The sequence below is a fragment of the Cnephaeus nilssonii genome (genome assembly GCF_951640355.1).
Source record: "Cnephaeus nilssonii genome assembly, chromosome: 13".
NCBI classification, from domain to species: domain Eukaryota; kingdom Metazoa; phylum Chordata; class Mammalia; order Chiroptera; family Vespertilionidae; genus Cnephaeus; species Cnephaeus nilssonii.
In genome coordinates this window covers 30,216,730-30,505,087 of record NC_137084.1, presented here as the reverse complement: position 1 = coordinate 30,505,087, position 288,358 = coordinate 30,216,730, and the positions used below count along the sequence as shown (strand labels likewise).

At 48.1% G+C, this 288,358-nt stretch overlaps 3 protein-coding genes across 6 annotated transcripts; 2 read left to right on the top strand and 1 right to left on the bottom strand.

Annotated features, from left to right (window-relative positions):
- Window positions 1-34,365: 34,365 nt before the first annotated feature.
- Window positions 34,366-36,106, top strand: MYOD1 (myogenic differentiation 1; the record flags this gene model as incomplete). Its single annotated transcript, XM_079788170.1, has 3 exons — window positions 34,366-34,992; window positions 35,459-35,537; window positions 35,856-36,106. The coding sequence occupies 3 exons, from the start codon at window positions 34,366-34,368 to the stop codon at window positions 36,104-36,106; spliced, it is 957 nt and encodes a 318-aa protein (XP_079644296.1).
- An 11,746-nt stretch (window positions 36,107-47,852) lies between these two features.
- On the top strand, window positions 47,853-87,390 carry KCNC1 (potassium voltage-gated channel subfamily C member 1; the record flags this gene model as incomplete). Its single annotated transcript, XM_079788156.1, has 4 exons — window positions 47,853-48,422; window positions 77,396-78,329; window positions 85,133-85,321; window positions 87,326-87,390. The coding sequence occupies 4 exons, from the start codon at window positions 47,853-47,855 to the stop codon at window positions 87,388-87,390; spliced, it is 1,758 nt and encodes a 585-aa protein (XP_079644282.1).
- A 457-nt stretch (window positions 87,391-87,847) lies between these two features.
- SERGEF (secretion regulating guanine nucleotide exchange factor) lies at window positions 87,848-282,336 on the bottom strand. 4 transcript variants are annotated; one of them, XM_079786935.1, is made up of 12 exons: window positions 282,252-282,336; window positions 279,412-279,547; window positions 277,881-278,036; window positions 275,639-275,733; window positions 269,515-269,575; window positions 266,786-266,899; window positions 264,285-264,347; window positions 258,676-258,834; window positions 233,573-233,739; window positions 155,276-155,312; window positions 93,114-93,383; window positions 87,848-90,698 (listed from the first exon to the last, which is right to left on the bottom strand). In XM_079786935.1, the coding sequence occupies exons 1-12, from the start codon at window positions 282,309-282,311 to the stop codon at window positions 90,691-90,693; spliced, it is 1,326 nt and encodes a 441-aa protein (XP_079643061.1). In that variant the 5' UTR covers window positions 282,312-282,336; the 3' UTR covers window positions 87,848-90,690. The 4 variants fall into 4 exon arrangements, with proteins under 4 accessions (XP_079643061.1, XP_079643060.1, XP_079643062.1 ...); XM_079786934.1 differs by lacking the exon at window positions 87,848-90,698 and having other exon boundaries at window positions 93,068-93,383; XM_079786937.1 differs by lacking the exons at window positions 87,848-90,698; window positions 93,114-93,383 and adding an exon at window positions 106,881-107,000.
- Between the last annotated feature and the right edge of the window lie 6,022 nt (window positions 282,337-288,358).

Genomic DNA, 288,358 nt, shown 5'->3' with positions numbered 1-288,358 from the left:
GCCCTCAGGGGATGTCCTACTGATGGCTTAGACCCGCTCCCCATGCTCCTTTGTGGGAGGCAACCGGGCTGATCAGGGGAAGGCACCAGCCCCATTACCCCGCTGCTGCAGCCACTGCCAGTCACCACAGCCACCAAGGTGTTTTCATCAACACAGACTCCAGCCCCTTCACCAAGAAAAAATGACAACTTTCTTTAGGCATTTTCAAGATGTATCTTTCATAGGATATGCATTTTTTTTTAAATCCTCACCTGAGGGTATGTTCCCATTGATTTTTAGAGAGTGTGGAAGAGAGAGGGAGAGACAGAGAGAAACATCAATGTGAGAGGGACACTTTGATTGGTTGCCTCCTGTATGAGCCCTGACCATGGGCGCCAGGCTGGGGGGCATGCAGGGACCCCTGGGCCGCACGCAGCGGTGGCCACTGGGGGTCTCCACACACCCCAGAGGCCAGCAGCCAGCCCCCCATCGTGGGCGCCGGGCTGGGGGCGTGGACCCAAACTGCCTCTTGGTGCTGGAGCATTCCCAAGCGGCTGGGGGCACTATGGTGACACGGGATGTTCTCGCCCCGCCCCCAGCCCCTTGGCGCCTGCACCTATAGGCTCAAAGTGGCCAGGGGGCGTTCTGGGACCCCTGCTGCTCAGGACCTAAGCAAGGGGCCTACAGGCTCAGACTGGCCTGGGTCCTGAGGATGTTTGCGGGACCCAGCCCCTTGGCGCCTGCACCCTTAGGCTCCAAGTGGCCAGGGGGCATTCTGGGACCCTGTTGCTCAGGACCTAAGCGCGGGCCTACAGGCTCTGAGTGGCCTGGGTCCGGAGGATGTTTATGGGACCCAGGCCACGTTCTGGGGCCCCTGCCGCTCAGGACCTAAGCGCAGGCCTACAGGCTCTGAGCAGCTTGGGTCTGGAGGATGTTTCCCAGACCCCAGACCTCTGCAAGTGTTTGGGGGTGGGAACATTCCCGTGTCACCATAGCGACGGGAATTTTCCCGCCCCGCCAAGGCTCCCAGTGGCCAGGGGGTGTTCTGGGCCCCTGCTGCTCAGGACCTAAGCGCGGGCCTATAGGCTCTGAGTGGCCTGGGTCCGGAGGATGTTTATGGGACCCAGGCCGCTCAGCGCCTGCATATGCAAATTAACCGCCATCTTGTTCGCTCTGATTGGCTGTGGGCGTAGCGGAGGTGCGGTCAATTTGCATGTTTGTCTATTATTAGGTTAGATAAGTGGCTCAGGTGGGATTCAAACCCAGACCTCATTCAACTCCAAACCTTTGTTCTTCACCCTACGGGACAGAGAAGAGGCCTATGAGAGCAGCATGCATTCACATGGCCATTGCAGCAATTAGCCTTTAAGTAGAAATTGCATGGATGTGTGTGAGAGCCAACCAAACAGAGACTCATTTCAGCTGACTGGGAATCGTGACCTCCTGATTCATGGGTCAGCGCTCAACCACTGAGCCACACCAGCCGGGCAGAGAACTAAATCTTTGAAGAACATACCTTGGACTTGACCAAGGAGAGCTGCCTATTGTGAGGGGCAACTGGCCAATCAGAAACTTCAAAAGGGGGATTAGTTAGTGAAACTGACCAATCAAGGCATCACAGTGAGGCCCCGGCTCTGAGTTGGGAACTTGCTCCTTGGAGAGGTCATCTGACTTCCTAACGGCGAAAGGCCACTCTGGGCTCCGACTGGCGCCAGGGTTCCAGGAAACAGGCCTGAGGCGGTTCCCGCGCCCGCCCGCAGTCACTGCCAGCGCGCCTTTGCTCATAGATGAGCCATGAGGTCAACCGTTTCGGTGACTCACCTCGTGAAAATGAGACGGCAGTGCCAGGCCTCACTGTTTCTCTGTACGCACTTAAATTGATTTTTCCCGCTGGATAAATCCCCTTTGTGTTTATACAGAGGCTTTGGATGTGGCTGGACACCAGGCCCAAAGCTATCACCAGGTAAAAGAACTCCGCACCCCACGCGTGCAAGATTCGGCCTCTGTGACCGACGTAACTGGCATTGGAACTGCGGCCAAGGCAGCCGCACTGGTCACAGCCTGGGGACGCCAGCAAGGGCTGGGGGACATCCCTCCCTAGAGACAGAGGCAGCCCCATCCTGCAACACCCCCGCTGAGTGGTGACCACACCCATCGCCACACACGTCAAGGGATCCCTCTTCTCTGCCGGCTCCCATAAACCACGTGACATCTTCTTTTTGGTCAGAAACCTCCGGAGCTCCAGGAATTTTATATGTGGAGAATCTCTAGGGAAGGGAAGGCTGCTGAATCCCTGGAAAGTTCACGTTCTATCCTACTCTGCCGCCCAGGGTCCCCGCCCACACACCCATCGTGCTGCTCCCAAGTCACACAGTCCTGCAGGCACAGCCACATCATCGTGGTTCTTGGTCCGGGTCACTCTGAAAGTAGAGCAAGGATTTGATGGAGTCGGTCTACTCAGAAAGTGACCCCAAGAAGCGGAAGTGTGGAGTTGGAAGAGTGAGTCCGGGAAACAGGAAAAGCCAAGACGAGGGCGTGTTTCCTTGAGGCCGAGTCTGCAGACGCAGGGGTGGATTCGGCTGGAACCTCTGAGGAGTGTATAGGAGGCCTCCAAAGTATCCAGATGTGGATGATAGCTGGAGTCTTTCTCCTCTGTCTCCCTCCCTCACTGATTGAAAGTTGTTCCCGGGGCAGTTAACTCCCTTGTGCTTCCAGGAGGCATGTGCTGGCCGTGAGCAAGCTCCTGTGGTGTGGGAGAAACCCCCAATCCGAATTTGGAAAGACTCTGGTTCCAGCTTAAAGCAGGACCTTGAGAAGGCGCCTGAGCCCGTGTAGAGCTGTCCTCCACAGCTGTGGCTTAACTTAGAGGTGGGCCAGCGGCTTACGGTGCAGACACCACAGGCTACACACACTGGAAGCTTCCTGAACAATGTTATGAAGTCTGATAGAGAGCAACAGGGAAATAAACGCAAAAGGAGCAAGACATGTGAATGAGTTTACCTCACCCAAACTGAAGTATGTAGCCTTTCACACTTCTACCCAGAAGGCATTGGAGAAAATGTACTGACTTTTGAATCCTGCAAATTTGGGTTCAAATCCTGGCTGTGCCACACTGAGAGTTTATAACCTTAGGCATGCCACCTGCCTGCTCTAGCTCTCATTTTCCTCAAGTGTATAATAGGGATAAAATACTTATCTTACAAAAATGTTGTACCCAAACCCCTTGGGAATGTTGTACCCAAAGCCCTTTGTCAACATAAGGCAGCTCTCAACAAAGGCACATTTTCTTTTTTAAAAAAATGTTTTACATTTTATTTTATTTTTTTATCTTTATTGTTGAAATTATTACATATGCCCCCTTCCTCCCACTGACCCCTTCTAGCCCACCCCACCCCTGTCCTTCACCACACTATTGTCTGTATCCATGGGTTATGCATACAAGTTCTTTGGGTGATCTCTTTCCACCCATCCCTGCCTTCCCTCTGAGATTCAACAGTCTGTTCCATGCTTCTATATCTCTGGCTTTATTTTGTTCATCAGTTTATTTTGTTCACTAGATTTTCCATAGCCGCACTCACCTCTGAGCTCCAGGCTGTCTCTGAGGGAAGGTGGTTATTGCACCTTCTCTAGACTAGAGCTGCCTGACATTCTGACACTTCGAAGGCCAGTCCAGATAACCATATGGCCTCTGCTGTCCTCACCCTCGGAACCCTAAAAGAGCCACTTCTTTTCCCAGAGATTTGGTTCGCACCATTCAGGAGGTACACAGGAAGCAGATTTGAGTGAGATATGTAAAATTCAGGTATTAAAAGAAAATGGAAGGATGTGGGGATGATCAGTCTTTGGAGAACTATCCTGCCCTTTCCCTCAACTACTAAAGACAAAAATGCAAGCTTCCCTCTATGCATTTTACTGTTTCATAGTCTGTGTTCCCATTCCTTTGGGTGAACATGGTAATAAGCAAACTCAGATTCTAGAGGTGAGTGTCCCTCTGTGTCAAACCCAAACATCCGTGTTCCTCAATTGGGCTAAAAATGGTGCTATGTCTGTAAAATGCATTTTAAAAACTTATTTATTGTTCTTATTTCAATTATTCTCATAGTTTCATCCCTGCTACTCCTTAACTTTTCAACTTTAAATGACCTAAATTTTGACTTTTTAAACCTGGACTAAAAGGATCATGTGCTTTCACTTAAAAACTTCCTTCTCCTGATCTGCTTTGTCCTGGGGGGCTGGGGTTGAACATGAACCCCCATTTCAGCTCTAATATCCAGACAATAGATCTGCAGAAGAACTTCCCTGGGAAGAGCCAAGGAAAGCGTCTGGCTGGGAGTGGAGAGATCAGAGTTCTAGTGTGGCTCTGCTGTGAACAGGCTGTGTGACCTTGGGCAGGTGCCTCACCTCTCTGGGCACCAGCTTCCTGTTCTTTAAGGTGAGGAGCTTAGACAGGAGGTGCTCTGAGAATCAGTGGATGTGATCCTTGGGGGCTTAGGCAAAGGTCCCTGGATAGCTGGGATTTTCTGAGCCCCGCCATGGCGTCCCTGGCCTGGCGAGGGGCTCCCGCAGGGCAGGATCACATTGCCCCAGATTCCAGGACTCGCTGCGGCACAGACCCAGGATCGGGTGACAGATCCATCCAGCCTGGACTGGCTCAACCTCTCAGCTACAGCCGCAACCATGGGGGCTGGAAAACCAGAGCTAATGCAAGCCAGCTGGAGGCTAGGACAAGATTGATGAAGGACAGGGAGAGGATTTGGCCAGGGGGTTGGTGTGGCTAGAGCATAATTAGTCCTGCCTGCTTCCCAGAGGCCCCCAAGCTGGGTAAACCTCATTAATTGGGAAACCCCAGTGGGGAATTCCTGTTCATGACCCAGAAAAGGAAGGGCTCCTTAGGAGTTAATTAGTAGTGAAAGTCTTTAAACTATTAAATCACTGAGCACCTGTTTACCTACAAACAACTGATATGTCAATTATCTGATCATTGAAGCAGGCCCCCTAAGATAGTGATTACCAACCTGGTGATCCCAAAGGTCACCTAAGAACCTTGTTAAGCATCAGTCTTCATAGCAGTGATCCTGATTGGTCAGCCAGGGGTGAGAACTATTGCCTTAAGCCATCCACTAGCCCAAGGTCTCTTGGTCCAATCTCAGTGGCTATGCATATGAGCAAGCAAAAAGTGATACTACTGCTATTGCTTTTTCTATAATTTATTTAGCATTTACTATATACCAAGAATAACGGTTGGCTTTTAGAATGCATTGTCTCTTTTAATCCACATAACAGCTATTTGCATTAAGGTAACTCAAAGGATTTAAAGGCAGGGGGGACTAATTAGAAATAATAGTAAGTGACAAAGATTATATTTGGTTCCAGATATTTTGATTCCTGAGCTCAAATCTTGACTTTTTCAATGATCCCAAAAACCTTTCCTGCCTTTTGGCTGGATAAGGCAATACTCTGTTAGGCTTTTAAGGATAGACATAGTGCTATTAAAGATGTTATCCATTACACAGACAGTAAAACCAAGTCCCACAAAGGAGACATTAATTGATTCAAAGAGTCCAGGTTTATGGCTTCCACACCTGGGCCATTTTCTATTAGACAAGGCTATCACCTGGAATTGTGAACTAGAAGGAAGGAGAGAGGCCAGTCTCCAATGCTAAATGTCAACATGGGTACCCTGATATTCAAGATGCAGAATGATTCAGTGAGGAGCACTGGCTATAATCACAGCCACACCACTGACTCCAGTGTGACCTGGGACAAAGCACTAAACTTTTGCAGGTCTCAGTTTCCCCATCTGTCAAATGGAAATGCTGCTATCTGGTTTGCCTTCAGCCTTGTGAGGAACGTATGAATGGTGATGAGTGAGAAAAAAAGAAAGTGTTGTAATGATGTAAGGACTGCTCCAAGTGATGTGGGGCAACTTTGACTTTAGGGAGACTCTTGCACAATTATAATGGAAACTTAGGGCTTCATAAGATAGCCTGTTAGGCCTTTGTCCCCAGAGCCAATCTTCCCCTTGCTGAGTTGTAGGAAGCTAAAGAAAACACTTCCTGATATTCTCTAGAAAACTGGAGATGGTTGACCAGATGGCTCCCTTGGATTACATATATGGCTCCTGGATTTAACTTTATTGGCCAGGTAAACTTTGCAGTCCTACCCCTCAGACTAAGGGCAGATTCTTTCAAAGCCAACCTCACCTAGGAGCTCCATCCGGATGCCCGCCTAGTTCCCTTCCGGGCCTGGTGAAGGCATGAGCCTCCCCCGCCTCCTGCTCACTCCTCGGCCGCCAGCCCAGCAGCTGTTGCCTCAGATCATTGTGGACCATCTAATCCCCTCTCCAGAGCCCTGGCCCCCTCCTCAGGCAGTAAATTAAGGAGGATGTAAGAACAGAGGGCACCAGCGTCAGCAGAGCGGCATCCAAAACATCCTCCCCCACCCTGTGCCTGAGTCATAGGGCTCTGAATTGGCCCCCTCTCTGCCTCGGTTGAGGGAGGAGGAGGCAGGGAGAACCAGGCCTAAGGAAAGAGGGAAGTGAGAACTCAGAGGAGGGAAAGGGCAAGGGGGTTATAGAGAGGACCCAGGCTTGGCTCCTAGGGGTGTTCTAACTCAATCACCTTGCCTGTCACTCTATGTGAGATCCCGAATTCATACACCAGAGTGCTGAGGACATGGAACCCAGACATCAGCTTCTAATCTCATCTCTTTCACATAATACATCCACCCTGACTATTGTGTCTCCATCCCTGAAATGAACAGAGAATAGTCAACTAACAAGACTAAGGAACACCTCTTACTCCAGGACCCACCCCAAGTCTGTGTTGAGGGGCTGTGGTGGAAGTGGCACCTCTGGCAGCTGTCCTCACCCCTTGCCTCTGAGAGCATAATTGACAGGACTGACCTTAAAATTCTATTACTCTATAACTTAAAAACACCACTTAAGATTCCCCATGCATATAATGTATTGAAGGTCACGCCAAGAGCTTTCTGATCTGACACCAATCTATCTTCCAGCAAACTAAAGATGGAGGAAGAGAGAGAAAGATGGCAGATAAAACTGCCAGGGCATCTACTGATATGATCCAGAAAGAAGAGAAACGTAGGGATGCTATCCAGCTTTTCGGAGATACTACCTGGGAGCAGTGGCTTCCAATGCAGAGATCAGAGTCGGGTGATAAATCCATGAGCTTGCGATTTTAGGTTAGCAAAGTCATAGAGACTTAGTAAGATGCGACTCACCTTTCAGAAATAGCATGGAAATGTTTCATGTGCACAAAGAAAATGGGTCTGTTCAGAGGGAAGGACAAGCAATCCTATATGGAAAAAGCATCAATGTTGTGTTTCAGTCTTGCTGAAAATACCAATTTTATACTGATGACTATCAAATTTATATTCTCAACCCAGATCTCTCAGATGAACTCCAGACCCTTATAAGTATCAGTTTGTGCGGTGTCCAATAGACCTCTCAAACGTAACCTATCCAAAAGTGAACTCCTGATCTCCTCTCTCAAATTTTCTTTACATACAACCTTTCCCATCTCAGCTTATGGCAGTTCCATCATTCACGTAGCTCAGGCAAAAACCTTGATGCTACCTTTGAGTCTTCTCTTTGTCTCTCCTCTCCACTCCCACATAAGATCCTATTGGCTCTACTTCCAAATACTATATAACACAAAGCTAACTACCTCTTACTTCCTCCTCTGTTACCATTATGAACCAAGCTACAACTGCCTCTAACCTGGGTGATTGCAAAAGATTTCGTACAATCCTCCTGCTTTTGCCCTTGCCCCTGCCCCCCCGCCCCACCTCCCACCCCCTCGCTTGCCCCTCAATCTTTTTAAAATGCAAGTTAGGTATCACACCCTTCTGCTCAAAACCCTTCAAGGCTCTCCATCTCCTCAAACTAAAAGCCAAAGTCCTGGCAATGCCTACAAGGCTCAACATGATGTTGTTCCATTAATATTTGGCTCTCATCTCCTGCTACTCTTCCTCCTCCTCTGCTCCAGGAACACTGAACTCCTTGCTGTTTCTGAAACCTGACAGACATGCTCCAGCCTTAGAACTTTTTTTGTAACCTTTCCCTCTGCTTAGAATATTTTGCAAGATGTCTACCTACCCTCCTCATTCCTCACCACCTTCAAGTTTTTGCTGAAATGTGTTTTCTCTCCAGCATCCTGATCTCCCTTACCTAATCAACTGTTTCTTTTTGTTTATATAACACTTTTACCCTTAGAGTATATAACTCACTTGTTCAATATCTTTATGCTTGTTGACCATCTCTCCCACTAAAAGGTGAGCCCCACGAGATCTGTATTTTGTTCACTGCTGTATCCCAAGTGCCTAGAACTGAACTTGGCTCATTGATGAAGGAATGGATGAATCAAGGTGGTGAAGGGGAGGGGAATGTCCCCGAAAGCTCTCTGGTTAGATTACAAAAAAATGGGGGCTGGCCTATTGAAATAGGTTCCAGGGCTGCTCCAGAGATCTATCTAAGCAATGATGGGGTCTCCATCCACTTAGATGTCCTTCTACAAGAGACTTGTGGCTAAAAGTAAAAAATGTTGCAGACTTTGAGATATCTTTAAGACAGCCATACTTATGGCTGGCTCAATAGAAATGGGCAAACACTAGAAGCAACTTCCTCCTGATATTCCTCGAGTTCACCCCATGCCTGCTGCCCTAGTCATGCCTTCATAACTGGGTAACTGTCCTGGTTCTCGATTTAGTCCAGCCCTTTAATTTTAGGTGTCTATTCTCCCACTCAGGAGAGTCCATACCCACTTTATGAGAGTACCATCTGTTTACTTCTTTGGCCCTTCAACTCAAATGGCTTATTTTGTTACCAACTTTTGCCCCATTTCCATTTTTGCCACTTGGGTGTGAGAAAGCACCTGTATTAGTTTTCTATAGCTGTGTAACAAATTAACCCAAACTTAGTGTCTTAAAACAATACCCACTCTAAATCAATTGTCATTAGAGAAATTCAGATTAAAACCACAATGAGATAGCACTTTGTAACCCCTAGGATGGTTTAATAATAATAATAATAATAAAAGACAGATATAACAATTATTGGCATGGATGTGGAGAAAAACTGTTCACATATTATCATAGCAGTTTTATTCACAATAGCCAAAAAGTAGAAACAACTCAAATGTCTACCAATTGATGAATGAATAAATATAATGTGATATATCTATATAAAGGAATATTACTTAGCCATAAAAAAGAAATGAAGTACTGTATATGCTACAACCTGGATGAACCTTGAAAATATTATGCTAAGCAAAAGAAGCCCAGACACAAAAGGCCACATATTGTATGATCCCATTTATATGAAATGTCCAGAGTAGACAAATCCACACATAAAAAAGTAGGCTCATGATTGCCAAGGACTGAAGAAGTGGGCAATAGGGAATAACTACTTAATGAATATAGGCTTTGCTGGGAGTAGAGGAGGAAATGAAAATGTTCTGGAATTAGATAGTGTTGATGGCTGCGCAACTTTGTAAATATACTAAAAAAATGCATTGTACACCTTAAAAATACCCATTAATTAGTTCACAATTCTGTAAATCAGAAGTCTGGGTGGGCTTGGCTGGGTTCTAATTTTAAGGTCTCACAAAGCTAAAATCAAGGTGTCAGTAGGAGGGTGACATGAGACATATTCCAAGGATTTGCTTCCAAACTCATTCTATTTGTTGGCAGAATATAGTCACTGTGAATATAGGGCTGAGGTCCCTGTTCCTAGCTGGCTATCTCTCAGCACCCTAAGGCCACCTACATTCTGTCTTGTATGACCCTCTCAATCTTTAAACTAGCAAATAAAGTAAGTGCATTGAGTCCTTCTTAAACTTCATATCTCTCTACCTGAGAGAATTCTTTGCTGTTAACAACTCATGGGATTAGATTAGGACCCCCCCCCTTAGATAATCGCCCCTTTTTAAGGTCAACTGTACCATATAACATACATAATACAATGCAGTATCTCATCACATTCACAGGTTCCAGGGATTAAAGCATGGAATCTTAGGAGTCATTCTTAGAAATTCTGCCACTACAGCACTTGATAATGACTTCAAGTGGACTTACTGACAATTTTATCTCCCAGAATGAGCAAGCATTCCTGAGCTCCTGTTGCATTCAGATGCTGGGAATTCTACAAGTTGCCTGCCCCATCTCTCTCTGGTCCTTAGTCCAGTCCTAGCACATGATATGTGTTTAATGAATATCCATCATGTGTTTGCTGAACTATCCCTACCCTATGGTAGATCTCTGAACATTTGAGAAGACATAATCATCCATACACCAGGGAGTTTCGGGAGCCCATAGCTGTGAGAGGTAAGTACAAGTGGAGGTCTTGATGTAAAGAATAGTTTCTCTGAAACTGGTCCTGACCTGTTACATGAAGAGAAGTGACAGAAACCCTGAAAAAATTAATAAGTCCCTTTAGAGCTTGTGGTAACCATAGCCGTTATCTACATGAGATAAATGCCAAGCATGTCCCCATTTTTTTGAAGGCAGATTTCAAAAAGCAGGAGAGAAGAGAGATAGGCACCCATGAGCAGATGTGCTAGTCAAAGGTAACCATTTTTTTAAAAAATGTAATTGCAAATGATTCCCATGAAGAAGAAAAATTGGGGGGAAGGGAGGGAAGAGTAGAGCAATATAGAATAATAGGGGCTCTGCAGAATGTCTTCTGGTGATTGCTTTCCTTCTTTCAACAATATCCACTGAGGGCACTGTGCCAGGTGGGATAACACGGGGAGAAACCCAATGGCAAATGCAGTATGCAGCCTCTAAGATGCTTCCCAATGACCCCTGCCTCCTGGTATAATGTAATCTCTTTCCTCTGTGTGTGAATATCAGCAGAAGTAATGGGTTGTCACTTCCAAGATTAGGTTATAAAAAGATGCAGCTTTATTTTGGGTACATTCTCTTTCTCTCTCTCTCTCTCTCTCTCTCTCTCTCTCTCTCTCAGCTCGCTTGCTCTGAGAGAAGTCAGCTTCCATGTTGTTGGCTGCCTCACGGAGGGAACCACATGGCAAGGAACTGATGTCTCCAGCCAGTGAGGACCTGAGGCTGCCAACAGCCACATGAGTGAGCTGCATATGGATCCTCCCCTAGTCATACTTCGAGATCACTGCAGCCCCAGCCAACCAACACCTTGATTCCAGCCTATGAGAGACCCTGAGCTAGAGTCCCAGCCAAGCTGCTCCTGGATTCCTGGATTCCTGACCCACAGAAACAGTGGGATGATTAAAGTTGGTTGTTTTAAGCTGCTAAATTTGGGGGAGATTTGTTATGCAGCAATGGATAACTAATACAGGAAGGTTTATAATAGAGGTGATAATACTTTGTAATAGTTATAATAAGGCATATAAATGAAGAATATACCCCCAAATCAGAGGCAGGATATACATCTAGCAAAGGCTTGAGAGAAGGGTGTCAGGAAGGAGAAGACCCACGTGGAATGAGACTTGGGAAAATGCTAAAGGCAGAAAACAAGGTTTCTTCAGTTTTGTCTGGGGCAAGAAGCAGAACATAGAAGGCTTTCTATTGGGGCAGAAGTTGGCAGAGCAGGGAACTCCCCAATTTCATCCCATATCTATTGTCTCCATAGGCAGGCAGTGTGCCTCCGGCTACTTCATTCATTTCTCAGAAATGGCCAAGGGTGGAATGAGGTCTGAGTGGACCTGAAGAAGGAGATGCTGAAGAAGATTGTCCTAGAGCTCAGAGCTCCGCTAAGTGCACTCTCCTTAGGCCCCAAGACACCCCACTCTGAGGGCCCAAGAGCATGTGAAGTAAGATTGTTGAAGTGCTATTGGTGGCCCTTGGGGAGGCCTGGGGGATGGGAGGAGTCATACTGTTAGAGGGGACAGGCACTGTCTTCTTTCCAGAAAGAAGGATGTGAATCCTGAGACACACAGACAAGTGATTCTGATCTGGGGGAGGGTCCAGAACAGATTCTGAAGAGATGATGTGTGAGCTCCAGCCTCGAGCTCACTAAACAACACAGGTCCAGGCTTATGAGCTTTCTGGGATATTAAACAGCAAAGAATGAGCAATAAAAGCCAGGATCCAGGTAAGCTGTGGAAATGACATATCCTGATTTCATCTGCCAATTGACAGCTTCTTATGGAAAGTGGAATAAAAATATGATTAGGGTGATTTATAACCATTTCAACAGTGATGGCCAGAAATTACGGATTAAAGGAATATTATTGACCAGGGTGTTCTCAGGAGCCTCTCGGCCCCCACTGGATAATAACGTTAACAGTTAACATGTATTGTGGGCTTACGTTGTACTAGGAACTATTCGAAGCACCTTCTGTGGATTGTTTCTCTGATCCTCAAAACAATGAGATAGACACTTATTATAACCAGCTCCATTGAACAGGTGAGGAACCTGTGGTACAGGGAAGTTGACAAGATCACACAGTTAGGATATCGCAGAGCCAGGACTGGTGTCTGGTGGCCCAGACAATGCCTTAGCCTTTACTCCGGGGCCCTAGTGCCCACATTCTCCCACCTGGGAAGAAGCAACTTGGCTGTTTGCACGAGTATGAAGCAGGCTTCGATGTGCAGCATGCATGCATGCAGCCCTGTATTAGTGCCCGTGTCTGTGTGTGCCGTGTGAACCTGCACAGGTGTGATATTTGTGTGCCTGTGTGCTCTGGGCCAGCAAGTTGTTGGGAAAAGCTGAAGGAAAGGGGGCGGGGCACTGCAGCCCTGATCACGCTGTGCCCAGGGTGCTGGGAAGCAGCAGGAAGTTGGTCAGTGGGTCAGGCAGCTGGTCACTCGAGCAGAAGGGTGACAGGTGGGCAGGGGTGACCAGCCGGCTCCCACCTGCCGGGGCTGTCCATCAGCACCAACCCTGGCAGTGCCTGAGGCCAGGACCCCCAGCAGGCCAGTCCCAGAGGCACAGCCTTCCAGGGGACATCCCAAGGTGGCAGAAACCCACATACACACACAGCCAGCTCCAAGCCCTGATCCAAGACCTAAGCACCCAGATTTTTCCCTGTCCTCTCTTACCCACCCCGCACACCAGAGGCTAAAGGCTGCCGTGGCTGCCTCAGACCCTGAAAGCCAGGTGAGGGGATGAGATGGGGTGGGGACACATGGTCAGTGGGAGCCCTCCCACACTTATCTGTCTTCAACATTCAGATGATCCCAAGTACACATGACCTTGCTAATGTTGTGGGATAAGAAAAGGCAAAAGGGTCCTCAGAAGTCATCTATAGCACACCTCTATTTCTCCAAACAAGTAAAATTCAGGTTCAAAGAGGCCCTGGGATCCCCCAAAGATTCTGGAATCCATCTGGGGGTCTAGTAAGATTCAGAGGATTAAAACTGGAAGTTTGGCTGCCTTGGGGGAAGGTGAGTTCTGCTGAAAATAACATGAGCACGTGGAGGCTGTAAATATGGGTGGCAGAGAAAGAAGGAACCCCCCCTCCAACCTTTACAAATCCAGGTAGGGGTGGGGGTAAGTGAGGCCTGGCCAGCTGAGAAGGGCGGAGCAGGTGAGAAAGAGGGGTGGAGAGTGAGAGTGAGGAGGGGGAAGCCCAAATCAGGATCCGATGGAGGGGGTGGGCTTGGAGCAGGCAGGTGGGAGGCTCTGGGGCAGGATCGAGGGGGTGGGCTTGGAGCAGGCAGGTGGGAGGCTCTGGGGCAGGGCTGGGCCGGGCTGAACACTGCAGGGCCTGTGGTGGGGAGGCTGGCATGGGGGTGCAGCGCCAGCCTGCCTGGAGACCCCCAGGGAGGCTGATGGGCAAATAGGAGGAGGATCTGGGGGCGGGGCAGTCGGGTGCTAAGGGATAGATGGAGCTGGGAGCACAGGGTCAGTGGGTGGAGGGCGGACTGTGCAAAGGCAGGGGGAGGTGAGAATGGGTGGAGCGTGAGGAGGGGCCCCGCGGTGGGCGCGTGGCAGGGGAGGGCGGTGGGCCGGGGCTGCGGTGATGGGCGGCGCGTGGCCCGCCGACCCCAGCTGTGGCGTCGCTCAGGCCCGGCTTAGCGGGCCAGGGCCAGGGATTAGGGGCAGTGGCCGCACCTGGTGGGACGGCCGCAGGGCTAATGCTGTGTGACCGCGAGTCCCCGCCTGACAACTGGCTCCCTCCTCCCGCCGCCCCGCCGCCCGAGGAGGGCTGTGAGCTCGTTAGCCCTCGCTGGCGTGTGCGCGGGTGTGTGCGGCCTCCGGCGGCAGGCGCACGTGTGCCACCGGCTCTGCGGCTGTCGCTGATCGCTGATGGCTGATCGCAGGCCTGAGGATTCCTGGAGCAAGGCTGCGGAGGGCAGAGGCCTGAAGGTGTCTCACCCTGTGTCAGGCTTGGAGGGTCAAGTGCAGGCCGCTTGATTGTGTGCCACAGTGAGCAGTGGCCACCTGTGATGGGATCCCTCTGGGGCTGTCAGGAGGTCTGATTGGAGGTCTTACTGAGGGTGCTTCTCTGGAATGACAGTCCCTGTTATTACTCTATGTGGACTGTGTCCCCACCCAGGACCTTAACCCGTGTGTGAAACCACGTATCTCTGGACCAGACTATATGGGACACCTCCATTCTTAGAGTGTAGTTTAGGGGTATCAGGAAGAACTCTCAGTCTTCCTTGGGGACCGCTGCTCAGGTCCCTTCTGCAGTTGCAGCCTTTGGGGCACAAACCCTCCCCCAACAAGCTACCTACGTCCCAGCAACGCTATTTCAGCCATGTACCCCACAGGGCCCCAACTCTCTGGTGCAGAGTGAAGACCACAGGAGGGGAGTCCTGATCCCTGCATTTCACCTGCTCTGAACTCCAGCCTGTCCCCTCAAGCCCATCCCCAACCTTGATCTAACTCAGGGCCCCAGACTTGCTTTAACAGCCCATTTTCTACCAAAAATAATCAGATCCGGACAGAGCTTGTATTGGAATTGGCAGTTCCTATTCAATGCCATAGATAAAGCTCTGGGCCTTTGCACCTGCTGTTCCCTCTGCCTGGAAGGAGGCCTCTCCTTTTCCTAGAGCGCAGGAGCCACCTCCACCAGGAAGCCGTCCCCATGGTACCCCCACCCCACCCCGCTCTCCCCTCTCCTTGCAGAATGTTGGCTCACACCAGGCTTGGGCTACTCCAATGCCATCTGCAGCTCCTGAAGGTAGGAGCTCGCTGGGAACGGAGGCAGGTCTGGACACATGATCATGGCAGGGGCTGCTCACTGAGCTGAGGCCCTGGGCAGGCGGAGCTATGCACCCTGCTCCTGCCCACCAACAACTAGGAAAGTCTCCTAGGACCTTCATTTCTGAGAGGCAGGAGGGTCAGGCCAGCCCTGTGCTCACTCACTCCTCCATGTGCACACATGTCCTCTCTCCGCCCACAGAGGCACCAAGCTGCCAGGAGCAGCCCTGCCCCCTCACCACGCTCCCCAGCAGTGAGGAACTGGGCTGAGCTGTCCTCACCCGCCCTCCTGGCCTCACCCTGGCCCTGCCCCGGCCCTGCCTGGGGATGCCAGGACCCACAGCAGGTGCCTGGACAGACTTGGGGCTGGAGAGAAGGGCTGGGTGTAGCAGGCCAGCCTCTGGCCAAGAACAGAACTCAGAGAGAGACAAGTCCAAAATCTTCCTCTTCCTCATTCTCTCCATCCCCTCCTTAGTACTGTTACTAACAACAGCTACCGTTCCCTGGGTGCTCACTGTCTGCCTCACACAGTGAGGATGTGTGTGCATTATCTGCTTAATCCTAAATCAATCCTGAACAATGGGTACTATTATCCCCATCTTTCTGACGAGGCAGTAGAGATTCAGAGAGGTTATATGCCTTGTCCAAGGTCACTTCATTGGTCAGAGGCAGAGCCAGGGTTCACACACAGATCTTTCCTTGCCCCTGTCGCCCTGTGCTGACCCAGGTGCTGCTCTGCTCAGCCTGGGCGGTGGTGACCTCTGTTACACATGTGCCTCCCATGTTAGGGTGGGGCTGTGGGATGGCAAGGTCTGTCCTGTTCTCCTGATCGCCCCAGTGACAGTGTCGAGGAATGCTAGCAGAATGATGTTAATTTGGCTGTTAGCACAGCAAATGTGGTTCAAACCCAAGATCTATCTTACTTGCTTTATGACCTTGGATGCTAATCTTTCTCAGTTTCCTCATCTATAAAATGAGAAGGAAATCATATGGTGGTGTTAGGAGGCTGAGGTAACTTAGGAGAAGTCCCTGTATGTGGTAGGTCGTATATAAGGGTTAGTTGTTATTTTCATTATCTCGCACTGGACTAGGATGGTCCCTGACCGACTCTCTGGTATGTTCCTAGCACTTAGCACAGGCCTGGCCTGGAGGGCTCCTTCTATTTCCTCATTTGTAAAATGTGGCTGAAAATACCCAGTTTCCAGGGTTAAGGAGCTGTTTATAAAACATCTGGCACAGGGCAGGGGCTGGCATTGGTAGTGGCACCGGTGGGACCGTGTGAATAGGTTGATGGGGACCAGGGCCAGTGTGGGCTCTCCTGAACACCCCATCTTTGAATCCAGGACAGAAGCTGTGGCCGGCACCATCCTCCTGCCCACATCCCTTCAGGCCCCAGTAGAGAGGGGGCACAGAGCTCCCTCAGACTGTGCCCTCCAACATGTGGAGAAACCCCCTCGACAGGGCCAGCCTGGGCACAAGATGCCTCCTCTTTACCCCTTACTGGGTCTTCCTTGAGGAACGGGGCTCTGGGAATGGAGTCAGGTAAACAGAAGGCACCCAGTAGATCACCCCAAGCCAAACCTCTTTAGGAGAGGAATCCTATCTCCAGTTAAGTTCTGACATGAGACACTGCACATAAAGTACGCCGAGGTAACGTGTTGTTGTTGTACATTAGTTTTGTTAGTTCAAATGTGTCACGTGTATTTCTTACAAAGAGCACCACTGTTCTCCACCAGGTACAACAGAGCCTGCCACATAGCAGGCTCTCAATAAATCACTTCTGGCTGACGGATAGTTAATCGGTGGGGGAAATGGGGTTGTTTTGATGAATACAAATATGTGAAATGGGCCGAAGAGTTCTGGACGATAGTTGGAGAAACCTACCAGCCGGAAATTCTAACCCAGCCCTTGTGGAACCCCTGTAGCACTTCCGAATCACGCCGGACTCCACAGAGGACTATCTGAAAACAACTGGTCTAAGGAAGTCCTCTTTTTTTGTGAATGAGGACACTATACAGCCAGAGGGTCAGTGGCAGAGTCGACTAGAACCCAAGCCTCCTGACTCCCCATCCCAGGGCTCCCTTTCAGCCCCATAATGCATTCTGGAGCCCTGGGGTGGGTCTTTCCTGTCCATTTCACCCTGCCTGGGACAGCCTTGGTGTCACTGGCCCACCATCCTGCTCTGGGAACTTCCCACCAGGTCCTCCCCACTGACTCCGGCCTGCGTTCTGTTCCTAATGTGTATCATCCGGATAGGAAGGCCCGTTGCCCGCCACCCCTCTTGGAACCACTGGGCATTCTCAATAGGTGCCAGATCAGCAGGACCCGCTGACTAGGTGAGGAGTGGGGGGTAAGTACAGCCACTGAGGGCCTGGCCTGGGGGAGCACCTAGAGCACCCAGATCATGGGCCTCACAGCAGTTGGGGGCATTTATGGGCCTTCCTATAAACTTCTGAGAGGGTAACTTTATCCTGCTTCTTTCGGCCAAGTATCCTCCTCCAGCAGCTGGTCACAAAGCTGGTTAATCTCCCAGAGTGCTCAGCTTAAAACCCGTGACTCACAGCACAGCCAGTGTGGGGGGAGGGGGCAGCCGCCTCCCAAACGTGGCGCCCACAGTCAGCTGTTCCGGGGGCCTTCTCAGGTTTCTCCAACTCAGGCCTGAGGTTTGGGGCCTTGTCTTCCCTCCTGTAGTCCTGCTTCTCACTGACCCCTAGATACAAGCTATGAGAGGTCAAGGCCCTGGGAGGAAAGCCAGTTTCAGGGCCTTGGTTTTGTCCAAGACCTCAGGCTATCCCCAGGAATGACCAGCAGGCATTGGCCTTCAAGGGAAGGGTGATTTCAAGTGTAACTCTGGGAGAGAGGACAGCCCTGCCGATTGGGGGGTCTCTCTCCTGTACAGACCTGGAAAATTTCCCTTTCAATCACAACCCCTCTCTACAGATCTGCCATTCCTTGTCAGAGAGTGATGTGAGAGACATGGAGAATGGCTAAAGTAGGCTTGCAGAAAGGAATACGAATGTCCAGTGGCCTCTGACTTGAAATGAGCCAAGTAAGCACAAGACCTTTAAGGGAGAAAAGGTGAAGTAGTTAAGAGTACTGGCCTTGGAGTTGGAGAGACTTGGGTTCAATGCCCAAATCCACCACTTGCTAGCTGAAAGGCTTTTCTGAGCCTCAGTGCCTTCATCTGTAACATGGGGATCATAACAGTACTAACCTTGGTGAGTTAGTGGAAGAATCAGATGAGGTTGTTTTGCCTAGTTAGTAGGTGGGAGTTATTACTATTGTTATCATCATCATCATCATCATCATTGCTCAAAAGGCAGGAGAATCCATTTTCATTTATCAGGTACTGACTGTGTAGTAGGAGGGAAGCTTATGGTTTGGAAGGCTTTCGATGACTCCTTTCATTGGGTAGGGATCTATTCAGATGAACATAACTCTGTGAATGATGAGTGAATGTGTGCCAGCCAGCGGCATTGTGCTTGTTAAGGCTGAAAACCAAACCTGAGAAACAGCTAAAGCAGATACATGGCAGAGAATCCCAGTGTAGCTCCTCTAAGCTTTGGTAACCTTTGCTGCTGTGGCTCCAGAAAATATCAGAATCTTCTACTCTATCCAAAAAGTCCCAGGAGAAGCCTAAGATTTCTGTGGTGGAGAGGAACTAACTACTTTATATGTTTCTATTACGGGCCAGGTCTATATTAAACACATATATCTGACCACATCTAATCTTTGCAGCAGTCCTGTGGAGTAAACACACTATTATCCCCATGTGGTAGATTAATTATATGAATGAGCCCTATTCTTCATTCCTCCTAGTATCCATGCCCTTTGTCACATGACTTTGTAGCTCTTCACAGCAAGAGGCACATTTCTCCCTCAATTCTGAGTTCAATCATGTAACTTGGTGTGGCCCACTTTCGCACTATTGCCACCCCAGTGAAAACATGTACAGACTAGCCTTCTTGACGATGAGATAGAGAAGAGCTGAGCTGCCCCCGTCACCCCAGTCAAGGCCAGCCTGGAACAGCCAACAGCCAGTTGGCCACCACATGTGAGCCCAGCTGCGCCCAGAACAGCTTCCTAGGTGAGTCCAGGAGAATAGCCCAATCCGAATGGCCCACTTACAGACTCATCCTATCTAATAAAAGAGTAATATGCAAATTGACCATCACTCCAACACACAAAATGGCCGCCCCCATGTGGACACAAGATGCGGCCACAAGATGGCCGGCGGAAGGCAGTTGGGGGGGACCAGGCCTGCAGGGGAGGGCAGTTGGGGGCAACCAGTCCTGCAGGGTAGGGCAGTTAGAGGTGACAGGGCTGGCAGGGGAAGGCAGTTGGGGGGGCTAGGCCTGCAGGGGAGGGCAGTTGGGGGAAAAGCAGGCCTGCAGGGGAGGGCAGTTGGGGGTGACCAGGCTAGCAGGGGAGGGCAGTTGGGAGCGACCAGACCTACAGGGGAGGACAGTTAGGGGTGACCAGGCCTACACTGGAGGGCATTTAGGTGTGACCAGGATGGCAAGGAAGGTCAGTTAGGGGTGACCGGGCCTGCAGGGGAGGGCAGTTGAGGCAATCGGGCTGGCAGGGGAACAGTTAGGCATCGATCAGGCTGGCAGGGGTGTGGTTAGGGGGTGATCAGGCTGGCAGGCAGAAGTGGTTAGGGGCAATCAGGCAGGCAGGCAGGCGAGCAGTTGGGAGCCAGCAGTCCTGGATTGTGAGAGGGATATTCAACTGCCCATTTAGGCCCGATCCCACTGGGCCCAGATTGGAGAGGGTGCAGGCTGGGCTAATGGACACCCACCCCGTGCACAAATTTTGTGCACCGGGCCTCTAGTTACCTAAATAATGCTCCTTGTTTGAAGACACTGTGTTTTGCAGTGCATCATTACATAGCATTGTCATGGTGATAGATAACAGATACACACCTTTGTAAAAATCAAATAGACTTTCTTTTCTAGAGCAGTTTTAGGTTCATAACAAAATTGAGCAGAATATACAGAGAGTTTCCATATATCCCCTGTCCCCATACACACAAAATCTCCCCCACTATCAACATCCTGCACCAGAGTGGTACATTCGTCAAACAACCGATGGACCTACATTGAATCATAATCATCTAAAGCCTATAGTTTACCTTAGGTTTCACTCTTAGTGTTGTAAATTCCATCTGTTTGGACAAATGTACTAGTATAATGACATGCATCCACCTTTATAGTATCCTGTAGAAGAGTTTCATGGCCCTAAAAATCCTGTGCTCTGCCTATTCATCTCTCCCTACCCCGTAAGCCCTAGCTAACACTGATCTTACTGTCTCCAGAATTTCATATAGTTGCAATCATACAGTATGAGCTTTTTTCAGATTGGCTTTTTTCACATAGTAATAAGCATTTAAGATTCCTCCATGTCTTTTCATGGCTTAATAGCTCATTTCTTTTTAGCACTAAATAATATTCCATTGTCTGGATGTATCACAGTTTGTCCTCTCAGCTATTGAAGAACACCTTGATTGCTCTCAAGTTTTGGTACACCATTTTTTAGATGAGGAAATTGACGCACAACGTGGTTAAAGAGTCTGTCTAAAAACACACAGCCCAAAGTGCCAAGTCTGGGATTCAAACTTAGGTCTTATTTCAGAAGTCATGAACTTTATATTCTTTTGTTGGACTGTCCCTATAAAACTATGCCCTTTTAATTTTTTAACTTTTTTTTTCATTTTAGAGAGAGAGGGGAAGACAGGGGGAAGAGGGGAGAGAGAGAAAGAGAATCATCCATATAAGAAGGAAACATTGATCAGTTGCCTCCTGTACATACACCAACAGGGGATCAAACCCAAAACCTCGGTATGTGCCTGACCTGGAATTGAATGACACTCCAACCAACCAAGCCACACTGGCTGGAGCTAAAACTATGTCCTTTTAGAATTCTCTGCTTTGCCTATTCTGGTTCCTCTAGTTAGCACTAATTAGCAAATATTTCCTCAATAATCCTCCTCTCTCGAACATTAGAGACTTAGAGGAAAAGATCAAAACATATTCAATTTTACATCTTTCAGAGCTGGGCACCAAGTGAAAACACATGGTTTGTTGAAAGAATATTCAAGTGAGCTAAGCCAATGGGAGCCATTTGCAACAAGTGATAAAACTGCCAGTTCTATTCTGGTCCTTCCTCCTGAGAGCTATGAGAGGTGAGAGTTACCAGAGAGCTGGCCTTGGGAAACATTTTTAATACAATTATACCTGGATTCTACACATTTACTGACAGTTGCTCCCCATTAGGCCAAGCAAGGTCTCCATCCTCCTGTAGGATAAAAGAGAGGCTGATGGAAGGAGGGGCCAGGCAGAACAAACCCTTTCACTTCTTTCCCCCTTCTGTGGTCAGGAGCTCTTAAACATCAACTATTCTAGAAGTCTGTGTATGTAAATTAATATCTCCACTTTTGAGATGTGGAAACTGAGGCTCAGGTATTTAAGGGACTTGTCAAAATCACACAGTTAGTGGCAGAGTTAAGAGAACCACCTACATGGTATGACTCCCAGAGCCCACAAGCTTAACCACATGACTTACACTGCTTCCTTTTATGTGGCTCTTACTTCCCAGAAGTGACTTCAGAATCTTTCCTTCCATCTTAGAAACACACCATCTGTTGGCCTTGGGGAGATTCACCGATCTCTTAGCCCTATCTGCAAAATGAAGAGAACAATCTTTACTTACCTAGCTGTGATCAAGTTAGTCTAACATCTATTCCTTACCTCCTTTGTTTATGTTCACATAATGTCCTGGGCTTATCTCAGCCATCCACATGCATTACACATTTTATTTCTCAGGACCCACTTGCATAGTAGGTATTCATTAGGAGACAAGTTAGGCTGCTACAACAACAAAAACACCTAAAATTTTTATTTACTCCTTTCTTACATAAAATTTCAGGGCTGTGGTCAAAGACTTGTATAGCAGCCCAACAATACTGGGAACCCAGGTTCTTTCTATCTTGTTGCTCTGCAATCTTCAATAAGCCACTTCCATCACAAAATCTAAGATGGTATATTAATTTCTTATTGCTGCTAAAACATTGCCACAACTTGGTGGTTTAAGACAACACAAACTTATTATCTTACAATTATAGTGGTCAGAAGTCTGAAATGGTTCTTACAAGGCTAAGATCAAGATGTTGGCAGAGCAGCTTTCCTTCTGAAGGCTTTAGAGGAGAATTCTTCCCTTGCCTTTTTCAGCTCTATAAACTACCTGCATTCCTTGGCTCATGGACACAGCACTTCAACCTCTGCTTCTGTAGTCACATTTTCTTCTCTGACTCTGGCTTACTTGCCTCTGTCTTTTCTTATAAGGACACAGGAGATGACATTGGGCTCACCTAGATAACCCAGGTTAATCTCCCCATCAAGATCCTTAACTTAATCACATTTCCAAAGTCCTTTATGCCTTGTAAGATAACATACTCACAGGTTCTGGGATTAGGATGTAGACATCTTTGGTGGCCCATTATTCTGTCTACCATAGATGGATTCTCCAGCTCCATTCACCCATATTCTAGCCAATGAGGGAAGAAAGAAAGGAGACAAGAAGTCATAATCAAGAAGTTGCATGCAAATCACTTTCACTCAGACCTAATTGGGCAGAACTTACTGACATGGCCACAGATCACTGCAAGGGAATCTGGAAAATGTAATCTTCTGCTAGGTGGCCATGTTTCAGGCTAAAAATTATATCAGTATATAAAACTTAAAAAAAAACACACTGTCAGTATGCAATCAGAAAATAGATCATATAAAATTCCACAGGACAAACATCCCAGGGTGGTTTTTTTCCAATAAATATATTGCAAAGGAAACAAAAAGTTACAGAGGAGGAACTTTAAGGTTTGAAGAAACTTAAAAGACAGATCAACCAATCACAATGTATAGGCCCTATTTGGATCCTGATTCAAAGAAACGAAAACATTTATGAGATCATTGGAAATTTGATTACTAATTGGATATTTGATGGTTTAAGGCAGTTGTCGGCAAACTGCGGCTCGTGAGCCGCGGTTTGCTGCTCTGTTGACTAATGAGTTTGCCGACCACTGGTTTAAGGAATTATTGTTGATTTTTTAACACTTCCAGCCACTAATGGTATTGTGCGCATGTAAAAATTGGTTCTTACCTTTTATAAATATATAATCAAATATATATAAGTGAAATAATATGATGTCTGAAATGTGTTTCAAAATAATACAGGAGGGGAGGAAGTGGGCAGGATGTTAACAGGTCACATTTGGACGTGGGTTAATGGTTGCGGGAGCTGGTAATGGGGCTAATTGTGCTATTGTGTCTATTTAAATGTTTGAAAATCTTCATAATGAAGAGTGAAATAGGAGGTTAGGCTGTAGAGGGAAGAAGAGGGAGGGGAAGGACTGAATGGAATGGGAGCAAATTTGATGGACCCAGCAAGTCCCAAAGACCAGATATCTCTTTCTCCCCATTTCCCTGCCTCTCCCTAGTCCCTGGGACAAGCACAATCTGAGCCCGCATCTGAAAATCACTAAGGAGGGGCAGTGAGACCCAAAACCCCTGAGCCAGATGGGTCAGAGGCCAAATGTCAGGGCAGAGGGTGACCCTCTTGACCATAGAGAAATCAAATCAGTGCCAGCCCCTGGTGACCCTGTGTTTGCCTTTGAGTAACACAGGTGAAAGTATCCCTGCCTCAAGGGCATGAGTGGGGCAAGTTCATTTTTATTCATTCAGAGAATGCTGGCCATTAATGGGGCCTCAAGAAGCCATTGACTCCATTCCCCTGTCCCCAAGGTCTGGGCTTTGAGGAGTTGGCTGGGTATGTAGAACCAAGAAACCTATGTTTCTGTCCCAGAGCTGCCTTAGCTAAACTTATGAGGGCCCTGGGCAGGTTGCTACAGATTCCCTATACAATGGGAAAGCACATGGGAATAAATGCTGTCACTGGTGTTGGGGCAGGGCAGGGCCACTGGCCACTGAGATGTAAACTCTGCTGGGCCCAGCTTTCTCTGGGGATGCCTTGCACAGAGCTGCTTCCTTGGGCCTCTCCCAGCCCCCACCTCCTAGCCCTGCCTGCACCAGCCTCTCTGCATCTGTCATCAGTCTGCTCTGCTCCCCCAGGACCAGGCTTTGTTTGGGGGCGACTGGCAGGCTGCCCATGCGCACAGTGGAGGCAGTGACGCCCGCTGCTGCAGACAATACTTCACAGGCTGCATGGTTACCTACACTTCCAGGGGCCCCACACCCCACCATGGCCCCCAGTTCCAAGAAGTCCATAGCCCAGAATAGCAGGCCACCCAGTGCCCCATCCCCACCCCACCCACTGCTTGCTCATAGCTTCCATCCAAAGGGAGAGCAAGCAAGGCAATAATAATCCCCAAGCTCCTGCTGTGCACCACACGAGACACATGCCTTGGCAAATTGAACTCTTACAGTCCTAGGAGATGGGTGCTGGGACTAGTCACATTTTACAGCTTCAAAAAGTGAGACTCAGAAAGGAGAAGTGACTTACCAAGATAAGTAAGGGGCAGAGCCAGCAATGGCGTCTGAGTTGATCTGTCCTCTAACTCCACAGGAGACCCCTGAGAACACAGCTCCAGGCACTGGTCTCTGGTCAGGCAAGATCAGCACAATATTCTATTTTTTTAAATATATATATATATATATATATATATATATATATATATATATATATATATATATTTCAGAGAGGAAGGGAGAGGAGAGAGAGAGAGAGAGAGAGACATCAATGTTGAGAGAGAATCATTAATCGGCTGCCTCCTGCAGGTCCCCTACTGGGGATGAAGCCCGCAACCTGGGCATGTGCTCTGGCTGGGAATTGAACCATGACCTCCTGGTTCATAGGTTGACACTCAATTGCTGAGCCACACCAGCTGAGCCAGAACCATATTCTTGAAAGCCAAGTTCAGACACGGCCCGAGAGGTTGTGCTATCTCTTCAGAAGAAGCCAAAGACTATGACATGCATGGCCCCTGGTGTCCCCTGGGGTGGGGACCTCCTAGTCAAGTGCCTTTCAGTCTGAGGGACAGGTTTCTGCATCTCATGCTGAGCCCCAGCCTCACTCAGGCTTCTGCCTCACCCACCCAGCCCTGTGCTGGGCCAGGGGAACAGTCAAAGAACAGGCCTCTGCCCTCCATACCGGGAAGGGAGGCCCACGAGGGAGGCTGGGAGGCCAGGCAGCAGCAGGAACCATGGCAAGACCTCTTCCTTGGTGTGAGCGGAGCCAGGAGTCTGATAGCTCATTCTACATGGAGAAAGTGAGACCTGGGAAGGGGCAGGGAAGGGTTCAGAGAGTATCACACAGCAGCACACAGCCAGCACAGTGAAAACCCTGGTCTCTGGGCTCCAGTCCAGGCTCTCTCTCCACGGCACAAGTTTGCTGTCCTCCCCTGCAATCCCTCCTCACTCCGCCATCTACCCTTGATTTAACCTGTTGTCTTGCTTGTCTTAACTGGTGGGCTTTACCTCAGACCCCCATTTATCCCTCTGGGGGATCTGAGGGAATCACAAATTACCAAAGGTCCCAAATGACCAAAGGAACCCCAGATGCAACGTCAGCCACAGGGGGAACATTGTAGCATGTTGTCATGCCTTCTGGCCTTTGCTTCTGTGATTCTCTAAGCCTATAGTGCCTTTTCCTTCAGTTCTCCCATTGGCCACTCCTTCTCATCCTTCAATACCCAAGAAGAGTCCCAATATGTCCCCCTTGGGGAAGTCTTCTTGGAGATTCACAGGAGAGTTTGTCACCCACTCTGGGTACTCCCATAGGGTATTTTGATGACTCATTTGTGGGTCTCCCTCTCCCCACTAGATGGAGCTCCCAGAGGCCAAGAGACCCTGTCTGAAACACCTTAGTAAGGCCTGCCACAGTGCCTAACTTGGAGTCTGGGAACAGAGTAGGTGCTTACAGAATGCTTGAGGAATGGAGGGACAGTAGGCCTATTGGGGCACATAAACTGTAAATCACTTTTCAAAACCGGGGGTGGGGGGAGGAGCAGCAATCCAGGAGTGCTTCATGGAGGTGGCAAGACAAGAAATGGAGCAGAGGCAGATGACAGGTGTCCCAGGCGGCCTGGATACCACTCACGAGGCCCTTGCCCTCTGTCTCTCTCTGCCAGGAAACCTGCCCTGGTGCCACTGGCCAGGGGTGGGCAGGTTTAGAGGAGAGAATCAGGCCCCAAGGCATGCGATCTCCCCTTGGAAGCGTATGCCTGGGGCAGCTGCTGGGGGCAACAGCTGGTGTCTGTCCCTAGAGCCCAACGGCTGTGTGTGCCTTAATCCCAGCTCCTTGGAGCCCCCCAGGCTGGCAGGTGGGCCGATTGGGAAGAATGGAGGCAACGGTAGAGGGGTAGGGAGCCAAGGCCCCTCCCCGGGCCCCCACAGCTGCCCACTGGATCTTGCCACATGTGCTGCCCCCATCACCAGGCCTCCCATCACCAGTTCTCTCCTCTGCCCAGAGATACTCCTCCCTCAGCCCTTACATGAAGGCCTGGCCTTCTCTAGGCAGGAAGATTCCAAGTAAAAAGTTTAAAATAGAGCCCTGGCCTGGTGGCTCAGTTGGTTGGAGCGTCGTCCCCTACACCTAAAGGTAACAGGTTCGATCCCTGGCTGGGCACCTACTAAAGGCAGCCAATTAATGTCTCTCTCTCTCTCTCTCTCTCTCTCTCTCTCTCTCTCTCTCTCTCTCTCTCTCTGAAAATCAATAAAAACATATCCTCAGGTGAGGATTTTTTTAAGTTATATTAGAAACTGCAAAGAAGAGATGGATGCCACAGCCCCCTTAGTGTCTTCTCTCTGGATGGAGTAGGGGATAAGCAGACATAGGTGGAGGCAAGTGTTCACACTGGGACCAAGGTGTGGACATACCTAATGCAGAATATGAGCAATGAGCGTGAGACACGGGTGTGGTGTGGACATGGGCGTGAGGTGTGTTCTGTAGGTGAGGGGTACACAGTATGTGAGGTTTATACACGTGTGAGGAATACAGGGAATATGAGGGGTACAGAGCATATGATGTGGAACGTGTGTGAAGCAGAGATGGTGTGAGCGGTGTACACAGTATAGAAGATATGTCCTTTATGTGAGATGTACGCATGAGTGGGGTGCACATGGTGTGGAAGGTGTAAACAGAATGCAAGGTGTACATGGAGTGTGAAGTCCACATGGAGTGTGAGGTCCACGTGGAGTGTGAGGTCCACGTGGAGTGTGAGGTGTACACGATGTGAAAGATGTGTTCGGTTTGGGAAGTGTAGATAGAGTGTGAGGTGTCCACAGCTTATGAGGTGCTCATAACTAGGACACACCACGAAGTTGGATGGAGGTATGTGGGTGAGGACAAATGGTCCATCCAGGGAAATGTGCCCATCAGCTCTGTCCTGAACCCAGACACTGGACCCTTGGCATCATCGGCAGGAGAGACAGAGGGACATCCTCTGGCTGTTCACAAATTCTTACATGTGTCCATTAGAAAGCTACCTGGAGAGGCCTTCTCATGAGCCTTATTTCTTAACAGAACCCTTAACATGCCCGCCTTCACTGTTCCACAGTCACCTTATTTGTGTTGTTTTAGCAAACCACAATGAGTTTGTATTTCAGACCCCAGGAATCTAGGTCCATGAAGACCCCTGTGCTCACCTCGGAGGCAGAAAAAGGCTTTAATTACATGAAGAATAAGCTTGAAGGAGAGAGACCGAATGAATAAATATTCTCATGTCTTTATAGGAGGCAGATAGTGGGTGGATCTTAAATTGAGCCTCAGCCGTCCCTGCCTCTGTCAGTCACCTGAGCTCCTGCTAACTTCCTTCATTGGCTTCCCAGTCCTGGGGGAGAACCTGTATGTAAGAGGGGAGTGAGGGATGCATGGAGCGAGGTGCACATGGCATGTGGGGCTGTTGGGGTGAAAAGCAGTGCAGGCTACAGGCATTCCTCCTCCAATAATGCCAAGCTGGCATCAGGCACCCCTTCCCGGTGTACACAATGCACTGTACACACGCTTTCGTGTGCAAGAAGCATCCCATCCTCACCTCACCCTGTCAGCCATCCATCCTCAACCCCTCTCATGCCAGCCCCACACCCCTCACCCAGCCCAGGCAGCAACAGACATTCGGACAACACGTTCCTGGAAGAGCAGGAGTCGTGCCTTTCTTGTTCCCCATAGAATCTCTGCTCCTGGCAGAGGTGACCGTCCCACAGAAGGTGCTCAGCATGTTCTTTCTGCCTGGAATGGGCTTCCCCAGATGGGCACATGGCTCACCCCCAAATCCCTTTCACCTCTTTGCTCACATGTCACTTTGTCAACCTGAGCACTCTGATTCTGCAACCAGTCCCGCCCTGACACCCCAACCCCACTCACCCTGCTCTGCTTTTAGTGTTTTTCCCGCAGCACATCTCACCTGCTAACATACTCCGTCATTTCCTTACCAGAGTGCTCACTGCTTCCTGTTGTTCTTTCTGTTAGAATGTCAGCTCCACAAGGGCAGGGAACGTTGTTTTGCTTTATTCCCAGCACCTGGCACAGAACACGAGCTGCATAAGTATTTGCTGAGTGAGTGAATGAATTAGAGTGGATGACTGACAGTGGGCAGGGGCCCCACAGCGCCCACAGTGCACACACCGCCCACACAGCCCCCCCTGCTCCCCAGGGCAGGAAGGAAGTATGCCTGCCACTTGTGGTCTCCCTGTGCCCTTGCCCCTCCCTGTGGATCCCTTTTCTCCAACTCCCAGGTCATCTGCTAACCTCCCAAGCCCTGCTGATATGTGGGAGGCTGGGAAGTACCCCAAAGTGGGAAGCGTGGCCATCTGTGGAGAATCTCTGGGACCCTGGCCCTGAATCTAGGACCATGGCTATACCCTCTGACCACCGAGATGGGCCCAGGGCGGGAGCCATGCCCACGTGGCAGGCAGTTTCAGACTTTCCCAGCGAGTAAGGTTGGCAGGGGACAGAGGAGTGTGCTCAGGGTGCATCCAGGAACAAGAAAGGAAAGCCTGGGGACAGAGAGGGGACCTGCGGCTGGCCCGGCCCCACCTGGCCCACTCATATTTTCACCGTCTGGCCCTGTGGCACCCCCATCCGGGGCCAGACATGTGCCAGGCCATAGGGAGAGGCCGCATGTCCAGTCTGGGCAGGGGCAGGGTGCTTGAAGACTGGGACAGGTGCAGGCTGGCTTGGGTTTCCAGAGGCTATATATATATATAAAAAGGCTGCCGGGAGCCCAGGGGCCAGCCGCTCCCTGAGGGCGCAACACTCCGGGGCCCAGCCAGGAACGCTCAGCATTCCTGTCCAGAGGCTGGTTCTCCATTTATAGCCTGAGGCAGGCAGGCCAGGGAGCTGAGGAGGGGGGACCAGAGAGGGTGGAGGAAGAAGAGTCAGGGAGCCCTCCCCACCCCCCACCTGCTACCAAAGGAGCTCTTCCGTGCCAAGAACGGAAAACCAAGGCCCTGCGTGAGGTGTGCACTTGCCCCAAGTCACATAGCCCACCAGTCCGCTCAGCCTTGAATTGGAGGAAGAGGTGCCGGGGAGTGGCCCCTCCATAGGACCCTCAGCCCATTGTCATTGAGCTCACCCAGAACAAATCCCCGAGGGACACCCTTGACTAGAGTCTGTAATATTAGGATTTGGACTCTTTCAGCTTCCAAACTTGATGTCCTTTTCCTCCCTGCCCCCAACCCAGCACCAGGGCCCAGGACATCCTTCTCTTGCTCTTTGGGCAACAGGGATGAGATGATGGTGCTGGCAAACCTCTCCCCAAAGACGCAGTGGCACAACCCGAGAGCAACCTTGGGCAGGCATGGGTCCCAGTCCTGGAGAGATCTGCGATGCTCACGGGGCCCAGGGATTACCAAACTCGGCAAGCATCGGAAGCCTTGCAGCAAACAAAATTCCATGCGGAAGCCTAATCTGAAACTGGCATGCACCACTCAGGTGTGTGTGCATTTTTAAAAAGGGCTTCCTAATGACTGAAGAAGAAGATAAAGCTCCAAATCAAGTGTAAAGCTACCAAAGCCGTTTAGATTCCTAAGCCGCAAGGGATAAAATATTAAATGTGTTCGGTAAGTTAAAGCATAACATGTATTTATTGTCACCTTGATGACAGCCCTGAGGTTGTTTTTCTGAATGCAAAGCACACAAAAAAGCCAAGTTGTAATCATTTAAGTCTCAGCATCCGATTTATTTCTGTGTTTTCTTTGCTTGCTCAGGTTTGAGAAAAAGTCTAGATTTGTATGGATATGTGGTTGGAAGAGCTCACCTGGAAATCTCAAAGTACTCTTCAATAAAATGGTTGGACTCACTCATTCATTCATCCAACCAATATTTACTGAGTGCCTACTATGTGCCAGGCATTCTGCTGAGGCCTGAGCAAGTAGGAAGAATATTTGTTTCGATCTAAATCACTCATGTCACAATTATTCACATTCTTCACTGTGAGTGGTAGTCCAGTGAAAAGACTCAAGCTTACAATAAGCACCAAATCTCTCTTTGGTAAACTATTACAATTTCACAGCAAGCCATGTGTAATTGCTCAACGTAAAGTAACATGCCCCAGGTCGATGGGCTTTAGTCTTGCCTGGGAAGAGCAGGTGTGACTGAGCATGTATGTCTAATCGTCTATGCAACTGTCCAGTTTCAAAGAAATACAACCATCCTCACTAATGACACATTTCAAGAAGTTCAAATATAGAGATTCAGTTCATTCATTCATTCGACATTTATCAAGTTTGTCCTATGTGACAGCCGCTGTGTTGGTTTCTGGAAATGCCACAATGAACAAAATGTCCCTGCCTTCCTGGAGCTACATCAATCAATGAACAAAACTAATAAAGAAGATAATTAAGGAGTGGCTGTGCTAAGAAGGAAATGAGCAGGTTGATATGACCCAGTTACCTTAGAGAGGATGGTGAGAGACATTTGGGCTACGACCTGATACATGAAGAGCAACCAATCTTGAAGAGCCCGGGAGAGGGTGCTGTAATCGGCAAGAACAAGGCCCCGAGGCAGGACTGTGCTCAGAAAACTGGAACACAAGAAAGGTGGCCAGGCTAGAATGGAGTTCAAAGGGGACAGTGATTCAGGTGAAATTCCAGAGATGGGCTGAGGCAGTTCATGCAGGGTCTTATAGGCCAGGGTGAGGAGATGACATTTTATTCTAAATGCAATGAGAAGCTGTTGGGGAGTTTGAAGCAGAAGAGGGTTATAATCCCATTTATGTTTTTACGGGATTACTCAGGCTGATGTCTAGTGAATGAATACACTGGAACAAGAGTGGAAGTAAGGAGAGTATCCAGGAGGCTGTTGGGGGTGTCCATGCCAGCAGTGTGGCAGCTTAGTCCAGGGTGGTGACACTGGAGATGGAGAGACTTGAGAGATGTCTTAGAGGTTAAGTGGAGAGTTCCTCCACATGCACAGATCTCTCCTCTGGAACTCCGGCCTCATAAATCCTCTTGCCTACTTGACACCTCCACCTGGATGTTGACTATGCATTTCAAATTTTGCCCAAACTCAGACTCGTGATCTGTCACCCACAAACCTGCTCTTCCCCAACTTCACTCTTCCAGGAGTCACCCTTAAGTCCTCTCATCTCAGTGCCCACCTCCAATTATGAATAAGCCTTGCTGACTCCATCTTCAAAATATATCTGGAATTCAACCACTTTCACCATCTCTACAGCTGCCACCCACATCTAAGCCACCGTAGCTACTCACTTGGAATATTGCACTAGCCTCCATTTGCTCTCCCTGCTTCTGCCCTTGCTTTCTATAACCAACATGCTCCTGTTAAAATGTAAGTCAGAGTATGACATTCTTCTCTTCTGCTCAAGCCCTCCCATGATGTTCCAGAATACAGTTCCTTGGCTCCCCCTCTGACCCTATCTCCCATCCCTCTCCCACTGGCTAACCCTTCTCCAGACATACTGGCCTCCTTGCTGTACTTTAAATCTACCAAACACAATCCTGCCCCAGGACCTTTGCACATGCTTTTCCTTCTGTCTGGCTACAGATGTCTCCTTCTGCTCCACCCCCTTCATTCAGAACTCTGCTCAAATGTAATCAGCCTAAAGAGGTCTTCCCTGACCACTCCATATAATGAAATAATCTTCATTACTTTGTTCCCTTGCCTTATTTTATTTTTCTTTGTAGAACATATAACCTCCTGACATCATATACTTCCTTGTTTATTCATTTCTTGTCTATCACCCTACCCTAAAATGTAAGCACCATGAAAGCACCTTAATTTTGTTCATTACTTTCTCCTCATCACCTGGACCAGTACCTGACACACCAAATTGATGCTCCATAATATGTGTTCATGGAATAAATGAAAGTGGTGTTATGGAGCGAAGGGAGGCTAACATTTCATGAAAGGGCTTTCCAGCACTACTACAAGTGAAGAAGGCAGGGCTCCAAAAGAGCCCTCTCTAGGTTTGGTGGGAAGAGGGGGCTTCCCAGCACCCAGAGAACCAGTTAGGAAGGCTTCCAGAGATGAGTGGGAAAGGCACAAAAGTCATTCTTGCTTCTATCTCTGCGCTCCAGAAGAAGAGACCCAAGGGAGTGTCTAGTCCAAGTGAGACCTCTGGCCAGAGTGCTGAGAGGAAAGTGTGGACTGCAGATTCAGGAAGAGGCTGAGAAGCCCTATGGGGGTAGGCACACCCCAGGGCTTGTGAGGGAGCCAGAGATTTCATGGGGTGGTTGCCTCCTCCTATTCTCCGTCTCTGCAGTGGGCCTGCTGGGAAGAAATGCAGCTGCAGCCTCAGTGGGAGCTGAGCCCTGAGACTACAGGGCCCCTGTCAGGGCTCCATGCCCCAGCCAGCAGCTGGGGAGCTTACAGGGAGGGTACAGTCCGCCATTGCCAGTGACAGAAGCAAGCCCTTCTTGTGACTGTAGCCTTGCACCTCAGACTGCGGGCTACCACATCTTTTGTCTCCAGATTCTCACCACAATCACTCCCAGAGATCTCCATTATTATCCACAAATTTGCAAAGTGGGGAAATAGGCTCGGAAGGCCAGCGACTTCCACAAGATCAGGCAGGAAACTGTGGGGTCTGTACTGGAACTTAGGTCATTGGCTGCAAACTCCACGCTGAAGTGGCGCTCTCGGGATGGGTCTGGGCATTCGAGGCCTTTGCGCAATGAACTTTTCTGGTGCAGCACTGCAGGCCAGGGGGAGGCAAGACCTGAACAGATGGAGTTTTCTTTCCAGATGAAGAGATAGTTCCTTCTAGAGCAGCACTGGGTCCCCAGCTGCCAAAACGTGCAGGCTGAGATGGGCAAGGAGTCCGTTTTCCTCCCTCAAAGCAGGGACCGGAGCTGAATTTGGAGCGCTTTAGTGCAAAGCTTTCGCAGCAATCCTAGACTCCGGTATAGATGTAGCTGGATTTCCAAACGTCCAGGGAAGATGAGCAGGAACTGGCCTCATGACCAGGCTGTCACGTCCAGTTTGACTCAGGGTTACCCACTTAGACTCTCTGAGTCTATCTCTCGTTTGCGCGTTTCTCTGCCCCTTACTCTAGCCTTCTGCTTTCTGACCGTCTCTCAGCCTCTCTCACGGACTCACTATCTCAGCTCTGAGTGTGTCTGCAAATCTCCTCAGATCTGACTTCTACGCCTACCCTGCTTCTGGGTCCTCCTACCCCAAATCAGAGGACAGAGGAGCCCAAAGTCAGTTGGGAGGCGAGCGCCCTCGGCCAGCGTTTCCTGTGGACACAGGGAGAGTCTTGTGCCGGAGAGGTTTGGAAGGAGTGTGCCCTGTGCCCGGGAGCCAAGTGCAGCCGCGTCGCGCTGCCAGCTTCTGCCTCCCTTCCCGCCTGGGGAGGAGTCAGAGCGCGCGCGCTCCGGGTGTGGAGAGGAAGGGGGACGGCCCCCGCGGCCACCCAGGGGATCCCAAGCTCCTCCCTTCCCTGCTCCTATTGGCCTCGGGCGCCCCCGCCCCCAGCAGCCCGCTCCAGCTCGGGGGACCAGCAGGCTACTACTGGATAAATAGCCCCCGGCGCCTGGCTTGAAGTTAGGGGTGGAGAAGCCCCAGGGCACTGCCGCCACTTTCCCGGGTGCCCGTCTGGCCGGACCGGACAGGGCAGGGTGGGGGGTGGCCGGGTACACATCCAGACCCCCAGCACTTTGCTATCACACGGCGGCCGGGGTTCCAGAGTGGCAGAAAGTTTAGGGCAACCCTTGCTGCTGCGGTTGGGCAGAGCCAGGACTGCGCCGCCCCCGGGCCGAGATATGGAGCTGCTGTCGCCACCGCTACGCGACGTAGACTTGACGGGTCCCGACGGCTCTCTCTGCAACTTTGCCACAGCGGACGACTTCTACGATGACCCGTGTTTCGACTCCCCGGACCTGCGCTTCTTTGAGGACCTGGACCCGCGCCTCGTACACGTGGGCGCATTTCTGAAACCTGAGGACTCCCACTTCCCTGCGGCTGTGCACCCGGCCCCCGGCGCCCGCGAGGACGAGCATGTGCGCGCGCCGAGTGGGCACCACCAGGCGGGCCGCTGTCTGCTCTGGGCTTGCAAGGCGTGCAAGCGCAAGACCACGAACGCCGACCGCCGCAAGGCCGCCACCATGCGCGAGCGGCGCCGCCTGAGCAAAGTCAACGAGGCCTTCGAGACGCTCAAGCGCTGCACGTCTAGCAATCCTAACCAGCGGCTGCCCAAGGTGGAGATCCTGCGCAACGCCATCCGCTACATCGAGGGCCTGCAGGCGCTGCTACGCGACCAGGACGCCGCGCCCCCTGGCGCCGCTGCTGCCTTCTATGCGCCCGGCCCGCTGCCTTCTGGCCGCGGTGGCGAGCACTACAGCGGCGACTCCGACGCATCCAGCCCGCGCTCCAACTGCTCCGACGGCATGGTAAGGCTGGAAGCCCGGGCTCGGGGAGGAGTGGGGGCAGCTCTCGGGGTATACCTATGAAGCATTTCCTCTGGGGGGAGGGTTGGACGGGGAACCTTCCGGGGAGTGGATCCCGCGTCCTGGGCAGCTGTCGCTGGGGTGGCCTAGTGTTTGGGGGACGCACGGCCAACATGCGAGCCACCTGATTGGGAGCGCTGTTAGAACACTGCTGCACCGTGATCTGCTCCCCCCCCCCCCCCACCCCCACGTATTCCTATTTCCAAAGTTAAGATTTGTGCTCCTAGGTGACTGTCTCCTTCTATTTGGCCTGACAGCTCCAGACAGCTCCTGTTCACCCTAATCCCAACCCCACCATCCAGTAGGACAGGAAACGCGTGGCTGAGACTGGGGGAGCTGGGGTGGGGACTCAGAGAGTGATGCTCCGGCGGTCCCGCGGGCCTGAGTCGATCGCCCTTGCCCTTTGCAGATGGATTTCAGCGGCCCCACGAGCGGTGCCCGGCGACGGAACTGCTACGATGGCTCCTACTTCAGCCAGGCGCCCAGCGGTGCGTATTCGCGCCTCATTCCCACGTTCCCCTTTGAACTATCCCGGCTTCTCTCTCCCTAGGAACGCCCCCCCCCCCCGCCCCAACCCTCGCCCACCTCCCCCACCTCCCCACCCCCCCCCACCCGCTCCACACACACAAATCCTGTAAGGAACGAAATCCTGGAAGGTCCAAGGAACGAAATACTAAGCGCCTAGCTCCCTCTCGTTTTGCCGCGCACTCTCGGTGGACCGCGCCGGACAGTGGCAGGTCCCCAGTTTCCGGTCTGTCCCAAAGCACCGGGAACCCCTGCTTACTAACCGCCCCCTCCCCGCGCAGAACCCAGACCCGGGAAGAGCGCTGCAGTGTCGAGCCTCGACTGCCTGTCCAGCATCGTGGAGCGCATCTCCACCGACAGCCCCGCCGCGCCCGCGCTGCTGCTGGCCGACCCGCCGCCCGAGTCGTCCCCGGGCCCGCGCGAGGCGGCCGCCGCGGACGAGGACGATCGCGGCGCCCCAACCCCTACCCCCGATGTTGCCCCGCAGTGCCCCGGGGGCGCGAACCCCAACCCGATCTACCAGGTGCTCTGAGGGTGTCCACCGACCGCCCGTGTGGAAGGACGACGCTATCCACCGCCCGAGGGATGGCGCCCCTAGGGTTCCCGCGCGCCCAAAAGATTGAACCACTGTCCCCAACCGCGCTTTAAAAGCGACCCCTCCCGAGGGAGGAGAGGCGGGAGAACGGATGTGTTTCCGCCTTCCGTACCCCAGAGCACGGACACAGTCCTTTTCCCCCCACGCAGCACCCTTCCCTGAGACCCACTGCGGTGACCGGTCTGTGTTCCTCCGTGGGCCAGAGCGGATCCGGGAGGGGCCAGGCCCTTCCTCCTCCTCACCCCTTTGCCGCACGGGTGGGACTCGCGCAGACCTAGGCCCCGGACCCCACACACGGGTCCCTAATGCGGTCGGTGGGTCGGTCGTGGCCTCTCCTTTCGTGAGCCCTGGAGACACCAGCTCTTTCCTACCCGCTGCGCGCCGAGCTCCCGTCCCAAGTGTAACAAGTGTAACGGTAACCTCTCCCACCCCCTATTCAGGACCACTTTTTGTAATACTTTTGTAATCTATTCCTGTAAATAAGAGTTGCTTTGCCGGAGCAGGAGCCCCTAGGGCTGTATTTATCGGAGGCATGGTGTGCAGTGCGAAAGGAACTTTGTATGTTTATACCAGAGGAGGGCGAGCCGCTGGCCTCGCTCAGGTGTTGGAAATAAAAATGCTAATTTATACCGAGGTGGTCCTGGCTCTCCCTAGGGCCTAGGGGTAGGGGCAGACTCCTGACCCAATGCAGCAACTAGCCCTGCAGGTGGCAGGCGGATTGCAAGGAGGAACCCTGGGGCCAGGAGAAGGAAAGGAGGGGTGCACGTGTCTCCCACATGTGGGGAGGTTCCTATGACCATGACCTACAGAATCACACGTCAGTCAGTGGCTTTCATGTCAGATGCATATTAGAATGATCTGGGTAGTTTATAAAGTGATCCATGCCTCCCCACACCACACCCCCGAGAATCTGTCTTTATCTATCTGCTCCAGACACCTGGTGCCAGATACTGGTATTTTTCTTTTCTTTAATATATTTTTTTTATTGATTTCAGAGAGGAAGGAAGTGGGAAAGAGAGATAGAAACATTAATGATAAGAGAGAATCATTGATCAGCTGCCTCCTGCACACCCCACAGTGGGGATCAAGCCTGCAACCCGGGCATGTGCCCTGACCGGGAATTGAACTGTGACCTCCTGGTTTATAGGTTGACGCTCAACCACTGAGCCACACTGGCTGGGGTGGATATCGGTATTTTCAAAAGCTTCCCAGGTGATTCTGACGTGCATAAAAGATTGAGAATCACACTTCTCCATGCACAGAGGGAAGCCAGAAGGATCACTGAGGAGTCATGGCCCCAGGTGCCACTCAGAATCCTCATGGGCACAGAGGGTGTGCTCTGGTGCTCACAGCGTTACGAGGAAACACTAAACGAGTGTAAAGGGGCGTGGCAAGCTGTCTGGTACTTACAGGCTCTTAGCGATAGGTGTAAACACAAGGGGACGTCCTTGAAGATGAGAAAGGTACAGACGTCTCAGATCGGCCAGGAACCAGGCACGAGAGCATCTCAGCACTCCGATCTCCTAAGACCAGAACCTGCAAGGGGAGGGGCGCGTGCAAACCTGCATCCCCACAGGTGGCACAGATGCTCTCATCAAGATATGAGCACTCTGGGAGCAGCGAAGGGGCCACTGATTCAGCCAAGGTGCTGGGGAGGAGGTGCCCCTCGAGCTGTATCTTGAGAAACGAGAAAAACAACACAATGCTCATAGGCCCACACACAACCACAGGGGAGAGCTCATACACACACATACACGCACAAATACACACAGAGGCACTTCTGCCCTCCCATCCCCCCCCCCTTGAAGGATAGCCTGGCAAAAATTCTTCCCCGGTCACATGCCACCCCAACCCCACCCCTAACACACATACACGTGCCACCAAGACATCGTTGCTTCCTATTCCCATCCTTACAGACCCTTTCCCCCTCGAAAACCTTATAAGCCCACTCACAAGGGCTCTTCTCACCAAGTGGGGGGCCCTGGGGAGAGCAGGCACTATGTGATGCCAGCAGGAAGGGCCTCATTTCCTGTCTGAGGATCTGCTCTCTGCTCCCAGGAGAGCCCCTGCTCTCCCCAATGCAGGGTCCCTGAGGAGCCACCAGAGTTGCTCTGTTGCTAATGATCCTCAGCTTTTCTCCTGGCTGCTTCCCCAGATGTGCCACGGGGTTTCTTACACTCTTTGAGAACCCTTGGGGCTCATTCATGAATTCATTCATTTAACAGATGCCAAGTCCTATGCTGGGTGAAAACAGAGACCAGTGGACACAGTTCCTGCCCTCGGGAAGCACCCAGACATTTGGGGAAATTGTATCTGTCAGCAGCTGGTTACATTACAATGAATCGAGTGCTATAATGTGGGCATATGCAGCAGAGGAACACAGTAGGGACAGAAGGGACAGACAAGTAGGTCGCCCCTAATAAGAATCTTGAAGGAGTTGGTCAGGAAAGAGGAGCCAAATGAGGTTGCTCAGGGAACAGTAAGTGCAAAGACCCAGAGGTGAAAGAAAGCAAACTGTGCCTTCATGGAACCAAAACTGCTCACAGGGAGGGCCCAGAGGTGAGATGGAGAAAAAGCAGAGGCAGGGCCACAGTGATCTCATTTGGGCTCTATCCTGAAGGCAATGGGGAGCCACAGAAAGTCTAAACAGGGGAAGGATTCAAATATATCTGTATTTTAGAAAGGCCAGTCTGGGCTGGCAGAAAAGATAGGATGGGAGACACGTCAGAAGTGCCACCGGAGGACACACAACGTGGCCTGAACTGGGGCAGTGACTGGCGATGGGAGAGAAAGCGCAAGAGTGGAAATAGTTGTGCCAGATAAAGCGTAGGTATTGAGGGTACAGTGGAGAACCTGGAAGGCACAGTCCTTACCCTCACACAGCTGAAAGTCCACTGGGGAAATAGCCATTAGACAAAGGACCAAATGGATAGAGGCAATGTTATAAATGCTGAGAGGTGCTATAAGAAAAAGTAAAGAGGGGGCATCTGTAATACTTTCCACAACGAAGATCAATTTTTTAAAAAGTAAAGAGTGCGATGTCAGATGATAATGGGGTATGAGAAGTTAACCAGGTGCAGGGAGGAGGAGGCAGAGTTTCTACGCTGAGGGGACTAATTACAAAAATGAAGAGGGCTCTGGTAGCCTCGAGGGAGCGAGTGTGCAATTAGAAAAAGGTGTCCCTCCTTCCTGAGGACACTGCCGTGCACAAGGGTTCACGGATGGGCAGCCACGACTGGACTGCAGCCCCACTCACTTCTCAGCCAGGTGCACTTGTGCAGTGAGCAGCCTGCGTAAGTGTCACATGGGAGAGGCAATAAGGAATATGCCCACCAGATGCAGTGGAAAGGAGTGGGCAAGACTGGCGAGAAAAAATGAGCAAGAGGGAGAAGGCAGAAGAAAGAGGAGATGAGGTGGAAGATAAATACAAAAATGATGATGGTGCTGCTGCTGAACAAAAATTGATCCTAGCTCAGGTTTTATCTCCTGTATAAAAGGTTAAATCCTCTCCATACAACTCACCACTGTTAAAGGGAAATGTTAAAATGTGAGACAGTGTAATATTTGTTTTTACACGGCCCATAGTTTTTTTTGTGTTTTTTTTCCCCCCCAGACATCATTTAACAGCAGGTTTTAATTCATACAGAGCTTCCCCAGTATCAGGAGTCATAGATGATGTCAATGGCTGCATGATTCCTGGGATCTAAGCCTGCCTGTGCTGCTGAACCAGTTTTGAGATCTTGGGAATGTGTCTTAACCCATCTGGACTTGGGCTTTCTCTCTGTGGAGGAGATTAGTGAGTTTAAAAGCTATGTTCTGAAATTCTTTAGTAATTCACTCAAAGCATTTCAGAAAAAGATAAATGAAGTACATTTTTTACAGATAAGGGAACTGGGACCATGACAAATAGATTTTTCCCAGCGTAAGCAAGTAATTTATAACCTCCTGCTTTACTGATCCTCCTTTTACTTTTCTCAATGTTTTATTGAGATATAATTCATATACCATAAAATTCACCCTTTTAAAGTGTCCAATTCAGTGGCTTGTACTATATTCCCAACCTTGTGCAACCATCCCCACTCATCTATTTTCATTTCTATGGGTTTGCTTCTTCTGGGCAATGGAATCACACACTATGTGGTCTTTTGAGTCTGGCTTCTTTCACTAATGTGTTCAAGGTTAATCCATGTTGTAGCATTTATCAGTACTTCATTCCTTTATTTTGCTGAATAATATTCCATTACATAGATATGTCACACTTTGTTGATCCATTCATCAGTTTATAGATATTTGGGTTATTTCCATTTTTTAGCTATTACGCATAATGCTGTTATGAACATTGGCCTGCAAGTTTTTGGGTAAACATATGCTTTTAATTCTTTTGTGCATATACCTAAAAGTGAAACTGCTGGGTATATCATAACTCTATGTTTAAATTTTTGAGGAACTGCCAAAGATTTCCCCAAAGCAGCTGCACCATTTTACATTCCCATTAGCAATGTATGAGGGTTCCAATTTCTCCACATCCTAACAACACTGTGATTGTCTTTATTCTAGCCATCATCCTAGGGGGTGTGAAGTGGTATCTCATTGTGGTTTTGATTTTGCACTTCCCTAGTGATTAACGATGTTGAGCATTTTTCCTGTGCTTATTGGCCATGTGTATACCTTCTTTGGAAAAATTGAGTCTTTTAATCCTTTGTTCATTTTAAAATTAGGTTATTTGTCTTTTTATTGCTGTTATGAGTTCTTCATATATTCTAGATACTAGACCTTTACCAGACACATGATTTACAAATGTTTTCCCTCATCCTCTGTCTTGTCTTTTCACTTTCCTAATTGTTTGCTTTCTTGAAGCACAAATTTGTTTTCTATATTTTGGTAAAGTCTAATATGCCTATATTTTCCTTTTGTTGCCTGTGTTTTTGGTGTCTTATCTAAGAAACCATTATCTGATCCCAAGTTCTTCTAAGAGTTTTATAGTTTTAGCTCTTACTTTTAGGTATTGGATCCATTTTTAGTCCGTTTTTGTAAGTGGTAGGACAAAGGAATCCAACTTCATTCTTTTGTATGTGGATACTCAAGTGTCCCCAGACTATTTGTGTTGAAAAAAACACACACCTGTATTTTCCCCCTTGAACTGTCATGGCACCCTTATAAAAAATTAATTGCCCATAAATGTATGGGTTTATTTCTGGACTCTCAATTTTATTCCACTGATCTATATGTCCATCCTTATGCCAAACATACAGTCTTAATTATTGTAGCTTTGTAGTAAGTTTTGAAATCAGGAAGTGTAAGTCCTTCAACTTTTTTCTTTTTCAAGATTGTTTCAGCTATTCTGGGTCCTGAGCATTTCATGAGTGTACCTTTAAGTAGCTCTGTCCTGGTGGTATTTTCAAGAACCACAAACCTTGCTGGGTACAATATGGCATGAAAATTTAAAGCAGTTTCTTCTTGGTGCCCAGAAAAAACAGTCATAGGTGGGTATGCTGATTTTTTTCTTCATTTCCAGTCATTTTTGATGCGGCTTTTACATAATAAATGTTGTTTTGTTTACTGAACATCATTCTGTAATTGCAAAAAAAAACGTTGCAACTGTTTTGGGGAGCATTAGGAATGCTTCTCTGTAGCCATAACTTATTTAAAAAGCATTATGTAGGTGTGTCAGGCAGTTAATAAAAATAGTAAGCTAGTTTTTGGATATTTTCATGTTTATAATAATTGTCAGATTTTTTAAATTTGCATCTGGTCCTGATTTCTTTTCTAAGTCTAAATAAACATTCACTTTTGTGCCCAACTTTCTATTCTTTTTTTTTTTTTAAAGAGTGACTCCCAAATGTCTAAACTTCAGGCCTCACAAAACCTGGGCCCACCCCTGCACACTGCTGACCGTGCTTACCTGCAGACTGACTCACACACAGGTGCCCGCCAGGAACATACACAGGAGAACCCACGAGACTCCTTCCAAGGGAGTCAAAGAGGGAGGAAGGCTCTTGGGATAGCCTCCCATCTCCAGCTGCTTCTGGGAGAACTCTGTGGCCCCTGCCCAGTCCTCCTGGCGATGCCCTTGCAAAAATGCCCCCACCTGCTTTCCCTATGCATCTGCAGCCCTGACGCCCTCATGCATCCTTCACCACAGCCATCATCATTTCTCACTGTCCTCCCTCACTCCCACAGCCAGCAGCAAGGGGCACGGAGACCCATATTCCCCCAAACCAAGCCCAGGCAGGGCTGATGCTCTGCCCTGGGGCCATGCTGACACTTTGAGGGGTGGGCGTTGCTGAGAAATGGCAGAAACTCATGGGGGTAAGGGCTGCTCACAAAGGGTTTGGAGGAGTGGCCATCCAAGAGAAGGGACATAGGGGAAGGAGAGGAAGTTCGATGAGAGACACTATCTCATTTAATCCTCACAAAATGTTATTTCTTTTATGCAGACTAGGAAACAGAAACCTAGAGGTGGAAGCGACCAGTTTACACAGCTAGTAAGCAACAAAATGATATTTCTAACCAAATTAGAGGACATTTTACCCCCCAGAAGACATGTGGCAGTCTGTAGCCCTTGATTGTCATGACTGGGGAAGGGATTCTACTGACATCTAGTGGGTAAGAGGCCAGGATGCTGCTAGACTTCCTGCAATGCACAGGACAGCCCCCACAACAAAGGATTGTCTGGTCCAAAAAGCCAGCGGTGCAGAGATTGAGAAACCCTGGTCTGGCACTTCCCCAGAGTATTCTTCACCTTGGCTCCTTTCTCAGCTTTCCCGGTTCTAAGAGATCTGGGACCCACTTGCCCAGGGGTTTCAGGAAGGAACAGCTCAGCACTTACACATTCCCAGGTTAGGGGCCAGGGTCCATGCTCAAGCTAAGGATCCGACAGCCACGGTCACCAATTTCCCACTATTCCACCTTCAGATTCACTCTCCCTGTCCATTAAAGGGAGGGTTCCTGTCTGGGGAGAAAATGCCTGTCAGTCCCATTGCTTACTATCACCCTAAAGCCTACTCTATCTGTGCCCAGCTTAGGTTAGCTTCCAGATGTAGCCACAAGATGGCACCCCAACCCATCAGGTATGCTAAGGCTCTGGGCCTGGGAGAGCAGCCTGTAAGATGTGCCAACCTGGGCAAAGGCCTGGGGGCTGGCCTTGGGCCAGTTCCAGAGCCTAGCGGGACTAGATCAAAGGCCTGCAAGTGCCAGGTGTGAGGACATAGGCCAAATTTGGCTTCAGGACTCCCTTCACCTTTTTTCTAGTCCAGCTCCAGTTCAAGTCCCACCACCGATCTTCCTGGAGCCCAGCAACCCCTCCACAGGAGTCTGAACAAGAGAAATCCCAGAGCTGAGGTGTTACTATAGGGCTTATTATTCTTCATAGCCAACAATAAAGAAATTGAGGCATAGAGAATTTGAGTAACTTGCCCAAGGTCACAGCTAGTCAGTGGTGGAGCTGGGATTTGAACCCAGGCAGTCTGGTTCTATGCTCATAGCCACTGAACACCAACCACTTCATCAGTGCACTGCCCCCTGCCCACCCCACACCACTGATCCTAACGACCCTAGCATGGGACCACAAACTTCCCTCTCTGAAAGGGAGGGGACGAATGGCTATGAGTAAGTGGGGCGGGGGGCACGCCTCAAGAATGAAAAGGAATGAGGCTCTTGGCTGGGCTGAGGGTCTGTGGTTAGTGGTTGTGGGTGAGAAGCTAAGGCTCCATCAGCAATTCCTCCTCCCACCCCCTTTTCTCTGGGGCCTTTTTCCTTCTTGTCCTGTAGTGCCCTCTTGGTTTTTCTGGGCTGTGTGCAAATGCCAGCCTTCTTACAGTGTGAAGAGGGTGTGAGAAAAGAGACTTTTATGTCCCTGCTTAGGACAGAGAAGGTAGGGGGCATTCTTTGAGGCCTGTGCTGGGGGTGTCATCAAGGACAAAGGTGAGAATCCTAAAGTGGGACAGTGTGGGGTACCTCAGGGGTAGTTCCCCTCTCCACCTGGGAGGCTCTTCTCTCTGAGCCTTCTCTGCTGGCCTCATAGGGGATTTTAGGATGTGATGGACACCCTTTGACACTCCCCTGCCCTCCAACCATGGCCTGCTTCTTTTTCTAGCACATCCTGCAGGTCCAGGCCTGACCAGAGCTCCTAATCACCCAATCTTCTCACCTGACCTTCCCCCTCCTAGGAGCCCTATGCCTCTCTCTGTCTTTCCCCCTTCTTCTCTCCACCATCTGGGCATATTTCAGCTTCCCACTGTGACTCACCATGGGTAGTGGCCTGAGTGGGCTCCACACTGACTCCCTGAGAGGCCCTGGCTAAGTCCCTCCCCCTGTCTCGGTCTCAATTAAGGACTCCAGACTCCTTTGGTCTCTGACACTGGGATTCTAGGGTCCTGGCCCCTCTCCTGGCCTTTCTCAGGCCATCCAGGCTTTGGATGAGGTGCTCCTGTGCTCTGGGCACTGTGGAGGGAGGCAAATAAGAAGCATCCCTGGAGGGGCCGATAGTCACTTTTTGGAAATGACAGGGAAGGTTGCGGAGTTATACTTTGATCCCAGGTGGTCCCGCAGGAGAGGGAAGGAATGGAACCCTGGGCCCCTGTGGCTGTCAGAACCACAGAAGGTTTCCTAGGAGGTAAAGAGGGGTGACTCTCTAGCTGGGAGGAAGGGAAGGTTTGGAAAGCCTCTTTCTCATCTCTCCCCACCCTGATTTCTCCCAGCCAGGTGTATGTGCGTCTCCCTCTCTGTGGGTCTATCCTTTTCTTTTCCTTCTGGGGTGTCCATTTCTCTGTTTTATCACCTCATTGCTTTAGGGCAGAGCTTTCTGAGAGCCTGTGTTGAGGATATCTGAATTTGGGCTAGGCTGAGCCACAGCAGGTCAGGCCTCCTCATGGTGAGGGGATGGGGCTCACTGGTTGGGGTGAGAGGGAAACTCAAAGCACTCCCATCCCTGCGGTGTTCTGAGATTGCAGGGGAAATAGCTCCCATTTAGGGGAATAACATGGATCGGATCGATCTCTGGAGGGAGGACTGGCTCCTCCATCCTGGCCCCATACTCCAGCCTTCTCTTTAACTCTGTCCATCTCCACCCGTTTCTGCCCTAACTCTGCCTGTCTCTTTGTCTCTCCTCTTGTCCTTCTCTGCTATCCGTCATCTCTTGCCCTGCCCCTGGTCTCTCTCCAGCCGTCCCGACTCCTCCAAACCGTCTCCCCACCACTCACAGATTTCCCTGGGGCTGGGATTCCCCTGGCCAAGTGAGGGAAGAGATGCCAGCAGCACAGCTTTGTCCCCAGGCCCACAACCGTGTCTGCGGGTCAGTGTCAGGGGACAGCTGTCTGCACAGTTAGCAAGTGCCGACAGGTAAATAAGAGTCGCGTGTCTTCTTAATTAAATCACCCTTTGCCCAGGCAGCCTGGTGTTCGATTGAGCAGGGCTGAGATCAATAAGCCTCTTTCCCAGCACAGCCACCCCTGGAGCTGGGCCTGACCTTCCCAGCCCTGTCCAGGCCCACCTGCCCACGTCCCCACCAGCCTGGGAGCCCCTTGAGGGCAGGCTCTCCTGTGCTCCTGTTGCCGGGGACAGAGCCTGGAACAAGCAGGGAGTAAAGGAGTGATTGCTCAGTTGAGTGAACGGAGGCACTGGCAGCAAACATGGGCCAGGAAGGCTTGGAGGCCCAATCTGCTGCTCCCACCACCAGAGTCATCTTTGAAGCTGCTCCCATCCAGCCCCAGACCCAGGATCTGCTTGCCAACCAGGGCAGCTGAAGTCCTGCGGTGAGAGGAGGGATCTTCAACCTTCAGGACCACCTTCGGACCTCTTAGGGTAGAGCGCCCCTCTCATAAGGGATCCCCACCTAAGGATCCAGGGCTAGTGAGGGAGGATCAGTGAGCAGGATCGATATGGCAGAAGGTGTGGCACTCACAGGAGACTAGGGTCAGCCTGCAGTTATGAAAGGCCGGGGTCAGTAAGGGGTCGAAAGGGGTTAATAAGCATCCAGGATCATTGGATCCTTAGTAGAGAGCTTATAGGACAGCATGTGTGTTATATGTATGGAGGTGGGGGAGACATTTTGAGGTCTATGAGAGAGGGTACCTTTGAAAGGATCATGTGGGCTTCAGATCCCGTGGCAAGGGTCAGTATTAAAGGGTTGCTTGGGGCCGTGTCTCTCCTAGGGATGGGGCGTCTCGGTTCACTAAGGGATAAGACAGTCCCCGGTTGGAAAAGAGAAGGGCAGGTGCGACACTCCTCTCACCTCAGTCTGACCTGGGGAGGCTGACCTAGACGTCTCCCGGAGCCCTCGCCCATCGCCCATCGAGTGGCTTTCCCTTCCGGAAAAGTGAAGCCTTGACGGGTGCCCGGGAGCTGCAGGAGCCGTGCGGGGAGGGCGCCCCCAGCGCCGGGGTTGAGGGAGGCCCAACTCCTTGAGAGGCTGGGAGGGGGCGCGGAATCAGGGCTCTTTAGGACCCAGCGCGGCGCCTCCCTCCGGGGGCGAGTGCGGCTGCGCGCGCCGTTTGCCCGTGTCCGGAGAGCGGCGGGCTGGACGCGGACCGCGCGAGCGAGCAAGCGAGCAAGAGAGCCAGGCAGCAGCCCGGGCGGCAGCAGCGTCGCGGCGGCGGCCGCTCCGCGCCTCACCTCGCTGGCCTCGCCGCGCCGCGCCCCGACCTGCCACCCCCACCTCCCGGGCCCGACGACCGCAGCCCCCTCTCTTCGGCCGGCATCGCCAAGCGCCTGCCTGAAGCGGGGCGCGGAGCCCCGAGCGCAGAGGCACCGGAGCCAGTGCCCGCCGGCCCCGCAGACCGAATCCAGCCCGGAGAACCCCTGCGGGGCCCCACCAGGCTCCACAACTGGGAGCTGTCCCTTCAGCACCGCAGCCGGAGTCCGAGCGCAGCCCAGCGGAACCCCAGCTTGAGCCGGAGCGCAGCGCTCCACGGCAGCCGCACCGAGCAGCGTTCCTGTGCCCCTGTCCAGGGGCCCCGCCATCTCCTCCAAGAGGCGGGGAGAAGGAGAGAGCAGGGCGGGCAGGCGGGCAGGCGCGCCCGCCACCGGGGGGAGCAGGCAGCCAGGCAAGGAAAGAGGGAGGGGGCCGGAGCTCGCCCTGCGCCCCTAGCTGCAGCCCAGCCACGCAGGGAGGAAGGCAGCGGGCATCCATCTCCCCCGCGCCGAGAGCGCGCTGCGGCGACCACTGCACAACAGAGCGCAAATTTCCCCTCCACCCTTCCTCCTTCTGGGGGCTGGTCTATCTGCCTGGCTCTGGGAGCAGCTGACCTTACCCTCAAAAGCTTTGTGTCGCTTTCTACATTTTCTCGCTGAGATGGGGACGGGAGCCCGGTCCCCCCACCCCCTTTTCCCTCCTCCCGGGGCTCGCCGCTGAGCGCCCACCCCTCCCTCTCTTCCTCATTCCCTCTCTCCCGCCCTCCTTTCCTTCTCTGCCTCCTCCGCAGCCGGACCAGCTCCCTCCTACATCTGGCGCCTAGAGACCCTTGGGATCCCGCACACACTCCCGGCCCTGGATCAGCACCCGACAGAAACCTCCCTTGAGTGGCTTGGGTCGCCAGAGCCGCTGTCCTCTGTACCCCCCACCCCACCCCCCGACGGCTGGGGGGAGAGGGGAGGAGGCCGCGCGCCCCCTCCCCGGCGCCAACTCCCCCTGGCGGTCGCTCCCATGGGTGTCGCTGGGCCGCGCCATGCCTAAGGGGGCGCCGCGATGGGCCAGGGGGACGAGAGCGAGCGCATCGTGATCAACGTGGGCGGCACGCGCCACCAGACGTACCGCTCGACGCTGCGCACGCTGCCCGGCACGCGGCTCGCCTGGCTGGCGGAGCCCGACGCCCACAGCCATTTCGACTATGACCCGCGCGCCGACGAGTTCTTTTTCGACCGCCACCCGGGCGTCTTCGCGCACATTCTGAACTACTACCGCACGGGCAAGCTGCACTGCCCAGCCGACGTGTGCGGGCCGCTCTACGAAGAGGAGCTGGCCTTTTGGGGCATCGACGAGACCGACGTGGAGCCCTGCTGCTGGATGACCTACCGCCAGCACCGGGACGCGGAGGAGGCGCTGGACAGCTTTGGCGGCGCGCCCCTGGACAACAGCGCGGACGACGCGGACGCCGACGGCCCCGGAGATTCGGGCGACGGAGAGGACGAGCTGGAGATGACCAAGCGCCTGGCGCTCAGCGACTCCCCGGACGGACGGCCCAGCAGCTTCTGGCGCCGCTGGCAGCCACGCATCTGGGCGCTCTTTGAGGACCCCTACTCATCTCGCTACGCCAGGGTAAGCGGCACTTACCTATCGGAAGATGGGGCGGGGGGTGGGGGTGATTTCGGTAACTGGTACCTAGTGAGTCAAAACTGAAAGGGGGTGCGTGTGGTGTGTGTAAGACAGGGGATGATTTTTTTTTCCGAGGGTGACTAGTTTTGTATGTAGTAAGGTTTGTGTATTTCCGGATTTAATATGTATGAGCGAGTATGAATGGGTGTGTTTGTGTGTGTGAGTGGATTGTGTGTGCATATTTATGTAAGTGTGGTGGTGTATATTTGGGTGCGTAAAGGATGTGGTGAGAAGGAGTGAGCATGTGTAAATGTTTGAGTGTGCAGGAGTGCCTGTGCAGGCATGTGTGTGTCTGCAGATGTACACGGTGAAGGTCTGATCCCCCCCTTTGGGTTTAGGTGTGGGGAGGGAAGCTGGGGCCCCTTCCTTCTTGCCAGGTAAGGGCATCTGGGGCCAGCCAGGGCCCATGGACAAGGGCTTGAGGCCTGAGTCTGCTGCTTGAGATGGACCCCCTCCCTCCGCAGGGAGCAGCCTCAGGCCGTTCTGGAGGAGGTGGTCAAGGGGGGATCTTTATGGTTAATCACTGGCTCGGAAGTTGGTGTAGGACTCAGCTGTGGGGAGGTGGATAGGACTCCTCTGAGACCTGCTCCTGGGCACAGAGACTGTCCTTCCTTGTCAAAAGGGCAGGGTGTTGGAGGGGGGCGCTGGAGCTTATGCCTTGACTTGTCAGGGGCAGAGAGGGGGTGTCCAGGGGGAGCCTACAAGGAGGAAGACTGTGGGGGGGGTGTGTCTTCACCAGCCACCCCCCTTTCATGACTGACCCCAGGTTGTTTCAGGGGAGAAAGGGCATCTGACCTTGGCCCCTCAGGTGGCCTTTCTGGGTCAGTTTCCTCATCTGTAAAACAGGAGAGGGAGGGCTGGTGAATTCTAAGGGCTTTTGCTACTGAACTAAGCCCCAAAGGAAGACACTGGCAGCAGCCACCTCCCTTGGAAGAGATAACCCTTGCCTGTCCTGGGCTCTGTCCTCAGAGGCCTGAGGGGAGCCTAAGGCATGAAGGAGAGGGTCAGAGGTAGTCATTTAAAGCAGAGCCCCTCCCCCATCCATAGCCACCCCCACCCCCGTACCAGGCAAACCGCTGACTCTGCCCACTCTTTCTTTACTGCTCCACAGGCCTTCCCTCCTGCCCATTAGAACTGAGGGGGAAGGATGGGGCGAGGGAGGGGGCAGGAGTGTCTGCTGAGCTGCTGAGGATCATCCGTGTGGGAAAGGGGGCTTGGGGACACTGAGGTGTCCACTAGCAGAAAGAAGCTGTGTTTAGGCACAGGCCTGGTCGATCTGTTACTGAGATAAACACTCAGTGTCTTAGCGTCCTTTGAGGAGGGGTTAGGAGGTCAGAATGTCATACATTAAATCCTAGAATAGATGTGTGTGTGTTGGGGGGGGGGCGGGTAATAGGGAGAAGGCCAAACTCCTCATGCTGCCCCTGCGGACCCTGTCCAAGGTCACCCAGGGAGCTAGAAGCTTAAGCAGGACTAGAACCGGTCTCCTGGGACGTCGTCCTCCTCAGAGGCGCCATCCTCCGGGCCACCTTGGGCTCACCTTTAGGGCTGTGACCTATGTCCCTGAGTTTCAGAATTGGCAGGGGTCATGTGGGGGCAGGTTCCAGCCCCCTCTCCTGTCCATCTTCTCCCACTGAACATTCCTAGGCTGTGGGGTGGACTTCATCCAATGCAGATAAATGGGCTGGCTAGTGGTGTGGAGGCTTGTTGGTGTACAAAACCTTATTTAAAAGTCCTGATTCTATCAAGTGTCCATTGAAGAGCAGACTTGGAGGGAAAAGCTGGGTAGCAGAGGGGAATAGAGATAAGTTGGAAGGTGCCCCCTCCCCCACCCAGCCGATCAATGCCACTGCCTTTTCTCCCCTGTAGCCTCATGGAGTCGTTCCAACTTCCTTCCGTGACAGATGAGGACACCGGGGCCCACAGGGGGAGGGACCTGCCCAAGGGCACACGGAACCGAGGGCAGAGCCTGGATTAGAACCCAGGCTTCCTGCCGCCCTCCCTCCAGCAGGCCTCGCTGCATTGCGCTGCCTCTCTGCGGCTCATCTGCGCAGAGACCAGCGGGCTGCCCTCCCTCCCTCCCCCTCCATCTTTGCTCTGCTGCTGCTGCTGCTGCTGCTGCTGCTGCTGTCACCTTTGTTTACCCCTCCCCCACAGGGGCCCCAAGCCTCCTCAAAGTGGTGGGATTTACTTTTTTTTTTTTTTTTGTAGATTTTAGGCCAAAATCCTGTATGTGTGTGACATTGTATATGTGTGTGAAAGAAAAGCTGCAGGTGTGAGAGGACCTGTGCAAGAGAGATTCTTTGTGGCTGTGAGAGACTCTTCATGTGTGTGAGAAAGACTGTATGCGAATAAAAATATGTGTGAGACTCAGGGTGTGACAGTGGTGTGTGTGATGAGACTGACTGTGACATCCTGTCGTCTCTACCAGAGAAATCCCGTGTGAGTGTGAGAGACAGATTGTGTGTGTTTTGAGAGATGGACTTCGTGTGTGAGAATGAGACTGCGTGGGGGAGAGTGTGTATATGAAGGAAAGAGACTATATGTGTAAGAGAGATACTGTGTGTGTGTGTGAGAGAGAGAGAGAGAGAGAGAGAGAGAGAGAGAGAGAGAGAGAGAGGTTGAGATTCTTGGGAGAGCTGTGAGACTTGAGGTGAGTGTGAATGCATTGATGTGTGAAGCTGTGTGTGTAAGGCTGTGTGGGGAGGGGAATCTATGTGTGATACAGACTGTGTGTGAGAAACTGTGTCCGTGTTGGTGTGTGTGCTTGTATGTGAGATGTGAGAGAGACCTTGTGCTGCCTGGGTGTGAGTGTTCCCTGAGGAAGATGAAACTGCAGACCAGCTTCCTGCCTGCTGCCTCCATCTCCTGGGACCTCTGAGCCGCCTTAGTGAGCAGTTTTGCTCCTCATTTCCCCTCAATAGAAATACTCTGTAGCCCCGGCCAGTTGTTGCCTGGACCAGGGGGTGAGGCCACCTCCCCCAGGCCTTGGCATTGTCTCTGGGAGATAGGGGCTCCGTGGCTGGGGTGGGAGGTCCCGTCTCTTTAGTGGTGACAGAGCAGCTGGTTCCCTGGCCTTCTCTCCTGTGGTTTTCTGGGCACCCAGGCTGAGGGGGTGAGGGTGGGGAGGGGAGCTGGGACACAGTGAGCCCAGCTTGTATTCTGGGGCAAGGGGTGTTGCCCCAGACACACACGAGGAAAGGGTGATGGTGACACTATGTGGCGAGGGCTGTGAAGGAGCTTCCTGGGACTGTGAGTGTAAGAACTGTCCCAGAGGAGGTAATGCTGGGGAAGCTTGGAGGGGCAAGTAGGAATTAGCCAGGCAGATGGCAGGGAACAGCAGTCCCAGCATGCAAAGCCGTGGGAGGTGTGGGAGCAGGCAGGACTGTGTTGAGGCGGCCTGCCCTCCTCTCTTCCCTGGGGGCAGGTGCAGGTCTGAGGCCTTTGGCTTTAATCTATGACTTGCATGTTGTCATCAGGAACATTGTTCTGTGTCAGGTCAGGGTCAATGGTGGGCCCTGTGCCGGAGAGTATCCCGTGTGTGTGTGTGTCTCGGTGTGTGTGTTGACATCTGTCCCCTAGAGTCACTTGACCTTCCAAAATGATGAGCAAATGCCAATGGAAACTCCTCTTCCATCCACCCCACTGCCCACCTCTCCTCCAACTCTAGGTCTTTGTCACTCTGTCTTGTCCCCACCTCCATGGGACCTGCTGTAGTCCAATGCCTCCTCAACTCCCTGGGAAGGAAATTCACCTAGTGGCTGGGATGAAGAGTCCATCCAGAGACTTCTGTTTCTCCCTTGGGTCCCAGCTGACACGGGACTCTTGGAGCCTTGGCTTGGCAGGCAGAGGGACTGGGACAGAGCTGGGACCAGGGCCTTTCTAGGTAGCTTGCCCCTCACCTCAGAGCCCAGATCAGGAAACCCATGAGCCGTGGTGAGGGAGTCACCCCAAGTGCTCCCTGCCACAGTGTATCCCCCATTAGGTGTCCTCTTTCCCAGGATGCTTTTACAGGTGTCCTCATGTCTTTGAATGGTACCTTCAACCCCCCAACCCCAGCTCCCATCCTAGTAAAGAAAGGCAGGAACCCAGAATCTCCTACTCAGAGTCTCAGCCTCTTCACCCCTAAAATAGGCATAATGATAGAACCCACACCCAGAGGGCTGTAGAAAGATTGACTGAGGTAATATGTGGGGAGCCCCGAGCCACAGGGCCTGGCATGCAGTAAGTGCTCAGTAAATGTTGGCTGCTGGTGTTACTCCTGTTAGTTGTATTACCATTTTACTTCATGACTCTCTAGACTCCATCCTTTGCCCTCTGTCTCCATGTCCACCCTCCTGCTTCAAGCCACCACTGTTTCCCTCAGGCAAACTCTCCAACAGCTTCCTGACTGCTCTCCCACCTCCAGTCCCTGCACCTACAGTGCATCCTTCACTTGGCAACCACAGAGGTCTCTAACTCACAAGTCTGACAGCTCACCTCCTTGCCTGCTTAACACCTTTTATTGCTTCCCCAGCTCATAGCTGCCTGCCTCTTCAGTCTCCTCTGGCCTGGCTGTCCTCATCGCTCACCGAGCTCCAGCCACCCCGGCCTCATTTCAGTTTCTTGCATGTGCCAGGTCTGCCTACCTCAGGGCCTTTGCATATGCTGTTCCTGCTGGCCCACTCTTTGCTCCTAGTTTGCCCCTCATCATCCTTCACACCCTGCTTCCAACATCAGTTCCTTGGTGATGCCTTCCCAGACTCCACAGTCTGGGTCAGGATTCAGAACCAGAGTCCTTGCCTTCAGAGACGCTATCTGGTTTGTAGTAAAATGTTCATTAGCAGCCTTGCTTGATTCAGGTTTGTCTCCGCCTCCAGACGCTAAGCTTCTTACATAAGCAATAGGATCTATTATTATGGAAGATGAGGAAGCTGAGGCCCAAGGTCACACGTGAGCAGGTTATTTGGGAGGCTGGTTCAGAAACCCAGGTCTCTAAATTCCTGCTCAGTAGCCTGGGAACCCCCATGCACCTTAAGACACCTCAGGGGATGTTTGGAATCTGGTGCTCTGGGGGCAGCAATTTGTGCTCCCTAACCCTGGGCAGGAGATCTAGCATCTGCCAGAAGCTTTGGAGGAGATTAGCTCAAGCCTACCCCCCACCCCACCCCAACCCACCTCGTCTCAGTGGTGGGGGAGGGGGTCTGGTGGGGACTCATTTCAGGGCCGGCTGCCTGGGCCAGGGATCTCAGGGAACTTCCAAGACAGCTGAATATAGTGCTACAGCTATTCTGAGCAGTCCCATGACCAGTGTATTTGCTCTGGACCAAAAGGTCAGGGCCTCAAGCCACTGTCTCCCGTCAGCCCCCAGGCCAGTCTGGCCACCACCCTGGCCTGAGCTTCCCTTCCCTGGGTGCAGGCTCAAAGGAAAATGTGTGTGTGTTTGGGGGCAGCGGGGAGCTAAGAAGTTACAGGGAATGCTGGCTGCCCAGTCCTTATTCAGCAGGGGAACCGCTTGGGTGGGAGGGACTACCCTTCACATACATGGGACTATTGGAGCAGATGGGTGCCCCCAGGCTACCTCTAGCCACTTTTCTCTAGTGGAGAAGAAACAGGCTCAGAGAAGGAAAGACACTTGCCCAAGACCACACAGGAATCAGTGAGACTCAAACTCACACCCGAGACTCTTGGTCCAGGGTCTGGCTGTTTGCATTTCTTTTGGCTCTCAGCTTTTGAAGAACACCAAATCTTACCTGTGGCATTCTTTTCCTCCTCCCTTTATTTCCTCCCTCTGAGGAAGGGAGAATAAGCAGTTACCTGCCCTCCTACCTCTCTTCCCTGATCCTCCCTTCGGGCCCAGCACAGCTAGGTGAGACCTCCACAGGTCAGTCCACCCAAATTGGCCAAAATCCTGTTCTTATCATTCCCCAAGCAGGATTTTCCAGAACCCCCTTCTTTTCCTGAATCACAACACTACTGTTTACTAAGGCATTTATTATGTGTCAGAAGTCTTAAGAGTTTAATTTACATATTCTCATTTAATTCTTACAAGAATCCCATGGAACTGTATTATTATTAGCCTGCCAATGTCACAGATGAGGCTGCTGAGTCTCAGAGAAGTTTAGTAACTTATTCAAGGTCACTTAGCTGACGAGTGGTAAGAGCCAGCATTCAGACCTGGGTCGGCCTGCCACCGGAGTTCTGCCCATAACCACTGCTCAGTGCTGCCTCCTGTCGCTTCCAAGGATGGTGGGGTCTCTGGCTTGCTGTGGCCCAGGCTTGGGTGTTTATCTGGTTCCCACCCTCTGGCAGCTCCTGGAAGAGGGTTTTCAGAAGGTGTCTCAAGCAGCCCCAACTGCAGGCTCCTCTATGGCCTGCAGGGAGGTGGCAGAGAGCTTGGGGAGGATCACAAGTTATTCTGCATGAGGCGATGCATGGTAGCAATGCTGGCTCCTCCTCAGCTTGGCATTTGAGGCCTTCTGCTCTGGACCTACCATGTCTCCCACTCCCTTCGGACAGGCTCCTCCCTGGCATCCTCACCTTCAGCCCTCATTCCAACCTCTGGTTTTTGCTCATCTCTTCCCCTCCATCAGTTTTTGCTGAACATGAAAGACCATCCCTCAAGGTCCCTAATGCCTAGCCTGGCTACTCTGCCCCTTGATGCCCTCCTTTAAGAGTGAGGGATCTGGGTTGGGCATGGAGTCACCAGGTTTGCATGATTTGAGGTCAGCTATGGAGGCTTGTGGCTGGGGACAGGCAGGTCCTCAGGATTAGGGACCTGCCCAGGTATGTGGAAAGATGAGGCCACAGACAAGGCCCCGGATGCAGGTATCATGCAACTGAGCCGGATCAAGATCTGTAGCTAGGCCATTAAACCAACCAGGTTCCCTTGGGCAAGTTCCATGGTCCCTTCAGGCTGCAGTTTCTCCACCTGTAAAATACGGAGGTCATTCTAAATGACCACCAAGCCCCTTCCCAGGTCCAACATGCCAGGAGTAGAGGAATTCTGGGCTTCAACTTCCCAGAGGCTCTGTGGGAGCCACATTCATCCTTCCCCAGCTCTCCTTCCTCCTCCTCGGCCCAGCTCTTCTCTAGGGCCCCTGTGAACTCTCCTGGCAAGGGTAGGAGCCCATGGCAGTGGGGTCTAAAGAGCTTCCTCCTACACTCATTCAGGCTCCCTCAACCTGCTCTCATCCATTCATTCAAGGCACAGTAATCACCCTCTGCTTGGGGTCTGTTCTGGCGCTGGGCCCCTGGGAGACATCCGTGGCATGCTCTTTCATAGGCACAGACCCGGGGGTACCACCTCTTTAGGGGGTGCTTGCTCAGGCCCAGCGGGTGGCACCTGTGGCCCTCTTTCCCAGGCCCGTCTCTTGGCTATCTGCCCTCTGAGAGCTGCAGGAAGGTGCACTCGGAGAAGAGATGCTGTGCCAGGCTGTAGGGCTGGAGCAGGGTGGGGGCTAGCTTCGCTGGTGTAGGGGCGCTGTGGAGAGGGGAGCAGCGAGCTGCTGCTTTGCTGGATGAGGCTGGGTTAGGGGTGTGTGCAATGGCTGCTACGGGGGCTGCAGGGGAGGTTGTTGGAAGACTCCCACCCATGGCTGACTCTCAGATTACTTGGGATGCTTCAAAATTGGTCAGGCTCCTGGGCTCTGTCTAGCAAGAATTTGATTCTTAGATCGTAGGGTCAGGCCAGTATGTTTCCACTCCCAAATGATGCTGATGCTCAGAGAGGGAGGGTCTGCAGCGGGGGACATGGGGGCTCTTGCTACTCAGTGTGGTCCTCTGAGCAAAGCATCAACGCGTCACCTGGGCAGTGTTTAGAAAAGAAGAGTTTAGCGCCCCTCCCCCCAAGATGTACTCATTCAGAATCTGCATTTTTAACAAGAGTCCCAGATGAATCATATGTTAGAGTCTGAGAAGTACTAGATGTGGGCAACAGTTCACAGTAGAGGGGAAGTGTCAGGATGCAGAGGGGCCTGGATGGGTGCGTTCAGGGTAGCAAAGCTTCACCGGTGATTCTGACCTTTCCTGGGGCCCAAGACGTTGGCGTCAGTTAGGGTGATGGGCCTGGGCATGAGTCCCCAGGTCAGTAAATGGCACCTGTGTCCAGTTGCTCAAACCAGAAACCTTGCCATCATCCTGGCTTCTCTTTCCCTCACACCTCAGCAGATCCTGTGGTCTTCACGTTGAAAACTTACCCAGTCTCACCACCTTCACCGTTACCTTCCTGGTTGAAGCTGCATCTTCTGTCCCCGGGATTGCTGCAAACTGCTGCTGTCCTTGCCAGCACCTTCTCCACACCATGGTCAGGGCCATCCTGGTGAAATGCTAGTCAGACCGAGCCACCCTGCTCTGCCTCACTCGGGGGAGGAACCCAAGTCCTCATGAGGGTTATAAGGAGCCCCTTACGATCTCCACTGAGTTCCTGCATCCCACCCATCCCTCTGCTCCCCTGCCTCTCTCCTCTGTGCTCATTCTGGCCTCCTGGTCAGTCCACCAGCAGCTGCTCTGCTTCTGCCTCAGGACCTTTGCTCTCGAGGTTCCTTCCATGGGGGAGCACTAGCCCTCAGATTCCTCCCTCACCTCCAGGTCTGCACTCAGATGTCATTGTCTCAAATCGCACCCTGCCTTTCCCTTCCCCCTTTCATGCTTTCCTGTTTTCTCTTTGGCATTTACTGCCATCTGAGTGTAATACTTATTTACCTGGTTTCTTGTCTGCTTCCCCCCACTAGAATGTAAGTTCCACAAGGACATGGACTTTTGTCTCTTTTATACATTTTTCTTTGCTTAGAACCTAGAAGAGGGTCTGGCACATAGTGGGTGCTAAATAAATATTGATTGAAAGAATGATAAGGAGCCACAGTTCAAGACATAGGTCAGACATTGGCACATCACCTTTGAGCCTGTTACTGCTTGGCCCCCTCCTTCCTTGCCTCACCTAGAAACGCAGTCCCTCCATCCCACAAGCCTGCAGCCCCGATGGAGAGGCAGAGGCTGAGGCAGTGCTGGGAGTGCTGGGTGCCCTAGTCAGGGCTCCACCTGCCACTGTCGCTGCCCAGGGCCAGATGAGGCCCTTCACACGCTGGCCCCTCCATCTCTCCAAACTCCTCCACGCGGCATCAGCCCAAGCACTACCAACAGCCGTGGCTCAGAGGCTAACAAGTTGTTTTCTAAAACCAGGACGCACAAGCTCTTAGGATGGTGACATTGCAAGGACACTGAATTCCCGGGTCCACTCGGTCCAGCCCAATGCCCAAGTCCAACTCCCTTAGGATTCTGTTTCCCCTGATGGCCAGCTAGGTTCTTTTTCTCCTTCTCCCTTCCCGACTCCTTCCCCGTCTACTTCCCTCCCTTCCTTTTCCCCTCCCATGGGCCCCTTTCCTCTACCAGTTGTGTTGGTGGGAAGTTCTAGGCATTTGTTACTGGCTTTCAACACAGATTCTATCCCTCGAAGGCCTAGCATACTCTTTTCCCCCTGAATCCCCCTGCTTTGAGCCTTCATTATGTCTTCAGTAGAAAGTGGGTGGGCTTCACAGCCGGCCCCCTCTTCCTGGCTACCTGACCTTGGCACTATGACCTGGAGCCTTGTTCTGCCCAAGAGCACAGCCTCTTGAGCCAGGAGACCTGCGTTCGAATCCCAGCTCGACCACTTCCCAGCTGTGTGACCTTGGACAAGTTCCCTAACCTGTCTGGGCCTCAGGAGAGGGATATTAATAGCACCTCACTCATAAGGAAGTCACGAGGATTGAATGTGTTAAGCACTTCGCCTAGAACCCTGAACATAAGTGCTTAATTACCATGGGTTCCGTTATTGTCTTTTTATCCGCGCTTGGCTCTAAAAGGGCCAAGCAAACCCTCACCTGTTCCCTGTCTGCTTCCTTCTTTCTGCACTGACTCTCCCTTTAAATACCTCTCTAGGGGTCACCTCACCTACCTTGGCCCTGAGGGCTCCTCCTTCCAGAGTCGGCCTCCCAGGGGCCAGATTTCAGAGTGCCTGGCTTCTGCCTTGGTGCTGCCACAAATCTGCTGTGTGTCCTGGGCAGGTCACGGTCCCCTCAGAGCCTCAGTCTCCCCATCTGTTGTAATGGACTGCTCATCTGGGCTCTACCTTCCTGCCCAGCTGTACTGGGGAATGCGAGACATGAATGGGGGAACTTTCACCTACAGGTGGAGAGGGAGGGAGGGCCATTGACACCAGGCTGTGGTCAGGAGCCAAGCACGGGGACCTGAGATGCTGACAAGTATGCCAGCGTGGAGAGGCTGGCAGGCGGGGGGATGCGTCACAGCTCAGGATTAAAGCATCTCCTCGTTACAGCGGATGCTCAGGCACGGGGAGCAGTGGCAGCAGGAGCCTGGCAGACCCCAGGAGCTGCTGCAGGACAGGCGCTAGGGCTGGGGCTCCTACTGGTGCCAGTGGGTGGTACCCACTCTGGGGCTGGGCGGCCCCGCCACACCGACGCCAGGCGGGATGGGGACGAGCTAATGTTAACTGAGGTGGCCCCAGGCAGCTGAGCTCAGGAGGCTGCAGGGGCCAGCCTCACTGGGCCAGGGATCAGATGCTGCTTCAGCCCGGGCCATGGCAGCCAGAGGAAACTTTCTCAAGCCCGTGCAGGGCCTCGGATACCCCATCCACCCGACACAACCCAGACCCTGCTGGCCTGGCAGGCCTGATCCTGCTCACCCTGGCTCCAGCTGCAATGCACAAACCCCTGGACTCCTGCCCCTAATGGCTCCCCCACTTTACCGCTTTCCTTTCCCATCCTCAGTGCAGAAAGGGACTCCTCTCCCTACATCCCTACTCTGCACATAAAGAGTCTGTGTGGGTCCCCTGCCAGGGGCTGCTGTTAGCACTCATTCATTCAAAAAAAATATTGAGCACTTACTAGGTAACAGATACTGGCCACAGGGGCTGCACAGTCTGGACCTCCAGGCAGCTGGGCCTCAGAGAGGGAAGGAGATTGTGGGGCCACTCATGGCCACCACACACTAAGGGGTGAGCTGTTCCCTGAGGGGGCTGTGCAGCTGGAGAGAAGTTGGTGAGGGAGCCAGAGGTGAGGGGCCCTTCCAGACAAAGTCCTGTGAGCAATTTCCATTCACATAGCCTTCGATGGCTGCTCACCTGGCTCTCACTCCAGGTGTGTTGTTGAGAGAAGACGGTTAGGATAGTAATTAGCACAGCAGACTGGAGCCACACTGCCAAGGTCCACACCTAGGTGTGACCTCTGCAAGCTTCAGCCACCTCAGCTATGAGGGAGCGATAATAAGAGTCCCCATGTCAAGGCGATGCTATGAGACCCAAAGAAATAAGCTACAGAAAGCCCTCAGCACAGTGCATGGCACAGCCTAGTGTCCCTCTGGGCACCATTTGGCACATGAGGCCTCTTTCTAGGAGGCTCTGCAGACACTGGCCTTACCCCCTGGAGGCTCTGAGAATAGGAACCTAGTGTCTTCAGGGCGGTTTCGGTGACCAGGGAGGCTTCAGTGGTCCCCCAGGGAGTGTCTCTACCCCTGCAGTTGGTAGAATAGGCAAGTGGGACTTCCTTGGGCCTTGTCACCAGGACTGTGAACATGCTTTAGACCCCAGGGCCAGCATCTTACACTTAGAGATTAATGTTTTATGCTCAACCTCAGGGGCTCTCTGAGCAGCTGTGAGAAACACAGTCACCTGCTGAGCTACCTCGAGCCAGCCAGAGGCCCGGGCTGAGGGCCAGAGGCTGGGCTCCTGGAAGCGCATGTGGCTGTCATCTGCTCAGGGTTGCCCAGGGCAGTGTGCTTCTCCCCGTGTTGCCATGGTGCTCCTAACTTGTCCCCTGACCAGTCCACACACCAGGAGCATGGTCCTTGTCCTTCTGGGCCTTAGTGTCTTCACCTATAAAGCATGCATAATGATGTCCCCTGCCTCTCGGCAATGCTGGGAAAATCCACTAAGACCAGAGGCAGAAAGATCATTTGTGAGGGAGAAATATGACTCATTGCAGGGCCACGTGCAGGAGGAGACCCCCATCTCGAGGGCAGGGCGAATGTTGAGAGGGGACGCGGTAGAGGTGAGAGCACAGGCCTTGGACCTGGCTGGGCCTGGGTTTTGGTCTTCCCGCTGCCTCGGTGTGGGCTAGGGCAAGTGTCATCTGGCTGAGCCTGTTTCCTCCTGTGTGAATGGAGGGAGTCTCAGACCAGAGCCCCAGGATGGTACCTGGCATACAGGAGGCCCTTCTGCGGGTTAGACCTGAGGCACCGTTGCCACCCTGGTCCCCCTGGTCCTGAGTTCAGATTCCCCAGGGAGCTGGTATGAGGCTTTGGCCGAGCCACAGAGACAGGGAGCCTGCCGTGGAAGCCTTGTCTGATGGCCCCACAGCCTCGGGGGCACGAGCCACTGTCGCCAATGATATATTTAGCGACACAAAGGTCAGAAATGCCAGGAGCTGGCTTCCTTCTAGGCGGCAGGAGTCGTCTCTCCCGAGGCCTGGCTGTCACCATGCAGATAATTTTTTCCTGTCTGGCCGTCAGGGATCTGAGTAAAAGCCTCAGAGTGAGGAATCACTGTGGTTTGCCCTGGCTTGCTGCGCTTTCCATGGCCATTGGCCCTTCTCCAGCCCTGTTGTGCTGCCCTTGGAAATTCCAGCAGTCCTGCCTTTCCGGGCCACCCACCCTTGGCCTCCAGGCACATCAGCCGTGCCCCCAGCATGCTCTAGCTCCCCCTGCCTCCTGCCTTTGCTTATTCTGTTCCCTCCACCAATATGCCCTTTCTTCCAACTCTACATATCTGAATGGATCCTCCTCCAAGGCCAGCTTTGATGGCCCCTTCTGTCTGGAGCCTTTCCTGACCCCCGCCCCCCGCCCCACCCCGCACCCGCCTCCAAGAGGCTGTTCTCCCAGAGAACTCTTCCTGCCCTTGACCCAGCTGACCTGTTGAGGTTACATGTCTTCCTGACAGCTGCAGCCTCTTAGAGGACAAGGACCAGTTTAAGCAATGATAGTGCCTGTTATGTAACATAGAGCCAGTCCATCTTGGCTGAAGCAGCATACTTCACAGCAGCCCTGTGAGGTAGAAGGATTCGATATTATCTCCATTGTATTGATGAAGGAAAAAAAATGCCCGGAGAGATTAAATATGTTTATATAAGACCACATGGTTAGTAACTGGTGAAAGGAGATTAGACCCCAGTCTTCTTTGGGGGATTAAGAAGGTGAATTAGCAGGCCAGTGTTCCTTCCTGCCCTACTATGCTATGGTTCTCTGGTCAAGAATGAGGTGGACAGATGGATGAGGGACAAGTGGATGAAAGAATGGATAAAAAGATGGATATGTGGATGGGTAGGGATGAAGGGATGGAGGGAAGGACGTATGGATAGATACCCAGATGGGTGGGTAGCTTAGTGGATGGGTCAACAAATGGATGAATGTGAGGGTGGATGAATACATTTCTAGTCTCTAGGCTTCAAGGCAGGAGAGGAAGTCCCACCTCTCATCAAATGAAAACAGCCCAGAGAATGGCACTTGGACGCTGAAGACTTTAAGGTGGAAGGCAGAGTGGAGCAACCCAGCCCATGAATGGAGAACGTGGGTTTGCCAGATGCAGGAGAGGGGTGGTCTGTGGAGTGAGGGAGCTGGGAACTGGAGGCAGGGACTGGCCTAGGGGACTGGTCCACTCTCAAAGGTTAGAGGCTCTGATGGAGCAGCACCAGGACAGGCTGGGAAGAAATTGCAGGCAGTGCCATGTGACAACGGAGGCGTCAGGCCCAGGGTGTTTCGGATTCCCTGAAGCCACTGGAGGGCAGATAGTGAGTAGGGGATTGGCCTCTGAACCCCAGAACATGCTGAGCATACCTGAGGAATGTGCCTTCCTGAGGTATACCAAGCTTGGTATACCGAGATCCACCATCTTCCCACTGCTTTTTGCCGTCAATCCCAGGCTCTAGATATGAGCTCCAAGGCTTTCATTCTAATTGCCTAGCAAGGGCCAATAAAGGGACCATGAACATAGGTAGGTGGCCAGTAGTTGAGCTTGGCAGGGCCTGGAGGCTTAGAATCTGTTAGCCTAGAGCAGATGCTTTCAGCTGGAGCTAAGGATCTCCATTCACACAAGGCACAGTGCTGTGAGCGTCTGTACTCACAGACACAAAGCCTTGCTCTGGTGTCCCCCGGCACCAGGCTGCACCCCCACACACACATACACTGACCCCAGCAAACCAGGTCCCAAAGAGAGTGCCTGGTGCGCTGCTAACTGCTCATTATAATCGTGACTGCAGCTAAGTATAGCTCCCACTCACACAAGACCAAGACAACAAGGGAAAGTCTTTCCATACAAAAGCTGCACATGCAGTCACACAAACATCTGCACACACATGCTCCCCACCGTCAGGCATGCCAATGGCCTTGGAGGCTTGTGGACCCGTCCTTGCACCAACACAAAGTTTTTCATTCATTCACTCAGGCACCCATTCTATCAATGTTTGTAGAGGGTCTAGGGGAGTGGTTAAGAGCATGTGTTCTGGAGTCAGACAGAGCCTAACTCCTTCACCTCCCAGGTGCATGATCATGGACAACTTAACCTCTCCAAGCCTCAGTTTCCTTCTTTGTAAAATTGTGATGGTAACCGCAGTGTGGACCTCAGAGATGATATATGGGCAATGAGATGAGTCATGTAAGAGTGCCTAGGAACGGGTCCAGCTCAGGATTAGTGTCAGCACACAGTAAGTATCTTTATCCTCATGATTGATACCTACTATGTGCTTAGCTCTGTGCTGGGAGCTTTATGTAAAGCTGTTATTTCTGGAGGTGGTTGTGAAATGTACCTGTTGTATAATAGGCACTCAGTAAATACTTGGTGATTGAAGCAACGAACAATTGTGTGAAAGCTGCATCAATGGATGGCCGGATGTCCTTGGAGCTTTCTTCTTTCGGGAGGAGCCGCCCTCACTTGTATCTCATCCAGGCTGTCTCTGGTAGGATCTAGGTGTTCTTGTGGGTAGCACATGGGTCCTGGAGATAGAGCTGGAGCTTGAGTGGATCCAGGCCACTCTTCGCTTTGCAGATGGGGAAATGCAGCCCAGTGGGAGCAGGGACTTCTGGACTGGCACTAGGCAAGGCTCCGTCTGTGTGGAAAGGGGCTGGAATTCCATCCAGCCTGAGTAAGAAACAAGCTTCAGGATTTGAAGGTGCTGTCACTGTTTCCAGCCTTTGAATAGGCCGGCAGCTAAACTGGCTCGGCCATCTCCTCCCATTGCACCTCCTCAAAAAGAAAGTGACATTTCCTGGTGCTTTTTAAAGCCCAGGGTGGCTGGGCCGGCCTGGGTGTGGGATAGGGAGGGGGCAGGTGGTGCTGGAGTCACACAGCCCAAGTCTCTCCTCACCTTGAGTGATCTCAAGATGCTGGGAATAGACATGGTCTCATGTCGCCATGTGTCCCAGATTCCAGTTCTGATGCCCAGATTCTAGATTCCACACCCCAGTGCCCGCATGTTGGTTTTGAATTCCAGGTTCCCATGCCAGGTTCTGCCCCCTGGCAGTACTCGGGGTGTTGAACTTCATAACCTGTGCCTGCAGCTGGCAGGAGCCTCTGTGCCCTGTGCTCACGCTCCTCAGTCATTCATGTCAGTGCTGGTGGGGACTCAGGTCTTTGTGTATTGAGTGTGCCCATTGCCAAGAGATGAACGTGATTGTGCCTGCTGCCCATGTGTATGTGAGTCTGCTGTCAATGAGTGTGCCCATTGCCAGTGTAGACGTGGGTCTGCTCTCAATCTCTGCCCGTTGCCAGCGTAACAAACAATCTCTGTGGAGACTTGAGTTGATGAGAACATAGCTGAGTGATTTGTGAGTGCATCCGGGGCCAGTTTAGTCACAGACTCGTGGATAGAGATTATCCTCTATCAGCGTAGATGAAGATCTGATGTAAGCGTGGTCAGTGCCAGTGTAAGGGCCAGTCTGACATCAGTGACCGTGCACATTGCCAGTGTAGACGCAGATACAGCATCAGTAAATCAGTGATTGTGTGCACTGCCCGTACAGAAGAGGGAAAGTGGGCCCCAGAGGAGAGGTTCCCTTCCTAAGGAGGCTGAAGGGAGTAAACTTCTTATGCCCATTGTGTCGATAGAAGGACTGAGGCCAGCGGACACAGGACGTGTATCCAGGACCTTCCTACAGAGGGGAAGCTGTGCTCTTGCTTAGCTGTGCTCCTGGCTCCTGAGCACAGTGTGCTGCATGTAGCTAGGCCTGGCGGCAGGGCCAGCCTGATCCCCAGATCCAGCCACTTCATGGGCGATAAATGTGAAAACTCAGTAAATTAGATAGTGTCAAGTATCAATACTCATCCAACTGGACACTTACATTGGGAGACTGTTATTGTGTGTGTACTCTACCTCAGTAAAGCTGGGGGAAAGTTTGTGTTCAAAAATGGTACGCGCAATGTGCGGGGTGTGGAATAAGGGAAGCCAGATTGGTTGGGGGGTGCTGGTTGAAATTTAAAATAAAGTGGTCAGAGTGGGCTGGCACTTTCATGAGACGGTGAGGGAATGAGCCCTGAGGATAACTGGGCAGAGGGAACAGCCAGTGTGAGGGCCCTGAGGCAGGCATGTGTCTGGTATATTTAAGGACCATGTTTCAGGAGGCAGGTGTGTCTGGAACAAAGATGGCCAGTGGCAGGAGAGGAGCTTGGAGGGGTAATGGCGGACCTACAGGGCATTGTGAGGACCTTGGGTTTTCCTCTGAGAGAAATGGTGAGCAGGGTTCAGGGCAGAGACATGACACAGTCAGATTTACATGTTGAAAGGAATGTCTGGCTGCTGGGATGAAGGTAGTCCTAGCGCACCAGGAATCTTGCAAGCTGAAAGACCAGTTAAGAGGCTCTCACCATAATCTAGAGGGAAATGATGATGGCTGGGACAGGGTGGTAACAGTGGTTGTGGGAAGTGGTCAGATTCTGGATTTATGTCAAGCTGAGCCAACAGGATTTCCTTATAGACTAAATGGGAGGTGTGACAGAAAGAGAGGTGTCAAGGATGACTCCCCGGTCTTTGTTAAGGATGGAGCTGCTATCTCATGAGATGGAAAAGGCTGCAGGCCGTGGGGTTGATGCAGGAGTTGGTTGATTTGTTACGTTGGTGAGAGAGCTATTAGACCTCCACCTAGGGATGCTAAGGACTGGGACGCTGAAGTCCTGAGCTCCGTAGGAGAGCTGGACAGCAGGTAAACATTTAGGCGTATGCTGTTAGTGGGACTTGAATGGGTGATGGTGTTTAAGCCTTGAAACGAGGTGAATCACTGAAGTGAATGAGTGTAGACGGAGAAGAGGACCAAGGACTGCCCGATAGTTAGAGGCTGGGACAAGAGGTTGGCAAAGGACATCAAGAAGGAGCAGTCAGTGAGGTGGGAGAAAGTCAAGAGACAGTGGGGCCCTGGGAAGTGTAATAAAAAGGAGGGAGTGACCAGCTGTTTCAGATGCTGTCTTTCTGCCTAAAATGCTCTTCCTCGTAGCCTATGTTTCCCTAGTTGATTCTTACCCATCCTTCCAACCTCTGCACTTGTCACCTCCTCCTGGGGGCTGCTCTAACCCCAAGACTCATTGCCTAAGACCCATCAAATGGCCCAGCCAGCATAGCTTAGTGGTTGAGCGTTGACCTATGAACCAGGAGGTCAGGGTTTGATTCTTGGTCAGGGCACATGCCATGGTTTCGGACTCGATCTCTAGATTGGGACATGCAGGAGGCAGCCGCTCAGTGATTCTCTCTCATTATTGATGTTTCTCTCTCTCTCTCTCTCTCTCTCTCTCTCTCTCTCTCTCTCTCTCTCTCTCTCCCGCCTCTCCCTCTCCCTCTCCTTTCCTCTCTGAAATCAATATATATATATATATATATATACACACACACACACACACATATATATATCCCATCAAATGCATTGTGCATTCTTGAAGCCCTCATCACCTCATATAGGTATGTATTTGCTTGTACAGTTATTTGATAAATAGTTCCCTCTGCCAGGTGGCTGTTTGGTTCACTCTGTACTCAGTGCCCTACACAGGCCTGGGATTAGGAGTAAATATTGTTGGAAAGAGAGCAGGTGGACAGTCAACTCTGGTCCTACCTGGGCTGTGCCCACTGCCCTCCTTGAGCTGTCCCTCTTGGGTCACCTTTTTATTCCTTTCTCCCCAACATACACACACATATATATACACATGCATACCCTATTGGGAGTTAGGACCCCTGACTCGATGAAAAAAAAAATGGGCACAGGGGAAAATTTCCCTGTGGATTCCTAGTGGACATACCATGAAGCTTGGATCCTCAGTTTACTCATCTGTCAAATGGGGACAATCAGGACAGACCTGCTGATGGCCCAGATAGTGTGTGTGTGTGTGTGTGTGTGTGTGTGTGTGTGTGTATGAAAGAGATTTGCAAGTGGAAGCGGTAGCACATAGTGGTTTGGGGGTCAGAACAGCCTGGTTTCAAATTCTGCCTACCACTTCCGAACTGTGAGGGTTTTTGAGGTTTTGCACTTCGTAATCACTCTGAACCTCAATTTTCTTGTCTGCAAAATGGAGGAAATAACACCTCCCTTAGAGAGGTTTTTTAAAGATGAATGAGATCATGTTGGTAATGGCGGTCATTGTTACTTGATAGCAGAGGACAGTGAGGCTCAACAAAGCTAAACACTCCCCCATGCCACCAAGGGGATTGTAAGGATTAAAAAGGGTAAAGCATGTGATCCATTTAGCCATGCACAGTGAGTGCTCAAGAAAAGCAGGCTCTGAACCAGGCCAGGGAGTTGGCCCAAGACAGGGAGTGTGATGGAAGCGGAGGCCTGGCCTGCAGCAGGGATGGCTCAGGGGTGGGGTCGGAGGCCCACCTGCAGCTGTGGGCAGGGCTGTCACAGAGAAGAAGAGAAGCAGGTGTGTTTGGTGACTCCAGAGGGCAGAGCTGGGGTCACGGGGAGAGAGGGGCAGGGAGGTTGACTTAAGGAATAAAAGCATGTCTCTAGAGCTGTCTAAAGACAGAACAAGTGGCCTCAGGAGCTCCTCTCACTGGTGGTCACCAACAGAGACATCAGCCTCAGGGGTACCATAGCGGGGATTATTGACCTGCCCCATATATACCCCATATGGGATGCCTTCCTACTCACTTCCTGACCTGGGAATCTCAGTCCCCTATTCCTTATCCCAAATAGTGGCACAAAAAATGTGTGAGGCCCATGAAACACACCTATAACAGAACCCTTAGAAATGAAGAAGAAAAGAAGAAAAAGCAAGAATAATAGAGAAGAAATAATGATACCCCAAACCCGGGTAAAAGATTAGTCCAGAGTTGAGCACCAAATTTAGTTGAGCTCCCTGGCAAGGAAATACGAAGGGTTCCATAACTCATCAGACAAGTCCACCCAGAGACACACACCATTCTAAGTCATGAACCAGAAGAGCAATCTCCTGTGTGGAATACTAGTATTTCTCCGAGTTTAAAATGTTATGGGCCCTGGCCTGTGTGTACAGTGGTTAGAGCGGTCATCCCATGCACCAAAGGGTTGTGGGTTTGGTTTCCGGTCAGGGCACATACCCAGGTTGCGAATTCGATCCCTGGTCTGGACATATATAGGAGGCGACTGATCGATGTTTCTCTCTCACATCAATGTTTCTCTCTCTCCCTCTCCCCTCCTCTCTCTCTAGAATCAATGAAAAAAACAAAAAAACCCACACCATATCTCTAGTGAGGATATTTAAAAATAATGTTAAAAATGCTGAGGGGGCAAAGATGCTGTGTTTGGATTTTTGTAGAGGGAAACTTTGGCTCAACTCCTGGAATCCCAGTGTGAATCTCACTGTGCAAGGGAACTGGCACCCCTGAGTTTCTCTTGCCCCAGGATTCTGCCCTGGATCTGGAAAGTTTCTAGACACCCGCCTGCTCCTCCAGGCCCCTCAGTAATGTCTTCCTTCCTGGAGTCTATTATCATTGTCCTCATTTTAAGAATAAAGGGACTGAGTCTCCAAGATGTTAACTTGCCTGCAATCATAAGCTGGTGCAAAGCTGGGATTCGAACTCGGGTCTCTGAGGCCAAGCCCAGGACTCTTCCCTTCCACTGTGCTGCCTGCTCCCCAGCCCCTAATGTTGTCTCAGGATAATGAGGTACGTCGTGCCTCAGAGCTGCCTGGCACTGGGTCTCATCTGGTCCCGATCCCAAGTGCCAGGATGTGGCTGGTGGCACCAGAGCCACCGAGGGTGCGGATTAAAGGTAAATTCTGGTCCCTCCCACCACTACTGAACCCCAGACTCTGGGTGTGGGGCCAAGGAATATGCATTTGAATTTCCACTCAGCTGCTCTCTCTCCCAGCACCCTGCCTCCTTCATGCCCCACCAAACTGCTCCAGGGAGGGCCTCTCCCTCCCTGCCTTCTCTTTCACCTTCCTGGGGGCCTGGGCTTAGCTCTCACCAAGTTCTCCTTGTTGCTAAACCCAGAGACTTCTCTGACCTTATCCCATGGGGTCTTTCAGAGGCTGCCCCTCAGGGAACACCCCTCCCCTTGTCCCCCAGGACCAGGGCTTGCTTTCTAGGGCCGACTGGTCACCGTGCTGCTCAGCCAGGCCCAGGCAGGAGCCACTGGGCTCATGCTCACTCAGGCCACTTGGGCTGAGCAGGGGCGGGCGGAGGCTCTCTGAAGGACAGTCGTGCTGTTTGTGATGTGGGGGCACATCTGCCCCCGCCCCAGGTGCTCCCAGCTCCGCGGTTCCCATTCGTGACTAAGATTCTAGGCTCTCCTGCAGGTGAGGCACTCTGATCCCAAGCTCTCCGTTTTGATGGGAGAGGACCGGGTGGGAGGCCCACTGGAGGTCAGCGTGGGAGGTTTGCGTGGGGACTGAAACAATGTGTTTGAATAGCTCCTCCCTATTTTCCATGTATTATTTCATTTCATCATCTCAGCTCCTGGGAGGCAGGGAATCCTATCCCACCTCCTCCCTATCAAGGGATGAAGGCTCAGAAAGGGCCAGTGACTTGTCCAAGGTCACCAGCCGAGCCAGGCCCCCAAACTCGGGTTGGTCTGAACTCAGGGTCCCACCATTTCTGCTCCAGCTGCTGCCTCCTTTGCCAAGAGGGACTCAAGCTGCTTCAGACCTGGGGTCTAGAAGGCAGACGGGACCTGGAGAGCGGAGAGGTCTGGGAGGGCGTTTTAAGCAAAGGCTCCGTGGCCGTAATGGAAGGGAGCCCCATGCTAGAGCCCAGCACAGATGCTTCCGGAGAACCTGGCTCTCCTCCCCGCTCCACCTGAGAGCTCTGTGACCTTGGCCGGGTCCCTCCCCTCGCTGTGCCTCCCTTTCTCCATGCCTGCCACAAGGGGCGGCTTTTGGACCAGAAACCTCTGAGGGCCTCCTCTCTCTCCCCCTCCATCTCTCCTCCATCTCTCTATCTCTCCTCCATCTCTCCTCCATCTCTCCATCTCTCCTCCATCTCTCCATCTCTCCTCCATCTCTCCTCCATCTCTCTATCTCAATGTTCTGTGTTTCTAATGACCATGTGTTCACAAGTTTAAGGTACCACCGATTTAAGACATGCCATGAGTCAAATAACAGCATGTTGGGGAAATGGGAAGAAATACTGTTTTTCAGATGTGCACATTTTATGACATATTTGCATTTCCACAATGTGCACCTTGGAATGAAGCAACGTGGGGACCTCTGCAGCCCTTTCTGGGCATGCCCTGGGTCTAGTGTCGTGAGAATGAATTCATGGATTCAGTGAAGTGGGTTCTTACCTCTTGGGGAGTCCGGGCTCCTTGCACATGGCTCGAGTCAGGTCACATAAGCGGGTGACATGCCTTCACCAGGTACACACCTACTCCACATTTACACACTGCCTCCCCTTCCCGCCAGCACTCTCCCAGCACACAGACTTTCCCAAACAGGCGCCCACACAGCCATGTTCCCCGCACACACTCACACCCTCCAGCTCCCACCCTCCGCGTAGCACCACGGGAGCTCCTGCCACCCACTGCTCCCTGCGCTGGGTGCCAAGAGGGAGGACTCGTGAGAAGGAATGGGGGCCAGGACCTGGACACCCGGATGGCGTGCTCAGGACCCAGCCAGGCTGCCGGGAGTTGATGGTGGGGGCGTTTATTGATGGCCCAAAAAGGGACCCGACCTCAAAGTGCCCCCTTCCCTTTTCTCCCCTCCTCCTAACTCTCAACCAGCCCCACACGCTGTGGGCACGCCCAGTGCAAGGAAGCACAGACGAGTCTAATTCGGTTTCCAAACTCAACTCAACTGACAATTTATTTAGGCCAATTGGCCATCCCGCCTGCTCTGCATCACTGACTCCACGCAGATTGACTCAAATGCTGCACACCCCCGCTGGGCAGGTTTAATTAGACGGAAAATCTGACCTGGAGCCTCTGGGGGCCTGGGGCCTGGAGCCCAGCCAGGGCTCCCCGACTAGCCCCACTGCCTGAAACCTCACCGAGTTTCAGAATCCTCAGCAGGGACCGAATCCAATTCTCACTTTGCCAGGGATGACCCTGAGGCCCAGAGAGGGGCGTTAACTCGCCAAAGTCACCGGGCGAGAGCGCGGCCAGACCAGGACGTTGCTCCCTCTACCGCCTTGTTTCTGGAATAAACTGCGAGAACACAGGTCCCCACCGCGAACCCCTGCACAGTTCTGAAAAGCTAGTACAATTTTTTAAAGATGACTGTGGCATAAATAATTTATAAATGAAAGTCATAGCACATATTGGTCATTTTAATAGATAGTAAATTGCCTTTCTGATTTATGGTTTCAAGGGTGGGGCTGTGTTAAAAATAACTTGGTGATTTATAAAACATCTTCTTAAGTCAACAGATCGTTAGTAGGTTTGTTTGACTTTACAGCCAACAGCCTCACCACCCTGGTTACTATAGAAATGGGATGCCTTGCTTCGTTGCCATGGCTACACTTTCTAGAACACAATTGGTGGGTCTCTCATGGTTTGTGATTTGGTTCTGGGGCGGGCGGGCGCGGGGGGGGGGGGGCGGGTGGAGCCAGAAACTACCGGCATTATCGGGAGATCTTGCCGATACTGTCTTGAAATTTCACAGGGTGGTCGCTGAGGTGACCAGGCTGGGTGACAGTTACCCCTGGGCTGCTGGGCAAAGCTCCCTGTGTGCTCCCTCACCAGCTAGCAGCCCAGGAGGGACTGGCCTCACAGCTGGCCTGGATCCTGGCTGTGGGGGCACAGATGCTGCAGGGGTGGGCTGGGGAAAGGAGACAAGGTCTGGTGGGTGGCGGGAAATCAGGAAGCCTGTGGATGATGGGCAGGCCCTAGGGATGGAGCTGGCACCATCAGATCAGGGAGGGAGGCAGAGGCGAGGCGGGCTGGAGAGACAGACACTGAGTCAGTCAGACCCCTGGGGTTGCAGTGGGCAGAGGAGGGGCCAGCTGAGTGGCAATGCCGGGGTCTGTGGTATCTGTAGTGGGTGCGCTGGGTGGTGACCACTTCTGCATCCTCCGTGTGCTCTGAGTGTACACGCGCGAGTGCTGTGTGGGGCTTGCAGGGTGTGCACCCTGCAGTGCAGCACCTGGGTGTGTATGTTTGGTGTGTGGCGATATGTTTCAGCATGCTCCATGGGCCCTGTGTTCTGTGTGTGTGTGTGTGTGTGTGTGTGTGTGTGTCTGTGTGTGTGTGCGGGACACTGTGCTGTAGTTTGTGTGGCCACATGCACAGTGGATGTGCTTAGGTAATGGGCGAGGTGTGTACGCTGGGCAGTTGTGTGCCTGTGGTCTGTGAGTGACTGTTCCATGTCCTCTGGGTGACTGGGATTGGGAGGCAGACAGCTCACATGGGGTGCAGCCCTGCCCTTGCCTGCAGCCCCTACAGGGAGTGACAGCCCAGACTTGCTGCCCTGGGTCTGCTAGGCAGAGGTTCCCTCCCTGCTAGGGGTCCGCTGATCCTAGATCCTCCCCTCCCCTCCCCTCCCCTCCCCTCCCCTCCCCTCCCCTCCCCTCCCCTCCCCTCCCCTCCCCTTAAACTCTCCCCGCCTCCCTCTGGCTGAGCTTCTTGAACAAGTTGAAGTCATCTTCCACCCGCCTTCTGAGTCTTCAAGGAAGTGGGCCAGGTGGGGATGCAGGCTAAACCATCCAAGGCTGCTGTCAGCATCGATTCCCCGAGCAAGGTGTGGCTGCACGCCAGCCCCTGGGGCTGCTCTAGCCCCAGGCACTACCCAGTCCTGGGCAAAGCAGCCCATGAGCCATCCAGGCGTGGTTGGGCTCTAACCTGTGGGTCCAGGCATCCCGGCTCTCTCGTCACTGGAGATGGGCATAGCCTGCCCTCAAATAGTCTGGGCTGTGGGTGCCAGCCTTCAAGATGAACCATTCAGACATGTTCAGGGTCAACTCCCCAGTGCACAGGGCTGTGTTTCTAGCCCCAAGAGCTGTGGTCACTCTAGTGGTGGAAAGAGCTTAGGCTCCGGAGCTAGATCCATTCTGGTCCAAGCCTCTGCTTCACCCCTAGCTTTCAACACTTGGTCCTTGAACCTCTCTGTACCTGGGTTTGCTTTTTGGCGCAATGGAGCACGGCCACCTGTCTGACCAGGGGTGTGAGGATTAAGGTACAGAATAGGCCCTTAGCTTGGGCAGCGTCCTCCTCTCTCCTTCCTGCGCTCCGCTTCCCTGAGGCTGGACAGAAGGAAGCCGGGGACTCAGCTGGATGTGAGCTCTTGCTCTGGCTGTGCACCGTGGCTGCCCTGCTAGTCTCTGGGCTTCAGAGAATGCGGTGGTCTGAGCAACCAGGGCACCTTCCTCCACAGCCGTCCTAAGAGCCCACTTGGACCCGGGTGTTGCTGGGGCTCTGCCTGTGACAAAGGAGCAGGTGCCGGCAGCTAAGGCCAGAAGGAAGGCCTCAGGGAGCCTAGGCGGGGAGGGAGGCCTGGCTTCCACCTCTGCCAGTTTCCCTGGGAAGAAGGCCTAGTGTCTGGCTCGAGGCCTGGCTGCTGCTGTCCACCCCATCCCCACTCCTTTGGCTCTGAGGCCCAGAGAGGAAGGAATCTAGACAGCATCTCCACTGATGGCTGAGAACCAAGCATGTTTTTCTATCCGAATTTTTTTTATAAGACTTGACCTCTTTCTGGGCCTCAGTTTCCCCATCAAGACCTGTCATGTGAGAGCAGCCAATGGGATGAAAGCTCTAGGGGTCTGTGGGGCACCTGGGAGTGAGAAGGCTCCTGGGACATCAGTGCCCGGTCTGGGCTGTTCCCATGAGCCTCCCTGAGCACCGATGAGCGGAGTTAGAGACAGGCTGGCTGTCTCCCAGGGGTGAATTTAGAGGCTCCTTGGGGAGTCCCTTCATTTGCTACCTCGTAAAAGGGTCTCAGCTGCAGTGAAGAGCCCCACCTGGAGAAGGTGCCACAGGAGAAAGGCTACTGACTGGGGTGCTGAAGGATGATGGGTTTTTCCAGAGAAAGATGGGCAGGAACACTCTGGTGGAAGGAACAACAAGTGTGGTGATGTGGAGATGGGGAGACACGGAGGTGTGGGGTCAGAAATGGCAGAGTTGCATCTGGCAAGAATGTGGGGTGCATGGAAGGAAGTCAGGGAGGCCAGGGAACAGAATCTCATGCCCGGCTGAGGAATTAGGGCTTTTCTCTGTGGGCAGCATGGGCAGGCAGCATGCAGAGCTGGGATCCCAGCCAGTCCCTCCCTCTGGTTTGGAGGCAGGACTGGTGGCCAAGACTGACGCCTAAAACCTGTTAGCGTTGATGGCAGTAGCACTGTGGAGAGGGAGTCACATATAAGCAGAGGGGACAGAGGAGGATGGATGTGGGTCAGATTAGGAGGGTGATGCCATGGATGGTGGGGCAGCAAGGAGAGGTGGCTCCTGCCTTCTGCCATCGCCCAGGATCGGGAGCCCACGGGTGCAATGGGCCCTACCTCTTGGCATCCCTCTCTCACAAAGGCCCGGGGAGAGGGTATGACTCGGGCATGACCTGCCCATGGGGAGTGTGGGCTGTGAATGCCAAGCTCCAAAATGGGGCCCTCCAGAGGGAACCTGGGACCAAATACCCAGCAGACAGGGATGTTTTAGCTCCAAGAGCGTTGGCAACTCTGGTGATGGGAAGTGCTGATAAACCTGGGTTGGAAGTGTACCTTTCAGGTGCTTCCACTTTGCTTCCCTGGTCCACCTCTGAGGTGAGCCAGGTCGGCACTGTCTGGACCAGGGGTCCTCAAACTTTTTAAACAGCGGGCCAGTTCACTGTCCCTCAGACAGTTGGAGGGCCGGACTATAGTTTAAAAAAACCCCACAAACTATGAACAAATTCCTATGCACACTGCACATATCTTATTTTGTTTAAAAAAACAAAATGGCAAAAACACCCGCATGTGGCCCGTGGGCCGTAGTTTGAGGACGCCTGGTCTGGACCCTCGCAGAGCTGTTTCTGGAGTTGGAAGACCTGGTTTAAGTCCCTATCCTGTCCCACCTTGTCCAAGCCTCACCACTTTATAGGGCTGAGGGGGCTCACCTTTCCAGTCCACAGCATTGTCTCTGTGAGTGTCCTTTACCCTCCGCTGGGCGAGGAGCTCCCTGAGGCCTGGGCTGGAATCCTCCCTGAGGGTTCCCCTCTGTGCTGGGCATAACCTGGCGCTTGATGAGGAAGGAAAGGAAGAAAGAATGGATGCATGCATGTTGGATGGAAGAGAGAAAGGGAGGAAAGGAAAGAAGGAATAGAAGGAGGGAGGGAGAGGGGAGGAGGGAAAAGGATGGATGATGTGTGGATGAAAGGGAGGGAGAGAGGATGGAAGGAAGGAAGGATAGTGGATGGAAGGGAGGGGGAAAGGAAGGAAGGAAAGATGGATAATGGGTAGACAAAAGGAAGGAAGGATAGGCGAACGGAAGAAGGGCGCATAGGGATCACCGTCTCTAGTAGTCTAAATCAAGTTTTTGAAAATTGCTCAATGCTCTAAGCCTACAGGACTATCGGCATCCCATAATGATTGCCTGGGGCAGATCTCTTCCTGTTTCTGGGCCACAGGCTTCCCCATCTGTAGCAAGTAGTGTCTTGGATCAGATAATCTAAAGGCTTCTCTATGCTGACATTCTGAAATGCTGACTTTGTCCCTTCCCCTTAAGCCTCCCCTTCCCCACCCAGAATGTGGCTTGGAAGGTCCACATAGTTCTGGGCTTCTAATCCCTTCCAGTTGGGTGCCAGGTCTCAGGGCCATGGTCAACCCAGACAGGGCTGTTCTGGGACTTCCAGTGTGCACCCTCCCCCCCCCAAAAAAAAACAGGTGGAGATGGACGTCAAAGCAAACTAAAGTAATTACTAGAAGCAGCATGGCTGCCTCCTGCTAAAGATACAGGGTGAGACCATGGCACTCCTATGAGGGCACCTCTGTGGACCAAAGGTGCCACCTATTCCAGCCTGTAGCCCAGGGCTGCCTCCGGCCATGGTCTGTCTTGACCAAGCGGAGAGAAGGAGAGTCCAGAGGGAAGGGGAGCAGCAGGAACATGCGGGCAAGTCTGACCTGCTGGGCCCCTGGAGGAGAGCTGACTGGCCAGGGTTCCACCCGCCCAGGGCAATGCCTAAGGAGGCCATGGTCTGTTAGAGTTCCGGGGGACCCACCTGGAGTCTGTAAGAAGAGACCTTGCCTGGAATTCAGTCTTGAGCAGGAGGGTTTGAAGCTCAGACAGCTACTTGATTCTCTTTCCTTGGATTCCCATGTCTGTTGCGGGCTCGAGAAGCTCAAGGGGTCATCATATGGGGCCACCAAACCAAACCAGAGGGTCTCCTGAACCTTTCTCCAGGGGGCTCAGGGCCAGAGCAGGTGGTTCTGGACAGACTGGGATATTCTGGCCATTTTCTTCTCACTAATGGGGTCTGAGAGAAGCAGGTACTCACATATGTTTGAAAAGCCCCAGCATCCCAATAGTTCCTTCCTCTCTCCCACCCACACCCCTACCCTGGGTCTGGCAGGCAGCAGGAAAAAAGCAGACCCTATGGTTTATGGTGCCTTTGAGAATACCTTGTCCATTTCACCTCCTGATGCCAGAACTGGCACAGTATCTCTGACAAATGATCATTTGGCCTCTATTTGAATACTTCCAAGGATGGGGAACTCACTTCCAGGTTGGGTATGTGAGTTTCTAGGAGAATAGAGGGAGCGGTTTAAAAAAATTCATCTAAGGCCCTGAGGCAAATAAACATCTTCTTTAGATCTAGATATCTTTAGATCTAGATAGGATAGAACCTGAAAGAGATTCCGTGAGTGAAGTACAGACGAAAGATGGGAGATGTGGCCAGATACCACCGTAGCTGCCCCCTCTCATTTCTTTGCCAACTTCAGCCCAGCAAGCTAGGTCATTTTTATTAGTCGGGGTGGCTAAAGGCTTTAACCAATCTCCCCACCCCAAACCACAGAGGCTTAACGAAATAGTATACTAGTATTTCCCACTCAAGTAATAGTTCAACGAGAGTATTTAGTGGTCTTTCTTCTCAGGGACCCAGGCTCCTTCCTCCTGGTGGCACTGTTGGAAGTAGGGGCAGGGAGGGAGAAGGGGGAAGAAAGAGCAAGGAAGATTGAATAGGAAGGGTTTATGAGCCAGACCTGGCATTAATGCATACCCCTTTCATTCACTGTCCACTGGCCTGAACTCAGTCACTTGACCCCATCTAACCCAAGGGAGTCTGGGAAATGTAGTCTAGCTGCACATCCAAGAGGAATGGAAACATGTTTGTGAAAACAAAGCAATCTTTTAACTCCCTGAGTGTCCTTACCCCGTGCCCTGCGGAAGGACAAGTGGCCTGTCAGCTTGGCCCGGTGTTGGCCGGGTCACTGTGCTGGCATCTTCCCTGGGTATGTGAGTTCCTAGGAGGATAGAGGGAGCGGTTAAAAAAAAAAGTCATCTACCATCTGACTGGACCCAACACAAAGGCACCCCACGTTTCTCTGCTCTGGGTGGGAGGGCCTGCCCTCTGACACTGTGTTTCTCCCCCACAGTATGTGGCCTTGGCCTCCCTCTTCTTCATCCTGGTCTCCATCACCACCTTCTGCCTGGAGACCCACGAGCGCTTCAACCCCATTGTGAACAAGACGGAGATCGAGAACGTGCGGAATGGCACGCAAGTGCGCTACTACCGGGAAGCAGAGACCGAGGCCTTCCTCACCTACATCGAGGGCGTCTGCGTGGTCTGGTTCACCTTCGAGTTCCTCATGCGTGTCGTCTTCTGCCCCAACAAGGTAGAGTTCATCAAGAACTCGCTCAACATCATTGACTTTGTGGCCATCCTCCCCTTCTACCTGGAGGTGGGCCTCAGCGGCCTGTCCTCTAAGGCCGCCAAGGACGTCCTGGGCTTCCTGCGCGTCGTCCGCTTCGTGCGGATCCTGCGCATCTTCAAGCTGACCCGGCATTTTGTGGGCCTGCGGGTCCTGGGCCACACGCTCCGCGCCAGCACCAACGAGTTCCTGCTGCTGATCATCTTCCTGGCCCTGGGTGTCCTGATCTTCGCCACCATGATCTACTACGCTGAGAGGATAGGGGCCCAGCCCAATGACCCCAGTGCCAGTGAGCACACCCACTTTAAGAACATCCCCATTGGCTTCTGGTGGGCCGTGGTCACCATGACAACACTGGGCTACGGAGACATGTACCCGCAGACGTGGTCCGGGATGCTGGTGGGAGCACTGTGTGCACTGGCGGGCGTGCTGACCATCGCCATGCCCGTGCCGGTCATCGTGAACAATTTCGGGATGTACTACTCCTTAGCCATGGCTAAGCAGAAACTACCAAAGAAAAAAAAGAAGCATATTCCACGGCCACCGCAGCTGGGATCTCCCAATTATTGTAAATCTGTCGTAAACTCTCCACACCACAGTACTCAGAGTGACACATGCCCGCTGGCCCAGGAAGAAATTTTAGAAATTAACAGAGCAGGTAGGAAACCTCTTAGAGGCATGTCGATCTGACCTTTCACCTCTGCCCCCTGTAGCGATGATTCCAGATTCAGTCAGACTGCTTCCTTAGTTCCATGGGCAACCCCGGACCCCCACACTCAATCTTGAGGTGTGGAGCCTGGGGGCCCAGGGAGATGCTGGGCAGCCAAGTTCACGAGGCGAGAGCCAGCTAGAGGAACCTCACTGGTGGCCCTGGGTAAGGAGCTTGACGTGCTGGTCTCATGAGGTTCTGAAGAGACGACATGGCCCTCGAGGTTGCTGAGGACTCTCTCAGCAGGAGCCCGGGAGCTGCTGCTCGGTGGGCAGGAGTCCAGCGTGAGTCTCTGACTCGGGCCACTGACCTGGCGTCCGGGCAGGGCGGGGGTGGGCGTGATTTGGAAATGGCAGACAGCTTCTGATTTGGTCTTTACACGGCTCCCTTCAGGCTGTGCAGACGGCACAGGTGGTGCATGGGATCTGGCAGGAGGGTCCCTGCAAAGGCAGTAGCAAGGATTCTCACCCCCAGCAGAGCCTGTCTCCATAGCCGAGTAGGATTCGTGCTCTGATTCCGGCTGCCTAGCTCCAGGTGTGTCCTAGGAGACGCCTCCAGCCCTCCGTAACGAGCTTACTTCCCCATAGCATGCCGAACCAACTCATCTTCTACCATCACTCTAGAGTTTAGCATTTATCTTTAGAAACTGTTGGAGTGACTCTAGCTTTCACGTTGTCTGTTTGGGTTGATGGTTGAGTGGGAGTTTCCGATGGTCTTCTGATGGAAGCGGCTGGTGAGCAAAGGATTAGAGGGGCCACCACCCCGGGCAGCTTAGGCGAAAGCGCTACAGATCAGCAACCACCTCCCACCGATGGTTCTCCCCACTTCCGACGGTAGGGACTGCAGCAGCAATACATGACACCCCAACCAGTGTACAACCACTTTCCCATGAATTCGGTGGGGGTCGGGGAGGGGGGAGGGGGAGGGGGGGCATGACACAATACTAGTCACCGTGGGATATATTCTAATATTCCATGGCTAGTGGTTCGTTATGGGACTATCTCAGTTTTATGAGAACCTGCACATAGCACATAAAGTTGATCACGGGGCTCTGGTCCGAAGATATAAAGCCCATAGTCTACCTCTACCCATGGAATACCATCGACTTATTCTGTGGACACAGGGATTTCAAGGGAATGGATGACCCAGAGAAGAAAACAGCAGTGAGTGAAGCACCGTGGGGGGAGGGGGCTGAATGAGTGATAGGTAGCATTTAGTTTATGAAGGACATCCTGGGTCCAAAGTCTGGCAGGAGGCTGCAGGCTAGCTCAGCCCTAGATGAGCAAGTTTCCCCCAGGTTGGGTGGTCTCCCCCAGCGTGTGATTGATTCTTTCTCCCTGCTGATGCTCTCTCGGCCCAACCACCCCATCCCGCTCACGATCTGGCTTCATTCCACAGCTGTGCTGCCCAGAGCAGTACCCCCAAGGCCCACGTCTCTGCTCAGCCCCTTCTCCTGTCCCCATACCTTTCCCCTTCCTGGGATCCCCGTAGGCACCTGAAAGGAACTTGGTTAGTGTCCTGGGCTGGGCCAGAGGGTGGCAGGGGTCTCAGGAGCTGGAATAGGGAGCCAGAGGGGAGCCGGGCTTCCCTGCCAAGGCATGGCTCCTGCCCCACCTCCCTGCTCTGGGTTAACTAGCTGTTTGACCTCAGGAGTCACCACCATGGCAAGGAAAGCTCCTGGGGCTCCAGGAGAGAGTCCAGGCTGGCCTAGCCCCCAGCTCTACTCCAGGCCCCTCAGGAAGAGCTGAGCCTGAGTGGCATCACCATGGTGCTCCTTGGCCCTTCTGTCAATCCTCCCCGACCCTGGATCTTTCCGGATCAGTGCCCCAAGCATGGGCGCCCAGGCCACCCTGACAAGAATCCCCAATTCACTCCAGTCAGGCACCGATTGTCCACATTCCTGACAATGCCAGTATTCTTCATGTGCTAAGCTCACGCACACACACACATGCATGCACGCACACACACACATGCATGCACACAGAGAGAGCAGACTGTGTGCTCTGACATGTACACCAGCCAGTCCAGGGACACAAGCCCTCTTCCCATGCTGCACCAGTCCTGGGAAGCCCATGCACTCCTGTTGGATCCCCCAGGCCCACAGCCATGGCCGTCCTGTTCCTGCAGCCTCTGGCCCTGGCCCCGGGCCTCAAGAACCCGGAGCTCTGGCAGGAGCAGTCTCTGTGGCTGAGAAGGTATTCTGGGCCCTCCCAAGCCTGTCCTCCGGAGCCCAGCTGCAGGGATCCTCCTCCTGCCTTTCCCCCTCCATCCCCACTTCGGATCTCCACTCCCTTCCCAAGGACTCCCTTCCCCTGCTGGTGCTGTTTTAATGTCCAGACCCATCCGCCCTGATTCTGAGACCCCCTCAGAGCTTCCCAGAACACCCCTTCCTCCAAAAGCTGGTATGTGAGACCCAGATTAACTGTCACTGAGAGGGGTGTGGTCCTTAGGTGTGTGTCCCCATTTCTGCCTCCCTGAGTCCCTTCCCATTCACCTCCTTTTCTGCTTTCAGCTATGCACCTGGATGGGTGAGGGGCTGGGGGTGCATTCATGAGTGAGTGGGGGAGGCCAGAGGAAAGGAAGGCAAATGTGGGTGGAGACCCGGCCCTGCAAGGATTGAGGGGGGTGAGATGCAGCACCCAAGGCCTTTCCAGCCTCACTCCACCCCCGGGGGGCAGTGGAGCGGCCTCAGGGGAACCCGGGCTTCTCCAATTCCTCTTTTAGAAGCTGGATTGGGGCCGAGTTCAGCATGCTGGTCTCTGAGGGCACCTCCCCTACCAGGGCAGGATCCCTGGGACTCCAGCAAGGCCTCCCAGTCCTGCCAGCAGCCCCTTCCCCTCCCCCCACCTCTGCTCTCTCCCCAAGCCTCAGGTCCCTTGTCTGTGAAGAATGATCTGGTCTTTTCCTCTGTACCATGGCTGGCATGGCCTCAGTGTTGGGGGGAATTGTCCTGGGGGGTTATAGGACCTTAAGGGGGGCTGCCAGGAGGTCACCCCACATCATCAGAGGCTGCCTGGGGCTGATAGCCCAGGAGAAGTTGCTCCTCTCCCAGAAAGGGGCTTCCCCGCCCCCCTCTGCAGCCAGGGGGCCCAGATCACTTGCTCACGTCCATTCACGTATGTCTTGTCCATCTCTGCTCCTGTGGGGTGGGTCAGTCCTCTGTGATGTGGTGTCCAGACTACGGGGTCCCGCCATAGGTGAGCAGGGGGGCTGGCATAGGGGAGGGGTGGTGGCCAGACCCCCTTTCCTGCCCACAGGCACACAGAGCTGCAGTGAGGCCCCAGCGAAGACCCTGCCCGGGCCCCATGGGAGCCCACTGCAGCCTCTGGGTCATCTGTGGGGTGGCCGTGGGAGGTTGTCCCCTGAGCAGCGAGTCCACAGTGCCCCTCTCCCGGCCCTCCCTCTCCCTGCTTGTCTGCAGAGAGGGCCGGGAGTGGTGCTAGCCCGGGGCAGGGAGAGTGACCACCGGGGCAGAGGTGACCAGGCAGGGTGGGCAGGGCCCCTCTGCATGAGCTGATCAAGTTTCTGCTCAGATACAGGGCCAGGGTGGGCCGCTGGGGTCCGTGTGGGGTCCGTGTGGCCCCCAAGTGGGCTAAGAGGGAAGGTTCGGAAAAATGACGCAACTCTGAGGGCCAGGCCTGGTGTTCTTTTCTGTGTTTTTCATATTCTCTCTTTTTCTCTCTCTCCACTAATCATGTTTCTCTCTTTTTCTCTCCTCGTTTTGTTGCATGACTTGTGCCGGTTCTCGTGACTGTACTCTGCTCCTGTCTCTCAGACTGTCCCCCGATAGCCTGGGACTTTTTCCCTGAGCCCCCTACTGGGCAGACCCCTTGGAGCTAAACCCAAGGAAATGCCCAGCAACCCCCCACCCTGCCCCAGCCCTGTGTGCGCCCCCGGCGCCCGCTGCTGGTCCGAACAGTAAGTACATCGGTGGTGCCTGGAGACCGGGGCGAAAAGCCAGCCCTGCAGGTGGAGGGCCCTGACACCGGGTTCTCCTTGCTCCAAAGTTTAAAAAAAAATGACCCTCTTGCGGACGCTCATCTATCTCAGCCCATTTCAAAGCCTGGAAACCATCTCTGCGAGCCGCTGCCCATGCTGCCATTTCATCATCGCAAGCCGCGGGTCTAGTGGGGCTGAGGGGCCCTGGGCCGGGGAGGCAGGTCTCCCCACCTTCTGAGGAGCAGGTGGGAACCGAGGCTCCTGGTGGCCATCTCATGCAAGGGCGGGTAAGGGCAGCAGGGTGGGGAATCTTAGAAGAGCTGACCCTCTGGCCTTCTTCGTGGGTTCCCCAGGTTTGGAGAGTTGGCCCCTCCTTGGTTTCTCTCTCTTCTAGCCACCCCTCTGGAGTTGGGGAGGGAGAATGCTCCCAGTTTCTGACAGCACCCCAAACTGCAGATAAGCCAACAGCCCAGGGAGGCTGGCTCCTTCACAGAACGAGACCTAAACACTCTCACCCAGTTATAGCCCCTCCTCAAAGTCATGGTTGAGAGAAGAAGCAGACCCAGATGTGTCCTGGGGTCCCTTCCGGGAAGGAAAGGTGCACAGCTCACCCACCCGGGGATCCCTGCTGGTTGCCCCTGCTCCCTTCCCTGCAGGGAAAACCAGCCCCAACTTTGGACCCTAAAGGCGGTGGGAGCTGGATGCTCCAGGGGCCTGGCGCTGGGGGGCAGAGCCATTGGGTGGGGACGCAGCACTCAGAGCCAGAGGAGTCTCGGGCGCCACCCTCCACCTTTGACCCACCCCTGGGCAAGAACGTAGGCTGTGGACACCTCCACTGACAGATGATGGCCCAGATGGAGACACTGCCTGGGAGGACTGGCTGTTTCCCCTTGAGGAAAATTTGTGCAGGGTACTATGGGCCCCGACTTTCACACCCTCCTCCCTTATATCTCCCCTCTTCCCCGCCCCCCACACCCTTCTCCCTCAGCCTAGAGACCCTTGGGGGGCAAGCCAGGTGCCAGCCAGAGTGGGAGGCAGGACCGGGCTTGTCTGTACGCACAGGTGTGTGCCCGCAGACACGCCCCAAGTGCTAGGCAGCCCCCCCAACCCCAGAGAGGCCCAGCCCCAGTCACGTGGTGTCAGGGTTACCTTGGTAACTGGCCCTTCTGGCTCAGCGTAAAGCGGGAAGCGAAGCCCCTGGGATCCGTGGAGAAACGCACTGTACGTGAACTGCTTTCCATCTTGTATGCAGACTTTTTTAAGTTCCAAAATTATGATGGGATTTTTTTTTTTGGATTTGCTTTACGAATAAACCTGATTGGTCCATTTCACTTTTGACTGACTGCCTCTTTGTAGTGACATGATGTGCACACGGCCGTGATCCTGCCCGCAGGCATACTGAGCGTGTGCCCGCGGAAGAGGATCACCTCTGCGTGTAGTGACATGATGTGAACAGGGTCAAATCGGGAGGAGACTGTCTCCAGCTTTCCTCCCTCTAGTCTTTCCAAGAGCCTCCCCTCCTGTGGTCCACTCACTGTGGGGTCTGTCTTCCCTGGAGGCTCTCACCCTAGAGGAAGTCTTTGAGAAAGCCAGGGTGTCCACTGTGGGGACTGAGTGGGCCCCACCCTGGCCAGGAAGATTCTGCTTTGAGAGCAGAGAGCGTGGGGCAGGCTCAGTCCCCAGGATGGTGGGTGGGGCAGAGGCCAGATAGCGCTACCTCCGCCAGCTCCAGAGGTGTCCATGGCGATGCTCCTGGACTTGGGAGAGGGTGCGCTCCCTACTCTGGCCACACTTTGCCCTCCCCCCGAAGTGTGCCCCCCAGACTTCCTCCCAGGTTCCTTCTCAGGCTACCACAGAGGCCAAGACTCGTCTTCCCACCTGAGTCCATCAGCTGCTGTTGTCTTGACACATCCATTTGCTCTGCTTTTCGGGGGATGCTGCTGAGAGGAGACAGAGGAATGGGAGCCCCTCCCGATTCATGGCCGCTGTCACTGCCTCATGCAAACATCCCTGTCGTGCCTGTGCGAGCTGACCAGGCCTGCTTGGTGTGGAGCGCAGTGGACGCCACTGGCTTGGTCTGTGTGGGCCTCAGAGCGGACTGAATGACCAGCCTAAGTCTTTGTGGAGGGTGGAGCGGATTGACTGGTCAGATTGGGACAAAGGAGGCTGTGTGGCCAAGCCTAGTCTGCATGGGGGGCAGGGCACACAGAGTGACCAGGTTAGATTCATACAGGGGGGCGGGCAGGGTATGTGATCAGAGGATGTGCGTGGTGGGCAGCGTGAAGTGAGTGAGCAGATGGGATCCAAATGGGGACTGAGGGAGAGGCGATGGATGGGGTCTGGATGGGGCTAGGGAAGCTTGAGCTGGATAAGGATGGGAGGCCGCTAAGCTCTGGTCAGCAGCAGAGGGGTCAGAAAAGGCTGCCTCTCTGGACTGCCGTGTTTCAGCATGTCTGTCTGTCTTCTCCCTGAGCTCTGTGTCTGGCCCTCTCTCCATGTCCGCATCCACACCATCTGTCTCACCGGCCCAGCCTTGGGCCCTGGGCCCAGCCCCCAGCACCGCGCTTGCTGGGCCCGCCAACTCATCTTTTTGCAAACTTTGAGCGAACCCAGGAGCCCCTCCTTCGCAGCAGTGTGGGCAGCCCCGCAGGCTGCCCGAATGAGCCGGAATCCCAGCCTCGTGCCTCCCTCCACGGCCCCTCACTCTTTGGTTCTCAGGGATGGGCTGCCCTTTGCCAATGCCCCACCTCCGGCCTGTCCCCCCCACTAAACAGTTTTCAGTGTCTCAATAGCTTCTGCTTATATGTTTGAAGATTCCAAACTGAATGGGGAGGTGGCGAAGGCCGCGCTGGCGAACGAAGACTGCCCCCACATAGACCAGGCCCTCACTCCCGATGAGGGCCTGCCCTTTACGCGCTCGGGCACCCGCGAGAGATACGGACCCTGCTTCCTCTTATCAACTGGGGAGTACACGTGCCCACCTGGTGGAGGAATGAGAAAGGGTATGTAGAGGAGGCTGGGGCACTGCATCAACCGGGCCGCCTCACCTCCCGCTCCTGCAGATGGGTGGGCGGGGTGGCGGGCGAGGGGCGCTGAGGGGCAGGCAGGCACACTGATGGGGGGCAGGGAGCAGCAGGAGCCCCCAGGGTCGGCCCCTCGGGATCTGACTTCCTCTCTCCTAAGTGGGATGTAGGCTGGCAGCGAGAACCTGAGGTCCAGGCAGCTGTGGTTTGGAATTAAAGATCAGTAGGTAAGGGATAGGAAGGGCTCGGGGACAGGCTGGCTGACTACGGGCCATGACCCTAAAAAGCAGAGGGGTACCCAGGGGTGCTGGGAGGAGCCTCGACTGCTCCAGGCTGCTCTGGCAGGCAGGTCAGACCCAAAAGGCAGAGTGACCTTCCCATCTAGCGGTTGAGGAGGGCAACGGATGGGCCCGGCCTGGCCAGGACCCTGTGGCCTTAGCCGCCCAAGATCCATGTTCTGGAAGAGGCATCCTTTAAAGAGAATCCGCAGACCGTTGGGAGGGGAACCATGAAGGAAAAGGTGGCTTCAGGCCTTGGGATTCCTTCTCAGGCTTGGGGTTGAAGCCAGTGTCCTTGCAGTCAGAATACTGCTAGTGACAGAATTTGCCAAGAGAAAGTTGTTAACATGGGACTCTGTGCAGCCCCTTCCATCCCCAACCCCGATTAGCCAGGCCCCGGGTGTGGTCAGCGCCCCCTTGTGGTTGGTGAAGGCTGAGCCCCGCGGAGGTCTCTGCTCAAGGACTCCTTCTACCGGGCCCTTATCTTAGGCTGACACCTGGGGAAGAGCTTGATTGAGCATGGGCTGGAGAGAGGTTGGGGCGGGGGCCCAGAGCACCCTAGCTCCAGGCTCCAGGCAGCGGCCCAGGGCCCAGAAGGCGGAGAAAGCCATCCTCAGCCCAGCGGACTGGCTGGCAGCTCGTGCCTGTCTGGGAGCACCTCACGCTCACTCATGTGGGATGCATGCTGACCAGGGTGAGAAGGCTGGGCCGCAGCGATAGTTGGCTTTTTAGAGCAACAGTTGCTGTAGCCTGTGGCCATTCGCAAGTGCTCCAGTATTCGAAGTGGTTCCACAATACACAGGGAGAAAAGGCAGAAATCGAAATAAAGGGCGACCCCAGACGAGGGGAGGCAGCCCACGTGGAGGTGGGAAGTGCTCTTGGTCACTGGTGCTTAGTGTGCCCACCTGATCCAGGCTGGTCCCTGCTTCCTTGCCCTGCCTGGAGGTCCCCTGGACCCCAGCGCGGCACAGCGCTCCCCGCATGGTGCTGCATGGCGGAGGGCTGACGGACTGGGAGTGGCGGGGGGGGGGGGGGGCGGCCCATCCTTGGCACCTTCCATGGATAGGCCCAATGCAGCTGGCTTTTCCCCCCTGGGGAGGCTCTAGAATGCAGGAGCAGGGGCAGGCCGGGGAGTGAGTGGGAAGCAGGTACCGTCCCAGGGGCTGTGCACTGCCTGGTAAAGGTCTCATGGGCTGCCCGCCTCCTCCACCCTGAGTGCTGGACCCACCTGTGTGGCCTAGGAGAGCAGAAAGGAGAGTCCCTTTGCTGCGCTTCCAGCAGCCCGGGGAGGGTGGGGCAGAGGGAGCCCTCTCTCCCTGTACCCACCCCAATCCCACAGAGGCCTGGGTGCCAGAGTCTTTGGGAGGCGCCAAGGGTGGAGTGGCCCCGCCCACACCCACCCAGCCCTGCTCTCGTGGAGTCAGGACGGCGGCCAAGGACTTGATTTCTCAGGATGATTCCAGGCCATAAGCCATGTGCAGAGTAAGAGAGGAGTTAGGGCCTCTCCCCGGTCCCCAGGAGGGAGAGGAAGAGGCGTGCTGGGCTGGCTCACTGCATGGGAAAACCAGGCCAGCTGGAGAAGAACCTGCCTGCCTCTGCATGCGGCTGTTCTGTCTTTCCTCCTCCTCCTTAAAAACTAAGTACCAAGCGGGATGGGAGAGCCAAGAAGAGACGCTCAAGTGTTAATTGTATTCTTTACATACAGATCTTTGCAAAGAAAGCCCTGTCATTGCTAAGTATATGCCGACAGAGGCTGTGAGAGTGACTTGACCAGGCGGCTTGGCCCAGGACACTGGTGGCTATTAAGCATCTGGGTGGACCTGCAGCCCCTCCTCACCCTCGGACAGAGTAAATGCACGCCATGCAGGTTTGCCGGACGAGTCCGAGTGGCCCAGGCATGGTACTAGGACGGACGTAGCTTTTTCTACGGCCAAATGGTAACTGACCGTAGAGAATTTCTTTTCCTTCTTTTCATTTTTTGAAAATTTTATTTTATTGGGGGAGGGGGGGTGGAGGGGTTCCTTAGCATGACTTGCATGAAGTAAAATAGAAAACCCAGCAAGCCAAACCCACCCACCCCCTGCAACTGTGTGATGACCCTAAACAACAACAACGAAGAAAAGAAAAACACAGAAGTCCTCTATTTTCTTTCAAAGCTCTTTACTTTTACACTCGTTGGAGCCAGACTGTAAGGGCGTTCGGTAGAAACCTGTACATTTCTGGGGAGGAGGGAGGGGAGGACGGGAACACATTGCTTCCCTTTTTTGTACATGAGATCGAGAGAAAGGGTTCCCGGAAGGGCAGTCGGTCAGTCATCCATCGGTCATATTGACCTCACCTTCATAATCATCTCTCACGTGGAAACTGAGAACTTTGCTCCAAATAGAAGTGTGGAAACTCGCACTGCCGCCTTCCTCCCTGTCTGGCATGCTTGTGACCCCGCGGACGTCGCCCGAGACCCCTGGCAGCGGCTAGTCTAGGTCGATTCTATCATCTCTTCCGGTGTGTAGATCCAGCGTGACCAACTTTCATAACAAATCGTTCCTAGTAAATAACCAACATCGTATGGATTTCCCACGTGTCTCTTTAGAGCACCGAAAGATCAGGACCACGGGAGGGGCGGCCCTCCTCCTTAACTAAGGCACAACCTGGCATTGTATGCACTTTAGTACTTCAGAGTAAAAACTGCATGCCCAATGTTATGCAAAGCGATTCTAGCATGAAATAAATTTTGTATCATGGTTTCTGTATAGTCTAAAGCAGATTTGTTTTCCTGAAGCAATGGGAGGTTTGCAGAGACACACGTCTGCATCTCGAATAAATATAGTATTTTCCCAAAAGACACAGAGGACAGTAACTTGGCTTTGGTCTGATTCTAAAATTAGTGGCGGGGGGGTGGGGGGGGGAAGAATGATATTTTTGAAAAACACATGCTTGAGTTGGAAAAAAAGAAATGCAACGCCTCGAGCTCTGGCTGCAGCTCGCAACATTTCCTGGAAAGAGAGCAATGCTGCTTTAGCTCAGCACCCTCCCTCCCCGGGCCCCGGCCCTCCGTAATAAAACGCTGACTTTCGAGATGAAGCACGGATCTGGGTTTTTATTGCCTCAGTCCGGGTGCCTTACCCTGCTGGCCCAGTCTGGTGGAGCATCCTATGCATACCCCTCCCTCAGCCTGGAGGTGTCTTGGAAGAGAGCGGAGCCCTCTCTTAGGGATCTTGATTTGCTTGGGTTGTTCACTTGGTTTTGGCTGAGGATAGAGTGGGGGGATAGGGTTTCAATTCTTTTCCCAGCAATTAGGGAATTCAGGAACGCTCCGGTGGAAAAGTTCCTAGCAGTCATGGTAGTCAACCTCTGACTACCATGGGGAGTGATCTGCCCAGGGCCACAAACAAGTGGGTGTCAGTCTCCCCTTGATTTCAGTTCCCTAGACATCTCCCAGCCTGAACCTGAGCCAACAATCACATGAGGTGGGGCCCAGTTTTTATCTAAGTTTTTTATCCCCTCTAAGCATTTGCTTTAACGCCCTGGTGCCCTGTGAGGCCTGGGAACCAAGGGCTGGGGGTCGGAGGGGTGGTGAGGACAGTAAGGCCTCTGCCCAGGGCTCCTGCAGCCAAAGGACTGGCAGGTCTACCCTGTGTGTGGAACAGCCATTCATAAGCATCAGGGCGGAGAAGCCAAGCAGCCTCAGCTGCTCAGGGCAGGTCACATGCCCTCTAGCTGGGCTCCCCCTGGAGGAAGTGCCTCTGGTGGACTCAGGTGGACTCAACACAAAGCCACTTGGAATGTGGGTTTTCAGGGACAAGGTAGCTAATGGGGAAAGGAGATCAACATACACTGAGCATCTGCTATGTGTGGGGCATCTGAGAAACCTGTCCGATGAGAGCCCACAGTAATTCAACATGCCCATTGTAGAGGCAAGAGAACAAGGCACAGTGTAACTGGCCCAGAGCCACAGAGCCAATGAATGATGAAGCCACACGTGGTCGGACTCCAGAGCTTGGGAATTGATAGGAACGCTAGAGTTGCTAGTCCCAAATCCCAGGACCCTCGGGACCTGGCCTCCTGCCCTCCTTCATGAAGTGCCATGGGTGTGACTGAGAGGCCACTTCACAAGCTCCGAGCTTTCCACACACATCTGACCACCTCACTCCCCTGCTTAGACACCCTGTTGCCCTAAGAATGCAGTTGGCTACCTTAAATTGGCTACCAAGGCCTCCTCTCCCAGCTCCCACTTGCCTCATGCTCTAGTCACTCTGACGCTCTGAACTTGCAGCCGGTACTCCTATGCACTATAGGATCTGGAACTCCCTCCCTCCAGCCCTCACCAGCACTTCCCAATCATGGGCTAAATCCCAATTTCCATTGATCACTAAGTGACCTCACTCAGAAGCAGTAGGTGTTCGGGGCCTGGGAGAGGGCTTTACTCTGAGCTCCAGGCCTGGATTCACCGTTCCCAAGCACAGACTCAAGCACTTTTGTCCTGATGGCCCACTGGGACCAAAGGTGGAGGGTGTGTCAAGATGGGGTACCTGCCCTCAGGAGGGGGAGTGTGTGTGGCAGGTTAGGAGGTGAACACCCCACTAACCATCATTCCGAGTCAAGACCCAAGACCTGTGAGCACACAACGGGGTCCCGCCTCTTCATTTTCCTTTCCTCCTCTCACATGGAGGAGTGTGAGGACTAATTTACTCAGTCTATCGGGAAAAATATAATTTCTAACAATGAATGGGTATTTTCTCACGTTGACTCCTGTGGTTCATTAGCTAACCAGGTGGATGATATTGACATGGCCTATGAAATGGTTATGTCATCCACAGCACAGTCATCAAATATGTGTAAGAAATAAGAACAGAAGATGGGTGGGGATGAGGGGGGTCATAGCTCCCACTATCTTAACCTGCCCACTCCATGGTGACCCTAAAGGCGTAGGGACAAGTTCATCACTGACATTTGATGGGCACTTCCTCTGTAGCAGGACCCGTCCTCGGAGAAAGGATTCCAGAATCCATCTACACCTGGTCCTGGCCCTTGAAGAGCTCGGGCTCTCTTAGGAAGGATGGGCTTGAACATCTACAGGTCTGAGAAAGAACAACAGGGATCAGAGGGTTCAGAAAATAATCTGGGAGACACTGTCAACAGCCCCTCACCCCTCCACCCCCGGAGTGCTCAGTCACCCACCAGATCCAGCCCATGGACCACCTTAGAGAAAGCCTGTCTGCTGCTACCAGGAGGGGGGAGATATCGGAACTGGCGGTGACGGGACAGTCTGTGGTGCCATTCGTCCTTCCATGTGGACTAACTGTGCCCTGCGTGCTTCCCAGAGGGTCTGACTCGGGCTCTGAGCGAGGGGCTGAGGCTCAGGCCGCTGCATCACCTGACCCTGTTTCAGGCTGGGAAGGTGCCCCGAGACACTTTCTTGTGCCCACAGGCCTCAGAAGAGGCATGAGGCTCAGCCTCAGAGGACATGGGACTGGGTTTCTTCCAGCAGGTGCTGAAAGAGGTAGGGGGAACTCGCACTGCCACGCTATGAGAGGGTGTGGCGGTTCCTCACGCGTGGAAACCCTGTCTCGAAGGTATGGACCTAAGCACCATCCCATGTGGGACGGCCCCCTGGCCTGTGAGTCAGATGCAGACCACCCAGCCTGTGGGTGCTGGCCAGTAATGGTGTGCTGGCTCCAGTATGGGCCATCAATCATGTCACCTCTGAGGGCTTGGTCACCTGGGAAAGACCAGCTCAGAGTGCACAGCGATGTCCTTCCTCCCATTCCAGAAGTGCTTGGGGCCCCACAGGCCTCACTGGCTCCAGGAGGTGGGGGACAAGGACTTTGCTGGCCCGGGCAGCAATGTTTCCAGGTACAGTGCTGGGAGCAGGGCTCCGTGCATTGGTGCTCAAGGCCAGCCAATGGTGTGGGTAGCCTGTAGGTTCAGGCCTGGGGGGCCGCAGGATTGTCCTCATCCCCACTCTCCTGAGCTGACCCACTCTTGTCCTAGGGCTACCTCTATCTGCCTCCCCTTGTCTAGGCCCTGAATGGGTCACCTCCCAATCAGGACCCAGGGCCAGGAGTAAGGTCTATGGTCTTGAGATGATAACTTCCCCTTTTTAAGCCTTCGTTTCTCCACATGAACAATGAAAATACTGGATAACATCAGTGGTTTTAAACTTTTCTCAAGGACTTTCTCAAGGACTCCTTGTCAAGTGAAATCTTACATGAAGTCTACTTAATATATAATATAGATTAAAATAAAGCTGCTGTGAATCAGGTGGAGGGTGGGGACCCGGACCTCTGTCCACTTGGCCTTTCTTTAGCAATAGCCCACCAGGTGGCCACTGAGTTCTCAGGAGGCTCCTAGAGCTCTAAAGAATCCGTGTGAGGCCACGAGGGTCGATCATTCAGATCCTCCTGCTTTGATGTCCTGGGATGCTGTAACTTCCTAACGCCATCGGGGCCTAGCGCTCACGGGCCCAACCCTCTCCTGAATCACGAAGGGAAGGCAGTGTGGGATGCGCACAGGCCCGGCTGGCTAGCTGGGGCCGCTGCCACTAAGTCCCCCAGGGAAAGCTGCTTTCTGAAACCCTCTGGCCAAAGGCTGCCAGTGACAGCAAAGAGAGAGGAACTCTGTCCCCAGAGTCATAGTTGCCACCAGCAAGCCCATGGCCCAGGTCTGGCCCATCCCCATTTCACTTGAGGGCCTCTTCCTGCAGAGGTTCGGGCCTGGGGGCAGGTGGGGGGCAGGGTCTTGATGTTGCTGTCCCTGCAGACCCCCTTCCATGCTGTGGCCTGGCCCCCACCTGAAACTACAGAGCTTGGCAACAGTAGCACACAGACTAGCTCCAGAGCCCCGCCTGGCTCAGATGAAGTCACCCGTCTTCTGAGAGCTTCAGAATGGTGAGTTCTAGATTCTAGATTCTGTCTGCCCCAGGTCGTCCCAGAAGTCTTGTCTCCTCCTCCACTTCCTCATCTCCACTTCCTTCCCTCACTCCAGAGCCTTCCTCCCTTGGTCCTAGTCATCAAGACAAGAACCTCTTCCTGGCCAGGTATCCACCCACCTGATCAAGGTGCCTGGATAGCCTTGAACCAAAAGCTACACACTCTGGGCCCTGAGGATGAAACCCAGAAGAGGCTGCTCAAAGCATGACTAGGAACCCTCGGTCTCGCTGAATCAAAGGCTGCTGGACCGGAACCACCATAGGGGATGGGCCTGGTTTCTGTCCCCACCAGGTAGGGAGGACCTGGAGCTTTCCTGAGGCTTCCCACGTCCAGTGGCAAGGACCTAACCCCCATTCTCCTCTGCTGGGTGGAGAGGATGTGTGTCCCTGAGCCCAGACACCGGGCAGGCAGCCTCCCATCATTCCGGCCGTGGTCAGCCCAGCCATAGTGCCTCCTGAGCCCTCCTGGCCAAACCCACAACCTGAAAGCAATTCCCCAGCAGACTTGGAGTGGGGACAGACGCTTTATTAAAGGGTCTCTGTCACAAGCCCCCCATCTCTGCACCTGTCAGGTTGGCTTTGGGTAGACGGTCCTGGTTGTCTTTCCTTCCAGTTTCTTTGTCCGTGGCTTCCTGAGATTTGGCGTCCTCGCTGGCATCTGGGGAAGGAAGGGCTGGCAGCTGGCAGAGGGCCAGGGAGTGGCCAGCCCCACAGCCCACAAGGATTCCTGGTGACGACCGCAGAGCCTGCACCGGCTTCGGGGCCTGGACGTTGGCTTCGCTGCCGTCCCCGCACATGCCGTGCTCGTTCCAGCCCCAGGAGTAGCACACCCCGCCTGTGAGGGAGAGGAGAGGAGATGCTGGAGAAGCTGTTTGGGTTTTGAACAAGGGGCTGGAGCACGCCCCTGGGGCACAGGCATCATCATAACCCCAGTTTACACGTGAAGAAACCAACGCTCAGTGACCCCGGTGGCGTGCTCACTGTCCCTGCTCCCATCCCACCCGTGTTTCCCACTCGCACCAACCCACACGTGCTCCAAACCTGGCTTTCCCCTTTGGCCCTGCCCTCAGAGTCACTCCCCAACAAATGACCTAAGACCCGAAAATGCTGTCTCCAAACATATCTCAAATCCTCCACGTCTCTCCCTCTCGACTGCCACCTGCAAACCCAACGCCATTCTCCCTAATGGGGCTGCTCAGCATCCACTCGGGTCTTCAAAGGCCATCCAGGGGACCTCTGAGCCTGCGAACCTAATCCTGTGACGACTGCTCAAACCCTCCCATGACTTCCCACCTTAAAGACCTTCCCTTGGCCTGTGACTATCTTGCTGGCCTCCCCTTGTACAACTCCACCCCTACCCTCCACATACCAGAACCCCGCCTTCTTACAGTTCCTTTAATATGTCCTGTGGGGCCTTCCTTTCTAAGTCCTAGCTTTACTGGGCTCCTGACCTCCTCCTCATCCTTTGGATTCCAGTTGAAGTGTTGCTCAGAGGCCAGATTCCCCAGCTGCCCAATCCGACTGCGATTCCCGTTACTGCCCTTGTACTCTGCCAGCCCAGTACGTGGAGAGATGCCGTGCGTAGAGCAGTGATGTGTTCACTGTCCCCTCCTCACTAGATCGTCGGCTCACTGCTGTCTCTAGCACAGTGCCTGGTACACAGTTGGTACCCAGTAAGGGTTTGTTGACTAGAAAAGAGATTGAATGAACGAGGAGCCACACTGCAAGAAAGCATCAGAGCCGGCACGCAAGCACAGGTCTCTCCAACAGCCCGTCAGCTCCCACCCACCACAGCACCACTTCCTAGGGTTTGGACACGTTCCTAGGGCCTAAACTCACATTTTTCTGTAGCTGTTTAACATTTTTTCTGGATATAAAAGTAATACATTTTCATGGGAAAATGGAAAATATGGATGAGTGTAAAGAAAAGCAGACTTCTAGAATTTTGCCCGCTACTACAAATACTTTAAGACATCTCTTTCAAACTTTCATATATGAAATTTGTAAATATTTGTATATATTTTGTCCTGTTTTTACCCCTTAACATTTTTCCATGGAGTTCAAATTATTCAAAAAGTAAATTAAAAACAATTTGTTTGAAATTTTAAAATAGCTCAATATGCAAAAAGGTACAAAAAAGAATTAACAGAAAAACACAATATCCCCATCAGCTTTAAAACATCAGTTAACGTTTTGCCATATTTGCTTCAACCCGTCCTTTAAAAAAGAAAACTCAATCAAGCTGGTATACAATATTTGCATGCTTCTTTGATGTTTTTCTACATATATATTCTTAAATACTATGTAATATTTTTAGTTTGTTTATAGGATCATGCAAATACGTATCATTTTTACAACTTACTCTACACAGCATTGTTTTTGAAATTTATCTGAGCTGATAGTTATGGATCTGGTTCATTTATTTTAACTTGTGTAGTATCCAATTATGTATAAATCACATTTTGCTTATTGATTTCCCTTTCCTTATCCATTTTCAATTATTTAATGATAATAATTGTTGCTATTTTATCAGACAATATAATATACGAGAGGCCCGGTGCATGGGATTCATGCACTGGTGGGGGGTGTGACCTGCAGGGATCGGCCGCTGTGGAAGCGCTGCTCATCCAGGTCAGCCAAGCGGCTGTGGACCCGCCCTCTGAGCCACTGCTCCCTGGTCCAGCATCTTCTGTGGAGTCGGAGCACTCGCCTCTCCAGGGGACCCAGTCGGGCCGAGCCCAGAGACAATAGCATTGAGAGGCAGAGGAGTAGGCCTCAGTCCCAGCCTCCAGGGTCAGCTCTGCGAGCCTGGCAGTGGCACTGCGCAGCCTACAGGCCTCTTGAGGAGGATGTCTGCAGGGAGCAAGGAGGAGGAGGAGCCTGGGGCGAGGAGGCAACAATCGCAGCCTGGGTTCCTGCCCATCGGCCGGGGATTCTCAGCGGGAGCAGCAGCTCATCCCGGTCAGCTGAGCTGCGCTCCCACTGTGGTAGCACACTGACCACCAGGGGGCAGCTCGTGCATTGAGGATCTGCCCCCTAGTGGTCAGTGTATGTCATAGCAACTGGTCGACTGGTCGTTCTGGTCATTCCACCTTTGGGTCGCTGGGCTTTTATTATATAGGATATTATAGTACAACAATACTAATACTGTTACTATTATAAACAGCACTGCAATGAACATCCCTGAACATGTCTTCTTATACAAATGGGTGTTTGTGTGGGGCTGATCCCTAGAAGTGAGTGTGGTGGGATCACATCAAATTTAACTAGCTCTCCACAGAGGCTGCAGTTATGTACAGTCCCATCAGCAATGGATATGAATTTGTTTCCCTCTGTCTTTGCCTTTAGACTCTCGCTATTCTGGTAAGTATATTTAATTCATGTGCATTTCCCTGACTACCAGTGAGATGCACATCACTTTATGTTCATTAGCCCTAAGTTGCCTTGTCTATGAATTGCCTATATCCATTCTTTGCCTGTTTTGCCCTTTGGTTGTTTGCCTTTTTCTTATTGATTTGTAAGTTTTCTTTGTGTATCTTTTATTTGTATAGTTTTTGTTGTTAAATGTATTGCAGAAGTGTGTGGTGTGTCTCTTGTGGTGTGTCTCTTCACTTTGTTTATGGTGTCTTTTGTTGCACAGATTTATTTAAAATGACTGCCTAATTGTCCATTATGGAGGTTAAACAATTTCCTTAACCTGTATTCTATTGTCAGATAAGTAGGTTGTTTCTAAGTTTTCATTATTCTGTATAACATTCTTATGCATGAATCTTTGTCTATCTATTTTCTCAAATTAGACTCTTACAATGGGAATTCCTGGCCAAAGGGCATAGGCATTTTCAGGATTCCTGAGAACTGTTCTGAGTACCACTAGAAGACTTTTCAGAAAGGCCACTTGCTATATCTGCAGCAACCTGGGGGAATCTGTTTCACTCCAGCACTGCCAATACTGATGAGTTATCCCAGTGTTTAAGAATCTTTCCTAATTTGAAAATAACAATAGTATCTCATTCTTTTAACTTGTATATTTTATTACCATTGAAATTGAAAATTCTTATGTTTTCTCAGGTATTTGTATTTCCTCTTTTGTGTACTGTCTGCATGGCATCTTTTTCCTGTTTAGTATAGAAAAGTTTAAGTGCTCAGACCTCAGAGTCAGATGGCCTGGGTTCAAATCCCAACTCCTCCATTTATTAGCTGAGCATCCCTGGGCAAGTTATTTAGCTTCTCTGTGCCTCAGTTCCCTCATCTGTTAAATGGGGATAATGATAGCACCTTTATCATAAAGTTGTTCACAAGGATTAAATGAGTATGTGTAAAACAGAATGGTCCCTGGCACATGGTATCATATAAATATTTGCTACTGTTGATGTCATTGATTAAGAGTTTTGTTGTTTTAAATATTTTTTAAGAATATTAATTCTTTCTCAGCATATCTGGCATAAATATTTTTTTTCTCAGTTTGACTTAAAATTTTGTTTTGGGCCTTAATATAAAACATAAGTTTTATGGTTCTAAGTATTAAAATTTATTGATCTTTTGTAATTTCTTCCATTGTTTGTAAGAATTGAATGCCTGTCCGTATCTAGATAAGAAAATAACTTTTTTGATGTTTCAATGATTTCAATTTTGTACTCTTTTTAAAAAAAATTGATTTCAGAGAGAGGAAGGGAAAGGGAGAGAGAGAAAGAAACATCAATGATAAGAGAGAACCAGAGAATCATCAATTGGCTGCCTCCTACACGCCCCACACTGGGGATCAAGCCTGTAACCCAGGCATGTGCTCTGACCAGCAATCGAACCATGACCTCCTGGTTCATAGGCCGATGCTCAACCACTGGGCACACTGGCCAGGCTCAATTTTGTACTCTTTACATCTCACTCATTATCCACTAAAACCCTGTTTCATAGACCACTCTTTCAATAGAGGGAGGCGGACTGGCCCAGGGTTCCCCTTCCCCCTACCCTTTCCCCAATGGGAAGGCAATACTTGGCCAAAAGCTTGGGTTTGGGGAACACAGATGCCTGCCTGTTGGGCCCCCAAGTGAGACGTGCACGCAGAGAGGATGCACCCCAGGCAGCAGCTCCTGCGGTGAAGCGGGATGTCAGCCAGGCTGAGCTGAGGTGGGAGAGTGCAAGAGGCTTGGTACCTTCAGACCAAGCCTGGCACCTGGTGTGGGCCTGGTGCCCAGCCCTGGTGAGTGGCACCAGCTGACAGTCAGCGGGAATGGGAGTAGGAGGAAGGCAGAGCTGACCTACCAGCAGGACTGGGCACAATGGGCAGCTGGCAGGTCCCTCTCCTCCTGCCAAAGGAAACACGCTCTGAGGAAGCCGCACTCCGGGCCGGGGTAGCCGAGGCCTTGGGCCAGGGCTTTCATGCCCACTGGGTCTAGAGGCCTGGCAGAACCCCAGAAATATCTGCCCCCAATACTTCCGAAGAAGCTCACTTGAGGTTAGGTACTTTATAGTCTCTGTCTCCTTTAATTCCAACAGCCCTATGAGGCAGCCGTGTTTTATAGATTGTTCTCATTACATCGATGAGGAAACGGAGGCCTAGGACCTCTGAGGCAGTACGGCCACAGAATCTGTACCGAACTTTGCGTGTTTTATATCAGGGCTTCCAAAATAGTCTATAAAGGCAGACAACAAATATTTCAGGTCTGAGGGCCTCATTTGGTTCCTGTTGCATGTTCTTCTTCATTATTATAACCCTTTAAAAATGATTCTAAGCTCACAAGGCCATATGAAACAGGCCACGGGACAGATTTGGCCAGTGGCTCCGACTCTGCTGGCCCCTGGTCTATATGTGATATATTTACCTCGGGCTGTGCTTGCTGTCCTGGGTCTTACATCCACACACAGCTGTGTGATACTGGTACTGAGGTCCCCACTGGCCTCAGAGGGTTGCCAGGAGGACTGCATGAGAGCTGGTTATATATATATATAAATAAAATGCCCAGCACAGCGCCTGACACATAGTGACAGCTCACGCCCACATAGGAGGCAGGCCACGGGGAGAGAGGAACAAGGCAGAGAGTAGAGGGAGGGGCACTGCCAGAGCAGAAGGCCTGAAGGTCGTGAACACCTTAAACAAACCTTGGAAAGTGAGAGACTGGGACTCACAGCAGGACACCTTTAAAGACTGAGCTCCTCCAGCATTTTAGCAGAGGCTCCTGCCCCCACCCCTCTTAGGGCCACCTTTTCAGGGGCGCAGTGAAGACAGGAAGGGCCTCTGGACTCAGCACGATGCTACCATGTGGGCTGTTCTTATGTAGAAGGGGTGGAAGGAGAATGTCCCGCGGTAGATTTCCCAGATGCGCCCAGTTTTCGAAACAGCTGCGGCCAAGGCTGAAGAAGCAGATTCCTGCTCTCACAGAGGGCCCTCTGCTCTGTGCCCAGCCCGTGCCAGGTCCACGAGGACACTGACATCCCACCTGATTGACCCAGATCTGCGTTACCGGCCCCTGAGCCTTGGGTGGAGAGCCGGTAATTACAGAGGGATTTCCTAGCCTCTTAAGAGTTCAGGCCCCCTGCTCCTGGGGCTCAACAGCTTTGGCCTGACCAGGATGTGACAAGTGACGGAGCTCACGGCCCACCACACTTGCGTCAGCCTCAGAGCGCTGCAGGCAGCGGAACCTCGGGACTGGCAGGGTCCCTGGCACAGGATAGATACCATACCCAAATCTGTTCAGGCCTTGTGGCACCTGCCCGAGCTTCTTGGCAACCTGGGTCCTCACAGGGCCTTATGGTGCTGGGACTACAGCCCAACGACAGGGAAGGGCCTTGCCAAGGAGGGCGAACACCTGCGCGTGTGTGGTCAAGCTTCCTGATGGTCCCTGAACCACAGAACGAACACTTCCCAACCGCTCTTGCAGCTGGTTGGTTCTGTAATGGCTAATGCAAGCTGGAAGGTTCTGCAACGGCTTATGGTAACCTGCCTTCAAAGGCAGATGGCATGTCCCCTCTGTCCCTTCTTCTCGGTCCCTTCCTTCCTCTTGTCACTGCGACTGTAGACGTGATAGCTGGAGCTCTAGCTGCCGGCTCACATTGTGAGGATGAGGGCTTCAGCCTAGGAAGGGTGCTTCTCAGGTTCATACAAATGTAACCTGGATTCCCACAACAACTCTATGAGGTGTTGTTATCTCCACTTTACAGAGCAGGTACCTAGGCTCAGGGGAAACAACTGTCCGTGGTCCCATGGCCAGTCTAGCCAGGACTAGAATCCAGGACTCCCAAGTTTCAGGTTCCTCCACTAGCTCCAAACCATGTGAAGGTGGTAATACAACCAACAAATACTAGTGCTTAGTGTGTGCCAGGCCCAGCGATAAGCACTTTTAAGTGTTTATTCACTGAATCCCCAAGACAAGCCTATGAGGTACAATCTAACATTACCCCCATTTTCCAGAGAGGTGGCGAGAACTGTGCAAGGTAACATGGCCAACAAGAAGCAGAGCTGGGCCCTAGCCGGTTTGGCTCAGTGGATAGAGCGTCGGCCTGCGGACTGAAGGGTCCCAGGTTAGATTCCGGTCAAGGACATGTACCTTGGTTGTGGGCACATCTCCAGCAGGGGATGTGCAGGAGGCAGCTGATCGATGTTTCTCTCTCATCGATGTTTCTAACTCTCTATCCCTCTCCCTTCCTCTCTGTAAAAAATCAATAAAATGTATTTAAAAAAAAAAAAAAAAAAAGAAGCAGAGCTGGTCTCAAACCCAGGCAGCCTGACTCCAGGCCTCTTCTGTTAGCATACGGTCCTCTCTAGCAAAAACTCTGCCTCTGGGCAATGGGGAAAAGGTACAGAGTCAGGGCCCACCTGTGTGGGGACAAGCTCAGCAATGGTGGGCAGAGCCCTCCTGGTGAGAGAAGCGCTCTGGGGAGCGGCAGAACCTCGCCGAGCCTGTGAGCGAGCCTGTGAGCGCTGCGGCCAAGGCTGAGGAAGCCAAAGAAGGCCGCCTGCACCTGGTGGGGTGGGAGAGGAGGGAGGGAGGGGAGGAGGGAGATTGGGGGTGGAAAAGTCAGGCAGCTAATGGTTCACCTTGTCTCCTGTCAAAGACCTCACAAAGACCTAGAGCTCTTCTGTGGAGAGAGAGGAGGGGTGAAGTTGGAGCACCTCACGGAGAGGAAGGCTCTGGACTCAGGAAGCTGGTATATGTCACTGTGGACACAGCTGACCTCAGAGCCTGGCCACTTTGGGGAAAACTTCTGAGTGTGCAGCCACCTAAGCTCAAGGGGATGCCACCCTTTTGGCAGAAATTGGTAGGACGGTCCCTAGGGTCCTGCTGTGAGCAAGAAGCCCAGAATCCAGGCCTCTGAGGGGCTCTGGTCTGGGTGGAACCTCAGGAGAGAGAGGTCCAGGCCCTCCCTCTCTCGCCTGGACAACAGCCAGCCACTTTGTGTTGTAGGCCAACGCAGCTGGCCTGGGCGAGGGCAGTTGGGCTGACACATCATAGTCTAGGCCAGTGGCCGGCAAACCGCGGCTCAAGAGCCACATGCGGTTCTTCGGCCCCTTGAGTGTGGCTCTTCCACAAAATACCACATGCGGGCGCGCACATACGGTGCGATTGAAACTTCGTGGCCCATGCGCAGAAGTCGGTTTTCGGCCTGGGCGGGTCTATTTTGAAGAAGTGGTTCTAACACCGAGCCACACTCAAGGGGCCAAAGAGCCGCATGTGGCTCGCGAGCCGCGGTTTGCCGACCACTGGTCTAGGCCATTCCCTGGACAATTAATTCCCTGTCTCCCTACCATTGATGAGACCCAAATCACAGCGAAATCTGGCTGCTTCTCACCAGCCAAGTCACCTCCTGCAGAGTGCTTCCTAACTGGCCTCTCTTTGCTACTGCCATTGCCCCCATGGTCTATTCTCCACAGAGCCTGAGCGATCCTGTAAAAGCTAAGTCAGACGCGACACTGCTCTGCTCCGAATCATCTTCCTCAGATAAACAACAGCTGGTCGGTCTCCAGCTTCCTCCCTGACCTCATGTCCTATCATGTTCCACCTTGTTGACATTACCATAGCTACACTGACTTCCTGCTCAAACAGTACTCACCTCAGGACCTTTGCACTTGCTGTTCCTGCTATCTGGAATGCTCTTGCCCTTAATAGCCACAGGTTCACTCCCTCATGTTGTTCAGCTATTTGTTCAAATGTCACCCTATCTGAGAGGCCTTTCCTGATAACATCATATAACACAGGAATCCACACCCCTCCCCATCTCTATCTCCTCACCTGCTTTATTTCTTTATATTTTTAAAACTATTTGTTTATTATAACTCTCTCTCGACCAGAACACAGCTCTTTGAGAGCAGGGACATTTGCTGCTGTATCCCAGCACCTGAAACAGTGCTTGGCATTTATTAGTGCTTAATAAATACCTGTTGTGCAAATGAACAAACGAGTGAATGAATAACTGAATAAGTGGTTAGCAAGAGAATGAAGCTGCCTTATTCTCTCAAGAGGGCTAAACGACTGCCCATGGGTGTAGGGTGTGGCTGCCAAGGGAAGGCTGATTTCCCCTCACCGTCAGGATGGACGCTGCCCTGTCCCTGGAGGTTCTGTGTCCCCAGCTGGCAGGGGCATTGCTGCAGTGGACAGAGACTGGGGTGAGAAACAAAAGTCCTTCTGGTCCTGGGAATCGGTGTGGTGTGTGGGTGGGTGTGAGTGTGTATGTGTGAGAGAAGGAAGGTCAAGGAGCCGGGTAGGAGAACACACACCCCAGTCCGCAGGTGGCTCCCGCAGACCCACTAGAGGAGGGGCCGTGGTTCAGATGGTAAATAAAAACACGTTAATTTCTCGGTTTGCCCTCACAGTTGTCATTCTGAGGCTGCAAGGCAGGGACTGCTCTAGAACCTATGTTAGAACCCCATATCTCAAAAAGCTGCTCAGTCCTCTTCATCAATCTCTATCCCTTTACATAAGAGGAAACCGAGGCCCAAGGTGGCGGTATTGTGCCCAAGGTCCCCCTCTACACACCTTCCCACCGCTCTCCACTTCCCTCTGCGTTACTGCAGGCTCCGCCGTTTTGATGGTTAGAGCAGCCCAGGGAGGAAGGTATTAGGATCAACACTGTTTGGAAGAGAAAACTGAGTCTGGGAGAGGTTCAGAAACAGCCCAGCTGGGAGAGGCAGAGGCCAGTGCTCCGCACCCTCACGCCCCCCACCCCCACCCCCCAGGAGGAGGAGTGTGTGGTGGCTGCGGGCACATTTCCTCAGTCACCTGCAGAGAGAGCCTGCTGTGGCACGCAGGCTCCACTGGGTGACTATTCTTAGATCGAGGGAGCTAAGGATGATGGATTTAGAACTTACGAGGTGGAAACATGTTGGCCTGTTTTATAAACAACTGAAATCCTCCCCACTGACTCCCTTTCTGAATTCTGCGTTCTCCATTAGCACTGCTGGCTTGCTGGGCTGCTGGGCTGTACTGGGAGAGGGACAGAAAAGCAACTAGCCCTTTGGAGGGCCTGCTATGACCTCCTGTGGTGCTAAGGACTTTTGCATGGCCCATCCCATTTAGGAGCAGCCCTGAGTACTGATCACACTCTATGGATGAGGAAACCGAGGCCAGGGAGGGCCAGAAATGAGCACTTCCTGGGTGGAGGATCCAGAGCGGGCCTGTGATGGGTAAGCCTGACGTGGAGTCTAGGGCTGCCAGCAGAGGTCTGGCCCTGGGGATGGAGCAGCAAGGGCACCGCATGGCACCTTTGGAGTTTATTCCCGTTAAATGTTTGCAGATAGCAACCCTATCCTCTAAGATTTCCTCACTCCAGGTGACATTATCCTCCCTCTGAATGGCCTGCTGGCCTGTCCCCAAGGCCAGTCAGGGCCCCTCCTCTCAGTAGGTACCAGGTAGTCATCATCCCTCTGTAAGTGTGATCCTCAGAGCTGACCAAGCCCATCCCGATGCACACCTTATCCCAGAGGCTGCCTCTTCCAGTTTAGCCTGAGGCCACTTAGCTGCTTTGAAGTCCAAGTCCAGTGACTCTCGCTGAACCCACAGCCCACGGACACTCCTACACTGTTTCCGTGTGAGCTGCTGCACTATGTCTCCCCTGGCCTGGCCCGTATGTTGGTGTCTGGGACCCGGATGGAATTTTCAGTGGTCTCCATTAAATATCATCTTATTAAGTGGACACAGAAATCTCTGAGGGGCACCAGCAGAGGGGTAGGGACACAGAAGTGACTCCAGGGCCGGGAGTGACTGGCCTGCTGCCATTCCTGGAGCCTGGTCACTGTCCTCCCCAGCCTGTTGGGAATCACCCGTGTGGAGAGGAGGCTGGGAGTGAGAGCAATAGTGCAGGTAGGAATAAGCAGGTCTGTCCTGGAACCCAGCAGCGGGGGGCGGGGGAGGGGTCCAGACAAATCCACATGCAGATGAGAAGAGTAGGGTTAGAGAGCTCACTGAGAAGCCACTGATGACACAAACCTGAGAAGGAATTCTCCCTGGGGTCTCCAGTCACTTAACCAATACCTACAGAGTGTCTACTCCAGTGATGGCGAACCTATGACACACGTGTCAGCACTGACACACATAGCCATTTCTGATGACACGCGGCCACATACCGAGGACGAAACATTTGCGACTAGAGTCTTGGAGTTAGTTTTTTCCTCAAAGTGACACACTACCGGAGTTATGCTGTTTTTTTGGCGAAGTTTGACACACCAAGCTCAAAAGGTTGCCCATCACTGGTCTACTCTGTGGTGGTGCACCCAATTCAGTTCCATCCACTCGGTATCCTCCCCTCTAGCCACACCGATCTCTTTGCTGTCCCTCCAACTGGCCAGTCATGCCTCTGGCTTCAGCCTTTGTACTGACTGTTCCCTCTGCCTGGAACTCTCCTCCCCAGGTATCCACATGGCTTCCTCTCTCTCTCCATTTGGGTCTTAGTTCAATGTCATGTTCTCAGAGAGCCTTCTCTGATCTCTCAACCCCACCCTCCTCTCCCCCCCCCCACTGCTTTATTTTCCTTCCTAGTATGTCACCCCCCCCCCCACATCATATGCTTATTTGTCTGTCTCCCCACTAGAATAAACAGCTCCATGAGAACAATTTCATTTTGTTCAACTGCTGTATCCTGGCACTTAGAACATAAAAGGAACTCAATAAATGTTTGTTTTAGGGATGAACATGTGTCATTTGCCCCCAGAGGAGCTTAGTCACATGAGAGGTAGCCAAGTTAAGGAGCAGAATGGGCTGTCCACAGGGGTCACCAATCCAAAGGAACTGTGTGTGGAGGGGTAGTTGGGGCAGCCCTTGTTGAAGGCACTTGAAGTTCATAGAGAACCTGCAGCCCCAGCTGGGGGAAGGCAGACAGAGCTAAAGACTGGAGAGATTCCACTCCAGCTCTGGGACCAACACTGTCATGGTGGGCCTGGCCAGGAGGAGTGTGGGAACACTAGCTCAGCACGTGGTCTTGGGTGAGTCACCACTTCTCCCAGGGCCTCCATTTAAGCAATAGAAGCTGAAGGCACCAGCTTTGCTGATTTCCAAGGGCCTTTCCAGCTCTGATGGTTCATGTTTCAGGACAACGGAGAGTACTTTCCAACACAGTCGGGCTGCCATTCCATAGCCCACCTGAACCTGCTGGGCTGCGGGCTTGCTGAGCTCGAGGTGGCTCACAGAGACGACATTTGCTGGCAATGCCCTGTTCCCAGACACTGGAGTTTCAGACTTTCCAAAGCCCCATGACAAACCCGAGGTGGGAAGATCAGGGAGCAAGATGTCTAGAAGAGAGGCGCTCACCTAAGAGCTGTACCCTGGTAAGTGATGGGGTTGTGACCCATATCAAGGCATTGTGGCTCCAAGCCCTGCGCTCCTTACCTCACTGGGATCATACCTTAGGAGGAACCACAGACCCAAAGAGCCTTCCTTCAGTGGAGAGACCATCAGAGTTGGAGTCACAGGCTGGGCCCACACCCCAACTCTCGCTCTTCCTGTGAGTGCTTTCAGGCCAGCCCTCTGGTGTGAGTCTCAGTGTCTTCATCCACAACGTGGGCTATTGCTCCTGACAACCCCATTGCTATGTGCGAGTGAACGGAAACCTTTCGCATATTAGAAACTACATATTAATTAGCAGGAATCCCATACATTGTGCCCACAGGTTGGGAGGAATCTACTCCATCTGTCTTTTAATAAACCCACATCCCTGAGAAGTACAAGTCCTGGGCCACAGGCAGCTGGTTAGGGGACCCAAACTCGCAAGTCACTTCACTGTGCAGGCTGAGCTATACACGCCAGACTGGGCTTGGCCTGGCTCCAGTCCTATGGAGACCAAATGGCATCAAAGCTTTATTCCAAGCACTCATCCCGTTAACAAATATCCTTCTAATACCAACTCCAAATAAAGTACTATTTAGGTTTCTCGTGTGTACAAGGAAAGATGAGGATGGAGGAGCAAGGATGTATAAGACAGTGCTCATTTTTAAGGAATTACCAATCTCTTCATAGCTAACATTTCTTAAGCACTTACTACCTACCAGGAACTGTCCTGCATTATTTCCATATCTCATCTCACAGCCATAACACCCCAATAGCATAGGAATGTTCAGGACCCCTATTGTACCCCTGAAGAACCTGAGGCTCAGGCCCACCTGAAAACGAAATGGTGGCACCAGGACTCGAACCCAAGGTCTGTCTGTCTCCAGATCCCAAGTTCTTAACGACTATGTTCTATGGCCTCTGTGTCGCTGGTGGCCTTAGGCAAGCATTTTCTTCTTGGGTCCCCATTCCACTATGAAATGTAGGGGTTCAATGATTCCAGTGGGTACCAGAGATGTTACAAACAACTGTGAGCCTAAACAGAAAGCAAGAAATGCCCACCTCAAGTGGGTGCCGAGTGGGAGGAGTGGCGGTCAGTTCCCACACCTCAGGAGGGGAAGGCATGGACACCATCTGGGTGGCAGAAGGCCAAGGGCTGGCTTTTGCCACACGTGGCTCAAACATGCAAGTTTCAGAGAAACATGGCTGACACCTGCCCACCTCTACCAATGTCTTTTCTCCCACCAAACCCAACTGCCCCCCCCCCCCCATCTACACACTCACCTACCGCCCCAGATGGGCCTTTCCCCATCCTGCTCCCCCTACCCTTCTTCATCTCCCCTTCCTCTTCTCCTCCAGGAAGTTATTCTGACCCTGTGCTTCTCTCCAACAGACAGAACAGCTTTAAGAGCCACTTAAACACCATTTCATCAAAAAGCCGTCATGTCAATAGGAAGCATTTTCCTTTAAGATCCTGGTCCTTGGTGCATAGCTCCCTGTCTTTACAATTTGCTCTGTCTCTAATGGAGAAGGAGCAGTGGCCCTTCTCCATCTGAATTTTTCACAGCAGCAGATGCCAGTAAGGTTGCCTGGAGAGCCTGGAATTGCCATGTCGCCATGGTAACGGCAGACCAAGGTTCGGATGCTTTATCCCTGATGAGCTGCCCTGGCAGTGCCATGCCAGGCTGCTGGTGGAATCTTCCCTGGTGAACCAAAAAAAAATCCATTAATGGACAAGAAACTGCTCCATGGTGCCGAGGTTTAGCTCCTGCAAACACTCTTGTGGGCCACTCACTCAGCCCCTTGGCTGATAAGGAGGCCAGGCCTGGCTCTCTGCACTGTGGCTCACTCGGGGGGTAACATGGTTTTAAATGGCTCACCAGCAAAGCAGGCCCTCCCCCACTCCAGCCCCCAAATTACCACTTCTCTTGTTTGATGCCGCCAACCGGGGATCTGCCGGCGTGGACCCTGGCAATTAGCACAGCACCCGCATTTGTTGGGGAATTAAGAGCCACTGATTAGCCTAATTCCACGCCATTTACAGGCAGTGAGTGTCAGCCTGAGACTGGCTTTTCCAAACAGTGGCCCTGAGGGTGGCACGATCATGGCCTTAGTTTGAAACGGAGGCAAGGGCCTGGTGAGGCAGAATGAGCCAAGAGAGGTGGCAGACTCATCCCTAGACCTGGCTATGTATCAGCCTTTGCCTCCCCTCATCCTGCCCACCTAAGGCAACTGAAGACCAGAAGAAGGTGTGTTCACATTGAATCATGCCTATTTCCAAGCCTAAATCCCTGATGACAGTCTCCCTGATGACACCCACTGGGAATGCCCAGCCATAGGACTAGTGAGCCCTAAACTGGGACTTTGGGGGGGCTGGAGTCCTGAGTCAATCTCTAAACGGCTGGGCAGGACCCTGACACTCTGCTGGGACTCTCGCACCATCCCACCACTTATTACAAAAGGGCCAGAGCCTTTTATCTGTCCCCCAAGTTGCTGCCTGGCTGGAACCCCTTGGAATTTGAGTGTATCATAATAATTTCCTTAGGATTCCTGCTGTCAGACTCCCCCCCCCCCCCCCATCAGAGGGCCCCAAATGGACCCTTCAGAATATTGACATCCAGGATTATACAGGCCCCTGTACCTTGGATGGTTGAGCCCCATCTGGACACAGCAGGCATCAACTCCATAGCTAGTATGATTCCCTGGGTTTCTACCCTCTCCTGCCAGTTTGCTTGTATGCAGCACACATGACCGTGTGGAGCTGGCTCACTTAATATATGCCCACAGATACCAGGGAACTTCCTGATCCCTCCATAGAAACTCAGAGACACTGAGGCCTGGCTGGAAGGCCTGGATGACTGAGCTTCTCTAATGCAAACCCTAGTTTGCTTGAAAATGGGCTGAACCTGGTCTTCCCAGCCACTCATAAAATATTCACTGAGTTTTACCTGGTAGCTGATACCGGGATACAGAGTGAGCCATTCATCGCATCTGACATCAAGAAATATTTAAGCTAGGTGATCAGAAGAGACATTCCAGCGGAAAAAAAGTTATGGATGAGGGGAGGAAGGGCATTCTAAATAGGAAGAACAGTGGGAACAAAGGCCTTGCTGGGGAGGAGATGGAGCTTGCAGAGCCAATGGTGGCAATTCAGTCTGGTAGAAGAAGAGGAAGTGCAAAAAGTAATAGAAGGAAGAACATCTGAGACGATAGGTACAGGGCATATCATTACAGATGGCTCAGCAATTACAATCCTCAAAATGCCTGACTAAAGATTTTGGACTTTACTCAGCAGCCACTGGAACCACTAGACTTTTGGGAAAGGGAGAAGCAGTCAAAGCTGTGTTTCAAAAGCAAAATCTGGGCAATAACAGTCATCATCCTTGCCATGCTGTTGTCACCATAGATAACATCAGGGGCTCCCAGACTCTGCCAGGCGCTTTTCTAAACTTGAGACTGACTATGAAGGAGGGGCTCTGGGAAGATCTGTTTGAAGGCAGAGGCAGAGCCTGCGCTCTCAGATGGGATGCAGAAGAGAGATGTTTAGAGAGAAAGCAAGGAGGAGAGAACACGGTGACTCGGCATCTGTGGAGCTATGGGTACAGAGGGCTGAGAGGAGTAAAACGGCCTTGGCCAGGAGGTCAGGATGGAAATCACATGCAGGTCTAGGATGGGCAAGTCTTTGATCCATAGGCCGGGTACATGAATCTAAAATCCAATCCCAAGGACACAGCAAAATATTCCTCTTGTTACCTTGACTTCAGGAAAACATTTGGGGAGGAACAGACAATAGAAGAAGGGCAGCAATCCCAGGAAGACTGACTCTTTCACACTCCACGCTGGTCTTATGAATCAAGTACCTGCCGGCTAAAGTGAGAAGGAAAAGACCTGGAGAGGAGGTAACCTCTCATAGCTTTGACACTTGCGCCTTCTTGATGGAGGTCTTTCTGTCATGCTATGCATCACACAGGGGCCACCAGATAGGAAGGGAGCTCTGGTTTTAACCTGCCTCGTTGCTGCTCTGTCCTGCAGGTACCACCGGTACCCCACCCCTGGGGACGAGGGCCTGCCTTCAGATGGAAGGCAAGAGCTGCCTCCTCTGAGACGGATCTCATTCCCCATGAGCCACATGCTGTAGTCAGGAGGGCTTCCCATCCTGCCCAACCCTCACCCATGCTCCACAGTCTCCTCCTCCCCCAGCCAGGAAGGCGCTGGTCCATTTCTCCTGGGCCAGTCCAAATCCTAGGCTAGCCTTCAAGGCTCAGCTCCAGTCCTCATTCCTCTGAAAATTCTACGACAATCACTCCTTCACAGAGCTACAGCACTTAAAGTGGAAGTTTCAGGGCAGGAAGGGAACTTCAAGATCCCCGGGCCGACCCTCTCAGCACTACACAAGAGGAAACTGGGCCTGGAGAAGGGAAGAACTGGCCCAAGACAGAGGAAGGGCTATGGCTGGAACCCAAGTCCACAGATTCCCTGGACAATCTCCAGTGAACTCATAGCTCGGCTTTGTTTCGCCTGTCCGTGTCACAGACTGTGAGACTGCCCGGGGGACGGTGCCTTCTGCATCTCTGTACCCGGTGCCTAGCACAGAGCCCTGGACTACAGGTAGCTTAAGGAATAGAATCCTCAGTAGCCAGAGGCTCGGAAAGACAACAGGTCCTGAGGAAAAGCAAGACACAGGTGAAGGCAGCTAAGAAAAACCACTCCTTCCAGCAATTCTGCACTGTTCTGGGGTGCAAGCCAAGCCCGGCCACTGGACTGGGGGTGGGGATAGAGATGATGCATTCAAAGGGATTTTACATCCAAAAGAGATTTGCACATCCAATGCCAATGTTCTAGCCCAGAGCTTCCTGGGAGAGCAGCTTGGAGCGGCTGGCAGAGGGGTCATGCTGAGGTCAGCCGCCAGCTGAGGGACATTGGTGATGGTGGCAGCAGCAGCTGAGGGAAGATTTTTCTTTTCAAGTTAAATCTTCAGGTTTTAAGTGCAAATAGAACTCTTCACAATCACCCAATCCAATTCCCGATTTTTCCAAGCAGGGAATTCGAGGTCTCGGGTAAGGAAAGAGACTTGATTGGGTCATACAGGACGTCAAGGTCACAACCAGGACACAGTTCTGGGTCTCTCTGCAGGGCCACTTGTCTCAGCTGGGTCCCATCTGGGTGTGGTCATCCATTTCTATGCTGTTTTTAAAATGACTACTCCAATTACTGACAGGCTGGTGATTCAAGTTTAAAGGAAAGTATTGCGTTTGACTCAGGTTCCACGTGAGGGTGCCACTTGCTGAGATCATACAGCTAGAAAAGGGGAAGCCAAAACTCAAACCAGGTTCATGTGGTTCCAAAGTCTTCCCTTTCTGCACTGGCTCAAGCAGCCAAGCAAGCTGCCCCTTCGCTCAAAACAGAGGAAGAAGGACAGGACAGACAGACCTCCTGAGCCGTCAGAGAAAGGATTTCATTACAGAGGAGTCCTGGGTGAGCGCCCAGGTCCTGTGCTGGGTGCAGGAGAGAGAGGAAGTGAGGTCCGGGCGTGTAGATTCCAAATGAGCAGCGATAAAGGTTGGAGGGGAAACAAACCCAGTCCTTTCAATTCTGAAGTGAGAGCGAGGTGGAGGAACAGGAAAGGGATGGGTGATGGAACTCGCTGGCAGGGCCCTGCCTGGAGATGCTGTGGCCCCAGCACAGTCCTCTTTGTACTCACAGAGCACAGCAGAGTGCCCAGCACATCAAGGCGCTTAGTGTAGAGCTGAGAGTCAATGCACGGAGAAAGAAGTCTCCCATCCCCAAGGGAAGAGAGATGCAGCTCCGGTGCCTGCAGAGAGAGGACCTGCCCCCAGTGGGCCCTGTGCCCCCTCCATCTGGCTGGCACAGGGGGACAGAGCTTCCAGCCCGACTTCTCCATGGCAACAAGCTGACAGAAAACTGCACAAGAGACTGAGAATCCAGTTTTTAAATAACGACACAAAACACTCAGTCTAAAATTACACATGCAAAGCAATAGCTCCTTGCCTCTTAGCCCCTAGGAGGGGAGACACAATCACTAGAAAGGTACCTCCTTCCCTCCTGCCAGTCCCCTGCCGAGGGCCGGCGTGCCCCTCCTGCCGTCTATTCTTCTGAGAGCTGCCAGGCAGACTCTTGCTTTGCAGGATGTACTTCAGGGCATTGCATCAAATCTGACAAGCGAGGATAGAGGCTCCACCAGGGTTGGGGCTGGCCAGGTCCCACAGCAAACAGGCTTTGGCAGCTGGCTTCCTGTCGCACCACGGCAGCGACGGCCGAGAAGAACAGGGTAGAGGCCCTTCTCCTCCTCTGTCTCCGGGTGGTCAAATCCTGCTTCATCCTTCAGGGCTCAGCTGTATTTGCCTTCCTGTCCCTGAGATGATGACTTAATGGCACACACCTTCCACTGTAAACCAAAGCCCTCTGTTTACAGTTCAAATATAAAACTTTTCATTACACTTCTGCTTACAGAAGCAGACAGACAGTCTACTTTGCATTTTACTTCTGCTTACTTATTCTGCCCCCGGTAGAGAACCTGCTCTGTGATAAAGCCTCAACAAATGTTTTCTGAATTGAATCAACAGCATCAGAAAACATTTTAATTTGAGTAGCTAGAGACCAACCCTCCTTCAGTTGACACAAGCCCACCCACGCTACGGTTCCCTCCGAAGCCTTGGTGCTTGGGGAGCAGAAGCAGGAAAGCAGGGTCACCCCCCTCCTGTGCTGCTGTCCTTCCTGCTGGATCCCCCACCAGCCATCTGCCAACTCCAAAGTGTGCTCTCTCATAGTTTTACAGACATCGCCATATTCCAAAGGGTACCCCAAACAAGCTGGACTAGGGATCCAGGGTTTAATTCTAGCGTGAACTCAGACAAGTCACTGAATCTCTTTGAACGCTGTCTGCAAAATGGAGACACTCCCTTCCCACGTCTATATCCTGCCCACTGCATGAGGTTGGTGAGGAATGGAAGTGAGGAATCCTGAAGATGCTCTGAAAGCTGGAAGGTAGTCTCTGTGCAAAGGGAAGGTGAGTGCTGTTTCCGGGACCTATGAGATGCAGCTGGGCCTAAACTCATGAGAGATTTGCCCATGATCACACGGGGAGGTAGCGGCCCTGGGTCCGGGTCTTCTAATCCCTGGTCCAGAGCTCTCTCCCCAATCTTATGTTGCTTTAGAGATCCCATCTAGGCATCCTTCAACTTTGGCAAAAGCAACTCCATGTTCCATTAAAATGAGAAGCATTTTGGATCACCTGCGGAGTATAAATCTCTAAAATGGAATGGAGTCCAGCTCTCTGCTTCCAGGCAGAATGCCACCTGAAACACTCTAGGCAGGGAGTTAACTCTTACTCCCCCACCAAGCCTTTCCTTCCAGCCCCGTCACTGTGAATTAACCCGGCCAGAAAGGTCATCCTGGTGGCTAAAACCTCTGGCTGTGGCAGAGCTCAGGTCTTCTCATCGAACCTCAGAAACCAAAATAATAACTGCAACACTGTGAATATTAGAGCAGCAGATCGGGAACGACTTGGGCGGGATACAGAGGAAGACGGTACGGCGTGGAGTGCAGACTTCCACGGAGAACCACTAAGGGTCTAGGACTTGCCTTCAGAGGTAGGGACACTGATTCCTTGGGGTGTGAGGTCAGCAGAACAGACCTGAGAGAGACAACAGGAACACACAGGCCCACTGCTCAGACTCTCACAGCAGAGGTCACCGAGTGGCGCCTCTTCTGACCTCAACAATGACTTGGAAAAGGAGGGAGGACAGGAGAGAGGGAAGGAAACCTCCTTGTCAGGAACCTTGACCCTTTCATGGTGTGATGGATAATTTTGTGTCACCTTGGCTGGTCAACAGTTGTTTGGTGAAGATGTTGGCATAAAGGTGTTTTTTTCAGATGTGATTAACATACACAATAATTTTTGATGGCCCTCATTCAGTCAGTCGAAGGCCTTAAGGGCAAAGACTGAGGTTTCCTGAAGAAGGAATTCTGCCTCAAGGCTGCTACATAGAAACCTTGCCTACTGCAGGCTACATCAACTCAGCTCTTGCCTGAATCCAGCTCTAAGGATTCTGGACCTCCCAGCCTCCATAATCATGTGAGATAATTCTTTAAGATAGATAGATTGATAGATAGATAGATAGATAGATAGATAGATAGATAGACAGACAGACAGATAGATAGATCCTCTGAGTTGTTTCCTTGGAGAACCCTAATATGTGGGGAGCAGGGGGCTTTCATCTGAGAGACAGGTTTGCTGTTCCGATGTTTGTTACAGATGAGGAAGCTGAGGCTTGGAGAGTCAGGTCTCACAGTAAGGGAGACCTCAGAGCCCATGCTTTCTCAGTATCCCCACTGTGGATGAGGAAGCAGAACCTCTCTGAAGAACGCTGGGACTAGAATTCCTGGCCGGAGCAGAGTTGCTGACCCCTCTGAGCTCTCCTTCTCGTGGAGATGCGGTTAATGCCAGCAAGAAGCAGGGGTCTGCATCCGTTTGTTCATTCAAGCATCACAACCAGCATCTGTCAAATGCTCTTTAGGCTCCATCCTTCCTGGGCGTCGGGATCTGGTCTGCACAAGGACCTCAGGGTCTCATCACGTCTAAACCCACGCCGGAGTGTCAGGAGAAGACGAGGGTGCTGTTAGTCCCTGAGGGGTCTTCCTCCTGAAGGCAAATCCGGGCTGAGACCATTTTCATTTGACTCCTGCCGGGAAGTAGGAAGCTTATGCTGTGCTCAGACCGTGAGCACTGGAGGGGCTGCTTTCTCTGGGGCGGTGACTGAGCAGGCTGCCTTCGCTCTGCCTCCTTGCCTGCCCTTTCCCAGCCCAAGTCTCTCACTGCCATTGTCTCCCGGGGAAGGGAGCATTCCTCCCCTGATCAGCTTTAGCCCAGGGATGGATGAAACCTCTTTCCTCGGTCCCCATTAGTGCAGCTGAGACAGGGCGCATTTGCAGGAGGAAGTCTACTAAATGCGAGGGGGCCCTGGAAAGGAAATCATCGCAGCAATCCAAATACATCCCCAGGCGCAGGGCTGCCAACACGAGGGCTCTGACTCTTTAATAACCCCCTTCTCGCTCCAGAGGGCTGGGACATACATCTGCAGCAGCCTTTGCTCAGCTCCCTGTCATCTGAGCTTGGTGCAGCTTCAGCCTCAGAGGCCTGGCTCCCAGAGCAGTGCTGCCCACATGTTCAGGCACACGTGAAAAATGGTCATGTTTGACACACTGGGTAAACAGAGAGTGAGTGGACCATCCCTGCAATGGAGCCGGCTGGCCCAAACCGGAGCTTGGAAAGATGAAGTACCTCGTCCGAGGTCCCACGGCGAAAGGCAGAGTGGGATTTGGCTCTCGATCTTTTTCTGCTCTGCCTCTGGGACAAGGACCACAAGATGTGCCTCCCCGAGTGTCCAGTGCCTCACTCGTGGCCGTGCTCAGGAAACGCCAGAGGAAAAAGGACAGCAACCCTACACGCTCGCAGGCCCTCCAGCTGTATCCGCGTCTTTGGCCAGAGACCTCCCAAGCTGCAGGCAAGCACAGAGCCCTCACACCAGAGAAGGTGCTGGCAAAACTCTAAGATGGCAAAGCACGGCCCGCTTCTCCTTTAAGTGCTATTTCTCTTACTTAGTCGGTATCCCTGCCCCGACCCTGGGCTCGAAGGCCCCCTCTTCATTCCCAGCCCTCCACCCCCTCATCTCTCCTTCCCCCAAGCTTCCTGTCCATCTCTCAGCCAACAGTTGTCTCAGCCTAGTTCCCACTAGATCGTAATACCTGGTAAAGCTAAGCATGGTCTTCCCATGGCCATTTATGTGTTAAACCAAAGGAGAGACACCTCAAACATGCTAGTTGGTCAGGAGGCCACAGGAAGAAAAGAATGGACCTCAAAGTCAGACAACTCCAGGTTCCCAGCCCTCGTTCTGTTACTTTCTGTTTGAATGACCTTGGGTAAAGCACTTAGTGCCCTTCTGCGGAAAATGACAGTAAAACCCATCTCATAGGTGCATATACAAAGTCTTACAGCCTCGCACTGCGCAGCCGGTTGAACAGTGGCCCTCCAGAAGAAACGTCCAGGTCTTAACCCCTAGAATCTGCAAATGTGACCTTATTTGGAAAAGCAGTCTTTACAGATGTGATGAAGTTAAGGATTTTGAAAGGAGAAGACTGTCCTGGATTACCTGTGTAGGCCCTACGTGACATCACAAATGTCCTTGTAAAAGAAAGGCAGAGGGGCATCGACACACACAGGAGGAAGCAATGTGACCGCGGAGGCAGAGCTTGGAGTGACGTGGCCACAAGTCAAGGAGTGCCAGCAGCCACCAGCAGCTGGAGAAAGCGACGCCTTCTCCCCCAGAGCTGTTATAGACGTAACTAAGTCAGGGACCAGGATGCTCATCCTGGATTATCCACGAAGGCCCGAAGTCCAATCACAAGTGTCCCTGTAAGAGAAAGACAAGGAGAAACAGACACACCAAGGAGGGAGCGATGCAAAGACAGAGGCAGCCAAGGAACGCCTGGAGCCACCAGAAGACAGAAGAGGCCATACTCAGAGGGAGTGTGGCCCTGCTGACACGCGATGTCCGTCTTCTGGCCTCTAGAACTGAGAGTAAATTTCTGCTAAGCCACTCACCTGTGGTCCTTTATTACTGCATCCCTGGGATACTAATACCCACTATCTCCCTAATTAATTACGTATCACCCCTTAGCACCTGCTTTATGCTAGAGCCATACAAACCACGTGTACAAGAACGTAAACTTTGGGGGAGTAGGACTTTCTGTCTGGGTCACTATTGTAACCCTAATAACTAGCATGGTGTCAGATACATGGCAGATGCTCAACACATTTTTTCTTAAAATAAATGAATGAACTGTAGTTCTCAGAGGGCAGCCGCCGTATGTGATTTACTTCTATATCCTCAGCACCCAAAGTAAAGGGCACATGGCTCTACCCATGCGGAACATCCTCCTCCTCCCATCTATTCCAGCACTGAAGGGGCAACTCTCCGAAAAACGGGGGGTGCGGGGTTAAGCTTGTCATCCTGGAGCCCAGAGATAAGCTTGAGGGTCCGAAGAGTCCATAAGCCTTGTCTCCAAACTCCCTCCAAACAGGAGCCCTGGAGAGTCCCGGGGATGATACTGTTTAATTAAACAGAGACTCAAGTCACCAGCGTCTGGCTCAGGCTGGGCCTCTGGGACCTGAGCAGCAACATTTCATCATTAGGAGGAAAGGAGATGACAAACTCTTTCCTGAAAGAACCCAGCAGGCAGTCAGAATTACTGAACGTGGGTAAATAAAACCATTATTTCCAAATACATATCCCAGGCAGTGCTGCCTGCGTTCCTGCTATCACAGGCGATACTAAATTTAGAACTGGCGGTTTGAGTCATATGCTGATTCCTGAAGAGAAAAATTAAATTCAAGGGGGAAAAATGAGGTGACGTATAAAAATAAAAATGAGACCTTGGTCCCTCGGAGCAAGCTGTCAGGAAAGGTTAGGGAGATGTTTCCTGCACAGAATTCTGCCCGTGGAGGGATTCCAGAGGGGTGGAGCTGCAGAGGCCCGAGGGGAATCTGCATGCTGAGCAAGAATGTGGGGACACTGTTTCCCAAGCATTTCACGGTCTCAACCCTGCCGTGCAGTCCTGTCCCCCATCACATAGCTGAGGAACACGCCCAAGTCATACAGGCAGCAAGCAGGAGAGCAGGAATTTCTTTTAATAAACTTTAAAAATACATTTATTGGGATGACAATGGTTAATAAGATTATAAAGGTTTCAGGTGTACGATTCTATAATACATCAACTGTATATTGCATTGTGGGCCCACCACCCAAAGTTCAATCTTCTTCCATCACCATGTATTTGACCCCCTTTACCCTTTACTACCCTCCCCACCCCCTTCCCTCTGGTAACCACCACACTGTTGTCTGTGTCTATGAGTTTTTGTTTGTTTGTTTTTCTTGTTTGTTCATGTGTTGCTTTCAGCTTTATATCCCACATATGAGTGAAATGATATGGTTCTTAACTTTTCTGACTTATTTTAATTTTCGGAACAGATTTACAGAAAAGTTGAAAAGATCCCAAATACGTCTCCCCCAGTTCCCCCTACTGTTAAATAAAGCCTATGGTATACTTGTCACAACGAAGGAACCACCTACTGTTAATGAATCGTAATGTAAATACTGTTAATGAATCGTAATGTAAATATCTGTGTTTTCCGATGTTCTTAGGCAATCCTGCTAGCAGTTCTCAACCTGTGGGTCACGACCCACAGGTTGAGAACCACTGCTGTAGAGCCTAAGACCATCGGAAAACACAGATATTTACATTACGATTCATTAACAGTAGCAAAATTACAGTTATGAAGTAGCAATGAAAATAATTTTATGGTTGGGGTCACCACAACATGAGGAACTATATTAAAGGGTCGAGGCATTAGAAAGGTTGAGAACCATTGACATAGCTAGAGAGTGGTGAAGATGGGATTTGAACTCAACTAGTTTCAACAGACTGTGTCCTTCTATACCTTGTTTCTTCTCATTCAAATATTGAGTAGACAACTGGGTTTTTAAATGCTGAAGATTTCTTCTAAACTTAAGGTTTTATAATTCTGAATTGGGGTATGAAGGATAGATAGGCCAGATGTCCCTCTTCTTGAAGGCTCCCTGCACTGCCAAGGCATTTAGGTAAACCTGAGCCTATGATTCAATATTCAGGTGTCCATTCAATGAGAATAGGTACCCATTCTGATATGAGGTACCTATTCTAATCTTTTAAATTAGAACCAGAGGCAATACCAGGTAATGCTGCTAGGGGCCTACATCAGGGCCCCTGGACCACCAGCTCCCATGGGCTGGGGAGAAGGCCATCAGCTAACACATAGCAAGCTCCAAACACAGCAGGAGCTACTGGAAGCATTTTCCCCTCATAGTGTAGTCACCATATTCCAGGAGATAAATTCTGAAGAGGAAGGAAGAGGATAAAGTAGAGCAAGGATTAGAGACAGGTGAGAGGGTTCTCTGGGCTGTAGCCTCTATAGTCTATTCAAACCCCAGCCTACTGTTCTGTGGTAAGAGCAGACTTGTAATCACTCTGAAGCCAGAGCACAATCTCATGCTTGCCTTGGGAGTCCTCAGAAGTCCCTTGGCATCACCTTCTCTTTTTCAGTCACCTCCCTCCTGTCCCTGGATCTTGCCCTCTATGGAAAATGGATTTTGGGAAATTGTCCTCAGGTCTAAGACAGTATCACGAGCACCTACATAACAAAGGTATTATGGCCGAGGCAAGGGATGAGTGACAGGTTTTCTGTAACACTCGTCAGAAACCCCCAGATACTGACCCTGTTTCTTCCCCACTGGACAAAATGCAAACTTGCTGATCCTGAGTTTATGATGTTGTAAACATTATTTTAAAAGAAAACATAGAAATAGCTGTAACTTCAAGAATGAGCCAAACCTTGAGGACAAAAGAACTGTGATGCAACAAGAAGTGGCTGTTTCCTGGAAGCGGTAGGACTGACTCCACATGGACAGTGTCAGCAACAGCTGCATGCTCCATACAGAACCAGGGCCAGAAACGGCAAGGCAGAGAGACCCTGTGTCTACCCCTGTCCCACCTGGCCTCCGCTCCCAGAATGCACCGTACCTTAGGTCAGGAATGCTATGTAAACTTATAAATGGGGTGGGAGTGTGTGTGTGTGTGTGCATGTGTGTGTGCATGTGTGTGTGCGTGTGCGTGTGTGTGTTTTCCCACCAATCCACAGACTCTTACTGCATTTCCTCCACTCTCCTTGAAGAATTTATTTAGCCCGGCTGGTGGGGCTCAGTGGTTGAGCATCGACCCATGCACCTAAAGAACACTGGTTCAATTCCCAGTTGGGGTACATGCCCGGGTTGCGGTCCAATCCCTGGTGGGGGGGGGGGAGTGCAGAAGGCAAACAATGGATTCATTTATGTTTCTATCTCTCTCCAACATCAATAAAAACAAATTTTAAAAATAAAAGAATTTCTCATTTAGCTGATCCCATTGCACACACTTGTAAGTTGGGACCCATTTGTACGAGCTGCACGAGCTGCCCTATATATATCGGCAGCTGGAGCCACTTCCTGAGAAGGGCCCTTGGAATACTGAGCAGAGCCGGCTGACCAGCCTGCCACGTGGATCTAGTCGGAGTCTGCTGGGCTCCACTCCACACAGCGCTCGGCTGTCGCCTGCTCACTTTGAGTGGAGGATCCGGCACTTTTTTTAGGCCCTTATAAATAATACATTTTGTCATCTTGATTCTTAGTTTAAGCAATTTTTTTCTCTTTGGGAAAACCACTTTCACTCTACGAGACAGTTGTTCATAAATCAAGAGGAGCTGCAAGTGACCGAAGCCTGAATCCCTGACTTCGGAAGGAGTGGGCAGCCACCAAGCCTGATGATTCAAGGAGGAAGCTGGCCTCGTTCAGGAAGAGAATCTTACTTCAACCACGAAAAAAGTGTTTAAGCGTTTGATTCCTTGACCTCTGACCCAGAAAGTCCTACTATCAGAATTTTAAATACTACCTTCAGCCCCTGCCTCTTTGAGTCCTATAGGCTGACTATGCTCAGTAACATGCTGAGGGTCCCTTCTATCTGTAAAGTGAGACAAGGCTTCCTGTCATGCAGATTTGTCCAAGCACCTGGCATAAAGTCACAGCTCAGTGTATGAACTGCCCTTGAACTCTCCTTGATACCCTGAAGCTCCCAAGAAGATACATTTATACCTTGAAGAAGTGTCATTTTTTTCCCCTCTCTTCACTGACCAGGGACACTGAAAAAGGATGCTTTAATTAATGTGGCATAAAGAAGCCCAGCTATGAAGTGGACAGAAAACTGAACTTGGAATTGGATGGACCAGGCCTTGAATCCTGGGTCTGCTACTTGTTACAGGATCTTGTCCTTTTACCTCTCTGGACTTTAAAAAAAAAATGGGGAGAAAATTAACTTCAAAGTGTCTCTCAAACTTTAATGTGCATATGAATTGCTGAATACAGATTGTGATTCGGCAGGTCTCAGGTAGGCCCTCAGGTTCTTCATTTCTAATTAGCACTGGCCAAGGTCGAGGCCACTGGTTTGTGGAGCACTTTTTGAGTAGAAAGAACATACATGGTGAAGGGCTCTGTCAGCTTAAGGTCTGACCCATTAACCACTGTTGTCCTACCTTAAACACAAAGGTCATCCTACAATTCTACTTAGACCAATGTATTAATCCTTGATTCTTTACAGTTAAGTAAAATAGTGATTAGTTAACTAGTAAAATAACAAGGACTAGGGAAAACCACTTGTCACCAATCCTCTCGCCCCCAACAAAGCACAACAGCTCTACCAGCTGGCGACGTCAGAGGCAAACATACAAACAAGTCTCCAATAGACCTTAGAACCACTTCAGATATCCCTGGCCAGTGTGGCTCAATTGGTTGAGCATCATCCCATGCACCGAAAGGTCGCCAGTTAGATTCCCAATCAGGGCATATAGCCAGGTTGTAGGTTCGATCCCCAGTTGGGGTTGGGGTGGGAGGTTACTGTTTTAAACCCAGATGTTTAGGACTAAACCTAAGTACTGACTTGAGTGAAAGCAGTTTTGGTAGGGAGAGGAAGGAAAAAGCCGAGAATGCTGACTCTCTGAGACTGATTTGAAGGAGGAGGGGAGGAAACTGGAGAGGATTTGATGGAATGAAAGAAAGAAGCCAGTGATAAGGACTGTGAGGGGGGCTTCCGTCCTGAAACAATGGTGCTCGTGTTCAAGATGCAGCACCAGTGTCACCTCCTTGACGACACCTTCCCTGACAGCTGGCTCCTACTCTTGTTGCCAAAACACTGATACCCACCCCTCTACCCACCTGGAGCCAGAGCACATCATAGCAGATTGAACACTCATTTCCGTATTGATCTCCAACCCCTTGGGGTCAGAGACCATATCTTATTCATCTCTATATTCTCAGCCTGGCACAGTGCCCTGGCACGTATTAGGCACTCAGTGAATGATGCTGACTGAATGCATGCATGAGGTGGAGGGCATTGAAGAGAAAGCTTTAATGGCCTTGCTTCAGGGCCTCTCTTTCCTGAAGGTATTCATTCATATATTCACGTGCTTGGGGAACATGCATGCTCCAAGTGTGAGCACTCAGACCTTTCACCAGTTTTCAGTGTATTTCAATCTGAGAAATGTTCCAAACTTTCTTGACCCCGAGATTGTAAACTTAGTGATATATATAATAATTATATCTGTATATTATTTATAAATATATGTAAAACTTGTAGCATTTTTTTTAAAGTGATTTTCTATTTTCACTGTAAACTATATACATCATTTCCCATTTTTTCAAACAAGGGAACAGGACCAGTCAAAAAAATTAAGTGATTTAAGACAGAATCTCAATTTCAGGTATTAAAAAAACAAACAAACAACTTGATTCTTATCCAAAATACAGATTCCTGGCCCCGGCCCCAGAGGTTCTGATTCAGTAGGTGTGAGATGGAGCCGAGGAATCTGCCTGCTAGGTTCTGTGCCCCTAGGTTCTGAGGCTGGTGGCCTACAGGCCTGAGGCAAGGCGCCCGTGGTTAGAGGTCGGCCCGGTGCCCCCTTCAGGCCAGGCACCTGGCCTGCTATGGAGCTCGTGTCTGTTGGAGGTCGTCTCAGGGCTTTGGTTCCAAAGCTACAGTCATGGGATGGGAGACAAGTCACACAGACAGCACCTTCCCAGGGCCTGGCAGGAAACCTAAAACCAGAGACACTCAGGTGATGATGGCAGTGCCAATATCCCATGCGCAAAACCATGAGGCCAGCGTGGTGCCTGGAAAATGGATCACATTTCTGAAGACTTAAGACCTGGAAGGCCAGATTTTAGAAAAGGACCAGGCCCCCTAGACAAGAAGGATGAGAGAGAGAGAGAGAGAGAGAGAGAGAGAGAGAGAGAGAGAGAGAGAGAGAGAGAGACTCAATTTAGTAAAGAACAGCAAACAACGAAAGTACCAAAAAGTACCAGTGGCCTTCTCCCTGTCACCTGCCTTCCACATCCATGTCCCACTAACGGTACCTCTGTGTCTCCTCCATCAGCCCGGTCCCCTTGCCCACTATCAAGGCCCTGATCAAAGACCTCCAGGGTTACTTTTCACCCCAAAGTTTATATAAAAGCCCCCCAAGGCTCTGCCTGCCTTTCGCCTCTCCTTTCCTTCCCACCAGAAACTCTCTTCATCTACTTCCAGGAAAAAGCCTCATTAATCTTCCCAGAGCACAGATCGCATCACAAAGTGTGAGAGAGAGACCACTGTACTTGAAGCCAGAAGATCTGGTTCTGGTTCTGGTTCTGGCCCTGGCTCCAGCTCCATCATGAACTAGTTGTCTGTCCTTGGATTAGTCACTTCCCCTTTTGGGATTCATTCTTTACCTGTGAGACAGAGAGCGGGACTGGACTGGGTTACCTCTAATGTCCTTTCCAACCCTAGGATTTTATGCATAGTCCTACTTAGAAATGATCAGTGACATCTTATTCCCTACAGAATTAAAGATACAATTGCTTTACCCTGGAACATCTAAGGAGGCCCTCTGTGAGCTGGGCCTGCTATGGACTGAATGCTTGTGTCCCCCCAAATTCGTGTGCTGAAACTCTACTTCCCAGTGTGATGGGCTTTGGAGGTGGGGCCTTTGGGAGATGATTAGGTGATGAAGGGATCAGTGCCCTGATAAGAGACAGGAGAGAGAGCTTGCTTCCCCTCTCTCTGCTGTCCACCATGTGAGGACACAGTAAGAAGACGGCCATCTGTAAACCAGAAGGAGGGTTCACACCAAGAACCCACCATGCCAGCACCCTGATCCCCAACTTCCAGGCTCCAGAACCATGAGCAATAAAAGTTTGTTGTTTAAGCTTATGTTGTTTAAGCTTATGGTATCTGGTTATAGCAGCTGAAACTGACTCAGACAGGCCCAAACTATTCTTAGGCATTATTCCCCTTATGTTCCCTTAGTTAGAGTCAAACTGATGTATCCCCAGGACCCTAAATGTGCCAGGAGTTTTTTTGCTTCCTCAATGCTTTTGTCATTCTTTTATTTCAGAAGACCCACTACTACACCTATGTCAACCTGTTTGATTCCCACATTTGTCGAGGTCCAAATCACATGGGTTTCTTTTAGGTTTACCCCCTATGCCCCTAGCCTAGGAGCCAACTCCTCCCCCCTGACCGCCAGTCCTCGTCTGTCCCCTCTCACAGTCAGCAGTGCAGTCCCTCCTGGGCCTGGCTCACACACTTCTGCCAGCTCCGTGAGGGCGGGGCCTGTGATCTCCTATCCACGCAGCACACGGCCCTGCACAGGGAAGGGCTGGCCAAGTGCGTGTTGGATGGATGTCCGAAAGCGGACGTTCCCATTTTAGTTAGACCCTGAATTTCAGTGGCAGCCGAGGCAGAAAGGGTCACATGGGCAAATAGTTTCCAGTCTCACACAACAAAGAATACAAATTCCAGTTCCAGTGAACAACTTTTCCTTGAAGTCAACCCCAAGGATGTGAATGATAGAAAGGGCCACCGAGTTTGGCAGTGCAGGGCACCCACTGCTCATAAAGGCCAGTGGCCGAATGCCTGAGACGATCTTCCTGCCAACAACGGCTGGGGCTGAGGTGCTCGACTGGGTGTCTGCAGGCTGACGGGGAGCTCTCGGCACCTGTGCAGAGCACATGCTCATGGCTGAGGCAGTTCAGTGAATTCTGGTAAAAGGCAGACTGTGTGAGGTACTTGATGGGGTTTCCTCCTCTGACCTCCCCTGGCCCTGGATCTGGCCTATCCCAGCTTGTTCTCTGTTGACCTGGGGCCACAGTCAAGTGTGTACGTCTTATCCTCCTGACTAGACCGTCAGTTCCTGCCTGGAAGGATCTTGTTCGTCTCGTGTCTTGCTCATCTTCCCATCTCCCACATGCCTAGCACAACGCCCTGCTCACAGCAGATGTCAATAAACGCTCTCTAGATGGATACTTAAATTTAGATCAAATTGACTCAAATCCCAATTAAAATCTCTAGTCAGAAAGACAAGATTTAATTCATTTTCTCCCTACAAAAAGGACAATCTTGCTGTTTTAAATAACCTAATACGTTTTCTTCACAACTCAGAGGCAGACGCAGTTTCTGTTTTTAGAAGGCATATCTGAGATGCTGTGAAGTAGAGCTTGATTTTGATATTTTATTCTGATTAAACTTGAGGCCTATCAGTGATATGAGGGATGACTTGGCATACTCTGAACCATCCTATTTATCATCCTAGAATCCTGGGGCAGAAGCGTGTGAGGGGCCTCAGAAGCCAACTGGGTCGTTATATAGCGAAGAGAACTGGGATTCAAGAGCTGAGATTAGCACCCAGGTTGGGTGGTTGATGGGTTGGCTAGTTGGTTAACTTATTTTCCTTGATCATTTAGTCAACGAACAACACTGAGCACACAACGTGTACCAGGCCCTGTGCTGGGTGCCGGGGATATGGAACTGGCAGAGACAATCACAACCACCACTGAGATCTCAGACTAACAGTCACCTCCTGGTTCCTTGGTCCAGGACATTTTACTGCTTCAAAGGAGCTACATGGCCTTCAAAAGATCTTTCTGGGGAAAGGACCAATACAAAGCAGCCTTGAATTTACTGGAGCACTGCCCTTCCCTACAGGCCCGGAGCATCCATCAAGGGCGAGGGGACCGGGATTCCTGGAAAGCCTGGTACTTTATGCCTCAGCACTGCCCCCTTGGAAGCCATACAGCCATGGCCGCACTCAGAAATAATGTTCCTTAGGACTAGATTGTTATTTCTCCCTTCAGCCTAATGACCACTCTCTCTTCAGTATCGGGAACACTGGGTTCTCGCTCACTGTCCTCTACTCTGTCTTGCACAATGTAGGCAATTTCTACTTGTGGCTGATGAGACAACTGTAAAAGGTAGTTTTTGGTCCTAGAACACTTCTCTCTTTAAACTCATCCACAGACTCATCTCCTTTCGGGAACGGCAAAGAGGCCTCCTCCTCTGCCAATTCTGGTTGACTGGAAGTGACTGCCTGCAGTGCTATGTTGAGAACGTTTCTGAGGCTGCATCCAGACGCAGTAGGAAATGAGGAGTTGATTGATCGGCAGGCAATGGGACAGCTATTTGCTTTGCTTTCCATCAACTAGACCCTGGCTTTAAGACCTCTGTTGGTTCCTGGATGCCTGGAGGATTAAGTCCGGCACTCTCAACGTGCCCTACAAGACCATTCACAGTGCAGTCAACAACCTGACACACCAGCCTGTACCTCCCACCACGCACTCCATAATCCACCCACACTGAGTTGTTTTTTAATATACCCCTCTCTTGTAGAATTCCCAGCCTTTGCAAAGGCTATTCCTATTTTCAGAAATGCTCTCTCTTTTACCCCCTTTTGATGTCCAGGTTTTCTGTGAAGCCCTCCCCGACTTCCCCTATGAAAAGTCCTCTCCTCTGTGCTCCAGCATCTCCTTGCTTGTCCCTTTGCCATTACACTGACTCACTGAGATTCATCTATTTACATTTCTACCTCTCTAAGAGATGGGAGGGCCTCGAGAGCAGAGCCCTATCTTCCTCACCACCAGCAGAACACCAGCCGCAGATAAGGCACTTGCCATAGGACTATTGAGTGAATGAACTCTATCACAATCTCTCCCCTGTCCCTTCTCCCAGCCCAGCTTTCTTTTAGAGATGCAAAAACCAACCTCTGTCTAGAGTCTCTCAAACTTGCAGAGGTGCACCTGGCGGTGAGGTCTGTTGCCTCTCGAGTCTACCCACTGCCAGATGCCTCCACTCCCTTGCCCCAAGTTTAGGAATTCAAACTAGATATCACTGCCTTGGCTGGTGTGGCTCAGTTGGTTGGGTATCATCCCGGGGACCAAGAGGTCATGAGTACAATTCCCAGTCAGGCCACATGCCTGGGTTGCAGGCTTGATCTCTGGTGGCGATGCATACAGTGCACGGGAAGCAACTGATTGATGTTTCTCTCTAACCTCACCACCCCCCTCTCTCTAAAACCAATGAAAGCATGTTCTTGGGTGAGGATTTAAAAAAAATAACAACTAGATATCACTTTGATCCACACTAATTGAGCACTGAGTAGACTGAGCAGAATAAATAATTTCATCTAATCCTTCATTAAGACCTGTTGTCCTAACTTCAACATAATCACAAATGTATCTGCTTCTGTCTCCACTGTCATAACCAAATCCAGGCCCCTGTCAACTCTCCTGGGCTATTATAACAACCTCGTAACTGGTATTTCTGCTTCCCTGTTCACATTTTACAATCCATTCTCCACTTAGCTGCCTCAGTGTTCTTTAAGATCCCATCACTCCCTTGTTTAAAGCCCTTCCCACTGATTCTAGAAGAAAATCCAAACTCCTCTGTGGCTGCCAGGGCCCAACATGACCTAGCTCTTGCTTCTCTCTGGCCCTGTCACCTGTCCCTCTGGCACAACGGGTCCGAGCATGCAGATCTCCATGTCACTCCTTGAATGGCCACGCCCACGTCACCTCTGGGTCTTCTTCTCATTGCTCCCTCTGCCAGGAATGCTCCTGCCCAGCTTTTCATCTGAGATCTCAGCTCAAAATGTCCCCTCCTCGTGTTCTGTCCTGACCATCATTCCAAAGCACACAAGGCATCTCCCAGTTACTCTTACCCCAGAGTCCCTCTTATTTCTTACATGGCACTTAAAATCTAAAATTATCTTACTGACTTACTTGTTTATGCTTTTAGTGTCTACTTCTCTCACTAGAATGTGAGCTGCATGAAAGACAGACCTGTCCCCTTCGCTGCCACATCCAGTGTCTACCATGGGTCTGGCTGAGAGTAGATACTAAATATTTATTCAAAGCTGAAGGAATACGTTTCTGGAGCTCTCCAAAGATGACCTATTGCACACTCCTCTTAAACATCAAATAATAATAAGCTGCAGAACATGACACTGGACATCAGGAGACCTGGGTTCCAGGTCACTTCCAAATGTGGCCCCTCATGAAACACAAGGTAACAACATCAAAGATCTAGGCAAGATACCACAATAAGAAAAACAGCCTATATTTGCCTTAGAGAAAGGCAGCAGAGGGGAGAGCCCTGTGGCTGAAGATGCTTTAGCAGTCCAGAACACAGGCTCGGGGCAAATGTCAGGGGTGTGATGCAACACGCCAGGGAAGGATGGTGTTTCCTGAACTGGCATAAGACTAAACACGCAGTGCTCAGCCTTGAAGTGGCCTCTGTGGAAGGGGAGGGAATGTGATGGAGAGGACTTCAGCATGACCTCAGCTTCCAAATGTACTAGTATTAAATGGGATACAGCGGAAAGGCCACTGGATTAGGAGTCAGAGTGGGAACAAGAGAGAGGAAAGATGCACTGCTGAGCACCCCTCGGCACTGCAGGGTCTGTGCTACACCCTTTACCCACATTACCTCATTCACTCCTCGTAATCACCCTCCCATGGAGGAGGTAATATTCTCATTGAGAAGCCGAGGCTCAGACAACCTATTTTCAGGATGCTTATCTATAAAACGGATAAATAAATAATAAAATAAAAATAAAATAGATAAATAAAACCCATCTCACAGATCTAGTGTGAGCATGCAATAAGATATGGTGTAAAGTACCTACACTGTGCGGGTGCTTTGTAAACGTTACTGTTATTAATATTAAGAACATTAATAACTAGCTTGTGCAAGGTCACACAGCTCATCGGTGAGATGGGTGATATTTTCACCATGTCAGGCTGCCCCTTAGAAGACCAGGATTTGAAACGTAGTTCTGCCAATAATTAGCTGCATGACCTCAGACAAACTATTGCACCTTCCAAGAGAGCCATGCTCTTACCCTGAATAAAGGGGCCAAGAACTCCGCCCTACAGAGCCCGCAGAAATGCCAGAGGAGAAAATAACCAGTGAACTCGCATCCGCAGAGTGTGAGGCTGGGAACTAGGATGACTGTGATGGGCACCCTGAACAGGGACAAGTGTCTTCAGGTTGGCGTGATCCTAGTGTGCTAGACAGTGACATATGAAGCCAAAGCCATGCCTGGGGTGCCAAGGATTTTACAGGCAGCACATGGCTGTGGGTTTACCGTGACTATGCTAGCTCCACAATGTGTATCTGGTTTATGCTCTCCTGGAAAATTAAGAAAGTGTAAATCTCCTAAGACACCATCAGAAACATGCTTCAAGATTGTATCCAACACATTTAGAAAATAACTCCTCCTAAAACCAGCTTTAGGAAAGAGCTGGCCTGGGTAAGGGACAGAGCCAGCATTCTAACAGGGTCAGATTACGAGCTACAGCCACCCTCGGCACCGGGAAGGATTTCTCTGCGGTGAGGACTGGGTTCTCTGGGGAAACTTAAGCCGGGTGGGCTAACTGCTTGCTGAGCGTCGTCTCCTGAGGCAGAATCAGGACAGCGTGTCCCAGCCCACCCCGGGCTGCCAGCGAGCTGACACATGCCAGTGAATGTTCTCCTCGAGCAGAGCATGGGGCTAGCTCGGGCCATGCGCACACGCCACAGAGCTGACAGCTGATCAGAGGCAGCTGATCGGAGGCACCACAGGCTTCTCCCCTTCTTACCTCCTGGGCTGCTGGCTGCTAGGCTTAACTCGGCTGACCCGCGCACACAAAACTCAAAACTCCGCACGGTATTTATGAACCTGCTTTTGCAGGCTGACAGGAGGTTCGGAGAGCACCTCGCCCAAGTCACACTGTCAGAAAATGTGGAGCTGGGATTTAGCCGAGGTCCTTCTGACTTCAAGGACATCTCCGTCCTTGACAGACTTGCCTAAGCAGGCTGGCTTTTCAAGATAAAAGGAAGAACCAGGGGGTCCTAGAAAGGCAATTCTCAGTCCACCATCCCCTGCAGGGGGTCTCTCTGCCCCCCCGACACACACACACACACACACACACACACACACACACACACACACGGTCACTCACATGGGCACCCCTGCAGGATCCTGCCCTCACAGGGGCGCACCATCTGTCCCAGTTGTAAGAAGTTCTTTGTTCCACGGACACAGGGAATGTCAGCTTCCCTTGAGCACCAAAGCTCACATAGCTGTCCCCCTTTCCCTCTGCACTACATGTTAAAGATACCAGAGGACTTTTAAAAGAATACCACGTCCCCTTTCATGATGGTAACCACTGGCCTGAATTCATGTGGCTTGCGTGTTTAGATTTTCACAAGGCAAACATGTTCTTAGAGCGCGTATCTACCCAACATGGGCATTCACAGGTCCTATCACATGGTGCCAGGGCCAGATGGGTCACTCCTCTGCTCACTACCCCCTGCCCTCAGAGCAACCTTCTCGGCCACTCCACAGGAGGACACAGAGCCTGCCCTGCCACTTCTCCCAGCCTCACCAGAACACAAAGATGCTCTCAGACAACAAACCAGAACACTTGGCACGAGGGGAAATGGGGGGAGAGGTTAGGGGACATGAGGTGGAGGGCTCAGAATGCCCATCTGAACCCCATTCAAAGTCAAGAACAAGCATTGTGACTGGGTCTTTAAAGTTACTGTCTAGGGAGACTGTACAAAAGAGGAAGCCCAGAGAGAGGCCTGGGAGTTACAGTTGCCCAGGGAGCCCCTGAAAAAACAACTCTCTGAACTCAAGGACGTGCCCCTGGATAAAAGCCAGCAGTCAGCACCCTGGAGAGTTAGCATTCAGAGGAAGAGCAGCATCCTGCTTGATTTCTCTATGATCATGAGAACAGCAATGCTGGTGGGTTCTGGGGATGTTGCTTCTCAAAGAACCAGGGGTCCTTTCTGACCTGGCATTGCACCTGCCACATTATAGATATACGAGAGGCCCGGTGCATTAAAATTCATGCACTGGAGCGGGGGGTCCCTCAGCCCGGCCTGCCCCCTCTCACAGTCTGGGAGTGCTCAGGGGCGGGAGGCAACCCGGCGGTCAGGGGAAGGCGATGCCCCATCACACCTCTGCTGCTGCCACTGCCAGCAGCACAAACCTCAGCTGGCCCTGGTTACCTGAGCCTCGGGCGGCCCTGGGTGGTTGGGCAGCCACCATCCCTGGCTTGCCTCGGGTGTCAGCTGGGCAGCCACCATCCAAGGCTTGCCTGCGCCTCGGGCCAGCCCTGGGCGGCTGGGGGGCTAAGGGGACTCGGGGACTCTGGAGGCAGGAGCACAGAGCGGCCGCCATCTTGTGGTTGTGGGCGCCACCATCTTTGAGGGCTGGACAGTCAATTAGCATATTCCCTCCTTATTGGCTATGGGCACTACCATCTTTATGATGGCATGAGGGTCAATTAGCATATTCCCTCTTTATTAGATAGGATATTAATAGCAAATATTTTAACTAATACATGAATAATGAAATAAAAGAACACATACCAAACACAAGTATCTCACCCACAGATCTGGAAAAAAACACTCACATGACATACATCAATATCGGAATTACCAGTCTCTCTCCCCCGACTGGTCATACCATTCCTAGGCTGAATTTCTCACGGCACCCTTTTCAGAATATTCTGGTAAGGAAGCAGAACCACGAGGGATGGAAAGCAAACTATGAGTCCTCCAACCAACTGGAGTAACCGACCTGACCCCATAGAGGCAGAGGCTGGGTCAGACAGCCCAAAGGGATTCCAAGGCCTTTGTCCTACTGTTGGTGGCAGGGCATGGAGCACCTGCACAGGATGTCTAAAAGGCCCCTCAAGTGCAGTATGCTCAAATTCAGATCAAGATCGTTCTACCCAAACCTGGTCTTCTTCCACCTTTTTTCCTTTCTCTTCTTTTTTTTGTTTGAGTTTAGAATGGCAGGGTCACGATCCACTCTTGCACTCAGAAACCTGGAGATCATCCTTCCCACTTTCTCCTTCCTCGCAGCTATATTTAACCCATCATCAAATCCTGCCCATTTTATCTCCTAGATATCTCAAAACTCCTCTTTCCTCCCATCCCTGCTGTCATTAGCCCGATCCAGCATCATTTTTTACTGGGACTAAGGCAAAAGCTTTCTCTTCACTTGTTTCTCTATAAGCACTCATATCCTCAGACCTATTCTCAAGATGGCTGTCAAAAAGGTCTCTTGTAAATATCAGACTGGTCATATCTCTCTCCACGTGTAAACACACACACACACACAATATCAGCCTTTGCTCCAAATCCTCCAGTGGTCCCCAAGCTCTTAGAATAAAGAAAAACAAACATCCTTCGCAAGGCCTACAAGGTCCTGGTCTCCCTCTCCAGCCTCTTGTCCCCCCTCACACTCTTCCCCACCCTCTGCACTCAAGTCATACTGATCCTCTCAGTTCTCAGGAAGCACTGAACTGCCACTCACCTTAGGGACCACATGGGTCCAAGTACCTAGAAAGCTTTTTCCCAACCTCATCTACTCCGTTACCTTGTAAACTGCCAATGATTCAGATCTCGGCTCAGATGTCACTTCCTCATCCGAGCTATCCCTGATCACTTGAGGTAGACCAGAGCCCCTATTATATGATCTCATGGCAACCTGTTCTTTTCTTTCACAGCATTTACCCCCAATTTGTAATTTTATATTTATTGCAACTATTTTAATAGTCAGACTCCCCCAGAGAGACTGTAAGCTTCTTGAGGGCAGGGGTTATGTGGATCATGTAGGTTTTATCATCATTGTATCTCCAGCTTTTAGCACAGGTCTGACACATAGTAGGTGGTCAATAAAACTCCACTAAATTAAGAAATAAAATGCAGCTCTTGTCTGAATTTATTGCAACCAATTCCATCAGGTCCTTTTCTAACATCATTCCTGGGGTGCTCTTGAACTTGTCTTAGGCTACTTGTAAGTGTCGCTATTTTGTCATCTCTCCTCATCCCGCTAGTGTCCACTATCCAGGAAAAGATCATGGCATCATCACTGTCACCACAGCTACATTTATGGGGGATTTACTTACCATGTATTAGACGCTGTCAAGGACCATCCATGTGGTATTCACACAGTCCTCACAGTACTATGAGGTATACATTATGTAATCCTATTTTGCTGATGAAAAAAAAAACCCTGAGACTCAGAGAGGGTTTTCTCAAACTTGGTGGAGACAGATTTTGAACCTCAGTCTAATTCTAAAGTCTACAGTCTTAATTACAACCTGTCGCCTTGTAAAACGGGGCTAATAATACCCAGTCATAGTGATATCATGAGGATTCAAGCACAGAGGGCATTTGGTAAAGGCATTTGTTGTGGTGCTGGAGGCATTGTGGGGAGGGATAACCATTTACCATTTTACCCAGAAGAGAGCTAATCTGACTGCCCTTCTGGGACTAAAACAGCTGGACTTGGTTTGAAAAGAGGCTTTTATGAAAAGCAGCATGCTGTGGCAGTTCCAACACAGAGTGTGTGGAGAGGGGAGGTGATCTACTAACAAAGCCAACCTAGGATCTCTGGCCCAGGGAACTAACCATTCTGTGGTTAGAGGGGTAGGGAGGGGAGACTCGGGAGAGCTCAGTGTTAAGGAGGCTAAATGTAGAAAGGGTTCCAAGGAGAGGCTCAGTGGCAGTGCTGGGTGAGGAGGCAGCTGCTGGAGGCCTGGAGGTGAGACTTGGGCCTTACAGACCAGCCTCCCCATCCTGGCTCTGTCCCTGATACACTGGGCAAGTCATGCCCTTCTTTTAGTTTCATTTTTCCTGTCTGTAAGTGATGAAATTGAACTAGCTTGTGTCCATGGTTCCCATCCAGATTCTGAAATTTGAAAATTTCATTTTTGTTCTCTTTGGCATTGGGTACAAATGACTAAGACTGACACTGTGATTCAACGACAAATGTTTATAATCCAGAATCACAGATTCTGAAATCTTATAGCTAGGAGAGATTAATGAATCCAGTTCTCTCTGTCCTACCCATCCTATATAATAAAAGGCTAATATGCAAATCAACCAAACAGCAGAACGACCAGTTGCTATGATGTGCACTGGCCACCAGGGGCAGACGCGCAATGCTCATGGCCGGAAGCGCTAAGGATGTCCAACTGATGGCTTAGGCCCACTCCCCAGGGGAGTGGGCCTGAGCTGTCAGTCAGACATCCCCTGCGGGCTCCCAGACTGCGAGAGGGTGCAGGCCAGGCTGAGGGACCCCGCCCACGAGGGCACGAATTTCGTGCACTGGGCCTCTAGTTTGATGATAAAGAAACTAAGGCCCAGAGAGGGACTGTAAGTTCTGGGAGGACAGGACTTGTTCTCTACTGCATACCTAGTACATTTTCAAAATGTTTATTGAATGAATGAATGAACTAATAATCCCCCTCCAGGGTCATACAGCCTGGGGGCAGGGGAAATACCCTCATCCCTTGCCTAGAAGGAGGGAGCAGGATAAGGCAGAAGCCTCAGCTGCTTCTGGCCCCTGCAGGTTGGTGCTCTCCAGCTAGAAAGCCAGAACGGAGCCAGGAACAAATTCTCAAGGCTGGTGGTGCTAGCAGCGGTTGGCCACAAAGTGGGCTTCTGCTGGAGTCCTCTGTGCTGTGCATAACGAATCACGCAATGTCAATTACCGCATTCTGTTAACAAGCTCGTGTCCGCCTGCGCATCGCCAATGAGTGCCCTGCAATTTGCCACAGATCTGCAGTTAGTCTGTGGCACAGCAAGTGGGGCAGAGGATTTCGAGACACTCCAGGCACAGGGAAATCAGGTGGTGTGTTTTGGGCAGCTACTGGCCTCAATGATCGGGCAGCAGTGTGTAGGGATGTCCTTTCTGCCCGCTGCGGAAGAGGTCTGTGTCCTGGGTACCCTTTCCTGTTCTGGAAGGAGCAGGTTGTCGGACTCAGTGAGTCCAGCTGGAGAAAGCCATCACTGTACTGTTTCCTCTGAAGTATCAAACAACATGGGCAGGGACAGAGTAGCAATTCAAAAAATCACCACCAGCGTGGCTTGACAGACTGGTCATCCGGCCAGTGACGTCTCACACCGGATTCAAAATCTGCCTGCGCTCAACATGAGCTGTGTAATCTATCTCTGTGACTTTGTTTCCACATCTGCAAAATAGGGATAATAATCCCTACTTTGCAGAAGTATTTGCAAGGATTAAGTGAGATCATGGGGATCAAACCCAGATTAGTAGCTGCCATGTATAGCAGCTGATACTTAGTGAGTGTACAATCCATGCGCCTCCTACCATGTTCGAGATCTTTTCTGAAGGGATTCTCACCTCTTGAGGAAGATTGGGGCCAGGACCCTGGCAAACACAGACACGAGCCTCCGTGTCTTAGATGTGCGTTTCCCCCCGGGTGGCTCCACAGTGACAATTACAACTGCAATCATGTGAGGATGTCAGGTCTGCCTTCTTCACCTCCACCCTGGCTGCCAAGAGAAGCAGTGAGTGAGCCTCCCCGTGAGAGGGGAGGTTGCTCATTTCTCCAGCAGCACCGCTGCAGCCCCTGACCTACTTTCTTACTAAAAATAGCCCCTCTTAGGTCACTGCCGCAAATTGAATTCCACTGCTTCCCTATACCCAGTAAGCAGGTGGGTGGGCGTCAGAACACATTTGGTGAGCAGGAGCCTCTGCTTATGCGGTGCATGGTTGCCCGATAACCACGCATGCACAGAGGGCAGAGAGCTCCAGGGCCCACCCCACCAGGCACATCTGCACACAGCACAGCTGCTCCTGACCCTGCTGGGAAGCCGTGGGAGTGGGGTAAGGGGCTGTGAGGGAGATTCTAGTTCATGAGCTCTGAAGTCTGCCAGAACTGAATCCAAATATGCATTCTTGTTATTTAAACTTGGGCAAGACCCTTAACGTTTCTTTGCCTCCATTTCCTCATCTGTAAAATGGAGATAATAAAACTGACCTTAAGGTACTGTACAGATAAAATATGCTGTATGTAAAGCAGTCCCTGGCACAGCATAGGTGGTCAACAGTGAAGCTGATACACTTATTCTCCATTGTCGGGCTGTTACTCCACAATGCCCTCATGCTGAAGCCCCTCATGGTGGGGGTAGCAAGGGGCAGGAACCCTCCCAGAACTAGAAAGATTGTAAGCTGAAAGCGCCTTGGCGTTACTAAGGTCAAGGGTTCCCACACACGGCTAAGCAACACAATAATCAGTATTAGCAATACTGATTCCAGGTCCTTGCCTTGGAGATTGGGGATCAGGAAGCCTGTCTCGGGATGTGGGAATAAGCTCTCCACCTGATTCGGATGCACTGCCAGGTCCTAGAACCTCTGAGTTAGTCCAGTCACCTCCTAGCAGAGGGGAGGGAACCTCCTCCCAGGAAGTCAGGGAAATCTGACCCTGGATGGGAGGACAGTAGGTTCACCTGCTGGACAAGGAAGCGAAGGGCATTTCAGGACCGAACAGGACATACAAAGGCACATAAGGGAGAAAGCTGTTAGGAAAATGTCCTAAGGTCATCAAAGTGAGGTCACCACCATGGTAAACAGCGATGGCACAGATCACAAAGTGTCTTGGATGACATCGACAATGTTGCCTACATCGGAAAGTATGATTTTTTTCCCCAATTTTTTTTTAATATGTGCCTTTTTGTTTTCATTTTTACATGGCCAATGCTGTTGTCTCAGTAAATACTGCAAATTAGTCAAGCAGATGGGCCATAATTTATCTAACCCTAATCGTTGGACATTTAGGCAGCATCATAATTTTACAAAATTATAAAAACACTATGATGAACATCTTTAACCATAAAGCTTTTCTACAGATCTTTGCTCAGGAGACAATTCCAGGATGTGAATTAATAAATGAAAGTGAATAGACTTTCCTTTCACAATCCTCAAGGCGCTTGATAAATAGTTACCAAGGATTTTCTAAAAGTGACCAGACAGTTTTTATGAATGAGGAGGTAATGCCCAATGAGGCTGCAGTTCTTGTCCAAGTCACATTGTTGAATGGGGTGGAACCAAGAGCGATATCGGAGTCTCCTAACTTCAGATCCAGTGCTCATTCTTCCACATCACATCACAGACCAAGGCTGGGTGCAGTAGGCCTATTCAGCCAATGCCTCTGATCACTTCTAACTAAGGGTTTTAGGTTAGCAATGTACATGGGTCAGAGATGAGAATAATGTATGTATGTTTACATGTACATGTGAAGCACTATGTGTGAGTCTATTCTTCCAACCTTATCATGCATGCTCCCCTAACAATTAAGCCAAGCATCTCTTAACACTGTCTTACCTCCACTCCTTCTATCCTACATAAAATGTCCCCTGTTCTATTCAAATTCTGAGTCCATTTCAAAAAGATATGTGATCCAAAAAGCATTTCCAGACTGTGGACATTTACTATCAATAACATCCATATATGATACTTATTTTATTGTTTTGCAGCATCTCTTGTATAAATGTAAAATTATTTAAGTTTACCTACAGAATAAAGTTTGTTTCAGGCCTTTGTTATTAGTAAGAAACACCCCCCCGCCCCTTGAGAAGGCAAGGAGGCATCCATGCCCTCTGAGTCCTAGCCTTCTCACCTGAGAGATGGGGATAATTATCTCCCCATCCTGCACCTCACTCCCCCGCCACCACGCTCCTAAAGCAAATGAGAATAGATTTACTTCAAAAAGACACTTCTAGAGTTTGGTGGGTTCACAACAGGTCACTGCAACCCCCTTTACCTTCCATATCACAGTAGCAAACACTTGGTAGATTGAAAAGAGCGCTGGACTAGGAGACAGAATACATTTCCATGAGCTGAGGACCTACTCTGACCAGGCACAATGCTAGTTGAGATATATATATATATATATAACTTAGAATAATCTTAAAATAATCCCAGCAAGGGAAATATAACCCTCTCCATTTTATAGATTGAGTAACTTATTCAAAATCAACAACCATTAGGAAGTGTCAAAACTGGGATTTAAACCCAGGTATGTCTGACTCAAAAACCAATATTTTCTGCTTTACTACACTGTCTCAAAACTGAAGCTGCCCTACTTCAGGCACATTATGAGAAGGCAGGGTTCTTTGGAAGAGATAATAATGCTGGGAAAACAGAAGGCAGCAGGAAAACAGAAAGACCAAATATGAGAGGGATTGACTCCATAAAAGAAGCCAGAGGCACAAGTCTACAGGAGCTAAGCAGGCTGCTGAGGACAGGACATTGTGGGCATCACTCATTCATAGGGTTGCCAGGAGTCAGAGCTGACTCAATGGTGCATAACATACATACATACATACACACACACACACACACACACACACACACACACACACACACACGGCAAATGTCATTTCACTTCTAGCTCTGCTACTCTCAAGCTAGATGATCCCCAAGGAGGCATCCATGCCCTCTGAGTCCTAGCCTTCTCACCTGAGAGATGGGGATAATTATCTCCCCATCCTGCACCTCACTCCCAACACACACACACACACACACACACACACACACACACACACACGCGGCTATTGCTGTGATTAAATTATACAATGAGTGTAAGAATCCCAGACAGACAGATTGTTATTAGAATCCTGCATCACAACTTATCATTCTGATGATGACCAGAGACCCTGCCAAGATCCCCTGTCACTTCAGAAGGACTTAATTACACTCACTAGATAGCCCCTTCTAGCATCAGAAAGTGAATGGCTGCGATGCATTTCATAATAACCCTCAACGAGACCTGAAACCAAGAGGTGAATATTCCGAGAAAAATGCATTAACCACATGCTGCATTGTGGAGCACTCTGGGGAACCATGGTTTCCCAGGACATGCTCCCGCTCCATCATTTATGTGTGTGCATTAGCACACAATGTACCCCAGCAGCCTATTTCTAGAAAGCAAGATTCAGCAGAGGGAGCTGGGCTCAGACTCCACCACGAGGGCTCAAATAGAGATGGGTTTGGGGCATTTATTCTAGTTTTCTGAGGCTTCCAGTGAAATGTCAGGAAACCTGGCTTATAGTTCAGATTCTGTGGCTTACTGGCTGAACAACCTTGGGCAAGCTCCTCGATCTCTCAACCTTTCACATAAAACAGGGACCACACCTATTTTAGACAAATGAGCTGTTCTTCACTATAACTGATGCCACAGTGACAGTGTATCACGTGCTGTGTGCCTGGCCCTGTGCTGGGGTTCCCCATGCATTCGTCCACTCATCCTCACAGCCCTGTGAGAAGGGTACTATTCTGTCCAGTTGACAATGTGGAAACTTATGCTCTGAGAAGTTCAGTAATCTGCCCTGGGTCACACAGTGTTAAGTTGCAGAGTTAGGATTCAAACCCTGGTCGCTTTGATTTGAAAGCCTGTGCTCTTAACCACTAAACCATATTCCTGCCTACCAGAGAGCCATTGCAAGGAAGACATGAAATAACACTTATTATTATGTGCCCCCTGGGTGCCCAATAGTCTGCATCCCTCCTCTACACCATGTGAGTGCCAGGAGGTGCCCCAGGCTCTGGGATGATGGGGCCCTGTGGGGGAATATATGCATCTTGAAAACAGGGGAGAGACAGGACCTAATGCAAACTATTGACTACTATGCTCCCCTAATTCGTGAAGTCAGCCTCATTGTGAACATGAGCAGGGGTGATGTAAGAAATTCCTCCAAAGGTTTAAAAGTTGGAGATTTGGCCCAACCAGTGTGACTCAGTGGCTGAGTTTCGACCCATGAACCACGAAGCCTCAGGTTCGATTCCCAGTCAGGGCCCAGGCCCAGGCCCAGGTTTCGGACTGGATCCCCAGTAGGGGGCATGCAGGAGGCTGCCAATCGATATTTCTATTTCTCTATCCCTGTCCCTTTCTCTCTAAAATCAACAAAAACTTTTTTTTTAAGTTGGAGATTTGAAAGCTGGTTTGGCAGTGAGAGAACTTGCTGAAGACTAGAGTAAAACACTCATGTTCATGCATTGTCACGGATTTCCTTACGCTGATGGTGCCCAAGGCGACTGTGCTGGCTAATGATGAGGAAAAAGACACGACTGTGAAGGCAGGAGTACACGCCTGCAGAGAAGCTAGACAATCCCTCCCCCACCGTCACCACGACCCTCCACCGCTTACACAGAAAGGATAAAGGGACACTTGAGGAAGGCACGTTTTTAAACCTCAGGCTGGATTTAACTAAAAATAGAACTGTGATTCAAACACCTATTACTGCTGAGTCTTCTGCTTTTGCATTCTAAACCAGACTGCTTCACCCCTCATCAACTCTACCTCCCTAAGGTGCTCATTCCCACAACTTAGAGACACTGGGAAGAAAGAATTATTGAGAGTCTAATGAGCACTTGGTACCATGCTGGGCCCTTCACACCTACAATCTCATCCGTGCTGTACAACAACCCTGCAAGGCAGGTATGAGCACTCCCGTTTTACAGATGAGGAAACTGGGGCCTGGTGAGGTGAGATGACTTGCCCAAGGTCACTCAGTTGGTAAGTGGCAATGCTGGGAACAGAACCCATGCTCTTTTAACTACATTTGTTATTACATTTCACAGTAAGAAGCTGAGCTTCGCTTTAAGCTTAGTGAGAGATGAAAGCAGCACTGCTCTCCAATCTGCCCTGTGGCTTTGGGAAGGACTCAGCAAAGCAGCCATTGGCAATACTCATTCCCTCCTGTGACTGACAGGAAGACTGCTCTTGGTTATAGCTTCGGCAGCTGCTAAATCCGCCACACCACCCCCTCCAGCTGGCTCCTCGGGTGGAGTTATTCATATAAGAATTTCAGTGGCCTCAAGGCATGATAATCAGAGCCTTTTAGGCGATAAAAATGTCATAAAACATAATAAAGGACAAGATGAGCCTGGGTCAGGAAGATAACAGGAGGGAGGCTATTCTGGAAAGCAGGGCAGTAGGTACAGATGCAATAGAATAACTCCCAAAGTTCACAACAACACTCTTCTAGCAACTTCTTCATCTGGTTCTCATAACACGCCAGGAGGCAGACGATGATGAAAGTGTGGTTCTGGAAAGTTAAGGTCTCAGGTCCTAAAGCAAGTTAGTGAACTCCTCTGAGCATAAGTTTCCACATTGTCAACTGGAGGTAATAGTACCCATTTCACAGGCAGAGGCGGGGCTAAGAACCTGTCTCCTAATCCCCACCCAGTGCTTCTCCCAAGCCAGCTACTCCTAAAAGTTGCAGAGACAAATCTGTGAGCCCTGTAGAGAAAGAACCTGTATCTCGCTGCCCTGCATGATGGGACCCAGGAGGGGAAGTGGCTGTGTCGGTATCAGAGAGTCCACAGAGTCTGGAACTTCGGGATTGGCTATCGGAACACTTTTCCAAATCCCACCTTAGATTTCTATTCATTGTGTGACCCTGGGCAAGTCACTTAATCTCTCTGCCTTGATGTTCTCCTTTGTAAAAATGGCCAGTAGTAGTACCTGTCTTACATAGCTGTTGTGACACTTAAATAGAAAAAAGAAACCACACATGCCCAGTGCCTGGCACTGAGGCACATACTTGGCAAGTGTGAGTTGTCCCTGTTTTCATCCTCAGCATTGAGCAGATAGACCCAGCACTCCGCTAGGCATATAGGAGGTGCTCAATGAATGTCCATTCCCTCTCCTTCCTCATGTTCCCAATCCTCCCAGGGCACAAACCCCCTCCGTAATCTGCAGTCCTATGGGGAGAAGGTCTAGGGTTGGAAATTGGGAGAGCGGAGGGTGCTCCCACCCAGGCAGCCTGACTGGGCTGGCCTTGCTGCTACACCAACTCATTTAGCACAGCGTGTGATGTGTGCTTTCAGGTCACTCCCCGGAAACTAGTGACTCCATCCTGGATTTTCCTCAAGGAGACAGAGCCTACGCAGGTATGGGCTCCTCCTGAGGAGTTAGCCCTCACAATGACTTCTTTTTTTTTTAATCCTCAGTCGAGGATACAGTGATTTTAAAGAAAGTGGAAGACAGAGGGAAAGATGGAGAGAAACAGCGATGTGAGAGAAGCACATCAATTGGTTGTCTCCTGCACGTACCCTGACCAGGGCCCGGGTCAGGGAGGAGCCTGCAACCGAGGTACATGCCCTTGACTGGAATCAAACCCTGGACCCTTGGGTCTGCAGGCCGACGCTCTACCACTGAGCCAAACCGGCTAGGGCAATTGCTTGACATCTAGGGACAAAGTTTTGCAGAATGGGTAGGTCCCTGCAAAATAGGGATAGGAAAGCAGTCTCTGCCCTGAGCCAAATTACAGCTGCAGCAGAAATAATCACAGACTAGTCACACTGATATCACATTATCAAAGGCATCACAACACCACACCCTATACCAAGGACATCTCACAGAAACACTATCCACATATACATGGAGAAAACATTGCTCAAATAGACTTACTTCACTAACCTCTACAATACCAACTCCCCGGCCTTTCTAAAGAGCTAAAAATCTTCATTCCAATCTCCCAGTTCTATTTGGATGTTCCACAGATATCCCACACTTGCTTATGCTCAATACCCAGGCTGGTGTGGTTCAGTGGTTAGAGTGTCAGCCTTCGCAAGAAGGGTCATGGGTTTGATTCCCAGTCAAAAGCACATATCTGGGTTGCAGGTTCAATCCCCAACCCCAGTTGGGCTGGATGCAGGAGGCCACCAATCAATGTGTCTCTCTCACACCAATGTTACTCTCTCTCTTTCTCTCGCATTCTTCCTCTCTCTCTCTCTCTCTCTCTCTCTCTCTCTCTCTCTCTCTCTCTCTTCCTTCCCTCTATCTCTCTCCCCCCTTCCTCTTACCCTCCCTCCCTCCCTTGCACTCTCTCTAACAATCAATGGAAAAAATATCCTTGGGTGAGGATTAAAATAAATAAATAAATAAATAAATAAATAAATAAATAAATCACCTTGCCTTAGGCCTACCCTTTCCTCTCTCCAAGTATTTCCCTTCTTACTCAGTGATGATGCACCTACCTAGTCTACAAAGCAGAAAACTGGGTGCCATCCCTGATCCTGCCCATTGTTCTTCCCTCCTCAACTCTGTTCACTGTTAATCCTGGCTCAGTTGCCACTACTTAATTTAGGTCCTTATTACACCCTTCCCTTAAGGTAATTCTCTGGTTTCTCTACTCTGGGTCTCTCTGCTTCCAGACTTCAACTCAGCCTGTCCCCAGAATGATTTTCTTAAAATACAAGTTGAGCCATGTGATGGTCAGTTTTCATGCCAATCTGTACCCAGTTAGTCAAACACTAATCAAGGTGATGCTGTGAAGGTATCTTGTAGATGTGATTGACATCTATAATCAGTTGACTTTATGTCAAGGTGATTATTCTGGATAATCTGGGTGGGCCTGACCCAAGCAATTGAAAGACCCAAGCAATTGAAAAGAACTGGGGTTTCTCTGAGGAAAGTTTCTGCCTGTTGACTGTAGCATCGCCTGTCCTTCCTGAAGATCTGCCCTAAGGATTTCAGGCTTGCCTAGCCATCTCCATAGTTGTATAAGCTGGCTCTTTGCATGACATCTCTTAATATATATCTCCTACTGAGTTTGTTTCTGGGATGATATATTCTGCTTCTGAAACAAAATGATTACTTTTATAGAACCTATTAGACTGGTAGAAATTGATAGCCGGATCTTTCCAAGTTGGCAAGGATGTGGAGCTAAAGAAATCTTCATGTACTACTGGTGTCATGTATCAGGAATTAAGCTAGGTCCTTTACATATATTATTCCCTTTGATTGTCATAATAACTCTTCGAGTACTCTCATTCTCTTTACGTTAGGAACACTGAGGCTCTGGGAGGTTGTAAGTCACTCAAAGTAACATAGTTTAAAATTGGCAGAGCTGAGATTTTGAAACCTAGTCAGGTTTCTTTTGTGGACTTAGTGTCCCCGCAACATTAAATCAAATTTATTTGAGAATTATAATAAAACAATATTAAACCTATGATGTTCTAACTTGCTTTTTATGCAAAATTATAACCTTTCTTTTATAACCATGCTTACACTTTTTACAACATCAGGAAGTCTCTATAAAGCAAGGTCGGGGGTTAGGGGATCAGATTATTATCTTTATTTTTATACTTGTGCAATTAGAACCCTTGGGAAGCAAGTAAACTACTTAAAGTCACAAAATATAGAAGATTAACAAAAGCATCGGAACAGTCTAAAGCGCTGTCGCCAACTGGTGGTCTGTGAGGTCTGAAAGGTTGTCAACTGCTGGTCTAAAGGGCCAGATTAAAAAGACATCTTCCCTTGGGGCAGCCTGGACTTGGGAAGGTGTCACAGTTTCAAATACTCCCTTTGGAAAAACAATAGATAATAAGACAATATATTTTTTAAAGGATAAAAGAATAAGAAAGAGACCTTGGAAATTAAAAATGATAGCCAAAGATATTTCAGATAAGCATTTAATCTTCAACATTTACAGAGAACTCATACAACTTAACAAAAAGAAGATAAACGATCCAATCAAAAAATGGGCAAAGGACCTAAATAGACACTTTTCAAAAGGCCGAGAGAGATATAAAAACATGCTCAAAGTCACTAATCATCCGAGAGATGCAAATCAAAACAACAATGAGATAACATCTCACACTTGTCAGAATGGCTATCATCAACAAATCAACAAATGACAAGTGCTGGTAAGGATGTGAAGAAAAAAGAATCCTCGTGCACTGCTGGTGGGAATGCAGACTGGTGCAGCCACTGTGGAGAACAGTATGGAGTTTCCTCAAAAAGTTAAAAATGGAACTCCCATTTGACCCAGTGATCCCACTTCTAGGAATATATCCCAAGAAACCAGAAACACCAATCAGAAAGGATATATGCACCCTATGTTCATAGCAGCACAATTTACAATAGCTAAGATTTGGAAACAACCTAAGTGCCCATCAGCAGATGAGTGGATTAAAAAACTGTGGTACATCTACACAATGAAATACTACGCCGCTATAAAAAAGAAGGAACTTTTACCATTTGCAACAGCATGGATGGAACTGGAGAGCATTATGCTAAGCGAAATAAGCCAGTTGGAAAAAAAGATAAGTATCACATGATCTCACTCATATGTGGGATATAATGATCAACAGAATTTGATGAACAAGAATAGATCCAGAGACAAATGGCAGGGGAGGGGGGAGGAGTTAGAGAGCAACCAAAGGACTTGTATGCATGCATATTAGCGTAACCAATGGACACAGACACTGGGGCGGTGGGGGCTTGCCCGGGGTGGGAATGGCTTGGGCGGGTCAAGCGGGGAGGGGGTAAGGAGAAATAGGTAAAACTTTAGACAATAAATAAATTTAAAAAGTAAATAAAAATCAATGGAAAAACATCCTCGAATGAGGATTTAAAAAAAACATTAAGGGAAGAGTGGGGGGAAATGCTGAATCATTCCGGGTTCCCTGTTAATCACAGGACAAGATACAGAGATCTCTTAAGTAGGGTTGCTTTCCAGTGGGTCATTTGTTGCCCAAGTTGATGACAGCAGGAACTTTAGAACCCCACTTGTTAACAAGTCTGTATTCATTAATCACTTTCATTCACACTAAAAACAAAACCAACATAAGGGGAACAAAACTGCTCAGTACCAGAGATTAAATAACCATGTATAGTCTCTTGAAATAAATTTGATTCCTTCAGAAAAAAAATGATCGCCAAAATAATAATTTCATTAGAAAGGTTGGAAGATCAAGTCAAGGAAGTTTCCCAAAAAATAATTAAAAAAAGTAACAACATGTCCAAGAGAAAAGGAAGCTAAGGAAATTAGATGATGAGTCCAGGAGATTCAATGTACATCTAAAATTAGTCCCAGAAAAAAAAAATAAGAAAAAAAATTATCAAAGAAAGACTTCCAGAATTTAAGGGCATAAGCCTCCGGTTTGAGGGGGCTCAATAAAGTACCAGAACAATTAATAAAAAAGACCTGAACCAAGGCACATCATCATAAAATTTCAAAGCACTGATGATAAAGAGAAGTTCCTAAAAGTTTCAAAGAGGGAAAATAACCTAGTCACAGACAAAGGAACAGGAATTAGAAAAGAAAAAAAAACAGCAGTCTTCTCAATATTTACAGAGAACAATGGAAAAATGCCTCCAACAATCAGAAGGAAAAGTTATTTCCAACCTAGAATCCTACACATAGCTAAACTATCAATCAAGTGTGAAAACAGAGTAAATATATTTTCAGAAATTCAAAGAATTAAAATATGTATTCCCAACTCATAGGTGTTCAATCAAAATGAGAGATTAACCAAAAAAAAGAAGGAAGATAGGAATAGATGCAACAGGGTAAAGAGAAATCACTGGGTGATGGCCATGCAGCTAGAGTAAGGCTAGAGACTCTCTGTTTCCAACACACCAACCAATGAGTGAGGGGCCATTTGCCATGTCCTCCCATCCCCTGCCCAAGGCCCAGCTTCGTGCTTGGCACAAAGGAAGAATGTTTTCATTAATACATGTATGTGGCGTTGATTTAAGAACAGAGAAGTCCAGCCGACATGGTTGAGCGTCGACCCATGAACAAGGAGGTCAGGGTTTGATTCCTGGTCAGGACACATGCCTGGGTTGCAGGCTCAATCCCCAGTCAGGGGCATGCAGGAGGCAGCCAAGCAATGATTTTGCTCTCATCATTCATGTTTCTGTCTCTCTCTCCCTATCCCTTCCTCTCTGAATATATACATATACATACACACACACACACACACACACACACACACACACACACACACACACACACTAGAGGCCTGGTGCACGAAATTTGTGCACGGGGGTGTGTGTCCCTCAGCCCAGCCTGTACCCTCTCCAATCTGGGACCCCTCGAGAGATGTCCGACTGCCCGTTTAGGCCCGATCCCGGTAGGATCGGGCCTAAACGGGCAGTCGGACATCCCTCTCACAATCCAGGACTGCTGACTCCCAACTGCTCACCTGCCTGCCTTCCTGATTGCCCCTAACTGCTTCTGCCTGCCAGCCTGATCACCCCTAACCACTCCCCTGCCAGCCTGATTGATGTCTAACTGCTCCCCTGCCAGCCTGATTGTCCCTAAGTGCCCTCCCCTGCAGGCCTGGTTACCCCTAACTGCCCTTCCCTGCAGGCCCAGTCGCCCCCAACTTCCCTCCTCTGCCAGCCTGGTCATTCCTAACTGCCCTCCCCTGCAGGCTTGATCACTCCCAACTGCCCTCCCTTGCAGGTCTGGTCCCTCCCAACTGCCCTCCCCTGCTGGCCTGATCGCCCACAACTGCCCTCCCTTTCAGGCCTGGTCCCTCCCAACTGTCCTCCCCTGCTAGCCATCTTGTGGTGGCCATCTTGTGTCCACATGGGGGCAGCCATCTTTGACCACCTGGGGGCAGCCATCTTGTGTGTTGGAGTGACAGTCAATTTGTATATTACTTTTTTATTAGATAGGATAGAGGCCTGGTGCACGGGTAGGGGCCGGCTGGTTTGCCCTGAAGGATGTCCCGGATCAGGGTGGAGGTTCCCTTGGGGCGTGGGGCAGCCTGGGCAAGGGGCCTGTGGTGGTTTGCAGGCTGGCCATGCCCCCCGGCGACCCAAGCAGAGGCCCTGGTATCTGGGATTTATTTATTTTCTATAATTGAAACTTTGTAGCCTTGAGCAGAGGCCAGGGCAGGCCAGGACTGCGGGAAGCTTGGCTCCCTCCATCGCCGGGGGCAACTCAAGCCTCCTGCTCTCTCCAGCTCCGTGGCTGCTGCCATTTTTGTTGGGATTTATTTATCTTCTGTAATTAAAACTTTGTAGCCTTGAGCAGAGGCCAGGGCCAGCTAGAGCAAGTGGGAAACTTGGCTTCCTCCATTGCCGGGGAAACCCAAGCCTCCTGCTTGTTCAGTGGCCGCAACCATCTTGGTTGGGTTAATTTGCATACTCGCTCCTGATTGGCTGGTGGGAGTGGCTGGTGGGCATAGCGGAGGTATGGTCAATTTGCATGTTTCTCTTTTATTAGTGTAGATATATATTTAAAAAGAATAGAGGAGCAAGAGAGATGACAAAGAGGGGCATATGGGAAGCAAGAAGAAACACCAGAAAGAGCACTGACATGAGTCATAAACAGAGCTGCCGAGCACCTACTCTATGCCAAGAGCTTTTCCATAAACCACATAATTCATTCCAATGAGGAGCACTTACAGAAGTTATTATTATCTCAGTCCTTAGAGATGAGAAACTCACAGGCTCAGAGAGGGTAGCAGCCTTACCCACAGTCACACAGACATTAAGCAGCAGAGCTGGAATCAGAACCCATGACTTCCTAACTCGGTTCCTTGGGGCAAACCATGCAACCTTTCTGAGATTCCATTTCCTCTTCTGTACAACAGGGACTGTACTTTCCAGCAGTGTGCACACATACGAGGCTAGTGACATATGCAACATGCCACACTAGGGCTACCCTGTGGAGTTTCATGACCAAATTTAACCTCTTGACTGCCATGGGACGAGGGAGGGACTGGCCTGGGCTGGGTTTGTAGTTGCAACTAGGTCAGGGCAGAGTCTGGGCCAAGAAGTCTGATGGGGATTCTAGAGGCATAATGCCTAGTCAGAACAAGCAGACATTCAGTGCGCTGAGGGCCAAAAAATCAGCAGCATCTTTCTGGTCTCAAACTGAGAAGCACAAACTTACTGAATTAATATCCCTCAGCAACCTTCCTCCACTCAGGAGCCACTTCTTTGATGCGAAATTCCAAAATTAATCATTCCTCCCTCTTCACTCTTTCTCCTAATTCTTACCACTCTCTGCGTTGTATTCATTCACTCATTCATTCATTCATTATTTATTAAGTGCATATTATGAGCCAAGCTTAACTCGCAGCTCTTTCCCATTAAATGTTAGCCCCATGAGGTTACAACGGCTCACTCTATATCTCCACAGCATCCAGAATGCTACATTATCAGCTGCTAGCAAGCTAAAGGGAAGGGGTGAGGGAAACAGTGTAAGATTCATGCAGTGTTTAATAAACATGTGAAGCACCTACTGCCTGCAAGGCAAGTGTAGACAGTGATGGTCTATTAGGATGCACAACAATTTGTGGATGTGAGGACAGACTTAAGTGGTGCAGCCAACTTTAGAAACATTTCTCAGGCGGGATCCTAAGGCCCAGAGAGAGAAACTGCCCAGGATTACACACTCAGCAGAATGGCCTAAATTCGTGAGATTGAAAATATCCAGCAAGTTTATGGCACAATTGGAACTCTCATATATTTCTGGTGAGAGTACAAATTGGTTTACTACTTTTGAAAACTATTGAGCAGTACTTAGTAATGCTATACTTATGACCCAGAAATCTTAGCTACACACCCAAGAGGAATCCATGTATGTGTTCACCAAAAGGCATGTATAAGAATGTTCACAGCCATTTTATTCACAATCCTAAACTGGAAACAAACCAAATGTCCACCAACAGCTGAATGGGTGAGTTGTGGCAAATTTATACAGTGGAATATGACTGATCAGTAAAAAAGGACTATTGCTACACACAAAATGGATGATTCTTACAGACACAGTGTGTTAAATAAAAGAGTACACACTGTATGACACCATTTATTTGAGCTTTAAGCACAGGCAGACTTCTCTCTGGAGACAGAAGTCAGGATAGTGGTCACACCTGAAATGGGTATTGACAAAAAGGGGTATGAGGTGGCCTTCTGGATGCTGGACACATCTTGTGTCTTGTGCTGAATGGTGGCTTCTAAGGTATATACACATGCAAAAACTCAGCAAACTGAACCTTTAAGATTTGTACACTTTACTTCAATTTAAAAAGTAAAACAAACAAAACCACCCTAAATAGTTTGTCATCTATCAAACTGGCAAAAATCCCAACATTTCTTAGTGTACCCTGTTAGGGAGACATCCAAAACAGGCACTCCTATACACTGCTGGTGGGAGTAAAAGTGCTATAATTCCTATGGAGGCCAATTTTGCAGTATCTTGCAAAATAAATACACTTAGTCTTTGATATGATAACTTCACTTCTAGGAATTTATGCTACCACTACACTCTGCCACACATGAAATAAAATATATATGAGAGTATTCACTACATCATTACTTGTAATAGCAAAAGACTGAAAATGACCTAAATGTCCAATCAACAGGGCACTGGTTAAATAAATCATGGGACACAGGTACACTGGAACATTATGTAGCTATAATAATGAATTAGGAAGGTTTTTATACTGATACTAGAGGCCTGGTGCACGAAATTCATGCACTGGAGGGGTGGGTGTCCCTCAGCCCAGCCTGTACCCTCCCCAATCTGGGATCCCTCTCACAATCCAGGACTGCTAGCTCCCAGCCACTCACCTGCCTGCCTGCCTGATTGCCCCCAACCGCTTCTGCCTGGCAGCCTGATCACCCCCTAACCACTCCCCTGCCAGCCTGATCGACGCCTAACTGCTCCCCTGCCAGCCCAATCACCCCAACTGCCCTCCCCTGCCGGCCTGGTCGCCCCCAACTGCCCTCCCCTGACGGCCCAGTTGCCCCTAACTGCCCTCCCCTGCCAGCCTGGTTGCCCTTAACTGCCCTCCCTTGCAGGCCTGGTCCCCCCTCAACTGCCCTCCCTCCCCTGCAGGCCCAGTCACCCCTAACTGCCCTCCCCTGCTGGCCTGGTCACCCCAACTGCCCTCCCTCCCCTGCAGGCCTAGTCACCCCTAACTGCCCTCCCCTGCTGGCCTGGTCACCCACAACTGCCCTCCCCTGTCAGCCATCTTATGGTGGCCATCTTGTGACCACATGGGGATGGCCATCTTGTGAGAGGGTGTGACAGTCAATTTGCATATTACCTCTTTGTTATATAGGATAGAAAGATTTCCCAAATAAACTCGAGAGAAAAAAAAAAATCAGACACTAAAAAGTGTGTATGGTATACTACCATTTATGAAAAGGGGGGATAAAAATATATCTTAGTATTTATTTATATATGCAAAAAGAATCTAGAAGGATCCACAGGAAACTAATAATAGCATTAGTGCACATGTGATAGAAGGGTTTAAAAACACTGGACAATGAGGGATACAGAAGAGGGGAGTTGTACATTCCAAATCTTTCTATGCTTTTTAGGTTTTGAATCATGTACATGTATTAATTATTTTTAAACTATATAAGTAAATTATCTTTTAAAAAGAAGTAAAGGACAATGGAGGGAGGAAGAAAAATCCTAAAGGGGATGGTTTTCCAAAACAATGCCATAGATTTCACAATTTTATCTGGTTGTTACACAGAGCACTGCTTAATCTGAAGCAGAGGAGATTCAGGCTGGATGTACAGAAGAACTTCCAACACAAAGGAGAACGGAACATTGAAATGAACGGATGAAATCAGGTTATCTGGTGGCCTTGAAAGCAGGCGAGGCTGTCACTGGTGTGTAGGAAGGCAGCATTAGGTAGTAGACCTCCGTCTTCAAAGTTAGAAGCTTGGGTTAAAGACCTGACCCACAGATTCCTCCTGAGCACCTGTGACCTGCATGGGGCAAGCTGCTCAGCAGAAGCTCCAGCTGCCCTCATCCAGAAAATGGGGTGGACAGTAGTGCCAACTCACCAAGTTGCTATAATTAAATGGATAATAACACACTTTGTCCATCACACTGTGCATAGGACCACACAAGTTTGTACATACATCCAAGCTCTCTACAAGGCCCTGGGGTTTGCAGGTATTACCTCTCAGAGGAGCAGCTCGTGTCAAAAAAAAAAGAGTTCTGTCTATTAAACCCATACACAAAACTGTGATGGCTTTCAAGCCAAGATCAGACATCTGCCACGCATATTACAAAGATACAAAGGTTCAACAATTGGAACTCATCAGTGAAACGGGGGGAGGGGGGGAGGGGGGGAGGGGGGGTAAATAATCCTTGCATAGATTATTGCTCCAATTTGATAAAAAGAACTGGCTTTGCTTGGAGGAAGGGGAGGAGGAGGAGGAGGCGGTGGCACCATAGTTTCCTGCCAAATATCTAACCCTTTAACAATGCCTGTCTGGTGAGCCTGAGCGCTCCAGGAAAAAGCCACCAATAAAATCCTTTCCAAGGGTCTGTGTGGAGCGGGGAGAGAGGAAATGCAGTCAGCTCTTTTTTCTCTGCAGGAAGGGAAGGCTGAACAACTGCACATCAGGCGAGAAGGCAAACAAATTGCCCATTCAAGCCAAAATAAGCTGTTCCTGGGGGAAGCAGAACAGCTGGAGTCAATTCAGCCAGACACAGAGGTGAGGGACCCAAAGACAGACCCGGGCCTGGGGAGCCGGCCTCTGGCAGGCAGGGATCTTCTGAGCAAGTGGTGGCCACCTGCCCTCATCTCACCTCTGCTGCCCTCGGTCTTTGCCCATGAAGGGGAGCCAGCCAGCAGCTTTGTCATAGGTGGGGAAATCCTGGGTGGAAAGGAAGAAAGAAAGGCAGCAAACTAGTGAACCTGCCAGGCAAGTGAGCACCTATTATATGGCAGGCGCTGAGCAGGCACGAAGCAGGCACTGGTGGGACATGGGACATGCCTGTGCCCTTTGTAAAGACAACTTTTAGGGGTGGGTACTGTGATGGTGATATTCGAGATGAGGAATCGGGCTCGGTGAGGAAGAGAGATTGTACAAGGACATAGCTAGAGAGTGGCTGGGCCAGCCATGGCCAGGGGCCTCGGCGCTCTCCTTCCTGCTTGTCGCTAGAGCTTGCCCAGCTCCAGCAGTTCATCTAAAGCAAGAACTGACCATCCTTTCTAGCCGTGGGGGTGTCTGGCAGCAAACGGAACATATCAAGAGAGGTTTCATTGGAAAACTAAGGAAAGAACCAAAGCAAATTGCAAAAGAGGGGGCGGGGGAATAAACCTGGAAGCAAATGAAGTCGCAGAGTACAATTACTCTGACCCCTAAGAAACCTGAAATGTGGCTGCTGTGGAGCTTGCCTCCGGCTGGACATGCAGGTCTGAGTCCCTGTCTGGGACGTGGGTAGCAGCATCCTGACGGGCTAGCAGTCATTCCAGGTCCGCTAGATTGAAGTCCCCAGGCTCCAGTTTGAAAACCCACTCTGCAGCTATGCTGAGCTCCTGCCCTGGCCCCTGACGTCTGAGGGTGGGGGAAGAGAATCACTTCCCTCTCTAGCTTCTGGGATTCCCACCCTGAGTCTCAGACCTTCTTATAGTCATCTTACAATTACTTCCTTCCTTGAGGTCTTAATAATAATAATTACAATTATTATTATTATTATATCAGCTAACATGTATTGAGCCTTTACTTTTGTGCCAGGCAGGTTCAGCCACTTATACAGGGCTACATAGCTCTCAAGTGGAGGAGCCAGAATTTGAACCCAGTGCCTATACTCTTCCTAAGCACTACCCATGGTGCCTCAGGCCTTAGGATCTGATAAGAGTTGAAAGAGCAATCCTGAAGTCAGGCAGATAGCTCTACATTTTACTATTACTGATCCTTGGGCAACCTGGTTAACCTGTCTAATCTCTGAGTCTCAGTCATCTCCTCTATAGAGTAAATGCAATTAATATACTTGTGGAGTTGTGTCCCCTCTCAGACAGAGTAGGTCCTCAAATATGTCCTTCACCCGTTTCTATTTCACCTCCCCTTACAATGTCATTCATTAAACATTAGGGCTGCTTGTACCCCTGAGCAAGGTTTGGCTTCTTAATATTCTGTTCTAGTCTACTGTGTGCTTATAACGTGTAGGACCCAGCATCAGGCACTGTGGGGCTGCGTCTTGGGAATGAGACTGGAGGCGAGGAATCTGTCAAAAGTGGGCAATGCACAGGGTTGAGGGGAGGCGCTGGCTTTGAGAATCAGGCTTTAAGCTGGTAGGAACTCTCCTCCAGCTTGTCTCCCTCCTGCTGGCCTCCTGCCAGGACTAACAGGCACGTCTGGTCGCCTCCGGTTGCACAGCTTGCACCCTGCAGGGCACCCACCGAGGGCCCGTTCCTCCCATGCTGGGGTGCCTTGGCTCCCAGCTCACAGGCAGGGACGTAGCCATGTACCGAGCCCTGTGACCTGGCCCTCCTTTCCTGATCTGGAACCATTCATTCTGCACACTGAGAGCCATAGCCCAGGCACTGGGGACAAAATGACAGGTCTGCCCTCAGGGAGTTTCCCAGCATGCCCTCTCTCTACTGTTCTCACTCGGGTAACACGAGATACACCTTTCCAGAACACTATCATTTCTCTCTTCCAACTAAGAATTACTTCACTAGAACAGTCACACTAACACATGAACAAGAGAAATGAGAAACAGACAGAATTATAAATGTATATGTACATATGTGTGTGTTTATTATGCACCCCCTACTTACCAGCTATTGCACATACATTATCTCACCTCATCTTCACAATAACAATCCTGCAAGGTGGAATCATCCCCAGGACATAGAGGAGAGAAAACTGGAGGCTCACACAGAGATGGAGCTGGTTTGAACCAAAGCTGTCTGCCTGCAGAGTTTATGCTCTTTCTACAGCGCCGGGCTGCCTCTCAGCTCAGCTGCCGCCCTGCTGGCTCTGGCCCCCTCCTTCGCCTCGATTTGTTCTTTCACATATTTAGATTCCCTGCACTCTGCTTGTTAGTGTGGTCCCAGAGGAGGCCAGCCTCTCCCAGACCAGTGACAGCAGCAGCAGCAACATCCTAGGCACTTCCTCCGACTCTCTGATTAGCTTGTCTTAATTACACCCAGGCTGGAGCAGTTCCGAGGCTGCTGCAAAGCAAGCAGGCTCGCTGTTCCGTCTTCTCACTCCTTCTCTGACTCCAGCCCCTTTTGCTCCCCACCCTCTCGGCTGGCTGGCAGCCTACCTCCTCTGCTGTCCTTGGTTCTGCCTCCTTGCACATCACGTTCAGGCCTGCCAAGGAGTGCTTTAAACTGCTGCCACTCCAGGCAGCTGAGCCAGTCTAGCTCAATTCAGAAAAGAGAGCTCAAGTCTCTGCTGAGTGCCAGGCACCGCTCTGGGTGCCACAAACAGGCAGGAAGCAAAAGGAAAACGAAGGGGCCTTGCCCTCAGAAACTCAGTCAGAGGCTGGGAGGGAGAAGAAGCACAGCACAGGGGGCAGTGAGAAGGTTGTAAAATATCAGTTGGTCCAGCCGGCGTGGCTCAGTGGTTTAGCGTTGACCTATGAACCAGGAAGTCACAGTTCGATTGCAGTCAGGGCACATGCCTGGGTGGTGGGCTTGATCCCCAGTAGGGGGCGTGCAGGAGGCAGCTGATCAATGATTCTCTCTCATCATTGATGTTTCTATCTCTCTCTCCCATCCCTTCCTCTCTGAAATAAATAAAAATATATTTAAAAGAATATCAGAACTGAAAGGAATCTTGGTTTCCTGTTTTAACCCCTCCATTTTATAGATGGGCAATTATATGAATAAATGATGTCTGGAATAACAACCAGCACTTCTAAAACCCTTACTAGGAGCTAAGTACTATTCCACGTCCTTTACATGTATTAACAACCCCCTCAACAACCCTCTGAGGAAGGCACTACTACCCTCCCCATTTTAAAGATGAAGAAAATGAGGCATTGAAGGGTTAAGTACCCACTTGTCCAGTTCACACAGCTAATAAGTGGCAATCCGGCTGAACTTAGGCAGGCAGGCCCCACATTGCTGTCTCTCTAATGCACCGTGAGAAGGAGACAGTCTACCTGTGGAAGTAACAAGGCTCCTTGAAGGAATTACATAGGCCCTGGTTATCCAGGGTCAACTAAGAGGAAGCCTTACTTAATCAGAGGCTTCAACGGAGCTCCCAAGCACCACAAAATACAAGGCATTGGGTGAACAGAGCCCATATTTCCAACGAAAGAGCCAACCAAGAGGAACAAACTTGGAGGAAGGGATTTCTTCAAGGAGTAGCAGCTCAACCCTTTCCCCCTTTTGTGTCTTTAATATCCTTCAAGGTCTTTCACATCCTCAAATGGCACTTTTTCAGGTAGGAAGACCAGCAGGAAGCTTAAAAAGATGCTCAAAGATGTGGATTGAAATTTATAGAAAAGGAGGTTCTAGAAAAGCCTTGTTCAACCAGACTCCCATGTCTCAGAATCTCCCCAATACACACACACACACACACACACACACACACACACACACACACCACACACCCTAGCCTCTGGTTAACCAAGTGTTTTCTCCAATTTTGCCACATGAGTTTCAGAATAAACAGCTAATAGTATTTTAGCTACTTACCAATCACTGCCAGATTATGTTCCGAGCCACAGGAGATCTGTGAAAGGAAAGGAAATAAGTTATACTAAAGAAAGAAAATGTATCAGTATTTTAGCCTGTATATTATATGATCAGTTAGTTTTTAATAACACTATCATCTATTTTTGGCAAATTTTAGGAAATAGAAAGCATATACAAAAGTTGATTATAATTAAAAATACAATTACATAAAAAGAAAGTGATACAAATTGAATGAAATGCACAAGATGTTCATAATATATATATATATATTTTTAGGCAGTAAACCATGAGTAATTTTTAAAAAATCCTTTCTTCTTTGTATGTCTTTGTACTTTTTCAAACTTTCTATACTGAGCACATATTACCAGAAAAATAGAAATATAAGGCAATACAAATGACAGTTTTTGAAAACTGAACTGAAAAAGACCATCACTCTCATCTGGATGGAGAGAATGAGCAGAGAGTTTGCTTGAAACAGACTTACTAGTATCTAAGGACAAATGTTTGACTTTTCCCATTTGCTCACTCTCCTTTCACCTTCCAGTCACACAAACATCTGTAGTTCTCGGGATGCGTTCATCATACTTCTGGGCCTTTGCACATGCTGTTCCTCTGCTTGGAATGACCTCTCCTCACTGCCTACCCAGAAAACTTCCACTCATCCTTTAAAATTGCAAACCGTCCACTGAGACACCTTTACACTTGCTTCTAGGCAGACTCAAGCACTCCTTTCATTGAACAACTTATATGTACCCCCATTGTGGCAATTACCTTGTGGCCTTTTATGTTTTATCTGTCTCCTCACTAGACTGCCTTTGTCTTGAGAACAGGACTAAGTCTTATTCACCTCTGTATTGCACAGTTGAATTGTACAAGGCCACAGACTCAGCTAACATCTGCTAAGTAGGAAAATGAATGAAAGAACAAAAAACATAAAAGAACAACTACCTAATACACAAAGGACAATTATTTGGGGTTCTAAATCCAGTGTCCACCCAGCCAGAGGCCCTTCTTGCCTTTTAATCTCTGCACATCCCAACTGCTACCAGGAGGGAGTGATTGAGAATACAAAAGCAGAAACAGTTCTCCGGGTACTAATTAAAAGGAACTCAACACTCTGGAGAAGCATCCTGTGACCTTTATCAGGATGCTCACTCCAGCTCCTAGCAAGAGGGAGTCTCCAGGTACTCACAGAATGTCAATGAGGGGAGAACCCTGGAGATCTTCCAGTCCAATCTTTCTACATTACAAATTAAAAACTGAGGCTTGGGAAGAGGACAGAACTTGTCTTGGGTGCCAGAGCCAGTGTGTGTCAAAACTAAGGCTAGAGCCTGGCCGACGTGGTTCAGTAGTTGAGCATCAACCTATGAACCAGGAGTTCATAGTTCGGTTCCTGATTGGGCACATGCCTGAGTTGCAGGTACAATCCCCCAGTGGGAGGTGTGTAGGAGGCAGCTAATCAATGATTCTCTCTCATCACTGATGTTTCTATCTCTCTCTCACTCTCCCTTCCTCTCTGAAATCTATTTTTAAAAAACTAAGACTAGAACCATTCTGATTCTCACACCAGTTCCTTCCCTGATGCTATAGCTGCTCACTCTTTCCCAGTGAAAACCATTTGGAAGTAATCCTCATAGGCCCCTAAGAGTAACAGATTCAAAAGGCATTTGAGCACTGAAGGCCAAACAACACATTGGTGGGTGAGAATGGGCAGCAAGGTGTCTGAAGTTTTTTCCTTATAAAACCTGTGCTTCCCAGACCTCAGCTTCTACAGGGAAGAGGGGTGCCCACACCTGGGTGGACTCCCTGCCAGTAAAGAAGCACCTGTATATTTTATCCCAGTAACGATTCCCAGGTTGTCTAGGCTCTGAGGTCCTTTGGGACAGGCTCCGGATATAATTTCTCTAAGAGGTCCCACCATGTGTCATACATGCAGCACAAGTTCATTGTATGCTTCCTGGTTATACGGAGGCTGGTTCCCTATGTTCCATCATAGAAAGATGTTTAGATTGAAAGACTGGAAAAAACTTAGATAGTTAACATTAGGAGAATGCTTATGTAAATTATGATAGAGCCATCTGATAGACTAATATACAGACTTGGAAAATGATGCTTACAATAAAGGAAAATAGTTATGCTATCCTGTGAACTGAAAAATCACCTAAAAACTATAATATGCAATATGATCGCAACTCTATAATAAAGCATGAATAAAAGACTGGAAGGAGATACATCAAATTTTGACAGTGATTGACTCTAGACTAGGGATGAGACAGGCATTACAAGTATGGTTTTTCCTTTTGCTTTTTTAATGCTTCCTAATTTTATACACTATTTTTCCAATCAGAAAATAATCTATTAAAACAAGTACAATGCACTACAGAGGGAAAAAACCCTGCCTGTTATAAAATCTGATGTGTTTTGTTGCGGGGGGGGGTGGGGGGAGGAGAAGATTTGAAAAAATATAACTAAATTACAAGGGCAACTTCTAGTCTCTATTTTTGAAATGTTCTTTAACAGTGGTGGTAACAGTAATGGTGATGATGGCAGCAATTAAAGCCACCATATACTGAGGACTCATGTGCCAGGCATTATGCCCAGGTACTTTATAAACATTATCACAGCTTAATCATCACAATAATCCTTTTCAGGTAGGTCTGACTTTGCTCATTTTAGAGATAAGAAACTGAGCTCATATTAAATGACTTTCACAGCCAGCTAAGTGGCAGTGGCAGAACTGAAACCCAGGTCTGCCTGATCTCCAAGCTCCCGTTCTGTGGTGCTAGATCATGCTACCTTTGTTTTTCAAAAATAAAGTTATTTCGCTTGAACGTCGACCTATGAACCAGGAGGTTGAGGTTTGATTCTGGCAGGGGCACATCCCCGGGTTGTGAGCTGGATCCTCAGTGTGGGGCATGCAGGAGGCAGCTGATCAATGATTCTCTCTCATCCGTTGATGTTTCTATCTTTCTCTCCCTCTCCCTTCCTCTCTGAAATAAAAATTTAAAATAGAAAGAATACAAAAATAAAGTTATTTCATTTCACAACCTGCAGACAGAGAAAGGGCCTGCCCCCCTGACTGCCAGGGTTCAACCTGGGGCTGTGGACTGCACCTTGAGGACCAGATGCTTCGCCCACTGCCAGGATCAGGCAGCAGGTGCTTCTCTGAATTAATGAGCGAGACAGTGATGAGTGGATTTTGTCTCGGCCACATAGAGCTTGAAGCCCAAGGCCCCCTGCTGCTTCCTGCTGGCTGGGCATTGGCGCAGAGGCCAGGACACTGAACACCACAGGCCACAGACCCCAATGCCACACTCCTTCAACAAGATTGTATCAATGACCATTTGCTTCATATTGCTCCTGTCAGCATCTACCCACTGCCCAGCTGCAGGCAGCTTTCTAGAAGACTCTGTTAACAATGGCAGTGTGCCCGGAGGAAGAGATTCAGAGACAGGAAGCCAGGTGAATCCTCGGTCCTCTACTTCCTGGCCCTGAGACCGTTAGCCAGGTATCCTCGGGCCTCAGTGTTCTCAGGTGTAAACAATGTTCTCAGGTGTAAACAAGTACATAACAATATCTGCCCCATCTGCCTCACAGAATTGCTAGAGGACAAGTGAGACACTCCCCGCTCCTCACAGCCAGACGTCTCAACTTTCTTACACATAAATCTGACCGTGTCATGGCCCTATACAGAACCCTTCACAGGCTCCCAGCATTGGGAGGGTAGTCTACACTACACAGGAGGAGGCTCCAGCTTACCTCTCTGGCCTCATTTCCTCCCTCTGCTACCCATGAACCCTCAACTCCAAATAACATATTCCTTTGGTTCCATTCATACCACATTACATTTTCTCTAAGAACATTATAGGGTTTCAGGCTTTTATGCATGCTATTCTCTTTGAATGGAATTCCCTTTCTTCCAATGTCTACCTAGCTAACTCGTTCAAGATTGCTCAAATATCACCTCCTTGCCTAGCCAGTGTGGCTCAGTGGTTGAGTGTCAATCTATGAATCAGGAGGTCAAGGATCAATTCCCAGTCATGGCACATGCCTGGGTTGCGGGCTCGATCCAGTGTGGGGCGTGCAGGAGGTGGCCAATCAATGATTGTCTCTCAGCATTGATGTTTCTATCTCTCCCTCTCCCTTCCTCTCTGAAATCAATAAAAAAAAAATTTTTTTTAATCACCTCCTTGAAAGCGGACACTGACTGTCCCAGGCAGAGCCAGCTGCTCCAGCCTGGCTACTCCCACAGCATTATGCATTGCAGCCCTTATCACACATGAGGTATCTATTCATGACCCGAGCATGAGTTAGGTGCCACTGTCTTCCAGAGATCCAGCAAAGTGTCTGCTTAGCAGTGTCCCTGCCACACTGCCCAAGAGCAGGGCATGAAGGGGTGGGAGGGGAGGAGGAAATAAAAGGTAAGGGGCCCAGAGAAGTTAGACGATCCCAAAACAAGTGTTAGTAGTCATGTGGCCATTCTAGCCCAAGTGAAGACAGGCACTGAGATGCACAGAGGGCAGGAAGGGAAGGGCACTACAAGAATAGTATAGAGATGACAGGAGCATCAATAGCACAGTAGCTTGTTCCAGGAACGCACAGTAAACCAGCCACAGAGGTCAGTCCTGGGAGACAGAGTCTCACTATAGAGGAAGTAGGTTCCAGCTTGCTGGATGGGACCTTTAAGAGAAGTGGGCATGCCTCCCCAAGGGTGAAGAGTGGGACAAAGGTGGCTGTGGAAAGCTGTCTGACTCAGTGCCGCTCATATGCTAGAGGGATCTTCTCTGTTCAGGCATCTCAGCCTGAGGAGGCAGAGCTGCAGAAAACAATTTCCAAGCCCCCCAGCTACCACAGGGATAAGATCTCCCAACAACCCTCCTGCCAGGCTAGACTCCATCAGTTCTGATGAGAGGAGTTGCTCGGGGATCTCCTATGGGCTGGACCCCACTAACTGCAGCTGGATGGGGATGAGCTGGGGCAAGAACCGACTGGTAGTAGATGCCCAGGGAATATATGCTGAACACATCAAAGAGTTAAATGAATGGATAACTAAATGAATAAGCAAAAATTAGATTAACAGGAAAATATTTGCAGGATGTTGAATGTGAGCACTTTCGTTCTCAGCAGTACACTTGAACCATTTCTAAAAACAGCTGACTGGCCCTTTTGAGTGCTTGTGGCCAGGCACCTGGCTAACTGCTTTGCCTGTTTATCTCCTTTAAACACATACCAAACCTAAGAGAGGGACTCTTTTGCTACAGCTGCTTTACAAATGAGGTGACTGGGGTTTAGGGAGATAAGGTAACTTGCCCAGTGTCTTACCGATAGTGGAGATGCAGGATTCTGTGATTATTCTGATTCAACCTTTCTGTCCTCCCAACTGTTTTAACCTTTCCTGCTGGTATACAGGATGGAAATATACTGCTCACCCAGTTTCCTACATCCTGGAACCCTGTGTCAATTATCAGGGATCTAAAGGGGAAGAGTCCTAGATTTACAAGGCCGAAACAACATCATCCTAGGGCTAGAAGTGTCCTCCCTGGACCATCAAGAGACTGCTCCAGGGCTGGGGGGGGGGGGGGCGGGGGGGGGAGTAAGGGTGTAAAATGGCAACAAGGCTTTGTCCCCTGCCCTCCCTGTAAAGCTGTCACCTCGCGGGGACCTCCACAGGATTTTTCCACTGAGCATGGGGAATCAAGGCGGGGAAAACAGACTGGGTGGGGTACAAACAGGACCCAGGGGAAGAAGCACTGAGATGCCAAGGAGAAGAAAACGAGCCAGGGACCGCCCCGATCTCCTGATGAGCAGCTAGTGACAGCCCAGGGACCATCCTGGGATGCACGCGAGGCCTGCTGGGCCTGTTGATTGGTTCCTGCAGGTGCCAATGCACCCAGCCCACGGATGCTATGGCAACGAGGCACCAGTGCGGAGGCACGTGACACAGGAGGAGGGACGGCCATTCCCCAGCAATCGGAGGAGGGATTCCAAGCCTGAGCTCCCCCTTCACGGAGAGTGCTAGGCAGGCACGGCCCCCAGGAAGGAGAAGCGGAGAAGCGTGCTAGGAACAGCTCCAGAAACGCAGCCTCCTTTGGGGTTCACAGGGAAGGGAATGGGCACCTCTGTGCAGCCTTTGCTAGAACTCTGCCCAAACCCAGCTGCCATGGGTGTAGAGCTCTGGTGAGACCATCAGAATTTCTAAACCTGTTAGAAAAGCAGGGGTGGGAGGTTGGGCATGTTTCACAGGCAAAATGCAACCCTGCTAGCCAACAGAATTTTGCCCCTGGCTCAAATAGTGCCCAATAGCCCACAGTGACGGCAGAGGTAGCACAGCTGCTTGCTTCTGGAAGCACCTGGCCTCAGAAAGACACCTTTAACGCCAAGTGTGAGGCTTGAATGTTTTTACTGAAGCCTAGATGTCAAAGGAGACAAAAAAAAAAAAAAAAAATGAGACCTCCAGGCCCAGTGGCTCCATCTGTCCTCCACCTCAAAGTCCTGGGGGAAGATCTCATTCCCTCTGTAAAGCCAATTCCTTTTTTTTTTTTTCAAGGCACTTTATATACCTTAGAAAATGAGGCTTAAACTAGGTACCACCTTCTCAAATAGAGAGGTTGGGGTGGGGAGGAAGAGAGCTAAAATTTGGAACGTGCCTGGATGCCAGGCACGTGACACGACAGAATTGCACTTTACACACACAGCCTCAGCTACTGTGAGAAGCGGCACTCCGTCTCCCTACTCCAAGGAGTTAAAGCACCAGCCCCAGGTCACACGGGCTATACACCCAGGCTGGCCTTGACCCAAAGCCTGTGAGCTCAAGCACTACACATACTGCCGTCCTCCTCTGATACTGGTACCAGAGTGCCTGGCAGGAAGGCCCAAACTCTCAAGTGACTGGCAGATCTCTGACTCTCTCTTCTTCCTACTCTGTCTCCATCCTGTTAATTCATTTTCTCAAAGACTCTCAAATCTATGTCTTGATTTACAGCTGCTACCATCTTAGTTCAATCCTTCCTATTGTAGCCCGATTCTTGTAAAAGACAGCTAAATGACATTAAGCCTTCTTTTTGTCATGTCATGATCTCATTTTTCTTTGTGTGTGTGTGTGTGTTTTGATGATCTCATTTTTTAAACATTTTTTTAAGTTGTCATAGTCTTAAAGCCTCCCAACTTCCTACCACACTTGATCTCTTACCCCTTTCCTGCATAAAGCCACTATCTCAGCAACACAAGTCTCTTCTCTGTCCCTGGAAAATTGGTTTCCCCACTTTCGTAACTTTATTGGCACCTTTCTCCCTTTTCCATACCATTCTAAACCCAACCAACCCCATAAGACCCAGTTAAAACCCACTGCCTTGAGGAAGCCTCCCAGATTACCTCGGCCCTAGGGAGATCTGCCTTATCTCAAATCCTTCCACCTGCCTTGGCTACAGTTTGCTCTAGTCATGTCTCCTTTGTACTGTCAATCATTTGAGTATGGGTGTAGGACATGTCTCTCTAGTCAGGGTGAGAAAGTGGAAAGAGCTCTTGTTATGGAACCAGGAGACCTGGATTTGAGTCTTGGCTCTGCCACTTCCTGGTCATATAACCTTGGGCAAATCTCTGCCTCTGTGGCCTTCTGTTCCCTCATCTTTAAAATGGGGTAACAACAACCCGGCATAACTCACACATTGTAAAACCCTTTCACAGCTTCCCTCCCCTCCCCTCAGAATCTATAGATAAAATTCACTTTGAACTTAACCCTGTTCTATACATACATTTCTAGGACCTGTAAAAAGAAACTATAAGGCCCTAGCTGGTTTGGCTCAGTAGATAGAGTGTTGGCCTGCAGACTGAAGGGTCCCAGGTTCGATTCCAGCCAAGGGCACATGCCTGGGTTGTGGGCTCGATCCCCAGTAGGGGGCGTGCAGGAGGCAGCCAATCAATGATTCTCATCACTGATGTTTCTATCCCTCTCTCCCTCTCCCTTCCTCTCTGAAATCAAATACAAATATATATTTTTAAATTATTTTTTTAAAAAAAGAAACTATAAGCATTAGGAACTGGCATAGGTTCACTATGAACAGTTCATTTCCTTTTTCAACAGTTACTCTATTGGCAGATAAGGAAAGAGCTTCAGAAATGTCTACTGAATTAGACTATGATATACACAATAAGTAGAATATAACACACCATTAAACTAGCCAGGCACCCAGAATGCTTGCTTTGCCCTTAGCGTCCTTCTAAGAAATTCTAACGGAATTTCTTTTTCCTAAGTTGCCACATTGATACTACATGCTCCTGCTCTCTCTGGCCACATCTAATCAGACTATGGATGGATACCTGTCCCAAAGTAGGTTAATGCATAAATTGGCCACAGTCTGTGAAGTGATTTAATGTGAAAATTCTGTCTGAAAATGGCTGTCATCGGTGAGTCCTCTAGTCTAGTTGGTAGCTAGAGCAGTATCTGGAAGAAACAGACACAAGAAAGATTAAAATGAGGACCTACAAGCAGAAGAATCAGAAGCAGCAAGAACAGTCAAAGTAGAGATGAGTAGCTAAGTCACCAGAATGTGAGAGTTCCAGGGCTTAAGAAGGTCTGGATGTTTAGCTGCCTTGTGTTCTAAATGACCTTCCAGTTGTCCTTTTTTTTTTAATCCTCACCTGAGGATATTTTTCCATTGATTTTTAGAGAAAAGGAAAGACAGAGAGAAATATCAATGTGAGAGAAATGCAGCAATAGGTTGCTTCCTGCATGCGCCCTGTCCAGAGCCCAAGCTGAGGAGGAGCCTACAACCGAGGAATGTGCCCTTGACCGGAATTGAACTGGGGATCCTTCGGCTAGGGCAGTGGTCAGCAAATTCATTAGTCAACAGAGCCAAATATCAACAGTACAACGATTGAAATTTCTTTTGAGAGCCAAATTTTTTAAACTTAAACTTCTAACGCCACTTCTTCAAAATAGACTCGCCCAGGCCGTGGTATTTTGTGGAAGAGCCACACTCAAGGGGCCAAAGAGCAGCATGTGGCTCGCGAGCCGCAGTTTGCCGCTAGGGCCAGTTGTCCTTTTATGAGGCATTGGTTTCACCTGTTTTCCTTACTTATGCCCATCCTTACAACACTAACACAACCTGAGAGCATCTCTGATCCTTGCAGACTAAAAGCACCTAACACAACAATGCATTTAGATTTCAGAAAAGCACATTAAGTTACTTATACCCTTGAGAACAAGTGGAACCATCTGAGCTGAACAACCAAACTCAAAGACAGCAATTAACAGATTCAGACCAGTCAAACATACTATAGCATGCTTCTCAAAAAAAATGTAACCCTAATAGCCAAGAAAGGCTGAAATTAAAAAAGACTGCCAATACGAAGTGCTGGTAAGGATGTGGAATAAATGGGACTCTCTTACATTGCTGGCAAGAATGTACATTCAACAACTGCTTTGAAAAATCTATATCTACTAAAGCGCTCTCTCTCTCTCTCTCTCTCTCTTTCTCTCTCTCTCTCTCTCTCTCTCTCTCTCTCTCTCTCTCTCTCTCTCCCCCCCCCCTTCTCGACCTAAATACCCAAAATAAATGATTACTTACTTCCATTAAAATACATGTACAAGAATGTTCATAGAAGCTTTATTTATAATAAATAAAAACATAAAATTACCCAAATATTCATCCTCAGTAGAATGGATAAAGTAAAGGGTGGTATATTCCGAAAACTTTGTAATAATGGGAGAGAAAAAACTACAGCTAGTCACAGCACAGATAAATCTTCAAGAATAATGAATGGTAAACAAAAGAAATCATGCACAGAAGAGTAAATATTATATGCTTCTACTTATTTTAAATAAATAATATAACTGTTCTGAAGGGGCAAAAGGAACAAATTGTGGTAACTGTTTTTAAAAATATGCTTTGATTGATTTCAGAGAGAGGAAGGGAAAGGGAGAGAGGGATAGAAAGATCAAGGATAGGTAGAATCATTGATCAGCTGCCTCCTGCATGCTCCCTACTGGGGATCGAGCCCACAATCCAGTCATGTGCCCTGACCAGGAATTGAACTGTGACCTCCTGGTTCATGGGTTGATGTTCAACCACTTAGCCACACCAGCCAGGCAATCCTGGTAACTGTGAAACATAGTACTGTAACTAAAAACTTCTGTTTAAAAATAAAAAGCTGCAAAAAAAAAAGTATTTAACTCTACTTAGTGGATTTTTAAAAATCATAGTAGCATGCATGTATCAACTTTAAAAGTATTTAGTATGTATTGTAGGAATGAGCAAATGAGGAAATATATTAATGTTGTTGGGAGTCAGAGTTTTCAATGTAGATGAAGAAAACACAAATATGAGGGATGGCAAAAAGGAACCATGTGGACAATGAATCAGAAATAGAGGTATCAGTATGAACTCACAGTTTTACACACACACACACACACACACACACACACACACACACACACACACTGAATTAAACCAATATGAAATTCCTAGAAGAAGTAACACCACAGAAGCCATGCGTTCACTTGGTGCATGATCTTAGCTTTTGAATGCTATTCAACTAAGAGGAACTTAGAGAAATGGCTTCTTCTAGGGTTGGGAAGGGGGAAGAACAATTTGAGCCTGAAACATCTATTTGTGCCAGGAAATAAGGAGGTGATCAAAGAATTACAGGGACATGTCAAAAGATATAGGAACCAGCTTGAAGGGTCTCCCAGTGGCTAAATCAGAGAGAATTGAGCATCAAAATGAATAATGACAGCAGATTATAACTCAATGAATAAAATAAAAATTCATGAGTACACACTGAATAATAAATAGGGGAGCAGGAAAAGCTCTTTCTTATAGTACGATGTCAAGAATAATAAATGTAAAAGAAGAAAATAATTTTGCAATAGTAATAGCTTATTCAGGGAAGAATTATTAATGGATGATAGAACGACTGGGCAAAAATCTGAAGAGGAACAAGATATTTACATAGTCTCAAAGTATCTCTAAACAGATTACTTCTTTTTATGTTAATTATGTATTTATTTACATATTTATTAAATATGTGAATGTTATAAATAGAAATATCTATAAAGCTTAAAAATATTATATAATTTTTTAATTTTTTAAAAATAATTCTTTATTGTTTGAAAGTATGCCCCCCTTCTCCCCCATTGACCCCCTCCAACCCACCCCTGCCCCGCCCACCCCAGGCCTTCAGCATCCTATTGTCTGTGTCCACACGGGTTATGCATATATGCATACAAGGTCTTTGGTTGATTACCTCCCTCCCACCCACCCTCCCCCACCTTTCCTCTGAGATTCCACATTCTGTTCCATGCTTCCATGTATCTGGATCCACTCCGTTCATCAGTTTGTTATTTAGATTCCACATGAGTGTGATCATGTGATACTTGTCTTTCTCTGACTGACTTATTTCACTTAGCATGATACTCTCCAGGTCCCTCCATGCTGTTTTAAAGGGTAAGAGATTAGTTCTTAATAAAGAAGAAATGGTGACCTTAGGAGGGAGGCAACATCATCTTACCCAAGTGATCTAAATTAGCATCACTATTAATGGGATAAACTGACATGAGGTGCCTCTTCATGCAATACATTAAAGACACAACCTCACTTATTTCCTATTCCTGCCAAAAGTGCCTAAGTGAAATCTAATCATGAGGAAAAATCAGATAAAACCAAATTGAGGGTCATTATACAAAACAACTGTTCTGTACTCTGAAAAAAAATGTCAATGTCATAAAAGATTTTTTTAAAGCTATTCCAGATGAAAGGAAGCACAAAGAGATGACAACTAAATGCAATATATGATCCTGGACTGGCATCTGGATCAACATGAAAAAGATATCATTGAGACAACTGGAGAAATATGAAGATGCTCTGTAGATTAAATAACAGCATTCTATCAGTGTTAAATTTTCAGAAAAGAGAGAGAAGAAACAAATGTGGCAAAATGTTAATATATGCTGTGCCTGAGTGAAGGATTTGAAGAGTTCATATTATTGCTGTACCTCTTCCATAAATTTGAAGTTATTTCAAAATAAGCTAAAAAATTTAAATAAGCACAACTAATCCAAGGGGAGAGTGTAGAATAGTGGTTATCTTTGGGTGAGTATATTGGAGAAGAGGCATGAGGGAGGCTTGCTGGGGTGCCTAATTTGGGTGATCAAACAGCTGTATACAAATGTAAAAGTCATTGAATCTGGTCCAAAATCTGACATTTGTTAAGTCATCTGACCTTGGGCAGGAGGCCTGCACTTTCTTTTCTGAGCCTTCATTGTAAAACGGGTTTAGTAACACTAGCCTCAGAGGATTGTGAAGAGGCAGTGAGAGCCAGTATGCCAAAGAACCCAACCCAGCTCCTAGTACTTAGGAGTTCAATGTTACTTCTATCTGCCTTGATAACCCAACTCTTTTTTATATTATAAGGCCTCTGAAAAATATGTCTTCATATGCCATCAATATCAAGGTAATTTTCATTGCTGTGATTTTAAATACTGGGCCTGTCTTCATAAAGGCTCCCCTGCAATGCAATAAGGCTATTTCAGATTCCAGCAGGCTCCACAGCTGCCCAGCTCTGTGCAAACCACTGGTGTGCATGTGCAGTAAGTCTTGAGTATATGCTCAGCTCGCATGCAATTCAATGAGTGCAGTTAAGCAGGCAGGGATGTATGAGTGGCTTAGCCTTGAGGTCAGAAGGCTGAACATAATCTCAGAATATTAAAATTTATGGGCTATCTGGAATAATCTATCATTCAAATCAATGTTTCTTCAGCAAGAAACCCGCAGGCTCAGAGAAGAGAACTAAATCTCTTGCTCAGCCTCCACCACACTGAGAGTCAGAGAAATGGTGGGTCTTTGTTCTGGCCTTAGCTCTTGCCTAGAATTCTGCAGCAGCTTCCTAGTGTCCCTCTCCTTCCCAGCCTCTCTTTGCTCGGCCAAAATACTCTTTTTTAAATATGTGTGTGTGTGTGTGTGTGTGTGTGTGTGTGTGTGTGTGTGTGTATTTTTTAATTGATTTCAGAGAGGAAGGGAGAGGGAGAGAGAGATAGAAACATCAATGATGAGAGAGAAACATCGATCAGCTGCCTCCTGCATGTCCCCACTGGGGATCGAGCTGGCAACCTGGGCATGTGCCCTGACCAGGAATCGAACCAGGACCTCCTGGTTCAAAAGTTGACACTCAACCACTGAGCCACACCAGCCAGGTCCAAAATACTCTCTAAAGTACATGTGGATTATTTTGCTCCCCGTTGCTCAAGCTCAAATTCCTTTGTCTGGTATTGAAGATCCTCCATAGTCTGGATCTAGTGTAGTTCTCTAGCCTCTTTCCCCAGTAGAATTATCCACCAGTGCTTGCATTCCAGCCTCATGAGACCCCATACACAGCAACCCACTACCCCACTCTCATCTTGCCCAGTGCATGCTATCCCCTTAGTTCAGGGTAACCTTCACCACTCATCTTGGGAAGGAGGGAGAAAAGAAAAGGAGAAGAATTGCTAACATGTATTAACTACTGAATCCCATTCTAGCACTTCACATGAATTAACTCATTATATCTTCATTTGATAGATTAACTGAGGAATAGAGTGGTTAAATACCTTGACCAAAAGCACATAGCTAGTAAGTGGTCAGGCCACTTCAGAAGTAACTGCTCCTCCCTGTGGGCCCTGCTATAAATGTAGCATTTATTCCACTTATTAAGTGGTTCACACGTCTGTCTCTTCCCAGATTATACAGATTCTAACTTTCATAAGCATGCAGACTGCATCTCATTAATCTCCTTCCTCGGTGCATTGCACAGAGCCCTGCACATAGTAGATCCTGATCAGATGTTTGTTGAATTTAAGCCACTCATCTGTGTACCTCATATAGCTCTAGGCTCAGAGTCCAACACAGAGTAGGTACTCAGGAAATGCTACATGAATGGCACTGGACCTATCTATAAATTTCCTCAGCTCCTTTCCAGGGTCTTATAAATGCTTTGAACTCTGGAAGTAATGGTTGAATTCAGAGACTAGATGGTCCTTCAGGTGTTTGGAATTTGAGTCAGCGGATAAACAGAATGGGCTCCCAAGATATGAGAGGCAGATCCCACAAGACCTGAAGAAGAACCACTTGGTGATGCCCAGGATGGGAACATTTAGAAAATGGACCTTTAGCATGTGGAGGGCAACAGCACAGCCCCTGCCTATCTCAATTCTACCCCCAACAACAGTAACAGCAAAAACAAGCCAACATACTGACTGAGCTATTTGTGTGCAAAGCTCAAGAATCATTGCGTTTGCTGCAGCAGAGCTTGGCTGGGCCACTGCCAGGCACGGGGCAGAAGCAACTGATCATGGCCTCTAACCAAGAGGTCCTTGGGGACCCTGGAGCCCCGCACACTGAGAATCACTTCTGCTTTCTTTACTAGAACAAAACAAAACAAAATTAAGAGTGTCGATCCCAAATCTTTATTCTTCCTGGGATTAAAAAGTCAAGAATGCAGAAAGATGTGAGAGAGATCAGAGCTTATCATAACAAGCATGTGCAGCGTGACAATGAACACACCACCAAGAGTGACGACTGTATCTGCCACCACTGACTGCTGTGCCGTGTGCCCAGCCTGACGGACTTCCTCCGCAGGCACAGCCCACAAGTCCACATGAGTGCTGCTATCTAGTCCCCAAAGGCCGCCTGCTAGGATCCCACTGCCTTCAGTTCAGTTCCCAGCTGAGTGACCGTCAGCAGGTCATCTTTTTGGACTACTGATGGGACTCTGAAACTTCGCTGGTGCAAGACAAAGGTGTGGATTATCATGTTCTGTTCTGGACTACAAATAAATTTAAAGTACAGCTTACTTACTTTTTGAGATTATAAAAGTTATGTATAGTTATTGCAAAACAATATAGTAAGAAAAATAAAAAACACCTATAATCCCACCATTCGCATGGTGTATTTCCTTCCAATATTTTCACTATCAATATTTGTCTATGTGTGAATAAAATATATATAATTTCAGAAATATAGTTCATGCTATATATGCTGTTTTATATCATGACTTTTGCACTGAACATAATGTTATGTTTCCCATGTCATTACTTTCATTAAAAATGTGATTTTTAGCATGTGCTTTATAGCATCGTAGGGATATGCCCTACTTTCATTATTTCCTTACGGGAACCTAGATGGCTTTTACTATTTTGCCATTATAAATTGCACTGTGATGAACATTTCTGAAAAAATATTTTCCTCTATCTCTGATTATATCCTTAGAATAAATTTTCCAAAGTAGAATTATTGAATAAAGGACTATGCACCTCTTTAAGGCACTTGTACATTCAGGCAGTACATTTTATTCGGATCATTGACAAAACAGATCGCATCCAGAAGAACAAAATGGGGGCAGGGTAACAATACTGAAATAATAATATTGGCTAACACATTTTGTGTGTATATAATGTGACGGGAAGGTGCTTGAGAGCTTTGCATGCATTGGTTCATTTAACCTGTGAATTAATCCCACAAGGTATAGACAGATAAGGAGACCAAGCAGTTAACTTGTCCAACATCACAGTTAGTAGGTGGCATAGCTGAATTTAAATCTAGTTATGATTCCAGTAGTACACTTAATGCTATGCTATCACATGTCATGTAAAAAATAGAGGGGGGAAATGGGTATTTTCCATCTAAAGAGAAAACCTGGATGGTACAAGGGCCACAGGAAGAAGGGGAATCAGGCTGTAGAATGAAATGGCATATGGTTTGATGGACAGAAATGCTTAAAATGTAAAAGTTCAGCTTAATGATACAAAGGCCTTTTTTTAAAATCCTTACCTGAGGAATGTTTTCATTGATTTTTTATTTTATTTTATTTTATTTTTTTACAGAGGAAGGGAGAGAAAGAGAGAAATATCAATGGTTGCTCTGACTGAGGATTGAACATGTAACCTAGGTGTGTGCCCTGATCAGGAATCAAACCTACAACCTTTCAGTGTATGGGACGATGCTCCAACCAACTGAGCCACACCGACCAGGGCAGAAAGGCCATTCTAAAACTGAAAGTTTGGTTCCTAAAGTGTTAACTAAAATTTTTATTGGTAGTTCATCTCATGGTAAAATTGCGTAACATATAATGAACCTAAAGCAGTCACATTTTAGTGCAAAAAAGTAAAATTTAAAAGCTATCAAGATTACAGCATAAAATTTCCAAAAGCCTCCCAATATTTAAACCAAAAAAGGGGGGATAGTAGAAGAATATCATGTAAGGAAAAATATCCTGTAAATAAATTACATCTAGAAAATTTTTACTTTAGAAAATTAACTTTCATTTGTAATGCTAACAGCAAGACACCCAGGTAAAACATACATGGTGTCAAAACAAGCCAAAGGAAAATCATTTGGGCAAATAAATGAAAAAGGATCACAAGTCAAATTTATAGAAAATATTCCTTTATTAACTTTTGGTCGAGAATATGTTTGTATATTTTCAGAAAACAACTCCGAGACCATGTGGATTCCTGCAACAGAGAGGAATTGACAGGAGTGCTCCAGCCATGAAGACAGAAGAGAAACAGTCCAGAGATGGAAGACGCTGACCATGCCTTGCCATACTAGCAGTCAGCAGATGTGCGTCACTGCAGATTGCCCAGGACCAAACCAGAGAGGGTCGGACCTGCATTACCACCATTTGTCCACCATCCAGAACTGAAATATCATTGCTGTTAGGTACACATAAACAACTGTTGGACATAGAAATCGGGACTCAAATGAATGTTGGCCCAGAAAGAAACTCACTATAGACTGATTCATTTGCCTCTCAGCATAACCATTATTGCTTGTCTCATTTTCGGTTCCTATAAGTGTATTCCTAGTATCACATGATCTCACTCATCTAGGGGAAATGATGAACAACATAGACTGAAGAACAAGAACAGCATTGATCAGACTGTCAGAACTCAGAGGGAAGGTAGGGGAGCGTGGGGACAAGGGAGATAGATCAACCAAAGGACTTGTGTGCTTGCATATGAGCCTAACCAGTGATCACGGACAACAGGGGGATGGGGCATGTGTGTGTGGGGGGGGGTTGGGATGGGAATGGGGGGGGGGTAATGTCAAATATGTGGTACCTTAATCAATAAAGTAATTAAAACTGTAAAACAAAACAAAACTGAAAGTTTGGCCCTAGCCAGTTTGGCTCAGTGGATAGAGCGTTAGCCTGTGGACTGAAGGGTCCAGGGTTCGATTCCAGTCAAGGGCACATGACTGGTTGCAGCTCAATCTCCAGTGGGGGGCATGCAGGAGGCAGCCAATCAATGATCATCTCTCATTACGGATGTTTCTATCTTTCTCACTCTCTCCATTCCTCTCTGAAATCAATAAAACATATAAAAAATAAATAAAATAAAATCCTTCATTTAGGAAGGAAGGAAAAAAGGAAGGAAGGAAGGAAAGTTTGCCCAGCCAGCATGGCTCAGTGGTTGAGCATCAACCTATGAACCAGGAGGTCACTGTTCGATTCCTGGTCAGGGCCCATGCCTGGGTTGCGGGCTCGATCATGTCGGGAGCATGTAAGAGGCAGCCACTCAATTATTCTCTCTCATCATTGATGTTTCTATCTCTCTCTCCCTTCCTCTCTGAAATCAATAAAAACATATTTTAAAAATAAAAAATGAAACTTGACAAAAAATGTAAGGGCTGTCTCCAGGTGGGCCTAATCTAATTAACTAGGAACTCTTTAGAAGCAGAGAATTTCCCCTGGCTGCTAGCAGAGGAGAATTCAGAAAGATCTGAAGCACAAGAAGACTCTGAGGCTCCACTGCTGGCTTTGAAGATGAAGGAGCCATGTTCAAGCACTGGAGAGCATTGACTAATTTCTGAGCACAACCTTGAGTTAACTATCAGCAAGAAAATGGGCGTCAGTCCTATAACCACAGGAACTGAAATATGCCAATAAGCTGAATGAGCCTAGAAGCAGACTCTTCCCTAGAGTCCCCAGATAGGAATCTCGCCCAGTTTGATTTTGTCTTTGTAACCCTAAGCAGAAACCCAGCTGAGCCCACCCAGGCTTTTGAGCTATAGAGCTATGAACTAATTAAGAATAATATTTTAAGCAAAAAGTTTGTGCTCATTTGTGCAGCAAGAGAAAACTAATACCTGTTGCTTAAGAATCTCAGGGTATCAATTCTCTGTGAAAGAAGACTGTGGATCATATTTCTAATGAAAATGAAGTTTAATAATTTTGAAGAACCTGTTCATCTTGGATGTTCAATAAAAGCAATTATGCCCTGACCAGTTTGGCTCACTGGATAGAGCATCAGCCTGCAGACTGAAGGGTCCCAGGTTCGATTCCAGTTAAGGGCATGTACCTTGGTTGCAGGCACATCCCCAGTAGGAGGTGTGCAGGAGGCGGCTGATCAATGTTTCTCTCTCATCGATGTTTCTAACTCTCCCTTCCCCTCTGTAAAAAAATCAATAAAATATATATTTTTAAAAATAAAGCAATTGTGACCACACACAAAAAAGAAAACTAATAAATGGATGAACAAATGGATACATGGATGAACAAACTGATAGAACATATAACGAAACACTACTCATCAATAAAAAAGAAATCATCTACTGATACACAAAACATGAATGAAACTCAAAAACAGTGTGCTGAATGGAAGAAGCCAGACACAAAGTACATACTGTATGATTTTGTTAATATGAAACTCTAGGAAAAACAAACTGACTTTTAGTGATAGGAAACAGAAAGACAAATCTAATTTTATCTGATAGAAAGGCTCAGGTTGGGGTGGGTGGGTTGACTGGCCCCATCTCCTTCCTGTCTGACTGACATTTCTGCCTCCACCTGCACCCTCAGCCCAGCACTGGAACTGGAGAGGCCCACTCACAAAACACACCGCTGCACATTCAGTCCTTTCTCTGCCACCCTAACAAGACTGTGGGCCTCATCAGCGCCCAATGTGGGCAAACATTCTATCAAAAGCACAGTCTATCAAAATCCTTAAAACACACATTCCGAAGGGGAGTAACCAAGTTTTCAAAAAGTTGTGCTACACAGATTTCTCTTTTCAAGTTTCTTTTAAGATTATGTCCTCCTTATAGAAGGACTTACCAAGAGGGCTAAGTTTTCACAATAATTTAACACTTTTTTTTTAAATTAGTATTTTAAATCAGTGGCAACCCGCAATGGTGACTGAGGAAGTCAAGATTCTGGCCCTGCCTTCAAAACAGAGGTCAAATATTTTTTAACAAATTACTTGTTCTAGCAGCTTTAAAGTGAAGCTGTAAACATAAGCTGCCACCTTCTGCCACGTGGGGAAGGCTGCATGGCAGGGGGCAGAGGGCACAAGTTTTGCGACCACAGACTGTCAGGAGGCTACCGCCACAGTCCAGGGTGCAATATGTTTAACTTCTGGTTCTATCACCTAATAGTAAGTTACTGAGACTTTCTAAACCTCAATTTCCTCATCTGTCCAGCTGGAATTCTAGCGATACTTTCACAGGACTATCATGAGGACTGAATGTAATTACCTTTATTTAGTACCTTGGACAAAGTAGACACTTGAGTTTACCTGCCACTTTGTCCACTGGTGCTCTGATGGCGCTGAGAAACAAAAGGGGGAAGTGGTAAGTTACCGAGAGGTGGGAAGAAACCCTTTTTCCCCCAGACCTATTTTATCTTTCATTCAAAAAAAAGATTAGAAAAAAAAAGCACACTTCCAAAATTCATTTCTAAATTTGATTCTCTCTAAATGTGTGAGCAATGATAGTTTTATGGGCAAACAAATCATTTTTATATTCATCAACTAACAGTGATTTTAGACCTCTAAAGGGCACTTTAAAAGCATTGTATATATTTCCATATTAATAAAAATGTTGGTGCTATCCTTAAAAATGGCATTTTTCCCTTTTACGATTTCAAATTTTCCATCAGTGATAATATAATCCAAAACTCATTAAGTGCTATGTGCCAAGTACAATGCTAAGAGTCTTTATCCTGAATACACACATCAATCTCAGCATTGACATCACCTGGAATATATTTTTAAATTTAATCATTCTTTCTAAGAGTCTACCTACTTAAGCAGCTAAAAATCATCCCAACTTTCCCATTTGATATGTTCTAATGTCTTCAACTGCATTTATTATTAAACTAAAATGTACCAATTATCCCCTAATAACTTTTACAGCTTACTGAGTCAATGGTCCAGTGACCCTACCAGAAGGGACTGGCAGGGAAATGCAATAACACACTTCTGACCATTCTAGATGCTTTGTCAACAAAAACATCCATACAAACATGAACCACTGCTGTGATTATGTCGGTTATAACCACCAGGTGTTCATCCCATGTATTCCACATATACTTTTGTGTACAGGGCACGTGCTGGGGAGGCTGGGCTCAGGAAACATCAAGTAGCATGGACGACACAAAGACAAGTAAGGTGCACCACAGGGCTTCATTCGGCTGGACTGTGAAAGGCAGCCGAAAGTGTGCCTAATAACGAAGACAGACGGAGGGGATCAGGAATGGTGGGGGCAGAGTGGTGAAGAGCATTCAGCAAAGGTGTGAAATAGGCAATTCACCAGCACCTAAAATTCCACCTGCACAAAACAGAATGAACCATCAGAAGGGGTTTCCCTCTGACCCTCCTCTTCTTTCTGCTTGCGCTGCCATCGCCATCCTTAGTCACCGTGGAATCGTCTCTGAGTCCTCCTCTTACACCCAAATCCAGCCAATGACCAAGGCCTGTAATTCTGTCTCCCTCGTTCTGCTCTCATGTTGTCCCTCTTCTCCGTCCCCACTGTCACTGTGCTATTTCAGGCTCTCAGAACATCTGTACTTGACAACTGTAATAGCTTCTAATTATTTCCCCTTTTCTCCAATTCACTGGGTGCCTGAGGTAACCTTTCTAAATCTCAGCTCCGACTAGCAACTCCGCTGCTCAAAATGTACTAATGGCTCCCCTATGCCTATTAAACAGACCATGCATCTTTTTTTTAAATATGTTTTTATTGATTTCAGAGAGAGGAAGGTAGAGGGAGAGAGAGATAGAAACATCAATGAGAGAAAATCACTGATCGACTGCCTCCTGCATGCCCCCTACTAGGGATCAAGCCCGCAACCCGGGCATGTGCCCTGACTGGGAATCGAACCATGATCTCCTGGTTCATGGGTCGACACTTAAACACTGAGCCACATCGGCCAGGTAAAACCATGAATCTTTTAACCAGACATTTAAGTCCATCTATGAACAGGCTATAGCACATATTGGAAGCCTATCTTTCCACTTTATTTTCCCCACAAGAATCCTGTGTTCAACCACGGTGGACCATGCACTGATGGTCCTCTCTGTGCCTGTCGATGCTAGTCTCCCTTTTCCTGTCCTGGCCTCCCAGCTCTTCTGTCAAAGTATTACTCATCCTCCGCACTCAGTGGAAATCTACCTTCTCCATGAAGTCTTCCCTAACCCGCAGCTAAAGAAATTCCACCTTCCTCAGAATTTCTATAGCAACATATCTGTGGTCCTCAGGACACTGGGCATTTTCTTCCACGACGGCTGTTCATGTGCATGCCCTACCCGCCTGCCAGCCTGGAGACTTTGTACTAGTAGTTCCTCCCCACCACTCCACCTCTGGCACCAGGCCCACAGCACAGCGGAAGAGAATGTGCTTTTTCCTCAGGGCCTCAGTTTCCACATCTCTAATATGAATATAACTCAACCTTACTCACAGGAATATCAAAAGGATTAAATAAGATAATACATGCAAATTAGCAGCATCCAGTGGGTAGTCGCCAAATCCCAAACCCCATTCTTCCCTTTCACATAGCAGTGTACTTAATGAACAAATAAAATCTTGCATGTTTTATAGTTTGTAAAGAAATTTTGTATTTTTTTCACTGAAGAATGGAGGGGGGAAAAATGAGCAAAGAATCTCTAGGTAAATAGGAGACAGGAGTAGTCCAGTCTGACTGGTATGAACAGCTCATACTGGGGGTGGAAGTTTAGATTTTGAAAGAGCTGGCTGGCTTCAGGGAGTTTCACATGAGAAAGTGGGTGGTGTTTAGAGTCCACCAGTCCAATGATGGATGAAGGCTGGACCAGATCGCTGAGAGGCTGCTGCAGTGGTCCAGGAAACAGGGCACAGACTCCTGGAGCAGACGGGATGGTTGGATTTGCGAGGTACTGTCCAACAAAGAAGTAATGGTGGTGAGTGCTGACAGACTGAATGACCACAGAGCTCTTATCAAGCCAAGTCACAGAGGACCCAAGACTGGGTAATTAGGAGGACAGAAGACCTCCTGGGAGAACTGAGGGACAGCTGGGAGGTGGGGAGCACACCGGGGGAGTAGCGCATGTGGGAAGAGCACAAGTTTACTCTTTTAGTTTGAGATGGACACAGGCAGAAACGATAAAGTAGTGCTCAGTGGTCCTGGGAAACAAGCAAAACTTCCTTTTGTACCTGAGGGCCCACAAGGACGCACTGAACGAGAGTGACCCCATGCTGACCCCATGAACTCTAGGGAACTAGGGAACAGGGGGTGTCTGCCTATCCATCCCATATCACCTGCTTGGGAGGAGGTCACTTCAAGACTGTCTTTTCTTCTTCTTTTTTTCATTTTTTTATTAAGGTATTATATGTGTACATATCTTACCATTATATATTTTCTTCTTTACACTGACAAGGCATAATACTGCAAAACAGGACCCCAAATTGTTTTATTATAAAGAGAAATTCAGAGCGTTGGTACCGTCCTCAAACAAAGAGCTGGTTTACTAGTACACAGAGAGGATGAAGTATAACTGCAGCCTAAAATCTAGTCTGGCATTAGTGTCCAAAATTTATGAGCCGGGTGACCGTGGGTTAGTCACTAAACTCTCTGGGTCTCGGGTATTTTATTTGTTAAGTGCAATAAAGTATCTCACATTCCAGAAAGGACCAGATGATGTCAAGAGGTCTCCCAGTTCTAAGCTAGATGATTCATAACTTAATATCCATCCTGCAGGTCAGACTCCTCTAGCTGAACCCCTGAACTGGGTCTCACTGGAGATGTTGAGAAACCGGGCAGAGCGTAGGTTGGGACAGGGAGTCGGGGGAGAGGGGGGGAGGACGGGGGAGACAGAGATTCCAACTGTCAGGTCCCAGTCACAGAAGATACAGCTAGAATATAAAAGCTGGCCCGGGGACAGAAGATAATTAATCTTCAAGGCAATAAAAATATTTAATTCATTTATCTGAGCGAAATGACAAGAGAGAAGATAGATATTTGCTTTTCCCCTCTCTGTTCTGACAAGGTTGCTCCGGATGGATCGTAGAATGTTTAATGAACATTTAATATAATCACCTGAGATGAGAACAAGTACACGGTGAGGGTCTGGGCAGCAGGCAGCGGGAGCTGACACTGCGGAGGCTGCAAGCAGGGCGGCTGTTTCCAGCACTGAGCTTTGGGAAGAGAAGCTTATTTGCAATCATCCCGGTGACAACACAATGAGAAGATGGGGATGGATATAGGAGAAACTGCAGGGGAGAAATTGTAGGATTTGAATGGATAGATAGGAAAGGAAGGAAGAGGCACACAGAAGTTCTTTGAGCTTCCTCTCCAGCATCAGAATCGGAGAGTCACCAAAGTAGGCAAGAGGACAGCCATGGAGAGAGAAGGAAAGGGGAGTCTCCATGCCCTATGGATGGTCTTAAGGGACAAGACAGTAGCCCTCAGCAGCGAACACTACAACCCCCCTTAATCTCAGCCTCACAGGCCTTGAAGGCAGGACCACAAAGCACCAGAGCAGTCAGCCCACATCTGCTTTATGCCCAGAATAGAGGGGTGTCTAGGGCCACGGGAGCCCATTTAGGGAAGTGTTCAGAGGCTGGGAGAGTAGCAAAGTAGAGGGGAAAGGAGAAAATGTAAGAAGCCTGCAATATTAGGCCCTATGCTGGTTTTATGTCTCATATACTTTCTTCCTTACAGGGGGGCTAATGAAGGCTCCAAGAAATGAAAACGCATGTCCACGGTTGCAAATGAGAGTATGGGCCGTGGCCTGAACCCCTGAACTGGAGCAGAGTGGGGAGGCCTCACAGAAAAGAGCCTGGGCTCTCTCAGCTGCCCTCGGCAACAGCTAGCATGAGTGATTGAGGCCCAAGGACCACTTTTAAGTACCCATACCCAAGAGGCTGTGGCCAGGGGTGGACAATTCAGAAAAAACTGTTCACAGGGTCGCTGCCAGGCCAGGCTGAGCCCAGCCGGGCGCTCCACTGCAGCTGCAGCCCTGCCTCTCGCCTGCCTTTATGTAACCTGCAAGGAAGACAGATGACTCTTGAGAAACTTCAAATTACAACCTCTCTTCAGCTTCTCTCCGCCTATTCCAGCCACTTCTATGAACTGCTCAGATGATGTTCATTCTAGTGACAAGTCCTAGTATGACCCCAAAATGAGAATATATAGAAATTTCTATGAATGTATCAGCCTCTGTATGAAGAAGCATTTCTTCTTTCCTTCCCGCCTTTCCCCCTTCCCTTTCTTTCTTCCAGCAAATACCAACTACATGCAAGGCCTACTAATTTGCAAATAAACATATCCTTGCAAGACTAGGGAAATTATTTAGAAGCATTGAAGACCACCTGCTCTGACTGAAAATAAAATAAAGTAAAATAAAAGAAAGGAACCTCTACTTTGAGGTGGGTTTGGTCTGGCCACCTGACCACCAGGGCCTCAAAGCCCGGCTTTCCCCACTGAGATGTCTGACAACTATTCCAATGGGCTTGTTCTTCTGGCCACTCCACTTAGCTCAGGCCAGAGACCACCTGACATCCGAATTATAAACTGCCTTCCAAAACATGTTAGCCTTAAAGCTGGCTTTGAACGAGCCTGTGCAAATGGCTCACTTGAATAGCAAACTTTTGTACATTTATCAGCAAATGGGTACGCATTTCTGCATTTCAATGATAACATCAGTACTTGGTCAAAAGACAGGATTCCTTGAATTGAGACCATCCAAAAGATCCAAGGAAAATTACCTGGGAGACTGTTTTATTCCTACCCTCTGATTTCTCCTCAAAAGAGAAAGAGATGCTGCACAGAATTAAAATGGTCTAACGCAGGGGTCCTCAAACTTTTTAAACAGGGGGCCAGTTCACTGTCCCTCAGACCGTTGGAGGGCCGGACTATAGTTTAAAAAAAACTATGAACAAATTCCTATGCACACTGCACATATCTTATTTTCAAGTAAAAAGCAAACGGCAAAAACACCCGCATGTGGCCCGCGGGCCGTAGTTTGAGGACGCCTGGTCTAACGAAAACTGTCTTTAAAGCAAAATTCAGTCAATTTAAGTATTTTGTATTAAAAACAACTTTCAGTCAAAAGAAGCCCAATTTTCTCACAGAATAACATAGAAGTGCAATGGCCCAGATTCATGCCACACTCAACTTTTATGACTTGGAGAATTTAAGCTCTGCTCTGATGCAAGACCCATTCCCACCAAGAATTCTTGGGGAGGCACTAGCCTCCTGATGAATCAGGCTTGGCCTGAGGAAGGAAAGGGATGCAGTTGCCTAGCAGGGATCCAAGTTCCCTCCCTCATGGGTAATTTAGGAATCCAATGACAGCAGGATCCAGGTTCCCTCCCTCATGGGTAATTTACAGGTGGAGACCACTGGGCACCTCTGAATTCATATGGCAGGAGTCAGAAAGATGCTAGATTGAGCCCTGGCTCGTGTGGCTCAGTTGGTTGAGCATCGTCCTAGGCCCCAGGAGGTCACTGGTTCCTTTAGGGTCTATGCCCAGGTTGCAGGCTCCATCCCCAGCAGGGGCAGCCAATCAATGTGATATTTTTCTCTCTCTCTCCCTCCCATCTTCTCTCTCTCTCTCTAAAATCAATAAAAATATATTTTTTAAAATACAAAATAATAATAATAAAGGAAGAGGATAGAGGAGTGAAACCCAGGAGGAGGAAGTAGATATCCTCAGAGCTGCGTCAGAAATGAGGACAAGTACATGACTGCTTACAATAGCACTGGGCCGGCCTATGTTCCAGCCCCTTCCTCTCTGTGCCTTTGTTGGCCCATCTATAAAATAAGGAACTTGACGAACAGATCCTTAAGGTCCCGGTTAGCTCCAGCATGCTAGATTCTAGCCCTAGATGGCCAGGTAAGTCTCCAGCCTCCATAAAGCAGTCCTGAGACCAGCATGGGCAGGCCACCAGTGTCTCCTCCTCATTTCTTTCCTGTCTTCACCCAATTCACTGCTCAAAGCCTAACTCAAATGTCACTGCCTTCAAGTGGTTTCCCTGAGCCTTCTGGCATAGTCCCTCACTCCTCGCTCAAAGCCCCTCATTTGTCTTGGGGCTCAGCACTGAGACTTTCAGAGATGGATGCTACATAACCGGGGCTGTTGGTGGGGAGACCCAGGACAGAGGCAAATGGAAACATGACAAACCTTTCATCATCACTGTGTAGAACTCTCACGCCCAGTTCCAGCTCCCGGACAAGCCCAGCTCTGGAAAGTCAGAAGACTTGCTCCATGGTTTACAATACCAGTGGCTAATGAAGATTCCGCCTGAACCAATCTTTGGCTTTTTTACTGAGAAAAAGCCATCCCTGAGCTGCTAGTTATAAAAGCTTTGTGATCTGTACAGAAACAGAAAGCAAAATGGCCACAGGAACAATTACCTGCAAAGGAAAGGGTGGGTGGGGGGCTGCAGCGCAGAGCCTCGGGGGCGGGGTACTTGGTGGCTCAGGCTCTGGGAGACAGTGCCATGCTGTGGCCACCTGCCGCCTCTGCGCTGCCTTCCGCAGCGCTGCAGGTACAGGAGGCCTGCTTTCTGACCCAGTTTTCTTCCCAATCTCTATTTAGCTGTTCGCTAGTGATGCTCCTGGCATGCCAATCAGATACTGCAGCCTGCAGTGCAGCTCACTACAACAAATTCACAGTTCCTAGTAAATTCAGTGGAAAAGTACTGTGTCAAGCAGCCTAATTAAACTGACGTAATTTCCACAGCCATACACTTTTATCAAATAAGAAGAAGGGGGAAAAAAAAAACACTCGGGGAAAAAAGAAGGAAATTGTGTCTTTGGGATCTGATGGAATCGACTGTGGCTGCAATGCACTTGAAGAATGCTTCCGTTCAGTGTCCTTGGAGCCCAGCTGTGGAGTCTTGGGTCCTGGGTGAGACCTTGGGCGGTGCTGGGAAGAGCACCGTATTGCAGGTCTGGAGGCTCCTCTACAGACCCTCCCTCATTTTGAGACCTTGGACAAGCTCTTTCCAGTCTTAGGGGAAGGGGGGCTATCAAACTAGATTGCCATTAAAATAGCCTCTTATTCTCCAGACTGTGAAATTATCAAACTTATAACAACCACCACAGCAAAAACCCTCAAAACAAACAACAATAAAATCATGTACTTTCATGAGACAAGAACTGAACTAGAAGGCCTTGATTCTGGTCCCCGTCCCGCTATTAGCTAATCGTGACATTGGGCAAACCACACCAGCCCTCGAGACATCAAAGACCTCATCTGCAAAGTAAGGATGATGAGCTAGATGAACTCTCAGGTCCCTTTCCGATGCTAACGCTCTTCTATTCCACAAAAAATTAAATCGGTCAGCACTACCCTGGAGAGGACAGTTCTGAATGTCACCAACCCAGAGCATTCCAAGCTGCCCACGCTAGGTTTCTTCTCTTCCTAGGAACTAGTTACATGTTCTTTCCCACTGTGTTGAAAGATCTTCTATTCTAAAAATAAAAGAGGGATACTTGCCTCTTCTTCCTTTAGAAGTAACTTAGCAAATAAGGTCGCCTTTTATCTCACCTCTCCCCAGGTACTACCCTGGGAAGAAGATGGCACTACCCATGCAAGGCGGGGGGAGGGAGGGTGTGAGCATCACCTAGAGGGAAACTTGAGTGTCACCTCTTGGTTGACCTGAGGTACCACTCAGGTTTCCAAATGCAAACTGAAAGAATGCTCTAGACATGGATCAGACCGATGATCAAGGAAGGGTGAGCCAAAAAGAGAAGGCCCTTGCAGGGAGAGTGGGCGGGGGGGGGGAGGGGTAAACAGAGCCCACCAGGAATCAAATATCAGGGTTCTCTTCTGACAGCCAACAGGGACTGCATGTAGAAGGCAAGGCAGACAAATGGAAGGGTGAGACGAACTGGCATGCTTCCTCTTAAGTGCATGGTAACCAGTGACTAGCCCTAGAAATTCCACTTCCCTTATATTCTGAACCCATTTACTTCTCTCCTCAATCACTGCCATAACCTTAGTTCAGGTTCTCAACTCAGGTCTCAGTCACTGCCAGTCTTCGGACTTGCCTCTTATCTGTCTCTCTCCAATCCATCCTTCACCCTGATACCATAGTGATCCTTCTAAAATGCTATTCTACACAAGCCACTCCTCTACGTAAGATCTTCCTACAACCCCTTATCAGCTTCAGAACAAAATAAGAGCCCTGCACAGCCTGGCTCCAGATTACCTCTCCTGCCTCATCCCTCATCATCCCTACAATCTTTGTTCCCATCAGGCTGAAATGTTTGCAGTTCCCTAAATGTGCAGCTTTGGGTCTTCATATAGGACCTCTTCCTGCCTGGCATTCTGCCCTCCCCACAACTTCCCCAACCACTACCACCACTCACTCACTCACTCTACGCCAACCTCAATTTACCCTTAGGACTCAGTTCAGATATGACGCCTTCCAAGAGACTCCTCTGACCCCTCCCCTTCCCCCCAACCTGGATCACATGTCCCTCCTCCTATACCTCCACAAGCATCTTTTGTTTTTGCCTTCACAACCATCACCACATTGAATTGTAAAGGGCTCCTGATTCTTCGGTCTCCTCGACCGTGTTTGAACACCTTGGAACCCCCAGTGCCTAAGCGCAGTGCTTGACAACGGCATTCAGAAAATGGTCAATGAATGAATGAGTAAATAAATAAATAAATTCGGGAAACTGAGCCTGCAGCACAGGAGGGGAAGCCTGAGTCTATCCAAGAAGCAAGAGCTAGGAGAAATGTGAAACAGGTTAGAAGAAAAAAAGTCAAGGGACAAAGTAGGGTCTAAGGTTCAGACCCAGGATAAACCTGACAGTGGGAAAAAGAAAGGGAGAGACCAGTGGGCGCTCTAGCTAAGGGAGAGGGATATAGTAATTCCACAGTCAGCATGAGAAACTGCAGAGGAATCTTAGGGTCTGCGAGAAACAAATTTCTTCCTGCTGGAATCTATGGAACTCTCCCAAGACTAAAAAGATACAGAAGCAGCAGAGAAAATAATAAATGGTTTAGCTTGGACTCACAGAAAAAAACCTGGGGCTAAAGCCAGAACAGGCTGAGGCAAACTAAAGGGAAGATACTGGTAGGAAGAGCCAGGAGATACAGTGCAAAGAGCCAGGCGACTCCACCACTTACCAGCTATGTGACCTTGGGCAAACCAAGCCTTTTTTTCTCTAGGAATCTTAGTTTTTCGCTGATAAAATGGGAACATAATATCCTTTCCATAGAACTGTTTAAAGGAACTTGTGAGACATACTATACTTTGTAAATAAAAGGAACAATGTAATTGGCGCGTGTTCTTATGAAAGTTGACCAAAAGCCTCTTCAGTCCCAAAGCATCTAGTGGAGGACGCATATTGATCAATGAATGTCCTCCAAGGTCTGAGGGACCTCACCTGTGACCACTTCCTGCAGGAGCTACTGCTGCAAAGGAATGGCACTAATAATAATGAACTTGGAATGATCAGGGCCCGGGGGGAGGGCACAGAGCAATGTGTTGTTTTGTGTCATGTCACAGTATGGATGTCTTATTGACGATATGGCTGAGGTATCATGACACTATTAGACTCATAGAGAGGTCAAGCCAGAACCACGTCTGTAAGAAATGAAGTGAATGGTGATCGTAATGGATGTGTCCCTCAAATTGGAAAAAGGAAATGTATATCAAGATGAACAGAAGCCAGGTTATTGGACACAGAGGATGTCCAGAAAGGACCTCCAGGGAAATAAGTTTTCAGATTGGACCCTCTAGGTAGGCAGCTAGAAAATAGAGGACCAGGCCAGAGTCAGGGGAGTTGTGCCCAACCGCTGGGGCAAGGGAGTATCTTAGCCTCAGTGAGCCAATGTACTAGTACTTCAGCTTCCCTCCCCTTTGCTTACTTCTCTATTGTTCCCTCACCGTAACTCAGACAAGTCCTCTTAATTGTGCCAACCTGCCTCAGCTGTACCCAAGCCTGGGCCAACATGTTAAAAAGGAGGCCTACAGCTCCCTCAAGACCCAAAAGGGAAGGTAAGATCAGAGGGACAGAATTGGGACCACTGTGTCACCTACACACACTTTGACATTTTCCCTCCAGGGCTAAATTTTGTAAGTTCTAGGTTTGTTTTAATAATGAGATAACTGATAGGAATTTATCTTACTGCATGAGGTCTTCATAACACATTATGAATCACACCATTCATTCATTCCACTTTTACTGAACACCTACTATAGGCCCAACATAGACAAAGGGGACATAAAAATTTTTCAGAAATAATACATGTCCTCAGATGTCCAATGAAGATGGAAAGGACAGATACATACACATGAAGCTACTTTTTAAAAAGACAAAACAAAAATCTAACTGTGAATTAGTACCAAATGGGAGGGGAGGGGAGGGGAGAGGAAGGGAAGAGAGGGGAGGGGAGGGGAGGAGGGCAGCCAGGAGGGCCTTGTAGGCTCAGGTGGGTGAAGACTTCTTAGAGCAGGAAGAACCTAAGCTGAACCTTAAAGAAAAAGTAATATTTTGGATAAAGTTTGGGAAGAAAAATAGTACTTCAAAATTATGACAGTATCCATTCATTCAATAAACATTATAGAACACCTACTCTGTGCCAGACACGGCGAACCTGAGATGAATAGATACATCAACAAACACTAGGAGAGCTTAACATGTGGCAGGTACTATTTTAAGCACTTTACCTGAATTAACTCATTTAATTCTCCCCAAAATCCTATATAGTAAGTTATTGTTATCATCCTCATTTCATAGATGAGGAAAATGAGGCTCAGAGAAGTTGAGTAACTTGACTGAGTTCTAGAGCCAGAATTCATTCAGACCTAGGTTATCTGACTCTGAGCAGTCTGTCCTCCTCCCTCCTTTTCTTCCTTTTTTCCTTTCACAGTTTTATTGAAGTACTAGAGGCCCGGTGCACGAAATTCATACACGGGGTGGGGGGTGCCCCTCAGCCCAGCCTGCACCCTCTCCAATATGGAACCCCTCAAGGGATATCCGACTGCCCGTTTAGGCCCGATCCAGGACTGATGACTCCCAACTGCTCGCCTGCCTGCCTTCCTGATTGCCCCTAACTGCCCTCCCCTGCAGGCCTGGTCACCCCTACTTGCCCTCCCCTGCAGGTCTGGTCCCGCCCAACTGCCCTCCCCTGCAGGCCTGGGTACCCCCCAACTGCCCTTCCCTGCAGGCGCGGTCGCCCCCAACTTCCCTCCTCTGCCGGCCTGGTCACCCCTAACTGCCCTCCCCTGCAGGCTTGATCGCCCCCAACTGCCCTCCCTTGCAGGCCTGGTCCCTCCCAACTGCCCTCCCCTGCTGGTCTGATCACCCACAACTGCCCTCCCCTGCTGGCCATCTTTTGGCAGCCATCTTGTATCCACATGGGGGCGGCCATCTTTGACCACATGGGGCAGCCATCGAGTGACAATTTGCATATTACTCTTTTATTAGATAGGATAACTGGCATGTCCATATTTAATGTGTACAATTTGATAAGTTCTGACATATGTATAAACCCAGCAAAAACCTCAGTATGATCAAGATAGCAAACATATAGATCTCCCAAGTTTCCTCATACAGCCTGGGCAGTTTCAACAATGACTCACTGGCAGAAACAGGCAAGTCAGGTGGAGAGGTAGAGGGCCACTCATTTGGGGTTTAAATAAAGACAAGTTTTGTTATAGAGATAATGAGTTAGAGTTTATATTCAGCAAATATCCAAAAATAGGGAACTAGAGAGGGGCTTGGCCACTGGAAGTGGAAACACTGATTTCAGAATCCTCAAGTAAAGATAAAACTAAGATTCCACCTGAGAAAAACACCCTGAGGGAAAGAGCAGGGGCAAAGAACTGAATCTGAAGAGATACACATATAGAGGAGAGGAGAGGAAGACAGTGAAAGAGACAGAGAAAATGTGAGAAGATAGAGATGTACCCTGCTATGAAAACCAACCAAGAAGAGAGTTTCCAGAAAGTCCAATGCCACAGAAAAGTCAGGACAATAAAAACACTGTGTATAGCATTTCAGAGCTAAAAAAAAAACCAAAAAACACTCAGAAATAATCTACTCTAATTTTTATCAGAAAAGAGGGAACCTGAATAAGGTTATTTCTAGAGAACAACAGTTACTGTACCCATGTCAATATCCTAGTTTTGATACTGCCATACAGATGCTTCTTGGCTTATGATGGAGTTACAACCCAATAAACACATCATAAATTGAGAATATCATAAGCTGAAAATTCATTTAACACACCTAACTTACTGAACATCATAGTTTAGCCTGGCCTGCCTTGAATGTATTCACACACTTACATTAGCCTACAATCAGGCAAAATCATTTTGCTGCTGCTGCCCAGCAACACAAGTCAGTAGATCAGGAAAAGATCAAAATTCAAAATTCAAAGTATGATTTCTATTAAATGCTAATTGCTTTCACACCATTGTCAAGTCAAAAAATCAAAGTCAAGCCTTCGAAAGTTGGGGACTGTCCATAGAACTACCTAAGATTGTACCATTGGGGGAACCTAGGAGAAGGGCACAAAGGATTCTCTGTACTGTTTTTGCAACTTCTTGTGAGTCTATCATTATTTCAAGAAAAAAAAGTTTTTTAAAAAAATGAACATCTTATATATGCCAGGCATTGTACTGGCCATCCCATATAATAAATAAAGATGTAATATGCAAATGGTCATTATGCCATGAAGCGTAATGACCGACCGCATAACGACCGGATCACGGATCAGCAGGAAGGTGGGGCATCGAGCTACAAGCAGGAGGGCAGTGGAGAACTACAGGAGGGGGCAGGGCAGCAAGCTATGGGTGGGGGGGGGGGGGCGGCGGAGGGAGCTACAGGAGGGTGGGGCAGCAGGCAGAGAGCTACTGGAGGGCAGCAGCCAGCTACTGGCGAGCTACTGGTGCACAGATTCATGTGCAGGGCTACTAGTCCTATATAATAAAAGGCTAATATGCAAATTGTCCCCATGGGCAGGAGTTTGACCAACCGGGATTTAGATGTGCACTGACCACCAGGGGGCGGTGCGGAACATGGCGGGCCGCAGCCATACGGCACTGGCAGTGGGCGGCAGTGGAGGCGCTGCCAGCTCCGAGAGCGGGGCCACAGCGGGATGGTAGAGCAGGTGAGTGGGCAGCATCAAGCCAAGATAGGTGTAAAGGGAGGCCCTGGCCAGCAGTGGCAGCTGGCAGCCACTAGGGACCCTACCCGGGCACGAATTTCATGCACTGGGCCTCTAGTTGTTTAAATACATGAGTATTTTGACCTTCAAATAATCCTACTAAGTAAACATTACTATTCCCATTATAGAGCTGACAAAATTGAGATGCACAATAAAGGACTTGCCTAAAGTCACCCACCCAGATAATGAAGCAGCTAAAAGGTTAATTTCTGCCCTGGCCGGTGTGGCTCAGTGGATAGAGCACTGGCCTGCGGACTGAAGGGTCCCGGGTTCGATTCCGGTCAAGGGCACATGCCCAGGTTGCAAGCTTGATCCCCAGTAGGGGGCGTGCAGGAGGCGGCCGATCCATGATTCTCTCTCATCATGGATGTTTCTCTCTCTCTCTCCCTCTCCCTCCTTCTCTGAAATCAATAAAATATATTTTTTAAAAAGGTTAATTTCTTCAAGGGCGTACATAAATTCCATCTCAAGTAGCCCTGACAAGTGGCCTCTTGGCTTCCCCATGAACAAGTCCCAGCCTCCATGCTTTATATCTACATGACTTTAGAATAAGCTACCTAAACCCATCCTAGCCTGTTTTCTCATCGGAAAAATGGATCAGCAACTGCTGTCCTAATTAATTCTCAGGATTGCTGTGAGGTTCCAATGAGATCAAGGGTATGAAAGCCCCTTGCAAACTGTAAAGTCTGTGCATGTCTGAGGGACTGACATTCTGAAACTGACGGCAAATAAGGTCAGCCCTGGCAAAACAGAGGGAAGGAAAAAATATCTGCACTAGCAACTCCTGCTGGCCTGTCCTTTCGGGTAGTATATGACCCTGGGGATGCACCAGCTTCTGGCAGCACCTGGCCAAGGGCAGGCAGTCCTCTCTGCACAAGCCTGTATCAGCAAACCAGACCCAATCACCATCCTCCTCCAGCAACTCCACTTTCCCCCAGCCCCACACCCATATGGTGTCCTTGCCTTTGCAGATGTCCTGTGCCCCCAGAAGCTCCAGCTCTTTGTAGATGAGCACTCTGCTATCAAGCTGCTGGGAGCTGCCCCCTGGCCCATGGCCTCCAGCCACTGCTCAAGCTGTATTACTGAAAGCAGGCTGTCCTCAGTACACCCAGAGCTTAGAAAATGAGCAGCTCTAGATACTGATATCCCGTGGTGTCCATGGTGCTGGAGGAGTTAGCCAGAGATGAAGCAAAGACAAACCCTGCTGCATTAAAGCAACAGAAACCTCTGTTGCAAAGGTAGCTTGGTGTGGGACCGAGTTCCACTTGCAGACATGCCTCTCTGGATAAAACAGCCTGTCATCTCGGGAAGGAGGCCACGCTTGCACTGTCATTTGTCAGTCATGCAGAGGACACAACTGCACCAGGGATGCCAGTGCAGCCTGACTCCCTGGCTTCACCGAAAGGCACACTGATCACTGCAATGCCAGTGATTCCACCAAGAGCCCTCAAAGGAGCCCATAGCTGGAGGGCGGGCAGGCCTGGCGCCTGGCTCTATCTCAGCCCTGCTCTCTACCATCACTGATGCAGGCGTAAGCTAAGCTCTCATTAATTATGTGGACCACACACCACCTCCTAACTGCTCTTCCTGTTTCCAAGCCAGTCTCCAAGGGCAGTCGGAGAGAGCTCTGATCACACCCCTTCCGTTTAAAAATCATTCACAATTCTCACTGACTGCAAAACCGAATGAAGCCCAAATCCCATGGCCTCACATTCAAAGACCGTCTCAAACTGTCCCCAGTCAACCTTTGTGATGTTGCTTCAATTATTCCCCTTCGTGTTCTTTCGGCTCCAGCCAAAATGAACTACTTTGGATCCCTGAGCTCAGCCTGTGATTCCTGTCTCTGGACTTCATTTATGCTGGGCACTCCATCTGGAATGCTTCCTTCTTGTCCAGATCCTGATTTTTCAAGCCAGCTCAAATCCCACCTCCTCCATGAAGCTTTCCCTGGTTATTCTAGTTCACATTATTTTAAACTGCAATTATCATTACCTGGGGAACTCTTATAAAATACTGATGTCCAAGCATCACCCAGAGATTCTGATTCAATCAATAGGTAGAATCTAGGCACAATTGCTTTTTCTCTTTCAAGTTCCTAAGGTGTTTCTAATGTGCAGCCACATTTAAAAAACATTCCGGTTAGAAGTGATCTCTCCCTTCACTGAGCTCCCACAGCACTTTATCTAAATATCTTTTTATGACACGTAATTTCTAGCTTCTTTTATAGATATTTTATTTTTAAAAGATTTGAGTGTTTATTTTGTGTCAGGCACTATTCTAGATACTGGAATACGGTAGTGATCAAATCAAAACCATTGCTCTCATGGAGCTTATATTCTTTTTCCTTCAATTTTTTTTTCTATTACAGTTTACTTTCAATATCATTTTGTATTGATTTCAGGTGTATAGCATAGTGGTTAGACAATCATATACTCTACAAAGTGTTCCCCTGGTATTTCCAGTACCCACCTGGCACCACACATAGTTATCGCATTACTAACTATGATCGCTATGCTGTACTTTACTTCCCCATGACTATTTTGTAACTACTACCAATTTGCACTTCTTAATGCCTTGGCCTCTTTCACCCAGTCTCCCAACCCTCCACCCCTCTGGCAACCACCAGTCCGCTCTTTGTGTCTCTGAGTCATTTCAATTTTGTTTGTTCGTTTATTTTGTTCTTTAGTTTCCACATATAAATGCAATCATATAGTATTTATCTTTCTCTGACTGACGGAACCTAATACCCTATAGGTCCATCCATGCTGTCACAAATAGTTAAGATTTCATTCTTTTTTATGACTAATACTCCGCTGTATATATGCACCACCACTTCTTTATCTACTCAACTACTGATGGGCACTTAGGTTGTTTCCATATCTTGGCTATTGTAAATAACTGTACAATGATCATAAGGGTGCATATATTCTTCCAATCAGTGTTTAGGGTTTCTTCAGATATACTCCCAGAAGTGGAATCGCTAGGTCATGAAGCAGTTCCATTTTTAATTTGTTGAGGAACCTCCACACTGTTTTCATTATGGCTTCACCAACCTGCATTCCCACCAACAGTGCACTAGGGTTCCCTTTTCTCCACATCCTTGCCAACACTTGTCTTTTGTGGATTTATTAATGATAGATGTAAGATGATATCTCATTGTGGTTTTAACTTTAATTTCTCTGATGATTACCAACATTGAGCATCTTTTCATATGTCTACTGGCCATCTGTATGTCCTCTTTGGGAAAGTATCTATTCAGGTCCTTTGCCCATTTTTTAATTGGATTGTTTGGGGGTTTTTTGTGGTTGAGTAACATGAGTTCTTTATAACTTTTGGATACTAATCCCTTGTTAGATGTATCACTGGCAAATATGTTCTTCCATTCAGTAGGGTATCTTTTCGTTTTTTGATGGTTTCCTTTGCTATGCAAAAACTCTTTAGTTTGATGTAGTCCCATCTGTTTATTTTTTTTTTTTCATTTGTTTCCCTTGCCTGAAGAGATATATCAGAAAAAAAATATTGCTGAGAGAACTGTCAGAGATTTCACTACCTATGTTTTCTTCTGGAGTTTTAAAATTTCAAGTCTTACATTTAAGTCTCTAAGCCATTTTGAGTTTATTCTTGTATATGGTATAAGAAGGTAGTCTAGTTTCTTTCTTTTTTTCTTTTCCTTTTTGCATGTATCTGTCCAATTTTCCCAGCACCATTTATTGAATAGACCCTCTTCACCCCATTTATGCTCTTGTCTCATGGGGCTTACAACACTCTGATGGCAAAAGGAAGAAAGAGGTCATGTTGTAGAACTGCAAGTTATCCCCTTGGTTGAAGCAAAAGGTCCACTTAACTTGGATGTGAAAGATGAAACTAGAAAGAAGGTCTGTGCCAACCAGGGAAGATTCTAAATGCCAGGTTGAGAGATCAGAACTTTACTTTGTACATATAGAGAGAGAGCTACTTCACATTACTCATCATATTACATAATGAGTCATTTTAACTCCAAATCCTTTTCGAAAGAAGCTCGGATAAAAACAAACATTTCTGAGTTGGTATCGTAATTATTTTCAAGCCTGCTTCCTCCATTAGACTCAATTCAACTGACTATGAGCATTAATAGGTGCTCAAAAGAGGTTGAATGTATGAACAAAGGAATGATTAAATAAGTACACTAATGAGCAGCTCAGTGGGGTTATGAGCAGGAGAGAGGTGGCTCAATGTTGCATCAAGGTGTGGAAAGGAAGGGAGTAAGGGGGGAAATGGTGATGGACAGATTGGCAGTAGATCTAATGGTTAGGAAGCTATTATGATTAGACAGGTGAGAGGCCACCACCTAGATTAAAGACAGTGGGAATTAAGCGAAAAGGGTAGAAGAGGACCTAGCAAGTGATGGACAATGTGGGTGAGGAGAAGGAAGATATCAAAGTGCACTGAAGGCTGGAGCCTGGGTGGCGGGGAGAGTGAGAGTGCCACTGGAAAGATAGGAAGCCAAATGGAAAAGCAAGGTGCTGTATAGATGTCACTTCACTTAATCCTCACAGCCCTGGGGCATGATCACCATTCCCTCTGACTCCATTGTCTCCGATGTTAGTCCGAGCTCACTCTGCTGCAGCCACATTAGCTGCTTTGCTGTTTCTCAAATGTGCCAGGCTTTTGCCCTGGGTCACTCTTCACTAGATACCTGCAAGGTCAAGGCCCTCACCAACCCCACCTCTCTGCTCAATGAGGCCCACACGTATCAGCTCCAGAATTCCTAAAGTCCCTTGCCTGCTCTCTCTCTTTTCTTCTTTTTATTGTACTTATTACCTTCTAACATATGATATGATTTTCTTATTTATTATGCCTACGGTTTAATGTCTGTCTTCCCCTCATTAAAATGTAAATTCCATGAGGACAAGGATTTCTCTTTCCCAAATGCCTTGAACAGTGGCTGGCACATAACAGGTACTCAATGAATAATTGTTCAATGAATTACCTCCATTTTATAGAGGACAAAACTGACACTCGGAGAAGTAATGCAACTTTCCCTAAATAACACAGCTGCCAGTCAATCTGTCCAATTCCAACTTCACTCTGCCAGGCTGCCTTGCTTTAGGCAGGCCGACTTTGAGGGGACAGTGGCCCATCTGGGAGGCAATGATGAGCAGACAGTGAGAAATGTGAGGTGAGACCCACAGCTCACAAACGGTGCAGTGGGCCTGGCTGGGGGCAAGTCCAGGTGTGCAGGCCCTGAACCGCCTCCAGCCTCAGAAACAAGCGCTCTGACCACAGCCTCACCAAGACAGCCAATGGTTTCATTTTCCAAGCGCAACTTGAAGAAGCAAGCCAGCTTCTCCAGCAAAGCAGCTCCTAATTTTTCCAGCTGTCTAAATTGTCAAGTTAAAAAGTTATCTTCAAGGGAATGTATTTAACAAAGGGACGTGTTCTATTTCCCTTTTTACCACCCACCCAGTGGATCTGCAATTGGGTTGCCACCCCGATCCCTTCACATAATCCATACAGCACAGGCTCATTTTACAGCGCAGCACATTAACGCACTGGAGCTGCTCAAAATAAACAGGGCTGGCAAAGTGTAATTATTTCCAGCAAAAGAGTTGGTTCTGCATTTTGACAGTCATCTTATATATTATTGTACTCAATGCTACACTGTGAAACTGCAGAAATAAAAGGAGTTTGTTTTTTTTTAATTTCAGAAAGTCCTCATTATTAAATTATAAAGCAGGTCATTTATGATGAGTCAGTCCAACACCAGAAGAATAACAATGAAAGACTGCAGGAAGCTTGGCTTCTTTGTATAACCTCTACCATCCATGATCCAAGGCCATTGTGAAAGTTAAAATGAGATAGCACATCTAGCCCAGTGCCTGGGTCATAAGAGGTCCTCAGTAAATGTCCATGTTTGTCCTTAAGTATTACTGTTATTGTCCCAGCAACAAAATTTACAAACTACCTCAATTTGTCCATTGGGTCATGATTCCATCATCCCCAAAGAGCTCCCCGGGGAAAGAGAAGCAAACAGTAATTCCCACACAGGGGATGAGTGCTAGGAAAGAGGGAGACAGGAAGGGCTGCAGGGGTGAGGGAACGAGCCCTTCCCCTTCAGGAGAGCAAGACCTGAACCGAGTCGGAAAGGGGACTAGAGGTCAGTGCAGTGTGGGGAAAAGGGAGGAGGGCGGGGAGGCCTGGCAGCCAGAAAGAGCACATGACTTGGGGAAACTGCAATTAGAACCTGCCTAGAATGACCGACACGGAGTGAATAGATGTATTTAGACCTGCAATGATCCTGCTTTTTGTGTTAAGGTGACAAATGCACTGGCTCCTCGGCACACCGGGAAGTGGCTGCGTGCTTCCTGTCGCCCACCCTCCTCAGTCCAAACTCCTGGAGGCAGGTGATCCCTGGCCCCAGCCACCAAGCCTCCCGTGCTTGCTCTCAAAGATGATAGGAGAGATCTCTCTTGAAAAGAGGACTTGACAAAATCTAAGCTGCCGAGCGGCCACGTCTGAACGTGCTGAGTCAGCGGCACTTCAGGAAACAGCGTCCTTGGGAGACAGGGCAGATCACTTAGACACCGAAAACTGCTCCTGTCTATGAAGGACAAACTGTGAAACGTTTAAAGCTGGCCTTCAATTATTAAATGAGCCCAAATGAGCTCTGGCAGGAAGACGGATCACACACACTCCAGCGAGGGCTCTGGCAGGCCAGCCTGAATTGTGTTGGGATTATTCGTCAAGGCACCGCAGACAGGGCGAGAGAGAGGGCTCTCTCGGAGATTGCAGGGCCCTTGGTTAGCCAGAGCTTTTGGAGAACCCTACAAAGAGATGGCCATGCCCAGAGCAGTATAAACGGGGTCTGAACCTGACTCTTCGGGAAATGCGGGTTTTTCCCTAGGTATAACAGCCCATGCTGGCCAAGATCTCAGTCACAACTTCTCACACTGGTCAGTGTTTGGCTTCCTGTGTGGCACTTAGGTAGTTACACTACCATCTCCCCTGGGGGTATTTCCATCCCTGGGACCAACAACATGCTCGGGTGAGGCTCTGGATCAGAGCTGCATCGAGGCCTGCTCCCCGATTTACTAGTGACATGACTTTCAGCCTCCGTTTCCCCAACTATAACTGTAGATTCATGGGGTTGTTGTGAAAATAAAAGAACACAGGTTATTAAATAATAACCTGGCACAAAAGGGGATGCTTATATTTTGCTCCCTGCTATCTTCTACTCCATTTGTGTCCCAGAAAAATTAGACTGTTTTCCTGTCTTGACACTGGGCTCACCTTTTTATATTTTAAATCAAAACAGTTATCCTGTGGGGCCTCTGCTTGTTTTGACATTAACTTCCCCTGGGGTTTACCCTCATAGGAAGAAATCTGAGTAATGATCACATTCTGACCTGTCACATTCTGACCTTGACAGTCCACCCCCTCTGGTCATACCTCTGATTATGCTCCTCCCTCATTGACTCATCCATGAGGTCAACCTCTTTCCCTGCCCATGAACCTTTTTCTCCCTCATAGCAGATTCCTGTCCGTTGGTCCAGCCCTGCCAGAGACCCAGGGACCACCCCCAGGCCTCGCTAGGCTTCTGCCCTCACCTGGCTTGGGCTACTGGATCCTGAGCCCCTGGAGAGCAGGGCCCACGTCTCAGAGCTCTCTGTTCCACAAGCAGTGCAGAATCCAGCACGCAGCGGAAGCTGGCCAGAGCTGGTGGGGTGAGAGGGACACCGTGCCAGAGGGCCCAATCCTGGGACATGTTCTTAGAAGTTCTGTCTTGAGGCCAAGAAAAAATTTCCTAGGATGGAAGCACTCCAGGAAGCCTAGGCAATGACAAATGAGCTGAGCACACAATCTCCAAGACTCCTGGGACTCCAGAGGCCTTCACTCTCTCTCCCGCACAGTCCTTACGCTTGGAGCAGTTTCTGTGAATGGGCCTGGACAGGGTGCAGACAGCACAGACTCCAGCCTCAACGGAAAGATGTGCTGTGGAAGGGCTGAGGAGGATACAGAGAGCGAGAGAGTGGAACAAAAGATGAGTGAGCTGTGGAGTCCTGGTTACAGGGGAAAACAACTTAATTTAGCACAGTGCTGGGTGCTGGGGCTGCAGAAGTAGGTGTGTGCACAGCCCCAGCCTTTCCCTACTCTGAACCCCCATCACTGGACTCAGCATCCTGACTGACACTCTTACATGTCACCCACTAGACCACAGCCCCTTGAGGGAAGAGAATATGTCATATTGAACATTGTATCTACAGCATCTAGCATAGTCCCCATCATAAAACCAGGTCTACCAATTACTAGCTCTGTAATCTTGACAAGTCACTTAAACTCTGTAAGCCTCAATTTCCTAGTCTGTCGAGACAATAATAATCTCTACACCCAAGGAGGAGAATATGAGCCATTACTTAGCCCAATGCCTGATTTAGAGTCAGTAATCAACAGTGGTAGTATTATAAAGCAGACATCAAGCAAATGTTTGATGAACTGGGGGTAAAAGAGAGGGCTAAACATTCAAACAAATGATGATAAAATTATGTAACAAAAGAATATAGCAGTAATACATCTGAATTACCATCTATCTATAATAATAAAAGGGTAATATGCTAATTAGACCAAACATTCTTCCAGGCATCATTCCGGACGAATCCAGGGCCAGAGCGAAGCAGCCCAGGTCCCAGGTGTCTGCCGGCGGCAGCCGGAGGGAAGCAACCTGGGTCCCAGGCGCCTGCTGGCAGCAGCCAGAGCAAAGCCTGGGTCCCAGGTGCTGGAGGGAAGCCGGTGCCGGCAACTGGGGGAAGGAAGGCCTACTCTTGCACGAATTTTCATGCATCAGGCCTCTAGTCCTATATAATAAAAGCCTAATATGCTAAGTGTCTGGTCAACCGGTCGGCCGTTCAACCAAAGCATAATACACTAATGATATGCTAAGGCCACTCAACTGCTTGCTATAACGTGCACTGACCACCAGGGGGCAGATGCTCTGACCAGTAGGTTAGCTTGCTGCTGGGGTCGGGCCGATCGGAACCGAGCGAGATGGGCCAGACATATCCTGAAGCCTTCCAGCGGTCCCTCCCCGGCTGGCCAACCTCCTGCGTCCCCCTCCGGCCCTGATCGTGCACTGGTGGGGTCCCTCGGCATGGCCTGCGCCCTCTCGCAATCCAGGACCCTTTGGGGGATGTTGAAGAGCCAGTTTCGGCCCAGTCCTGCAGGCCAGGCCAAGGGACTCCATGGTGCACGAATTTGTGCACCGGGCCTCTAGTAATAGCAGAAAGGAGAAAAAAAACACCTCATTTTGCCTGAGCATATAAAGAAAACTTCATAGAAGAGGTAGAAAATAGGATTAAAATCTAAAGAACTAAAATCTGGTCCAAGGAATGGCATGTGCAAAGGCCCAGAGACAGGACAAGGAAGCTGGTGTGCCCAGGAATTGCAAGTCTGGCTACAAGCAATGGAAAGAGTACACAAAGGGCCAGTGGTGACACATAGGTTGAAGAGATCAGTAAAAGCCAACAATCCCCTGGGTGCTCTACCAAGGAGATCCTGAAGAGCTGCTGCAGGGTTCTGAGCAGAAAATGAATGGCACAGGCACTCTGATGGCTGTGTGGAAAGTGGATAAAGGAGACAAGACTGGAGGTAACACATAGCAGTGATTTGGGTTGGGGGGAGGACAGAGATGGAGGTAGAGAGAGGGAGAAATGAAGCCAGTTCAAGGAGCCCAGTAGAAGCTGAGTCTCAGAAAAACAGCCCTGGCCTTTGGCACTCCCCAAGACGCCGTAACATAAAGCATGGGTCTATGAGTTAGATAAATCACCTTCTCTCCACATTTGCTGCCTTACACTTTGTGCAACAACAGAGCATGATATGGAAAATTCCAGCTGAAAGCTTTGACCGTAGCCAGCAGGCTCAGAGGTCAGTCACCACTGACGACTGGACAAAACCACCTACAATGGGCCTGGGATCAAGGCCAGCACTTTCCACTCACATGCAAACTGGGGCCCAAGTTGTAGCAACCAAACCTCTTAGGTGTCCTTTTTTTTATGTCATTTATAGGAATTCAAGGTCCTCCAAGTACTTCAGAGAAATGGCTGTATCTCATCTCATTGGTTCTTAAAAAAAAAACAATAGGTGGTGGGGGGGGGGTTTTTGCCTTAGATGCCTAGGCACCAACAAAAAGCGACGCAGTGACTCACCAAATCTCTAGGGTCCCAGAAATCAGTCAGTCAGTCTATTTGCCACAAACACACACTCTCACTATCCCTCTCCCACACACATCTCTCTCTCTCTCTCTCTCTCTCTCTCTCTCTCTCTCTCTCTCTCTCCTGCAATAAGAATATACTGCTATCCTGTGAATGGAGCTGCATTCTAATGGCCTCGGGGGGAGGGCTCAAGACCACACATGACCATTGGGCTCAAGACCACACATGACCATTCCTGCTAAACAAAAATGGTTGCCTCTGCTGCTTCCTACCTTGGTTTCAAACTAATTAGACAGAGCTAATGAGCAGGCAGCACTGGCGCTTGGTTCAGCTGTTCCAGATCCAAGTGTTTTCTACTTATTAAAAATAAAGACACTCAAGGGTTCAATTTGGTAAAAATGTACACAGAGAAGCACATTTCCTTTTAAAAAATATGTTTGTATTTTAAAAAAACGGTATCTGTTTAATAAGTACAAAAAAATCAAAAGTACAACAGCAAGATCGTGGCAACATCTGTGTGCATCTTTAGAAGTGTCTGCAAAGAACATGAGAAACTCAGAAGACCTGAGTTCCAGTGTCAGCTGTGCCATTTACCAGCCACATGACCTTGGATAAACTATGTAACACCTTGAGCCTCAGCTTCCTCAGTATCAAATGGGCATACGCTCTGCCTATCTCACAGAGCCTGGGGGAAAGAATGTCATTGGAAGTGCTTTGCAAACTATGAAGCACTTGTCAACACCTACTCAGTCAACAAATATTTACTGAGGGCCTATTATGTGCCAGGCATTGTTCCCCTTCAACTGTTATCATCATTACCAACACTGCACCTCTTCAGCTCCATCACTGGGTATCAATTTCAAATGCAGCTGGTCTATGGTCTCAAGCCACCCACCCGTTCACCCAGCTTTGTCCCCAATGAAGCATCAGTCACTTGCCTCCATCAGGAGACTCTTGATGACATCTCAGCTGTGGGACATGTTAGTACAAATGATGATGGGGATAAGGGCTTCCTGCCACCTCTGCTACCTCAAAGGGCCTGAACCTGAGAAGCTTCCAGAACCTTACTCTCCATAACCACAGAATAAGGTGATTTTTGCAACCAGGGTTGAGGCAGGCGAGCAGATGGTAAGCCTGCATGGCTGTGTCCTTCTGGTATCAGAGTGTCTACCTAGCTCCTTGTCTTCACCAAGTGACCTTTACCTGCAGGTCAGTCCTGTCCTCAGTTGGGAAAGGTTTAAAGCATCTGAAGTTAGCAGCTCAGAAGCAAGCTTGGTGTGCTACCATTCCTGTCCTGTCCTTGTTCCTTGGTTTTCATCACTAAGCATCTACCTTATTCCAGAAACCACACCCTGCTTTATACCAGAGGGCCAGCAAGTATAACCCTGAGGTGTTTCCTCTATCTGAATCCCCTAGTGAACTGCTCCACCAAGACCAGAGTCCTTACTCCTACTCTAAGAGGTTGCCTCAATGCAGAATCTACCCAAGAGCTTCCTGAGACCCAAGCTCCTAGGAATTCATCTCCACACGCCCCCTCCCCTCAGTGTACATCTCAGCATCTGGCATGTAGTAGGCCCACAATACATATTTACAGAATGCAAGGATTGCCCACTTGCCTAGATGACTGCAGTGTCTGCTCCTATGCCACCCCCCAAAACCCCCACTCCCAGGACCTCCTTGATGCCATGTTCTCTGGCTGCTGTGCTATCCCCACAACCCCAGGCCCCGGGCATGGTCTCTGGGTCAAACCTACCTACCCCATTCCCAGTAGCTCCCCTTTGTCATTTAGTGCATTCTAAGAGCCAATGTGGTAAGCAAGTTATGAAGTCTGGTGGCAGACACAGTGTCCCAAACCCTTTCACTGCTAGAATCTAAGAGTCTGAAGACTCAGTTCGAGCCATCTGGCTCCATGAGTTCTGTTCAACAGCATTGCTGAACACCGAGCGTGGTGAGAGGGAGGCTCTGCTGAAGATGCCGAGGCTGACACAGAAAATGTCTCTCGCCCTAACTGGTTTGGCTCAGTGGATAGAGTGTCGGCCAGCGGACTGAAGGGCCCCAGGTTCAATTCCAGTCAAGGGCATGTACCTTGGTTGTGGGCACATCCCCAGTTAGGGGATGTGCAGGAGGCAGCTGATCGATGTTTCTCTCTCATCGATGTTTCTAACTCTCTATCCCCCTCCCTTCCTCTCTGTAAAAAATCAATAAAATATTTTATTTTTTTTTAAAGAAAGAAAATGTCTCTCTATAGCCTGAGAAAGAAGGGCTCTGGGTGGGTCTAGACTACAACATATCAGATTCTAGCTTTATGATGTCACTCTAAACCTCATCATAGGAAACCTTATTTCTACTGCTTTATTTCTATTTCTCTCCAGATCAGCAGATGAAAAGTACATATAACACCAAGGGAAAGTGATGACCTAAAATTTAGTCCTGGTCTCTTCCACTAATTGGCTTCATGACCTCAGGCAAGCCACTCTCCTTACCTGGGTCTCAGTCTCTTCCTTTGCACAGACACAGGCTTAGATTTGGTGATCCGTTTGTAAGGACCTTCCTATGCCTGACATTCAGCAATCCCCTTGCTACTCAAAGTGTGTTTCTCAGACCAGAGCAGAAATGCAGAGAGAGAGGACCTACTGAGTCCAACATACAGAATCCAAATCTGCATTTGACCAAGATCCCCAAGTGATTTGCACGCACACTGACATTTGAGAAACACTGTTCCACAGCTCCTCAGAAAGACCCAGGCCGACCTGGAGCACATCTTCAGCAAGAAGCTGGGAGAAGGATGAGTCTGTCACAGGACTTGACTGAAAGTGACTACAAGCAGCTGGCCAATAGTAAGAGCCAGGGAGAAATGCTGTAGGATCCTTTTAAACTCAGCTGCGATCCATAACATCTCTCTCAACTGCTTAGAACCTTCTAAATTTGAAGTCTTTAGATAAAACGACTTAAAAATACTAATTATGCACGGAAGTCTAACCATGAACCAAGCATTAGTGAAGGCCACGCTCCTGCACTGGCGTGCTGCCCGCAGCCCTGAACAGCGCTTTCACATCAGCAGCGAGGTCACCTCTGAAACCACAGCACTTCTCCCAGCCCGGCCTGTCTCCTGAATGGCCCTGGCCGACCGGAACTTCAGTCTCAGTTGGCATCCCACAGACAAGACCACACTTAAAGGAATGCCACCTGGACCTACACAGCAGGGCAGAGGTGGGAGATGGCCACAATCTCTGAGGTCACCGACCCACAGAGTCAGAAATGGAGGAACAGGAAAAGCACAGACTGGAAGCAGCACGGACGAAACAAATTTTGTCCTTGCTTCCAAATCCAGGGAGAATACCAGCTTCTGGCATGGTGACCACCCAGCTGAGAAAGTCTCATTCAGCCAATGAGGCTGTGAGACAAGCAGAGAGACCGTCCTGAGCCCTGGATTCTAGTCCTTGCTCTACAAGATATGTGCCCTTGGGAGGCAGCCTCCTGCCTTTTCCTCTCCCTTCCAGATGAAGTTACCACTTGCTTCTCTGATATGGGAGGCTCTACACACTGTAGAATTATTCACCTTTGTTTGCCAAGTCACACCACCAACTCTGCAAGGGCTATATCTCAACTGCCTGTTTCCCTAGCAATGGAGGAGGCAAGAGGAGGAAGGAAGGAAGGACGGGAAGGGGAGCTTGGACTTGATGACTTTGCAGGGCATCAGCAAGTTGGAAAGGAAGCCCTTTCCTGAGGCACTCTCAGTGTCACAGTGCCCATTTTTCATCCCGAGCACACTGTGAAAAAATAACCCTCAGAGCCCAGCTCCAAAACTCCTCAATGCGCCTGCCAAAGGCTCCTCTTCCTCCCTATGGTTTCAGGATCACACAGTAACTACACACCTCGTCAGGATTGCTGACCACCAGATTGCCCCAACCAACTCTGATATAACCAGTTTAACTGCCACTCATCCAAAACGGAAACCATCCCCACACACCATAGACGCTTATGGTAATCAAAGGGATAAATTTCAAGTGCAGGTCTGAGTGTAAAATTCTCTGTAAACCATTAGATATAGCTATACTCAGTCTCCTAAAATCAATCTTTAAGACTTCCAAACCCTACACAGAACCTAAAGAAGCAAGGACTTCTGATTTCCTCCTAATTATCCTTCTTAAATAATCCTACTATTACTGTGGTGGGGGTCATAGGCAACATGCGTCTGAGTACTTACTACATGGACTATGGCCAGCCTCAGTCCTCTCATAGGGAGGGATGAGGGCTTGCCTTTGTGAGTCCTCACTGAGAGCTGACCACTGGTGGACCTCTAAGGTGTGCCTTCTCCTAATCATCATGCCTTCGCTGATCATCAATGTTGCCCAATGTGCCCATCCCAACACTCCCTCCCTCATCTTATATGGCATCTGTCTCACCGAAGCCTTGTAAGCTTTGTGAGGACAGGACTGGAAAACTTGTCTCTGTATGTATGGTGGCCTAGACATAGGAGTCATTCAACAGATGTTTTATGAGTGAATAAATGAATGGACCAACGAATGAAAAATGAGCAAACAAGAGTCAAAGAGATCATTTACTGTGTTACCATTGTCGGTCAAGACCGCCCTTCAAACTCTTTGTGCGTTAGGCCTACTCCTTAGTCCAGAAGCTAGAACAGAAAGAGAAGATCCAGGAGATTAAATCTGGAAAAAAATGGAATTCAAATTGGCTTGGAATTTTCTCTGGACCAAGGTATACTAACAAGTAGGCTGTTTTCACCTACTTTAGGTTCTGGAATGTTGTATTCCTCTTACCAGAATTGTTAGGTCAGAAATTTATCCTTTAGAAACTGAATGCTGTTTATAGTTTAGTTATTAAATGCAATGTGAAAGTACCCAGCACACATTCATTGTTTAAATGAGCATCTGTTGAACCTCAATCTATAGAATTCTATTTCTCTATGTCATAAACTACGAATTTGCAAATAACGGAGTTACAGAACCACTCTGGGCCACCCACTTTTGTAAATATAAAAGAACTTAAATAAGGCAAACTGACTTTGGTGGAATAGCCTCTATTTTTCATCCACTTATATAACTCTGCATTGTCAAAGTGCACCAATAACTGGTGCTGTCATCTCTCATGCCCCCAAGAAAAACCTCCTTTGGGGCTCTTTCTACATTTATTTTCAATTGCCAGATCCCCAGAGGAAAAAATCAAATCACTGACGCTATTTCAAACTTCATGCTCAAGGCAGCCACTAAGAGGATAATAGGGCAGCTCAGCTTTTGCTCTCTTTGAGACAGGAAGACACCCCATGGCTGTAAAGGAAAGGCAGGACACATGTGAGGACATTCAAAATATAGCGAGGAAACCCAAAACAACAAAAAGAGGAGCTGGAAAAAAAGAGTTGTTTGGAATTATGAATCATTCCAAGGTAATTTATTATGGTATTATATAAGAAACAAAGGGAGTTTTCAGAATTGCCATCCATGTATTGTTTCATCCATTCATGCGTTCATTTAGCAAACATTCACTGGGTGCCCATTATATGCCAGGCACTGTGCTAGGCAGGCAGGAAGAATGAGGATTCTAGTAAGTAGCAGAACATCAGTCCACAACTGCTCACTATGTTCCTGCCACACTAGCCTTCCTTCGGGTCTTTATACAAGTCCCTTTCATGCTTCAGCACAAGTCTCAGCTTAAATGTTTCTTCTTCCAGGAGGTCTTGCCTGATTTGTATCCTCAGCCCGTCCTGGACTCGATTAGGCTTGCCTGTTATATTTTCCCACAGTATCTTGTTTTTAGGCTCTCCATAATCATCATTACTTTGTCTTCCCCAATAAACGGCAAGCTCCATGTGGACAGGGACTACCTCTTGAGTGACTGGAGTATAACAGGACTCAAATATTCACTGAACAAATGAATGAACTGGGGTTTAAGGGTCCTGAAATGTATGTAGGAAAAGTGTGGGATTTGGAGCTCAATAGACTCCAACTTGAACCCTAGTTTCACTACTCCTTACCTATATCACCTTAAGCAAGTCCCATGATCTCTTTGAGCCTCAGTTTCCTCATCTGTAAAATAGAGATGATACTTAGAGATGTGAAGATTAAATAATACGATGTGAATAAAATGGCACACAATAGATTCTCAAGAAATATTACCCCTCACCCTCCATATCTTCTACAGTGAAGAAATAATTGATGACAGCAAGGCACAGCCCCAACACTATAGGAACATATCAAGACGGGAATCAGGCACAGAAATGGGGGCAGGTAAGGGCAGGGGTAGCAGCCCAGATGACATCTGATTGACTCCCAGGCTCTGCACTTGAGCTTCTTCAATCTACCTGACTAAGGTGCAACGCTGGGCCCAGTTGCACATCAAATGGCTGCAGCTATGGGAGAAGATGGCAGAGACTAAGCCTATTCCTCATGCCAGAAAATGGCCTTGAAGCCTTCAGACAAAAGTACGTATCTCTTACCCAACTATGCTGTCCAAAGGTAACTAAAGGGAACCAAAAGGTCTACAAGTTGGTTACAGTCGCTGAAGAAGACCAGAGAGGGGAAAGGTGGGGCACTGTAGGCCTGACTCAGAGGGCAAGGCTCAATGTCAAACTTTGTCACCTACTAGATGTATGCTTTGGGGGCAAATCTTTCCCTTACCTACGCTTCATTTCACCATCTGCAAATGGAAGGAATTGGACTAGGATGATGTCTAAGGGCCCGTATAACACTAAAGATCATGTCACCCAGCTGTAATCAGTGGGCAGAGGGAGACTTCAATCATACACACCAGCTGACATTCAGCTGTACTCTCAATTACAAAGTGATGAAATGGTCCAAAGGAAGAGCTAATATGGTATTTCCTGATCCTATTTAATCTCCCAATTCAATACTGCACCTGTTCTTCTGCATTTGCAATTTACTAGATAATATCATCACAGGCACTCCCTATACAGCTACCATTTATCACTTGCTTCGGTATTTCAGGTCTTCTTTTTTTAAGACTAACGAGAGTATCATGAAGACTAATCAATTAAATTGCCAAACAAAATTTTCCCAGAATTTGACTTTCTCATTTCTTTGTTTCCATTAATAATAAAAATGCCTTTAATGAATTGCTGGCCTGCACTGATAATCAGATAACTACTTGAAGGGACATGGGGACAAATACGTAATACCTACTTCACAAACAAGTGAGAGAGTACTGTAACCCATTCATAACCCAGAGCCTTTTTCTTAAGGAAACAATACTATAAATAATACTCAATTTATTTGATTTATTGCCTTTTGACAATATCCACCTCACCCCCAAACACATACCCAACTAAGTAACTTTAATGTATCCTTGCCATTCTGCAAATGGCTGGGGAAGCAGAGTGATAAGACACAATTTCTGTCCTTAAAGTCTGAGGCCACAAGTCAAGTGGTCCCAGCTGTGGAAGAAAAAGTGGCAGACTGGAACCAGTCCACATGCCAGAAAATGGTCTCTGCAAGCACACAGGCCAAAGAATGAATTGCAAAGCACTGCCCAATATCCACACCATAAGAGCCACATAATCCTGGGGCAGCAGTTTTCACAGTGTGGTCCCATGCCATCAGCATCAACACCTCCTGGGAACTTGTTAGAAATCAAATTTTCAGGCTCTGCCCCACACCTACTGAAGCAGAAACCCCTGGAGTGGGGCCCAGACATCTGTGTTTTAACAAGCCCTTTGGGTGATTCTGATACGTCCTTAGGTTTGAGAATCACTGCCTTAGAGCATCCCAACTGCTGCATACTTGCAGTAAAAATGGTGGAAAACTAAGGTGCCCATTAAACCTAAGGGGGGGGGGGGCGGGAACACAAGAAAATGGGGTAAGAAGTAGGTTTAGCCCTAGCTGGTTTGGATAGAGCGTTGACCTGTGGACTGAAGGGTCCCGGGTTCGATTCCAGTCAAGGGCCCACACCCAGGTTGGGGGCTTGATCCCCAGTGTGGGGCGTGCAGGAGGCAGCCAATCAATGATTCTCTCTCATCATTGACGTTTCTTTCTCTCCCTCTCCCTTCCTCTCTGAAATCAATACAAATATTTTTTTAAAATAGGTTTAAAGTATCTTATATTTTGGTATTTGGGGAAAAGCAGGTTTATTAGAGGAGAAAGGAAGAGACAGAAATGCTGGTTCTGATGCCAAAGGAAATGTCTGCATAGAGAGGAGCCTCTGAAGCTTAAGGCCCCAGGCCTTTCCCTGTGTGGTACTTCATTTCCAAATATAGGCCTTTTCTGTCTCCTCAGCTAAGAGCTCATCACTTCAGAGGGTGTTCCCACACATTCAGTAGCAGGGCTCTCAGACTCAGCAACCACAATTAAGGTCATTTAAAAAATTCTTTTTTTACTCATAAATAGAAGGAGGATGGAAAGTTAAAAAGGAAGGAGCAATAAATGCTGTGAGGTCACTAAATTTAAAAATAAAGGGAGAATTAAAAGTGAGAGGGAGAAAGAAATAAGTCAGTACATATGAGAATGAGATTGTCTGAAGTAGGATTTGCAAAGCTGCATAACAAAAGAAAGAAGAGGAGGGTAGGAAAACCAGCCACCGATGACCTCAGGACCAGCAGCATTGAATAATGACCCCCTGCCCTGAAGCCCGACAATCCATCAGTGGAGACCACAACCTTGAAAGGACATACCTGGAAAGCTGCTGAATATTCTACAGAGATCTTCCCCTGGGACCTCTCCTAAAATCTCCACTCTTAAAACCCTTAGGAGGGAGGACCCAGTGCACTCTCTCCGGGGAGCATGCCCCTGCCTTTCCCTCTTCCTTCCCCTTCCCCGCCCCAGGCACCTGACCATTAGCTTCCTCCTCCCAAGCTCCAAGGGCCCTTCCTTTACCTCTAGACTTGTTTCCTAAGCCCATTTCTTCTAGGAATTACTTCTACCTTTATGATTTATCAAATAAATGTTCTCTTATAAAAAAAAAAAAGAAGAAGAAGAAGAAGAAGAGGAGGAGGGTAGGATAACCCAAGAAGGAGTAAAGAAGAAGGAATATGGAGCCGGTCCTTGGCCTCTGCCACCAGGTGGTGAAATCAACCCAGCACAGCTTAGTGACTGTCCAAATGCTTTTGTATTGAATTGTCCTTTCTGGTTTTGTTATTGTGTGGGGTTTTTTGTGTTGTTTTGTTTTGTTTTGTTTTGTTTTTTGGGGGGGGGGGGATAGAGATGCAGAGCAATTTCAAGTAGGGTGGCTGGGGCCAAGGAAAGCACACTGAGCAACGGATTGGTTTTATGCATGTTAATTCAGTCAGCAACCTTAATTAAGGAATATCGTTATAGTTTACAATGTGGGGACAACCATGTAACAAAAAGTGCCCTTCATGATACATGCTGTACTGAGTTATACATTAACTAGAGGCCAGGTGCACAAAATTCGTGCATGGGGGGGGGGGGTGTCCTTCAGCCCAGCCTGCACCCTCTCCAATCTGGGACCCCTTGATCAGGCCTAAACGGGCAGTCAGACATCCCTCTCACAATCCAGGACTGCTGGCTCCCAACTGCTCGCCTGCCTGCCTTCCTGATTGCCCCTAACCGCTTCTGCCTGCCAGCCTGATCACCCCCTAACCACTCCCCTGCCAGGCTGATTGATGCCTAACTGCTCCCCTGCCAGCCTGATTGCCCCTAACTGCCCTCCCCTGCAGGCCTGGTCCACCCCAACTGCTCTCCTCTGCAGGCCTGGGTCCCCTTCAACTGCCCTTCTCTGCAGGCCCGGTCGCCCCCAACTTCCCTCCTCTGCCAGCCTGGTCACCCCTAACTGCCCTCCCCTGCAGGCCTGGTCCCTCCCAACTGCCCTCCCCTGATGGCCTGATCGCCCACAACTGCCCTCCCTTGCAGACCTGGTCCCTCCCAACTGCCCCCCCCCCTGCTGGCCATCTTGTAGTGGCCATCTTGTGTCCACATGGGGGCAGCCATCTTGTGTGTTGGAGTGATGGTCAATTTGCATATTACTCTTTTATTAGATAGGCTATTTTACTGCAACTAAGTTTTTAAGGTAATACATATGATTTCAAAATACCTATTTTCCTGGAATAAAACTCACTATCAAGTTAGGTCTCATGTCATGGTCCAAATGCAATTTTCCTCCAGCACACCACAAAATGTTAAATACTAAGGAAGACAGTAATAATGAGAAGTCAGCTGTACTGTAACAGTACATTTCCTGAAGAGATGATCTGGGGTTCTACAGGTCACAGAGGAAAAGACAAACATGGTTAATCATAAATCCATCTAAAGATAGTTCATTTCTTCATTTCTCATTTTTAATGGAACCTTAAACAATTCTCTGGGCTTGAAAGGTTGTAAATTTAATAATATTCCAACTCACTACTACTTCCCATTGATTTTCTCTTTTTAATCTGTATTGATTGATTGTCATCTTGTGACATTCAAATGGCAAATGGAAGAAGAAAATTATATGCAATGAGTTGGCCCCCTATTGGGAAGAGCACTAAACTGGGAATCAAGAGACCTGGGTTCCAGTCCTTGCTCAGCCACTACTAGCTGTCACCCGAGGAAAGTCATTTCATCACTCTAGGCTTCAGGTTCCTCATATATAAAATGACACAATAATCTTTACCATAACTCACCAAATTGTTACAATAAGCAGATGAGAAAATAAGAAGTTATTATGAAACAGTACTTAGGTTTCCCTAAATTCAAGTTAAACAAGTAAACAACCCCTCGACTGAAGAACAAACTACTTCTAAAAGCTTTTAAAATTAGATAAAAATACTATGCTGCTTTAAGGAGCACAAATATCAAGGTGGAAAGGGAGGAAAACTAGAAAATACTTCTGTGCTGTTGGGTCCTCAAATTTTGTTATAATCAAAATAAGTGTCTTTGGAAAATTCGAGTCTGAATACCCCCAAATGATGCTAGAGTTACCATAGCAACACATGGCACCATTCAGTTGGAGCAATCAATAACAGCCATCAATCATAAGTATGGATATGAAATAGTGACAATAATGATAAGACAAATAATACAAATAAATAATACAATAATTAACTAATAATATAACTAAGGTTTCTTACAAGAAGAAACTCACATACAACTGTAAACCTACTTTTGGGGTAGGAGATGATTTCTTAAAATGGTGGCAAAAATTCTAACTACAAATACCAGGAAAATAAGGTATTTTAAAATCAAATGTATTATCTTAAAAACTTAGTTGCAGTAAAATATTAATGTATAACTCAGTTGTTACATTTGACAGCAAAATTAAAAATTTGTAACTGCCATAGAGTAAAAAACACCCAAAAAATGAAAGAATAGATTTGCAACACATGTCTTGACAAAGAATTTGTATCTAGAATGTATAAATAATTCTCCTCAAAAACTCAATGAAAAAAATTGACAAAAGAATAAACTGATATATCACAGAAGAGGAATCTGAAATGGCCTACGAGTATAAAAATGATCAGCTTCACTAGTAATCAAACAATTGAAAATAAAAAAGCCACCCCAATTAAATAATATTCCATACCCATCAGTTGGTAAAAATTAAAACATCTAAAAATATCACATTTTGTAAACATCTTGTAATACCCAAAGACCCAGCAATTCCGCTCCTAGACACAGACCCTGAAGAAATACTTGTTTTTGTGCACCAAGCCTTGTATAAGACTTTCATAGCGGCAATACCTGTATTCAGGAAGACCAGACATAACCCATATATCTATCAATTGGAGAACTGACGAATTTCGGTGAAATTATACAGTGGAATACTAGAGCACAGAGATGCTTTGTTCCTGTGATTGGTATGTCCATGGATTACTGTATCCCTGTAATATGGGGCTATGTCCCATGTGACCCTGTATTCCTGAGTGTGTCTTCAAATCCCAACTCCCAGTCCCTAGAGCCTATATCTGATCCCATATTCCCTTGATCCACCATGACAGTAGCTTCCCTTTACTGCTTTGCCTATTCTTTCTTGACATGCAGACTTACTTATTTATGATTTATCTTTTAGATAATGATGGCAGGTAATTTAACCTACTTTTGTCCACCCGTGTATTCTCCAATATGATTTGAACTTTCATCTTAATTTTTGTCATATTTTAGGAATGAATCCAATAATATATTTTTTAATGTGAAAAAATAACAGCCATCAACAAGTGACTCTGCTTTTCCTATGATTACAGCCACAAGAAAGTTTCCACAAAAGGTGTACCTATATGTTTAGACATTCAAAATGCTCATGGAATTAACAAGATTCAAGTGATTCTAGAATAAATTGAATAATGAAAAATACTAGGATTTTTTTAAAGTGTTGAGATCCTTGAGTGAAAGGTATTATCCGGGTATATATATCACTGCAATTATCCAGGAAGAAATATCAATCAAATTAGTCTATAAGACAATTTACTTTGAATGTTTCTTTAGCTGCTATATTAATAAAAGGTAACATAATACATGGGAAATATGTATTCAATAAAACAATCTATTAGTGGATACTCAAATTCAAACAAGCCAAACCATCCCTCAAACAATTCAGATCACAGAGCTAGACAAATATTAGCTTAGCTTGCCTCCCAGCTGGTAGCCCAGATAGAGTTTAATCCAGTTACTGATATGGGAGAAAAGAAACTGCCTATGTCATTTACCTTTAATTCACTGTCCTATTGAACCCACATGTCTAACAGCTCTCCTCCAGGTAAGACCCATGGCTCAGATATTCGTTCCACTATTAACTAACAATGGTTCACTTCAATATGATGGGACTAGTGGTAGGGCCATGACTGGGCAATCTTTTTTATTTTAATCCTCACTCAAGGATATTTTTTATTGATTTTAGAGAGAGAGAAAGGGGACGAGAGAGAGAGAGAGAGAGAGAGAGAGAGAGAGAGAGAGAGAAACATCAGTGTGGGAGACAAATAATCGGTTGCCTCCCGTATATGCCCTGACCAGGACGCAACCTTTTGGGGTATGGAATGATGAGCTACAACCAACTAAGCCACCCAGCCAGAGATACAGCAATCTTAATGTAAGAACTTCATAAAGACCCTTAATCCTCTGGCAATTCCAAAATAAACAGATCGTTGGGCCTCATGCTACATGTCATTTGTAGCCATGAAAGAAAAAGGACATAGAGACCAAGATAACTGAGTAACCTCAACCAAAGAGTTTCTAATAAAATCACATAACCAAATAATTCTTCTGATTTTATTTTTCTAAAACCTTAGAGATCCAATGCTTTTATTTTACAGAGGCTAACAGGAGACCCAAAGAGAAGAAAGGCCTGCCCAAATTCACGGGCAACTACGAACTAGAATTAGATTCCAGGTCTCAATCTCCAACTCGAGGATCCTATTCCTAATTCAGGAACTATTCAGTCACTATTTCAATAAATATTTATCAAGTGCTACTGTGTGTCAGGCACTGTTTAACCACTGAGAAGTTAAAAGGAACAAAAAAAAAAAAAGGCAAAAAAAAAAAACCTTGTCCTCGTGGCACCTACAGTTTAGTAGAGGAAGACAGATAGTAAACACAACAAATGAGTCAAGTACATAGTATATTAGGAGGTGATAAAGCAAAGAAGCGAGTGGGGACACCGGGGTGCGAGGGTAGAGGTTGTAACTGTTGAATTTCCTCAAAGATCATCACCATTAGGTCTCTCTGTACCTAATAAAAATATGTGCATTTGGGCTGTAACTCTCATTAATTCAGGCTCACTAATTCAGAAGAGGAAATAATCTAATGGTAAGTCTGTCTATGTTTTATAATGGGACCCAAAGTAGATAAGTATAATACAAAAAGCAAGATTTTAGAAACACATAGGAGCAAGATATTAATTGTTGCACTTGGTTCCAAAAGAAGCCAAAAAATGGGGGGGGGGGGGGGGACCGGGGGAGGGGAATGACAAGTGAGGAGATCTGGCAGCCAGGCTTATTCTGCTGTGTGACATTGAATAAAATGATTAAGTCTCTGAGCCTCAGTTTCCTTATCTGTAAAAAGAAGGGGGCCAGAAGAAAAAAAAACTCTCTCAAGTTCCATGCTATCATTCAAGTATTAATGCCTTCTAACGTGCCAAAAGCATTATATAATATCTTAGTAGTCATATCAGCATTATTATTTGAATCCAAAGTAACTCTAATAACACATTACATTTATAGACTTCTTCATAGTTTTCAATGTGTTTTCCATGCATTATTCTCATCTGATAGGTAATAAAACAGCTTTTTTGTTGTTGTTGTTTTTTATTTTTCATTTTCTAGTAAGGAAGGCTGGCCTGGCCCCTCAGTCAATCCAGGGTAACATAAAGCCCCTGCTCTCCAGGGCCTACACTCCAGTCCAGGTGTGGCTCTGGCCAAGGACACCAGCAAGCCCCTCAGAGAGACTCGCAGAGTTAGGGGGTGTCATTTAATAAGATTGAGGATAGCAAGAGAATGTGAGGCACCTTTAAATTCGTGTAACATTTGAGAGTTAAGAGAATTTTCAAATGAGACACTTCAGACACTTAGGCATCTGCCAGTAATCAGTGCCATTATACCAAGGGTCAAGGACCAAAATACAAACTTTAATAATTCTTGGCATATTAGACAGGTGTCAAGAGCCGTTAAAAAAAAAATCTACATCCTTTGATCTAGGAATCCTACTTCTAAAAATCCTTCCTGAGAAAATAATCATAGATTTGACCAAAGGTTTAGGTGCAAAGGTGTTGATCACAGTATAATTTCTTAAGTTTATTTTTTTATTGTTGACATTATTACAGATGTCCCCTACTTCCCTCCCACTTCCCCCTTCCACCTAATCCCCACCCCACCCCACTCCTGGGGCCACGGCATAATTATTAGTAGCAAAATCTTGGAACAACCTAAATTTCCAAAAATTTCCCATATATATGCTGTCTACAAGAGACCCACCTCAGAACAAGAGACTCACACAGATTGAAAGTGAAGGGATGGAAAAATATCTTTCAGGCAAATGGAAATGAAAAAAAAGCTGGGGTAGCAATACTTATATCTGACAAAATAGACCTCAAAGTAAATGCCATAACAAGAGATAAGGAAGGCCACTTCATAATACTAAAGGGAGAAATCCAACAAGAAGAAATAATTCTGGTAAACATATACGCTCCCAATATAGGAGCACCCAAATACATAAAAAAACTCCTGGAGGATATCAAGGGAGAGATTAATAGCAACACAATCATAGTAGGAGACTTTAATACCCCACTATCACCACTGGACAAATCCTCTAAACAAAAAATCAGCAAAGAAACAGCAATCCTAAATGACTCACTAGACCAGATGGAATTAATTGACATCTTCAGAACATTTCACCCCAAAGCCACAGAATATACATTCTTCTCAAGTGCACATGGGTCATTTTCAAAGATAGACCATATGCTGGGTCACAGGCAAAGTCTCTTCAAATTCAAGAAGATAGAAATTATATCAAGCATCTTCTCAGATCACAGTGGCATAAAACTGGAAATCAACTACAATAAAAACAATCCAAAGAAATCAAACACATGGAGACTAAACAGCATGCTATTAAACAAGGACTGGGTCACCAGAGAGATCAAGGAAGAAATAAAAAACATCATGGCAACAAATGACAATGAAAACACAACAATCCAAAATCTATGGGACACAGCGAAAGCAGTCTTGAGAGGGAAGTTCATAGCTCTACAGGCCTATTGCAAAAAACAAGAAACAATGGTAATAAATTACTTAACCCTACAACTCAAAGAGCTAGAAAAAGAGCAGCAAGAAAAGCCCAGTGTAACCAGAAGGAAGGAAATAACAAAGATCAGAGCGGAGATAAATGACATAGAGACCAAAGAAACAATACATAAGATCAACAAAACCAAGAGCTGGTTCTTTGAAAGGATAAACAAGATTGATGGACCTCTAGCCAGGCTCACCAAGAAGCAAAGAGAGAGGACCCAAATAAACAAAATCAGAAATGAAAGAGGTGAAATAACAACAGACCCCGCTGAGATACAAAGGATTGTTACAAAATACTACGAACAACTCTATTCCAACAAACTGGACAATCTGGAGGAAATGGACATATTCCTAGAAAAATATAACCTTCCAAAAATCAATCAAGAAGAATCTAAACAGCTCAATAGGCCAATAACTATGGACGAAATTGAAGCAGTCATCAAAAAGCTTCCAGCAAACAAAAGCCCGGGGCCTGATGGCTTCACAGGAGAGTTTTACCAAACATTCAAGGAAGAACTAAAACCTATCCTCCTCAGACTATTCCAAAAAATTCAAGTGGAAGGAACACTTCCAAGCTCCTTCTATGAAGCCAGCATCACCCTAATACCAAAACCAGATAAAGACAACACAATGAAAGAGAATTACAGACCAATATCCCTCATGAACATAGATGCCAAAATCCTCAACAAAATTCTAGCAAATCGGCTCCAGCAGTACATCAGAAAGATCATACACCATGATCAAGTAGGATTTATCCCAGGAATGCAAGGATGGTACAATATCCGCAAATCAATAAACGTGATACATCACATAAACAAATTGAAAGATAAAAATCACATAGTCATATCAATTGATGCAGAAAAAGCATTTGACAAAATCCAACACCCTTTCTTGATAAAAGCTCTCAACAAGGTGGGAATAGATGGCTCATACCTCAACATAATAAAAGCTATATATGATAAACCCACAGCAAACATCATACTCAATGGACAAAAACTAAAGACATTTCCCCTAAGAACAGGAACAAGACAGGGATGCCCACTCTCACCACTCCTGTTTGACATAGTACTGGAAGTATTAGCCATTGCAATTAGACAAGAAGAAGAAATAAAAGGCATCCAGATTGGAAAAGAACAAGTAAAGCTGTCTTTATTTGCAGACGACATGATATTGTACATAAAAAATCCGAAAGACTCCGTCAAAAAACTCATAGACTTAATAAATGAATTCGGCAATGTAGCAGGATACAAAATTAACGCCAAGAAATCTATGGCCTTTCTATACACCAATAGTGAACTTACAGACAGAGAGACTAAAAAGGCAATCCCATTTACCATCGCACCAAAAAAATTAAGATACCTAGGAATAAACTTAACTAAGGAGGTAAAAGACCTATACACGGAAAACTACAGGACACTGAAAAAAGAGATAGAGGAAGACGTAAACAGATGGAAGAACATACCATGTTCATGGATTGGTAGAATCAACATCATTAAAATGTCCATACTACCCAAAGCAATCTATAGATTCAATGCACTCCCCATTAAAATACCAACGGCATATTTCACAGACCTTGAAAGAACTCTCCAAAAATTCATCTGGAATAAAAAAAGACCCCGAATAGCCACAGCAATCCTGAGAAAGAAGAATAAAGTAGGAGGGATCTCAATACCAGATTTCAAGCTGTATTACAAAGCCACTGTTCTCAAAACAGCCTGGTACTGGCACAAGAACAGACATATAGATCAATGGAACAGAATAGAGAATCCAGATATTGACCCAAACCACTATGCTCAATTAATATTTGACAAAGGAGGCATGAACATACAATGGAATAAAGACAGTCTCTTCAATAAATGGTGTTGGGAAAATTGGACAGATACATGCAAAAAAATGAAGCTTGATCACCAACTTAAGCCATACACAAAAATAAACTCAAAATGGATACAGGAATTAAACATAAGACGGGAAACCATAAAAATACTAGAGCAATCCACAGGCAGCAAAATGTCAGACATATGCCAAAAGAAATTCTTCACTGACACTGCCCCTAGGGCAATGGAAGCTAAAGAGAAAATTAACAAATGGGACTACATCAAAATAAAAAGCTTTTTCACAGCAAAAGAAACCATCAACAAAACAACAAGAAGGCCCACTGCATGGGAGAACATATTTGCAAATGGCATCACTGATAAAGGTTTAATCTCCAACATCTACAGGCAGCTTATACAACTTAATAAAAGGAAGATAAATGATCCAATAAAAAAATGGGCAACAGACCTAAATAGAATCTTTTCAAAAGAAGACAGAAGGAAGGCCAAGAGACACATGAAAACATGCTCAACGTCACTAATTATCCGAGAGATGCAAATCAAAACAACAATGCGGTACCATCTCACACCTGTCAGAATGGCTATCATCAACAAATCAACAAACGACAAGTGTTGGCGAGGATGCGGAGAAAAAGGAACCCTCGTGCACTGCTGGTGGGATTGCAGACTGGTGCAGCCACTGTGGAGAACAGTATGGAGTTTCCTCAAAAAACTGAAAATGGAACTCCCATTTGACCCAGTAATCCCACTCCTGGGAATATATCCGAAGAAACTAGAAACACCAATTAGAAAGGATATATGCACCCCTATGTTCATAGCAGCGCAATTCACCATAGCTAAGATTTGGAAACAGCCTAGGTGCCCGTCAGCAGATGACTGGATCAGAAAACTGTGGTACATCTACACAATGGAATACTATGCTGCCATAAAAAAGAAGGAATTCTCATCATTTGCAGCAACCTGGGAGGAATTGGAGAACATTATGTTAAGTGAAATAAGTCAGTCAATGAAAGAAAAATACCACATGATCTCACTCATTTATGGATAATAAAGAACATTATAAACTTGAACAAAAAGATAGATACAGAGACAGTAAAGCATCAAACAGACTGTCAAATTACAAGGGGAAGGTTAGGGAGAGGTGGGGGAGATAAGAGATCAATCAAAGGACTTGTATGCATGCATATAAGCATAACCAATGGATGCAAAACTCTGGGGGGTGGGGGCATATATGGGAGTGGGGTGTGGGGAGGGCAATGGTAAGATATGTACACATATAATACCTTAATAAAAAAATTGGGAAAAAAAAAAATAATAATGTTCTCTGTGTGTGAGAGTGTGCAACTGTAGACTCTATAGTGACACGCCTTTACTTTCATTCCTGATACTGGTATTGTGTGATTTCTCTTCTTCTTCTTGATGAGTCTAGCTAGGATTTATCAATTTTATTGATACTTTCAGAGAATTTCTTTTGGCTTTATTATTTTTCTCTACTTTTGTCTATTTTCTATTTCATTAATTTCTGTTCTTACTTTTATTATTTCCTTCTTTCTTTCTCTGGCTTCTAATGGTAGAGCCTTAGGTCACTGAATCTAGTCTTTCCTTCTTTTTTAATATATGCACTTAAAGATATAAACTTCCCTCAAAGCACTGCTTTAGCTGCATGCCCCAAATGTTGATGTGTTCTATTTTCATTATTGTTGCTCAGGATTTAAGTTTTTAAAATATTTTTATTTTGAAATGAATTCAAAGTTAGAAAATACTTGCAAGAACTATACAAAGAGCTCCTGTTCACCCTTCATTCATATTCCCCAAATATTAACATTTAACCATATTTTCCCTGAATTCCATTCCCTCTCTTTCTCCATTTTCTTCTGAACTACTTCTGAGCAAGTTGCCAAACTGATGCCACTCCAAAATGTCAGTCATCAAAACCAACAACACTCTCTACATAATGACAACTTGACCATCAAAACTAAAAAATTAACACTGTAACTACCAACAAAACTTTAGACTTCTTTAGGTTTCATCAGTTGTTCTAGTAATGTTCTTTACAAAACAGGATCTAGCTCACAACTGTACATTTCATTGAGTTGCCATGTCTCTTTGGAATCCTTCAATTTGGAATAGTTCCTCAGTCTTTCCTTGACCATCAGGATTTTGACACTTGTGAAGATACGCCTGCCTTCAATTACTCTCCAGTTCCTTCTAGTAGTGTATTTTCCGGCGTATAAGACTTTTTAACCCAGGAAAATCTTCTCAAAAGTCGGGGGTCGTCTTATATGCTGGGTGTCGTCTTATAGTGCAGGTGCTGAAACTTCTGAGACGGACTGGAGAATCTGCGGTCGCCACATACGGTGGGGGGAGCTCAAAAACGGCCACACTCCATTCATTTCAATGGAGCCAGATGGTCGGCTCCTTTTTGTGCCACATACGTCTCCGTCCGGCTCCATTGAAATGAATGGAGTGCAACCGGGTGCTCGCTGCATACGGCAGGGATGTGGCCGCGGCCGTTTTTGAGCTCCCCACAACCGTATGCAGCGACCTATGCGGCGACCATATGAAAGCAGCAAGGGCGGCGCTGTACAAGTACAGTAGAAGAAAATCCACTCACCAGGATTCATGGAAAGAAGTGACTTAACGCAGTCCCGATGACAAGGTGAGGGGGCGCCTCACCGGGAAGGTGTAAGTGAAGGGTAGAGCAAGCTGCAGGTGTCCAGGATGCCCGGGGTATGGAAAAAAGAGGTAGAGCTGTGCCCAGAAAAACACGCCTCTTTCACCCGTCTGGCCCACCCTTGTATCCTATTACCGTACCTCCTTCTCTGCCTCTCAGATCTCGCTCCTGAGGACTGCAGTGAAGCGGCGTTGCTAACTCGCCAGGGACTTGCCCGGCACTTGCTCTCTCTCTATTGTTTGTTATCTTCCTCCTATCATCATCAGTTCCAGTTTGCTTCTGGTTGACAGCTTAGAAAACAAACAGCATGGCAGCTCCCATGGGTTTATTGTCTTATCCTTCCTTTCAGCTTTAGAGTGAATTAGGAAAAGTTTAATCCACTTGCACTGTTTTATGTTTACATGTTTGATGACCAACAGCCTTATGTTTATAAGTGACAGTTTTCCTGCTAAGTACCTGCATGTCATAAGCATTTGAATTAAAATTACCATATTGAAATCAAATCTGATGTTTTTTTCATTTTTATTTGGTGTGCGTTGGAAGACGGGTAGTCTTATACGGCGAGTATATCCCAAACTCTATATTTTAACTGAAAAAGTTGGGGGTCGTCTTATACGCCCAGTCGTCTTATACGCCGGAAAATACGGTAGTTGTTTTTTTTTAAATTTTTGTCTGAGTTTACAGTTGTTTTTTTGTGGGACGGTTGGTCTAAAAGAACTACTGCACCATTACCAGAAATCAAGATGGAATTCAATTCTCTTCTGACAACAGATCATACCTGAAAACCCTGCCTCTCTCTATTTGACTAGCATAACAGTGCTCAACTTACATCTCCAAATAGAAATAGCTCCATTATGCGGTCTCATAACATTTCATACAATATCTCCAAATATCTACATTATTATTATAATTAAGATAATGCCTATATAGAGTTTAAAAAATCAAATAGTACAGAAAGGTATCAAATGAAAAGAACACCCCCCCCCCCCAACCTAACATTAAAAGAATTATCTGTAATGAGCAGAGTCTCTTTATTCTATGATTGGCACACCAATGATAAGGAAACTGGCCAGGAATCAAAAAGAAACCTAAGTTGCCAGTCCTGGTTCTCTCTAAAAAATTATTTATGCAAGAAGTATTTACTCAGCTTCTAGTAGTATATTTAACTCTTCTGTGCCTCAGTTTCCTTATCTGAGGAATAATGCAATAATGTATGTTTGATTGTGTTGAAAATTGCAAGCAAATATAAATGTTATAACAATTCAAGTATTAGACCTCTGGAAAAATAAACATGGAAATCAGAAGCATTGGTTGGGATATAGAAGACAAAAATGAGATAGGAATGGAAAACTCTATACTCTGTTTGGTTTTATATTTTTATACCATCTATACCCTCATTGTCCAATATAGGAGCTACTAGCTACATGTGGCTATTTATATATCAATTAATTAAAATAAAATTTAAAATTCAGTTCCTGTCATACTAGCCACATTTCAAGTGCTCTGTAGTCACATGTGGTTATCAGCTACTATACTAGACTGATACAGACTATTTCAATCATCATAAAAAGTTCTACTAGACAACAATGATCCATACTTTTTTACACATATAGTCTTAATTGCCTGTATTAATGTGTTACTATGGAATTAAGACATAGCAGCTAGCCTGCCACTATAAAACAAAAACAAAAAAATCTGAGCTAAAAAGAAATCAGCCTCCAAATAGGTAAGTGGAATGGTGTTGGTGTTAGAGATTTGGAAGAACCCTCGGAACCGCTTCTCATGACATGGATTAGAAAGCTGAGGCCCCAGGAAGCAGAGCCTCTGGCCCCCGGTCACACAGAGAATTAACATTAGAGCTTGAAATGGAAATCTGATATTTCATAGCACAGGCTGTGCAGCAGGCTCTGGGTGTTAATCACAACTCTGTCAATTACTAGTCATGTGACCACCCCTGAGCCTCACTCACCTCATCGAAAATAAGAATAATAACCTGAACTCTGCTGGGTTGTCATGAGAATTAAAGAAATGATGTCTAGAAAGTCCTCAGCAGAGAACCCCGCACCAGATCAGGACAGCTACCTGCTGTCATTATTAGCTAGCACATTGCTCTTTCCATTACATGACATACTCTGATCAGGGAGGCTGCAGCCACCAGATGCATCATCATCACGCAGGGAAGGAAGGAACAGGGAAATGATGCAGCTTGGCAAAATGTGCCAGGGGAGCAGAATGATAAATGCATTGTACAGCAGTAACTACGGAAGTGCTCCCACAAGTCCCCATGCAGCAGCAGAAATTTCACCTTGAGAGGTGCAAAGGGAAAGGTACCTTTTGCATGCCTCTGTGCCCTTACCCTTAAATAGGCATCTGAGGAATGGAGCACTGCAGACTGAGAAGCATGCTTGTGTTTCCATGACCCTCATGCTGAGACACTGGAGGAGTCAGCATTCTATTTTTGTTCCTCTCCCTCCAAACTCATATGTCACAGTTCTGTCCGCAGCTATCCCACTGCAGATGTCTCCAAGCCTGCTTGCTTCACAGTGGGTGGAGCTCAAGCCCCTAAGGTTCCTACAAGTGGCTGCTATGTGACCTAGCCCCTCGCCCCCTGCTCAACAGGATTTGAGATTTTTACTGATTTTAGAGAAGGAAGGAACCAGCCTCCTCCCACATAGATCCTTCAGAAGCCTCAAGAGGCTTGATCTTCTCGACCACTGAATTCAGTCTCCCCAGTCTTCAAATTTCATCTCCACAAAGATCTCCCAATGACTTAAGAGAGCTGGCCAACAACGCTCTTCTCGACACTGCTTCTAGATCTCTCTGCTCACCAGTCCTCAGCTCTTACCTGTCGGAGATTTACACTATCACTCACATCCCATTTAGAAAGCTGGAGGACTCTGTGTCCTCCCTGTTGTCACATTCCAAGTCCACAGCTTGAATGCACCCTCAGTACTTGGTAAGTACTAATGGATAAAGAGGAACACAGGAATCGTAAAAATGATTCATATCAAACTCCAGCTCCATGATAACTGACAACAATTTCCAAAGAGCTACCAGACCTGAAAACCCATAGAAGGTTGGATATGACAAAGAAACCTACTAGCACAACTTACATTTGTTTATTGCTTCATAGTTTATAAAGTGCTTTCATATCCATAACATCATTTTGACAACCACTTGGAGAGGAAGGCCTTATAAGTATTATATGACAGATGCAAAATCTGAGGCCTCGGGAAGTAAAGCAGACTGTCCAAAAATCAAGCCACGATGTAAAGTCTTTTGATTCTTCCAAGTCCTTCTCCTATTTGTTGCTCCTTCATGCAGACTCTATCCTCGAATAATGTGCATGTTCCAGGCTATTAATAAATCTTACCCAAAAGGGGCCACATGGAAATGAAACCACAGAGAAGATACTCCAGAATAACTAAATTACCTTTATGGAGTGAGGAACTGTCCTCCTCAGTCCTGGGAGTACTGGCTACAATGACACGTGCACTTCATTCAGCAGCTGTGAGCAACTGCTCCCAGCCAGCTGGGTTTCCTGCAGTGGCCCATGGGAATGTCTTCTGGGAGCTTCAAGCAGACTCCCGGCACCCATGCTGGGCTCCCACCATGCCCGCTGCTTTCCTCTCTCCCTGCACTCTGGCTCTCTGAAAAGCCAGAAGTTTCACGACCGTCATGGCAGCTGCAATTTTTGCAAAGACATCTCTGATTCCTTCCTTTTCTGCTCCACACCGCCAGTTGCCCCCGATCTTGGATGATACCAGGCACCCAGTAAAAAGTGCTCCCTTCCAAACAGCAACCTGCAGTGTTCCCACAGAAAGAACCTCTGTATCACAGAAGGGAATTATGTAATCACACAAAAACTTACTTCTTCTAGTCATAATTCGGTGGTCCCTCTACTAACTGGACTGGGGTCTTGGGATTCTGGAAGCTGCTGCATCCCAACAAAATGGTCTGGTTTTGCTTCTTTAGAAATGACAAGAGCAATGTTTTCTCTTTATCTGTCTCAAGGGATGCCTGCCAGGCAAGGCCTCAGTGCTCAGTGGCTCAGTATATTACAGGCCAAAAAAAAAGGCTAGGACTAGATGGAAATAACCATTGGGGAAGAGGAGTGACTACAGGGCTGGTTCCTAAGGCAGCCATTTACTACAAAGTACTCGAAGGGGCCTGGTCAGATTCAGGCCAGCAACAATATCAAAGAGGGTCTCTGAGCAGGAAGTCTAAGCAGCAACAACCCTCAGAATCAAGCAGATGTGTTCCACGGGGGAATCAGCCATTCAGAAAAAGATCCCAAACAGTAACCGGAGGTCCAGGACAGATAGTCCAGTCCTCAGGCAAAGGGAGTGGCAAAATCCATGCCCTGCTCAGGGTAAGGTTCTTGGGCATGTGAAACTGGCAGAGAGGTCCAGCTGTCTGGATGGGGCCAATGCAGGAGGGAGATGTTTAAGAAAGGCAAAAGGAAGGCCAGGGTTCATCACAGCCAAGGAGCCAGGCCTCCAGCAGCCCAACAAAGCCAAGATCTGGACTCTCAGGAGGCTGAGGGAAAGGAGAAGAGAGGGAATGTGGAAAAGGGCTCAGGGACAGCAGCTCAACAGAACTAAGGAAGGTGGGTAACCTCATCAAGCCAAGAAAAACTCAACAGAGAGAGAAAGAAGAGGCAGGTTCGTCAGTGGTAGGAACACTGACATGAATATAAGACATCGTCCTTGTTATTCATTGGGGGACGGGTAGTAGTTGTCCAAGGAGCCACGGACAAAGGAAAGCAGAAGAACCAGCACATGCAAAGACCCAGAAGCATCCAACAACACTATGATTTCATTGGTTTGGTACCGATAAACTGCACAGTGCAAGAGAGAGACCGGCGCAAGATGAGGCTGATATCGTGACAGGAGCAGGAAGAGCTTTCAATGACAAGCTAGAGATTTTGGACTTCATCCTGGATGGGAGGCCATTAAAAAGTAAGGGCATACATTCAACCCTACAGCAATTATTTACTGAGCACCTACTATGTGCTGGGCACCAATCAAGGTGATAGGGATACAGTGGTGAACAAGACCAACAATAATCCTGGAACTTACACTACTGCCATTCTTTGCACACTGGTTGTGGGGAATACAGGTTGTGTGTTTCACCTACCCCTTGAGGGCAGAGGCTGGGCCCTATTCTCCACTATATCCTAAAGGCTTGGTTAAGTTCCTTCCATATAGTAGGTTTCCAATAGTGTTTGCTGTGGGAATGAATGTTTTCTGTATTTTCTAAGAATCGTAAAAAAAAAAAAAAAAAAAAAAAAAGTAAGAGCCTAGCACGATCAGATTTATATTTTAGTACATCATTTTGGCAGCTGATTGGCAACTGGGAAGAGGCCAGACTAGAGACAGGGAGTCTTCAACAAAGGGGCTGTCACTGTAATTAGGCAGCAGCTATGGGGGCCGGGGGGGGGGGGGGATCCAAGCCAGGGGGACAGGGGTAGTAATGGAGGTAGTGTCAATTCCCCAGCCACCAATTCAGGCACAACTCACTCAGCCTTCACAGACATTGCGTTTCTCTCATCAAACCACTGCAGCCTCCTTTAACCCTCATTGACTTCTGTTCCCTCTAAACCTCTGCACGATTTACTTTCACCCTGGAACGCCCAGTTTTCAAGGTCAAATGCAACAAGACAGCTAGACAGCTCCTGGGTGACCCTGGGCGCAGCCTGGGGCAGTCATAATGCTGCAGAGGGTGGTGGTGACACATTAGATCACTGGGACTTTAAATCAGTGCTGATGAATCTCCTCTGCTGCTGAGAAAGAGCAAGCCAGAGACATCCTTGCTGCCAGTGCCTGGGCTGCCTCGACAGGAATCCACGCTCTCCAGCACTGCGTAGAGACTGGCTATGGATTGTCAAGCATCTGGGCTCCACTGTTTTCACTGGTGCTGATTCTGAGAAGTGTTTGCCACAATATCCAATACGGTTCTGTATAGCTCCTAAGATGTCCAGTGAATGAGACAGAAGAGCGGCTCTGGTGCAAGGAAAAGCAGATATTATTACTCACACTTGGGAGGTGAGAAAAGTAAGGCTTGGAAGGTTTTCATTGGCCCAGTCATGTGGACTGTAGATGACAGAGCAGAAAATCCAACCCAGGTCTCACTCCACATTCAAGAGTCTCTCTATCAGACCTTCAACTCTGGCAAGCTCTATGGTATAACAATCGTGAGTTAACCTCACTGAGGCTATTCTTTTCCTCCTGCTTTTCTTCATAAGATACTGACCCAGACTGAGTCTATAGAGGGCTCCCAGGTCTCCATCAGACCCAACTACCCCCTAGTGATAGCCAGAGCCAGAGCCCAGGCCCACATTCTGATCGCAACTGTCCAGAGAGGAAGCTGTTGGTGTACCGGGCTAGCAATGAGGAAAATGAGGGCTCTGAGAGCCAGGTTCAAGGCCCTGCTCTGCTATGTACTATGTAGCACTGAGCTCCTCACAGCTTTCTCTTTGAGCATCAGTTTCCTTAACCCTGGAGTGATGGAGGCAACATCTGTTCTACCCACAACTCAGGGATCAGAGCCAGTAACCATGTCTTCTTCTGTTCCAGGCAGTTACCAGACCGTGCTGGGTGCACCACGACAGAGCAAACTAGTCCCTCCCTGGAGGCCTCCCCAAATTGACCTCATCACGCCAGCAAACAATTTGGCTTTCAACCTAACCAGGAAGATTTAAGCCACCTAACAGGAGCTTTCACACTTTTTCAGCGTACCTCTACTGATTATTTACTTTGCACCATGCCTGTCCTAATTATTCAAAGATATATGAGACAGCGTCTGCTCCCAAAGAACTCAACGTTGGATGTAGAGATGCGCATATTAATAATTACTATATTACTAATAATACTGAGGTACTATAGTGGGCAGGAACTTGGTCTTTTCCTTGTGAATTCTTGGCACCTTAAACTGTGCATGGCCCACAGTAGGATGCATTAAACATTTATTGAATAAATAAAGCTAAGATATAACTCAATGACAAAGAATACACACACTTCAATGAAAGCATTTCTCTCCTCCACGCAAACTTCTAACTTCACATGTCCTCTTTTTATTTTACTCCTGTGCGGAGAGAAAAAGTGCCCGTCCTTCTTGTCAGAACTAGCCCATTCCCAGTGATTTCAACCCTACCTCTCATCTCCTTGGGGGCCCTGCTCCAGCTGCCTTCCCCCTCCCTTTTGCATCTTTACTCGGGCTTTTTCTCTCTTTCTCTCTCTAATCCTTGACTGCAGCCTCTGACACACTCCCGCCCCTCAAGCTGACAAAACTGACTCAAACCAGGCTCTCCTTTCAAGCTCCTGAGTTTGTTCTCATCCTCCTTTGACCATGAATCTCCTGAAAGAGTCGTTCAAACCCGCAGCCTGTCTTTCCTATGATCCTTTCATTCCCTATGCCCCTGATTCAGCTTCTCTCAGAGGGGACACCACACCTCCCATCACCAAGCCCCATGGTCAGTCCTCAGCCTCCCTGACCTCCCTGTTGAAACCGCCTTGGCTCTGAGACGCTGCAGTTCCTGGCTGGCTTGCTCCCTCTCTTGTCAATACTCAGTCTCTCTCTCTCTCTCTCTCTCTCTCTCTCTCTCTCTCTCTCTCTCTCTCTCTCTCTCGCTGCTCTTCCTCTGCTTTCCTCTTAGCGCAGTCCTTGCCAACGCTCCCCTGCTACTTTACATTAGCTCCCTTGAGACCTAATTTCATGTCAATGATTCCAATTCAAAAGCCTTTCCAGGCACCACCCCCCACCCCACCCCTGCAGAACCCAACAGAACCAGAAGGACTGAAAGTGCAAGAAAGAAAAAGTCCCCAAGGGCACAGGGAAGGGATGGGATCAACATAGCTTCATTGTCAGACTCTCCCTTCAGCCTCTGTCACATTCTGCTTGTCCTGCCATGAACTTGCCTGAGCCCGACTACGAGCTCACAAGCCCCTAAGCCAGGAACTATTCCACGCTCCTCTGCTTCCCCCATTCTGCTCATGGAGTGTCCAGACAGACAGGCGTACGTAAGCATCTGCTGAATAAAAGAAGAGAAACCAAAGACGATGTGTGGAAGCGCTTGGTAAATCGTGAAGTGCCAAAAGGCGGACCATAAAAGCCTTGTCATTCAGAGAGTGTATGAAACGTCTGGGTTGTCTGAGCACATTCCAGGGTCTGCTCGCTGGCTCTGCAGGATGTCTGATGCCCAAATGCCTGGAAACCCAGAAATGCTCATTCCTGAGCTGGCCCGGGATTGAGGACTACAGACGGTAGGTAGGGAGAGAGAGAAGAGGAGCAGAAGAGGGCCACGTGGCTCCAAAACCACTTCTTTCGTTCACGTCTCAGTTATGGTCAGGGAGCACCCGCTACACACCTCTGAGGTGCTGGGAATTATTCTAGACACTGGGAGCCCAGCCTTGAACAAGACAGATAGGCCCTTGCCCTCCTGCTGTTTGTGTTTCAGTGAGAAAAGGTGATAAATATAAGTAAATGAGAAAATAGCAGGGGGTAAACACGTGCTTCTGTATCATATCCTTTTACCATCTCTTTCGAACAACACAGCCTCTGTCTCTCCTGAGTGTTCACACAGACAAATCCAGGCCACTGCTTTGAGGTTTGTTTTGGGTTATTTCTCCTATTAGGTCAGCAGTGACAGCACAGATGTGTTAGCTTTTCTAATCTCCAATGAAACAGGCTTTGGGTGAACATTGCCTCCCCATTTGGGGAGGCCCCAAAACCTGCTGCACCTGGGAGGTTTGGGCTGCCCGGGACCGTGGCCTCAGAGACCTCCTGCTCCTCTAAGAACAGCAGATTATGCACCAGACAGCAACTTGGAAATGCTTTTCTAGTCTGCGTTCAATGCCGCAGAGCCCTCCGAACTCAGCTGATGGCTGGTGGTAGGTTTCTGTGTTATTTAGGGCACCAAAGTCCCACAGTCTTGACACAAACTTAAAATTAGAAATGCATTAAATATAGGGGAGGAGGAAGGTCATTCAGGAAAGGCAGCCTTCCGAAGGAGCTGCAGGACAAAGACGCCCTGGAAACTTCCAGGTTCATTAATGGGTTTTACACAGCATTCAAGCGGTATTTCTCCTTCAGAAATAACACTGTGGAAAGCGTAGGGGACTGGCTCAAACCTCAGTAACACAGCTGAGTGAGTGACTCTGCAAACTAAAAATAGCTCCTTTCCCACTCGTTCTGACAGATTTCACTTAGAACCTGTGCACAGGTTGATCCTCCAACAAACAGTTTTAGTCCTGCAGCAAAATGAGGGCCGATGGCATCTGGGCTTGACAATTACCCAACCCCTGGTTCAACTCCTGTTTGTTTCTGCATTTCCTGCTCCTGCTCCGATGGCTGCGTGTGCACACGTGCACGTGCACTTGGTGCTCCTCACCCAAACGTGGGCAGAATTTAAACCAGCAACATGCTCAGGGCCATGGCTGCAGACTGAGCCCAGAACAAGGCCCTCAGAAACCCTGAATCAGGCTGCTTGCTTTGGGTCTTCTCCTAATGCCCAGCAGGCCTCTCTGGGCCTCAGTTTCCTCAGTTATGAAAGGAGAATAACCTGTTCTGGTCTCTTTCACAGCATTGCACTGGATCAACCGAGATCACACATGTGGAAGTTCTTTTCCTTCAGACAGTAGTCCTAGCAGAAGGATGGGTGGCAGTGGAGGGGCAGGCTGGACAGGCAGCCGGGCTGCAAAACTAGGCTGGACCATGGGCAGGATCCCGACTGTGCCGGGAGTTCAAGCAGATTCAGAGTCACGGTTTCAGTTCATGTTGTCCCTCTGCTGGAATGTCCATCTACCTTTTCTAACTCCTACTCATTTTAAGAACCCAGTTCAAATAATATGTCCTTTTGTTAGTATCTTTGTTAGTGTCTTCAGAACAAGTCATCACTGCTCCCTTGGCCTAACACACCTCTGAGAGCACTTTCACTCTGTGCAGTAAGGAGTTATCTATGTTCCTGCAAGTTCCTGCAGGGCAGAGACATGGGTTCTTTATCTTCATATCTGCCTCCCCACCCACCACCACTGTGTGGCCAGCACGGGTGAGCAGGAGATCAGCGCACACAGAGCCGTAGGGGGTGGCGGGCGGGGAGGCCAGGAAGGTAGTGTCACCAAGGCCTGCCTGCCCCTGGCAATAAGGGCAGAGCCACAGAGATGAGAGCCAAAACCACACTCCTAGTCCTGGGAGGACCAGGCGGGAGCATCATACTGAGTCCCAATGACCTAAACTGGAACAGGAGGCCCTGGGGACAAGGAACAAGGGCAGAGAACAGAACCAGGGTAAAGAGGCAGAGCAAAGCTCAAGTGGCTCTGAAGCCTATAACTTCTCGATTGGTTGACATGCCCAAATGTTAACACTGGTTAACATGCCAGGTTAACACTGGTTAACATAGTGGAGCCGGCAGCTAGGGGTTAAGTGATGTTGGCTGTGACATTGAGGGACTCCAGAGGCAAGAGCATTACAAATTTAAGCAGTGACCATTTATATGAAATAAGAGTCACAGATGGAAGGGACTCTTAGATCTGTAAGAAACATGAGGAATCACATGGTCTAACTTCCCCACCTACATGGGGGAACTAGGGGTGCAGGATGAAAGGAGCCTTGCCCAACGTCATTAAGTCAGGACAAAACCAGACCTAGAACTCAGGTCTCCTGACTCCGATTTAGACCTTGTTCCTCAGAGGCTGGCTGCTCACCTTCAGTCAAGCAGGTCTCCTGATGGGTCCACTAGCACACCAGGTGCCCAGCTCTACCTGCTTCAGAACCTAGGGCCCTGCCGTGCCCACTAAGTGAGCACAAACACTTCTGCCCAACTGTAAAATGCAGGCTTCCACCTGCGGACGGGACTTAGAGCCAATATTCCACAGGGAATGTGCAGGTAGCAGCCCCCACGTAGGGCTTGGAAAGCAAAAGGCTGTGTGGTGCATGTTTGCTGTCAAGAAGCAAACCTGTCCACACACACTCTGCCCTAAAACGCGCAGGGGGGATTAACCCCAATCGCTGTGCTACCCCTGGAATTTTCCAAGCGTGGCTAGAGAGGCCCAGGATCTAAGGCAAAGCTGACAGTGCATGAAACACACAGTCGTCACCACTGGAAGAGCATTAAAGGAAGGCCCACCAGGTCTAAAATCTCAAAGTCTTTCTCAGGCCAGAAATGAGACACAGCTCAGAAGAAGAAAAAAAAAAAAGAGAGAGAGAGACTCAGAGAGTCAGAAACGCTGAAACTCAGACTTCCAGAACTTTGACCCAGGGGAGGATACACATGTAAAAGGGCATATGTAATTTCACTTCATCTACACAGAAAAATATGTGAGCTCCGAGTACATCAAGTCTAAGTCCACGCCCCATTGTTTAGCTGCAGTGTGATCCCAGGACAGTGACTCCCCACTCTGAGCCTTTGTCTCCTTACTCGTAAAGCAGTGATTATAAGCTGTGCCAGGTTGACTGTGAAGATGAAATAGTATATATAAAGCATTTAGCACACGGCCTGGCCCATAACAACCACCGGCACAGATAACATTGTGTTTATTTGCTTTTTTCTGCTCACAGGAAGGGATGTTTATAGCACAGTGCAGCTCTATCTACCTGTGCTTTCCCCTCCTGCCAGGCTGTCCCTCTGGAACTACCTGGACAGACATCCTACCTGAGGCTCCAGCCCAGGCAGCTTTCGCCTCCCTCAGCTTATCCTTTGGACATAAATAAGGCAACTGGTCAGCTATGGGCCACAATCAGGTCCTTGAAGATCTGGAATCTCAACTTAGTTCGAGGCCGTTCCTGTCTCCCCCAGGTGACCCTGAACCTCCCCGGCCAACCCTCTGCCGGGGTAACACTTCGCCTTTTCCAAGGTGAACGGGGCTTGGAATGGCATTTGGGCTTGACATTTCCTCCTAGCAGTTTATAGCTGCCCACACTGGCTTGGCTCTGGGCCTCCGGCAAAGAGGGATCTTGTAGGTCAGACCTGGACATCAACAGTGGAGATCATTCCCAGCCCCAATTTACCAACAGAAAACAGCCTGGCGTCCGAACCTGTAGTGAAGCCAGGGAGTACACACACCAGCCACCAAAGACTGGAGCAGAGATGGAGGGGAGCACTAAACAGAGCTGCCACGGGCTCAAGCCGACTCCTCAGACTGCCCTGCGAAGAAGCTAAATAAGCCACATCAAGGTCAGGCTCTCAGGCTATACGTCTGTCACAGTGCTGCCCATCGTGGCCACCACAAGGTGTCAGAGGCTTCAAAGGGGAAGAAGAGAAAGGGCCCAACAATAACTGAGTTCCTGCCATGTGCCAAGAACTTTGCAAGTAATCCTCATTAACGACCTTCTGTGGTAGGAGTTATCATCCTCATCTTGCCAATAAAACCAGAGACTCAAAAAGCTTCATGAAGCCCTAGCTGGTTTGGCTCAGTGGATGGAGCATCAGCCTGTGGACTGAAGGGTCCCGGCTTCAATTCTAGTCAGGGCACATGCCCGGGTCATGGGCTGGATCCCCAGTAAGGGACATGCAGGAAGCTGCTGATCAATGATTCTCTCTTACCATTGATGTTTCTATCTCTCTCTCCCTCTCCCTTCTTCTCTGAAATCAATAAAAATATATATTTTTTTTAAAGCTTCATGAAGCCTCTGTGCCTCTGCTCTGCGACCCGACCACAAAGTCTTGGCAAAAGAGCCCAAAGCCTATATACCAAGTCTCAGCCCCTGAACAAGCTAAGCAGACAAAACCAGCTTAAATGCTGCATTCCCTCATTCACTACCAGTGGAGGCAACTTCTTTCAAACAGAATACAGAGAAATATAGCGAAAGTCATAAGGATGCTCATGGCCTTTGCCCCTGTAATTTCATCCCCAACTCTGTGTCTTCAAGAAACAATTCGAGTATTAAGTGCAGAGTCCACCACAGTGCCACCCCCCGACCCTAAAAAAAAAAAAAAAAAAAGGATATGATCTTACCCTGCCGGCCTGGCTCAGTGGTTGAGCATTGACCCATGAGCCAGGAGGTCACGGTTCAATTCCAGGTCAGGGCACATGCCCGGGTTGTGGGCTGGATCCCCAATAGGGGGCGTGCAGGAGGCAGCCGATCAATGATTCTCTCTTATCATTGATGTTTCTATCTCTATCCTCTCCCTTCCTCTCTCTGAAATTAATAAAGACATATTTAAAGAAAAAAAAAAAGATATGCTCTCCATATCCAACATTCAAAGAATGATTTGGAAAATCCAAGAATCTTCCAACCACATAAAAGCCATTTAAAATGATCTTATAGACCAAGAAAAGCAAAGCCTATGATAAAATAAATAAGACAATACAAAACATTATAAGTAATTTTGTAAAGGATGTACATGTGTAGATGCAAAAAGAAATGTAGTTGTGTTAGGGTGGTACGATTATGGTTGGTTTTATTAAGTATTATTACCATGTCCAAATTGCCTTTGTGGTGTTGTTTAGTGCCTTTTCAATTAAAGATAAAGAGAGACAGAGAAAGACAGACAGACTCCACCACGCAGCACTGAGGAAAGGCCCAGGAGGACCAGAGCTGAGATGTGAAGCAGGAATGGAGAGCGTCCTACATACCCGGAAGGAGGAGGCCAGGCAGGCCCTGGGGGAAGGGAAGCCCTCTAGGTATGGAGAGGGTTGTAATTAGTCTGATGCTAATTACAGAAGTCTCACTAGCTTATTAATTTTTTGACAGACTCTGAATGAAGACTGAATTCCTTTATCAAGCCAGCTTGGGTTCAGAGGCACATTTCCTGTGTGGCCATTCTCATTCTTCTCAAAAACCAAGCCTTTTCTTTTTTTTTTTTTTTAAGGGCAGCAGAAAAGTAAAATTTAGTAACAGAAACACACCCTGGAGAAATTAAGACTCCTGCCTCAAATGTAGAAATTCAAGACATTTCAGGGAACTACAGGGGCTGGAGTGAGCAAATGAACTGCAATGCTTTCTACACTGGGAAATACAGACCGAAGTGCAGAAATACTTAGCTCAGAATTAAAGGCCCCCTGGTCAGGTTCCACCCCATCTTCCTGATATTATCTCACATTCGGCCCACAGACACCCCATTTGCTCCAGGGGTCCCCCAAACACTTTCTTCACCTTCCTACCCCGTGGCTGTTCAAGCCGGTGTGCCCACCTGAAAGTCCTCCTCTCCTGCAGATGCTTGCTCACGTCTGACCCATCCTCACGGCAGGGCTCGGAGGCACGTCCTCCTGGAAGCCTGACCCAACCCCTGCACCCTGATGCCATTTCTCACTCTGGAAGTGGACTCAGAGTCCCTGGACCCTCTCCAAAGGAATTATACACAGTCTGCCTTACAGTGGCGTTAGCTGTATAACTGCCTTCCTACCACATTAAACCACAAGCAACTTGAGGCAAGGACCCTTCCAGATTCCTGCGTGGAACCTTCCATAATGTCTGGAATATGCACACACAGTAGGCCCTCAGTAAACGCTTCGCTGAAAGACAAGGAAAAGAGATGCACTGCATCTTTGCAGGGTCACTCCTACCTCAGTTGCTCCAGTTAAGCAGTGCAGAGACGAAGGCGTGCTTTCCCATGGTCTCGAGCAGGGGAGGGGCGAACCCTGCTTTTCTGGTCTCCAGCCTTCCTCAGACTCCAACTTCCTCCCTAGTTGACCATAGTCTGCTCGGCCCCAGGTAAACACCTTGCCAGTTTCTAAAAACAAACATTATTGGAGTTAAAGCTACATTCCACAGCTCTCATGGGTATGCACTGAATTATAAGAGAAAGCATGAACATTCGTTTGAGTACCAACTACTATGTACCAGGAGCTTTCCTATGCACTTGTAAAGAAAGCACGGGTATTCACTTTTCTTTTTAAGATTTTTTAATTAATTTTTAGAGAGAGAGGAAGGAAGAGGGAGAGAGAGAGAGAGAGAGAGAGAGAGACAGAGAGAGACAGAGAGAGAAACATCCATCAGCTGCTTCTTGCACATCCCTCACCAGGAACTGAACTTTCAACATGGGCAAATGCCCTAACTGGAAATCAAACCGGCAACCCTTTGGTGCATGGGATGGTGCCCAACCGATGAACCACATCAGCCAGGGAATGGGTATTCACGTTTTACAGGTGTGGGAAACTGAGGTTTGAAGAGGTGAAATACTAGTAACTTGCTCAAGATCCAATCAGTGGTGAACACCAGAGCTGGATTCCAACAGGCTGATTCTAAAACCCACCCTCCTGCATCTTAACAGACATGGACATGAGAACACCCACCCTCACTTCATGGCCCACACATCCTCTCCTCTCCCCACAGCCTCCCTGCATGTTGCCCAGATGTCTGATCTAAGGCTCTCCTCTCTCTCTCTCACCCAATCCAGGGTCCCCATCGGCCACCCTGAAGTTCCCAGGCTCCTGACTTGCCCTGTGTTACAATCTCTTAGGGTCTTACTCTGAGCTCAATTAATGGCCAGTTTCGTGTGGTTTCCCCTCCGTGTGACATAAAAGGGCCTTTTGGAGTCTAAGCTCTTACTCAAAGGAGCAATTCTAAGTCCCCAGGCAAGTGTCTATGTGTGCTAGGGAAGGGAGTGGAGAAGGAGGAAAAAAAAACACAAAATCATTTAGAGCCAGAAAAGCATTCCGTTCCCCAGATGCACCACCTGGGAAGCTGGCCAGTGCTGGAGATGATTGAAGAAAATGAAGTTTGGAAAAAGAGAAATGGCCTCTCTTCTCCCAGATAAGAGAAAATTCACCAAATTCATTCAGTTGTACCAAGTGGCGCATTTGTTATTTCAACAGAAATGCAAAATCCGATGAGGCATAGATTATTAACAGATTCTCTGCAATAAATATGCATAGCCATGTGCGCTGTATAAATACTTTATACATGTTTATTTTAACAAAGAAAAACTTTGCTTACGAGACAAAACACCAAAGTAATGCATATTAAATTCTAGACGAATCTACTACATACTCTGTGTTTAGTATCAAAGCTTCATCTGGCCCCACACTCAACATATGGCTTATAGTGTCAGCTAAAAAACAACCACAGACTCGCGGGGGAAATGTCAGAATATCGCAGGGATGCAGGGCTCTGCAGGGATACGGTTCTCAGGATCCGTCTGCTCTTAGACTCCGACAGATACCAACAAGTGCACAGGAACCTAACTTCTGAGCTTCTTCAAAAAGGAAGCAACGTCTGGGGAGCCCATGGGGTAGCACCTAGAGGCCTCAGCTGTGCTGTTCCTTTTGCCATGGATGGCCTTTCCTTACATTACTCACCTGATAAACAATGGCTCAAACTTTACAGACCAGTTCATGTACCACCAGTTTGGTGAAACCTTTCCTGATTCCTCAGTTCTCCACGGAAAGGGTGAAACCCACCCTCCCATGAGCCAGCTTTATGGTTGTACTCATCAACTACTATGCTCCCATTTAACAGCCGAGAAAATTAAGCTTCAGAGAAGTGACCAGCCCTGGGCCACCTCTCCTTCTACAAGCCCATGGTACCTCTCTACATTGATTATTCATACTGGTCCACATCACTGGGTAACCACTCAACACTCTTCCTTCGCTTCTATAGGATTAGACCAAAAAAAAAAAAAAAAAAACCTATGTGCCCCACACCCAGAAAGCATCCAAAACTGGCAAACTGTCTCTCTACCTAGGCTGGCTGATATTTACAACCAGACTGCCTTAGCGGGGAGATTCCCGAGCAGCCAGAGGAGGAGACCATGATGTAAGTGACCCTAGCATCCCTCTGCTGGGAAAAACTGGCAGGTTGCTATCTGCAATTCTACAGAAGAACTGTGTTATCACAAACCCCATAATGAATCCCTTCTTATCAAGTAAAACATCATAGAACCTTCTCTGCTATTGATTACTGATGTCCAAGACAGGCAAGACCGCCAGGATATGGTGCCGCCATTATGACGTCTCCGATAGCAATTCAACCATTCCACTTACAGAGCACTTTTCACCTTCAGAGTACTTTACAAAGATTAACTAATTAATCCTCATGCCCCTGGGGAGGCCATGGACATTCTATTAGAGACAAGCCCAGAAGCCAGGCCGACTCGGTGCCCAGCCTTCAGTCTCCAGCCTGTTTGCGCAGACAGGCAGGCACACTCTCTGAAGCTGCTTCCCCCAAAATATACTCTGCATCAGAAAGCTCACAGAGGACATAGGAGACACTTTTATTTTTCCTTTTAAACAGACACTTATGGACCACCTCCTAGGTGCCGGCAGATTCATAGACACTCTCTCAATTAATCCTAGTAATTCTGTGATGTACGGATCATTACGCTTATTTTACAGATGAGGTGAAATGACTTGAGAGAGGAAATGACTTGGTCAAGTCGAAACAACCAGCAAGTAGCAGAAATGAGATTTAAACCTGTACCTCAGACTCCAGGACCAACAGAATCTCTAATGATTGCACAGCTGCTGTCACAACCTGACAAACCCTGGCTGAGAAACAGCATTCTTACAGTGTTTGAGGAGGGGGAAAACCCAGATTAAATGGATATGTTCTGTGTACCATCCAGCTTTCCTCACTTCCCAGGAGGACATGCAGAACTCCGGACTATGAGTACTAAAATCCAGGCATTAAATATAAGGATTATGATTTTAGGTCACCTGGAGTAAAAGAAAATAATAAATCCACACACAGATGTTCATTACTGCACTGCAGATAAATGTCTGCCTCGGGCTGAAGCACACCATCAAATCTAAGGAGATTCAGATCAAAAACGTAGCAAATGGAATCTTTTCCTTAGAGTAAAGAATTACATATTACTACCATATAATAGAGAAACATTAATGTCACTCAAAAAATGTAGGCATGTGTCTCCAGATAAATGATAAATGACAAACAGCTCAAAATAAAGTCAGCAAGCAAAACCTAATTCAAAGGTATATGCATGTGAGAATTAACAGAACTATGGAGCCAAGAAATGTACATGGCAAAAGATCCCAACTCCAAGTGGAAAACAGCAGGGGCCAAATGAGTAGTATCGACAATGAATGCCCGGGGAGCTTGAAGGAAACATTTCAAGCTACAATGATCCTGGCAGGCCTGATGGAACAAGTGGCATTTAAGGTGAACTTCTGGATAGAAAAAATGAGAGAGAATCCTAGGAAGATTAGCAATGACAGAAATTGAAAGACACAAGGTGGGGCAGGTGGAGAGTGAGAGTCGTGAAATATTTTCCCCAATCAGTGAAATATTTTTAACATACCACCAATGTGTGTGTATTCGTTTATTTATTAAAGTATGCATTTGGCCCTAGCCAGTTTGGTTCAGTGACAGAGCATCAGCCCTTGGACCGAAGGGTCCCGGGTTTGACTCCGGTCAAGGGAATGTACCTCGATTACAGACTCCATCTCCAGCCCCAGTCAGGGGTGCATGCAGGAGGCAACCAATTGACGTGTTTTTCCCATATCAATGTTTCTCTCTGTGTGTCTCTCATCCTCCCTTCCACTCTCTCTAAAAATTAATGGAAAAATATCGTTCTTACTGTGTTTGAGGAGGTAATGTTATTTCATTACCAAATGACTGAATCCTCAGGTGAGGATTAACCAAAAAAAAGTATGCACTTGTACTGCATACATTTATAAATTATAAATGTACTCTTATTCAAAAATATACAGTGTAAAGCATAGTCAAATATAGAAACTTTAAGAGAACTAGATTTAAAAAAAGAAACACACATAAAAGAAGTCAATTTTCTCTTCCCACACCCTGGCAATTGCTTTTGCATGCTCACTTTGGGGACCACTGCTAGACAGACAGACCATGGGGAGACTGCAGACTTTTGAGCAGGGATAGGGCCTGATGAAAGGAATGTTTGGGGATGGTACATCTGGCAAAGGCCCAGAGAGCTCCAGTAATAATAATATTCATACTAACACTTCCATAGCACCTACTATGTGCCAGGCACTATTCTAAGCATTCTCTGTATAGTATCCAGTTTATTTCTCCCAACAACCCCATGAGACAGACATACTTACCTGCCCCATTTACTGACAGGGAACAGGGAACAGGGCACTTACCTTGTCTCAGTGGTAGTAAAAGGGGAGGGGACAGGAGGAGACGGGAGGGAAGGCAGGGAGGCAGGAAGGAAAGAAGCCTATACACACACACAATAACACAGTCTAAGATGCATCAGGGCTGAAAGGAGGGTTGGAATCAGGTGGTGGGGAGGAGTTAAAATTTTCGAGGCTTGGTACCCAGTTAGGTGTGAGAGAACAAGAGGAGATAAATAGCACTCTGACACCAGGATTTCCAGCTTAGGGGGAAGGCGGTGGTACCACTAAAAGAAACAGACCAAGGGGCAGAGATGCTAGACCAGGGTTCCCAGCAATGAAATTCATAAAATGTTATTTCATTACCAAATGACTGAATTCTTCTGGGACCTTTGGCAAACACCTTATCAAATAGTCAACATAAATAAAGAAGTAAACGAGGCGGAAGACAACTAGGTGCACAGCCCTGGAGGAGGGAAGGGGTGGTGCTCTGAGGTTAGAGGATACTTAGAAGGGTGGGTGGATGGTGACTATTCAAGGGGGTAGCTTCCTTTACTCTCCATCACAGGGCTGCCTGGTAAGGTGGTAAAGGCAGGTGAGAAGCCACAGCTACAGGCACAGTGAGAATCTGAGCTCTTCAGTGAAGAGGAATTTCTACCCTGCTCCAGGGAAAGGGGTCCTGAAGGTGACAAGAGGGGAGAGTCAGCATAAGGAATACAGTCAATAATCTATATATATAAAAGGCTAAGTGACCAGCCAACTGGCCGGTAGGTATCACTCACACTGACCACCAGGGGGCAGACACTCAATGAAGGAGTGAGCGACAGCAACTTTGCAGAGTGCCCTCTGGCACGCCGGGAACCCTCGGGGGATGTCGGACTGCCAGTTTCGGCCCTATCCCTGCAGGCCAGGGCAAAGGTCCCCACCTGCTGGAGGGACCCCTACCCACTCTGCAGATGCCCTTCAAGCCCCAGCACCGCCCCAGATGCAGGCCGGGGAGGGACCACGGGAGGTTGGCTCCAGGGATTGTCCAGCCCTTCTTGCCCATTCCCGCCCCGCTGGCCACCTTCTAATTAGTTTACTTTCAATGTGCACGAATCCGTGCACCGGACCTCTAGTACTGTAATAACTCTGTATGGTGCCAGGTGGGTACTTGAATTATCCGGGAATTACTTTGTAAACTAAATAATTGTCTAGCCACTATGCCATACATCTGACACTAATATAAAATAATATTGAATGTCAACTGTAATCAAAAAATAAAATTTTAAAAAAAGAAACAAAAATCTCAATTATAAAGCTGGATGGTACGTTCCTCACCTTGGTCATACTGGTGTAAGTTTATAAATTAGAAGGACTGTTTGATTAATGTGTGTCTCCCGCACCACAAAGTCAGGTCTACGATAGCAGAGGCTCTCTGCTTTTGCTCATCCCTATATCCAAGAATAATGCCTGGCACAAAGTAGGTGCTCACTAAATATCTGTGGCCTGAATGAACAAAGGACTCTATCTGCCTCTTGCTCACCACTGTGGAACTGTATCACTCGCTGGCTCCTTCTTGAGCACACTACCCCACGTCAGCCAATGGGACGAGTAACAGCGACCGTGTAGGGTTGTCGCAAGGTCACTTTTGCATGAAGTGCATGGCCCATAACAGTAAATGTTAGCCACTATTCTATTATTCCCCTGGACTGAACATCCCAGCCTTGTTACCAAGGATTTCTACAGTTCCACCTACAGTTTCTACCCATTTGTCAAGTCTTCTCAGCCAACTCCCATCTACCAATGTCTCAGGGTCAATTCAATGTCTCTACCAATAATTGAAGAATGAAGGAGCATTGAAGGCTCTGTCATGAAATTCTGGGTTTCTGTTCAGATTCAAGCACAGTCTCTGGCACATCAGAGGCCTCTGAAGTACTGCATGACACAAATGGTTAAGTGACCAGCCAACTGGCCGGTAGGTATCACTCACATTACAGGTAGGAAAAAAGAAAAATGCAAAGAGGACAGCAGTGGAGAAGAGAGATGAAGCAAGGGGAGGTGGGAGGAAGCTTCCACCGAAGACTTAGGCCTGGATCCTAATCCTGGCCTCTCTGCTAGGCTACATGACCTTGAACAGCTCCCTTCTCCTCCAGGGGCCTAGACTGCCCCATCCGTAAAATAAGAGGGCTGGAATAGCAGACCCCTGAGACATCCTCCCGATCTAAACCTCAATAAATGATGTCTAAAACTCTTCAGGGTCAAAATGAGCAGGGTATAACATAATGTTATTGGCGCCTTTGAAAATTTTGGTCTGCCCATGTCCTAAAATAAAACATCTACTTTAATATCAAAGACCACTCACTTAGTTCAATTTAAAGAAAAATTGGGACTGGACTGCATATCCTATTTTTTTAAGTAAAATTTCCCTAGTCCCCAAAGTCACCTCATGAGCAATATCACATAATAAAAAGTTTGGAATTTTTTTAAAAAACTAGAATTTCCAATCATGGGCTGCCCAGTTAAAAAAGGGGAGAAGACACAGACAACAGGGGGGTAAGGGCATGAGTGGGGGGGGGGGGGGGGGGATAATGGGGGAATAAGGACACATATGTAACACCTTAATCAATAAAAAAATTTAAAAAGGGGGGGGGGGGGGGGAGAAGAGGCAGCAGCCTGCACAGAGAGAGTGAACAAAAAGGTAAGGAACAGGGGAGAATTTATTTATTGAGAGCTGACTGACTCTAACACTCTGCTTCTGGCACTGCCATTAAGTTGTATAATTTAATCAACCTTCATGATTGGTGTGACTAGGAAAAGAAACAGACCACAGAAGTTAAGTGACTTGCTCAAGATCACAAAGCTAGTAAGTGGCAAAGCTGCAATAATAATGATAATATTAATACGGCTGTTCCATTTTCACCATTGACTTTAGTAGCTGTCAAATCAGAGCACCAGTGACCGAAGTCAAGACGGACTGCACCCTGAGGAGCTCCCGGGCAGCTGTAGGACTATCTATACCACACAGGGTCGGGGCTTCCCAGAAAAACATGGATGCTTTCTGCTCCCAAACCAGGCGAGAGCTTCTCAGGAAGCCCCAGTCCTAGTTTGTTTAGCAACCCCCTGGCCTTCCACACAGTGCCTCCCTCCAAATACCTATGTTCTTCAATGCTGGGGGGGTTGCCCCTTTGTCAAGGGCACATTCACTTCCTCCATCCCGGCCTTAGGGTCATGCTGTGCTCCAGCTCGAGATGGTCAGCCTGTAATGCTGGTGGGCTTGCTTGTTCCACCTACAGCGCCTGACTCAGACGCCACTGCCTCCCTAACGCGTCCCATCATCCCTTTGTCAGAATAAGCCAACCCTGCCGTTAGAAGCCACTGGCATGGTGCTTGTATCTCTGTTCCAACAACTATTCTATGCCAACAAATATAAGATTATTTGACATGTCTTATGTTGCCCTCTGTATTCATCAAGGTTCTCCAGAGAAACTGAACCAATGGGATAGAGAGAGAGGTTTATAAGGAACTGACTCACGAGATTATGGGGGCTGGCACGTCGAAAATCTGCAGAGCCGATGTCTCAGTCCCAAGGCTCTCCTTCAGGAAGAGCTGATGTTCCACTTGGAAAGCAAGTGAGCTCTCCCTTACTCAGGGAAGGGTCAGCCGTCTGCCATACCCAGGCCTTCAATTGTTTGGATAAGGCCCACCACACTAGGGAGGGCAATCTGCTTTACTCAGTCCACCTCGTAAATGTTAATCTCCTCCAAAAACACCCTCACAGAAACACTCAGAATAATGTTTACCAAATATCTGGGCACCCTCTGGCCCAGTCAAGTTGACACGTAAAACCAACCATCACATCCACTAAGGAGTGAAGAACAGTGAACCTTTCTCTCTGTGTCCTCACAGCACCTAGTACAGGGCCTGACGCAGAGCAGGTGCTCAGTGTTTGCTGAAAGGAAAAGGAGCTATGGGCATCGCTCTTACCATGCCACCAAGGACATCAGACACCATCCCACCCAACTCCCCGAAGAGGAAATAAAACCGAAAACAATAAATAACTTTCCAAGTCACACAGACTACTCAAAGCAAAGCCGAGCATACACAATTTGCAACAAATCATTCCTGAGCGCTTCCTCACGGCCAGGTGCTGTCCCAGGTGCTAGGGGCCACAACACTGAACAAACAGACAAAACTCCCTTCACAGAACTTACATTCTAGTGCAGGGAAGACAGACAATGGACACACACACACACACACACACACACACACACACACACAGAAAACATCCCCTGGCATATGACTTGGGTGTTAGAGAGGAATGTAAAGTAGGGAAAGGAGATAGGTAGAGCTGGGGAGGGAGGCGGAAGCCCGGGACCTGCACCCAGCTCCCCTCTCCCTGTCTGGAGCTTTTCCTCTATAGCATCCGATCTTTCTGAAAGGAAGAATCTTAAATTTAAGAGACCTCAGCCAATGCTAACTACCTCTCAGGGCTGTGATGAGAAGGGAGACAATACACATGAATGCACTTCGTAAACTCTAAATGGAGGTGCTGGTAATATACGGTGACTATCATTCTTTCTCTAAAGTCAGTTTACAAAGAACCATCATGCGAGGCTGGAACACGATTCCCGGTCCCGAGGGGCCTGCCCTGGCTGAGTGCAGGGCTTCCTGCCCCTCCAAGGGCCCAGCAGTACATCAGCTGCCACTCACACCCAGCAGCCACTTGACGCCAGAGAAAACTTCCTGATTGAGGCCAGCGCCTCTGCAGATGTTCCCCAAGTCATTTCACATTCAAACGCCAAAGCTTCTCCGCATACTTTTAAACTCTTATTAATAACACTTTAAAATGCAGATTGCTGCCTAATCTTAGCTGCGTAATTAAAAAATATATAATCTTGCTTCTCTCCCTCCCAGCAAGAAAGGAAACTGTACCCCAGGGCTTCTGCAGCGAAGAATCACACCCTGCAGAAAAGCTAGTAGGAGGCTCAAGGAGGGGAGGCAGCGGGGAGAGTTGAAGCCAAGAAGTAAGGCTAATTCCTTAATTTTAGAGAAAATGAAAATGAGGCTGAAGGAGGGAAATGATTTACCTAAGGACACACATGTATTTTGGCAAAGCCAGAACCAGAATCCCCGTTTCCTGCTTCCCAGAGTAGACTCTGCCTTCTGCCTCGTGGGGAGAGGAGAGGAGGAAGACAGACTGTAAGTTCTCGGAGTGGAGGGATCTTACCTATGTGACTCTCCTTATGCAGTGAACACTGTTCACCTGGAGAAACAGCCGTAGGTTTCAGATGTTCAGGGGGATTATGGGAACGGGGTTCAAAGTTCTTTACATTCAACTTAGATTCACAGACTGTCACAGAAAGAAGGGACTTCATGGCACCCTAACCCAACCACCTGCTTCTAGAAGGGAAAAGGGAGGCCCGGTGAGGAAAGTGACCGATTTACCCAAGGTCACATAGTGAGTTAGAGGGAAAGCAAGACTAGATCCCAGGCCGCCCTGACTTCTAGTACATCCTGTCCACAGCTTCTCAGGAAAATACCCCCAACTTCGCAGGGTTCTCCTCTCCCTACCTAGAACTGCCGTCCCTGACCCGGACTTCAGTTACTGCCCATTGCCAAAGATCATCAGCAGTTTCCATCTCTGTGAAGTTACAAAACAAGTAAAAAAAAAAAAAAGGCCAAGCACTGCACCCAGCTGTTGGTGAGGCCGAGTTTTCCACTGATGACGATGACTCACAGCGCCCGAGCTGGAGGCAAAAGCTGGGAATGAGTCTTAGCAAGAGAAACCGCAGTTCACAAGCACGCCTGGGCCTGCAGAGGAATGCTTGAGTTCCTTCAGTAAAACCCCAGGACCTGGCTGTGGGAGCACAGCGCCCCCTGCAGACCACCATGAGGCCCCGCAGCAGCAGGACCAGAGATAAACCATAAACTGGGGCAAGCCATCCTGCTAAGCCCACCAAGATATCAAAGCTGTTATGTTAGCAAGCCAGGAGACCCCACAACCCCCCAGAAATATTATTAGCATCCTCAGCTTCCAAAGAGAAAATGGGTTTTGGTGCATGGGAGACCCAGATTAAGAACTTCAAGCTGGGGAGACAAAGGCTGGCCCCATCCTTTTGGGGCCAATAATTCACCCAAGGGCAGGAGCAAGGAGGGGAGGGAGCCTATCCTGGGATGTCAGTTCACGGTCAACTAGTGATAACGTTTCCGGACAGGACTTTGGATGGTGCCTCTCAAATTTCTTCTAGCCCCACCCTTGGGAACTCTCCCAGGGTCCTCTTGAGACATGGGTATAAGAGACCTAGTGGAGACCTAACAAAGCTGCACTCATGAGTAGGGGAGCTGGTTCCCACTCCCAAACGTCAGGATACTTCAAGGGAGAGAGCTGAGCAGCAGGACAAGGTCAGAAGAGTCCATGGAAGTGACGACGTCCACTCCGCTGTCAATGGCTTGGGATTTGCCACTTGTTTCAAGCAGAGCCACTAAGAAGCACCAGAGTGACCAAGCACCCACCAGGTAATGAAAGATAATCCGGAGACGGGAGCCCCAGTAACTTCAATCAGGGAAGGGGGACACTTGGGATCAGAGTCCACTGTCAAAGCTGGCGGGCTGTGTGACAAGCACTGAACTTATATTCAAACTGTTCATCTGAAGGTGCAGGGCCTTGCAGATTCAAGGGCCACCAGTCCAGATCCATGGTGGGACAGACTGTTTCCTTCCACATCTGCTAATTTCCCTCCCACTAGGCTCTCTGCTCCCATCTGTCCCCCAGGCCCCAGAGGAAGCACCTTTTATCAGCACCCACCTCCTGTAAGAATCTAACATGGCTTGAGACTCCCTCTCAGGGCCTTCACCTTTAGTCACACCAGACACAGTAAGGACCAAAGCCACAGAGTCTTCCTTGGAGAGGCTGACTCCTCCGCGGCCAAGGACTGGGAAAGGCATCTGTTACACAGGATTTTTCATCTCATAGGATCGGCTCCAACCAAATCAGCAGAGCACTGTTACTATGGACCATCTGTCAGGACCCGGAAACAGCTCTGTTACATAAAGGGGCTGGTGTAATGAAATTTATTAAGCTGGATTCTTCCTCTAGACGAAGCCCTTGAAGTCTCTCTTAGGAGGGGCCATGTGGGGCAGTGGAGGGGCACAGGGAAAAGGGACCCATGGGGCCCGAATCCTGGCTCTGCATCCGTTAGCTGTGGGGCCATCTCCCCGAGCTTCTGTTTTCCCAAATTTCAAATAAGGATGAAATGGTCCTTCCCAGCATTATAATTCCACGACTTAGGATTTATTTTTTTCACCAAAGTGGCAAAAAAAGTAGGCTTATGCTGATATTAGTTTTGTAATAAAAAGAGCAGTGCCTTCATATGTGTGGGCTTAAAAGGGAGAAGTGGTGAATTGAGCCACGCACGCTGGGGCTGGCTGGAGGAAGTGAACAGAGGAGAAGCCGAAGGTTGAAACCTCTGTCAGCGCAGGCAGGACAGGCCCAAGAAAACCTCCGCTGCTTTCACCAGGAAGCAGTGCTGTTAGTGAGCCCCTGCCTGTGCACACGGTCGTGTACAGAGTGCTTTCCTAAGCAGGACCTTCCTGGAGCCTCACAACACCCTCGAAGCGGACAAGGTGATGCTGCTGGCCTCCATTTCCCATTGGGCAAAGTAAGGCTAAGACCTGGACAAGGTGGGTCCACGGCTCTTCACCGCCCTTCAGTCTCCTCGCATGTGAAATGGGAGTGAGCCCTCCTCGGCAAACTGTGTAAGGATGAAGCAGATGATTTTTTAAAGCCCTGCCGCAATGCCTGGCACAGAGCACATCCTTGATAAACGCGAGTAACCCTTCCCTACACACCTCCGTCTCCTCAGGGCGGGTGGGGGCAGCCCCACAGCGGCTCATCTTCAGGCTCTTAGGAAATGCTCAAGCTGGAAGGAACATGGCAGCTCCCTGCGTGACCTTCCCTGTGGCCCGAGACACCTTCCCAGGAGGCAGACCGATGCGTCAGATAACTCCAGTCCCTACTGATCGCATGGATTCTAATAATCACCCCAGCTCATAGGGGAGAGGGCTCCCCTAAGAATCCAGAATACCTCAAAATCAGCCAGAGATAAGGAATGAGGCAAAAAACAAGCATGAGGCCTCAACAGGAGAGCCACTCCTCCACTACTCCTGTGTATCACCCACCCTCCCACACCTCAGCTTCACTGCCCCTTCCATTGCTCACAGAATAAAGCCTGAATGAGGACCCGTGCCTATGATACTCGAATGTTTCCAGTCCCTTCTCCTTCTGTCTGGTCCCATGTTGAGCAAAGTGCAGCAGGAGTGCCCGGTCAGCTCAGTGTGGCTCAGTGGTTGAGCATCAACCTATGAACCAAAGGTCACAGTTCAATTCCTGGGTTGTGGGCTCGATCCCCAGTGTGTGGCGTGCATTGGGCAGCTGATCAATGATTCTCTCTCATCACTGCTGTTTCTATCTCTCTCTCCCTTCCTCTCTGAAATCAATAAAAATATATTTTTTTAAAAGTTGCCAAGGTGTACTTCCCACTTCTATGCCTTTGTCTTCAGTATTTCCTTCTACCTGGGAGGTCCTCCCCTCACCTCTGCCTATGCAATAAACGTTTATTAAATAATAAGGTGAAGGAAGGAAGGTGTAATTGAGTGAGTGGTGTAATATATCCCTGTGAGGCAGACAAATTAAGGATTATGATTCTCATTTAACAGATGAGGATTTTCAGGCCCAGAGAGGTTAAATGACTTGCACAAGATCACACAGCCAATAAGCAGCCAAATTCGAATTTGAACCTGGCTCTTCAGGACTACTTTGGCCACGTCAGGCTTCCTCCTAAGGTAAAAAGTCACTCTCATATTAAGAAAGAGCTGATCCAAGATTCCTCAAAATGGGCCACTTTCACCTTGGCACACACCCGAGAGCACTTTAAGGCACTGGCTGGCACTCTGATTACTGAGCGTTCCCGTGAGACGGGCAGGTCCCTGAGAAAGGGCAAGCGCAGTGTCATCCATCAGGAACCTAAAATGATGGTGAAATTACAGGCTGGTCACTCAGAGCTCACTTTCAGAGGGCTCCTGGACCAAATCAACCCGTGCAGGAAAGAGGAAGAGGACTCCTTGAATGGAGGTGCCAGGGACCTCCGAGCCCTTCCCAGACCACCTGGTGAGCTCGCAGCATCCTGCTGCCCCCACCCACTGTGGACAGAGAGGGAAGCTGAGGACCCACAGCAAGGCCTTGCAGACAGGCAGGGGCAAAGCTGGCCCCACGCCCTGGGGCACCGGGCCCGCTGTCAGCCTCAGTGAACGGAGGCTCTCGGCCTGGGCTTCTCTGAGACGGTGGGAAGAGGGCAGGCCCGCAGCTGGGTCTCCTAAGCACAGCCACTGAAAATGCACAGCTTCCACGTGAAAAGTGAAAGCCACCCCATGGAACTAGCCCCCACTGGGCCTCTCATCTGCGCCAGGGGGGAGCCAGGGATGCATACAACAGGCCAAGTCCCTAATCCGAGGGGCTCGCGTTTGGTGAGAAGAGAGTGACAAGTAAAGAAGAACGACACTGTGGTTTCAGGCAGTGAGAACTGATCTCATGGAAAATAAAGCAGGTGGGAGGAGACTGTGGCTGGGACAGACTGGTGGTGGCTATTTGCAATAGGGTGACCTTTGGGCAGAAAGCCCTGGGGGTGTGGCAATAGCTGGTGGGGATCACAGGGGAGCACTCCGGGCAGAGGGGACCACCAGAGGAAAGGCCTCTTCTCAGACACAGACCCGACCTTGCAGGGCTGAGGAGAATGTAACTGGCAGCACCTGGCAGAGCACCTCGTCCATGGCAAGTTCTTGGCAAAGACTGGTTCCCTGCCCTCCTCTGACCCTCTTGGAGATATATATATATATATATATATATATATATATATATATATATATATATATTTTTTTTTTTTTTTTTTAAATTCGTTCAACAAATTGTGCTAACTCGTGTCTTATTGCAGCGTGCCTCTGACAAGGCCCTGGGCCTGCCCATCGGTTGGGTGTAAAAGCTGTGAGATGACCCTTGGCAAAGGCTCTGGCACAGCACAGCCTGATGGGAGGGCCTTAGCCTCGAGGAGAACGGGGCAGACAGGAGAGCAGATAAGGCAATGGACACTGCCCTCACTGCAGGTGGGAGGTGGACATCATTAGGACCAGACGCTTGAGACACCTGGATCAAGGCAGAGAGTTAACTCTTGTCTCCTTCCCTTCTTACTTCTGTCACTGGCCCAGGGCCCAGGCCCTTGTCTCCTGACTCACCCACAGGGCAGCCAGCTAGAGGCCAAACCGATTGCAGTTCTGATCACAAGCAAGGAGATAACTGGATATTATTACCTTATGGTGAGACCTTAGGTAGCCCCCTTCCCTCTCTGGGCCTGAGTTCTCCCACCCATAAAAGGAGAAAAGGGCCTGGGTGACCTCTGGGGTCCTTGCAGCTCTGACCTTGCTAATTCTGACTCCGGAAGCTGGCCCAACCCCCCAAGGCTGTCTGCCTGCCCACTGCTGCCATCTGGTGGCCCTCCAGGGTCAACTGCACTTGGCTTTAACAGGCCCCTGACAAGCCCCCTTATTCAAATGCAACTATTTCTAAGAGTGAATCCTGCTCCTGCTTCAGCTTGACACACACTGCACTTCTCCAAACCGCAGATCAATTGGTATTCACTGCCAAGCTCAAAAGCCAAAAATAACGCCAGAACTTTATCTCTCTAGGAGAGATGACACACTGCAGCTGAGAGTCTGACCTCCCTACTCAAAGGGAGGAAGTGACCTGCCCAAGGTCGCACAGCTGCCTGGCTCCCAGACCAGCTCACAATTCCACTTTCCCAGAATGCTTGGGGCTGGTGGGCACCCTGGAAACCAAAAATAAAGTCCGTCCACAGCCAAGGAAACAAAGCCTTTGAAAGGTGGGAAACAAACTATCAGGATTCCTTGCAAACCTCAAGAAGTGGTAAGACAGGGTATGTGAACATGTGAGCAATGCTTGCAGAAATTCACCGGAAGTAACAAACTGGCAGCGCCCAGGTTATCTCCTTACCTTGGAGAGCCTCGATCACAAGGACACCTGCAGGTCTTCCATAAGCCAGCCTCCGAGCCACCACCGCAGCCTGAATCCTAGGCGAGGCAGCTCCCCAGAGGACAAGAAAGACACACTGGGGTGGCAGCATGAGTCTGCATGTGCTTCTGCCACCACACGAGCCCCTCAGGATAGAGCTATAGCTTGTCTTCTCCACCTCCAGGCCTCTCAGCACCTGGCCAGAGGAGCTCAGGAAAGGTCTACACAGGCAGACCCCTTAGATTCTTATGCAATCATGGGAACTGTGCACCCTTTGTGGACTCAACTGACCACACTCTTGGCTCTGCCTGCAGCCTTCTCCTGAACCCCATAGTGCAGATCCTGAAAAAAACATACTATAGGTCACTTGCCTTTTCTGGCATCTATTACCTCACATATGCAGCATAACTGGGCTCTACTGGGTGATCTTAAACGTCCTTTTAATTCTAAAATTCTAGAATTTGAAACCAAATCAAGGCTAATCAAGGCTACTCTTCACCTGCAGGGCAGATAGGAGAAAGGAGAACGTAATCAAACAATGCTTCCCTCTAGTGGTTTAATGCTGTCACTACACCATCACAGCTCTGAGCCCAACCACTAAACTCTATTTAATCCCACCCTGAACTCTGAACAGAAATCGGCTTGCCCGGGTGCAAAGGAACAGGAGAGAAAGCAAGGACACCAGGCTCCAGGAACCAATGAGGCCTCTGAGCAGGTTCCACGGCAGTGGAGAAATTCTTCATCTTTATAAGCAAGTATATCTTGGAGCCCAAAGGACCTTTTGTGACCTCTATCTCCTCTCTTCAGATGAGGAAACCAAGGCTCAGGGACATTTAGAAGGGACTTGCCTGAGGTCACAAAGCTGACTCACAACTGGGCCAAAAATAGATGCCCGCTTCCCTGCCTCCTTCTACAAGCTCTTGCCTCTTTTCCATGCAATCTCCCGACTGAGGCCAGTGGAAGTGACCCGTCAAGGACTCATACACAGGAATGGGTGGCAAAGAGGCCATCCGTGTACTGAGGGGCAGTTTTATTCATCAACTTTAACATTTATGGGGGATGTAATCAAACTGAAAATTACATGGTCTGCATAGAAAATATAAAAGAAAAGAAAATCCATTCATAATCCCACCAATCAGAGATAATATTCTGGCATATTTTTTCTAGTCTTTTCTATGCAAATATCCTTTTTTGAAAAATGGAAGTTATGGTGTGGTAAGTTATTGTAATATACTCTTTTCACTTATTATAGCATGAGCATATTTCTGTTATTGAATGTCCCTATAAAACATTCTAGTTAATAGCTGTATGTTCCAACATGTGTTTGTACCACAGTTTACTTAACTAATCCCCCTACAGTCTCATTTGTTTCCATGCATTTGTTTTTGTCATTACAAATTAGGTTACAATGAATGACAATATTCTTAATATTTTAACACCCCTAATTATTTCCTTAGGCCAGTTTTATGTATGCATGTGTGTGTGTGTATATATATATATATATATATATATATATATATATATATGAATGACAGAATTTCAGAGCTGGAATGGCCCTTAGAAATTAGTATGTCTACAACCTCCTATTGCCCAAATGGGGAAAAGGAGACCAGACTTTTATGTCTTGCCAAAGGACAAAAAGAGAGCAACAGAACCAAGTCCCAAACTGTCCCCCCATTCGAATGTGACCTTCCAGAAGGATTTCACACCCTTCCCTGAGCACCCTCACCCACACTGACCGCTCCTCCCTCTGAAACCCTCGTACTTTCAGTGTCGGGCCACTCCTCTCGCTCTTTGTCACGTTCTTTTTTATTCTGCCGCTAAACATTTAATTTGTTCACCCAACTACAAGCTTCCGGAAGGTAGTTCTGGATTTTATATTCCCTTGTATTCTATAGCATAGTGCTATAAGACATGTAAGTGAGCATTCCACAAAACCCGGCGGAAGAATCAAGGGTAACTAAGAATCACCTTCCTTATTGCTTGGGAAAGTCACTAGGAAAAGCTGGAGAAAGACGCTTCTTGGAAGAGTAAAAGACGCTCGGTTAATGAGTTAGAACCGTGGTCGGCAAACTGCGGCTCGCGAGCCACATGCGGCTCTTTGGCTCCTTGAGTGTGGCTCTTCCACAAAATACCACGGCCTGGGCGAGTCTATTTTGAAGAAGTGGTGTTAGAAGAAGTTTAAAAAATTTGGCTCTCAAAAGACATTTCAATCGTACTGTTGATATTTGGCTCTGTTGACTAATGAGTTTGCCGACCACCGAGTTAGAACATTCTGAGACCCACACAACTTGGAATCAGAGCAGCAGGCTTGGGGACAAAAGACCAGGTTCAAGTTTCAGCTCTGCCCTTATATGTGAACCAGGGCAATGCAGCTAACCAATCGGGCCTTGTCTGTGCAGCAAGGATAGTAAACACCCATCTTGCCAACTTCACATGAGGAAATGGATGGGAAAGCACTTGAGGTGATAAAAGTGGTCCACGAGAGCTCTGACTTGCTAGGTATTATAAATGGAAATGCAGCTGCTGCTGGGAAGCCTGGATGGCCTCCTGACCCTCACTCCTGGGGCACCATCTCCTGGTTTCTACTCCACGCACATATCCATTAAGGGACTCTATGGCTATGCATTTCTGGTAAGATACAGTGTTTTCTTGAAGCAGAACGTAATGTACAGAAGGAACTATTATTCCTATTCAGGCCCCTGGGTGTGACTGATTAAGTCACCCTCACTTCCTCATCATCTCTAGGGAAAAGGTGACAAGATGGACAGGGCACTGGACCAAGAGCCACGAGACCTGTGTTCTGTCCTGGCTCCTTCCCTCACTCCCTGTGCATCCCCCTCTTCAGTCCTCAGTTTCCCCATCTCTAAACTGAGGGGTCAGGCCAGCTGAGCTCTAAGTTCCCATCCATTCATGACATTCTAGGGATTCTAGGATAAAAACGAATGACTTCAACAAGTAAAAACTATCCATTTCAAAAGAGTCCTTTGGGCTTGGTTTGACTTTCAACCATTGGGTTTTCAAAGTTCTAAAGCACAAACATCATGAATTCCAAACCACCTACTTTAAATAGAGCCCATGAGGTCAGAATCTCCCTAAGCTCGGCTGAGGTTTCATGACATATGGCCCTAAGGAAGATGGAGTGATATCCACTGTCACCCCATTCTAGAAAGGATCTTGGTGAAAGAAAAGAAAAAAAACACAGAAAAATCAGCATTAGATGTATATTTATAAACTTGGATTAGTGTGAATCAATGGCTAAGCTTGAATTTCACTAGAGCTTAGACATCAAATGCAATAAAGTATTTCTCGGTCTGTGACACCTCAAGAAAGGAGACTGGTCCCTTCCACATATGTCATGCAATTCCCCACGTTAGAGAAAAGAATAAAAAACATCTCAATTAAAGAATATAACCAAGAACCAGGAGGACAGTGACGGGAAGGAAAAGTTTTACTGAAAGACAGAATGGGATTCTAGCTTAAATGCTGCCATAAAGTCACTTTTTCTCCTCTTGGTTTCAGTCTTTTCATTTGCAAAGTGAGGAAGTTTCTTCTTCCATCTCTGATTCTCTAAAACGTCTAAGATTCTAGGACTTTTTTAGGTGACACTGAAGAAACCAAAGAATGTCAAGTACTCTGTATTTGCACTTTTTCCATCCACAGCCTTTGCGAGACCACAAGACTACTCTGGGATTCGGCGTGGCTCAGGGAAAGCTTCAGCATCCCGAAAGCAACCGGATTCTAGGCGTGCCCACCAACACCGCATTAAGGTTCCGAGCTTGTGTAAGTCATTGCTCTCGAAATTCTAATTAATCACCAGCAACCAGCACTTAGCATTTTTAAGCGCTCATCTCTCTGCACCCTCCAGGAGAGTTCTGAATAACCTGCTACCTCTGCAGAGACATCCATATCCTCAGAGCCCTCTGCCGGAGAGAGGAGATATGGGCATCTGACCCCCACAGGGCTCCAGAGCTTCAAAGGGCAGAGGAAGGGCATTTGCACTGAACTGGCACAGGAGCCCAGTCCTGAGCTGGATGCTGGAAGCATCTCAGTTAGTGCTCAGACGAGGTCAGCAATACCTCTCCATTTTCCCAATGGAAAAAAAAAAAATGAGCTCAAAGAAGTTAGGCTTATTCATTTGTCTGACATTTACTGAGTCCTTACCTCGTATGTGCCAAATAGTTTCCTGCACACAGAGAATACAATGCTGAGCAAAACAAATGTGGCCCCTGCCCTCATGGAGCGAACAGTCTAGTGGGAGGGAGAATTAGTCATAGAATACTACAAAACACAGCACAAAGGAGAGGCTGTAGTGCTCTGAGAACAGAGAAAAGGGAAAAGTGATTAGTCAGAGATGTCAAGGAAAGTCCTCCCTGAGGAGGTGATGACGAATCTGAAGTCTGAAAAAAAAAGGACGTAACTAAGTCAACATGAAGGGGCGCGGGGATAAGTGTGCCAGACAGGGGGAACACCAGGTGCAAAGGCACTGCGGTGGGACATGCATGATGCACTCAAGGTACGAAGGAAAGGCCAGAGTGGAGATCAGCCAGAGATCAAGAGCTGGCACAGTAAGAAATGGAGCTGGACAGGGAAGCAGAGGGCAGACCACAGAAGGCCTTGTAGGGCAACTCAGGACTCTGTTTTTATCATAAGAGCAATGGGAAGCCATTGGAATGTGACACAATCGGACTGAGAGCATCTTCCAACTGAGGTACAGAGAACAGACTGGAGGGGAGAGGGAGGGAGTGTGGGGAGATGAGGACGCCCGTCAGAGGCCTCCGCAGAGCCAGGCCGGAGGTGACAGTGGCCTGCTCTGTGGTGGCAGCAGAGATGCAGAGAGAGCGGAGGCACTGCCCACAGCCACTCAGAGCTGAGAGTCAAACCCAGGCCTGTCGGACGACAAAGTCCGTGTTTCTCTCCACCTTGCCATTTATTCACTCACTCGGCAATTAGTTACTAACCATCTACTAAGTGCCAGGCCTGTGCCAGGTGCTGAGGACACAGGCATGAATAAAACAGACACTGCTCTCCTGGAATTTACAGTCGTGACAAATAAGAATACAAATAAATGTATATACACCATTACAACCGGGATGCGAAAGGAACAACAGTGTGATCAGAGATTTTAACACGGAAAATTGCCTATAAGGCCACAAAGCTCTTCCAAACTTGATCAGATAAAAGGGCCACTTGCCGGCTGCACGTAACAAAAGGCTTTGGGAAACAGCCTGTCAGAGCTGGGATGGAGCATCGGCAGCCCTGGCCAGCTCGGGAGTCCTCGGGGAGAAGCTGGTATCTCTAGTTCTGCAGAGACCTTGTTGAAACAGAGGTCTAACGGCTACCTCCTCAATATACTCACATATCCCAGCCTCAGGCACCGCTCACTTAGGTGCACACACAGTATTTTACAATTAGTGATCTTTCACGCAGATTTGTTCATTTGACCCTCGTGGCAGCCCCCTATGTAGGATGCAGGCAGGTTTGCACATCCTGCTTGCCAGATGAGGAAATTGAAGCCTAGACAGGTGAAGTGATTTAACCAAAGTCACCAAACCAGGAAGGCACCCAGATCTGCCATCCAGCTCTCACTAGCAGCACCTCAGGCCAGGAAATCATGAATCTGGATAAGATGGCTGCAGGCCCCTGAGCCTGGCTAAAATCACCCAGGGGTCCCGTGAAGTTCCTGAGAACAATGATCAGGGACGTCACGCAGCCTGGAAAAGGTTTCTAGAATGCAGCTCCGCCAGCCTGAGACACAGGTACCCCAGCCAACTTTCCCAGATTAGAACAGGTTCGCTGGGACTCTTTCCAAGTGCCTCTGACTAACGGAGAAAAGTATTTTTCCATCGCAAACACTGCAGGCAGGCACCAGACTCCTGAGTGGGGAGGGCAGAGACTGCATCCCGATTCCTGTAGAGACAAACTGTAGTCATCCTGATACCATGTGAGCTGCCTGGCCAAGCACCTACCCCTGGGGATGCCAGTCTTGGGCAGTGTTTCTCGATCTTGACACAACCATCATTTGGGGTTGGGTACTTCTTTGTTGAGGGGGGCTGCCCTTGCATCGTAGAACGTTTAGCAGCATCCCTGACCTCCACCCACTGGATGACAGTGGCACCTCTATTTGTGACAACCAAGTATGTCTTCAGACATGGTAAATGTCTCTGGGGGACAAAATCACCCGTGGTTGAGAATCACTGGTCTAGGGCCTTTGGGGAAGGGAAAAAGCAGAGTCCATTCCCTTCCTCTCATAACCCATCCCATCTTACTGGACAAAGATAGCGCAAACTCTTCTTTAATCAACATCACACAATCAGTGCCTTCCCGAAGGAGACTGGGAGCTAATGTGGCCTGCAGGTGGGTCCTGGGAACAATTCGCCATTGAAGCTTATGAAAACAACTACAGTCAAATAACTCCTTGTCCCACTGGTCAGAGCTGCTTCTGACCAAGTGAGCCAATCTTGTTCCCGTTACCACGAACAGCCGAGTCTGATGAAATTGGAAGCCCTGGGTGTTTCTTCTCAATGACACTGGGCCCGGGCAGAACTTCCGCTGCTGCCAGATGGAGCGCAGCACTGGCAAGTCAGACAGCAGCAGACTCTCATTTACCCAAAACTCAGCACAACCGCCAGGACACGCACACATCCCAGCTTCTAACCATTCTGGACTTAGGAGAAAGGGGAAAGTGACAAAGTACATAAACAAGCGATCTGAGTTAACAAGTTAATTAAACAGCTCAAACGTGACCAAAAAATCACGCTCTCAAGTGGAGGCGAGGACCTGAAGCTAGGTGACTCAACAGTGTCACAGCGTGGGTTCCAACCTCCCACCCCGAGGGTCGGGCTGTTGGCCCAGAGGTGGAAACCAGCATCAGTTGCAATGCGCCACAGCTGGAATCAAAGAAGCGGCATCTTTATGTCTTTCATTAGTCAGCTACCTAACTAGTTAAAGGGTTTACTGACAGACTCAACCAAACTCATTGCCGTTTGGTAGTAAGTGTATTTCACTACACTGCAATTCTTTGCAGACTGACTAACCACAAAACACCCACCTATTACTCATAGGACTGCTAGTTTCTATGCTGCTTCTGCACGCTTTACTCGGCTTCACTGTTGCACGTCTCATACTGCAATGTACCAAAATTTCCTAACAGGTCTGTCTCCCCCAGCCGGCAGTGGGCTCCTTGAGGGAAGGGTTCATCTCTAGTACAAGGCATGGTATGTGAACAGATCCTCACCATTGTATGATGGGTTCGTGGATGCATGGATGGTAAAATCTTCCATGTCTATATTCTTAGACTTAAGCCTGTCTACACATTCTAGTGGGAGGGCATGGCCCATGTCTTCTCTCCCGTTTCTCTAAGCAGGGGTCCTCAAACTACAACCCGCGGGCCACATGCGGCCCACCGAGGACATTTATCTGACCCGCCGGGTGTTTTTGCCGCCGCTACCTGTCCTGCTTAGCAGCCGACTTGACCCGGGCCTGCAGTGCGCATGTGTGGAATGTGCGCCGCACTCTCCGACTCCCCTCCTTCTCTCTGAGGGACAGTGAACTGGCCCCCTGTTTAAAAAGTTTGAGGACCCCTGCTAAGGTTTATAAAGGACATTGCTCAATAGGTTCCAATGAAACAATGCCTGACTTGCTTGGCCTCTTGAATCCAAAGAGACAAACTTAGGCCTTCTGGTCATGAACCAGTGAGTTCAAGGAAAGAGGTCAGAAATCCTAGCTGTCTGTCCACCCTGCTGCATACATATTTGAATGTTTTGTCTCTTTTAACGAGACACAGTTAGATGCAGGAACCGAATACATTCTTTACTAAGCAGTAGAGATACAGACATGAGCAGGACTAATAGGGCGCCTTTCCTCACAGAGCTCACTGTCTGCAGGAAAAAAGACAGATATTAACAATTATACAACCGCCAGGACTGAGCATAATAAGCAGCTATTATGCTCAGTGAGGCTTTTTAAGAAAAATGTAGATGTTGCCAATTTTTAAGTAGTCTGAACCTTTTTAAGGAGAATCATGATTTTTTCCTCCAAATAAATAACACGCTTTCCTGAGAGCATCCTCTGAAGTTTATTACATGGAAAGTTTATTATACACCTCGGTCATATAGGCCTCTGTTCCACAGTGATTGTCATTTTTTTTTTATTAAGGTATTATATGTGTACATATCTCACCATTGTCCCCCCACCCCACACCCATACATGCCCTCACCCCCCGAGTGTCATTTTTTTAAAAGACCAATTAAAAGCATCACATCTATGAATACTCCTAAGTCTGTGTGTTCCAATGTGTGGTATGTGTGACTTCCCAAGGATAACCGAAGCTGACCTGAAAACCTATAAAAGCCAGGAAGTACTGGAATAGCAGTCACCAGATATTTGGGAGTCAAGAGAGCCATGTAGCTCATAAGCAGGCGAAGAGCAGGCCAGGGGACTCCTGAGAACCCCTGAAGTTCAGAGGCCCTGACATGATAATGGATCTTAAGAATTACAAATTACCCACCTGCAGGAGCTCTAGGAAGGCAGGAAAGAGGAAAGGCCACGTAAAACAAACAAACAAACAAACAAACAAACAAACAAAAAAACCTCAAGAACAAAGTCAGAAATATAAAGACCAGAAAAGGAGAACTGCCCTAAGGCAAGGATGAGAAATAAATAAAGACTCAAAGAAAAGATAAAAATGCCAAAAGCTGGCCCGGCCAGTGTGACTCAATGGTTTGGCGTCTACCTATGAACCAGGTGGTCATCAATGGATTTCCAGTCAGGGCACATGCCTGGGTTGCAGGCTCCATCCCCACTGAAGCGGGGGGGGGGGGGGGGGGGGGGGGGGTGTAGGAGGCAGCCAATCAATGATTCTCTCTCATCATTGATGTTTCTATCTCTCCTTCTCCCTTCCTCTCTAAAATCAATAAAAATATATTTTAAAATATATATTTTTTAAATGTCAACAGCTGGATGGCATGACATGAGAAGATAACATCTGATGGAGTATAAGGGATGTCTGAATCAATGTACATAGTTTATTAGGGTTAATAAAATTTTAAATCAAAATACCATGCCAGCTAGCATTCAAAATAATGCTCCTGCCTCAATCATGAAGTGACAGTGGTTGGCAAAAGTAGGTTTACAGTGGTTAGTATGCAAAACACAGATTTTATTCTTGTATTATCATTTATTCATTTTTGTATTTTCCATACAAACAACTGTAGAGAGTCATCTCTTTAGCTATGACAAGGCAGACACCCCAACAGCCTGCACAAATTTCTGGGTGATGCTTGCTGCAAAGGGTTCCTTCTCAAAACCTCATACACTCTTAGGACCAGAGAAGGTAATAACCTAATCCAGCCTTGCTTTTTGGGGTGCAAACCTGTGGTCCAGGGAGCAAAAGTCACATACCTGGCTGACTGCAAAACCAAATTCTTGGTATCTCCCCTCCCCAATCCTAAAAGCTTTTCATCAGTAAAAACCAACCTACTTAATCCTGAACATTCATAGCTGTTTAGACAGCTGTCCAGCACAGCTACTCTTACTGACCACAAATTCTCTGCTGCTCTCTTACCTGTCTGAGCAACCAGGTGTGTCCACCCACTCCAGACAGCAGTGACCTTTTCATTCTGAAAACGATGTGCTTCTATTTTCTGGGGCACAGGAAGGAAAGCATCCTGGGAAGCCAGTTGCCCGTGCTTGTTGCTTCCCCAAACATACAGCTCTCCTGAATCTTAAACAAGCAGAAGAGGGACAAAAGAGGTGAAGGAACATTAGTCCAAAATGATGGAAAAGAACACAAGACTGAAAAAAAAGTGGTTCGAAGAAGTTGTATTATTTTATGCTACAATGTTGAGTCGAGCAAAGCAAGATAAAAATTTCATATACAGCATAATATAGGATTTTTTTAATTCTATAAATAGGAAACAAAGCCAAATACTCGCAGTAGATTGTCAAGGAATGCAAATGTGTGAGCTTATTTTTCCATTAATTCACTCAACAAATATTTATTCAACATCTACCATGTGAAAGGTATGTTTCTCTATATTCTGTAGCTCTTAAAATATATGCTTGTAGCCCAGCCAGTGTGGCTCAGCAATTCAGCGTCAACCCAGGTTCGAATCCCAGTCAGGGCACATGCCTAAGTTGTGGGTTTGGGGGGCATGCAGGAGGCAGCCAATCAATGATGTTTCTCTCTCATTGATGTTTCTATCTTTCTACATGTCTACCTTCCTCTCTCTTAAAACGATCAATAAAAACATATTAAAGTAATAATTATCCTATCTAATAAAAGAGTAATATGCAGATTGACCATCACTCCAACACACAATATAGCTGCCCCCATGTGGTCAAAGATCCTGCCCCCATGTGGACACAAGATGGCCACCACAAGATGGCCAGCAGGGTAGGGCAGTTGGGAGCAACCAGGCCTGCAAGGGAGGGCAGTTGTGGGCGATCAGGCCACAGGGGAGGGCAGTTGGGAGGGACCAGGCCTACAAGGGAGGGCAGTTGGGGGTGATCAAGCCTGCAGGGGAGGGCAGTTAGGGGTGACCAGGCCAACAGAGGAGGGAAGTTGGGGGTGACCAGGCCTTCAGGGAAGGGCAGTTGGGGAGGACCCAGACCTGCAGGGGAGAGCAGTTGGGGGGGGACCAGGCCTGCAGGGGAGGGCAGTTAAGGGCAAACAGGCTGGCAGGGGAGCAGTTAGGCATCAATCAGGCTGGCAGAGGAGTGGTTAGGGGGTGATCAAGCTGCAGAAGCGGTTAGGGGCAATCAGGAAGACAGGCAGGTGAGCAGTTGGGAGCCAGCAGTCCTGGATTGTGAGAGGGATTCCAGATTGGAGAGGGTGCAGGCTGGGCTGAGGGACAGCCCCCCCGCCCCCCGTGCACGAATTTCGTGCACTGGGCCTCTAGTAAATAAATAAAATATAGCTTACATTACCTTTTGTTAGAAAAAATATATTAACTTTTTAAAGTAACACATTAAAAAATATTATTTAAGCTTTAAACTTTTGTTTTGTTTTAAATTTCTTTCCAATTGCAGTTGACCTTCAATGTTTAATTAGTTCCAGGGGTACAGCTTAGTGGTTAGACATTTATGTAACTTACTAAGTGATCCCCCCGGTAAGTCTAGTACCCATCTGGCACCATACATAGTTAGTGACTACATTCCCTATGCTATACTTTACATCCCAGTGGCTGTTTTCATAACTACCAATTTGTGCTTCTTAATCCCTTCACCTTTTTTACCCAGCCTCCAACCCCCCCTCCCATCTGGCAACCATCAGTTTGTTCTCTGTATCTATAAGTCTGTTTCTGTTTTGTTTATTTTGTTTTTTAGATTCCACATATAAGTGAAATCATGTAGTATTTGTCTTTGTCTGACTTGTTTACTTTTTAAGCTTAAACTTTTTAAACATAAGATTTCACTATATGCCCTGTCCAGCAGACAATATATAATGCTACCACATCACGTCTGTGTGGCACTTCAGCTCACTTGAACCTCACAATAATCCTGTGATATAAGCAGGAATATAACTGACTTTGTGATTTAATAGAGAAAGAGCACATTCAGAGTCAAGTGGCTTCTATTCTTGGATCTGCTAACTAGCTATTGACCTTGGACAATCACTTCCTCCCTAAGCCTTAGTTTCACCAGCTGAACACGGGAGGTTAGTCTAGAAGGACAAACAATATGACTGATGACACTAGTAACAAGAGAGACGAGTGGGCAATTGTGGCAAACCTGAAGGCACATGCCTGTCTAAGAGGCATTCAGGTTCAAAAAAAATTTTGAGATTAACCAAAGAACTTATATGCATACTAGAGGCCCGATGCACAAAATTCGTGCAAGAGTAGGCCTTCCTTCTCCTGGCTGCCGGCACCGGCTTCCCTCTGGCACCCGGGACCCAGGCTTTCCTCACAGCCCTGGCTTCATCCAGAAGGATGTCCAGTCTAATTAGCATATTACGCTTTTATTACTATAGATATGCATTACCCATGGACACAGACAATAGGGTGGTGAAGGCCTGGGGCAGGGCGGGATCTGGGTGGAGGAGGGCAATGGAGGGAGACAAGAGGGGGACATCTGTAATACTCTCAACAATAAAGTTTTTTAAAAAGTGGGAGGGAAAACTCAACTGGAAGCCAAACAAAATGGGGCCATGGGCTATAATTGGATCATGAATCTACAATTTGTGACTCCTTTGCTCATCTCTAAGGGCTTTTCCAACCCTAATGTTCCAAGGTTCTATAAGGTTCCTCACACGTGGCTACTGAGCACTTGAAATGTGGGTAATACAAACTGAAATGTGTTGTAAGACAAAAAAGCACAATGGATTGCAAAGACTTACTACAATCAATCAATCAATCAATCAATCAATAAATAGTAGCTCATTAATAACTTCCATATTGATTATACATTGAAATAATACTTTGGATATGTGGGGTTAAGTACAATGTATTATTAAAATTATTTCACCTGTTTCTTTTTACTTTTTGAAAGGTGGTTCACATTGTATTTCTACTAGACAGAACTCTTCTAGAAGATAAATTAACCAAGGCTCCAAAATGTTAAACGACTTTCAAGATCACATGGATGATGAGGACTCAACAGAACAAAGAAGCCAGGTCTTCTGCTTCCACTGTATTTTGTGACCTTCCAATAAAGCGTTACAGTACTGCTTGCCCTAGGGCACTCTGGTATAGTCTCAAAAACTGATCAAAAGCCAAACAATATCAGTAAAGGGCATTAGACCAAGATTCAGGATTCAAGGCCCAGATCTGCTGCTCTATCACTCTGACATTGGGCACACCACTTCACATCCTAGGCCTCTATTCCATCAAGTCTAAAATGAGGGAGTGTAAATAGGTGGAGCTTCTTTGTCACCCAGGTGACCTTGCAGCAATGACATTCTGCACTTCTATGGTAAATTTTATGCAGCCTCTCTGGGCTTCACCAGAGTTTGCAAAAATATGATCCTTTGCAAGAAGGCAGAGGAGACCTTCAGATAAGTCTCAAGTCATTAAATGGCCTGGTTAGCTACCAAGATGCCATTGGCCATGAGCCTGTGTCTGTAATAAGCTTCTATTTATCTTAGTAAGTCTAAACCATCTCTTTGCAAACACAGACGGCCTACCACATGCGGATCATTACACTGTTGCAAAATTAAAGTCTGCTGCAATGTCAAATAGTTATATAACCTACAACTCCAAAAAAAGGTCTCAAGAGCACTGAACAAGACCCAATGTGTTAAAAGCTTGAACCAGACGAGGAAAGAGGGATATTAATCTTGACAACTTTTAACTGACATTAAAAATATCCAAAAACACGCCTGGCTGATTTTGCCGGTTGGTTGGCCATCTTTCCGTGCACCAAAAGGTTGCCGGTTCAATTTCCGGTCAGGGCACAATCACAGGTTGCAGGCTCAATGCCTGGTAGGGGGTACAGGAGGCAGCTGATCGATGTTTCTCTCTCACATCTATGTTTCTTTCTATCCTCTTCCTTCCTCTCTCTCTAAAAATCAATTTAAAAATCTTTTTTTAAAATATCCAAAAACAATTCACTTTGTGAATATACTAAAATCACTAGATTGTACAATGTAAAAAAGGGAATTTTACACATGAATTACATCTCAATAAATAAAAATTCAACATCTATTTTAAAAACACCAAAATAAAGGTGCTCCACATATGGAATAAGTAACTTTACAAATTATATGAATTTTTTTTAAGAAACTGATATTATAAGCAATTAGAGAATCTCTAGATTTATATAATGCCAGCCATTTCAAATTAATTAGAACAGAGCAGAAACATCTCTTAGCCTACTCTTATTCTCAGAAAAGAATGCCTTCCCCAACCTCATTGACTGTGGGACGTTCATGAACTAGTCACTTCCTGCCCTGGGGCCTCCAGTCCTTCCTTTGTAAGTGGCATTCATTTCAACTCAACTCTTTCAACATTTATGTACAGATCTAGCTAATATGAAACATAGGCTAAAAGTAGGCATTTCTTTTCTGGGCTGTTTTAAATTCATTATGTAACAAACTATATGTAGTTCAGAGTTTGTAAAGTATTTAAGCTCTTACATTATGTCTCTGCACTTTAGAAACAATAACAGCTTCTCAGTGGGGCTGCATTGCAAATGTGATGTTGAAGAAATTAATATGAATTAATTTACATATACTAGGTACATACCTTAACTTCCACTTAAAACACTGCATGAAAGTCGTTTCCCTTTGCTTAAAAATGCAACACATTTAACTCTGTGAGGTCTTAACCAAAATAAATTTCTCAAAGCTATAGTCTCCAGTCTACCAGCAGGGGGCAGAGGAATCTGGGCTTTAAAAAAGATAACCTTTTGAAGAGATAACCTTCACTTTCCTGAAAATACTGTATTGACTGGGTGTGTCAAATGTATGGATGGATGCATAGCTAGATAGATATAGTGTGAGAGAGAAAAAGGTTAGATAAAGGAACATATCAAAGATATGGAATAGAAAAAACAAAGATATGGAATAGAGAAATAAATAAAAATACGAAGTAGATTAGAAAAACATACATAACTAGATTTAGATAGATATATGGATACATAGATTAGATAGAAAGATAAAATATCAATAAAAATAGAGATATATAGTTAAATAAAATAGATAAATATAGAAAGAACAAACAGGGAGATAAATGGATTTGAAAGGTTAGTTTGAGATTAAACAGAGAGGAGAGCTAGAGAGTTTACATAGTTATATTAGACATTTAAATAGATTAGATGGGAAAAAGGAAAAATAAATTAATAAATAAATAGATTAAATGGATAAAGTAACAATATGTCACATACAAATTTACTGCTGGTTAATGATTTGACAATCACAATTACCCTGAAAGGAAGATATTCTTATCCCTATTGTACAATTGAGAAAACAAAATCAGAGAAAAGGAAGTAAGCCCATATGGGTGTTTTACATGTTCTGTCATATTTAGTTCTCAGAACTACCCATGAACTATTTCATAGACAAGGAAATGGTCCCGCGAGGGTAAAGTGACTTGCCTAAGGTCACACGAGTGGTGACAACAGAATTCTGCCTCCAGAGTCTGTGCTCTTCCCTCTGGTACCCCAATAGCACCACGTGAAGAAGAAACATACAGAACTGTGATGGCACATTAAACTGAAAGAGCTGGTACCTACCTGTCAATGAAGCTGAGTGATCTGACCCAGCAACAACACATATTGCTTTAGAATTCTCTAGGCCTACAAAAAAAAAAAACTATTTTGAAATTACATTTATAATAGAACAAACGGGGAAGAGAAGGGGCTGAGCAACACCAGCAGGGCCTGGGAGAACCTCTCAGCCAGTGCAGGCAGGTCTGAGCGGAGCACGGCCAAGAAGATGGCTAACGTGGTAGGGAAACTGGTTACCTACCAGTGGGTTGAACAAATAAATAAATATACTGAGGATAAAGGAGCCAGATTTCTCACTATCAGAGAGGAGAGGAAAGACACACGTATGAAAAGATGGAAGGCTAGCATGGACCATGCGATACTGGATTGCCATTGGAGAAATCAGTGTAGACTCATGGTTTCTAGTAGAGACAGATAAAGTGATATAGGTGTGCGCATCTATAAATATGTGTATTTCCTAGCTCTGTCCACTAAGGGGGCCTAGAAAAATGGCATCTCATACATTCAGCTACTATCATATGCAGGCACTAAAATACACACCCAGGCTTCCTAACAACACACAGTAAAATTAGAATTCAACCTGCCTTCCATCTCCAAACTCAACACTTTCCTCCCTTATTCACACTGCCTTTACTGACAAGGTATAATTCCAATCAACTCTGCTAGAAGTTGTGGTCACCTGGTCTAGAGAAATTCAGTCATTCTATAACCCTTTTTTTCTGACACTTCTGCTTAATTAACTAGGGTCTTAATAAAATGCCCCTCAACCTTAAAGTAGCCTGTGGAATGAGAAAGGGGCACGGCAGACATTTCTGCCACATTCACCAGAGAAGAAGGGCCAGGCCCCTGGTGGCCAGGTGAGGAGGGACATCCAGGGTCCCAGCTCCAGAACTACTGGTGGTGAAGTAAGCCGGGGGAATAAAAAATGAAAGACTTTAAGGGCAGGAAGCTGATGACCTGTTCTAAGGTCTCATCAGAAAGCTCCCCCAATTCAACTCTGAATCTAAGCTGTGCCCCAAGCAGATCTCAAACAGGTTGTTCAGATCAAATCCAAGAACATTTCTAATTCCTTCTAGTGACAGTTCTCTGCTAAAATAGAAAGCAGAATCTTTGGCGTGTCCAAACAACTCATAACAATACAATATACAGTGCTATCCACACATGAGAAAATATGACAGAGGCAAGAAGAGGGGAAGTCTTTACTTAGAAAGCTGTACCTGAGGTAGGCCTTAAAAATTACAAGGATTTTCCTGGGGGAACAGAAAGGAAAAGGCAGAGATAAAAGTTTGCCCACAGGCACAGAAGAATGAGACAGCAGGATGCGCCTAGGGAGCAGTAAATACCTTGGTGAGGCAGGAAAAAATGTCTGGGAAGTTTGAGTTCAGGTTCTGAATGTTTCAATGTCATGGGAAGTGGACCGCCTATCCACCATCCAGTGCCTCCTTCTCCTCTAGGAGTACCCTCCCCAGCTCAACCCTTCAGGTGGCTAACCTCACCCCAGAGGAAGGGGAGAGCTTGTAGCACTTGGGAAAATCAGAATGAACCCAACATCTTGTACATCATCCCCACTGTACCCTTCCCTTTTCTTTCCCCGCTTCCTACCACCTTCTAAAATCCCTCTTGGTTCCGACCTAGAGGAGAGTAGTTAGAGGTTTCCTGTAAAGGTTTCATTACAGCCAACCATCAGTAGGCTGGGTCACAAAGTTAGAGAGTGAGACAGGAAGAGGAAGAAGACGACATGGTGCTATATACAGAGAGAGAAAGGCCCACAAAGTGAGTGCAGAGCAGAGGAAAGGGAGGGGGGAAGGAAGAGAAAAGAATGAAGCGTCCCAGCATGAAAGAGAGAAAAGGAGAAAGTCCTACAGACAACTGGCCAACAAAACACGGACCAACAGACCTGTGGGCAGAACATTTACCGACTACTCCTCGTGTGCCCATGTAGAGAGATTTCCCTCGGGGGACACTCCTGCCTGCCTCTCTACATCCTCACTGGCTCCTGCTTTCCTTTGGGAGAAGGAATTGGGCGAGTCCTTCTGGGTGCTCCCCTGGGGATGTGCTGCCTGCAGAGAGGATGCCTCCTCATGTGTTCTCAGCTGTGCTGTCAGCTTAGTGGGCCCGACCCTATGCAGCTGCTCTAGTGCCTGGTAGGAAAATTCGACCCGGGATTCAGAATTTAGAGGTTTACTATTACTACACACTATTCCTTAACACCTAAGCCATGTCTTCCAACCTGCCTTTGAATAGTTCTAGAGCTACCGTTGTGATCTCCACATACCTGACTTGCATCTACCTCTCAATGGGTTCCAAACTATGTCAGTGAAGAGAGATGCTTTTACTGGGCCCACAAAAATCCCAACAAGACTAACAGACCAACCAACAGAGAGAGTTAAGACACAAAGACCAAGCAATACCAAAAGCAAAACTCCATTCACCCATTTTCTGCATGCCAGTGGCTCTACTTCTTGACAAAGAATCAATACAGGACTCAGGAGAAATAAGGGCCTTACCTGTCACTCTGCTCGGTTCCTTTGCTGTCAAAAACAGTGGGAGGGTCTGCCCAGGGCACAACCGCCGTCCAGATGATGCCAAACCAGTTCCCCACTGGAACACGATGCCACTTGCTTCCCAATTGCACAGAAGAAAAAAAAAATGCTTATTTGGATAAGACCAGATTGTTCTTTGAACTTCACTGCTATGGAAGATTCCTAATTCATTCTCAGTTAACTCATGCATTATGGAGAAGCTTATTTCTTCAAGGGCCTTATGACTGGTCACAGGGATTACCACCAAGCCAATCAAAATCTAATCTTCAGCACTAGCCATTCTGGCTCAGTGGCTAGAGCATCGGTCTTCGGACTGAAGGGACCCGGGTTCAATTCCGATCAAGGGCACATGCCCAGGTTGCAGGCTCGATCCCCAGTAAGGGGTTTTCAGGAGGCAGCTGATCAATAATTCTCTCTCATCCTTGATTTTTCTATCTCTCCCTCTCCCTTCCTCTGTGAAATCATTAAAAATACTTTAATAATGTTTTCAGAAAGAGTCCTTATCTTTTAAAAATGCATGCAGAAATATTTACAAAATGAGTGGGGGAGGGGAGGACTTACAATCAAATTAATCAACACATAATAGAAGCTATGCTGCTTTGTAACTGGACAGAAATGTATACATAAGGCTAGCAATTACAGAAAGTTGGTAGGAAATGGGGGAGTAAACCTATGATAGGCAATTCTCCACCCTGCTAATTTCTAAGAGAAGCTACTGCTTATAAAAGTGTAATTACTACCATACAACTCAGCAATCACACTCCTGGGCATTTATCCCAGAGAAATGAAAATTTATGGTCACATAAAAACTTGTCCACAAATGTTTACAGCTTTATTCTTAATAGCCAAACTCTGGAAGCAACCAGATGTTCTGCAATGGGTGACTGGTTAAGCAAACTGTGGTTGTTATGGACTGAATTATGTCCCCCGCAAACCCATGTGGAAGCCCTAGCCTGCAATGTGACTGTACTTGGAAATAGGGCCTATAAGGAGGCAATAAAGGTTAAATGAGTCATAAAAGTGAGACCTTAATCTGATAGAACTGGTGTCCTGGTAAGCAGAGGAGAGATACCAGTGGTGTCTCTCTGTCCATGTGTGTATAAAGGAAAGGCCATGTGAGGACACAGGGAGAAGGCAGACTCTCCAAGTCAGGAACAGAGGCCTCACCAGAAACCAATTCTCACAGCACCTTGATCTTGGACTTCTCGCCTCCACAGCTGAAAGAAAATACATTCCTGTTGTGTGAGCCACCCAGGCTGTAGGATTTTGTTGTGGCAGCCTGAGCTAATATGCTGGTACCTCTATACCATGGAATACTACTCAGCAGTAGTATTTGATGCTCAAAATTTGGATGAATCTCCAGGGAATTTTGTTGAGCAAAAGAAATCCAATCCGAGAAAGCTGTATGATACCATTTATATAATATTCTTTTTTTATTATTTTTAATATATTTTATTGATTTTTTACAGAGAGGAAGGGAGAGGGATAGAGAGTCAGAAACATTGACGAGAGAGAAACATCTATCAGCCGCCCCCTGCACACCCCCCACTGGGGATGCGCCCGCAACCAAGGCACATGCCCCTGACCGGAATCGAACCCGGGACCCTTCAGTCCGCAGGCCGACGCTCTATCCACTGAGCCAAACCAGTCAGGGCTATATGATATTCTTGAAGTGACAATATTATAGACATGGAAAACAGAAGAGTGGTTGTCAAGAGCTAAGACGGGAGTGGGGCAAGTAGGAAGTGAGTGTCGCTATAAAGGGTGACAAGCGGTCCTTGTGGTGATGCGCCTGTTCTGCATCCTGACTGCACCCAGACATCCACAGTTACAAAAGATGTTACTATTGGGAGAAGCCGGGAAAAGAGTGTATGAGACCTATCTTATTTCTTACCACTGTGTGTGAATCTACAATTACCTCAAAAGAAAAACTTAAATTATTTTAATGTACAATCAACACCAAGCCCCAGACCACCACCAGCACAGGGCAACACCAACCTCTTCCTCTCCTCTCCCCACTCTACAACTGGACTCACCAAACGCTTGAGCCTCAGCTGTCACAGCTGGTTAGGGCTGTCCTTCAGCCCAGGAGTGGGAGCAGAAAAATGAGCAAGGGAGAGAGAAAAGAGTCACCGCTCTTCCACCTGCCACCGTCCCTCTGAACTCATCACTCTCAACCTCGCATACAATCAGCCTGACATCCATCGTCCTCTCACGGTTCAGGAGACAAGCTCATTTGAAGCTTTGAAATCAATAAACATTAAAATCCTACTAGTGCCGTCACAACCAAGAAAGTGGGCCTTGGAATCCTAGCCTCTGACCCCAGCTCTACCTTTTACTACCTTACTCCCTGTGGAACCTTAGGCAAGCACTTTAGCCTCTCTGGACCTCAGTTTCTTCCTATATAAAAATTTAACTCACATCACCGCACGGTTGTGAGGATTAAATGAGGTATTGATTAAATCAAGAGAGCCTAGCCCCATGCCTAGAACATAATAAAGAGCTGGAAAACTTTATTTCCTTCCTCCCTGCCTGCTAAAGGCTTTCCCACATGACTTTGGCCTTACGCCCCTCCCTTTAATCACAAGTGCAGAGGAGGAAGACACTGAGTTACTCCTTATAGTTGACTTCTTCTAAAAATTCTGTTTCTCCTTATTTCACATCTATTTAGAAAATAAAAGCAAAATGATCACCTGTAGCAGCTAACGCATGCCTCAGTCCAGCAGCAATACTAACAACCTCCTCTCTCAGGAGCTGTCAAAACAGAGAAAAGGGTTGAGACCTCAGAATCATCCATCTCCAAACTGTTATGTAATTGATGCCCAAGTGCAATGCAGCATGGCCCGCATTATGTGTCTGATTGGTTTAGAGCCCCCATTCATAAACACCTCCACATGCATCCCTAAAATATTTTTAAAATACCATGTCACAATGCCTCTCACAGATGGGAGGGACCTTCAAGTTCATCCAGTACAATGGTTGGCAAACATTTTCTATAAAGGGCCAGATAGTAAATATTTTATTTTTTTATAAATATATATTTTTTAAATATATTTTTATTGATTTCAGAGAGGAAGGGGGAGGGAGGGAGAGAGAGAGATAGAAGCATCAATGATGAGACAGAATCATTGATCGGCTGCCTCCTGCACGCCCCCTACTGGGGATTGAGCCCGAAACCCAAAGGAGCTCTCTGGGATCTGTGTTTTTTTTAATCCTCATCCTTTTTTATTTTTTTTAAATATATTTTATTGATTTTTCACAGAGAGGAAGGGAGAGGGATAGAGAGTTAGAAACATCGATGAGAGAGAAACATCGATCAGCTGCCTCCCGCACACCTCCTACTGGGGATGTGCCTGCAGCCAAGGTACGTGCCCTTGACTGGAATCGAACTCGGGACCTTTCAGTCCGCAGACCAACGCTCTATCCACTGAGCCAAACCAGTTTCGGCAATCCTCATCCTTTTTTAATCCTCATACTTTTCCATTGATTTTCAGAGTGGAAGGGAGGGGGAGAGACAGAGAAAGAGAAACATGGGGAGAGACAGAGAAAGAGAAACATCAATGTGACAGACACACATTGATTGGTTGCCTGCCGCACGTGCCACAACTGGGGCCGGGGGTTGAGCCTGCAACCAATGTACGAGTGCCCTTGACCAGAATCAAACCCGGGACCCTCAGTCCGAGGGCCAGTGCTCCCACCCCTGAGCCAAACCAGCCAGGGCGTAAATATTTTAGACTTTGCAGGCCATATGGTTTCTGTCACACTACTCTCCTCTGCCACTGTAACATAAAAGCCATAAATAAATGGGCATGGCTGTGTTCCAATAAAACTTTATTTACCAAGGGTCTAGTTTGCAGACCTTGGATCTAATCCAATCCCCATCCAACACTAGGAGCCGATGCACAACACCCCGCCAAGTGGCCATCCAACCCCTGCCAAACACCTACTTCCAGCCACATGGGCTCACCACCTCCCCAGGCACCTGTTCCATCTTTGCACTGTTCCATTTATCTCCGTAGGTGAAGCCAAACCTATCGGCTGTAGCTTCTGACGATGCTTTCCAAATATGTGTAGGGATGTCCGCTCCAAGATGCCTTGTGGTAGTTTTAAAAATAGGTTCTCAGCCCTAGCTGGTTTGACTCAGGGGTGGGAGCACTGGCCCTCAGACTGAGGGTCCCAGGTTTGATTCTGGCCAAGGGCACACGTACCTTGGTTGCAGGTTCAATCCCCGGCCCCAGTCGGGGCACATGTGGCAGGTAACCAATCAATGTGTCTCTCTCACATCGATGTTTCTTTCTCTCTGTCTCTCCCCCTCCCTTCCACTCTCTCTGAAAAATCAATGGGAAAATATCCTCGGATGAGGATTTAAAAAAAAAAAGATCCCGGAGAGCTCCTTTGCCTCTCCTGCCGTGAAAGGACGCAGCAGGAAGACGGCTGTCTGTGAACCAGGAGGTGGGCCCTCACCAGATACCCAGTCTGCTGGTGCCTTGCTCTTCCCAGCCTTCAGAACCATGAGAAATAAGTGCTTGCTGTCTAAGCCACCCAGTCTATGGTACGTTGTTCTAGCAGCCCAAACAGACTAAAGCACCATGGAAACCATGACCCAAGTAATACCCCGCAGACCAGCAATTGTAATTCAGCAAGATGACAGAAGCACACCAAGCTCTCTCCCTTGAAAATAGATCTCCCACTCTGAGTCAGAGTTTTAGGAAATTAGATAGGAGTGGAGCAGCTTAGGTGGCAAAACTCATTTTGGATCCCAGCATATTTCTTTTAAAATATTCCAGTCCTATTATGGTCACTTACACGATAAACGTCACCAAAATTTGTACATCTTATCTTAAATATGATGCAGTGAAGAGTTCTGAACTAGGGCCAGGAGTCCTGTTCTATACTCAAGCTGTTCAATATGGTAGTCTCTAGCTATGTGTGACTACTGAACAACTGAAATGTGACCAGACTGAATACAGACATATTGTAAGTAAAAAATGTACACCAGAGTTCAAGTTAGTATAAAATAAAGAACACAAAATATCTCATGAATAAAAGTATATATTAATGACATAAAATGAACTGATAATAGTTTGGATACATTGGATTAATTTAAAAGTTATTCAAATTAATTTTGCCTACATACCACAACATGAATAAAACTCGAAAATATCACGTGACGTGAAAGAAGGCAGATATAAAAAGCCACATATTAAAAAAAAAGAACACATATTATATAATTTCATTTGTATGAAACGCCCAACATAGGCAAATCCATAGAGATAGATTAGTAGTTGTCAAGAGCTGAGGGGAGGGGAGAATAAGAAGTGATTGCTATTGGGTACAGTTTCTTTCCTGGTAATGAATATGTTCTAAAATTAGATCATGGTGAAGGCTGCACATCTCTGAAAATATTGAAAAACACTAAATCATACATTTTTTAAGGGTAAATGTTATGATATATAAATTATATCTCAATAAAGTTGTTATTTTCAAAATTAATCTCACCCATTTCTCTTTATTTTTTTAAATGTTGCTATTAGAAATTTTTAAATTACATACTAGGTGTACCGGTTAATAATGCGGATTTTTTTCAATAGATGGAGTTACACATGTGTTGATATATAAGCGATTTGATATGTATGCTATTTTGTTGTATTGACAGCAAGCTTCAAAACTTCCTATGTCAAATTTTCTGAAGGTGTTAACATCATAGATATTTTTATCCTTAAAAATGTCGAATTTCATGCCAAAAAAAGAGCATTTGCGGGAAGTTTTAATTCATTGCTTTATTTTGAAGAAAAGTGCAGTTATCGTATATTTCGGGAAGCTTATGGTGAACATGCTCCATCTCAAGATACTTGTGAACGCTGATTTAAATGCTTTAAAAGTGATGATATCTATGTGAAAGACAAAGAACGTTCAGGTCAACCGAAAAAGTTTGAAGACCAACAATTACAAGCATTATTGGATGAAAATGTGTGTCAAACTCAAAAACAACTTGCAGAAAGATTAAACGTTGCTCAGCAAACAATTTCCGATCATTTACAAGGAATGGGAAAGATTTTAAAGGAAGGAAAATGGGTGCCACATCAACTGAACGAAAGACAAATGGAAAACTGAAAAGTCATCAGTAAAATGTTGCTTCAACGGCACGAAAGAAAGTCTTTTTTGCATCGAATTGTGACCAGCAATGAAAAGTGGACTTATTTTGAGAATCTCAAATGCACAAAATCATGGGTTGATCCAGGCCAACCATCAACATCAACTGCAAGGCCAAATCACTTTGGAAAAAAGACAATGTTCTGCGTTTGGTGGGATCAGGAAGGTGTGGTGTATTATGAACTTCTAAAACCAGGTGAAACCGTTAATACTGATCGATACTGACAACAAATAATCAATTTGAACCACACTTTGATCATAAAACCACCAGAATGTGCCAGAAGACACGGCAAAGTAATTTTGCTTCATGATGACACACCATTACACACTTCAAAACCAGTTAAAGACACATTAAAAGATCTTGCCTGGCAAGTATTAACCCACCCACCCCGCCGTATTCACCAGACCTTGCTCCTTCAGATTACAACTTGTTCCAATCGATGGCATACGCACTTTCTGAGCAGCACTTCAAAACGTATGAAGTGGAAAATTGGATCTCTGAATGGTTTGTTTCAAAACAAGAAAAGTTCTATTGGGACGGTATCCACAAATTACCTGAAAGATGGGGGAAATGTGTAGCTAGAGATGGACGTTACTTTGAATAAAGCACTTTTGATGTTTCTCTTGAAATTACCGTGTTTCATTTGGATTACAAAATCCCAATTATTGATCGTTTAATAGTTAATCTGCATTATTAACCAGTTAAGAGTTAATCCGCGCTATTTTTTTTTAATATATTTTATTGATTTTTCACAGAGAGGAAGGGAGAGGGATAGAAAGCTAGAAACATCGATGAGAGAGAGACATCGATCAGCTGCCTCCTGCACACACCCCCACTGGGGGATGTGCCCGCAACCAATGTACATGCCCTTGACCGGAATCGAACCTGGGACCCTCCAGTCCGCAGACCGACGCTCTATCCACTGAGCCAAACCGGTTTCGGCAATCCGCACTATTAATAGGTTAATAGTTAACCTGCATTATTAACCATAATAATGTGGATTTTGTAATCAAAGAAAACACGATAACTTCAAGAGAAACATCAAAAGTGCTTTACTCAAAGTAACGTCCATCGCTAGCTACACATTTCCCCCATCTTTCAGGTAATTTGTGATTACCGTCCCAATAGAACTTTTCTTGTTTTGAGGCAGATCATTCAGAGACCCAATTTTCCACTTCTTCGTACGTTTTGGAGTGCTGCTCAGAAAGTGCGTGTGCCATCGATCGGAACAAGTAGTAATCTGAAGGAGCAATACAACAAAACAGCATACATATCAAATCGCATATATATCAACATATGTGTAACTCCATCCATTGAAAAAGATCCGCATTATTAACCAGTGCATCTAGTATATGGTTCACATTATATTTCTACACTTGATCTTAGCCAAAAGGCCGAGAAGCACGCAATGCACATTATATTTCTACTAGAGGCCCAGTGCACAAAATTCATGCACTGGTGGGGGGGGGGGCGGTGTCCATCAGCCCAGCCTGCACCCTCTCCAATATGGGACCCCTCAGGGATCTGGCCTAAACTGGCATTCGGACATCCATCTCACAATCTGGGACTGCTGGCTCCCAACCACTCGCCTGCCCACCAGCCTGATCACCCCCTAACCACTCCCCTGCCAGCCTGGTCGCCCCCAACTGCCCTCCCCTGCAGGCCTGGTCACCCCCAACTGCCCTCCCCTGCAGGCCTGGTCCCCCCAACTGCCCTCCCCTGCTGGCCTGGTTGCCCCTAACTGCCCTCCCTTGCTGGCCATCTTGTGATGGCCATTTTGTGACTACATGGGGGCAGCCATCTTGTGCAAGAGTGTGATGGTCAATTTGCATATTACCTCTTTATTATATACTAGAGGCCCAGTGCATGATTGAATCATGCACGTGTAGGGTCTCATGCACGTGTAGGGTCCCCTACACGCTTTCGCTTTCAATCACGGTGGAGCTGGGTGCCTGTCCGCTGGTGCACCAGGCCTTTTGGAAGCCTCCAGCTCAGCGGAGGCTTCCGAAAGGCCTGGTGCCGGAGCAGACAGGCACCCAGCTCCCCCGCTTTTGATGGTCCATGGCGGGACGTGAGCTCGCTGCCCCAGAGGCCCCTTCTGTTCTGCAGCACAGCCATGGCGCAAATGCTGAGCTCACGCCGCCGCTGGCAACGCGAGCTCAGCGTACCGTCGGCCCAATCGGCTTCCCCGGCCACCCCGAGTCCCGCCCCCTGCGCCTCCCGCTGGCCCAGTCGTGGGCGTAGCGGAGTGATGGTAATTTACATATTACCCTTTTATTAAGTAGGATGATGATTAGACAACACTGGCTTATACCATTTGCCTAGTTTAGTGTCTATAGATAGGTAAGTCACTTCTATCTGGACCAATTTCTAACATAGTTCCCATTATTACTAATTTTAGAATTATAATAAGTCATTAATGTCTTTATAAGACATATAACCTTTACTGTTTTATTTCACAAAATTTTATAAAGTGTATGAGGACTAACAGAGGGTTTGTTTTTTTTCCACTCGCAACCTTCATGCCCCCAAGATAATTTTTCTCAGAAAAAAACTGTTTTTCAGCTTCCAGGGACCTAGCCAGTCTGCGGAGGAATAACTGTAATACCCTGGAAATTCTTTAACAGGACACGGGCAAGGTGCATATTAGGTGATGTCCTTACCTCCATGGCCTGGGGAACCACACATCTTTGAGGCCCGTGAGGAACTCCTAATTGGCCAAAGGAGTTGGATCCACACGACAGAACCTGACCATTTTCTGCAAAATACAAATACTTAAGTCACAATCTAAGTAGTAAGAGGTCTGTGACCAATGGGTAAACACTGAAGGAGCAAAGGGAATGAGAGGAAGGAGTGAGGGCCCTGTGCTTCGGTACATTCAAACCACGGTCCCTGCTTTCACTGTTGCTCTAGGAATAAACACCCTGGGCATGGCTGTCTTACACAGACTGTCCCTTACAGTGCCAACTGTGCCAGATTAGCTGTGTGGAACACAGCCCAGGGCCCACTGTTGGGAGAGAAGGATACTTATTCCCCACTTTTCATGTTTCCATGTAACACAATTTCCATTATTTTAACACTTCAGACCTTTCTCCTTGCCTTTCCCATACTCACCACTTTCTAGCGGAGGAGGGGTAACCTAACCAGTTGGTGAGTTTGGGAGAAGGAAGAACAGAACACGTGTGGCTTGGCACCTTCCACTCAGGCACTCTGGGCTGACACGTAGTACGGGTTTCCACTGTGGGAAAGGCCTAGAGTTTTGGGGATAAGTTTGGACCAAAGAACCACTTGGCCTGACAATGAACCCTGTCCTCCAAATTAGCCTTTATCGGTAAAAAGCCAACAGTTTGATCTCCACCTGTCTCTATACCTTTCTCACGATTGGTTCCAAATATGAACAGGAAACAGAGTGTTATCTATGACTCCCTAAAACCCCAACCCAGCCCCACAATGAGCACTTCATAAATGATAGCTATTATTTAGATTCTAATAATTACTACCATATTCAACACACAGTACGGAACCCCTCCATAGAAGAGAGATGGAGACACCCTAGCAGGGCTCTAATGACGGGACAAGAGTTCACCAGAGAGACAAGAGAGGGGCTGTTCCAGGCAAAGAACATGTACTATTCGGTATTATCAGAAAGAAAAGTAAAGGGAGTGAGGAGAAAAGAGCCAAGGCAACAGGAGTGGGTGGGGAACAGTAATCAAAGGCCATGTGCTAAAACGCTTGGAGTGTGAGCTATGCATGTGAGAATACACAGGGTTTTGAGGCAGGGCTGGGGTTGGTGGGGTTACATGGTCAGAAGATGCTCTTGCCAGAGGACTGTGACAATGAGGGACTTTAGTCAGAAATTATAGATGGTCCTTTGAATCCAGAATGGCCAGCTAGATGGGGCAAAAATACTTCCAGGGAGAAGTCAGCTGACAAAGTATTTATTGTCAACTGATTCCCAAGAGCATTACAGTGGTCCCTCAGTATTTGCAGGGGATCGGTTCCAGGACCCTCTGCAGATACCAAAATCCGAGGATACTCAAGTCCCTTATATAAAATAGCATGGGACAATGCATACAGTTGGCCGTCTGCATTCTTGAATTTCCAACCACTGATTGAAAACACTGACTGTATATACTACTGTTTTTGAACAGCACTTGGTTGAATCCACAGATGTGAAACCTGCGGATACAGAGGAGCAACTGTATTCTATTAACTCTTTGCCCATTTCCCTCTACATCATATTCTGCTATATGGCTTCACAGAAACAGAACAGTTCTGTCTAATCATATTCATATTTTGGAAGGGGAAAGCTACCATCACTGTTGTGGCAACTTCTGATTTCCTCACACACCTACAACGTTCCCCTGTGAGTAACCGTAGCTGGCACTACTGTCCACCTAGCCCAGCCGTGAAACTTCTGGGACAGGAAGTGGCTACCAAAGGCGATCTGGTTCATTCCCCAGTCTCTGGCAAAAGTTTTCTAGCCCAGCCCTAGCCAGTCTGGCTCAGTGGATAGAGCATCAGCATGGGAACTGAAGGGTCCCGGATTCAATTCCGGTCAAGGGCACATGCCTGGGTTGCGAGCTCTATCCCCAGTAGGGGGTGCAGGAAGCAACCAATCAATGATTCTCTCTTATCATTGATGTTTCTAGCCCTCTTCCCCTCTCCCTTCCTTTCTGAAATCAATAAAAATATATTTTTTTAAAAAGTTTTCCTGCCCAAAGTTTTACTGTTTAAACTCTCCTTGCAAAAGACTCCTCATAACTTTCTTTGACAACCATAGAGAACATTTTTGTGTGTGTGTGTTAAACCCAAAAGGCTTTCATTTCATCAGCATCACCACCATCTTGCTCTTCTCACTCAAAGCCTTTGTGGTGACAAAGATTCCCCTAGGAGTGAACTCACCTGTGAGAATAATGGTAAAGTCCCAGCCACAGGCCACCTGCTGGATGGGACAGCCAATGAGGGATTTGCAGGGTGTAAAATACAGAACATCCTCCGTGTGACCAAGCCCCAACTGCCCATCTTTGTTCAGGCCACAAACAAAAAGGCTTCCTCCATCTGTAAAATACAAAGGCTTTGGTGATAGTGCGCACAGGGGAAATTACAACTGCCAAAGATCTTCTCCCACCCACATTGATAAGCCATGTATGTTAATGTGCACTGAACCAAATGGCACTAGGCCAAGGGACTCAAATCTAATATCTAAATGGAAACTCCAAGTGCTACAGTAGTGGCCAACTAATCGCCAAATTGAGCACCTACTGTAACAATAAAGCCAAATCTATTCTGCACTTGGAAAGTGCCAAGTACTGTTCTAAGAGGTTTCTGTGTGGGGCCAACTTATCCTTTAAGCACAGTGCCTAGGGCCCACAATACTTTTAGAGGCCCGCAAAAATGTGTTAATTTTAAATTCTTTTAAAATCAGAAAAACCACAGCTGGTGTGGCTCAATGGTTGAGCAATGGCCTATGAACCAGGAGATCAGAGTTTGATTCCCAGTCAGGGCACATACCTGGGATGCAGGCTCGATCCCCAGTGGGGGCCATGCAAGAGGCAGCTAATCAACGATTCTCTCTCATCATTGATGTTTCTATCTCTCTCTCCCTCTCCCTTCCTCTCTGAAATCACTAAAAATATATTTTTAAAAAATAAAATCAGAAAAATAAATGTAATAATAATGAATATATAATACTAAATCTAGCCTGGATTATATTAATCTTTACAACAATACAGTTGTAAAATGTAATTTTTAATATTACTTTATGGGTCCAAACGTGCCAAGGACACATAAAAGGCAGCCGTTAATTCATTGATTCTTTTTATCCACCATTAGTATCCCCATGTAATAGAGAAGAAACTGACACAGAGGAATTAAGTAATTTGTCTAAGGCCATACAGATAATAAATAACAGAACCAGGACTTGAACCCAGAGTTTGTGTTCTTCATCAGGATGCACTATGCCCTCTTTCACAATACTGTAGCACTCGTAGTACTTGTTAAGTTCTATCCTAGGTATTGGGAGGGAAATTAAGGGAAATATAAAGTTCTTGCTCTCAAGGAATATTCAAGCTAATTGCAGACTTCTAACTCATATGTGAAAGTTAAATAGCAATATATGGTATAAAATGTGATATATTTTGCAACTCTGCCACACAATATGTCTTATAATCTTAAGCAGTTTTCTTCTTTGAGCCTCATTTGTGTAATGAGATGGGAAGAGGGGGAGGGAGGTGGGAGGTTTCTGGAGAGCCCAGAAGATCTCTCAAGCCCTTTCAGCTCTGACAATCTAGGATTCTCTGCTAACAACTTGACTCTTTTACAAAAATGTTTTCCTCTGCAAAATACAAAAGGCTGAAAGATGGTAACAGAACATCCTAGGGGGGAATGTCTAAAGAAGAAAACAAGGGGCTATGTACTCTTGAAAGAAAGTTACCTGTGACAACAGCAGAGTGGCCCCCTCCTCCCGTGATCCTCCTGACACACACAGGTTTACAGAAGTCCTTCAGTTGTTGGGGCAAAAACACGTCCTCCTTATGGCCAAGGCCAAGTTGCCCATAGCTATTTGCACCCTAGAAATAAAATAAACCAAGGATGAAAAAAGCATGGGAACCCCTTTATTTACCCGCTCTACCTTTCTCACCCCGACAGTATCTCAGAGTCTATATACAAATGAGATTTCATAAGCTCATTCTCAAGAGGCTACTATATGCAACCCACACTTAGAAGGTAGCTCCATCCCCAGAACACCACACTTGCCAGGTGAGAGGAGCCCTTGGCATCCCCAGCTTATCCAATGATACTCCTCACCTTCCCCTTCCAATGCCCCAGCTCCCCTATGTCGCTTTTGAGGACAGCATGGGAGTTCCTTCTGACAAAATCGAATTACCTGGGATGGCTAAGAGAAGAAATAATGAAGGGAAATAGAAACAAAGTGCTAGGGCTAGCTCTTGTCCCTTCTCCCCACGTCCCACTGGGAAAACCAGTAATGACTTTCTGTCATCAAACTTAGCTAAGAATGTTGTGCCCTCAAGCAGGGCACATCATTGTTATTTCATCAGAACGTGAAAGAGGGTGGCCATGATCTCTAAGCGCCTTTCCAAGTACTATGCTTTGTGACTCTAAGATTCACAGGGTGAGATCCCTGTAAGGCAGGGGTTCTCAACCTTCCTTATGCCGCCACCCTTTAATACAGTTCCTCATGTTGTGGTGACCCCCAACCATAAAATTATTTTCGTTGCTACTTCATAACTGTAATTTTGCTACTGTTAATGAATCGTAATGTAAACATCTGTGTTTTCCGGTGATCTTAGGCGACCCTGCTAGCAGTTCTCAACCTGTGGGTCGCGACAGGTTACCCAGGTTACAGGCTGCTGAACAGAAAGTCAGACACTGGCATTATGGAATTCAAATTACAGTACCAAATTTTTGTAATGCAACAGGAGGCCCTAAATCCATGATAAAGCAAAACAAAAGGAAATTTTAATACAACCTATGACAGCTCTATTTGCCTCCAGGCACACCACACACACACACACACACACACACACACACACACGACTCCAAGGAGGTAAATAAGTCCCTGGGATAACTAAGAAAAGACATAATAAGGGACTGACTTGTGTTCCCCTAAAATTCATTTGTTGAAACCCTAACAGCCAGTAGCTCAGAATGGGACTATATAGTTGGAGACAGGGCTTTTCAAAGGTAATTAAGGTTAAATGAGGTCATAACGACGTGGCCCTACACCAGTATGACTGGTGTTCTTATAAGAAACACAGGGATGCTCTTGCACAGAGAAAACTCCATCTGAGGACACAGCAAGAAGGCTGCCATCTCTAAGCAAGAGACAGGCCTCACAAGAACATAAACCTGTTCACACCTTGATCTTCGACTTCTGACCTCCGGAACTGTGAGAACATAAATGTCCATTGTTCAAGCCCCTCCAATCTGTGGTATTTTGTTATGGCAGCCTTAGCAAACTAATACACGGACACTGCAGCTGGAAGAACACACCATCAGGTCTCCAAGCACAGCGGTGGGGGTCGGTGCAACAGTCTTTTTGTTTCGGTGCAGACAAGGCCACATCTGAAAGGCTTTCTCTGTCAGATGGTTCCTCTGTCCACACGGACCCCAGTCTCCGGCCTGGGAAAAGCCAGAGACACCACCCACCCCAGGCACACAGTCAATCCCCAACTCCAACCACCAGTTCAAGTATCACCTCAAAGATACTCAGCCAGCCAGACTACCTCAAGCCACACCACACTCGGCCTTCTGCGAGTCTGCAGCTGACATTCCACAAGTGCTTCCTTCTACTGATAATTACCGGTTTTAAATTAGTGAACATATACTTGTTTTCACAGCAATATAGGTATCTCCCCACCCACCCCCACCCCAAGCTGCAAGTTTTTCACTCGTGTTTTTCCCCCAAGAGACCAGCACATAGGTCACATACAACAGGTATCAGTCAACAAGTATTTACTGAGCACCTTACCATGTGCCAGGCACCGTGAACAAGACAGGCACAGTACCCACCGTGATGATGCTTACATTCTAGCCAAGGACACTGACATTAACAAATTATACATGTCATTAACATTGGGGTACATGTTATGAAGAACTGAGACGCGACGTCTGCCGGTTCCCGTGCATCTGGTCGAGAACCTGCCACACACGCCTCTCTCCCAGCCAGGACATAGAAAGATGACCCTGTCTCTCAGGGCGCCAGTCAAACCAATGCCGGCGCAGACTCCCATTCCCACAATACAGGCGAGAGCCGGCCACAGCAGAGCAGCAGCAATGGTGCAGGGTCTCTGCCTTTGTGCACCGCCAAACCCCGCAGGCCTCACTTGGAAGGAGGCTCCCGCCAGGCGGAGGCGGGGGCGGGGCTGGGGAAAATCCCATCCTCCGGGCAATGGCAGGGTGCGGAGCCCAGGTGACCCACAGGGTTCCGAGACAGGTGATCCTCTCTCTTCGGAACCATCCACGCTGTCTTTCCCGGCTCAGGCAGAACCAGATCTGGAGGCAGGTTCTTCCCACTGAGTCGCAGCCCCTCCGGCCCGGACCCCACCAGCCAGCAGGCCCCCTGTCACGCCGCGAAGACCCTTCCCTCCGCCCTCTCCTCTTCCGCCCCCGGCCCAGGATCCTCCAACCGAGCCAGCGCCGGGCTCGGATCTCCGCCGCCCAGCCCAGGACCGCCCACGCTGAGGCCGGGAGCCCCCAACCTCCGCGCCCCCTCAGTCCCAGCCGCCCCGGCGCGGGGGCGGAGTCACGCACCCAGGAGAAGAGCGCGGTGGGAGCAGAGGTAGCATCAGAGGAGCTGGGCTCGGGCTCCATGCGGGGACGCTCCACCGACGCTTCCGGGCGGGGCCGGCGCGGAGGGAGGGGGGAGGGGAGGGCGGGGCCAGCGCGGGGGGCGGGGCCAGCGGGGGCGGGAGAGGGGCGGGGCCAGCTGGCTTCATCCTGGTTCCTCTGGGAATCAAGAGCGGGCGAGAGCCTGGCAACAGCCTCCAAAGCTGCCTCCCAGTGGCCGGCCGCAGCGCGCTCTGAGCGTCTCCGCCCCCCGGCCTCCAGTTTTGCAGGCTCTCTCTTTGCCTTTATTTTTTTTTTTTTAATTGATTTTAGAGAGGAAGAGAGAGAGGGGAGAGAGAGAAACACCAATGATGAGAGAGAATCATTGATCGGCTGCCTCCTGCACGCCCCCTACTGGGGATGGAGCCCACAACCCGGGCATGTGCCCTTGAACGGAATGGAACCAAGGACCCTTCAGTCGACAGGCCGATCCCCCGGACGCTCTACCCACTGATCCAAACCAGCCAAGGCTTTGCCTTTATTTTTAGTAATAATTCTGTAGGATTGCACCACGCTCCTTCACATTTTTATCCCCTTGGAGTCCCGCGACAGCCCAGAGGGGCTGACATGGTATCACCTTTTGATGGGGAAGAAAGTGAGCCTGGGAAGCGGTGGAAAGAGTCCTGCCTCAGGGTCTTAGGCCGAACTCGTTGGGCCTGCTTTGGGGTGCATTTGCAAAATTTAAGGGAGGGTAGATGAGGTAGTGTCTTATATATGCTTGGTGTCGACCTCAGCGCCTGGTAGGGGTCGGGAACCAACAATGAGGAGACTGGTTTGGTGACTCCTGCTGGGGCAGCCTTCTGACTCTCAGTGCCCTGAGCATGGTCCTGCCCTGATTCTGATCATCAATACTGGGTAATTTTCGCCCAATAAAGATTTTCATATAAAATGGCTTTTATCAGACATCCTCATACACTTTTGGTGGGAGCTAAATAAGCACAAATTTCCTGAAGGAAATCTGGCAATGCATATTAGGAATATGAAGATAGATATTTACCCAGTAATTCCACAAGAATTACTTTATCACAAGAAAATAATTTATTACAAGAAAATAATCAGAGCTGTGCACAAAGACTTAAACTGCAACTTATGCCCTAGCCAGTTTGGCTCAGTGGATAGAGTGTAGACCTGTGGACTGAAGGGTCCTGGGTTCGATTCTGGTCAAGGGCACAGGCCTGGGTTGCGGGCTTGATGCCCCGGGGGTGTACAGGAGGCAACCAATTAATATTTTAAACTTCAAGTTATTCTTGCAGTTTAAAATATTTTTAAAAACTATTTTATAGAGAGGCAAAGCAGCTCTTTGTTCTCGGGGGAACTTGATGTGCAAAAACTATACCATGTTTGCTGATTGTTTTATACGATTGGCCTTTTTTGTTCTGACAATTCCTTTCAAGCATGTGTAATAGGACGTAAAAATAGGACCCCCTTCCTGTCTCTGTTTTGGCTGAACCCCCAAGTCAATAATTGCTAATTACTCCCACATTATAAAGTGAGGTACAAAACCACCTTGTGAAGGAGGTGTCTAGAAACCAGTGCATGACATCCAGTCTGTGAGAGAGTTGGAGAGGATGAGAAGGAATTCTGATAGAATATGTGGCAATAGTTGTCAATGTGCTCTGAGCCCACACTCATCTCGTGTCTAGAGAAAGGCAGGCCTCAGCAGGGCTACTTAGAGAGCTTGGTCTGTGTCCCTCCAGACTGGCACCCAAAACAGGCTGCTGTGCAATCTGTGCTGAGAAATTCAAGGTGTGTGGTCAGATAACTGATCTGATAGTTGAGCAAAGAGACATTGATGCTTTGGAGAGGTCTTTCATGCCCAGCTTTTCATGAGAAAGAATGTCTGAGTATCTGCCATGTGAGTGTTTTCCATGCGTGAACAATAGTCTTAGACCCCATCCCAGGGAATTCTGGAGGGCTGGAGTGACACTCCAAGAGACCTGACCACTAGATTCTTAGAGGCTCAGGGAGAAGAGTTCAACATTTACCCACATCAAGAGATTCCAAGAAATAAGAAGGTGGAAAGGGCTTCCAAAACTCCCACAGAGAATGAGTCAGCACTAAATACTTACCAAGTATACAAAGCACTGATGCCAACTCACAACAGTATCAGACAGACAGACAGACACACACACACACACACACACACACACACACACTACTCCTTACCTCTCCTTTTTACCACCATTCCCAAACCCTGCAGGAGCCAGAGGCATCCTAGAGTGGGGAAGGAGGAGAAGAAAATAAAGAAGCTAAGCACAGCCCTTCCTGTCTCTGTTCTAAAAAAGAAAACGCTAAGCTTAGATAAAGTTTAATGTTTTGAACTTTTACACAGACTGGACTTTTAAAATATTGAAGAGAATGAGGAGAGACAGTGAGAGAGAGTGTGTGAGAGAGGGGAAGGTATTAGAAGCTAAAGACTGAGAGTGAGCAGAAAATTCAAGGCCAGAACTGGAGATTTCGTTCAAATGGGCAAAGAGGAACTACCCACAGAGCCAGTTTTAATACGGAGAGGGCCTGGGAGAATACTGTTTTCTTTTTTTCAGTGCCATTTTTAAAATATATTTTTATTGATTTCAGAGAGGAAGGGAGAGGGAGAGAGAGGTAGAAATATCAATGATGAGAGAGAATCATTGATCGGCTGCCCCCTGCATGCCCCCTATTAGGGATCAAGCCCACAACCTGGGCATGTGCCCTGACCAGGAATGAACCATGACCTCTTGGTTCATAGGTCGATGCTCAACCACTGAGCCACGGCTGGCCGGGCTGTTATTTTCTTGAATGTACATGCATCAATACTTTAACTAATTTACAGTTAGTTTCATCCCTTAATACAATTTCTTCGACGTGTTAGATGTTACAACTATTTCCACTCAGTGCGTGCTACTGACCAGCCCTTCCTGTTAACAGCCTGGTTGAGTTACGGTGCCTGAACAGGGCTAGATTTAAACTATTTAATGGTTTCACTTTCAGATGCCTTGTCTCCCCACAAAAGAAAAATATAAAGTATTTGGGGCCATACAGACTATATCTCTGCACCATACAGGTTAGGAAATTTTTGCCGATAGATTATCTTATTTGATCCTCTGAATATTACTGGTATGATAAGTATTGTTGGGAAGTATTGTTGGAATCATAATTATTTTGTAGGTAAGAAAACTTAGGCTCAAAGAAGTTAAGTGATTTTACTCCAAGGTCAGATTTCCATTTTTGATAAAGGCAGATTAGCTAGCTGCAGATCAATTCTTAACAACTAAAGCCCAATTGGCATGGCTTAGTGATTGAGCATCGACCTATGAACCAGGAGGTCACAGTTCGATTCCCAGTCAGGGCACATGCCTGGGTTGTGGGGTGTGCAGGAGGCAGCCAATTAATGATTCTCTCTCATCGTTGATGTTTCTCTCTCTTCCTCTCTGAAATCAATATATATATATTGATGTTAAAAAAAAAAAAAAAACCTAGAAAAGCTGGGGAAAATATTTTAAAAACCTGTTTCAAGTCATTGGAAAACTATCAAAGCAGCCAGAATTTAAAGGGCCAATATCTGGAAGCTGAAAGATTATATTTGGCACTTTCCTGCTTGTAGCATTTGCTAATTAGCAAGCAGTGACTTGGAGGCTAAGAAACTGGGCTGAAAGCAGCAGCTGAGAAGCTAAGAAACTGAACAGTGTTTGAATAATCTTATGGAGGCAGAGGGAATGAGAGTGAAGGAAGAGACGAAAGTAGGAGTCCAGGGTTCCCTAAGAGGAGCTCTGAGACACACCCATAACTTTCCTTTGGGAATTCCTAAAGGGCTGCACCCTAGGAGTAGAGGCAAACTGGGAATAGCCCTCGCAGACTGAAGCTCAGCTTCAAATTAGCTTAAACCCTAACCGGGCTAAGAAATCTTTCCATGCCATGACATAGGTACTGGCTGCTAGAAATAAACGTTAATTCCCTCTGGAGGAAGATAAAATCATCCAGAAGCTATGGAGGATGTCTGATTAGGGGAGTGATTATACACTAAGTGGCCAGATTATTATGATCTCTGAACGCATAATAATCTGGCCACTCAGTGTATATCCTATATAATAAAAGGCTAATGTGCAAATTGTCCCCTCGACCAGGAGTTCGACCAGCAGGCAGGCTGGCCAACTGCCCATATCCCCTCCCCCTGGCCAGGCTAGCCGGACCCCACCCATGCACGAATTCATGCACCGGGCCTCTAATATATATACATACACACACTGAGTGGCCAGATTATTATGCGTTCAGAGATCATAATAATCTGGCCACTCAGTATATTAATTATTCTTTACATATTCACAACATAATCCCTCCATTAACCCAGTGAAGTACATTTAGCTCATTTTACAGATAAGAATCACGAGACTGAGACTTTACCAAGAATTCCAAGAAATGATTACTAGGTTCCAGGTTTCCAGGTGTGTTTGGCTTTCCTTATCTCATACTAGAGGCCCAGCACACGAAATCATGCGTGGGTGATCCCTAGGCCTAGCCTGCGATCAGGGCCATCTTCCCCGGCTGCCGGCAGCTGGCCCCACCCCCCACCACCACCCACCCTGGTTCCCCGTTCACCATTGGGCGATGGGAGCCTGACAGTCAGGGGAGGGACAGAGAGGTCGGCTGTTCTCTCCTGCTTGCCGGCCCCACCCTTGCCATGGGTCACCTGTGTGTGTGGGGCGACTGGCAGGGCAGGGGCCTTGGCCTGGCACCGCCCGCATCTCCTGCCACCCACCCCTGATCCCTGTTCACCATCGGGCAATGGGGGCCTGCCGGCCGGGGAAAAGAACCAAGAGATGGTCAGTGCACCTCATAGTATTGGTTGAGCCGTTGTTCTGGTCGTTCTGCCATTATAGTCACTGGGCTTTTATTATATAGGATATTCATGGGCTTTTAAAAAAAATATAAGGATGTGATAGATTTTTTAAACTAATACAATTGCTAATATATTTAAATGAGTTAACATGTTTGACCAAAAAATAAATGCTTGCTGACAACATGAATTTTGTATCCATTTATTATCCAGTTGAATAACAAACTTGCAAATCACAAATGTATATTACATAGTAAAACAAAGACTACACTGAAATAGACCTCAGTATCTCTATATATTTCCTAGAAATTAAATATATGGACTCTATTATTATGTCTTTTAAAAGTTCCAGGATTTTTTCTTTTTTCAATTTGGAAGCCAAATTAAAAATTAACTCTAATTCTGTATATTTTGGTGGAGTATTACTACTGTATAATTCCAAATGACAAAGTAGGCAGATTAGTAGGCACTCTAAGGACCTAGCCGCTTTTGGAGCTTTCTTCAAAAAGTCAGGAAAATGAATACCATAATGTCTGAGTAACCACCCACTGGTTAAGAATTATGAACCACCACTGCGCCTGCGCACGGCGCCAGGGTTCAGGCTGCAACGCCAGAGCACATGCTTGCGCATAACTAGGGCCAACCACTCCCCAACGGCAGCCCTTTCAAGCAAGAGTGACAGGACAGAGGCAACAAAAGAATTATGAACCAACTTTTGGTTCAATTCTCTTCCTAGATGCTTTCAAGATATATATTTTAAATGCATGAAAACTCTAAGACTCTCAGGATTCCTGATTTACCAAATATCACAAATCCAGAGGTTAGAAGAATTGAAATCTATCCTTAAATTTTCCATTATTCTGAAGTTGTGAATTATAATGGTTGTGCCTTTAAATATTTATTTGTGTGCTTTAGTCATTGAGTGGTTTTAAAGACTATCATTTTACAATTCAATAACTATGATTCTTCACCATAATCAAAGAGGTATAAAAATAACCAGATACAGCCCCGGTAGGTCGGTTGAGCCTAGTTCCATGTACCAACAGGTCGCTGGTTCTATTCCCAGTCTGGGCACATGCCCAGGTTGTGGGCTTGAACCCCATTTAGAAGTGTGCAGGAAACAGCTGATTGAAGTTTCTCTCTCTCTCTCTCTCTCTCTCTCTCTCTCTCTCTCTCTCCCTTCCTCTTTCCCTAAATCAACAAAAACACTTTAAAAAAT

Coding starts and splice junctions, on each gene's coding strand:
- SERGEF (XM_079786934.1), bottom strand. CDS start 282,311: ATGGAGCCCGAGCCCAGCTCCTCTGATGCTACCTCTGCTCCCACCGCG. Junction 278,037..279,411: donor CCACTCTGCTGTTGTCACAG/GTAACTTTCTTT, acceptor TGTATTTTACAG/ATGGAGGAAGCCTTTTTGTT. Junction 269,576..275,638: donor TGGTTCCCCAGGCCATGGAG/GTAAGGACATCA, acceptor CTGTTTTGACAG/CTCCTGAGAGAGGAGGTTGT.